We start from the raw sequence: 247,927 nt of genomic DNA, 5'->3' as shown, positions 1-247,927 counted from the left end.
TACCCACAGGTCCCACGGGACTGACCGACTGCAGCTCCGGATCACGTCCATGTGCTCAGTGATTTTCCCAAAGCATTTTAACTACAGGGCTCCGGCAAAGCAACAGCCCCGAGTGACTGCAGGCCTGGGGCCTGGCACCGAGCACTCACCACGGGATCGCAGGTAGCCGCCAAAGATCCGGTGGACCAGTGTCGTTGCCTGGGTCTCGCAATCCAACCTAGAGACAGCAGCACCGGCTCTCACACCGTCCCTGCACCACGGCCACCCCGCGGCCGCCACGGTGTCCTCAGCACAAACTCCTGGCTGGAGCTCAGGGCTGGGCGCTGCAGGGGCAACGCAGCTTCCCGGGGCAAGGGCCCAGGAACGCAAGTGCCGCCCGGGGAACATGCTGACCCCACAGCGAGAGGACAGCGGAGAAGAGCAGGGACAGCCCATCAGAGAGAGGCCCCACGTACCTGGTGCAGCCACTCAGGCAGGACTGCTGCATGGCGTCGATGGTGTAACGCAGGAATTCATGCGCGTCCTCCTGCTGACCGAAGCGCATGCGCCCAGCGATCTCTGCAGGAGAGGGAGCAATCAGCCCCGGCACGTGCTGCGAGACACAGACCCCACCTCCCGCGGTGGCCCCAGCGGTTGAGCCCCCTCAAACCAAAGCGGACGGCAGAGTCCTGTCCGCTACGGGGGAACCCCACACACAGCCCATGAGGTCACCAGGTCCCCGCAGGCTCCATGAGCTCTGCTGGCCTCTTCTCAAAGGTTCTGCTCACACACTACTCCCTGCTCTCCAGCACGGCTATGGGAGGGGTGGGGAGCACAGGGGAGTCATTCCTACCCTTGAGGTCTTGGACAAAGGCCGTTGGCTCTATCACGCTCCCACTGTTCGCAAAAGCCTGAGCCACGTGATTCTGCATGATACAGATCATGCAGAAGCTGCCTTGGTCACCTGTGGCAGAGGAGAAGATGACAGGAGGTGGGGACAAACGCAGGAGAGGTCAGAGCAGTACAGGAGATGGGGCAGGAGATGGGAGATGCGATAGTACAGGTCGGAGCGATGCCTATCACATTGCCTTTCTAAGCCACGCATCAACAGCATCTGCTGCTGCACGCAGCCTTCCGCCCTCACGCAGGCTGGGGCTGTTTGGGACGTCCAGCTCAGTCCCACGAAGCCAGCAGATCCCGCTGAGCCATCTTAGCCCTGGCTACACCCACCATGGACACAAGGGTCCCCAGACGCAAGGATGCAAAGCTCAGGGATGCAGCTATGGCCGGGAAAAGGGAGCCGTACACAGGAACAGCACCTCCGTGGGGAAGTGGCAGGAGGGAGCAGAGAAGGTTCCTCCTGACACCCCCATGGCCCTTGCCAGAGCCACGTGTGCTGAGATACTGAGCCCAGCACGGGGCGCAGGGACCTGCCAGCACAGCCGCCCGCCGAGCCAGGCCCCACTACTCACTGGTGCAGCGGTGCTCCTTGGAAAGCAGGTAGTTAGCGAGCGGCGGGGTGTACGTGAGGCACTGCACGGTGGAGTTCAGGAAACATGTGTTCCCGAGGTTACGCAGTCCCGCGCCGATCGGGTGCACCCGCTGCCACTGCATGGACAGGCGCTCCACGGGGAACAGCACCACCTGGGGCGCAGGGATCCCGTCCCCTGGGCCCACTGGGGCGTCGCTGCTCTCTGTGGGATGAGGAATGGTGGGTGAGCTGCGCAGTGCGGGCTGCGCTTGTGCCCACTGAGTCCCCGGCACTTACCCTGCTTGACCTGCTGCTCCTCCTCGGGGCCGCACTGGGGTCCGGCAGCCTTGGCTGGGGAGCTCATGCGCCCTAAGGTGCTGCAGATCTTCTGCAGCTGCTGGAAGAAGCTCCAGGGGGCGAGTTCACTCTCGGCCTTCTGCGGCAGCACCTTCTTGACAGCCCGAGCCAGCAGATCTGCCACCTTCCCTCTCCTGCTCATCTCCCGCCGGGCCCGCTTCATTATCTTCCGCAGCTTCTCCATGACCGGCATGGTGAGGCCTGGCGCTCTCGGCTGCAGGGAGAGGCGGGCAGTTGAGTGGGGGACACTGGGCCGCTCTGTTCCCACCGCAGGACCGCGTGTTGCTGGCACAACAGCACACGGCCTGGGCCGGCCCTGCCACCGCCGCGGGCACCGGCCCGACACCGGCAGGGCCCTGACCGGCATTCCCCGCCTGGGCCCCCCCCCCACCGCGCGCCAGACGCAGGTGTCCCGAGGAGCAGGGGCCGCTGTTCCCGCACCCAATGAACGGCGCCCAACCCTCGGGGCCTGCCCCGTCAGCCGCTTGCAGGGCTCGAAGCCCGCTCCTCCGCGTCCGTCCAACCAGCCGCCTGGAGCCGACGGCTCCGCCCGATCAGCCGCGTGCTGAAGCCGTGGAAGGAAGCTCACGCTCCGCCTCCTCGGCCCGCCCAGCTCCGGGCGAGAGGACTGAGCCGAGGGTGCGGCTGCGGCGCTTATATAGTGCCGGGGGCAGCGCTGCGGCAGGGGCTTTGTGACGTGCCTACCGCGGCCCCGGGCAGCGCCCGGCGGGGACACGCCCTCCCCCCCAGCCCCCCAGGAGCGGCGGCGGGGCCCGGCGGGGGCACGAGCATCGGCAGGGTCACAATGAGAGCACAGAGCCGGCGGCAGAACAAGTGGCGATATTAAACTCGGACAAACTACCAGCAGCAATGGCACGTGTGATACAGCCATACAGCGCGCGGGCGGGACGAGGGGCCCTGGAGGTGGGGGTTTTCTTTTCGTTTTAATGTTTCTCTTCAATACGTTGAACTTGCCCGGACTGCTCCAGTACGACACCTTAGACCTGACAGGGATGCTCAGCATGAAAGCACCTCCCAGGGCTGCGGTGGGTGCACGTGACGGAGCTGTCTCAGACGGGCAGCCCCATGGCACATGCCAGCACCGCTGCAACACGGGAATGGCTCAGAGAAAGCAGGACCCGAGGTGCGACGGGGGGGTTAAACAGAGGAGGAAGGGGATTCCATAGGGATGCTGCAGAGGGACTCTTTGTCAGGGACTGTAGTGACAGGACAAGGGGTAACGGGTTAAAACTTACACAGGGGAAGTTTAGATTGGATCTAAGGAGGAAATTCTTTCCTGTTAGGGTGGTGAGGCACTGGAATGGGTTGCCCAAGGAAGCTGGGAATGCTCCATCCCTGGCAGTGTTCAAGGCCAGGCTGGATGAAGCCTTGGGTGGGATGCTTTAGTGTGAGGTGTCCCTGCCCATGGCAGGGGGGTTGGAACTGGATGATCTTGAGGTCCTTTCCAACCCGAACTATTCTATGATTCCTGCGGCCGCACACCAGTGGGCTGGGTACTTGCACCTTATCTCACACAGAATCACACAGAATCACACAGAATCCCAAGGGTTGGAAGGGACCTAAAAAGATCATCTAGTCCAACCCCCCTGCAAGAGCAGGGTAACCTACAGTACATCACACAGGAACTTGTCCAGGCGGGCCTCACACAGTAACCTCCCTGCTGCCAAGCACAATCACTTCTAGGGTAGAACAACAAAGTGCAATGCACAACTGTCACAGACAGGAAAGCAGCCCATGAACCCTCGGCATTGCCCCCAGCAGCAGCCAGGTGCCTGCAGCTCATGGGGAGAACGGGCACCAGCACAGTGGCCAGCATGGACACCTCGGTTTGAGATCACGCCCAGACAGACTCCAGCCTCCTCAGCAAAGCCCTTGCTGGAGGAAAACGCACCTGCCCATCCACAGGAACCTGCCTCAGAGGCCTGCAGCAGGGGCATGAGCACAGCAGCACTGACCCCGCAGGCGGCTCACGCGCAGCAGCAGCAGCAGCAGCAGCAGCAGCGGCCCAGAGCCAGGGCAGGATGAGGCTGGCCCCAGTCAGAGCCGAGCAGGACCCAGGAGCCCACCCTGTGCGCTCGCCCCAGGCACCAGGAGCTGCTTCTCTCCCAGCGCTTCCTCCACCACCCCCGCTGCGGGAGCGGGGCCCGCTGGCCCTAACCCAGAGCTGAGCGCTACCGCATCACCAACACATCTTTATTGCCGGCCGCGGCCGCCCCGGCCCCGCGAGGCGCCAACCCCCGTGCGCGGCACGGGCAGGGCCGGTGAAAGTTAACGTTAACGGTGCCTCCAACGTGGAGAGGAGGGAAAGGGGGGGTAGGAGGGGGAAGGGCAGCCCCAGGCGCGGACCGCAGCCGGGGTCATGGGGCTGGAGCAGCAGCGACGGTCCTGAGGCACTTGGCAGGAGCCCCCCCCGAGCCGGGCTCCAGGCTTGGGGGGGAGAAAGGGCTGCTCCAGCCCTAGGCGCAGGGAAGCTGCTGAAGGAGCCCGGACGAGGCACGGTCCTCCCGGGCTCCTTCACAGCAGAAGGCAGGGACATGGGCGTGGAGCTGTGGGGAGCGGTGTCCTCTTCCCTCCACAGCAGCTCCCGGGACAGGCCTCCATGGCAGGGGCTGCTCCTGCCGCTCGCTGGCATTCGGGCTGGAAGGAAAGGAGCCGTGTGAGCACCCGCCATGCAGCTGCCCTGCGCCTGCCCCCTGCGGCTCTGCTCCGGGCCCCTGGACCTGCTCACCTCAGAGCCGGTGGCGCAGGCTCGCTGCCTTGGCCGGATGCGTCACTGCCCAGAAGCTGCGCTGGCGGTGCAGCCACTGGAAGGGGTTCTGGTGTCTCTGCTCCCTCCTCCGCTTTTTCACCTTCTTCACCTGTGCAGAGGCAGGAAGGCTCGGGGTCAGCACAAGGAGGCCCAAGGTTCTTCCCACCAGCCCAGCCAGGGATGGGGCCAGCACCCACCTTCCCTCTGTCAAACTCCTCATCCCACTCATCGAGGATGGTCTTCCTGCGAGCTGAGGCTGCAGACTGAATGGCATCCCAACTGACAGCCGAGACACCGCCATTCCAGGTCAAGACTGCAAGGCAGCGTTGTCAGCACAGAGCCCCAGGCCATGCTCCACGGCTCCCGCCAGCACAGGGCCAGGGTTGGAGCCCCTCACTCCAGGACCCCACCTGGGTGCAGCAGCCTGGCTCTAGCTCAGGCCCTGGCAGGGCTCAAGGCAGGGGAGCTGCGCTGCTGCTCGCCCACCCAGGCAAGAAGGGATTAATTACCTTGTTTGCCATAAGCTTTGTCCAAGGAATCCACAAGCAGCTGCTCCACCACTGTGGACTCCAGCTGGGTCATTGGTGCTGTGCCAGCCCCACGGCCATGTGCAGGCCTTTGGGCAGCAGGGCAGTGCCTGTGCCCAGCCCCAGCCTGGCTGTCCGCTGCCACTGTGGAAACAGGCAAGGTGAGCACGAGGCAGAGGCTCATCGTCCAAGGCAGATCCCGTGCCCCAAAAGACACTGTCAGGACCAACAATGTCATGAGGGTGCAGGGGACTTGGGCATACTGGGGCCTGTCCTGGGCAGGGAGGAGCTGGGGGTAAATTTTTACGCCAGCTGCCAAAGTCATTCGCACCGCAAGCATGACCCTGTGCCTGCAGCCTGGAGAGCTGGTGGCTTGTCTGCCCTAATGGCCCTTTGGAGCACTGGTGTGCAGTCTCTGGTGCTTACAGGTCTAGGCAGCTGCCTGGAAACGGGCGAGGTGCCTGAGGATTGGCGGATGGCAAAGGTCACACCAATCTATAAAAAGGGCAAGAAGGAGGACCCGGGTAATTATAGACCGGTCAGCCTTACCTCCATCCCTGGAAAGGTGATGGAACAACTTATTCTTGACTCCATCACTAGGCATATCAAGGATGAGGGGGTCATTAAGAACAGCCAACATGGTTTTATGAGGGGGAAGTCATGTATGACCAACCTTATAGCCTTCTATGAGGAAGTGACTAGGTGGAGGGATGATGGTAGAGCGGTAGATGTAGTTTTTCTTGATTTCAGTAAGGCATTTGATACTGTCTCCCACAGCATCCTCATAGATAAGCTAAAGAAGTGTGGGCTTGACGATCAAGTAGTGAGGTGGATCGAGAACTGGTTGAAAGGAAGAAGGCAGAGAGTTGTGGTCAATGGCGCAGAATCTAGCTGGAGGTCTGTGACTAGTGGAGTTCCTCAGGGGTCGGTGCTGGGACCGGTGCTGTTTAATATTTTCATCAATGACCTGGATGAGGGAACTGAGTGCACCCTCAGCAAGTTTGCTGATGACACAAAACTGGGAGGAGTGGCTGACACACCAGAGGACTGTGCTGCCATTCAGCGAGACCTGGACAGGCTGGAGAGTTGGGCGGGGAGAAACTTGATGAAATTTAACAAGGGCAAGTGTAGAGTCTTGCATCTGGGGAAGAACAACCCCATGTACCAGTACAGGTTGGGGGTTGACCTGCTGGAAAGCAGCGAAGGGGAAAGGGACCTGGGGGTCCTGGTGGATAGGAGGATGACCATGAGCCAGCAATGTGCTCTTGTGGCCAAGAAGGCAAATGGCATCTTAGGGTGCATTAGAAAGGGAGTGGTTAGTAGGTCAAGAGAGGTTCTCCTCCCCCTCTACTCAGCCTTGGTGAGGCCGCATCTGGAATATTGCGTCCAGTTCTGGGCCCCTCTGTTCAAGAAGGACAGGGAATTGCTGGAAGGAGTCCAGCGCAGAGCCACAAAGATGATGAAGGGAGTGGAACATCTCCCTTATGAGGAGAGGCTGAGGGAGCTGGGTCTCTTTAGCTTGGAGAAGAGGAGACTGAGGGGTGACCTCATCAATGTTTACAAATATGTAAAGGGTGGGTGTCAGGATGATGGAGCTAGGCTTTTTTCAGTGATATCCAGTGATAGGACAAGGGGCAATGGGTGTAAACTGGAGCATAGGAAGTTCCACGTTAACATCAGGAAGAACTTCTTTACTGTAAGAGTGACAGAGCACTGGAACAGGTTGCCCAGGGGGGTTGTGGAGTCTCCTACACTGGAGATATTCAAGGCCCGCCTGGACAAGTTCCTGTGTGATGTACTGTAGGTTACCCTGCTCTTGCAGGGGGGTTGGACTAGATGATCTTTTTAGGTCCCTTCCAACCCTTGGGATTCTGTGATTCTGTGGTGCTGCTCATCTTCCTCCTCTTTCCCTTTCTTTGCCCTCCTTGCAGCAAGGTGGGCTCCCAGTCTGGGTGGGCACGGGGGGATGACATGGGCCAGCTCTCCAGGGCCTGCGAGCCCGGCGCCTCCTCGTCACGACTGGGACCTGCTGCCTCCAGGCCCTCCAGGGGCTCAGAGGCCTTCACAGCAGGAGGACTCTCTTCTTCTTGTGTGGGATGGAGACCTCCTCTTGAGCCGCTGGAGCACCGAGGCTGCTGATTGCCTCGTGCCGCCTCTTCTTTGTGAAGGAGCCAGTGGTGACCGGTCTGAGCTCCTCCCAGCTGCAGAGAGAAAGGTGGTGTGAGGGGTGGTGATGGACCAGCACTGTCCGGGGGGGAGGCTGGGTGCTGAGGGGCTGGGCTGGCCATGGGGCAGTCCAGAGCAGGGGAGCCAGATGCCGAAATCACCCCCGAGCCAGCGCCGAGGCCAGAATCACCTCGAGGAGCCCCCCGAGGCCGCAGGTGGCCTGGCTGCGGCGCAGGAGCCGGGCAGCGATGGGCACCGCTCACCTGCACGTGCCCAAAGGCAGCAGAGCCGAGCTGGGGCGGCTGCTGTTCGGTGGGAAGCTGCTGCCAGCGACTTGCGCGCGATGCCACGCGTGGTGGGCACTCCTGTGCAGCTTCCTGCCCTGCAGGGACTGGCACAAATAAAGACTTGGTGAGCTGAAGACAAGAGGATTCCGTCAGCCAAGAGGGGAAAGTCAAGAAGGGAGCCCAGGGAAAGGGGGCCTGCACGGGGGGAGGGAAGCGGGGTGGTGGAAGAGGAATCAGAAGTGCTTTTAGGTAGGAGCACAAAGGAAAAAAGGAAGCAAGGAAGTTTCAAGACCAGAAGCCCCGGGGCCCGGTGCTGAGCCCCGGCTGCACCGCTGTGCCCAGAGGGCAGCTCTGAGCCCTCCTGCTCCCGCTCGCCCCAGCGAGGGCTGGCGAGGCTGCCCTGTGTCCTCAGCAAGACAGGAGCCATCTCTCCTGCGTCACTCATGTGAACAGCAGCAGCTCTGCCCCCCCTCCGCAGCCTGGGCTGGGGCTCTCTCCACCCTCTCTGGCCAGGCACGATCCCCAGCCCCGGCTCTGCACTTGCTGCCATCACAAGCCCGCTTCTGAAGACACAAGGCACCTGCTGAAGGCCCCGGCAGAAGCTCAGGCTCACCTTTCTGGCAGAGAGCGCCAGCTTCTTGGCCGGTGGTGGTGATGTGCCGCTGCTCTGCCCCACAGCGGCGCTGGCCGACCAGGGGCATTTCGCCTTCCTGCGCCTGGTGGCTGTGGGGGCGGCCGGCGCGGCACTGGGGACGTCGGTGCCACGGTCCGTCTCCCGAGAGGTGCTGGAGCTGCTGGTTCTGCTCCCGGCCTCCTGGGAAACTGTGACCAGCTTCCCCACTGCAGCATGCGCTGGGCTGGCAGCACTGCTGCTTCCCGAGTCCTCCTCCGAGTCACGGGCTCTATGCGCAGTGCTCCCGGGCTGCTGGGTGAGGCCCAGCAGCACTGGGGATGTGGCCCGGGCAGGCGGCATCCTTTCCTCCCAGGAGCTCTGCTGGGGATGATCTGCTTCAGCTGAGCGTGCTCCGCTGGTGGTGCTGGAGCCCAGGGATGACGCGGACCTGGGAGGCTCTGGGCTCTGGGCTGCGGCACGGGGCAGCGCTGTGCCCACACAGGTGGCTTTGAAGGGCGCCCCGCTTGGCAGCGATGTAGCGGGCAGCTTCTCTGGGGCGGGGCCGTTCCGCAGCTCTGGTCCCGTACTCAATGTGCTGCGGTCCACGGGCACCCCGACCTCCGGCCCTGGCCCCCTCCTCTCTGGCCACACGCTGCGTCCCTGGACAAAGAGAGAGGGAGAAGTTCAGGGCGGAGAGAATTCAAGGAGCCAGGGGCACAAAGTGATCCTGCCCTCGGGGCCACGCAGGCACCCACGACCCAGCAGGATCCCTCCTGCAAAGAGCCTGCTCCCTGCCCGGCTGCAGCAGAGCGGCCCGAGGGACAGCACCTCCCAGCTCCTGTGAGCACTGCCCAAGAGCAGCCTCCAGGACTCACCAGTGATGGCAACAGGGGCCTGTGGCTCACAGTTTTCTTGGCCTCTTTGGAGACGGTGCCCTCGGAGCCAGTCAGCCTGGGGACAGCTCTGGCAATGGGCCTGTCCAAGCTCTTCTCTGGGCCGGAGAGCCTGGAAGACAAGGGCACGGGTTAACTGCGACTGTTTGACCAAATGAACCGCTCTCGATCAGAGAGCTGCAGGCGCTCCCACCTCACGTAGAACAGCAGGTAGGCCTCCTGGTTGAGGACCACGTCGACACTGGTGCAGCGGACCATACTGTCATTCATGTGATACCATTGCCCGTTGCTCGCCTGCAGAAGGAGAAAAGAGAATGGGGTTGGGCTGTGTCCAGGGCCTCTCCTGGCCCGAAGACCAGACTGGAGCACAGCCTGTACCCCGCATCCCTCCAGTGCTCACCACCGTGCACATCTGCTGGGCATCCTCCTTCCCGCACCCTGCAGGGACCCAGCAGCTCCCACCCCAGAGTGCCCCGGGCTCACCTTCACATAGCAGTAGTAGTGCCCCGTGTGGCAGCTGTACCCAGAGTGCACCAGCACTGCATACAGCCCATACATTACAGGATCCCCCTTGTCCTCTGACATGTACGGGCGGATGTCGAGGAACTCGGGGTACGGCACAGCCTGCAGAGGAAGAGAGGATGCCTCGGGAGCCTGCACAGCAGGCGGGTTTCTTGCTAGAGCAGGAGCAGCTCAGCTGTCCTGCGTGTCCATCTCCTGAGGGAGCAGGAGCTGCCCTCCCCAGGCAGAGGTCACCGTGAGGAAGGTGCCAGCACGAGCTGCTGGCGCGAGGCTGGCCAAGAGCGGCAGGACCTCCTCCCACCCTGCTGCTCCGGCAAGAAGACAGCCCGAGCTCTGCACTGCCGAGCGCTCACCTTGGTGATTTTCTGTCCACCACAGAAGAACCTCTTCAGTGACAGCGTGAGAACATTGGAGGCTCGGTGGATGCTGAAGCGTTTTGTTGCCGAGACTCTGTTGTTGCATCTGCGCAGGAAGAGCTGTGTCATTCAAGCTGTTCCACCACCCAGATGATTGCCAGCTCTGGCCAAGTGGCAAACGCCATGGGAAATGACCCCGCAGGCACCAGGCACCTGCTCACGGCCACATCTGCTGGCCCAGGTCCCTGCCCACAGCCCCACACGCACCCTGCGCACAGGTAGGGGTTCTCCCCACCCAGCAGGTCTGGCTTCACAAACAGCTCCAGCGCCTTGCGTAGGTCTTTGGCTTGCTGCAAGGACGGAGGAGAGGTGAGCGCACGGCTGGCCCGGCCAGGCCACAGCCCCGCTCCCTGCCGCAATGCCGGCCCCAGGAGAGCAGGAGCACCGCGTCCCCAGCCCGCTGCAGTACCCAGATCTCCAGTGGCAGGTCCAGGAAAGGGTCGTACGTGTCCGAGACGCTCTTGCACGCCAAACACTCCACTGCAAAGGGAAGAGCAATGAGCACACCCTGGCACACCAACCTGCACCCGTCGCCACCCAGCACAGTGCAGGAACTGCCTCCCCCTCTCCGGGCTCGAGCTCTGGGACGGGAGCACCAGGAGGCACAGAGGAAGGCTGCCAATTCCACTGCGTGCTGGCACAGCAAGTGTTGCCAGGGGGTCCATTTCCTGGTGGCGATGAGCTGGGCATCCACGGCCGACAGCTCTTGCCGTCGCCACAACCGGGCTCCTGACCCACAGGTCCCACGGGACTGACCGACTGCAGCTCCGGATCACGTCCATGTGCTCAGTGATTTTCCCAAAGCATTTTAACTACAGGGCTCCCGGCAAAGCAACAGCCCCGAGTGACTGCAGGCCTGGGGCCTGGCACCGAGCACTCACCACGGGATCGCAGGTAGCCGCCAAAGATCCGGTGGACCAGTGTCGTTGCCTGGGTCTCGCAATCCAACCTAGAGACAGCAGCACCGGCTCTCACACCGTCCCTGCACCACGGCCACCCCGCGGCCGCCACGGTGTCCTCAGCACAAACTCCTGGCTGGAGCTCAGGGCTGGGCGCTGCAGGGGCAACGCAGCTTCCCGGGGCAAGGGCCCAGGAACGCAAGTGCCGCCCGGGGAACACGCTGACCCCACAGCGAGAGGACAGCGGAGAAGAGCAGGGACAGCCCATCAGAGAGAGGCCCCACGTACCTGGTGCAGCCACTCAGGCAGGACTGCTGCATGGCGTCGATGGTGTAACGCAGGAATTCATGCGCGTCCTCCTGCTGACCGAAGCGCATGCGCCCAGCGATCTCTGCAGGAGAGGGAGCAATCAGCCCCGGCACGTGCTGCGAGACACAGACCCCACCTCCCGCGGTGGCCCCAGCGGTTGAGCCCCCTCAAACCAAAGCGGACGGCAGAGTCCTGTCCGCTACGGGGGAACCCCACACACAGCCCATGAGGTCACCAGGTCCCCGCAGGCTCCATGAGCTCTGCTGGCCTCTTCTCAAAGGTTCTGCTCACACACTACTCCCTGCTCTCCAGCACGGCTATGGGAGGGGTGGGGAGCACAGGGGAGTCATTCCTACCCTTGAGGTCTTGGACAAAGGCCGTTGGCTCTATCACGCTCCCACTGTTCGCAAAAGCCTGAGCCACGTGATTCTGCATGATACAGATCATGCAGAAGCTGCCTTGGTCACCTGTGGCAGAGGAGAAGATGACAGGAGGTTGGGGACAAACGCAGGAGAGGTCAGAGCAGTACAGGAGATGGGGCAGGAGATGGGAGATGCGATAGTACAGGTCGGAGCGATGCCTATCACATTGCCTTTCTAAGCCACGCATCAACAGCATCTGCTGCCTGCACGCAGCCTTCCGCCCTCACGCAGGCTGGGGCTGTTTGGGACGTCCAGCTCAGTCCCCACGAAGCCAGCAGATCCCGCTGGAGCCATCTTAGCCCTGGCTACACCCACCATGGACACAAGGGTCCCCAGACGCAAGGATGCAAAGCTCAGGGATGCAGCTATGGCCGGGAAAAGGGAGCCGTACACAGGAACAGCACCTCCGTGGGGAAGTGGCAGGAGGGAGCAGAGAAGGTTCCTCCTGACACCCCCATGGCCCTTGCCAGAGCCACGTGTGCTGAGATACTGAGCCCAGCACGGGGCGCAGGGACCTGCCAGCACAGCCGCCCGCCGAGCCAGGCCCCACTACTCACTGGTGCAGCGGTGCTCCTTGGAAAGCAGGTAGTTAGCGAGCGGCGGGGTGTACGTGAGGCACTGCACGGTGGAGTTCAGGAAACATGTGTTCCCGAGGTTACGCAGTCCCGCGCCGATCGGGTGCACCCGCTGCCACTGCATGGACAGGCGCTCCACGGGGAACAGCACCACCTGGGGCGCAGGGATCCCGTCCCCTGGGCCCACTGGGGCGTCGCTGCTCTCTGTGGGATGAGGAATGGTGGGTGAGCTGCGCAGTGCGGGCTGCGCTTGTGCCCACTGAGTCCCCGGCACTTACCCTGCTTGACCTGCTGCTCCTCCTCGGGGCCGCACTGGGGTCCGGCAGCCTTGGCTGGGGAGCTCATGCGCCCTAAGGTGCTGCAGATCTTCTGCAGCTGCTGGAAGAAGCTCCAGGGGGCGAGTTCACTCTCGGCCTTCTGCGGCAGCACCTTCTTGACAGCCCGAGCCAGCAGATCGGCCACCTTCCCTCTCCTGCTCATCTCCCGCCGGGCCCGCTTCATTATCTTCCGCAGCTTCTCCATGACCGGCATGGTGAGGCCTGGCGCTCTCGGCTGCAGGGAGAGGCGGGCAGTTGAGTGGGGGACACTGGGCCGCTCTGTTCCCACCGCAGGACCGCGTGTTGCTGGCACAACAGCACACGGCCTGGGCCGGCCCTGCCACCGCCGCGGGCACCGGCCCGACACCGGCAGGGCCCTGACCGGCATTCCCCGCCTGGGCCCCCCCCCCACCGCGCGCCAGACGCAGGTGTCCCGAGGAGCAGGGGCCGCTGTTCCCGCACCCAATGAACGGCGCCCAACCCTCGGGGCCTGCCCCGTCAGCCGCTTGCAGGGCTCGAAGCCCGCTCCTCCGCGTCCGTCCAACCAGCCGCCTGGAGCCGACGGCTCCGCCCGATCAGCCGCGTGCTGAAGCCGTGGAAGGAAGCTCACGCTCCGCCTCCTCGGCCCGCCCAGCTCCGGGCGAGAGGACTGAGCCGAGGGTGCGGCTGCGGCGCTTATATAGTGCCGGGGGCAGCGCTGCGGCAGGGGCTTTGTGACGTGCCTACCGCGGCCCCGGGCAGCGCCCGGCGGGGACACGCCCTCCCCCCCAGCCCCCCAGGAGCGGCGGCGGGGCCCGGCGGGGGCACGAGCATCGGCAGGGTCACAATGAGAGCACAGAGCCGGCGGCAGAACAAGTGGCGATATTAAACTCGGACAAACTACCAGCAGCAATGGCACGTGTGATACAGCCATACAGCGCGCGGGCGGGACGAGGGGCCCTGGAGGTGGGGGTTTTCTTTTCGTTTTAATGTTTCTCTTCAATACGTTGAACTTGCCCGGACTGCTCCAGTACGACACCTTAGACCTGACAGGGATGCTCAGCATGAAAGCACCTCCCAGGGCTGCAGTGGGTGCACGTGACGGAGCTGTCTCAGACGGGCAGCCCCATGGCACATGCCAGCACCGCTGCAACACGGGAATGGCTCACAGAAAGCAGGACCCGAGGTGCGACGGGGGGGTTAAACAGAGGAGGAAGGGGATTCCATAGGGATGCTGCAGAGGGACTCTTTGTCAGGGACTGTAGTGACAGGACAAGGGGTAACGGGTTAAAACTTACACAGGGGAAGTTTAGATTGGATCTAAGGAGGAAATTCTTTCCTGTTAGGGTGGTGAGGCACTGGAATGGGTTGCCCAAGGAAGCTGGGAATGCTCCATCCCTGGCAGTGTTCAAGGCCAGGCTGGATGAAGCCTTGGGTGGGATGCTTTAGTGTGAGGTGTCCCTGCCCATGGCAGGGGGGTTGGAACTGGATGATCTTGAGGTCCTTTCCAACCCGAACTATTCTATGATTCCTGCGGCCGCACACCAGTGGGCTGGGTACTTGCACCTTATCTCACACAGAATCACACAGAATCACACAGAATCCCAAGGGTTGGAAGGGACCTAAAAAGATCATCTAGTCCAACCCCCCTGCAAGAGCAGGGTAACCTACAGTACATCACACAGGAACTTGTCCAGGCGGGCCTCACACAGTAACCTCCCTGCTGCCAAGCACAATCACTTCTAGGGTAGAACAACAAAGTGCAATGCACAACTGTCACAGACAGGAAAGCAGCCCATGAACCCTCGGCATTGCCCCCAGCAGCAGCCAGGTGCCTGCAGCTCATGGGGAGAACGGGCACCAGCACAGTGGCCAGCATGGACACCTCGGTTTGAGATCACGCCCAGACAGACTCCAGCCTCCTCAGCAAAGCCCTTGCTGGAGGAAAACGCACCTGCCCATCCACAGGAACCTGCCTCAGAGGCCTGCAGCAGGGGCATGAGCACAGCAGCACTGACCCCGCAGGCGGCTCACGCGCAGCAGCAGCAGCAGCAGCAGCAGCAGCGGCCCAGAGCCAGGGCAGGATGAGGCTGGCCCCAGTCAGAGCCGAGCAGGACCCAGGAGCCCACCCTGTGCGCTCGCCCCAGGCACCAGGAGCTGCTTCTCTCCCAGCGCTTCCTCCACCACCCCCGCTGCGGGAGCGGGGCCCGCTGGCCCTAACCCAGAGCTGAGCGCTACCGCATCACCAACACATCTTTATTGCCGGCCGCGGCCGCCCCGGCCCCGCGAGGCGCCAACCCCCGTGCGCGGCACGGGCAGGGCCGGTGAAAGTTAACGTTAACGGTGCCTCCAACGTGGAGAGGAGGGAAAGGGGGGGTAGGAGGGGGAAGGGCAGCCCCAGGCGCGGACCGCAGCCGGGGTCATGGGGCTGGAGCAGCAGCGACGGTCCTGAGGCACTTGGCAGGAGCCCCCCCCGAGCCGGGCTCCAGGCTTGGGGGGGAGAAAGGGCTGCTCCAGCCCTAGGCGCAGGGAAGCTGCTGAAGGAGCCCGGACGAGGCACGGTCCTCCCGGGCTCCTTCACAGCAGAAGGCAGGGACATGGGCGTGGAGCTGTGGGGAGCGGTGTCCTCTTCCCTCCACAGCAGCTCCCGGGACAGGCCTCCATGGCAGGGGCTGCTCCTGCCGCTCGCTGGCACTCGGGCTGGAAGGAAAGGAGCCGTGTGAGCACCCGCCATGCAGCTGCCCTGCGCCTGCCCCCTGCGGCTCTGCTCCGGGCCCCTGGACCTGCTCACCTCAGAGCCGGTGGCGCAGGCTCGCTGCCTTGGCCGGATGCGTCACTGCCCAGAAGCTGCGCTGGCGGTGCAGCCACTGGAAGGGGTTCTGGTGTCTCTGCTCCCTCCTCCGCTTTTTCACCTTCTTCACCTGTGCAGAGGCAGGAAGGCTCGGGGTCAGCACAAGGAGGCCCAAGGTTCTTCCCACCAGCCCAGCCAGGGATGGGGCCAGCACCCACCTTCCCTCTGTCAAACTCCTCATCCCACTCATCGAGGATGGTCTTCCTGCGAGCTGAGGCTGCAGACTGAATGGCATCCCAACTGACAGCCGAGACACCGCCATTCCAGGTCAAGACTGCAAGGCAGCGTTGTCAGCACAGAGCCCCAGGCCATGCTCCACGGCTCCCGCCAGCACAGGGCCAGGGTTGGAGCCCCTCACTCCAGGACCCCACCTGGGTGCAGCAGCCTGGCTCTAGCTCAGGCCCTGGCAGGGCTCAAGGCAGGGGAGCTGCGCTGCTGCTCGCCCACCCAGGCAAGAAGGGATTAATTACCTTGTTTGCCATAAGCTTTGTCCAAGGAATCCACAAGCAGCTGCTCCACCACTGTGGACTCCAGCTGGGTCATTGGTGCTGTGCCAGCCCCACGGCCATGTGCAGGCCTTTGGGCAGCAGGGCAGTGCCTGTGCCCAGCCCCAGCCTGGCTGTCCGCTGCCACTGTGGAAACAGGCAAGGTGAGCACGAGGCAGAGGCTCATCGTCCAAGGCAGATCCCGTGCCCCAAAAGACACTGTCAGGACCAACAATGTCATGAGGGTGCAGGGGACTTGGGCATACTGGGGCCTGTCCTGGGCAGGGAGGAGCTGGGGGTAAATTTTTACGCCAGCTGCCAAAGTCATTCGCACCGCAAGCATGACCCTGTGCCTGCAGCCTGGAGAGCTGGTGGCTTGTCTGCCCTAATGGCCCTTTGGAGCACTGGTGTGCAGTCTCTGGTGCTTACAGGTCTAGGCAGCTGCCTGGAAACGGGCGAGGTGCCTGAGGATTGGCGGATGGCAAAGGTCACACCAATCTATAAAAAGGGCAAGAAGGAGGACCCGGGTAATTATAGACCGGTCAGCCTTACCTCCATCCCTGGAAAGGTGATGGAACAACTTATTCTTGACTCCATCACTAGGCATATCAAGGATGAGGGGGTCATTAAGAACAGCCAACATGGTTTTATGAGGGGGAAGTCATGTATGACCAACCTTATAGCCTTCTATGAGGAAGTGACTAGGTGGAGGGATGATGGTAGAGCGGTAGATGTAGTTTTTCTTGATTTCAGTAAGGCATTTGATACTGTCTCCCACAGCATCCTCATAGATAAGCTAAAGAAGTGTGGGCTTGACGATCAAGTAGTGAGGTGGATCGAGAACTGGTTGAAAGGAAGAAGGCAGAGAGTTGTGGTCAATGGCGCAGAATCTAGCTGGAGGTCTGTGACTAGTGGAGTTCCTCAGGGGTCGGTGCTGGGACCGGTGCTGTTTAATATTTTCATCAATGACCTGGATGAGGGAACTGAGTGCACCCTCAGCAAGTTTGCTGATGACACAAAACTGGGAGGAGTGGCTGACACACCAGAGGACTGTGCTGCCATTCAGCGAGACCTGGACAGGCTGGAGAGTTGGGCGGGGAGAAACTTGATGAAATTTAACAAGGGCAAGTGTAGAGTCTTGCATCTGGGGAAGAACAACCCCATGTACCAGTACAGGTTGGGGGTTGACCTGCTGGAAAGCAGCGAAGGGGAAAGGGACCTGGGGGTCCTGGTGGATAGGAGGATGACCATGAGCCAGCAATGTGCTCTTGTGGCCAAGAAGGCAAATGGCATCTTAGGGTGCATTAGAAAGGGAGTGGTTAGTAGGTCAAGAGAGGTTCTCCTCCCCCTCTACTCAGCCTTGGTGAGGCCGCATCTGGAATATTGCGTCCAGTTCTGGGCCCCTCTGTTCAAGAAGGACAGGGAATTGCTGGAAGGAGTCCAGCGCAGAGCCACAAAGATGATGAAGGGAGTGGAACATCTCCCTTATGAGGAGAGGCTGAGGGAGCTGGGTCTCTTTAGCTTGGAGAAGAGGAGACTGAGGGGTGACCTCATCAATGTTTACAAATATGTAAAGGGTGGGTGTCAGGATGATGGAGCTAGGCTTTTTTCAGTGATATCCAGTGATAGGACAAGGGGCAATGGGTGTAAACTGGAGCATAGGAAGTTCCACGTTAACATCAGGAAGAACTTCTTTACTGTAAGAGTGACAGAGCACTGGAACAGGTTGCCCAGGGGGGTTGTGGAGTCTCCTACACTGGAGATATTCAAGGCCCGCCTGGACAAGTTCCTGTGTGATGTACTGTAGGTTACCCTGCTCTTGCAGGGGGGTTGGACTAGATGATCTTTTTAGGTCCCTTCCAACCCTTGGGATTCTGTGATTCTGTGGTGCTGCTCATCTTCCTCCTCTTTCCCTTTCTTTGCCCTCCTTGCAGCAAGGTGGGCTCCCAGTCTGGGTGGGCACGGGGGGATGACATGGGCCAGCTCTCCAGGGCCTGCGAGCCCGGCGCCTCCTCGTCACGACTGGGACCTGCTGCCTCCAGGCCCTCCAGGGGCTCAGAGGCCTTCACAGCAGGAGGACTCTCTTCTTCTTGTGTGGGATGGAGACCTCCTCTTGAGCCGCTGGAGCACCGAGGCTGCTGATTGCCTCGTGCCGCCTCTTCTTTGTGAAGGAGCCAGTGGTGACCGGTCTGAGCTCCTCCCAGCTGCAGAGAGAAAGGTGGTGTGAGGGGTGGTGATGGACCAGCACTGTCCGGGGGGGAGGCTGGGTGCTGAGGGGCTGGGCTGGCCATGGGGCAGTCCAGAGCAGGGGAGCCAGATGCCGAAATCACCCCCGAGCCAGCGCCGAGGCCAGAATCACCTCGAGGAGCCCCCCGAGGCCGCAGGTGGCCTGGCTGCGGCGCAGGAGCCGGGCAGCGATGGGCACCGCTCACCTGCACGTGCCCAAAGGCAGCAGAGCCGAGCTGGGGCGGCTGCTGTTCGGTGGGAAGCTGCTGCCAGCGACTTGCGCGCGATGCCACGCGTGGTGGGCACTCCTGTGCAGCTTCCTGCCCTGCAGGGACTGGCACAAATAAAGACTTGGTGAGCTGAAGACAAGAGGATTCCGTCAGCCAAGAGGGGAAAGTCAAGAAGGGAGCCCAGGGAAAGGGGGCCTGCACGGGGGGAGGGAAGCGGGGTGGTGGAAGAGGAATCAGAAGTGCTTTTAGGTAGGAGCACAAAGGAAAAAAGGAAGCAAGGAAGTTTCAAGACCAGAAGCCCCGGGGCCCGGTGCTGAGCCCCGGCTGCACCGCTGTGCCCAGAGGGCAGCTCTGAGCCCTCCTGCTCCCGCTCGCCCCAGCGAGGGCTGGCGAGGCTGCCCTGTGTCCTCAGCAAGACAGGAGCCATCTCTCCTGCGTCACTCATGTGAACAGCAGCAGCTCTGCCCCCCCTCCGCAGCCTGGGCTGGGGCTCTCTCCACCCTCTCTGGCCAGGCACGATCCCCAGCCCCGGCTCTGCACTTGCTGCCATCACAAGCCCGCTTCTGAAGACACAAGGCACCTGCTGAAGGCCCCGGCAGAAGCTCAGGCTCACCTTTCTGGCAGAGAGCGCCAGCTTCTTGGCCGGTGGTGGTGATGTGCCGCTGCTCTGCCCCACAGCGGCGCTGGCCGACCAGGGGCATTTCGCCTTCCTGCGCCTGGTGGCTGTGGGGGCGGCCGGCGCGGCACTGGGGACGTCGGTGCCACGGTCCGTCTCCCGAGAGGTGCTGGAGCTGCTGGTTCTGCTCCCGGCCTCCTGGGAAACTGTGACCAGCTTCCCCACTGCAGCATGCGCTGGGCTGGCAGCACTGCTGCTTCCCGAGTCCTCCTCCGAGTCACGGGCTCTATGCGCAGTGCTCCCGGGCTGCTGGGTGAGGCCCAGCAGCACTGGGGATGTGGCCCGGGCAGGCGGCATCCTTTCCTCCCAGGAGCTCTGCTGGGGATGATCTGCTTCAGCTGAGCGTGCTCCGCTGGTGCTGCTGGAGCCCAGGGATGACGCGGACCTGGGAGGCTCTGGGCTCTGGGCTGCGGCACGGGGCAGCGCTGTGCCCACACAGGTGGCTTTGAAGGGCGCCCCGCTTGGCAGCGATGTAGCGGGCAGCTTCTCTGGGGCGGGGCCGTTCCGCAGCTCTGGTCCCGTACTCAATGTGCTGCGGTCCACGGGCACCCCGACCTCCGGCCCTGGCCCCCTCCTCTCTGGCCACACGCTGCGTCCCTGGACAAAGAGAGAGGGAGAAGTTCAGGGCGGAGAGAATTCAAGGAGCCAGGGGCACAAAGTGATCCTGCCCTCGGGGCCACGCAGGCACCCACGACCCAGCAGGATCCCTCCTGCAAAGAGCCTGCTCCCTGCCCGGCTGCAGCAGAGCGGCCCGAGGGACAGCACCTCCCAGCTCCTGTGAGCACTGCCCAAGAGCAGCCTCCAGGACTCACCAGTGATGGCAACAGGGGCCTGTGGCTCACAGTTTTCTTGGCCTCTTTGGAGACGGTGCCCTCGGAGCCAGTCAGCCTGGGGACAGCTCTGGCAATGGGCCTGTCCAAGCTCTTCTCTGGGCCGGAGAGCCTGGAAGACAAGGGCACGGGTTAACTGCGACTGTTTGACCAAATGAACCGCTCTCGATCAGAGAGCTGCAGGCGCTCCCACCTCACGTAGAACAGCAGGTAGGCCTCCTGGTTGAGGACCACGTCGACACTGGTGCAGCGGACCATACTGTCATTCATGTGATACCATTGCCCGTTGCTCGCCTGCAGAAGGAGAAAAGAGAATGGGGTTGGGCTGTGTCCAGGGCCTCTCCTGGCCCGAAGACCAGACTGGAGCACAGCCTGTACCCCGCATCCCTCCAGTGTTCACCACCGTGCACATCTGCTGGGCATCCTCCTTCCCGCACCCTGCAGGGACCCAGCAGCTCCCACCCCAGAGTGCCCCGGGCTCACCTTCACATAGCAGTAGTAGTGCCCCGTGTGGCAGCTGTACCCAGAGTGCACCAGCACTGCATACAGCCCATACATTACAGGATCCCCCTTGTCCTCTGACATGTACGGGCGGATGTCGAGGAACTCGGGGTACGGCACAGCCTGCAGAGGAAGAGAGGATGCCTCGGGAGCCTGCACAGCAGGCGGGTTTCTTGCTAGAGCAGGAGCAGCTCAGCTGGCCTGCGTGTCCATCTCCTGAGGGAGCAGGAGCTGCCCTCCCCAGGCAGAGGTCACCGTGAGGAAGGTGCCAGCACGAGCTGCTGGCGCGAGGCTGGCCAAGAGCGGCAGGACCTCCTCCCACCCTGCTGCTCCGGCAAGAAGACAGCCCGAGCTCTGCACTGCCGAGCGCTCACCTTGGTGATTTTCTGTCCACCACAGAAGAACCTCTTCAGTGACAGCGTGAGAACGTTGGAGGCTCGGTGGATGCTGAAGCGTTTTGTTGCCGAGACTCTGTTGTTGCATCTGCGCAGGAAGAGCTGTGTCATTCAAGCTGTTCCACCACCCAGATGATTGCCAGCTCTGGCCAAGTGGCAAACGCCATGGGAAATGACCCCGCAGGCACCAGGCACCTGCTCACGGCCACATCTGCTGGCCCAGGTCCCTGCCCACAGCCCCACACGCACCCTGCGCACAGGTAGGGGTTCTCCCCACCCAGCAGGTCTGGCTTCACAAACAGCTCCAGCGCCTTGCGTAGGTCTTTGGCTTGCTGCAAGGACGGAGGAGAGGTGAGCGCACGGCTGGCCCGGCCAGGCCACAGCCCCGCTCCCTGCCGCAATGCCGGCCCCAGGAGAGCAGGAGCACCGCGTCCCCAGCCCGCTGCAGTACCCAGATCTCCAGTGGCAGGTCCAGGAAAGGGTCGTACGTGTCCGAGACGCTCTTGCACGCCAAACACTCCACTGCAAAGGGAAGAGCAATGAGCACACCCTGGCACACCAACCTGCACCCGTCGCCACCCAGCACAGTGCAGGAACTGCCTCCCCCTCTCCGGGCTCGAGCTCTGGGACGGGAGCACCAGGAGGCACAGAGGAAGGCTGCCAATTCCACTGCGTGCTGGCACAGCAAGTGTTGCCAGGGGGTCCATTTCCTGGTGGCGATGAGCTGGGCATCCACGGCCGACAGCTCTTGCCGTCGCCACAACCGGGCTCCTGACCCACAGGTCCCACGGGACTGACCGACTGCAGCTCCGGATCACGTCCATGTGCTCAGTGATTTTCCCAAAGCATTTTAACTACAGGGCTCCCGGCAAAGCAACAGCCCCGAGTGACTGCAGGCCTGGGGCCTGGCACCGAGCACTCACCACGGGATCGCAGGTAGCCGCCAAAGATCCGGTGGACCAGTGTCGTTGCCTGGGTCTCGCAATCCAACCTAGAGACAGCAGCACCGGCTCTCACACCGTTCCTGCACCACGGCCGCCCCGTGGCCGCCACGGTGTCCTCAGCACAAACTCCTGGCTGGAGCTCAGGGCTGGGCGCTGCAGGGGCAACGCAGCTTCCCGGGGCAAGGGCCCAGGAACGCAAGTGCCGCCCGGGGAACACGCTGACCCCACAGCGAGAGGACAGCGGAGAAGAGCAGGGACAGCCCATCAGAGAGAGGCCCCACGTACCTGGTGCAGCCACTCAGGCAGGACTGCTGCATGGCGTCGATGGTGTAACGCAGGAATTCATGCGCGTCCTCCTGCTGACCGAAGCGCATGCGCCCAGCGATCTCTGCAGGAGAGGGAGCAATCAGCCCCGGCACGTGCTGCGAGACACAGACCCCACCTCCCGCGGTGGCCCCAGCGGTTGAGCCCCCTCAAACCAAAGCGGACGGCAGAGTCCTGTCCGCTACGGGGGAACCCCACACACAGCCCATGAGGTCACCAGGTCCCCGCAGGCTCCATGAGCTCTGCTGGCCTCTTCTCAAAGGTTCTGCTCACACACTACTCCCTGCTCTCCAGCACGGCTATGGGAGGGGTGGGGAGCACAGGGGAGTCATTCCTACCCTTGAGGTCTTGGACAAAGGCCGTTGGCTCTATCACGCTCCCACTGTTCGCAAAAGCCTGAGCCACGTGATTCTGCATGATACAGATCATGCAGAAGCTGCCTTGGTCACCTGTGGCAGAGGAGAAGATGACAGGAGGTTGGGGACAAACGCAGGAGAGGTCAGAGCAGTACAGGAGATGGGGCAGGAGATGGGAGATGCGATAGTACAGGTCGGAGCGATGCCTATCACATTGCCTTTCTAAGCCACGCATCAACAGCATCTGCTGCCTGCACGCAGCCTTCCGCCCTCACGCAGGCTGGGGCTGTTTGGGACGTCCAGCTCAGTCCCCACGAAGCCAGCAGATCCCGCTGGAGCCATCTTAGCCCTGGCTACACCCACCATGGACACAAGGGTCCCCAGACGCAAGGATGCAAAGCTCAGGGATGCAGCTATGGCCGGGAAAAGGGAGCCGTACACAGGAACAGCACCTCCGTGGGGAAGTGGCAGGAGGGAGCAGAGAAGGTTCCTCCTGACACCCCCATGGCCCTTGCCAGAGCCACGTGTGCTGAGATACTGAGCCCAGCACGGGGCGCAGGGACCTGCCAGCACAGCCGCCCGCCGAGCCAGGCCCCACTACTCACTGGTGCAGCGGTGCTCCTTGGAAAGCAGGTAGTTAGCGAGCGGCGGGGTGTACGTGAGGCACTGCACGGTGGAGTTCAGGAAACATGTGTTCCCGAGGTTACGCAGTCCCGCGCCGATCGGGTGCACCCGCTGCCACTGCATGGACAGGCGCTCCATGGGGAACAGCACCACCTGGGGCGCAGGGATCCCGTCCCCTGGGCCCACTGGGGCGTCGCTGCTCTCTGTGGGATGAGGAATGGTGGGTGAGCTGCGCAGTGCGGGCTGCGCTTGTGCCCACTGAGTCCCCGGCACTTACCCTGCTTGACCTGCTGCTCCTCCTCGGGGCCGCACTGGGGTCCGGCAGCCTTGGCTGGGGAGCTCATGCGCCCTAAGGTGCTGCAGATCTTCTGCAGCTGCTGGAAGAAGCTCCAGGGGGCGAGTTCACTCTCGGCCTTCTGCGGCAGCACCTTCTTGACAGCCCGAGCCAGCAGATCGGCCACCTTCCCTCTCCTGCTCATCTCCCGCCGGGCCCGCTTCATTATCTTCCGCAGCTTCTCCATGACCGGCATGGTGAGGCCTGGCGCTCTCGGCTGCAGGGAGAGGCGGGCAGTTGAGTGGGGGACACTGGGCCGCTCTGTTCCCACCGCAGGACCGCGTGTTGCTGGCACAACAGCACACGGCCTGGGCCGGCCCTGCCACCGCCGCGGGCACCGGCCCGACACCGGCAGGGCCCTGACCGGCATTCCCCGCCTGGGCCCCCCCCCCACCGCGCGCCAGACGCAGGTGTCCCGAGGAGCAGGGGCCGCTGTTCCCGCACCCAATGAACGGCGCCCAACCCTCGGGGCCTGCCCCGTCAGCCGCTTGCAGGGCTCGAAGCCCGCTCCTCCGCGTCCGTCCAACCAGCCGCCTGGAGCCGACGGCTCCGCCCGATCAGCCGCGTGCTGAAGCCGTGGAAGGAAGCTCACGCTCCGCCTCCTCGGCCCGCCCAGCTCCGGGCGAGAGGACTGAGCCGAGGGTGCGGCTGCGGCGCTTATATAGTGCCGGGGGCAGCGCTGCGGCAGGGGCTTTGTGACGTGCCTACCGCGGCCCCGGGCAGCGCCCGGCGGGGACACGCCCTCCCCCCCAGCCCCCCAGGAGCGGCGGCGGGGCCCGGCGGGGGCACGAGCATCGGCAGGGTCACAATGAGAGCACAGAGCCGGCGGCAGAACAAGTGGCGATATTAAACTCGGACAAACTACCAGCAGCAATGGCACGTGTGATACAGCCATACAGCGCGCGGGCGGGACGAGGGGCCCTGGAGGTGGGGGTTTTCTTTTCGTTTTAATGTTTCTCTTCAATACGTTGAACTTGCCCGGACTGCTCCAGTACGACACCTTAGACCTGACAGGGATGCTCAGCATGAAAGCACCTCCCAGGGCTGCAGTGGGTGCACGTGACGGAGCTGTCTCAGACGGGCAGCCCCATGGCACATGCCAGCACCGCTGCAACACGGGAATGGCTCACAGAAAGCAGGACCCGAGGTGCGACGGGGGGGTTAAACAGAGGAGGAAGGGGATTCCATAGGGATGCTGCAGAGGGACTCTTTGTCAGGGACTGTAGTGACAGGACAAGGGGTAACGGGTTAAAACTTACACAGGGGAAGTTTAGATTGGATCTAAGGAGGAAATTCTTTCCTGTTAGGGTGGTGAGGCACTGGAATGGGTTGCCCAAGGAAGCTGGGAATGCTCCATCCCTGGCAGTGTTCAAGGCCAGGCTGGATGAAGCCTTGGGTGGGATGCTTTAGTGTGAGGTGTCCCTGCCCATGGCAGGGGGGTTGGAACTGGATGATCTTGAGGTCCTTTCCAACCCGAACTATTCTGATTCCTGCGGCCGCACACCAGTGGGCTGGGTACTTGCACCTTATCTCACACAGAATCACACAGAATCACACAGAATCCCAAGGGTTGGAAGGGACCTAAAAAGATCATCTAGTCCAACCCCCCTGCAAGAGCAGGGTAACCTACAGTACATCACACAGGAACTTGTCCAGGCGGGCCTCACACAGTAACCTCCCTGCTGCCAAGCACAATCACTTCTAGGGTAGAACAACAAAGTGCAATGCACAACTGTCACAGACAGGAAAGCAGCCCATGAACCCTCGGCATTGCCCCCAGCAGCAGCCAGGTGCCTGCAGCTCATGGGGAGAACGGGCACCAGCACAGTGGCCAGCATGGACACCTCGGTTTGAGATCACGCCCAGACAGACTCCAGCCTCCTCAGCAAAGCCCTTGCTGGAGGAAAACGCACCTGCCCATCCACAGGAACCTGCCTCAGAGGCCTGCAGCAGGGGCATGAGCACAGCAGCACTGACCCCGCAGGCGGCTCACGCGCAGCAGCAGCAGCAGCAGCAGCAGCGGCCCAGAGCCAGGGCAGGATGAGGCTGGCCCCAGTCAGAGCCGAGCAGGACCCAGGAGCCCACCCTGTGCGCTCGCCCCAGGCACCAGGAGCTGCTTCTCTCCCAGCGCTTCCTCCACCACCCCCGCTGCGGGAGCGGGGCCCGCTGGCCCTAACCCAGAGCTGAGCGCTACCGCATCACCAACACATCTTTATTGCCGGCCGCGGCCGCCCCGGCCCCGCGAGGCGCCAACCCCCGTGCGCGGCACGGGCAGGGCCGGTGAAAGTTAACGTTAACGGTGCCTCCAACGTGGAGAGGAGGGAAAGGGGGGGTAGGAGGGGGAAGGGCAGCCCCAGGCGCGGACCGCAGCCGGGGTCATGGGGCTGGAGCAGCAGCGACGGTCCTGAGGCACTTGGCAGGAGCCCCCCCCGAGCCGGGCTCCAGGCTTGGGGGGGAGAAAGGGCTGCTCCAGCCCTAGGCGCAGGGAAGCTGCTGAAGGAGCCCGGACGAGGCACGGTCCTCCCGGGCTCCTTCACAGCAGAAGGCAGGGACATGGGCGTGGAGCTGTGGGGAGCGGTGTCCTCTTCCCTCCACAGCAGCTCCCGGGACAGGCCTCCACGGCAGGGGCTGCTCCTGCCGCTCGCTGGCATTCGGGCTGGAAGGAAAGGAGCCGTGTGAGCACCCGCCATGCAGCTGCCCTGCGCCTGCCCCCTGCGGCTCTGCTCCGGGCCCCTGGACCTGCTCACCTCAGAGCCGGTGGCGCAGGCTCGCTGCCTTGGCCGGATGCGTCACTGCCCAGAAGCTGCGCTGGCGGTGCAGCCACTGGAAGGGGTTCTGGTGTCTCTGCTCCCTCCTCCGCTTTTTCACCTTCTTCACCTGTGCAGAGGCAGGAAGGCTCGGGGTCAGCACAAGGAGGCCCAAGGTTCTTCCCACCAGCCCAGCCAGGGATGGGGCCAGCACCCACCTTCCCTCTGTCAAACTCCTCATCCCACTCATCGAGGATGGTCTTCCTGCGAGCTGAGGCTGCAGACTGAATGGCATCCCAACTGACAGCCGAGACACCGCCATTCCAGGTCAAGACTGCAAGGCAGCGTTGTCAGCACAGAGCCCCAGGCCATGCTCCACGGCTCCCGCCAGCACAGGGCCAGGGTTGGAGCCCCTCACTCCAGGACCCCACCTGGGTGCAGCAGCCTGGCTCTAGCTCTGGCCCTGGCAGGGCTCAAGGCAGGGGAGCTGCGCTGCTGCTCGCCCACCCAGGCAAGAAGGGATTAATTACCTTGTTTGCCATAAGCTTTGTCCAAGGAATCCACAAGCAGCTGCTCCACCACTGTGGACTCCAGCTGGGTCATCGGTGCTGTGCCAGCCCCACGGTCATGTCCAGGCCTTTGGGCAGCAGGGCAGTGCCTGTGCCCAGCCCCAGCCTGGCTGTCCGCTGCCACTGTGGAGACAGGCAAGGTGAGCATGAGGCAGAGGCTCATCGTCCAAGGCAGATCCCGTGCCCCAAAAGACACTGTCAGGACCAACAATGTCATGAGGGTGCAGGGGACTTAGGCATACTGGGGCCTGTCCTGGGCAGGGAGGAGCTGGGGGTAAATCTTCGCCCCTCCACCTGTCTGCAGAGGAGCCGATCCTCTTCCTGGATATCTTAAGGCTGCTCTGCTGCACAAGCAGCACACTGGCATGCAGGAACCCAAGCAAGGGCAGGAGGTAGAATGTGAGCACAACCAGGAAGCTAAATGGACCACAAGGACCAGGGAGTGGAAACCAGTGCCGTCCAGGCAGACAAGCCGCCAGCTCCCCCCTGCCAGGCACCCGGGGGGAGGCACAGGGTTGTACCTGCAGCACAGACGACGTTGGTAGCTGGCTCCCCCACGGCCTTACTCCTAGCATCTCCCTTCCACGTGTTCTTGTGGTGCCTGGCCACGTCAGCCTCCGTTCGCTGCTTCTTTGCCCTCCAGGCCTTCACAGCAGCCAAGCTGCAGCTGGGGAGGGCAGCCGGGATCAGCTCTCTCCAGCCAGAGCGGAGCTGGCACGGTGTGGAGTTTCCCCACAGGTTAACGGGATGCAGGGACACCCACACCGCAGCGCTGCTTTGGGGAGAGGTGAAAGCACCCGCAGCAAGGCAGCACTTGGGCTGGCCCCATGCAGGGGTCATCCCACCCGCAGGACGACAAGGAGCACCCACCACGAGCAAGGGAGCCTGACTGCAGGCAGAGCAGAGGGGAGCAGGGCTTGCATGTGGCAGCAGGCCCGAGCACAGCAATTACCTCTCCTCCATTCTCCTCCTCCTTGTCTTTTCCCTCCTCGTGGCAGAGGTGGGCTCCCAGTCTGGGTGGGCACGGGGGGATGACATGGGCCAGCTCTCCTGGGCCTGCGAGTCCGGCGCCTCCTCATCACAGATGCGATCTGCTGCCTCTGGCCCTTCCAGGGGCTCAGAGACCTCTGCAGTAAGAACTCTCTTCTTGTGTGGGATGGAGACCTCCTCTTGAGCCGCTGGAGCACCGAGGCTGCTGCCTGCCTCGTGCCGCCTCTTCTTTGTGAAGGAGCCAGTGGTGACCGGGCTGAGCTCCTCCCTGCTGCAGAGAGAAAGGTGGTGTGAGGGGTGGTGATGGACCAGCACTGTTCGGGGGGGAGGCTGGGTGCTGAGGGGCTGGGCTGGCCATGGGGCAGTCCAGAGCAGGGGAGCCAGATGCCGAAATCACCCCCGAGCCAGCGCCGAGGCCAGAATCACCTCGAGGAGCCCCCCGAGGCCGCAGGTGGCCTGGCTGCGGCGCAGGAGCCGGGCAGCAATGGGCACCGCTCACCTGCACGTGCCCAAAGGCAGCAGAGCCGAGCTGGGGCGGCTGCTGTTCGGTGGGAAGCTGCTGCCAGCAACTTGCGCGCGATGCCACGCGTGGTGGGCACTCCTGTGCAGCTTCCTGCCCTGCAGGGACTGGCACAAATAAAGACTTGGTGAGCTGAAGACAAGAGGATTCCGTCAGCCAAGAGGGGAAAGTCAAGAAGGGAGCCCAGGGAAAGGGGGCCTGCACGGGCGGAGGGAAGCGGGGTGGTGGAAGAGGAATCAGAAGTGCTTTTAGGTAGGAGCACAAAGGAAAAAAGGAAGCAAGGAAGTTTCAAGACCAGAAGCCCCGGGGCCCGGTGCTGAGCCCCGGCTGCACCGCTGTGCCCAGAGGGCAGCTCCGAGCCCTCCTGCTCCCGCTCGCCCCAGCGAGGGCTGGCGAGGCTGCCCTGTGTCCTCAGCAAGACAGGAGCCATCTCTCCTGCGTCACTCATGTGAACAGCAGCAGCTCTGCCCCCCCTCCGCAGCCTGGGCTGGGGCTCTCTCCACCCTCTCTGGCCAGGCACGATCCCCAGCCCCGGCTCTGCACTTGCTGCCATCACAAGCCCGCTTCTGAAGACACAAGGCACCTGCTGAAGGCCCCGGCAGAAGCTCAGGCTCACCTTTCTGGCAGAGAGCGCCAGCTTCTTGGCCGGTGGTGGTGATGTGCCGCTGCTCTGCCCCACAGCGGCGCTGGCCGACCAGGGGCATTTCGCCTTCCTGCACCTGGTGGCTGTGGGGGCGGCCGGCGCGGCACTGGGGACGTCGGTGCCACGGTCCGTCTCCCGAGAGGTGCTGGAGCTGCTGGTTCTGCTCCCGGCCTCCTGGGAAACTGTGACCAGCTTCCCCACTGCAGCATGCGCTGGGCTGGCAGCACTGCTGCTTCCCGAGTCCTCCTCCGAGTCACGGGCTCTATGCGCAGTGCTCCCGGGCTGCTGGGTGAGGCCCAGCAGCACTGGGGATGTGGCCCGGGCAGGCGGCATCCTTTCCTCCCAGGAGCTCTGCTGGGGATGATCTGCTTCAGCTGAGCGTGCTCCGCTGGTGGTGCTGGAGCCCAGGGATGACGCGGACCTGGGAGGCTCTGGGCTCTGGGCTGCGGCACGGGGCAGCGCTGTGCCCACACAGGTGGCTTTGAAGGGCGCCCCGCTTGGCAGCGATGTAGCGGGCAGCTTCTCTGGGGCGGGGCCGTTCCGCAGCTCTGGTCCCGTACTCAATGTGCTGCGGTCCACGGGCACCCCGACCTCCGGCCCTGGCCCCCTCCTCTCTGGCCACACGCTGCGTCCCTGGACAAAGAGAGAGGGAGAAGTTCAGGGCGGAGAGAATTCAAGGAGCCAGGGGCACAAAGTGATCCAGCCCTCGGGGCCACGCAGGCACCCACGACCCAGCAGGATCCCTCCTGCAAAGAGCCTGCTCCCTGCCCGGCGGCAGCAGAGCGGCCCGAGGGACAGCACCTCCCAGCTCCCGTGAGCACTGCCCAAGAGCAGCCTCCAGGACTCACCAGTGATGGCAACAGGGGCCTGTGGCTCACAGTTTTCTTGGCCTCTTTGGAGACGGTGCCCTCGGAGCCAGTCAGCCTGGGGACAGCTCTGGCAATGGGCCTGTCCAAGCTCTTCTCTGGGCCGGAGAGCCTGGAAGACAAGGGCACGGGTTAACTGCGAGTGTCTGACCAAATGGACCGCTCTCGATCAGAGAGCTGCAGGCGCTCCCACCTCACGTAGAACAGCAGGTAGGCCTCCTGGTTGAGGACCACGTTGACATTGCTGCAGCAGACCATACTGTCATTCATGTGATACCATTGCCCGTTGCTCGCCTGCAGAAGGAGAAAAGAGAATGGGGTTGGGCTGTGTCCAGGGCCTCTCCTGGCCCGAAGACCAGACTGGAGCACAGCCTGTACCCCGCATCCCTCCAGTGCTCACCACCGTGCACATCTGCTGGGCATCCTCCTTCCCGCACCCTGCAGGGACCCAGCAGCTCCCACCCCAGAGTGCCCTGGGCTCACCTTCACATAGCAGTAGTAGTGCCCCGCGTGGCAGCTGTACCCAGAGTGCACCAGCACTGCATACAGCCCATACATTACAGGATCCCCCTTGTTCTCTGACATGTACGGGCGGATGTCGAGGAACTCAGGGTACGGCACAGCCTGCAGAGGAAGAGAGGATGCCTCGGGAGCCTGCACAGCAGGCGGGTTTCTTGCTAGAGCAGGAGCAGCTCAGCTGGCCTGCGTGTCCATCTCCTGAGGGAGCAGGAGCTGCCCTCCCCAGGCAGAGGTCACCGTGACGAAGGTGCCAGCACGAGCTGCTGGCGCGAGGCTGGCCAAGAGCGGCAGGACCTCCTCCCACCCTGCTGCTCCGGCAAGAAGACAGCCCGAGCTCTGCACTGCCGAGCGCTCACCTTGGTGATTTTCTGTCCACCACAGAAGAACCTCTTCAGTGACAGCGTGAGAACATTGGAGGCTCGGTGGATGCTGAAGCGTTTTGTTGCCGAGACTCTGTTGTTGCATCTGCGCAGGAAGAGCTGTGTCATTCAAGCTGTTCCACCACCCAGATGATTGCCAGCTCTGGCCAAGTGGCAAACGCCATGGGAAATGACCCCGCAGGCACCAGGCACCTGCTCACGGCCACATCTGCTGGCCCAGGTCCCTGCCCACAGCCCCACACGCACCCTGCGCACAGGTAGGGGTTCTCCTCATCCAGCAGGTCTGGCTTCACAAACAGCTCCAGCGCCTCGCGTAGGTCTTTGGCTTGCTGCAAGGACGGAGGAGAGGTGAGCGCACGGCTGGCCCGGCCAGCCCACAGCCCCGCTCCCTGCCGCAATGCCGGCCCCAGGAGAGCAGGAGCATCGCGTCCCCAGCCCGCTGCAGTACCCAGATCTCCAGTGCCAGGTCTAGGAAAGGGTCGTACGTGTCCGAGACGCTCTTGCACGACAAACACTTCACTGCAAAGGGAAGAGCAATGAGCACACCCTGGCACACCAACCTGCACCCGTCACCACCCAGCACAGTGCAGGAGCTGCCTCCCCCTCTCCGGGCTCGAGCTCTGGGACGGGAGCACCAGGAGGCACAGAGGAAGGCTGCCAATTCCACTGCGTGCTGGCACAGCAAGTGTTGCCAGGGGGTCCATTTCCTGGTGGCGATGAGCTGGGCATCCACGGCCGACAGCTCTTGCCGTCGCCACAACCGGGCTCCTGACCCACAGGTCCCACGGGACTGACCGACTGCAGCTCCGGATCACGTCCATGTGCTCAGTGATTTTCCCAAAGCATTTTAACTACAGGGCTCCCGGCAAAGCAACAGCCCCGAGTGACTGCAGGCCTGGGGCCTGGCACCGAGCACTCACCACGGGATCGCAGGTAGCCGCCAAAGATCCGGTGGACCAGTGTCGTTGCCTGGGTCTCGCAATCCAACCTAGAGACAGCAGCACCGGCTCTCACACCGTCCCTGCACCACGGCCACCCCGCGGCCGCCACGGTGTCCTCAGCACAAACTCCTGGCTGGAGCTCAGGGCTGGGCGCTGCAGGGGCAACGCAGCTTCCCGGGGCAAGGGCCCAGGAACGCAAGTGCCGCCCGGGGAACACGCTGACCCCACAGCGAGAGGACAGCGGAGAAGAGCAGGGACAGCCCATCAGAGAGAGGCCCCACGTACCTGGTGCAGCCACTCAGGCAGGACTGCTGCATGGCGTCGATGGTGTAACGCAGGAATTCATGCGCGTCCTCCTGCTGACCGAAGCGCATGTGCCCAGCGATCTCTGCAGGAGAGGGAGCAATCAGCCCCGGCACGTGCTGCGAGACACAGACCCCACCTCCCGCGGTGGCCCCAGCGGTTGAGCCCCCTCAAACCAAAGCGGACGGCAGAGTCCTGTCCGCTACGGGGGAACCCCACACACAGCCCATGAGGTCACCAGGTCCCCGCAGGCTCCATGAGCTCTGCTGGCCTCTTCTCAAAGGTTCTGCTCACACACTACTCCCTGCTCTCCGGCACGGCTATGGGGGGAGGGGAAGTACAGTGAAGTCTTTCTTACTTTTGAGGTCTCGGACGAAGGCCACCGGCTTTATCACATTGCCGCTGTTGGCAAAAGCCTGAGCCACATGGTTCTGCATGATACAGATCATGCAGAAGCTGCCGTGGTCACCTGTGGTAGAGGAGAAGACAGGAGGCTGAGAACAAACACTGTAGAGATCATGGCAGTACAGGAAAAAGGGCATCACTTGCGCCACACAACTCAGTTTTCTCTAGGAGGTCTGTGGTACAGTCCAGCTCTGAGGCATCTCAAGTACACAGGTACCAGCACCTGTCTGATGACAGGGCTGCAAGCCCTGCTGCTCTTTGCTGATAGCTCAGAGAGATGCCAATCATATCCCCTTTCTAAGCCACGCATCAACAGCATCTGCTGCCTGCACGCAGCCTTCTGCCCTCACGCAGGCTGGGGCTGTTTGGGACGTCCAGCTCAGTCCCCACGAAGCCAGCAGATCCCGCTGGAGCCATCTTAGCCCTGGCTACACCCACCATGGACACAAGGGTCCCCAGACGCAAGGATGCAAAGCTCAGGGATGCAGCTATGGCCGGGAAAAGGGAGCCGTACACAGGAACAGCACCTCCGTGGGGAAGTGGCAGGAGGGAGCAGAGAAGGTTCCTCCTGACACCCCCATGGCCCTTGCCACGTGTGCTGAGATACTGAGCCCAGCACGGGGCGCAGGGACCTGCCAGCACAGCCGCCCGCCGAGCCAGGCCCCACTACTCACTGGTGCAGCGGTGCTCCTTGGAAAGCAGGTAGTTAGCGAGCGGCGGGGTGTACGTGAGGCACTGCACGGTGGAGTTCAGGAAACATGTGTTCCCGAGGTTACGCAGTCCCGCGCCGATGCGGTACATCTTCTCCCACCCCATGGACAGGCGTTCCGAGGGGAAGAGCACTTTCTGGGGCGCAGGGATCCCGTCCCCTGGGCCCACTGGGGCGTCGCTGCTCTCTGTGGGATGAGGAATGGTGGGTGAGCTGCGCAGTGCGGGCTGCGCTTGTGCCCACTGAGTCCGCGGCACTTACCCTGCTTGACCTGCTGCTCCTCCTCGGGGCCGCACTGGGGTCCGGCAGCCTTGGCTGGGGAGTTCAGCCGCACGTACTTGTCGCGGAGCCTCTGCAGCTGCTCAGAGAAGCCCCGGCGGGCCGGTTCGAACTCGATCTTCTGCAGCAGCACCTTCTTGGCAGAGCCGGCCAGCAGCTGGGTCATGCTCCCGTTCCCGCTCATCTCCCGCCGGGCCCGCTTCATCACCTCCCGCAGCCTCTCCGTGACCGGCATGGCGAGGCCCTGTGGCTCCCCCCGCGGCGGGATGCAGGCAGCTGCGCGGGGGACAGCGCCCGGGCCCTCCCGCGCCGCGGGACCGCGCTCTGCCGGCGCCACAGGCCGCGGCCCGGGCTCACCCCGGCCGCCCCCACAGGGCGCGGGCTCGACCCCGCGCGGGTCCCCCCCTGCGGGCGCGGGCACCCGCAGCGCCCCCCGCCCCGCCGCCCGCCCCGCGCGGCGCGCGCCGGACACACGTGCCCTGCCGAGCCGGCGCCGCTCCCGCGGCAGCATGGCCGGTTCCGCGCCTGGCCCTCAGTGGGGCGGGACCGGCGGCCGCTGCACCCAATGAGCGGCGTCCAACGCTTGGCTCCGCCCCGGCAATCACCCCCGAGCCTCGAAGCCCAATCAGAGCCCCTCCGTTCCCGGGGCTCAAACGGCCGCATCCAATCCGCCTCCACGTCCCGCCCAGCGCCGTGCGAGCCGACGGGGCTGATCGTGGACTGCGCCTGCGCCAGGGATCCCGTGTTGGGGGCGGGGCTTCGCGGAGCTCGTGGCGTCGCTACCGTACCCGCCCCCCGGGCTGGCCCCGCCCCCTCAGCCCGCGGGACTGCTTCCCACGGCGGCGCCTTCCGGTTGACCCCCGCCGGGGCCGCCCTTCCCCCCGCCCTCCCATCCCCTCCCCCCGAGGAGCAGCGGCGCGGCCCGAGCGCGGCAGGGTCACAATGAGAGCACAGGGAGCACAGAGCCGGCGGCAGAACAAGTGGCGATATTAAACTCGGACAAACTACCAGCAGCAATGGCACGTGTGATACAGCCATACAGCGCGCGGGCGGGACGAGGGGCCCTGGAGGTGGGGGTTTTCGTTTCGTTTTAATGTTTCTCTTCAATACGTTGAACTTGCCCGGACTGCTCCAGTACGACACCTTAGACCTGACAGGGATGCTCAGCATGAAAGCACCTCCCAGGGCTGCGGTGGGTGCACGTGACGGAGCTGTCTCAGACGGGCAGCCCCATGGCACATGCCAGCACCGCTGCAACACGGGAATGGCTCAGAGAAAGCGGGTGCAATGGGAGGTGCACCAGAGGAGGACAGGGATTCCTGCAGCTGCTTACAACCTATGCCCTCCCGGTACAAGGCTCCATCCTCACCACTGTGGACCGGGGAGCTCAAGCAGCCCAGGTGCTGCTGAAGACTACGGCTCAGCCAACACTGCACGTGGAGATGGGAAAGACCCAGAGCTCCTGCCCCTGTGCCCTGCTGAGCCCTCCTGCCTGCAAAGCTGCTGCGGCTAAGCCCGTGCAATGGCAGCAGCTGCAGAAGGCGCCGCAGCAGCTCTGCCCCCATGCAGACGGCTGCAGTGGGAATGGCCCCAGCACGACGCTGGGGAAAGTGGTGATCCCTGTGCCCACCTCCAATTCCCCTGGGGGGAGAGGAGCGTGTGGAGAGGGGCAGCGGGTCTAGGGTGTGTGACAGGGGGGTCCCTTCAGCCATGCTCAGGTGCCCCTCCAAGCATCTGCACAGGAGCCAGCTGGCCCCACAAAAGGCCTATGGCTCCCACACACAGCCAGGGGTTCTGCCCAGAGGGCTGGACCCTTCCTGGATTCCAAAGGGAAGGATGGGCAGGGGTTGGGGAGGGGGACTGGGGGTCCCTGCTGCTGGCAGGTGGCAGGGGACACTGCAGTAGGGGGCCTGCCTGGCAAGAGCCCCTGGTGCGGAGGCACTGGTAGACCTGCTACACAGACGGGGCAGCTCCGGCCACTCCCAAGGGTTCGGTTCCTTCACAGATGCCAGGGTGCCAGGGCTGAGCATGGCCTGGTGGGATTCAGCCCCCACTGTGGGTTCCCCCCATGCCTTGCTCAGCCCTGCCACAGAGCAGGTCCCTGTCCCTGCCCCCCTGGATGCCCATGGCAACCACTGCAGCCCCGGGACCACTGTGGCTGAGCGGGTTTTCATGCTGTCTCCAGGGACTGATATCAGCATGGACCAGTCTAACATCTTGCAGGTTTTTTCTACTGGCTACTGGAATGCGCTTGTTTGGCTTTAGGGGTCCTCAATGTCAAGAAACTCTTGCTTGGGGGGTGCCATGCCGCGGTACCAGGCACACGAGCCATCGCTCCTCTTGATGCAAGCGTAGTGCTTCGCTTGCCGCCCATCCACGTTGTTCTTCTCCATTGCCCAGTCTGTCCAGAGACACTCATCCGAGGAGGAGACGAAGCAGGGGATGGAGAGACAGCGCGAGATCTGTGCGGAACAGAGACCATCACTGACCACCCGAGGGGGGACAGTAGGGTGGGACGGGACATGGGGAAGCAGCATGGCTCTGCTTCACTCGCCCCAGTTCAGGACCAGTGGTGCCATGCGGCCCCTTGCCTGCATGGCATGTTGGGGATGTGACCCTGATGGGGGAGGACTGAGGGAACCCCTGAGTGTGGGTCCCAGTTCCCAGCTGGAGAGAGCTGGAGACTTGGATGCCTTTCCAGTGTCCCCCAGCTCCCTGCACAGCATCATCCTTGAAGGATGGGGAGAGCATCTAGTGGCTGAGCCCCTGCCCACCCCGGGGCAGCCCAGCTGCTCACCTTGCATTCGCAGCCCATCTGGTACCGCTGGTTTAGGCTCTTCTTCTGGGTCGGGCTCAGTGAGTCCCAGGTGGAGACCAAGTCACAGAGCGTGATGTGCATCTTGCCATTGCCCTCTGACTTGCCTGTGGAGAGGCCAGAGACAGCTCAGAGTGTCCCTCCCCCCAGGCACCCTGGTGCTGATTCAGGGTGCTGAGGCTCGGCCTGGCAGGGGCTGGACTCTGCTGCAGTCCAGCACTGAGGGCTGATGGTGGCTGCAGAAGGAAAGGGGGGCCTTGCACACGTCATGGGTGTCTCGGGAGGCCACAGGGCCACCACTGCCATCACTTTCCCCAGGAGCCTCCCTGCGGCCACCCACCTGCAATGAGATATTCCTTTTTCCCGCCGGTGTCCAGCAGCCGGCCGCACACGGCGGTGGATGGAGCCGTGTAGATGAACTCTATGTCCTTGTCAGGGCCCTTGAACATCTGCAGAGAAGGTGCAGGAGTGAGCGGCTGCCATGGAGGCTGCCCCGTCCCCCCGGCCTCCTGCCCCAGTGTGTCCCGTTACCTTGATCTGCTTGATTTCATACTGGATTCGTTTGATCGGATTCCCGTATATGTCATTCCCTGAATCCACCTCTTTGGCAGACATGGCCTTTGCCCGGATCACTGCAATGCAGAAGCGCTGGGGTCAGCAGGGGGTGGCCACAGGGTCCCGCTCACCTGCCCCATCCCACCACGGCTCCCACTCTCGCAGCCAACGCTGCTGCCTCCCACAGAGCTGCTGCCGTGCGCTGTCCCCAGGTGGACGGGGCTCTGGCACACAGGGGATGGTGATGGGCAGCACTGCAGCAGCACCCTCACAGTGGGTGATAAGGAAAGGTCACCCCAGTATCATCCGGTCACTCTTGGCCAGTGCTGTCCCGAGCTCTGCTCAGCTGCTGCCGGACCCGTGGGTTCAGGCTGGCACTGCCTGGGCTCACGCCTGTCACACAGATGGCACCAGGACAGCTAAAACCTGCCAGCAGTGTCCTGGAGCTCCATGGTATTTGTCCCACAGTCATTAACTAAACCTGTCTCTGATGAGGGCCCCAGCCAAACGCCTGCATGGCCTGGCCGGACTGGAGCAGAAAAGGGCAGAGGGAGCTACTTGGAGGGTCACCTTTGGGTGCGGAGGGAGGTGGGAGCCGCATCCCCAGGGCACCAGCCTGGCTGTTCGCCATAGCCAGCACAGGCACCAGCACTGCCCGTCAAGTGCTGCACAGGCAGCTCATCCCGGGGTCCCCAACCCAGCACAGAGGGGTCCCTGAGCCACCAAGGTGATGCTCCGGCTGCAGCTCCATGCCAGCCCCGCACTGGGCAGGTGCAGAAACTGCATCCACCCGGGCCGGGGGCTACCAGTGCCCCTTCCTGCCCTCATCTGCCTACAGAGATAACCCGGGGACACGGAGAGCTGAGGCAGTGGGAAAACACAGCCCAGTGAAGGCAGGCAGCAAGGCCCCGGCCAAAGGCAAGAGCCCTCCTGGCTCTGTGTGGCCCCGGGCCAGTCCCAGTGCTCAGTGCCACGGGGCAAGGTCAGGTGCCCCAGAGCCAGTGAGGCCATGGCACCTTGGAGCCAGTCCCCATGGTCAGGCTGCCAGCACAGCCCAGGGATATGGGAACCTGCATGTGAGTGCTTGGCACGTGGCAGTGACCTGCGGGGCAGGCAGCGGCCAGCTCACCCTTACTCACCAGCTCGGGACACGGCAGCGGGTTTGGTGCCGCGTGTGGTGGCTTGAGCCCCTGCACGGAGCCCTGTGGCTCCCAGCCCTGCCTGGCTCTTTCCACCAGTGCGGGAACTGGGGCTCCTGGCCAGCCCCAGGCAGAACCGGGGCACCGATGGTGCAGGGGACAGCCCCAGGGCCACAGCTCCTGCTCAGCACCCTAAGGGGCCCGGCTGCAGGGCAGGGGTTTGCAGGGCTCCCTGCACTGCTGAGGGTACCACCATCCCGTGGGAGACATCTCCCCATCCTCAGGGCACCCCAGTGCCCTGCCAGCCCTGCTCCATGTGCAGGTGGGATAGCGAACGGGCAGCCACGCTTTGGCCAGGGCAGCGGCGCCAGCCAAGCTGGGGACCCATCATGTGTCCCCCACTACATGGTGGGGTGGGAGCAGCCGGGGACACGCAGGGTGCAGCACCAATGGCACAGCAAGGAGAGGGAACCTGACCGTGGTCTATAAATACCATGGGCACGGGGGCACACGGATGGGCTATTTCAGCTAAAGGTCAGGAGGGCATGGCCCCACTTGGGCACTGTAAGTGCCAACTGAGCTCACTCTGGAAAGGAGAAGGTGGCCACCAGCATGTGCAGCGGCCCAGAAGACACTTCCTAAAGCAGCCACTCTGGGTTAATGTGAGAACTCGCTCGGTGCGGGACAGGCAGACTCAGCGCCTGTGGGTACCGGTGCTGCACTGACGGCTTTCCCAGCCAAGCTCCCGTCCCTGCAGATGGGCCTCGGGCACGCTGGCAGTATCTCAGCCGAATGGCCAGCCCCGCATCCCTGCCTGCAGCAGGCAGCAGGGCACATCTCTGCCCTGGTCCCTTCCCCAGGCTGGAGCAGCTCCACTCGGCACACACTGCCTTGGTCCCTGCTGCCAGACCCGCATCCGCTCCTCTGCTTGCACCTCACTGCAGGCATGGGCCCCCCCTCACCCCTCACCCAGTGGCTGCCTCGTCCCCCGGCCCTCCACAGCTCCATGTCTGCAGCAGAACTTGGGTGCAATGGAGCCAGAAAGCTGCACACCGACTCCGGCCCCGCTGCTCCAGGCGCGGGGAACGGTTACTGGTTCAGTGGGCTCCAGCCTTTTCCATTCACGTGCTGATGAATCATTTGACAAAAATGCAGCCCAATTCTAGGCGGATTTGTTCTGAACAGTGCGGCTTTGTGGAGGGGACGGCTGCGCTGCGCTTTCCCCGCCAAGACCCCAGCAGCTCAGCCAAGCTGCTCTGTGCCAGCCAGGAGCGGAGCATGAGCAGGGAGATTCGCAGGGATCGCAGATGGGAGCCCCTGAGGAGATCCCAGCTGGGATCCCCGGGACCAGGAGGCAGGGCCAAGGGATGGAGGAAACCCCCAGTGCGCAGAAACCAGTAGTGGACCTCAGCGAATACCAACATCATTGGCCACACATCACCTGCCACTGGCCTGGACAGCCACAGGAGCTCAGACCCTCCATGCAATGGGCCACAAGGAAGGTTCCCAGCAGACCCTGCAACACTCCCCTTGGCCGGGCAATGAGCCCATGATGAGCAGGGTCAGATGAGGGCTGCGGTGCAGCTCTGGGAGCAAAGCTGGTGGCAAACAGCATCACCCAGTGCCATAAACCCATGGGGATGTCTCTTGCAAAGGCCTCTGCTGAGCTGAATGGGCAGGGAACAAAGCTCCCTTCTCCGGGGCTGCTGGCAGCCGGCTGAGCGGAGGGGATGGCTGCCAGTGCCAGCACTGCCCGCTGCCTGCCCGGCATCACCCAGCCCCGCTGGGCACCCACCAGCAGCAGAGCAGGGCACCCTGTGGGGATGAGGAGGCTGGAGCGATGCAGAGTGGCGGAGGCTGGGGCTGCCCCGGTGCATGGCAGTGCCAGGGGAGGGCGATGGCAGCGCCGTGGGGAGGGCAATGTCAGCACCAGCACCAGGCCCTGCTCAGCCCGCGCGGGAGCCACGGGCTGTGCTGCCACGGCCGCCTGCGTCATCCCGGCCTCTGACGGGAGTGGGATGGGACCCAATCAGCGACGGCCCCGGCGTCAGCCCATGGCCCCTCCATGCCGTCCGCTCGGGAAGGGCCCTGGTGCTCGGCAGGCGACACCAACACCGGCAGCTCCTGGGGGCAGCTGCGCTGCTCCAGCAGCCCCTCGGCAGGGACCGGCTCCACCACAGCCCCCACCCCCCTCTGCTGCATGGTCCCTGCCGCCACTCTCCCTGCGACCCATCCCCAGAACCAAGCACCGGGATCGGTGCAGTGCTGCCAGGGCTGCATCCATGGAGCCCCTGTTCTCCACTGCGCCACTGCCCTGTCCTGGGGCTGGCACCGCCACACAAGGCCAAAGCCACAGCCATGCCCAGAGGAGCTGAGCATCACCTCCTGCAACCCCTCATCCCCATGCTGCTCCAAAGGAGACCAGGTAGAAGCCAGCTCTTGTGCTGTGGCCCCCGGCCTGGCCACATCCTCACCTGGCAGCCGAGCATCTCCAGTACTGCAGGGAGCAGCCCCGCTGCCCATCCCATGGGCCAGGAAGCACAAGTGCAGGCAGGACAGGTCACTCGTTGCAATGCACCAGCTCCAGTGACACAACTCCCAGCCCTTTTGTGACACCCAGCCCAATGCAGAGCTGCATCCACCACCACATCCCTAACAGGGCCCAGCCTGGAACGGGCTGCTCCATCTGCAAGTCAGGAAAGGTCCCAGCACCCCAGGCTGTCCCTGGGCTCCACACGCCCTCAGGGAGGGAGCTGGCTGAGCATCCAGGGCAAGATGAGAAGCAGCAAGAAGGCCAAGGATCACAGGCTGCAGGAGATGGATCCCTGTTGCACGGGAAGAGGGTGGGGAGCTCATCCAGGATGAATCCTGCTCCCCCAAGCCCAGCCCCGTCCCTACCTGGGCTCAAACAAGGCAAGGCTGATCCAGACAAACCACAGACAGGACTCAAGCTGGGAGCCAGGAGGAGGCTGCCACAGCAGGATGAGCTCCAGGCACCCACGTAACAGACACCAACCAAGGGCAGCAGGACAACGCAATCCAGGCACCAGCCTGGGCACTGCACCCTTCCGGGGCACAGCAAGACACCCCAGGGCCACCAAGACAGACGGTGACTCAGCAGCTGAGTCATGGCTGAGCCAGCACCCCGGGACAGGCCTGAGTCACAAGTGCCCCAGAGCACTGACACTGACTGGAGCATGACGGGAAGCTGCAGCCACGCTCACAGGGATCCCCGGCGCAGAGACACCGGCTCTAAAAATCCAGTGCTCCATTTTGTCTGGAAAGCTCCCGTGCCTGACAAGCCTTGTGGCGGCAGCAAGGCCGGGCAGAGGCAGGCACGCGGGGCAGCAGCCAGATGCCGTGGGACCTGCTGTCGTGAAGGAAAGCCAGCAGTAACGGGGTCCGGAAGGAGCGAGTGCAGCCTGGGAATCTGTCAGGAGAATCCTGGCAGGATGAGCAGGGGACAGGGCAGGGCCGGCCAGAGGCTGAGGCTGCCTAAGCGTTTGGGAATGTTACCTCTCCAGCTGAGCCTGGGAACGGCCCTGCAAAGGAGGGCGTCGGGAGCTGGGGCTGGTCTGTTTGTTCAATATGTTAAAATCCAATAAGGGCATTATTCATCGAAAGAGGAATCCAGATCCCGGCGCTGCCAAGCCCTCCCTTTCAGCAGCATCCAAGCCGAACAAAGTGGAACGGGGGAGAGGAAATGCCTGGAAATAAGGCGCAGACGGGAGGTGACCGAGCCCGGCGCTGGCTCTGCCGGGCCGGTGCCGGGCCCCGGCGGCTCCCCGCGCTGCCACGTCCCACCGCGGCGCGGTCGGACTTGTTGGAGGCCGGGGCTCCGCGGGGCCGCGCAGCCCGGCCCAGCCCCGGCGGCGCCCGGGGCGCGACGGCTCCCGCGGGACGGCGCGGACTGCACGGGCACAGCCGGCGGGAGGACCGCGCCCGGCCGCGCCTCTGCTCGCGGGGCTGCGGGCAGGTGCCGGGCCCGGGGCGGCTCTGCCCGCCCCGCGCCAACTTTCCGCCCCTTCCCCCGCCGCGAAGTTGGCGCGGGCCGGGCCGGGGCTCGGTGGGCGCTGCCGGGGCTGCGGGGCCCCGCGGGGGACAAAGCGCGGGGCTCGGCGGGCGGCGCTCACCTACGTCCGCGTTGCAGAAGGCCTGTTGCGGGTGGATGGGCGAGCAGCTGCAGGCGTCGGCCGGGCGGGCCCTGCCGAGCAGCAGCACGAGCAGCCAGGCCAGCAGGCTGGGCAGCGCGGCGGGCATCGTGCGGCGGGGCTGCAGGCTCAGCGACCCGGCCGAGAAACCCGCATCCACCGCCGGGCCCGCCCGAGCCGCCGCCAGAAAGTTTGGGGCCGGCAGCCGCGGCGTTGCGGGCGCTGCTGTGGCCGCTGCTCCGCTGCCTTCTATGGAGGTGTTTTCTTCCTTCCCCGGCTGCCGCTCAGCCTCGCTTTTTAACGTGCTCCGGAGATTTGCTGCTCCTCCTCTGCATGGCGCAGGGCCAGCCCCGCTGCTCCCGCCCCTCCGCACGATGCGGCTCCGCGATCGCCTCCCCCGGCCCGGCCCGGCCCCCGCCCGCCCCCCGCCGCCCCGGGACCCGGGTCGCAGCTCTGGCGCCCGGCCTGCGCCGAGCGGAGCAGCGGATCAGGAGGAAGGCAGCTGGTCTGGGGCCGAAGCGGCGTCGTCCCCGCCTGTTCCCCCTCGCCCTTCCTCCCCTCCACGGGCCGCAGCTCCAACCCCACCTTATCTCGGAACCTGTTGCCCGTCGTGGTACAGCCCCAGCAGCAGCAGAGCCCCACAGGGCTGCTCGGTGCGATGGGGAGAGAAGCAGAAGGGCAAAAGTGAGAAAGGCTGAGACAAAGGTGGTTTAATAGATAAAGCAGAAGCCATGCACAAGCAAACTGCGGGGGGGGGGTGTGGGGTGGGGTGTGGTGGTGTTCATCAATGACTTCCCATCGCAGGCAGGTGTCCAGCTATCCCCCACCCATCCCTCCATCGTATGTCAGTGACTTGGGAAGACAAATACCATCATTCCAAGCATCACCCCCTCTTTCTTCTCTGGCTTCATATGCTGAGGATGATGTTCCATGGTCTAGGATATCCCTGGGGTCAGTTGGGGTCAGGTGTCCCAGCTGTGTCCCCTCAAATCCTTGTGCACTCCCAGCCTGCTCAGTGGTGGGGTGGCATGAGGTGGAAAAGGCCTTGATGCTGTGCATGTGCTGCTCAGTGATAATGAAAACATCCCATTATCAGCACAAACCCCCAAAATCGCCCCAAACCCCCAAAATTGCCCCATGTAAACTGCTGCAGGAAACGTCAACACAGCCGCAGTGAAAACAGCGCACTGTGACACTGTGTCACTGCACCAGGGTGCTGCCGGCATCACCAGACCTGTGCGCAGCGCTGCATGGGCGCGCTGCATCTCTGCAGCCGTGGCTTTGGCCCTGCTCTGGCTCTGGGCAAGGACACGGTGTCTGACCCCACGAAGCCGGGTGCTGCTGGCATGCATTGGCAGAGCGAGCCACCACCCTGGCCACAGAACCTGCTCCTGAGCCAGCCACTCACCGCAGAGCTGCCTGGCCACGGGTACTCACGTTTGAGGGAGGTGCCAGAGCTGCTTGCCTCTGGGATAACAACAGCAGAAACGCGGGCAGCTGAACCCAGGCCAAGCCCTGACTGAGCCTGCAGGGAACCTGTGGCAGGTGACAGCTTCAAGGCACCGCGATGTTGGATGGAACCTGGAGATGGACCCCAGGTCCCCAACATCGCTGTGGGGCACATGGTCTGCAGGTGCTCCCAGTCACCAGGAGTCCTGCCTGCCCAGCTGCAGGCCCTGGTGCTGCTCACAGGGCCTGGATCACTAGGAGAAGGGAGCACAGGCAGGCAAGGCAGAAAGTGGGAGGGTCTGGGGACACATGTGGGGGGGCCCCACTTCCTGCAGGGTGCAGAGGTCCTGGCCCGGCAGAACAAGAAGGGGTCCACAGGGTAGGAACTCCCCCAGGGAACCAGATGGGTGCTGCAGAGTTGCCAGCCCCAGGCCAGGAGGACGAGCGAGGCCAGGAGCAGCCGTGCCAAGTGAAGTGCAGGCAAAGGTGAAGTGGCCAAGGTGGCCCATGGCCAGTTGGTACCTGGTGCCCTGGGCTCGTCACACGGCCTCAGAGGCCACGTGCCCAGGCCGGGGCGGGCTCTGCCCGTGGTGCTGGGACAGGCAGTGCCCGGCAGCAGCAGAGGGAGCGCAGCCTCTCAAGCCCAGCGGCTGAGTCATAGTCGGGGCTAAACGAAAACACGTGTCCAGCCGCAGCCGCGCTGCTCACCCCGCTCTGAGGTGCTGGACACTGTAAACAGGGTGGGGGGGACACAGCCAGCCTGGGCTCTGGGGAGGGCCCGGTCCCCACCAGCTCGCCCCTGCCAAACCCAGGCAGCACCGTGGAGCCACACACCAACCCAGCGCATCGCTGGAGGCTGCTGGGAACCAGGGCCGGGGCTCGGCCAGGCCGAGTGTGTTGGGGTGGGGAGGAGGCCCCGCGCCTGCAGATGCCCATGCTCCGAGAGACACGCGCAAGCTCCTCCTGGGAGCCGCTGGCTGCCGCCGCGATTTCACAATGCTGCTGGTGAGCACGGGGCTGCGGCAAACACTTCCCAGCTGCTGTCGGCCCTGGGGAAGCCGAGCTGGTGCTGCCGGCTCTCTCTCCTGCGCCGAGCACAGCAGCCCATGGAGCAGGCTTGGCTGCAGCTGCCAGCTCCCAGCGGCTCCTGTCTAGGCCCTGGCTCTTCCCAGAGCTGACAGCTCTGGAGGCACCTCTGGAGCCTGAGCCACGTCTGAGAGAAGACACACGGCCAGGACCATGCACCTCCTTGGGAGCGGGCTGGGAGAGGAGCGGGGGTGTGCCCACAGCACACACGGCCACAGCTGTTGGCCCCATCAGTCACTTGAAGCCACTGCACTGGTGCTTCCCCCAGCCCTGGGGCAGAGCCCACGTGCCAGAACAGCAGTGCCAGGAGTGGCCCCAGTTCGTGGTGCTTGAGGCCACCAGAAGCCCCAGCGCCACTGGCAGTGTGGTAACTGCTGAGTCCCCTTGGTCCTGGGCAGAGGAACACACCACGGCCCCCTCCCACATGAGACCTTCCCCAGGAAACAGTGCCCAGGGCTGGCCATCACTTCCCCGACTAACAGGAAAAGGGAAGTGAAACAGCTTCTGGGGAAAGGCCTGATGAAATCCCCTGTGGCCATGACACTATAGATGGGCTTTGCCTGCCCTGGCTGTGACACCCTGCATGGCCCTGTCCCATCTGTCACCCTGTAACCCCAGAAAGGTCAGGATCCAGCAATCGTGCCTTCAGGAGTGCTCCTCCCCATAGGGACACTTGTCCCTGTGTCTCCAGTACCTTCCTGGTGAGGTGCTGGGGACATAGCTCAGAGGTTCCCCTGCAGCATGGCCACAGCACAGGTTGCCAGCATGGCTGGGCTGCAGGGCAGGGTCAGACCTGCTCCCCCAGGTACCAGCACAGGCCCAGTGCTCTGGCTGGACACCCCCCTCCTCCCATGGAACACCACACAGTGGGACAACGTAGCAGAGCTGGGGCTCAACCTTCTCCTTCACTGCAAACCCAGCGCTTGGGTGTCACCAGAGCCACAGAAGGTTTCTGTCACAATTAGGGGCTGGCACTAATGGCCTGACTGGGGATCCAGCACACGGGGCCATGGCCGTGTCTGCTGGGCTGAGGCTCGCGGCTCCCTGTGGTGGCAGTCCCTTGCCACCAGGTGCCACTGCGGAAACACTCGCGCCACGCCTGCTGCAGCACAGCAATGCTTTACAGGAGACGCCGAGGCCAAGTACAGAGCTGGGAGCAGAGCCTGGCCTCCCTCTGCTGAGCCCAGGGCTGCCCCCGGCTGCCAGTGGCCCCGTGCCCCTCCAGTCCAGTGCATCAGTCGTTAAATAAACTCAATGCCCTCGTATTTCACACTCCCGATCCTGGTCTCAGGCAGGAGGAAGCGCCCGTCCAGCGTGAAGGCCATGATGTAGCTGGCGATCTTGCCATTGTCCTCTTCTGATTTCAACGCCACGATGATCTGGTCGTCCGTGTCTGGGATGAACTTGAAGGAGGAGAAGCCGTGAGTGGGGACCACGTCCCCCACGCGTCCCACCGTCACGTCCCCGAAGTCCTGCGTGGAGCTCAGCAGCAGGTTGGTGCCGCGCCGCTCGTCCGCCTTCTCATTGTAGCGCTCATGGCTGGCGCGGCGTGGCAGGAAGAACCAGCGCTGCAGCGTGTCACTCCAGGACACCGACTCATGGATCAGGTAACCTGCAGCAGGGAGCAGCGGCTGATGGCGTGGGGCACCTGCCAGGCTCCGAAGGACACCGCAGCGGGGAGGTCACAGCCCCATGCAGGCAACCACCGTGAACGTTTCCACCTCCTCCTGCCCACTGCCCATGCAGGAGCGCCCCCAGTCCCTCCCAGACTGGGACAGGGGCATCCCAGCAATGGCCTCCTCTGCCCTGGGGCCCGGCTGCCAGGCACAGTGCTGCTGAGCCACCCTGCAGCTGCTTGTGCCACAGACAGGGGAGAAAAACCCTGGACAGGCTTTTCCTCTGTTCCCATCAGGACAAGGGGAGGGCTTTGGCCTCCATCATCCTTCAAACCTCACACAGGTCCCAGTGTTTATGGGGAGGGAGACCTAAGCCCCGGAGGGTGTGGGACAGGGGGTGGCAGGAGGGAGCTTTGCTCAGTACCTGGTGGTCGGATGCCTGCTGCAGCCCTCAGTGCGTTGTAGTTCGCCACCCAGTTTTCATGGCCCACGTTGCCCTTGTAGCCAACGACCTTCACCCACTCGGGGTTCTCGTTCACCACCTCCCCTGTCGTCGTGGTCCACTCCTTGCCCAGTCCCCCTACGTAGAGGTGCTCATCCTTCACTGCCAGCCACTCTGCCTTGAAGCCTGCAGTGGAGAGAACAGCACGAGCTGGGGCTCAGACAGCACATGGATATGGGACTGACATCCACTCCCCTGAACACCACATCGGACAGCTCAGTGCTGGACAGAGCCTTCCTCCATGCTGCCAGCAGGACCCCAGGCAGGAGTTGCCCCCGAGGCACAGAAAAGGTGCACCCGCCCCAGCAAGCTTCAAAGAGCCAAACTGCTCTGCACCTGCAGGATGGGACAGGATGGAAGAGCTCACCTTTCCCCACTGTGCCATCGCCATCTGGGAGGATCACCCAGGGCACCACCTTGTTGCCCTCAATCTGATAGACCACTCCTGTCCGGTCATCCACGGCGTACAGCTTCCCATTGAAGACAACCAGCTCGGAGAGCTCCATGCCCCTGCCCTTCTCAGCCAGGTGGGACTGCAGCATGCTCTCGTCTTTGTCCCACTCCACTGTCACGCTGTCCCCACTGTCTGACAGCACCAGGTAGCCCTTCTTCAGGTAACTGAACCAGGTGTGCTCCTCAGAGGCCCGGGACTGTGTGTCCAGATCCGCGATGACTCCGATGCGGTAGCGCACACCCTCGGGGTTCCTCTGGGGTGGGGACAGCGGGTAGGTGTCATTGTAGCGGTCCCCTGCCTGCAGGTTGAGCTGCCAGTTGTGAGGATTGGGCAGACCGTGCCGTGCCGGGGAGGATCGGTGCAGGCAGAAGAGCAGCAGCACAAACCCCACGCAGGCTGATGACAGCACGATGGCCTTCCAGCGTAGTCGGAAGCGGGGGTCAGCACCCTTGGTCATGGACGCGAGGACAGGCAGACCACCAATGCTGATCCGGAGGGGGCTCATAGACTCATCGCAGGGCGGGACGGGCATCAGACTGCGGGCGAGGAGAACCTGGTGAGAGGAAGGGAAGAAGCAAATCAGAGAGCTGGAGCCTGGCACTGCACTGAGCTTGGGGAGAGCAGAGCACAGCCATGAGGGAGCAGTGAGGGGCCTCAGCCCCTCTCCTGCAGCATGAGAAGGTGCTGCCACCTCACACAGGGAAGAGCCAGCACGCCAAGGGGCTGCTTTGCTGCTGGAGCCACTCTCAGCCCCTTCTCACCTCACTTCATCCCTGCTCTGCGGTTCCAGACCGGGGCAAGCCCTGGTGTGTTGGCAGATGCACATGGCCTGCTCAGCACCTCCACCTGCCCCAGCTCCACTGCAGCCCAGGCAGGGAGCCGAGGCCACACCAAGCCCCGAGACCTGTGCTGAGGTGCCCTGCTGAGCAGTGTCCCTGCACAGCCCCGGCAGGAAGGAGGGTCCTCTCTGGCAGTGCGGCCAACCCTTGCTGCCTCCAAAGCAGCCACCGGGCCTGGCCCAGCTCCCACGGCCCCTGGGAACCAGCCCCACTGGTGAGCGTGTCCCCAGGCCCCACAGGGACACCGGCAGACACGTGGCAGCTCCACCCACACAGGATGCCAATGCGTGAGCAGGAAGCGAAGCACCCGGGTGCAAGGGACAAACACCCCGACCTGCCCAGCCTTAAAGTCGCAGCAGCCCCTGCTTTCCCCCTGCCCACGGTCACAGCGTACCCTCGGGCACAACTCGTGTGCGGGTGCCTTCAGCCCACACCTCGCTGTGCCCACCCGCAGTGCCCAGGCACCAGCAGCTCCTCTCCCTGCCCTTTCTCTCTGTGCAGCGCAGGGGACGTGGCAGCTCACGGAGCTCCTGCAGATGTCAAACAGCCCCCCCGGCGCTGGAAGCCCCCCCAACATCACCTGGGCCATGCAGCCCAGGGCAAGGACCCCCAGCCCGGGGCAGGACCCCAAAGGAGGGGTCCCCAGCTGCCAGCCCAGGGCTGCCCCCAAGGACCCGTCACCGCCGTGGTGGGGCTCCGGCCCTGGCGCTGGGCACGGGCTGTGCCGCGGCGTTCTCAATGCGCCTTTCAGCAGCCCGAGGAGCGAACAGAGGTTGCATTGAGCGCGGGGGGCCGAGCCCCGGACAGGCGGGAGAGCTGCGGAGGAGAGGGGCGAACCCTGCGGGGACGGAGCACTCCCGGTCCCACCGCCCCATCCCAGCACCTGCCCTGGGCACGGACACGGGACCCCCGACCCCACGGGCATGGACACGGGCCCCCAGGCCTCCCCGACAACGGACAGCGGCACCTCCGGGCCCCACAGACATGGCCCTGGGAGCCCTGAGCCACCTCCTCGGGCGAGCTCTCGGGAAATCGGTGCACCGCCCGGCCCGAGCGGGGCCTTGCTGGCCACCGCGCCCCTCCGCCGCAGGGCACAGCCCGGGGACACCGATGCTCCCACCCGAGCGGGCCGCCCCAGCCCGGCGGGCCCCGGCGCTGCGGCCCCGGTGCAAGCCCCTCGCCCCCCGCGGTCCCAGCTCACCGCAGCCACGCCAGCGCACAACCGCCGCCGCCACCGCCGCCGCCACCGCCTACAGCTCCCGGCAGGCCCCGCGCGCCACGGCAGCCGGCAGCGGCCAAACCTCCGAGGACAGAGCGAGAACTACGGCTCCCAGCAGGCCCCGCGCGGCACCGCCCCCGCGGCCTCGGGGGTGCTGCGGGCTGCGGTGCGCCCCGTGCCCTCCTGCGGGCCCGAGCCGGGGGCTGCTGCTGCCCCCCCCCGGCTGTGTCCGTCGCGGGTGCCCGGCGGGCGGGACCCCGCCGCAGCCCGCAGTTCCTCCGGCCACGCCCCGTGTCCCCCGGTGCCGGGGTGCGGGGACGAGTCCGGGGCACCCCTGTGTGCCCGTTGTCCGCGGCCGCCCGCGAAGGGCCCGGTTCCCGGGCGGGGCTGGGCGAGCCGCGGTGCCCCCAGGAATGGGAAGCGGCAGGCGGGTGTTCGGAGTGGGGCAGGGTCCTGCCCCGCAGAGCAGCCCTCGGGACCGGCCCCGGTGAAGCCCCCATACCGCCCCTGTCCCCTGCCCTCGGACCAGCGCCGGTCGTGGCTGCGGGCCCGGTGCTGGCAGGAGGTCCGGGAGCGCACATGGTTAACGCAGCTGGCGAGGGAGGGCTGCGCGCCCCGTTCTGCTCCTCCCGTCCCATCCTGTCCCATCCTGTCCCGTCCCGCTCCTCTCCGCCGCCTCCGCTCTCCAGAAAGAGCATTTCCGCTCGGGCCGAAGGAGGAAACGGGGCCGCGGGAGCGAGGGGCAGCCGAGCCGGCGGGGCGGTGCGGGGGGATGCTCTAGGGAAGGGACGGCAGCGCCGGGAGGAGCAGCCCTGCCCCGGAGGTAGGTTGGCGGCAGGCTCGGGGGGACCCTGCAGACTGGGGCCAGCGCCCCACCTCGCTGTACCCATCTGCGGTACCGCTGGCGGCAGGCGGGACCACCCAGGAGGCGGCTCTGCCTCGCCAGGCCCATGGGTGCCCCAGGACATGTCCAGCGAGGGGGATCAGAGCCCCTCAAATCTGGTCAGTCGAGCAGGGGCCTTGCCCTGGTGCCAGGAGGTGGTGGGGACCACAGGGACCGTCCTATGAGGACACAGGCTGACCCACAGCACCATGTACCCAAAAACCCATCCCCATGAGCAGTCAAACCCGGGGCTGAACAGCCCCAGACACAGCCAAGGGGGACATGGTGGCTGCAAGGTGCACCCAAGCACTTATCACAGGTGCTGTGGGTGCTGGAAGGTCACGACCATGCCGTGGTCCTTCACTGCCACCCTTCTGCCTGCTGGGTCTGCATTGCTTCAGTGTGCAAACAGCTCTGCAACCATTCCAGCTGCTATAGCAAAAGGTGGGGATGAATCTCAGCAGCACAACCTCAGATGGGTCCGGGTTCTGCTGCTGAGGCCTGGGGAGGGTGAGGTGAGCACACAGGTCCTGCTGAGCCGCTCATCCCTCTGCCAGGCTTTGCTCTCGTTGCATCCTGGTCTTTGTCGCCGCCTGGAACTTATTTCAGGATGTTTTGATTTGCAGTCCCTGAATTTAAATCCCCCAAACTGATCCTGGAGATCATCCAACCCCAACAGGAAAAAGAGTCCCTCCTGCAGGACCGGGTATGCCCGTGCAGGCAGCTTCTGCCCCGCGTGCCTGTGGGGTGCAGAGGAGCCCCGCATGCTTCTGGTGACAGCACCATGGCCATGATGGCACTGTGCCAGTACCGTACACACACAGCACGGCTGCCTCCATTTCCAGCCCTGGGGCAGCCTGGGAAGCTGCTTTTCTTGGTGGGAATTTCCTGGTGACGGATTTCTTCTCCTTGTGGAGCAGTTCCCTGCGAAGCTGTGTTTTCCCCAGGGTTGAGCCTGCTTTGGGTCCCAGGGGAATGTGTGTTTTGATGGTCCCAGAGCTGAGGGAGAGTCACAGGCTTCTCAAAACCCCACAGACTGCATGCCATGGTCTCTGGCATGTGGCTGCCACAGCTGGAAGCCAAGTGGGGTAAAGAGAGCCAAGGCTAAGGCTGTGCGGGGTGGTATCTGCCCACAAGCCCCTGACTGGCCCTCTCTGTGCTTCTGTCCATGGATCTGCTTCTCCCCTGCCTGCCGAGCTGAGCATGGGCAGGCACCAGACCAGGGAAGACACAGTGCCAGGATGCCCATGCATGGTACCCACAGCCCTGCTGTCCTCATACCCAGCAGCAGCACACGGGCCAGGATAAGTCAGAGGCGGTGGGCACACAGGCAGCTGGGAAGCACGTGAGGGGACAGGCCCTTTGCAGATGGTGCGAGCAGTAGGAAAGCCCTTTGGAGCCTTTCCCCATCCCTCTGCCTCTTCCCAGCCCCAGCGCAGGTGACTCATAAGCCTGGCATCCATCCTGGCCTCCACACCCGCTGCTGGAGCACGCCCGGTCCCCAGACACCAGCCACACACCTGGGGACATCAGTAACCCCTGCCCTGAGGCTGCCAGCCTGGCTATTGCCCACCAGCGACCCTGACCAGCTCACAAAGTGGGTGGTCACCAAAACAACAGGATTCTGCCCCAGGATCCTTCCCATGGCCCTGGCCCATCCCCAGCACACAGGCTGTACTGTGCAGGGCCCTGTGCCCATCTGGTTGCAACCTTGCACTGCCTCAGATGCCAACCGGCTGGGCAGTGCCACATGGCATTTGGCCATGGCTGTCCTGGCGCCTTTGGGGCTGCAGGGTGAGGTGCTGGTGCCCAGGTCCGTGCTAGGAGCGGATGCAGCTGCGATAAGGCAGGGAAGGGCAGCAGAGCTGCCGGGGTTGGGCCACGGTGCCACCCGCTACTGGTAAATACAAATATTAGCTCTGGCCCCATGCAGGATGTGGGCTCGCAGGGAGGTTTCTCCCCATGTGGACCGGCTCCCAGCCCGCATCCATGTCTACAGAGAAGTGGGTCTTACCTCTTTGCAATCCTCAGAGCAAGGGCTGGCAGGTCCTGGGGCACAGGAGCCCCTTTCACAGGGTCTGCGTAGCCTGTGCTGTGGACACCCTCACACGCTGTGGGGCAGGAGGGATGCAGCACCCTTCCTGGGGGTTGGGGTCCCACACACAGCCAGGGCGGCACCCAACATTCTCCCATGCCATTTGGAGCTGCTTGTAGCTTTTATTTCGGGTGCTGACACCCCACGTTGCTGCTCTTGGGCATTCATGGGAGGTATCTGAAGCCGGGCTGGGTAGGAGCAGCAGCGCTTGGACAGTCAGACAGAGGCTGCTGCTTTGCTCCTCCCTTGGCTTCTCAGGTAATTCCCTCTTCTGTGCACACCAGGGGCTTCATGGCCTCGCGTCTCAGCCTGTTTGTGAGCCCAGAGCCCCTGCACTGCCCAGACACGGGTCTCCCAGGTGCTCACTGGAGCATCACAGAGGTACATGGCGCAGCTAATGCAGCTATTTAGGTACAGATGGTCTTTTGCAGATCTGATCTGATTTGCATCTGCAAGGGATGCAGTGAACACGCTGCAGGCTCTGCTGGGGAGGAGGCTGCTGGAGAGCAGTGATTTGGGGCTGGAAGGGCAGCTGTGCCCTGCCTGGGGCTGTGCCATGCTCCGGGTCCTGTGCTGGGGACAGCGCAGGGCACAGCCAGGGCCGGGCATTCCTGCAGCATCCCTCACTGTCCCCCTGAGCCAGCCTTGGCACTTCACAGGGCACTGCCATGGAGGGGCTCTGGGCGCCTGGTGTCCTGCTGCTTTCCTGCCTGCTGCTGCCCTTCCCCGCGGGCAGCCAGACCAGACCCAGCCGTGACCGGCATTTGGAGACGGATCCCACAGAGGCACCGTCCCAGCACCATGCTGCCAGGTGAGGGGATCCCAGGGGAGGGCGTTTGGCAGCGGGGCCCACGGCAGTGCTGGCACTGCGAAGGGCCTCAGCCCCCCATAGCTCCCCATTGCTCTTTGCTTTCTGCCCTCCACAGGGCCATGCAGGAGCAGCAGGTCAGCAGTGCCCAGGAGATGCCCCTGCAGCGCCGCTGCGTTCACTGCTGTGAGCAGCCTGACCAGCGCTTCTACCACCCCCAGTACCAGCCCCTGCCTCAGATCAACATGACCATCCTGAAAGGTGAGGGCTGGTGGGGACCCCCCACTGCTGCATCACTGCCCACAGCCAAATCTGCCACCCAGGCATTCCATGCTGCTGGGTACCACCAGCCTGGCCTGGCAACACCATTGCAGTGTGGAGCTGTGCTCCCAGTGCTGGCCTCGCACGACCTGGGGGCAAGAAGTTTGGTCTGGTGCCCAGGGAGGGGGTTGGGGGATCCCTGCTGCCCCTGTCCCTTTGTTACACAAAGGCACTAGGTTTAGGGGTGTTGCTCACCTCTGAACATGTACCCGTCCCTCCTGCTTTGGCCAGGTGAGAAGGGGGACCGCGGCGAGCGAGGCATGCAGGGCAAGTTCGGCAAGACAGGGGTGGCTGGCAGCAGGGGCCACGCAGGGCCCAAGGGACAGAAGGGCAGCATGGGTGCCCCGGGGGAGCGCTGCAAGAGCCACTATGCTGCCTTCTCGGTGGGCCGCAAGAAACCCCTGCACAGCAACGACTACTACCAGACCCTCATCTTTGACACGGAGTTCGTCAACCTCTATGACCACTTCAGCATGTTCACGGGCAAGTTTTACTGCTACGTCCCCGGGATCTACTACTTCAGCCTCAACGTGCACACCTGGAACCAGAAGGAGACATACCTGCACATCATGCGCAATGGGGTGGAGGTGGTGATCCTCTATGCCCAGGTGAGCGACCGCAGCATCATGCAGAGCCAAAGTGTCATGCTAGATCTGCAGGAGCAGGATGAGGTCTGGGTGCGGCTCTACAAGGGTGAACGTGAGAACGCGGTCTTCAGTGACGAGTACGACACCTACATCACCTTCAGCGGCCACCTCATCAAGTACAGCGGAGACCCCTGAGCGCCCGGTGGCCCCGCGCTCCTCCTGCCCTGGGGCAGGTGTCCGAGGAGCCCCTGCCATCCCTCACCCTGGGCATGCCACCGCTGTTAGCTGCTTGCCCATACATGTGCCGCTACCCCAGCGGCTGCAGTGTGTGAACGTCCCCACCGCAGCTCCTTGAGGCCCATCAAATGAACCTCGAGGAGCCAGAGCCATTTCCAGCCTCTGCTGCACTTGAGACCCAGAAAGCAGCTGCACACTGGGTGCAGGCAGGGAGCTCATCCCCTCTTGTGCCTGCTCCAGAGCTGGGTTTGCTGGGACACAGCCTGAGCTGACACCAGCAGAACGGGTTTGACTGCTGGTGCCCTGGAGCAAAGCAGTGCAGACATGGGCACCATGTTCCTCCCTTGTTTCCTTGTACTGTGCCATGCTCTGCAGGCATCTGATCCTGGAAGAAGGCAGAGGGTGCTCAGCACCCAGCAGGGAAGGCAATAAAACCACTAAGGGCCCCTCTTCCTTTTCACAGAGCTGGGTCCCAGCCACGTGGGTGTTGGGCACCCTCTGAGCGAATGCTTCCCCCATGCAGATGGCAGCAGTGCCCCTCCACAAGCCCCACCACAGCTCCTCCCACCACGGCCTCTGCTTGGTACCGGCACTGCTGGGGATGCTGGCTCCCCAGGTAGCCCTGGGTGCGGGGCCTTTGGCCTGAGCCACTTCCTCTTCAGTTACGTTATCTGCTGCCCAGGCTTTGTATTTCTGTAGTTGCAAGAGCAGAGTGGGGCCCAGGGCAACAGCCTGCCCCCCTCCCTCTGCACAGCTTTAAGCATTAAACACCCCATGATTTCCAGTTCTACTCACACTTTCTGCGTGTCCTCTTGCTTCATGTGTGGAGGCTCCAAGTGGCTCAGGGCAAGTTGCTGCTCCCACAGTGCAGGGGCATCCTGAGAGTCACAGGCTGTCCTGGTGCTGCTCTGCTGGTGGTGGAGTGGGAAGGGCAGAGCATCCCTGGAGAGCTGGGGTGGCCTGAGCCAGGCTCTGAGGTGCAGCAGCTCTCTGAGGGCTGGGAGCTGAGCACAGTAACAGACACACGAGCAGGGTAGGCTGGGGGTGATGGTTGGGTTTATGAAGAGGCCAGATGATCTGGGAAGTACCTGGTGATGAGGCAGGTCTGAGGGCAAGCTGTGGGTCAGGGTCTGGATCTGTGGGTCTGTGGTTGGGCAGGGCAGGGCAGGGCAGGGCAGGGCAGGGCAGGGCAGGGCAGGGCAGGGCAGGGCAGGGCAGGGCAGGGCAGGGCAGGGCTACAGCTGAAAACCACCATCCTCCAGTCACAGCAGGGAAAAGGAGAAATGCTCAGGGCTGAGCTTAAATAGTGCTCCATCCCCAGGGGTGGGGGGTGAGTGGGGTCCAGGTGAGGCTGGTCATTCCATCAAGGGCTGCTGGTGCCTCAGCCCCAGTGCTGCTGTCCCTATGGGGCTGGCAGAGACCCTGCTCATGGCCCAGCCCCATGGCAGGGGCAAAGCCCCACAGCATCAGTAGGCCCCAGGCAGGGCTGGTGCTGCTGGTACTGCTGGCACATGGCATGAGGGGAGGGAAAGGCTGCCTCATGGGATGGCCACCAGCACAGGTACCAGCTCTGTTCCAGCCTCTACAGTGGGACTTGCTCTAGGACAAATGTCGCATCCTGGGATACGTATCCCATCCCAGGACACAGTGCATCTGCAGACACATGATCCTGTTCCAGCACACACAGCCCATACCGGGACACATGTCCCCTGGCAGCACACACAGTCTGTTCTGGGACATGCGGCCCTGCCACAGGACATACAGCGCATCCCGGCACACGTCGCATCCCGGGGCACAAGTCCTACCCAGGGACACGTCCCCTGCCAGCACACACAGCCCATATCGGGGCACAAGTCCCATCCCGGGCCCCTCGCTCCACCCCGGGACAGGGGAGGGCGCTGGGCCCGGGGGCGGGCGGAGCTCCTTCGGCCGCGCCTCCGGCAGAGCGGGGCCGGGCCGCGGCGGGCGGCGGCGGAGTGGCAGCGGCGGCAGCGCCATGGCGGAGGCGCAGGACGGGCCCGGGCGGCGCGGAAAGAGGCCGGGGGACGGGGCGGAGGAACCGGGCGAGGAGGAGCGGGCCGGGCGGCGGCGGCGGAGGTGGGCGGTGGGATCGGGACCGGGAGCGGGCCGGGGATCGGCATCGGGACCGGGGCTGGGCTCGGGGCTGGGACCGAGCTCGGGGCCGGTCTCGGCGGGCGCTGGCCGCGGTGCTGGCCCGACCCGGCAGTGGGTGGCTCTGGCGCTGTCCGTCCCTCACCTCCTGCCCGGGCAGCTTCCAGCCGGCGGCGGAGTCCCGGGGAACCACGGTCCTGCACGATACCATCAGCACCCGCCCGCAGCCCCTGCCAGGTGAGGCAGCGCCCCTGATCTGCGCTGCGCTGCGGCCGGGGCCGGTACCGAGCTGCCCGGGCAGCGCTTCCCGCTGACCCCGTCCTCTGTCCCCCCCTGCCCCAGCGAGGCACTTTGACACCAAGACAACAGAGCCTGTCAGCTTCTTCTTGTCTGGCCTGGAGGAGCTGCTGTCCTGGCAGCCCGATGGCAACGACGACTTCAACATCTGCACTGTGCAGCTGGCCAAGCGCCAGCCCCCGCTCCACAGCAAGAGGCCCCGGACGCTGGTGTGCCACGACATGCGTGGCGGGTACCTGGAGGACAGGTACATGCTGGGTGGAGGGGACGTGGCAGCGAGGCCGACATCTCAAACCTGTTCCAGTTCTGCTTGATTTGTTTCCCGTGGGCAGGGACGGAGGGGTTTGGGGATGGAGCATCGTGACCTTGCTCAGGCCAGCCCTAGCTGGGGTCTGTGGGGTAACTCAGTGCTACAGCTCTGCGCAGCTCCTGGGCCATGAGTCAGGCTCCTGCCCAGCCCCGCAGCCATTGCCGGCGTCCTCCTCGCCATGCCCAACCTTCCTCTCGCTGCCGCTGCAGGTTCATCCAGGGTTCAGCCACACGCAACCCCTACGTCTTCTACCACTGGCGGTACATCGACATCTTCGTCTACTTCAGCCACCGCACTGTCACTATCCCACCCGTGTGCTGGACCAACGCAGCGCACCGGAATGGCGTCCTGGTGCTGGGTGAGGCAGGGCCAACTGCGGGGCTGGAAGCTGCAGGACCGGGCCTGCGGGAGCCCCGAGCATGCAGTGACTTTGCTGGGGTGCGTGGCTGACACCGGTCTCACCGTGTCCCCAGGCACGTTCATCACGGAGTGGACGGACGGGGAGAAGCTGTGTGAGTCGTTCCTGGCTGGTGGGGAAGAGGCGTCCCGTGCCGTGAGCGAGCAGCTGGCGCGCATTGCCCAGCACTACCGCTTTGATGGCTGGCTGGTCAACATGGAGAACACGCTGAGTGTGAGCTGCGGTCCCCTGCCCGTCCCCAGTGCCCTGCTGCCCTCGCTGCCCCATGCTGCCCTGCCTCTGTTCTCTCCTGCAGGCGGCAGCGGTGAAGAACCTGCCCCCCTTCCTGCGGCACTTGACCGCACAGGTTCACAGCGCCGTGCCTGGGGGGCTGGTGATCTGGTATGACAGCGTCCTGCAGAACGGCACGCTGAAGTGGCAGAATGAGCTGAACCAGGACAATAGGTGAGGCCGGGCCCTGCCCCACTACTTTGTCTGGGTGGAACTGACACTGGGTAGGGGCCCGAGCCCACCCCAAACCCAGCGCGCAGCACATGGCCTGCGCAGCCGCTGGAGGGGCGGTCTGCGGGAACTTGCCCTGACCCTCATCCACAGGGTGTTCTTTGATGCTTGTGATGGGATGTTCACCAACTACAACTGGAAGGAGGAGCACCTGGAGCGCACGCGCGCGCTGGCTGGCCCGCGCCAAACTGATGTCTATATTGGCATCGATGTCTTTGCCCGTGGTGATGTGATCAGTGGTGGCTTTGACACCAACAAGGTGGGTGTGCCGGGACCCTCTGCCTCCCCCAGCGCAGGGCTGCCTATCCCGTGCTGCTCACTGCTTGTCCCTGCAGTCGCTGCGCCTGATCCGCCAGCACGGCCTCTCCGCTGCCATCTTCGCTCCCGGCTGGGTCTACGAGCACTTGGGAGAGGAAAACTTCCTGCAAAATGAGAACAAGTGAGGGCAGCTCAGCACGGGGCGGGAGGAGAGGGGAGATGGGGCCAGAGCACTCCGGGATGCAGGGCAGTGGGATGGGGCTGCAGGAGACCACGGCTGCTGTCCAGGATGTGCTGATGAGGCCATGCTGGGGCAGTGGCCGTAGCTGGGGGTCTCTGCTCTGACCCAGGTTCTGCTCTGCTCTCCATCCAGGTTCTGGGGCTTGCTGGCTGAATACCTGCTCACACACAGTGTCTGCACGCTGCCCCTCGCCACCTCCTTTAGCCTGGGCATGGGCACCAGCAGGTTCCTGGATGGGAAGGTGGGTGTGGGGTGATCATTTGGCTCCAGCTGGGCAGGGGTGGGCTGGGCAGGGGGGTCCCTTCTCCCGGCTCCCCACCCAGCCCAGCTCGCCTCATCCTGCAGGTGGAAGAGGCTGCGCCCTGGTATGACCTGAGTGCACAGGAGATCCAGCCCCTCTACCCGGAGCACGAAGGCAGGCTGAGCACAAGCTGCTGCCTGCAGGATGCCTGGTGTGGTGGCAGCTCTCTGAGGCTGCAGGGGATCATCCCTGCCGGCGAGGAGCATGTGGCCATCCGGTGAGCTGTGGGCGAAGCCCCTCACCACCTTCTCAGTGCTGGGCTGGCATGGCATGTCGCACGTGGTGAGCGTGCTGCAGGGCTGTGCCCGCACTGCCCAGCAGACCTAACCCGATGCATCTTCTCTGTCTCTCTCCTCTCTCTCTCTCTCTGTCTCTCTCTGGGTGGATCTGGGGTCATCAGCCTTTTCTCTTTGCAGATGCCGGCACCCCCCAAGCTCTTCCTGACCTTGCTCTACAAGCTCGAGGGGCCGCACACCGAGTTTACTGTTGCGCTGGAGCTCACCACGTGGGACTCGGGGACCTGCCACGAGGGCAATGTCACCTCCCTGCCCGGTGAGGACCGTACCCCTTCCCATGCTGTCTGTAGCGAGCACCCACTGCATGGTGGGGGCCTGGGACCAGCTCAGCCCCTCACCCCCCTGGTCCCACTCCCTCTGGTAGAGCCCAGCGGCCGTCATCACCCCCGGTTCCTCCCAGCACCACCACCCGGCCTCGCCAAGCTGCTTGCCTCCTGCAACAGTGGCTCCCATGGCTGGACCAGGCGGTGAGTGCGCCGCTGGCACCCTGTGCCCATGGGCAGGCACAGGCACCCCAGTGCTCCCCTGGCACCGTGCCTGCTCTGCCGCCCTGCTCTCAGGTGCTATGAGCTGGATCTTCAGGACTGCAGCCTGCGAGACCTCTCCCTGCTCGTGTCCCGCCAGCCGCCCAGCGCGCAGGAGATGCCCTTCTCCTGCCTCCTCGGGGAGGTCCGGGTGAGTGCCTGCCCTGCTGCTCACGGAGCTCCCCGGGGCTGCCCCCCCCCGCCTCTGATGGAGCCGCGGTTGCCCCTGCAGGTGCTGGATGCGGCCAGCGTGGCGGCCGCCGCGCCGCAGGTACAGAGCCTGGTGGCCTCGCAGCTCTGGTGGCAGGAGGGCCCCACGGCGGAGCAGCTCTCGCTCAGCCTCACCCTGCGCTGGGCCTTCCCGCCCGGCCAGGCCAGCTGGTTCCGTGTCTTCAGCCAGGGCGCCCGCTGCCGCCAGGGCCAGACGGCGCCGCAGCTGCTGGGGCTGGCGCACGCCTGCCTGTACCGCGCCGTGGGGCTGGCGGTGCCGCGGCCGGCGGCCGGGCAGTCCTGCCGCCTGGAGCTGCTGGTGGAGCCGGTGCTGCACAACGAGCTGCCCGTGGACCCGCAGCTCTGGGGGCGGCTGGTGTTGGTCTACTCTGCACCAGCCACTGGCACCAGCAGAGACGGGCATTAAAAGCAAACGTGGTGCGGCACCATCTCCGTGTCTCCTCTGTGCTGGTGGGGCGGCTGCGGGCTCAGCGGGTGGAGGCTGCATCTCCTAGAACCGCAGAACGGCTTAGGCCGGAAAGGACCTCGAGATCGTGCAGTTCCAACCCCTGCCATGGGCAGGGACACCTCACACCAGACCATGTCGCCCAAGGCTCTGTCCATCCTGGCCTTGGGCACTGCCAGGGATGGAGCATGCACCAGTTCTCTGGGCAACCTGTGACAGGGCCCCACCACCCCCACAGTAAAGAACTTCTTCCTTACATCTACCCTGAACTTCCCCTGTTTCAGTTTGAACCCATCACGCCTTGTCCCATCACAACAGTCCCTGATGAAGAGCCCCTCTCTGGTATCCTTGTAGGCCAACTGGTTCGGTGGCTCCCTCTTCTCCCACCACCATGGCTGGGCTCAGCCCTCACCGCTGGGTGCTGCCCAGGGCCCCCCAGCTCCTGCCCAGGGACACCTGCCCTGAGATCCCTCTTAGCCCCACATCCCCTCACCTCGGGAGCAGCCCCGTGCAGGTGTGGAGCTGCCAGCAACAGCTCTGCTGCCATGCTCAGCGCTGCGGGCTGCACCGTCCGCCATGGACCTGCCCGCGCCGCCGCTCACAGGGCTGGCCGGCAGCACTCCCTCGACGGCTGCTGCGGAGAAGGAGAGAAAATTTATAGCAGCAATTATTTCCTCACAGTCTGGTGAGCAAGCAATTAGCAGGCAGGGCGCAGGAGCGCGCCACGCAGCGGGGTCACCCATCCCCAGCTCCCCCGAGCGCCGGCCCCGGCCCACAAACAATGCTGGCTCCTGGTCAGGAAAATTAATATGTCAGCAGTTAAGCTGCTGCTCGCGCGGTGGGGACTCGCTCTGACATGAATTATCTGAGGCCTGAAAAATGGAGGGCTCGGCACAGCCAGGGGTGAGCTCCTGCTGTGCCTGCATCCCGCTCCCCACTCCTTCGCTGTGGCAAACCCACCCCAATGGGTTCCCCCCTTTGCCTGCCCAGAGGTGTGCCAGGACAGCCAGACCCGCCGTGCCAGCCATGGCCCTGCGCCAGTCAAAACCTGAGTCGCCCTGGTTGAAGAAAGAAATCTTTATTAATAATTTCAATAATAATAATAATAATCCTTGTAATAATAATAATAATAATAATACTGTTTATTAGAATGGTCACACCTTTGAAGCATACAGGATGGGCCAGTGCCAGCCTGCGCGCCGGCGGCCGGCGCAGGGGTTGCTGTAAGGAAGAAGCCAGTACAGCGATGGAAGGAGCTTTGTACAGGGCAGGGGCGCGGGGCCGGGGCGGCCGGGGCTATGTACACCGGGAATAGAAAAGGGGGAGCTCGTTGCTGGAGCGTTGGGGTGTCTGCAGACTATAAAGTGAGGTTTGAGGAGTGGTGGTGCCGTGGGGGGCCGAGCGCGAGGCCAGCGGGATGGGGCTGCACCCCGGGGTGGGCTCTGACCCAGTGTGCCGGCTGCTGCAGACCGACCCCGGGGCTCGGGCTGGCCCCCACGGGCGATGCCAGTCTGGCCCAGGGCAATGCAACGGCCGAGACCCCGCTCCGAGGGCTGGCAGGGTCCCACTGGCCTGGGCAGGGATGGGGAGCCAGGATCACGTCCCGTGCCACGCAGCAGGCAGGAGCCGGAGCAGGATCGGGGCATTCCTATCGGAGCCCCAGGGGACGGAGAGAGGGGGAAGGGATCACAAGCGAGTTGCAAGAAGCTCCTCTTAACAAAAGTTCCCTTTAAAAGGCAGAGGCTGGTCCCCTGCTACGCCCAGCGCCTCAGCAAAGCGGCTCCGCGCGGGAGCCGAGGCCTCGCACACTTGACACGCTGATGACCGGCAGCTCAGGAAGCACGAGGCTGGATTCCCACCCCGGCACAGTCCCGGAGCCGGGGCTGGAAGGAAGACGTGGTGCCAGGCGCTGTGCCCGGGCGGCGAGGCCCCTCCGGACACCCCGGCTCGCCCTGTGCCGGCTCCCCCTCCGTGCGACGGGCTCGGGGCGAGAGGGGCCCCTCCGGTGTGTCCGTGCGTCCAACCGTGCTCGCCGCGGGCTCCGCCGGGCCTCCTCGCGCGGGGCGTGTGGACATTTGGGGCTTTCACGTGGCTGCTGCCGCTTTGCCTTTTTTTTATTATTTTTTATTTTTGTTGCTTTGCTTTTGATTTTTTTTATTTTTCATTTTTTGGGGTGTGTGGGTGGATTTTTTGCCCTTCCTGGTCCCAGAAGGAAACAGCCGCGGTTTCACTACAACAGAAACAGAGAGGCAGGTCTTTCACTGGAGCCGCGCTCGGGGCAGCCTGGCCGGGGCCATGCCGATGCCATCCCGGCCCCCCCTAGCCCCACACTGCGCCCCAGCCCGGCTCAGCCCCTGAACGTGCAGCAGCCCCTGCTGGCTCCTCTCTCTCCTATGCCCCTCGGGCTGCCATAGGCCCTGTGCCCCCCCGTGCCTGCACGAGCATCCCCTCAGCTTCGCAAGGGGAAGAGCCCTCTGCACCCCAGCAAGCGCAGAGCCTGCCCGAGGCTCAGGTCAGGGTGAAGCCACACGAGGACCCCACAACCCCCCGGGCTCTGGGTGCTACCAGGGCCGAGGGCTGGCCCTGCTCCCCATGAACCCCAGGGATGCAGGGACAGGAGCTGCCCCATGTCCCTGCAGGCAGATGATGCAGGAGACCCGGGCAGGCGACAGGGTGGAGCAGCTCGAGGTGACCCTATGGGTTGTGGGCACCGCGGCTCAGGGGAGCCTGGCTGTGCCCCAGCCCCAGCCCGGGCACCCCGTGGTTCCTCCAGAGCCTCGGCCGCGGCTCTGGCTGCCTGGTTTGGTTTGGCGCTAGTGAGCAGTCAGTGTTAGTGGTGGGAGGGGCTGTGTCTGTCTTGCTAGTAGGGAGTGAAGCGGCTGTACCCTCCTCGGTATAGACTAGCCTGCAACATCAAAGATGAAAAAAAAGCCAATCAGTATTTGAGAGAGAGGCAGAGCCCAGTTCTTCCTTTCCTTTCCTTTTCCTTTTTGTTTTTTACTTTTTTTCCAAATGACACCAAATCGCTTCTGTTCTTGGGATGCGAGGGGCAGGCAGGGCTGAGGGGGGCCAGTGCTGCCCAGGCTCCAGCACGGCTGCAGGTGCTGCCCTGGTGCTGTGCATGGGCAGAGGCTGCAGGGTGCCCCCAGCGCGGCAGCACCGTGGCCAGGCTGCTCCCACCTCCAGCGACTGCGGAGCCCTTCCCCATCCCCATCCCCATTCCGCACATCCCATGCGACAGTGGGGCCATGGCCCCTTGCCACCAGCTGCTTGGGTGCCAAGGAGTGCCGAGGGGTGCTGAGGGGTGCTCGGCAACCTGGCCCCAGCCATGGGGTTAAAAAAAAGGAAGAAAAGGAGTGGTTGGCTTTGAGATCCCACATGTGAGTGGGATTTTTCATCTTTGATGCTGGTTGTGAAGCTAGCTGAGAGCCGTGGGCTGCAGGCACCAGTGCGCATGCATGCTCCCTGGCACAGGGATAAGAAAGGGGGTCCTGGTCCCTGGGCAAGGCTTCGGGGGCAGCTGGGCCCCCCAGAAGCAATGTTTGTGGGCAGGACAGCAAGGGGCTGCCACCAGCTGGGTGTAATGGGGCACATGGGGTGAAGGGTGGGGCTGGGGGTCATCCTCTCTTGTGGCCCTGCTTGTGGACAGAGCCAGGCAGGGGCTGTGCCGCTCCCACCGCCAGCTCCGGGGTCCCCATCCTGCACCCCACATGCAGGGCTGCCCCGCACCCTCTCAGCGCCTGCCCCATGCCCCATAGGCTCCCTGGGCCACAGCTCGCGCCGGGAGGCAAAGAAAGGCCGCGAGGGCTGCTCTTACCATGGTGCCGATGCTGTATGTGGCGGCGGGGCCGATGGTGTGGTGGTACGGGTCTGCCGCTGCATACACTCTGCCGTAACTAGGAGCAAACACAGCAGCGGGCGTTAGCGACTGGGGTCGGGGTCCCGCTTCCCACTGCAGCCACCCCTGCCCGGCCACGGCTGAACCTGGGAGACCCCTGGGATCACCCTGGGAGCCCCAGGGGAGCACAGGGTCCCAGGTTGCAGGACACCCTCATCACCCCTGGCTCCATCCTCACCCCACAGGTGAGGTGCTGGAGTAGGAGCAATGCCCACGGTGCACGGTGCTTACCTGTCGCTGTATGCTGCCGCCGCTGCCGCAGGCTGGGCGTATCTGTAGGCAGCATAACCCCCCTGCAGTGGAGAGAGACTGCATCAGGGACAGGCAGCACCCCTGGGGGGGGACACCCCCAGACACTGCCCCGGAGCAGCGGTGGGACCCCGCGGGGAGCCGGTGCCACCAGGCACACAGCGGTGCCACCAGGCACACATCGGCCTCATTCTCATTCCCCAGGGCCTTTCACAAACATTAACCTTAAAAAATGAATTTCCAGAGGAGAGAACGTCACCTCCTGATGGCTTTAATGAGGTGTCACGTTCGAGAAATCCTTCAGCCGCCCGCCTGAAATACGGCCAACGGCTTCTTGAAGATGGAGGTTAAACGCCGGTGTAAGACAGTGCACCAGCACTCGCTGGGGCTGTAAATCCCTCAGTGCGGGCCCTGCGCGGGGGCTGGCGGGGGGCTCAGGACCCTGCACGGTACCACCCTGCCCGCCACGTCCTGCCCCCGTGCACCGGGGCTCCTGCCGCCTTCCCAGGGGCCGGCAGGGGCAGAGCCCTCCTCAAAGCCGCCTGATGCTCTTTGCCCCCGGCCCTGGCACAGGGGCCCCGGCTTGGCCCAGGCCCAGGCCCGGCCCAGCAGCACTTACGTAGATCTCAGCTCCGTAGAACCCGTCCTGATAAACGACCCTGCAAAGGAGGCAGAGGCGTCAGAACCTGCGCTGTGCCGCCGGCACAGAGCGATCGCGGTGATGTGGGGGAGCTGCTTCCAGCGGGGCCACCCGGGCAGAGTGAGGGCGCATCCCAGGCAGACACATGGGGACAGGCCACAGGGCTGGAGCAGTCCAGGGCACTATCACTGTTGGGAGCAGCCACAGCCTGCCGTGGCTATGCCTGGCACAGTGGCTGTGCGTGTGCCAGGAGAGCATCCCATTAAACCAACCGACACTGTGGAAGTTATGGCCTCCTTTGGGGTGCAGGAGGCTGGTGAGCACATGGGTTACCCCAAGAGGCAGCAGCCTCGGGGGTTCACAGACCCTGAGGCCAGGCTGGTGCTGGTGGAGCTGCTGCCCATTCCTGACGTGAGAGCCCAGCAGTGCCAACACTGATGGCAGCAGAGTTAGAGCAGTGGCAGCAAAGGGGCTCCGCACCCCAAGGCAGGTGCCCGCTGTCGCCTGGTACTCACGCTCCGTAGGTGGGGATGGGTGGCGGTGGTGGTGCAGCACGGAACGTGTTGTAGACGGCGCGTCCTCGTCCCCGTAAGTGTGCCCCTCGATAGGCCACGGCCGTCCCTGTGGCGGGGTACGGGAACCCCGTTACTGCAGGAGGGAGGGAGGGAACAAATGTGGGCTTCCCGCAGCAGCTCCGCACAGCGCATGTCTGGGATCCCCACAGTCACCACGGGGCATCCCGTGCCACAGCCTGACTCCATTCCCTGGGACGTGGCACCATGGGGATGCCGGGGTGAGGGGCTGGGGAATGCTCAGCAGTGGTGGGGTCAGACACGGCACAGAGCCAACGTTCAGGTGGATCTGCGGTGAGGTTGGCCCCAACCGACCATTACCTGCGTAGAACTCGGGGCCGTAGACTGCTCCCACCACAGGGTTCAGCTTCCAGCCTGTGGGCAGGGAGAGATGGTGAGGCCGGGGGCACCCTCCCCGCAGTGCTCCCCCATCCCCAGCTGGGCTTTGGGGGACCACAGCTCCCATCCCTGTGGCCTCAGGGCCCAGGGTGCTGGGAGGTTGCGCCCCTCTGGAAAGGAGCCGCAGCCCCGGCGCTCCTCGCGCTGGCCCTTACCATTGGTGTAGGGGTTGGCAACCTTCTTGTTGGTCATGACACGGGCCGTGGCGTTGTTCACCTGCAGAGAGAGCGGATGGGGGCTCAGCGCCTGTGTGCAGCGGGGCTGGCGAGGCCGCGGTCAGGGCCCGCGCTGCTGTGCTTGGCGCGATGGCACTGCTTCAGGTGCTGGGGTGAAGGATGCACGGGGAGACACGGCATGAGTCTCTGCACCGGCTGCCCGGCCTGCTGCAGCACTGCCTGACCCCCGGCCAGCCCAGGCCTCCTGCACCCAGCACAGGAAGGATGTGTTTGTGTTGCCCTGCTTCCCACCTCCTGGACGCAGCATCCCAGCTCCTGCGCAGCATCCTTCCCTCTCAGGTGCAGGGAGATGGGGACAGCACATGGAGCAGAGAGCTCATATCCTCCCTGCAGAGCTTAGGGTGGTTGCATGGTGGCCATGGAGCTGAGCTGGGGTCCACCAGACCCCTCTGTAACCGGCAAAATGCAGCCGGAGCCCTGGCCGGTGCCCCAGCTCCCCCTGCACGTGAAGGCTTGGTTCAGCCAATTGCTCTTTGCGCCAAGTGAGGACCTCCCTGCAGCGGGCACACATGCTCCTGTGCACGCTCATGGACACATGCACGCGGCGGGCAATCCTCCCCTGGGTGACACCCAGAGCCACCCCAAAGCATCCCCTGCCCCAGGCAGGGTGCAGGGGACACAAGCACACGCAGGCATGGCACTAGCACACTTATCTGAGCACCTCAATCTTCCGGCCCTCTACGATGGTGCCATTCAGCTTCTCCCGTGCCCGGTCGGCATCTGTGCTAGTTTCAAAAGTTACAAACCCAAAACCCTGTGAGCAGAGGAGAAAAGGAGAAAGAAAGAGACAGAGAGAGACAGAGAGAGGGTGTGGGGACAGAGAGAGAGAGGGTGTGAATCAGGAGAGCTGGCGCAGGAGAGGAGGCTGCCGCAGTGCAGAGGTGGAGAGCCTGGGCTGGGGTCCCTGCAGGGTCCCTGCTGAGGCCCCAGCATCACCCATGAGCTGGGAAAAGAGTCTGGGAGAGGGGCACAGAAAGCAGGGAAGATACAACAGAGACATCCACACACAGAGGGGGTAGAGCGAGCCGAGCCCTCCCCTCCCTCCGGGGTGCAGCATACACGCAGCCCCCCCAGCTGGCACAGGGCAGGGGGATGGGGCTGCCTGAGGTGGGTTCCCCCAAGGTGGGTACCCTGTGCCTGGGTCCCATGGGGCAGGAGAGGAGGGGAGAGCGGGCACAGGAGCCAGGACCCTCCCCGGGCTCACCGTGGCAGCGCCGGCCGCGGGCAGCACCCACCTTGGAGCCCCGCTCGTTGAAAATGATCTCCACGTCCAGGATCTTCCCAAATTGCTGCAAGCAGAGAGCAGAGGGTGAGCACGCAGAGCCCTCGGCCCTGCACTTCTGGCACAGCAGGGGCAGGGGTCTGCCATGGGGACCAGACCAGGAGCCCAGGCCAGCGGACCCTCGGGGCCATGCAGGGGAGAGGCCCCAGCCCCCCCAGACTTTTCCAGGACTTGAGCACCGTGCACAATCTCATCCTGCACTGCTCTGAATCCCAGTGAGGGCTGGGAAACGGACAAGGGGAGGGGGACAAGGGCTCTGTATCCCCCACCTCCATACACAGGACTTGATCCACAAGCCCAGCTGTTTACCGGGCTGCAAATCCTGCAGAGCACCAGCCAACAGCGCTTGGCACGCCTTGGGCTGGCAGGATGGGCCCTTGGGACAGGGACAATGCAGTACCGAGCAGAGAGCAGGAGACGGGGGCAGCTGAATGAGGCCGGACTCACCCCGAACATTTGCCGCAGGTCAGGGTCCCGGAATCGAAAGGGGATGTTGGAGACGTGTAACCTCTTGGGCTGCTGCTTGTCTGTGGTATCTGTGGAGTGTAGCTGCTGGCTGTCTGTCTGTGCCGCCTCATCTGTCTGCTGTGGGACACAGCTGGATGTCAGCCCCAGTCTTGCCAGCTCCATGTCCCCAAAGCAGGGATCAGAACTCCCCTGTGCTTGGCCCCCAGGGACACCCTGGACCCTGCGGTCCCCAAGCTCTGAGCACCCCATGGGTCTCCCTGCAGCCTGGTGAGCTGGGGGGCTGCCGGATGGGATCTGCCTGCAGGGAGTCAGGGAATGCCAGCCTGGGAACCAGCCACCAGCCCTGGCTGCACCTCCCCGACTCAGCCAGTGCTGTCAGCAGCATCACCCACCCTGTGAAGGGTGCAGAGACCTGGGGGGCTGAGCACTGCGGGGGGCTCAGGGAGCAACCCCTGGGGAGAGGGAGCCCTGGGAGAAGGCAGGGGGTGACCCATAACAGAGAGCATTGGGTGGCCTTACACTGGCCTCTCCTCTAGTCACCCCAGTGGCACTGGTTTCTGGGTGCTGTGACCACGGCAAATTGGGGTTCCCGGGGTGGGGGTGCCAGACCCGCACAGGGGCTGCTGCGGTCGGGTTGGGAAGGGCTCAGCTCAGCGCTTTCCCGGCTGAGCTGCATTACAACCCCGTAATTGAGGCTATCTGGTGGAAGGCAGCCAAGCAGGTAGATTACAAGTGATTAGAAATGCTGGGAGGGGCTGCGAGGCAGAGAGCCGGCAGACACGGCACCCAGCCCGGCACCCGAGGGACCACGGCGGGGCTGGCACCACTGCCTTACCGGTACCGGCTGTGTTCCGGCTATGGACTGTGTGCTGGCGTCGGTGCCAGGCTGCTCGGCGTGGCTCTGTGCTGGTGTGTAGAGGGTCATGGCGTGCTCCGGTACTGTGCTTTGCCCCGAGTAGTCCGGCGTGGGGTGCGGGTGCGGCGGCGCGTACTCTGCGGGGATCCCGTTCTGGGGGGGCGGGGGGTACTGGGCCGGGGGGTAGGGCTGAGCCATTGCGTCCGGCGGAGCCGTGGCGTCCTGGTTACCCTGCCAAGACAGCGGCACCGGCCCCTTACCGGCTGCTGTCCCTGGGGTGCCACCTGCCGGGGGGGTCCTGGTCCCGCAGCCAGACCAGGCCCCCAGCCCCACTACGTCCCAGCCTTTGGTGTCCTCCCCAAGCCTCGGGCTATCTCTGTGCCGCAGCAGCTATTGGGTCTCATTGCCACAGCTGAGCCCCCATCCTCTCCTGCTCCAGGGTCCTGCCTGCCCAGTGCACTGGGCTTGGGCAGCAGGAGGATGGAGCCTCCCTCCATGGGGCTTAACTAGGGGAGCCCATACATCACCCTCTCCTCTGGGAAGGAAACCAGGACAGTCCTTGCTTTGGAGTCCATAGGGACAAGCAAAGCCAGGCCAGGCTGGCAACATCACTCTGGAAGGCTGCAGAGCACTAGCACCCACCGGCAGCAAACCCGATGTCCTGGTGATGGTGGTAGCACCAAAGGGGAGTAGGGTTGGAGGGAAGGGACCAGGGAGGATGTCGATGACTTCTTGGCAAACACAGGCAGGGATCAATTAACTGCTAATTATTTAATTAGGCCCTTTGCTCTAACACAGCTGGCTTGGCTGCCCTGGTCAAACAGGGTGAGCTGCACTCATGCCATGGGGTGAGGGCTGCCCATTGTCTGCTGGGGTACAGCAGGGGGGGCTGCCAGCCTGTGCCTCACACCCACCATCCATCCATCCTCACAGCAGGCACCCAAGGGCTCCCCTCCCTTGCACACGTGTGTGCTGCACCCGCTGCCACACACAGACACCCTCTGCGGAACACGGCAGCAGCCCCTCGGATGCTTTACTGCCTCCATGGCAGCCTCTCACCCATGAAATACATCTGTGGCTCAGCCTGTGCAGACAAGCTCCTTAGTTGTGTGTGTGGCCGATTTATGGAGCACAAGGACACCGGGGGCAGAGGGGGGAGCACTGCCAGGCACCGCCGCAGCTGGCAGGGCCATCGCACCCGCAAGGGAGGCAGCGGAGCCCACACTGGGGCCATGCTGGGGACCACGTGTGAACCCAGCGTGAACAACCCCGCTACAGATCTGCAAGTCACTGGCAGACTCCTGCCAGCGCCGTCCGTGCTGACTCAGCTGCTCGGGGACGCGCCAGCCAGATGCTCCTGCCAGCACGGCCGGCGGTGCTGGTGCTGCCGATGCTGTAGGAACCCCATTCCCAGTGCTGCTATGAGCCAGGGCAATGCTGCTACCTGCACCGTGGTGCGAACCCACCTTGCAGGCTGCAGGGTTCCGTCCTGCACCCAGCCTAGCCCTGGCGCCTGAGCCTACTCCTGGGAGTGGGCAGACACTGAGCTCCCAGTCACACTCCTGGCGTCTGACCCTAGCCTCCTGCACGGATGGAGCCAGGAGCAGCCTGCAGCACTCCTGCATGCTCTGCTCCAGGTGGACACTCAGCCTCTCCATCACCACAGCCGGGACCAACCACCACTGCAGCAGGAATGGGCACTGATGCCCCAGCAGGAAGAGCCAGCAGGCAGGCGGATGCAGATGGGCGCTGGGCAGACTCTGTCCCCACCTACCCAGGCCTTAGTCCCCGCTGGCTCCTTGCCATCCTGCCCCGACAGCCACGCTCAATATCTCTTATTAATTGGGGCTGTCGCAGTGCTTGTCTGCCCAAGTATTATTTCATTCAGGGACCATTAGGTTCCCCTGTTCTGCTGCTTGCTGTCACTGGGGCTGCTGGTGCTGCAGAGGCGCAGAACTACGGCTCCTGGTGCCTCCCTCTACCAGTGCTGCCCGTTCATCCCCAGGGCTGCTGGGCTGGGTGGCAGGGGGGTACCATGGATGAGGAGGGGGATGGCAACAGGTTTGGCTGGGCAATATCCATTGAAATCACAGGAAAAGGGCTGCTGCTCGCTCTGTACCCTGCACTGCCTGTGTCCTCCCCTCCTGCTGAGGAGCCCAGGGACAGGGGAGCCCCATCCATCCAGCCGCTCCCCAGACCCAGCCCCGGAGTGCAGAGCTGGCAGCACCCTGAGGTCCCCTGCATGGCGTCCCCTATCCTCTGCTCACAGCTCAGCACCACACCACCAGCCCTGCACAGTGGCTGCCGCAGCAGGTAGGGGGTAGATATCATCTTTAGCTGATTAAATGTCCCTCATTAACGAGTTTCTTTAATTAATGAAGTTTTTGTGTTTGCTCCACTTGCTTTCTCCTCACTGCACTCTGCCTCCTCAGCACAATCCAGGCCATTTCCTTTCAAGTCATTTGGCGCGTGGGGCCAGTTCCTGCCGACGCCGCACTTTGGTGATTGTGCCTGTCAGCTTGGGGCTGCCGGCGCCATTCCAACGTTTGCTCCTTCTTAAGAAAACAAGGCACCTGCAGCCCGGCGTCTGAGCAATCAGCAGAGCACAGAGCACCTGCGCTAACGACAGGGCACCCGCTGGCCCCGGCACCCTGCCACGAGCCAGCACAGCTCACCCATGACGGGCATCCATCCTGCCGGCATGGGAAAAAGGAGCAGGGTGCGACCTCCCCAGGGTTATCAACCACTCATGAGCCACTGTCACCTCCTGCCACCCACCTCTGGCCATAGACAGGCAGTGTGGTGGCCCCATGGCCCCCAAGGCAAGCCACAGAGCCATGCTGTGCTCAGCCAGTGCTGCTGTTGCAGGGCTGGCACTGCATGGTGCTAGCACAGCACCGCTCAGTATGGCACATATACAGCCAGGCTGGAAGCCACTGTACTGAGCCCTGCAGCAGCGGGGAGGGGGCACAGCCCTGTCACCTCACACCTCCCCACTGCCAGCGTGAAGAGAGTCCCTGAGAGCAGCACACACCAAGGAGCCTGCAGCTATGGGTGTCCGGGCAGCAAAGGAACACGGATTCAGCCCAGCTCTGGTCCCTAATGCCTCCCACTGGGAACCAGCCATGTGCCAAGGGGTGCAGCACAGTCCTGACCCCAGCACAGCATCCAAGGAGCACACCAAGATGCTCCTCCAAGCTGCACAGCCTCAGCAGGCAGCACATCCTGCAGGATGGCTGCTTGCTGCTGCAACAGGTCTGCAGCACGGTGCTGTGGTGGGACCCACTGTGCCTGCAGCAGGACCCAGAGCTGTGACAGGGAGGCTGATGGGAGCATCCACCCTGGCGCTCGCTGCCTTGGAGAAGGGCAATGCAGCAGTGCCTGTGGCACAGATGGGCTTGGCAAAGCCCTGGCAGCGGCAGGAGGGTCCTCACATGGCCACGCGTGCCCCCCTGGCACCCAGGGACCACAGGCCATGCCCAGCACAGCTCATCCGCGTGACAGCCACAGCGTCCCCGCTTCGATCCAGCCGCTTGCTCATGCTAATGACTATCAACATGAAACAGGGGCCGTGAAGGGGAAGAAAATTACTCCCTGAAAAGGAATTGACTGATCCCCGTCATTTCTCAAGGAATCACTGACCTGTGAATATTTCATTACCCAAAATGCTGCGCCATCCATACAAAGCAGTGCCTGGCCCCGAGCAGGCTCCAGCCACAGAGCCCGAGGCTGCAGCGTGGGGTCGAGGTGCTCAGGTTGGGGACCTCCGGATTCCAGGAGGTACAAGCCCTGTGTGCCACAGGGGACAGCAGCGGCTGCTTCTCCTCTCCTCCTCTCCAGAACGGGGCCATTGCAGCCCCATGGAACTGGGGAGGGACAATGAGGGAATTGCCCCCGCGGGAAGGAGCCGTAAAGGGAGGTGAGGAGCTGCGGAGGCCGGAGGTAGCAGCCGCTGTGCTTAATGTCTTCATTAAGGAGGAGGCAGGGAGGGGTGGGAGCTTGCTAATGGCATCTGCCAGTGATGCTCAAGTGGGAAGCTCTGCAAAGAGCAGCAGGGCTGGAGAGAACAGGCAGGACCCAAGGGGCAGGATTGATGGTGCAAGAGGAGGAAGAAGGGGGGGAAGGCAGGGCAGACTGCTAGCATGGGAAAAAGACCATTTGCTGGGCTGCCACACACTGCCCCAGCACCTTCTGCCCCCTTTTCCTTGCTGCTCCTGTCCCCCAGCAGAACCCAGTGGCCAGTGCACTGCCAGGGCTGGACACTGCTTCCCTCTACCTGCAGGAGCCCAGGAGGACATGGTGGCCATGCAAAGGCCGTCAGGAGCAGGGATGAGTTGCCAGCCCAGGCAGCAGGCATAGCCCATGCCCCATTGTCACCTCCTGCGCGGGGCCAGGGGGGAGCAGGGTCCGGCCCCAGCTTCCGGCTCCACCAGCTGGAAACTTCGAAGCTGAGGCCACATGAAATATTCATGAAGTAAATGGTGCAATTTCATCTGCATTCAGCCAACTTCATGTATATTTCAGAGTATTATGAAATGATAATGTTGTGTAACCGAGGCGAGACGGGGGTGCTGGGGGGGCTCCCAGCCACCCCCACGTGCTCACGGCTGACACGGCGCAGGTACCTGTGACACAGACGGGACAGGATCAGGCCCACAGCCAGCGGGAGGACACACAGCGCTGCTCCATCCCAGCGCTGCCAGTGGTGCCAGGGCTCACCCGCAGCAGCTCCCAGCCCCGAGCACACGCTGCTGATGGCACAGCCAGGCCACCCCTGTCACAGCTCTCCTCCCCGCAGCAGCGCAGCCCTGCTGTGCACAGTGCTGGCCAGGATTCCCAGCAACGCTGGGTTCCCAAAGGCCACCAAACGGTTTGGGATGGGCGGACACACGAGGCACAAGCTCAGCTGCAAAGCACAGGGATGGCCACGGTCTGGAGAGGACCCAAATCCTCACAGCATCTGCCTGAGCTACCTGCTCCTGCTGAGCCCTGCAGGCACCAGAGTGCCCATGCACTGTGCGGCTCTGTGCATCAGGGTGACCAAAAGCCACACGAGAGACTGGCCCGTCTGCTGCTGCCAGTGGTGCCAGGAGGCAGCCACTGTCACCTCACCTCTGGCAGGAGCTGGGGGCACTGGAGAGCCCCGGGAAGGGCCACGTCCACCAGCCTCATGCTTCGACCATGGGCACGACACCAGCTCCAGCCGCATCCCTGCGTCCTGCTCCACAGCTCATGGGTCCCCAAGGAGCCCAGCCACTGCCCGACCCTGGCCCCACTCTTGCACAGCCTCTTGCACCAGGAGCCATCCATGGCCCTGTCACTCTCACACCATCACCACACTGGGCTGTGGCACAGCCGCACGTGGCGCATGCTTACACCAGGCAGTGTGAGGCACCGTGGACCCGTGTGTGCGCCCGGGCGAGCGCTCTCACGCAGCCCTCTCTAATAGGCAGTCAGGAGCATAATTTTTCCTCTAATTACATATTCAGCACTTCTGAGAAAATGAGATTTTGGTAATTCAATTGGACTGAGAAGCAGGGCTATAATAAAATGAAATTTGTAACAATCGCACAGTTAAATTAGTTAAATGGAGAGGAAGGAGCTGTGGAAAATTGACCCCTCGATCTCCTAAAGACTAATCAGACATTTGAACCCAGTTGTGCTAACAAAGCCCCCAGGGTGTTGCGGCACAGCATGAGGGGGAAACCAGAGATGCCGCGAGGGAAGAGCTGGAAAACAGCTGGGACCACGTGGAGCCGCAGAGGGGACCCCCAGCTCCAGACCCGGGGGAGATGGGATGGGTTTGGTGGAGAGAGGGCCAGGGTATGGTGCCAGTGCCATGCCCTCGGTGGCACCAGCCATCACCAGGACTTGGCTATTAGATCCTGGTGAAGGCCGGTGCCATGGTCCCACCAGCTCCTAGACATTCACCACATCCTTGACTGCACTTGTGTGTATAAAGGCTGGTGGGTCCCTCTCTGCCACTGGGGACCACGGGGATGCCGGCAGCCATGCCCTGCAGTGGGACATCCCTGGGTGGGGAGGCAGCACACTGCACCGGGCAGGCAATGCTGCGGGAGAGGGGTGTCCCGCAGCTGGAGGGGCTCTGGAGTAGGTACGAGGTGATGAGCCCCAGTATTTATCGCCGTGTTCGTCTTTTCTGTTTTTTCTCATGAAGGAAAAGCAGAAAAAGACAAGTTTCTCATTTGCAAGTTAATTAGTCTAATTACCTCTAATTAAGAGCTCCCCACACAATGCAGATCACAAATTCGCTGCCACTGTCGCCTGCTCCCACTCTCTTCTCCCCACTTCTGATTTTACACAAGAGCTGTTTGAAGGCTGCGGCGGGGAGATGCCGAATAGATGCGCGGGGGGGGGACAATGTGGGATCCCCCCCAGGCTGGGGCTGCTCCCCCCATCAGCTGCTGCCAGAGCTCCTCTAGCCCCACCGGTGCTCCCTGAGAACCCCAGCCTGTAGCCAGAGCTCAGCCCATCCTGACCCCTGCACAGGGTGAGGTGCCACCACCCTGTGCCATCAGGACAGCGCGGCAGCAGGGCACTGGGACCTGTGGGGATCATGTCAGCTTACGTGTCATTTTCTACTCAGGTAATGCCAGAGGCAAGGGATCACCGATGGGAGATGAGGCGAAAATCATGACAAAGTGCTGCAAGCCTGGAGCTCAGGCGAGGGGGAGCAGCCAGACCTGCCTTGTCTCCCTGCCATGGGCCACCAACTGCCACCACCCTGTATCCCACAGGAAGCCCCAGCCACCCGTCTGGGTGCCAGCCATAGGGACCCCCTGGCTCTGCAGACATGCTCCAGCCCCAGCACCCATGTCATGGTGGAGGCCCAGGGTGTAGCAGCCCCTGGCTCTGATGGAGGGGGCACGGATGACATCCCTGAGGGCATGAGTGGGACTTGGCTCCGCAGGTGCTGACCCAGCAGGTCCCAACCCGCCTGTCCCACACACCAAAACCCTGGCAGCACCAGCACAGGGGCAGGGGCTGCCCAAGAGCTGCTACTGGCACCGTCCTCACAAACTGCCTCTTCCGCCTGCATCTCCTTCCTGCGCTCCTCTCACTGTGCAATAGGTGATTGCTGGCAGCGATCACATCTCAGCAGTGCCTTCACACAGGGGCTGGTGCGAATCCTGCTGATGCTGTGCAAACCCCATCTCTAAGGGCCGTGCAGCACAGCCGGGGGGCCAGAGCTGCTGGGGTGAGGGCTCTGCCCGGCAATGCTGTGGCTGTCAAACGCCAGAGCCGCCGATCACTTGGGAAGGGGTGAAGCCCTGCGGAAGCCAGGAGCTCGAAGCCTGCTGGTCACACAAACTGCAGGGCGCACACCAGGGCTTGCACCGGCCCGGCGGGGCTCACCAGGCCATAGCCATTGCCGCAGGGAGCATCCTCAGTGTGCACAAGCAGGGATGTGCCTGTGTGTCCCCTGCACTGGGGGCTCATGCCCACACTCGCTCTACACCCCCATTTACCTGCAGTGCTCCCTGACCAGTCCAGCTCCTGCCTGCTCCTGCTACTTACCAGGAAGGTCAAAGCCTCAGCTTCCCATGGGCTTGGAGCCTCCTCTGCCCCACTGCCCCATCCCGGGCAGCCCAGCACCAGGAAGACTCAGCTCCTTCCACACAGATACTTGGTCCCCTCCTGTACTGAGGCACTGACCCAGCAACCTCCACCACCAGCACTTCCCCAAGCTTCCCTGTGCCCAGCCCATGTCTGCCCGGTGTGCCTGCTTGCCAATACCAGCACCACCAAAGGGACTAAAGCCCATTCTGGAGGGCTGTGGTGCCCTTGGTGCCCACGCTGCTCACCACTGAAGCCTGTTGTTACACAGACACAAGCCACAAGGCAGCATCACTACTGCTTCCCACAGAGCCACCGCGCTCACACTGGGGTGGATGCCAGGAGCACCCTGTGGCTGAGGTCCCTCTGGAATGAGGGACGTGATGCACCCACCACACATGGGAGTCCTGTCTGGGACCAGTGGCACGTCTCGCTCGTGGGGAGGGCAGCCGGGAGCCGAGGCACCACCGCATTGCTGCTGATCCCTGGAGGAGCCCAGGGTGCTCAGCCCCAGCACCCAGCATCCCACCCAGCCCTGGCTCCAGCCTCCGGAGCCAGTCTGGTCCTGGGGCGGCGCAGGGAAATCTGGTTTCTAACACACTTTCCCATTTGGGTGCTGGGCCCTCGGCTGGGGGCAGGCAGGGCTAAGGGGCTGGGAGCTGGTGCGGGCAGCCTGCACCTTTCCTCCTCATTAGCCTTTCTTCGTTAAACCATACCTCTGCACCCACTGCCTGTAATGCTTTAAAGAATGATAGATACTTAATCTAATTTAATCTACTCATTCACCCATCACTACAGTACTAAAATAGGAATATACCTATAAAAAGAGCATCGCCAGGCAGTGTAGGCCCAAATTACAGCTATTGTGGGAAAAGCAGCTTTGCAAAGCTAAAATTAATGTCAGTGTTTTCAATATATTAAAGAACAAGGAAAGCAGGGTTTTTGCAGCTTTCGAGCCCGTCCTGTGCTATGGAAGGCGGCTGCTGTGGTGCGGGAGAGCAGCCAGAGCCAGGAGCCACTGTGCTGGGGCTCACATCCACGCGATGCACAAACCAGGGAGAAACCGGGTTTGAAACGAACCCGCTGCTGCAACGCGCGACAATACAGCTCAGAATAGACGTGCTCCCTAAAAATATAATATGCTAAACTTGGCAGCAGCCCTTTTGCAAAGGAATTTTCCAAGCAGCTTTTTGCAGAAGCTGTTTCCCAGTGGGCCGGGTGCTGCTCAGCCGAGCCTTGGGTGCTGTGGGCTGGGCAGCGCGGTGCAACTGCAAGCACCAGGGATGCACCAGGGATGCTCCCGGTGAGCGGGGCCATGGGGGTAGCTCAGCCTACCTAAGCATCAGCCGGGTCCTGCACCAAGGTCTGCACACATCACTGCCTGCACCAGGGTCTGTGCCTCACTCAACGCTGATGCTGAGCCTCAGAGCATGGGTCTGTTTTGGGTCAGCACCATGCCTCGTCCTGGAGCAATTAGCTGCTAGCTTATAATTACAGCAGAGACTCTTTAAGCAGCAACTGATTCCTCTGTTAATGAAATGGAGCAACCAACGGCTTGCTCTGCACCCAGGTCCTCACTGAGCAAGAGCTAAACGTTACTGCCAAACCCCACCAAAGGATACAGCATCCCCGCTTGTCCCACTGGAGTGGGTTGCTCTGTCATGCTCATGTGCCCACCCTGCAGCTCCCTCCTGGAGCCCCGGTGCTGGAGGTTGGCAGGGCTGGGGGATCCCTGCAGGCAGCGTGGCTGCACCATGCTGGGTGCTGTGAACCACAGCTGCTGCGGGTAGTGCTGGTTGAGCCGAGCGAGCTGCAAGGTGCCCGCATCCGCCTGCATGAGCCCTTTGCACTGCCAGAGCCTGCTGGCAGCCGGATCTTCCCTGGCGCTGAGCTCATCAAAGTTCACAGATAACTTCATCTCTTGGTCATTCCTCCAAACACCGGCACTGCCGAGAATGCCGGAGACTGGGGAGCTCCGAAACACAAGTGGCCTCTTGGGGATCAAATACAGCAAATACCAACAAGCTGCCTGCAGGAAGACAATGTGTCCAAAGGGGATAAGGCCAGTTACTGCACCGGGGGCAGACCCTATCACCCCCAGCTCACGTCCCCCAGGCCAGCGCAGCCAGACACACATCCTGGCGCAGGAGAAGCCGGTGGCCACCACAGGCCGTTGGCACCATCCACATATATCCCCAGGTGTGATGCGCACACATCTGCCTCCCTGCGTACACACACACTGGGGACAGGGAACCGCAACCCACAGGGTCCAAACCGAGCCTGCCGTAGGCGCCACGTCACAACACCTCCGAGTTGAGCTGGCTGGGCAGAGGCAGAGGCAAGCTCTGTGGTGGACATGGGCTCCCTGCGCACTCCTGTAGCGCAGGCGTGCTGAAGGTGCGCGCATCCAACTCCAGAGCAAATCTGGGGCTAAAGCATCAGGGAGCAGCAGGCTCCTTGCTCAGCTGGGCAGGATAAGGAGCCCTAAGCCCCTTCCCCATGTGACAGCGTCAGTGACATCCCTCTGCCTGACACCTCGTTGTGACGTGCATCAGGAACACCCCATCCCCAAGCACTGGGCGAGGAACCTCAGCAAAGGCTGAGCCCCGGGGCTGAGGATGGAGATTTTGGCCTCCATCGCGGTCATTAGCTGGGTGAAAATCCAACTCCAAGTCTCTTGCTAAAACCCTCCTTCCTGGCTCATGAGTCCAGACCTGCTGCCAAGGAGCAGGAGGCTTCTGGGAGAGTGAGGAGGAAGAGACGCTAAACACGATGGTTGAATTAAAACAAACAGGGTGATGGGGGACCAGGAGCTGCTGGGTGCAGGGAGCTGCGCAGTGGGGAACAGCTTCTCCTTCACAGGGACCCCGAGCTCCCCCGTGCACAGCGCAGCCCCTACCGCTGCCCTCACCGCTGCTGCCCTGCTGCCTGCAGCCGCAGCCCCAGGAGCCAGCAGGGAGCTGGAGGCGCCGCAGGGTGCATGGCACATCCCAGCCCCTTGCTGGGGGGACAGAATTCACCCAGAGAGAGAAACCTCCGGTGCAGGCAGCAGAGGCTGCAGCCCCGCATCAGCTGCAGGTTCAAAGCACCGTGCACTCCCCTCAGAGGAATGGAACCCCCTCAAGGACGGGTCAGGGCTTGCGGGTGGTGCCCAGTGTCTGAAGTGCCTGGGGGCTGCAGGGACCTCAGCACTGCCTGAGAGAGCGGAGACTAAAATCCAGACCAGCCCCACCTCTCCCCAGCCTCTGCCTGCAGGAGGGTGCAATAAATCACGCACCCATCTTGGCTGGCCTCTGCAGCAGCCCCTGCATGAGCCCTGGCCCCGCACGCAGCCTGTGGCTGCTGCTGCACTTGTACAACCAGCAGCGGCTTTGCCAGCCCCATCTCCAGATGGAGCAGCCCTGGGCCTCACTGTTCCCACAGACAGCACAGCCACGCTCCAGCCACTGCATTCCACTCGGACACAGCGTACAGACATCCCGAGGGACCAAAAAGCTCCCTGCCCATCCCCGCTGTGGCTGGAGGGTTTGCACCAGTGCCGGGTCCTCGCTGCCGGGGAAGCCATACAGGCCACAGCAAGCGTGGTGAGGATGCCATGAATTTTTAAACTCCTGAAAGCACAAATGGAGCAGTTCTCCTGGCTGGAGATGGGATTTCCGATGCAGCAGAGCGGCTGGAGGAGGAAACGCTGCTTCTCCCGAGCTGTGCTTCCCCCGGGACAATGCACCCGGAATCCCAGTGCACTGGGTGCAGCGCGGGAGCCAGGGCAGCCCATGGGACAGAACACTCTGGCCAGGAGTTAAGCATCAAACCCATGGCCTGGGCACCCTCTGGCCAGGCTGCCCAGACCTGGAGCTCACCCCGACCCACCGTCCCTCTGGTGCCTCCGCAGCATCTCCCTGTCCACAGCAAGACAAACCCACACACACTTGACCCTGCAGCCTGGCTGCAGACACATGTAACATGACAGCACACACATACATGCACACGCGTGTGCATGCACAAGCTCATCGCCTCCCCTTCTCCCCAGAGGCTGCTCAAGCCACGCAGGAGCCTCATTCCTTTACCAGAGCATCCATCACCACCGGCAGCTCTGCCTGCCGCACTGCCCGTGCCTAACCCGCTCCCAGCCCCGGTCACGCTTCCAGCTGCCGTGGAGGGGAAACCAGAGGAACCCCCAAGGAGCCAGAGCCGGGGGCTGTGCGCTGCCACCGCTGCCAGGCTGGCCGGTGCCGCGGGGCTGGGGCCGGAGAGGCCCCGCGCCCGGGGAGGAAGCAGTTAAGCTCTGACCCTCCGCTGAGGAGGAACCGGCCAGAAACACGTGCGAAGCGGAAAGCAAAAAAATCCCCCGCAGAGGGCGACTTACCTGTTGGAGGTAGAGGAAGGCTGGAGGGCAGGGGAGAGAGTGAGGAAGCATGCCTGAGTTGGAGACAAGGAGGCAGCCCGAGTTAGCCATGGAGCACAGCATGTGTCGACAGGTAGCCGTGAAGCTGCTCGCGGGTCCGTCCTCTTCCGCACAGCGCTATATCCTCGTCTTCCCGGCCGGCCCCTCGGGCTCTCCCCTCCTCGCCGTCCCTCCCGACCCCTCGGCGCTAGTTAGGAGGGTTCATCTGCGGCAGGCCGCTGCGCCCGCAGCCGCGCTCCGCGGTTCACTTCGGTGCCATTAGACACTGGCACTGAGCGCACGGTCTGCAAAGGGTGTGCGTGAGCCAGAGCGGGAGCGGGAGAGAGAAAGGAAGGGGAGGAGGAAGGGAGAGAGGGCTCGGGAGCGAAATAAAAGGGGTGGGAGTTGGAGGAGGAGGGGGAGTCCCCTGTGCATTCAGACATCAAACAGAGCTCTGTATAAAATGAAGAGAATCCGTAATGACATGAGAACAGCTGATCCCGCACTTAACCCCTCCGCCGCCGCTTGCAGACGCTTCCCACAGCCCCGGCAGCCCCGGCCGCACGCCGCCGCGCTGCGGGAGCACAGGCAGGATGGGGCCGGCGGCGGAACCGCCTCCCATCGCGGCGCTGGCTCCGGGGGAAGAAGGGGCTTACCGGCAGTTTCGGTGATGCACCGCGGGCGCCCCGGGAAGCCGTGCGGAGCAGCCGGCGCTCCCAGCCCCCGCGATGGCAGCGCCGCAGCCGCGGGGCTCCCCATGCACACGCAGCCGGACACATGCACACGCACCACGCTCTCCCTGGGCCACACACACGCAGACGGGGCCGGCGGCGGGCAGGGAGCCATGCAGCAGCCCCCGCCCCGCCTCCCCGCGAGGCACAGACCCGCTCACGCCTGCAGCACGCATGGCCCGGCAGCCACCGGCCTTCCCGGCGAGAGCCGCCGCAGCCTCGGCGCTGCCAAGCGCAGGGCCTGCTCCGGGCAGCCTGCGAGCCCCGCTGGCGAGGAGAGCTGCGGCAGCTCCGGCATCCCCGCGCGCCCTGCAGCCATGAGGACCCCCTGCCCCATGCTGGCAGCGGGCAGGGGCGGCCCTGGCAGAGCTCAAGAGGCTTTTTGGCATTTCAGACTGGCCTGCGGGACTGCCAGCAGCCCTGACGCATCAACGCCGCGCACACCTCTGTCACAGCTGCCATAGCGATAGCCTACATGCCAGTGCCCGTGAGGGACAGCCAGCATGGGCATACAGTTGTGCTCGTTGGGGTCTCTGGTCCCACCTCATGCAGCACTGGCACCCCGTGGTGCTGCAGAGCTCAGTTCTGTCACAGGGGTTCCTGACCTGGCACCCCACACTGCCGGCACAGCATCACACCTGACTTCAGAGCCGGGACGGCATTGTGTCTGGCTATGTGGGAAATGAAACGTGGGCTCGGTTCAGTTTCCATCTTGGCCAAATGTGATGCACAAAGGCAGGTCTGTGCCAGCAGCTGCTGATGCTCCGTCTCCGCTGGAGCCTCCAGCACACGACCAGCCTTGATCGGAGGCTGGGATTTTCCACAGTATCCCCAGGCAGAGCGACATGCTGCAGTGTCCTGGTACACTCGCAGCGGTCCCTGCTCTGCTGCAGATGCTCCACAGCAGTGGCGCGGCCGGCAGGAGCGACCGGGCAAACCTGGTGAAACAAACAGCTCTGGGAAAAGCTGCCCCGAGAACGGTGTCTGGGTCCTGAGGGTGCCAGCCCCCGGCAGGGTCCTGCTCCTGGGGTGACCATGCTCCAAAGGGACCATGGGGTGCCACATCAGGCAGGGGATGTGGGGTCTCATCACCACCACCCCGTGGTACTGAGAGGAGCCTGGCAGCAGCATCTGCTACCAGCAGCATCTTCTGGCCACCACTCTGTGTGAGGAGCATGGGCTGCAGTGGGCTCCCATGTCCCACCACCACCGCTCACCTTCCAGCTTCCATGGGACCACCACAGATCTCAATGGAGCATCCTGTCCTGCACACCTCAGTGCTCAGAGCCAACACTGCCCACATGCCTCCAGCTCCCCTTCCCTAGGGAATCCGGCAGCCCCAGTACCATGCAATCCTGCATGCCCTGGTGCATGGGCAGGATGTGGGGCTGGAGGACAAACATTGTGGGGAGAGGAGCCCACCAGACCCCATGTTCACCTGAGCACCCCACAGCACTGCACAGTGAGAGACACCCTGGGCAAGGTGATGGGCAGCTTCCAAGGCCCTTGGGCTGGTCTGGCTCCGTTGCAGCTCCTGTGCTGCTCAGGCAGAGGTGACCAGGGAAGGGCATGGCCCAATGCCCCAGGCTGCGGTGCCCAACCAAGCAAACCATGGGAGGTGGGAGCCGGCTCTGGGATGAGGTAATGTGCCTGTCCTCCTCCGCACCAGAGCCTGGCTCTGGGCAGGGTGAGTGACTCAAAGGTGTTCCTGGCCAGTGGCAGTGCCACGAGCCAGCAGCCGTGCCATGGGAAGGTCCTGACTGGCTCCAGCCACAGGGCAAGGAGAGACGCTGCTCTCCTGCAAGGAGAGTGCATGGAGTGATGTGCTGGGCAGATCCCCCTGCACCAGCAGCAGCAGCAGGAACCAGCCGTGTTTCCCCACAATAAATGCAACAGGGAAACCGGGCACGGATCAAGGAGCTGAGGAGCATTTGAGTCTCCTCTCCCCCTCCTTCAGCCATCACCAGCATCAACCTGGCTGCAGAGATGCCCTCACAGCAGCGGGGAGCCCCCGTGGGACACCAGCACAAGAGTGCGAGCCCGAAGCTGGGAACACGTCGCCAACCGCCACCAGTGGATGTCCCTCACCTGCTGCTCCCACCTGCCTCAGCAGTGCCACCGTGGCGCAGCCAGGCCGATGGCACCGGCAGCGCACCAGGGCTGTGCCCAGCCCTGCGGAGCCGCAGCCCCAGAGGGGCCCCTCCAAACCTGAAGTCTCCTGGAATGAAAGTTTATTTATCTGTTTAATTAAGATGTGTTCGCCAGGCGCACAGACCCCGTTCCATCTGTCTCACTTACAGCCGCGTCCCAGTAAAATTAAACCTAATAAATATCAGAGGAGGGAAAGCAAAGGGCACATGTAAGATATATGATCAAAGGCAGAAGTTGCACAGGGCTGCAGTTCTAAGCACATCTTTCTCTCTGCCCTTCGGGGATGGGTTGGCGATGCGCTCCCATGCACAGGATGGGGCTGGCTTTCCTTCAAATCAGCACTTTTCCCTTTTTTTTTTTTACTTATTTCTAATGAACCCTTGAGGACTCCTTGGTTTTTGTTTTCTGGAAGAAGGAGAACAACATGGCACCAGGACAGGAGTGGCCTTGGCACTGGTCTGGAGCCCAGCAAGGTGCCAGAGCCAAGGGGCAGAGCCTGTGCTGGGAGAGCTGATGGGCATGTGCCCCTGAACCATGAGGGAGCCCACCAGGAAGAGCTCCCAGACCACGGGGATGCTCTGGTGCACGTGGCTGGGAGCCGGCCTGGCGGCAGAGCTGCTGGAAGTGCCCAAGGCTGGGAGATGTCAGAGCTGCCGGTACCCAGCTCCCCTCAGAGGAGGAGGAGGAACGCTCGCCTCTGCCGCCCGGAAACTACATCCTGCAGAAAGGAGGGCTCCCAGGTCTGCCTGGAGCCCTGGCAAGGGCTCTGCCCAGAGCCTGCCTGAGCACAGCATGTCCAAAACCATGGCAGTCATTCATTAAAAGCTCATTAGAAGTTTGTCAGAGACATAAAGCAAATAGATGAAGGCACTGGTGGATCAGAGTTGCTGTGAAGAGAGGGAAGGTCCCACACTGCTGATACAGACCAGGACAGTGAGAAGGGACTGACAGAGGCAATGGGCAACAGCCCCACATGCCAGCAGGCTCTGCCCCGCTGCAGGGAGGTCCCTGCCCACCTCCCCTCCACATCCACACCATCACCGTGCCACTGCTCCTCTGCCTGAGCGATCCCAGCCCTCTCTGGAGACAGACACCAGCCACGCAGAGGTTCGCAGTTCCTTGCTCCACCTCTAAGAGACAGACCTGGCTTAAACCAGCCACGGATGTACTGGATCCTGATGTGGCTGATAGGGAGCAGCCTTGCTGGGGCACAGGGATCCCGGGAGTGTGTGTGGGATGTTGAGGAGGATGCCCCGGCTCCCTGAGGATGCCTGGCCCAGCCGTTTCTGCACCCAGTTAAACTTGTTCTACATCTTCTCCTGCTTCTTCCTCCTCTTCCTTCTCCAGCAGCTCTCAGAGGGGTTACTGGAACCCTCACCTGCTCTCAACTCCCAGAGAAGCCAGAGATTACAGTGAAAACCTTTACTCTGCAGCATCCCAGCACCCTCACTGCTGCTGCTGCTGCCTCTGTCCTCGGATGCCACATCCCTGCCTGCCACATCACTGGGTGAGGAGGGGACCATGACCAGCACACGGCAGCTGTGGCAGTCAGGAGGGGAGCAGAAATGCAGAGAAAGCACATGAAAGTTTAATGGGATCTAGGGAAAACCGCCACCTCACTGGAAGTTTCCTTGCCTGCTGCAGGGAGGGAAGGGATGGGGACCTGGAGATATTTTGACCTCCAGACAGAGCTGCCAGTGCTGTGCAGAGTGGGACAGCGGCTGGGCCAGTGCCTGGGGATGTCCCACTGCCCTTCAGGTGCCTCGGGACCCCTGGTGCTCACCACAAAACAGCACCCAGTTACAGCATCCCGAGATGCACAAGCAGGGAAGCCGGGGTTTCCCATCCCACCAGCATCCAGCACGAGCAAACCGGTCACGGGCACCTTCCGGCAGCCGGCCGTGCTCGAGCTCACTGCGGGACGCACGGCAGCTCCCGTGGGACACGGTTTATACCTGTGGCTGGGCAGGACCGGCAGGAGCCATCACCGCAGCGATGAGAGCGCTGGCGCCTGCCGAAAGCCCTTGTGCTTGACACAATATTTACACAAGACAGCAGTCGGGCTCCCCAGATGGAATGAGCATTATCGTGCAGGCAGCAGAGCCGGGGTGCAGCAGATACCGCTGAGCACTGTGGGCTGAGTGGGCAGCGCCAGCAGGTAACACACTGCACCACACCGGGCAGGGCACCAAGCACCAGTGCTGCTGGGGCCAGAGCCGTGGCCACTGCGGGGTGGAGGTGATGCAAGGACTGAGCAACTGCAGACCTGGGAACCCGAAACACCACATTCCCAGAGCCCCTTCCCTGGGATCAGACCTGCTGCCTGATGAGGGTTTCCCAAGGAAAAGCACCCCCACTGCAGGCTGCAGCGGGGCTTCGGCAGCAGCCCGGGGGCACCAGTGCATGGGGCAGGACGGGATGGTCAAGCCCAGGGTTGTTAGTGCATCCCCGAGCATGGGCACAGGGGGCACTGCTGGTGCTGGGCACAGGGCAGCCAGGCAGGGATGACACCAGGAGCAGCATACAGGTGGGCAGAGAGGAGCACCAGTACTCTGCAAGTAGGCACTCAATCCTCATTATAAGGCTTTTTAAATGCACAGACAGGATATTAGCGTTTAACCAGGCTCTAGGACTCCAGGGCAAACTTTAAAAATCATAATATTTATAGAACCCTCCTTCCACTCACCCCACATGCTCTTTATTTCGTCTGCAATTACTGCTAATTCGAAGACATTTTGCTTTGGCATCTCCGCCTGTTGCGGTGCCGATTCCCGAGTCACCCGCTGCTGCCTGCCACCGCAGTGCTCCCACGGGGCCGTGCTCCTGCCACACAGGGAACCAAACCCCTGTTCCCATGATGGAGAGGCACCTACGATGCCAAGAAACCACCACGCAGGGAGCAAAGCCCTCTCCCAGCCTTGCTGGGATCCACCGCACCGAGACACAGCCCATGCACCGCATGAGACGGGGAGGGAGAGCCTCGAGCATCCTGCACTGCCCAAACGAGCAAACACTCTGCAGGAGCTCCCATGGGAACAGGCACCCGGCAGTGCTGCCTGCACCCCGCACCGTCTGGAGCTCAGCAAAGCCACACGGCACCTAAGGAATCACAAGTGGAAACTCCAGAGCAGTTGCCTCCAGAGCCACTGGCAGCTCATGAAGTCTCGGGGCAGAATTAAGGCCCCAGCAGAAGGCTCCTGCCCAGTGCCTGCACTGAGACCTCTCATGACAAAGCACCTTACGCCTGGAAGCTGCGCCCCTGAGAAGCAATGAATTCACATTATCCTCCTCCTCCCTGTAAGCTCCTTTCCCCACATCCCCCTTCACCTGCTCCTTGCTCCGGAATCCAGCTCTCCAAAGTGTGTATTCCCCCCAGGCTGCCGCAGCCCCCCAGCACCTCAGCCAGCTCCAGGGGAGTGGGAGCAGGAGGGAAGTGGTGAAAGGAGCTCGTGCACTGGCTTAACCCCCAGTTCATGGGCTGGGATGCCACAGGGAGCCCCCCAGGATGGTGCAGAGCCTGATTCTGAGCCCAGCTCCTGCACCTTTGGGTGCAGACCTGCAGGAAGCTGCTGTCCTACATCACCTTCCCCTCTGCTCCCTGTCCCAGCCATGCCAGGAGAGCAGCTCGCACCCACATCCAGCATCCCATTTCTGACCAAAGTGCCTGGACAGACCCCATCACATCCTCCTCTTCCCTGCTCAAAGCTGTTGGGATGGCTGGGGGGATCTCAGCATCCCCCTGGATGGCTTAACAGACCCGCTAGTATAGGGAGATCCTGAACCCTGGAGAGCCCAGCCCTCCATGCCCCCAGCTTGGTGGGGAACAACCAGACAGAACCATGTGGGCTCCAAACCACCCGGACAGGAACCCACCGGAGCGCAGCGCCCACCAACCCGGCACAGCCGAGAGGGGACGGGGCTAGGGGTGTTCCTGGGTAGCCCCAACCACCCCATGCAGGAGAGGGGGCTGCTGCCCACAGCCAGCAAGCACCACACGGAGGGGAGGCAGGATGGTGATGAGGGTGCCCTCAGGCAGTGCCCAGGCAGGGACCTCTGCCTGCCTCTGCCTCCCTGCCCAGCACCAGGCCTGCCTCCAGCATCACACCACATCCCCTACCTGCAAGCCGTGAGGAAAGCTCTTCCAGCCTGGCATCGGCCAGGAAGCAACAACAGCAAGAAACAGCCCTGACCCTGAGCAAAACCCGGCACAAAGGGAGGGGAAATGCCCACACTTCATGCTGGTACCTACCCAAAAGTACATCATCATGTTGGCAGCAGGGTGCTGAGCAGCTCCACGGGATCAGTGGGAGGGTGAAGGGCTGCTCCCCGATTCCAGCTGTGCTGGGCACCACTGCTCCTCGGTGGGCTCTGTCCCCTCGGGTGCTCACTGTCCAGCTCCAGTGCCAAGGGCCAGCATGGATGAGCACGCTGTCTTCTCGCCTCTCTTTCTGGCACAGCGCAGTCGCTCGCTGCGGGCTGCTGTGAGCTTCAGAGCCAGCTGCCAGCATCCAGCATGGTGCTGTGGGGTGGGCTGGAGAGCAGGGATCGGAGATGGACACAGGGCAGCCCTGGGGGTGCAGGGGATTTATCCACCCCCGGGAAATAAACTGGGAGAGGGATGGAGAGAAACGAAACCCTCTCTGTTCCTTCAGAGCCCAGCGCAGGGTGAGCATGCGGGGGGAGCCCAAGGCGAGCAGCCGGGGTCCGGGCCTGGGGCGAGCGGCAGCGTGTGGGCTCCGGTGCAGCAGCGTGGGCTCCGCTGGCACTCAGAGCAGCCGATGTCCTGCCTCAGCATTTCTCAAGCGCCCTGTCAATAAGGGAATCCATCCTCGCTCTCATGGTTAACCTGCGAGGTGCCAGCAGGCTCCCGGCGCCCCCGGTTCGCACAGCCACACACTCTCCATCCCTGCTCCCGGCAGGCAGGGATGCTCGGCCGGGGTCCGGCAGACCCGGCTGGGATGGGCTATCCTGGGGCATCACCCACTTTGCTGGATGCAGCCGAGCTGCGGCCAAAGCTATCCCCATGTGCAGAGCAATGGGGATGGTCCCTGCACAAGCAGCTACCCGGGATGTGACCACCGTGGTGTGCATGGGAGCAACATCCAGGAGCCCCACCAACACTGGGGCACTGGCCCCGGGCATTGTGCCCTGACATTGCACCCGGGTCCCAGCTTGGGCACGGCCCCTCTGCTCGCTGCTGCTCAGGCACTAAATCTCCGTCCCCCTGGGGCCCCACTCGGTGGAGGAGTAACGGAACCGCGAGAGCTCAACTGAGAGTAGGGAATAAATAAGAATAAGGGGAGGCACAGGAGCGAGAGGGGCGGCAGATTGGTCTCTGGGGCCCCGCTGGCTCTGACACCTCCAGCCCCATAATCATATTCAAAGCAGAGCCGCGCTGAGGCATTTCTCCTCCAGCACAGCAATAAAAGAAAGCAACACTCTCAATAATTCAGCACCAGGAGAGGGTGATAAAGCAGAGGAGCCACCACTGCAGGCAGCTGGGATGGGGGGCTTCCCACTCCCTCTTATATCTTGGCGATCAAAACCCTCTCCTCCTCCTCTGTGACCTGCAAAACCAGCCCCAGCCGTGCCCTGGAGCCCCACAGCTTGCTGGAGGCCCATGTCACTGCATGGGACGTGCTCTCAGTGTGCGCCAGATGCAGAGACCTGGGGTGGAGCAGCCCAATGCAGCAGAACAAACCCCCTCCATCACTACACAAGCCACAGCCGAGGGTCCCTGGGCAGGGAGGCAGCTCAGCTCCCCGGCACAGGTCCCTTTCCAGTGCTGTTTCACCTTCTCCCACTTCAGCATCCACAGCTCCACATCCACAGCCACTAAGGCACCTTTGCAAACAGTGCCCATCACCTGCAGCCACGTCCCAACTCTCCCATCCAAACCAGCACGGGGGCTGCTCAGCCGCAGGACACGGACCCCACCACAGGACACAGCATCTCTCCAGACACAGTCATGGCCTCCAGGCACCCGCAGCATCCCCGGGGACGGACCCGGGTGCCACCAGCCCCACTGCTGCCAACCAGCATATTTCCCCCCCGGCTCAGACCTGCAGCCCAGCTTCATCCCGATAATCCTGGCTCATGCTGCCACCCCCTGCTTCCACTGCTGCACAGGCACCTTTGGGCCAGTGTCCTCCATCAGCATCTTCATCCCCAGCCCTTTGCCTTATCTTTGCTCCTCTGCTTTACCTGCTGAGGCCATGGGGGAGCATGGGTACTCAGTAGGATGGACCTTCAGGGGGGCCTCGTACTCCCACCCTGAGATGGGACTAGAGTACTGCCATGTAGCAAAGCAACGTGAAGTTATGATGGGAGGAAGCCATCCCCATCTGCCCAGCGGGCACTGGGCTGGCTCCCTGTGTATGTGCACAAGCCATCGCCTGCCTGATCTGGGTCTCAGCCTGGGTAGCACCATGAACTCGTGTGACACAGCATGGGCTGCAGGACCCTGGGGCAAGCATCACTCACAGCAGACAACTGCCAGGTCAGGGCAGGACCTGGGGCTGGTGCCAATGCGGTAGGGGCAGAGACCCCTCCACAGGCTTCCCCAGGAGCTGCACAGAGCACGGACAGACAGAGCAGCGTCAGCGCACACGGACAGCTCACAGACACTGCAGCCCTCGCTCCACTCACATCACGCCTGCACGGGGGCTCAGCGCCTGCTGGGTGCCGGACGCTGGTGGAGGGGAGCATCAGCCACCTCCAGCACAGGCTCTGCCCCATCCCCCCTGGCCCCGCAGCAGCAGCACCCAGCCCCTCACATGCAGGTTTCAGCGTGCAGCTCTCAGTGTGGCCCCAGAGGGACGCCAGGCCCCGAGTGCAGTGGCTTGGGCTGTGCAGCCACTGCCCAAGCCCCCGAGCAGCCCTCGGCTCTGCAGCAGCACCGAACGCCTCGTACCTTTTGTTCAGCCCAGCTCCTCCTGCGGTGCTCACGCTGGGCTCTCTAAGGAGAGACAAGAAAGAGGAGGAAGGATTAAAATCAATGATCATCATCACTAACCTGCTTACAGTCAATGCTGTTTGCTCATTGACTGGCAAAACGTTCGGATACAAGTAGGAACGTGAGGATGAGCTCCTGGCGTGCTGGGAAACCTGCCCTGGGTAAGAGCCGGGGGTGGCTGAGCCCTGACATGGATCAGCAGCAGCAGGAGCCTTCTCCAGCTCTGACAGCACACCCCAGTCCTGACCCAGCTCTTATGGACCACAGGCCCCTTCCTCAGCTTCCCCGAGCGTCTGCAAGCACAAGCCCAGCCCCATGCAGAGGACATGGGGTCGGATTGGACGCAGATGTTGCCAAAGTAATGGACACAGAGAGTTCAGGGTGCCCAAACCCTCTGTACACACCAAAGATGCTGCGGTGCTCCTGCCGCTGGCAGCGCCCGTCCCTGCCTCGCTGCCGGTGTGGTCCCACCACGAGCGAGCCCTGCAGCTCCCGGCGCTGCCGCCCCGGCTCCGGGCCCTTCCTGGAGAACATCGCCAAATTTCAAAGAAAACTTCCTGAAAGCTGCACTTCAGCTAATTGGCTTTTGCAGCATTGCCAACACAAATGTTCATAAATCATGTCAGACCCTCAGAAATAACGAGAACAGCTTATACATCACGAGAGTGCTTTAAAAAGAGTAAGCCAGGGCTCTTCCTGTTTGCTAATCGCTTCTTTGGGGACCAGGAGGTGTCAAGCCCTGCAGCAGCAGCAGCGGCTCTGCCATCCAGTGTGGAGCTGCTGTGCTCCTCTAGAGCATCATCCCAGGACAGCAGCACCCTACGATGAGGCAGCTCTGGGTGTCAGTACCCTGTTCCCAGGGCTGGGTGTCCATGTCCAGATCCCTGTGAACATTTGGGTGTCCAGAGGCCCAACCACGCATGGTGGTGGCTCTGGAATAGCGGAGCCAGTTCCCAGGCACCTCTGTTAGCAAACACGGCTCTCAGCCGCACAGCAGGATAATCAATTATGGTAATTCCTGCCTCAATGAAGCAGATTCATGGAGGAGCACAGCTCATTAGGCTGGTGCTGACTTCCATTAGTGCTCTTATGATAAAAACCCTCCAGAAAGCTCTCGCCCAGCCAGACTCGGCGTTTTCCAGCCTCAGGAGTCTCCCTTCCCAGCCCCTGCACCAGGGCGGACTTGGCTGTGGGACACGAGAGCCCTACAAAAGTTGGGTGGAACCCGCCTGGCCCCCAGAACCAAGGGCACACGGTGCGGGCCGGCGGCGCTCCTGCCTCCAGCCCCTGCGCCCGAGGCTCTCCTCACCAAGAAAGCGCTCACAGGATCCCCGGCTCGGAAGCAGGAGGCGGCGCGGTGGGAGCAGAGTCCCAGCAGGTGCTGCGGTGGGTTCGGGCGTGCTGGGAGCGCCGGCGGCCGCCTTGGCCATGAATAATTGAAGGGCACTCGCTGTCCTCGGGGGGAGCGGTGATGGGCAAAGTCTCATTTCCCAAACACGCTTCCCAAGGAAGGCGCCTTCTGAGAACTTCCACAGAGCACCGCGGGGCCCCAGCAGCTGGAATGCGCCGTGGGAGCTCCCGCAGCCCGGCACCGGCACGAATCTCTGGTGGTCCCAGGCACTGCAAGGACCAGAATGCTCCAAACCGCCCTGTCCTGCACCTGCGTCAAGCAGGAGAGGAAAGACCCTGGCAGAGCACTGATGGGGGTGGGATAGGAACAGCTCCAGACAGCTGGGATCAGCATTCCTGGGGGGTCTTGCCCCTGCTCCCGCTTTTCTGGCCGAGCTCCAGTTCATTGGCTCTGACTGGAGCCCTAAGCAGCCTTGCAGGGACCCACATCCCAACCAGGCGAGCCTAACTCAGGCAGCTCACCAGCAAAACCTGACCCAGCCAAAACCACTTGGATCCAGAGCCCTGGTGCTGCACCCCAACAACCCCCGTCTCCCCCTCACAATCTTGGGGCAAACCCCATGGCGACCCGGGCTCACCAGCCTGCTCTGCTGGGAAACTTCTTCATAGTTTGCAAAGCACATTTTGATCCCCCTTCCTCCCACCAAAACCCCTAAATTAATTTTGCTTTTAATTAAATTCATTAGCAAAGATTATCTGGCTGAGGAGAAATAATATCCTGCCCCTCCCCCGGCAGCCCTCTCTATTTATATCCCTATATACATAAGCAGCAGTGAATATTTCTTTATGGGCCATTAAGGGTTTAGTGTTTAATTTGTAAGCGCGTTCTGTGGCGGGCGGGATGGCCGGGCAAAGTCAACACTTTTAATTAAACGAGAAGGGTTTTTTGTCACTAGGGCAGACCAAGCGCCCGCTCCTGCAGCTCTGGGGGTACGTGGCAGGTCCCATGTGGGGCTGGGTGCCCCCGTGCCACTCTCGAGGTGTTTCACCACTGTTGGTTGTGGTGATGCTGAGCAACTTGTGGCTCCCCCAACCCAGGGAGACCCATCTGCCTTGGCAAGGGACATCCCGTCAGCACACAGGGAGCACTGATGCCCCTGCAGCATCCCAGTCCTAACCCCGGTCACCAACACACCACTAGCCTGAGCAGTTGCTGTGAGCCTTTCAACCGAAATCCTTGCTGCAGCTTCTGCCCATTCGCAGCACTTCCACACTTCCTCCTGCCTGAAACCTGCAGCTCTCACAGCATCACCACCTCCTTCCTCGCAGTGCGCTGCACTCCCAAGGACAAAGTGCTTCAGACACACACTTCACCTAGAAACCATGGAATCCCAGACCGGTTGAGTTGAAGAGACCCTAAAGCTCATCGAGTTCCAACCCCTGCCCCGGGCAGGGACCCCTTCCACTGGAGCAGCTTGCTCCAAGCCCCTGTGTCCAACCTGGCCTTGAGCACTGCCAGGGATGGGGCAGCCACAGCTTCCCTGGGCACCCTGTGCCAGCGCCTCAGCACCCTCACAGGGAAGAGCTTCTGCCTAAGAGCTCACCTCAATCTCCCCACTGCCAACTTAAACCCACTGGCAGAGCCAGCGGCACCCGCTTGCCTGGCAGGCACCACCCAGGAGTCTGGCGTTCCCAGCTCATCCCACTGGCATCCCTCCCACAGCCCCTTGTCCCATCGCACAGCAGACACGGGGTCACGGAAGGAGCAGTGCGTCCGTGCGGAGCTGGGCATGTCCCGGTGCCCACGGCCACTCTCGGTGCTGTCCCAGCAGCAGCAGCCTCAGCTCTTGGCAGGGGGAGAGCACAGCCCTTCCTGCCTGGAACACGGAGCAGGGCAGCTCTGCGTAGGCAGGTTCCCATTAATGGAGTATTTTATCTTACAGGAGAGATTAAATCTCTGTACAGAGAAGCACAGAAGAGCTGAATCAGCACCTGGCCAGGGGACGGCAGGTTTAGCCATAAGCATTTGGCACCAGCACAGCATGTCAGAGCTTCACCCTCCCACAGCCACGTTCCACCAGACAGAGTCCAGCATCCAGCCCCGAGCACCCCCCTACACACACCTCTCCTTGCCCTGGAGGAGCCACAGGCAGCCTGGGTCATGATGGGACCAGGTCCAGTGCCATTGTACAGCCCAGCAGCCCCGTGCCAGCCCTCTGCCGTGCACCCAGTGAGCCGAGCACCCGTGGCACCAGTGGGCTGCCTCCCTCCCATCTCCATCACCTTAGCACAGCAAGGATGGGTTTGCAGGAGGTGTCCCAGTGTGGCCGCTGTGCCCACAGGAGCGTGCGAGGGACCGGGTCCGGACCTCATCCCAGGCACAGCCCTCAGCAGGTAACACAGCCCCCAGTGCCTGCACTGTGATGGGTGCCCCTTGCAAAGCCGTGTCTGAGCTCCCACAGACACCATTCCCACATCCAGCGTGGGTCTGTGCTGGCCACACGTGAGGACCAGGCGTGTGAGGGCTGGCCACCGCCGCGAGCCAGCAGCAGAGTGGTGATGGCACTGTGCCGCTCACTAAAAGCATGAGTGTCACTAAATCAATAATTCATTTACTTTAATGAGATAAGTACTTTGAAAACTAATTGCAAACCTGCTCCATTTACTCCGACCCGTTATAGCCTTTAATGTAAATGGCAGAAATGCTGCTGGAGGAAGGGTAGGGCTTTTGATGGGGATAGTGTGTCATCTTTCCCCTTCTTCTAAGAAAGAGAAATATCAGCCATAAACAAGGACAGAAACCAAAGTAACCGGCCAAATCACTGCATGGAATGCTGACGGTGGAGCAAGGGGACACACAGCCCTGCTCCCATGGCCACCACTGTCCCCTGCACATGCTACCACTGTGGAGGGGTTCACCAAGAAACACCCCAAAGGACTCTCACTGGCACCAAGGAGACAACAGAGGGGCAGAAATAAACCCAGCACATGGGAATGCTGAGCCCCAGACAGCTGCCAGGCAAAGAGAGATGCCACATCTGGGGCCCTGTCCTGCCTTGGCAGCTGCAGGACTCAGCTCTACCCTGGGCAAGACCCTGGGGCTGCGTGTCCTGGCAGCAGGGCAGCAGCAGGGATGGAGCAGCAGACGGGATGGGGCACCACCATTCCCAGTGCAGCGGACCCCCTGGCTGGACCATGGGCTGGCTGCTGCTCACACTGCAGGTGGTCACTGTAATGATACACAGCTCGTTATAAACCCACCACCACATTGCTGGCACAGCATCCTCCGACAGCACCAGGACCAGCAGCCAGTGTGGGCAGCACAGGCAGGGGCGGGCAGGGGGGGTCAGGGGTGTCCTGCCAGCTCCCCAGCACCGTTCCTGAAAAGGAGCAAGCGGCTCCCAGCAGCGATGTCGACGTGTTCCTGAAGAGCTGGATGCCAAGGGCTCTCTCATTGCTCGCTGGAGCAAACGGCAAGTCATAAACCAGAATCGTGACAGAAGAGAAAATGTTCCAGAGTCCACAAGGACCAGTCCAGGGTAAATCCATCTGCTCAGCAATTTAGCTACAAAATCCTTCCCAATCATCAGTGCGGGAGGTCCTTCACCCCCAGCGCGCGGCTCTGGGCAGAGCAGTTCCCACTCCGGCAGCTGCCGGCACCTCACGTGGGGTCCCAGTGCTTGGTGATCCCACAGTCCCCCCCGCGGGGACACTCAGGGAGGGGGTCACACCACCCCTAAAGTGCACCGGGGCCAAGCCCATGCTCCAGGGACCCTCTTTCCAGCACTGCTGCAGCCAGTGGCAAACGGGGACCCAAACCCTGTGTCTGGGCAGCAGGGACGGTGTCCAGGCAGGCGGCAGACAGGGACCCTGGGCAGAGGGACCCACAGTGGCACCGGCTGCATGGGCTCTTCCCTGAGCTGCTGACTCGCTCACAGGGGACAATGCACGATCCCTCCTGGGGTCCTGAATCCACTGCACCATTTGCGGGATGCTGGAGGGCTCCTGGGAAGCCCAAATCTCACCCGGATCTCTGGGACCAGCCCTGGCTGCTTCCTGCAGCAGCCGGCCAAGGAGCCACGGCTGAGGAGTAGTAGGGATAATCCTGGTCTGCTGCAGCAGCACAGACAGACCCAAAGATCTCCCTGCAGGCATCCCTGTGAATCCCACCCAGCTGCTCCTGCTGCACAGAAAATCAATGGCAAGCATCTCAATTAATCACACCAGGGGCAAATTGATTAGGAGCCTAAATAAGGTCAACATGGTTGTCTGCTTATAGGGTAGGACCCCTTAATCATCATTTTATCTGCACCGGCTGCGGAACCGGCAATCACACCATCACTGGGAGCACAGGGGGATTTTCACTGATCTCCTGCAGTCGCTAGGACCAGGACAGGAGCTGTGGCTCTGCTGTGTGGAGCTGAATCCCACACACAGCCACACGTATGAATCCCATACCCAGCCACACACAGCCGCGGGACCCGACATGAGCCCTGGCTGCCCACAAGCCCGGCTGTTCCCTCTGATCCAGAGCAGGACAAAAGCTCTGCTGCTCTAGGGGAGGTGCGTTCCCCACTGACCCCAAACCTAACAGCTCACGCTGCAGATTTGATTAGCCCTGTCGTTATCTTAGATTGTATACCTGAAAATAGTGTTCGTGGTCACAACAGCGAACCTCTGCAGAAACCCAGCCACAGGGCCCCTCTCAGCTGTCCTTGGCATCTGGAAATCCCTCAGGATGCTTCTTAGCTCCTCCAAGTGCCACCCATGCTCCTGTCTGCAAAACCACCCTCCTTATGGACAGCATGGGCAGGAAGACACCCAGTGCCAGCAGAACCCATCCTCCCTGAGGGTCACCGGGCCGCCGGACCTGCACCCCAAACACAGCAGATGATTCCTTCCCACCCTGGGTTTGAGACCAGAAGTACCTCAAGTCAGAGCAGCCCCCAGCATGCTCTTTGGGGGAGAGCACACTCAGCTCGTCAGGGGCCAATAGCACTGCTTGCTTTGCCAACAGACTTCCCAGCTGCAAGTGAAACCAATTCAATCTGGTGTTTTCCCAGTCAGGACTCCACTAACAGCACTGCCCTGCATCCCACTCAGTGCCTGCCAATGGCCACAGCTGATCACATCCCACCTGCCCTGCCAGGTAAAACAGGGCTTTTCCCTCTCCCCGAGCAGGGCAGGAGGAGCCCCAAGCCTCTCATGAGGGTGTCAGCACTGACCACAGGGAAAGCAGAGCCAGCACAAGGCTTGGTCCTTGCTGGATGAGACCCTGCAGAGGTCATGCCTAGCAGCATCCATCCCTGCAAGCCACCGTGCGTTGCTCACGGTCCCTCCAGCACCGGTGCCCCCCTCACCTCACCTCCCGCCACTCCCTCCTGTTGCAAATACACTTATAAATATCATAATCTGGTTTAATATTTAATATAGACAGGTTAAATAAACATTCCCAGCCCCATAAATAATCATTAACGGAGGTTTCTAATTGTGCTGTTGGGATCCTGCTTCATGAGTTATTTAGAGGGTAGATGCTATTCCCATCCTTGGCTCCCCATACACCATAAATTAACCTGTGGCTCAACCTCTCTAGTGAAAACCTGGTGGGACACGACAAAAGGAGACAGCTCTGCTCGGGGGGTGACCCCTGACCGCTGGGATCGCCATGGGACAGAGCAGGCTGGGAGACAGGAACCGGAGCTGCTGGAGGAGCCTGCGGGGACGTAGAGCAGCCCTGCAAAGGGGTGAGACCATGGGAGAAGAGCCACCCTATTGGGGTGTCCTCAGCTGCGGGCACTAGGAGCAGAGGTAGGGGACCCGTGGGCGAGGAGCAGCCGCCCAGTGCGGGGTCTCTGCTTGGTCCTCGCTGTCCCAGAGCTGCAGCAGCAGCGGCGGCACAAGGGCATGAAACGCTGCCGGATGAGCGGAGGACAGGAGAGGCTTTTATCCTCAACACAAACCTACTGCAAAATTGATTGGAAACAATAGCAAAAACCAAAAAGAAACGAAACCCCAAACCACCGAAAACCTGGAGCGCGGGAGCTGGCCGGGGGCGAGCGCTTTGAAAGCGTGGATCTGAGGATGGAGGACAAGTAAAGTGCAGGAAAACCTCCGTGTGAGAGTGTTTTCCCCTCAAGGGATGCGTTGATGCATTGCTTAAAAAAATAAAAGCTTTGGGTTTTGCTCTCTGTAGCTTAATTTCCTCTAGAAATGAAAAACTACAAAAGTAAATGGAAGGATCCCTCACCACTGAGCCTGGACGCCGTGCCGCAGCCCCTGGGCTGGTTTTGCTGGCAAACCCTCTGTGAGGCAGGATGAGGGCTCTGGGGAGCAGCTCTGTGTGCCCAGCTCCACATGGACACACCCCCACAACCCGGGAGGAGCAGGAATGCCCAAGGGGAGCCCAGGCACTGTCGTGCTCCCTACATACCCTGGGCTGCTCCTGCTCAGGGCTGATGGGTCACACTCAGAGGGCTGTCCCCTAAGGATATCTCACGTCCTCCAGCCACGTGGGCAGTGGTCCAGGGGCAGCCCCACAGTGGGCACACCAGCGGCTCTCTTTCCACCGCCCCAGTGCCTCCTGCACAGCAGAGGGGACATGCGGGACCCTGAGGTGGCAGCCTCTGGAGCAGTTTTGGTGTCTCTGGCATGTCTATTCCAGGCCCTGCTCAGCAGAGCCAGGGGATCCTCCCCAAGACACACGTGCTCAGGGTGGCCCCGGGCAGAGGCAGCCCTGGCTCTGGGATGCAGCTCTACAGAAAATGGTGTATTTTATCTTTATCTGTCAGGATTTATATAAAAAGGGGATAGTTCAGCTCTAAATGTAATGAGTTGGAAGAACAGCCCTCCAGTGGCTTCCTCCAGTGAGCACAGCATCAATTATATCGATTGCTAAAACTAACTAATAACCCTAGCCCGGTGCTGGGGAGTGTTCCCCCTGCGCAGCATCCCAAAACACCCCACTGCACCCAGGGAGCCTGGAACGGCCGGCAAGAGCCCCAGCAGGGAAAGGGGAGGATGAGCATGGGCACAGCCCCCAGTGCAGGGGGTGATGGGTCCCAGTGCTGCTGGAGGGGCAGGATGAGCAGATGGTGATGCACAAACCCTGAGCTCTGGGCTAGCAGGAGGGAAGAGCCAGGAGCGGACGGATGGGGAGAGAGGCAAAACGTTCCCTTCACATTCATACACCCCTCCTGCACCCACAGCCATGGGCCCAGGGCTGGGCTGGTCCCAGCACTGCCGGGTCCCCCCACCATGCCCGAACCACACACGATGAAGCCACAGGCTCTGGCTCCACAGGAGGTGGTGACCGATGGGAGCTAGGAACCAGCATTTGTGCCTATTGTTCCGCTCTGCACACTTGGGATTCGAAATCCTGGGAAGCCGTTACAAGACAGGATCCCTCCAGGCTCTGGAAACAGATGAAAGGGGACTTGAAAAGTCCCCATGTCCCATTTCTCTGGTCCCTATTCTTTTCCACCCTTGTGCATTTCCAAACAGGCACAGGAATGCATCTCGGCATCCCCCAGAGAAAGCTAGAGCTGAGATACCACTGGGATAGCTCAGGATCACCGGGACTGGTAGCACTGGCACAGTCCTCGCCTGCTTCCAACTTGCTGAGCTTCCAGAAAGGGAAAAAAACTAAACAGGGAGGGAAATGCTAGAGCCCCTTCCTGCAGTGAGGGAGAGCGAGTTACTTAGCCTGCTGGCAGCCAGTCTAACTTGGTAGAGAAGAAATAAAGTGTTTCAAAATTAATGACATGAACATCAGCCCTGATCACAGGGATATTAAGCTACATGGTTATTTGACTGCAAAGTTACCTTGTGCACATACCCAAGCCAGTGCGAGCACAGACCCCGCCGGCACCGGAACGCCCTTACAAACCCATCCAGGAAGGGAGAAACACACACTGTTCCTGTAAAGGTAATTTTAAACCCCTAGAGACTCTTGTCCTCATGTTGGCGGGGCCTCTGCCAGAAACTGCCATTGGAAACAAATTAGTCCATGGAGCACGATGCTCCGCAAGCGAGGTCACTGCAATGAGCGAGCGGGTCCCTGCTGCCACAGCGAGCATCACTGCAAGCATCACCGCAAGCATCACTATGAGTGTTGAAGCTCCTGCACCCCTCTGCTCCAGCAAAACCTCTCTGAAAGCCCTGCAGGTGTAAATGGGCCGGGAGACAGAATACACACATGTGATAGGAGGGAGCGCACATGTGTGGATGGGGCATTGCATGCAGCACAGCAGTGTTATTCGTAAATAACCCTTAACTAATGAGCATCTCAGCAACAGGTGATGGTGCTACCCCAGGAGGGACGATGTGAGCTCCATCCTTCCACTTTTCAGTTGTGTCTTCAGGGAGGGAAGCAGGAGCTGGCCAGGGTGAATTAGAGAGACTTTTGTCATGTTTAATACCAATTCATTTTGCAGACTGCTGACGCAGCGGGATTTCACAGCTTGGAATTTATGGTTCTTTTGAGAGACATGCGCAAAACCGGGGGAAGAAACCACCCTGCCACCAGCACAAAGCCAGAAACTCCACTGGGAAAGAGCAGGACTCTGGGGGCACTCATGAGGACCCTCCAGGAGAACAGAGCTCCGCACCTTCAGGAGCACACCAAAGGCTCCCCCAGACCCACATTCCCGTGTCTCTGCCCGCGGTGCTCCTGCCCGCGCCACCAGCAGCTCCGGAGCACAGGCACTGGCAATAACGGAGCCGTTATTACACAGCGCTATTCGGCCCCAGGGGGGTTTTATGCAAAATGACACACAATATAAATGACTGTTGTAAACAGAGAGTTTAATAAAGGGCTGTGTGTGAATTTACAGCCTCCCCAAGGATAATTAAAATTATTTATCTACTTACCTAGCTAGCCGCTGGAGCAGTCTATTAATTATTATCTATTATACAGGGCCTGCTTTGCATGCTGCCAGTGCATTGCCTCCCTCCAGCATCCCTCACGGACACACTGCAGCGCGGGGAGGGCTGCAGGCAGTGCTGCCGCGCTCTGGGGTGCTGAAGGGCTTCCCGGGCCCCTCACACCCCTATGGAGCACCTTGGCCCATCGGGATCATAGAGTCACAGACTGGTTTGGGTTGGAAGGGACCTGAAAGCTCCTCCAGTTCCAACTGCCTGGCACGGGCAGGGACGCCTTCCGCTAGAACAGGTTGCTCCAAGCCCTGTCCAACCTGGCCTGGGTGTTTCTGCACCCGGGAGACCCTGCCTGGGTTTATTAAGCAGCAGCTCCCAGCTGCAGGGCTGGAAGCAGAGGCAGAGCCCCAGGCGCAGTGAGGGATGATGGAGATGATTCTCTCCCTGCCCAGCTCACTGGGGGAAAAGCAGATGGAGATGCCACCAGCATCCCGGAGTCATGCAGCACCTTGGGCTCTCCCTACCTGCTCACAACACAGAGGGAACTGAGGTGCTTCACAGGGAGCCCAGGTCAGGAGAAGCAAACGCACCTTCCCGAATGCCTGGTGCAAGGCACAGCAGCCACTCCGCAGCCTGGTGCGGCGCTACCTGCTCCTCTCTATTTATTAGTGTGACAGAGCAATCATGAGCACAGAGGCACTGGGATCCCCCAGCTCCTCTCTGCACATAAAGATACCTCAGGGGGCTCTGGCGTGCGGACACTTAACATTGGTTTATTGGCTTAATAAACCTGGGCCACGCCGCTGGAATCTCCAAACCGGCCGCGAGCGGGAGCAGGCAGAGCTGGTCCCGGGAGCCCGCACGGGGCTGCCCTCACTTGTCGGGAGCACAAGATCCAGCTGCTCGGTGCCGCCACGGGCACCACGAGCTGTCAGCTCCCACCAGCGTGCCATTAATCACGGCTGCAATTGCTCTCCCTGCCCCATCACTGCAGTGGCACCGGTGCTGCTGCCAGCACTGGCACTGCCGGGACCCCCACGGCCCCTGGGGAGACACTGGGGCACTCCTCAGGCACCACACAGCCAGCAGCACCTTTCCCCTCAGCTGATCAAGCTCCAGCAGGTCTGGAGGTGCCGGTTGGTGGCACTGGGTAGGACCAGGACAGCTCCAGCGGTTGGAGGCAGCTCAGCACAGGAGCACATCATGAGATGTGCAGCCACGAGAGCAGCTCCATCATCAGCTCCAGCCCCTCAGCAGCAAAGGGCTCCTCTGCCACAACCCCGCAGCGGTGCCTGCTCTGCTCTGACCCCCTGCAACTGCACTTCCAGCCTCGCAATCTGATAAAGAGCCACACGGTCCAATTCCGGGTCATTACTCCAGGACAGAGACCCCTCGGCTGCCAGCAGCGAGAGTTCCAAGCCAATTAAAGCCAGCCCAGCGCTGCCGCCCGCCACGTGCGGGGCCCGGCTTTGCAATAAGCGAGATGCAAAAATGTTAATGGAAGTGCTTAAGGGCCGTGTCAGGGGATGCTGGTAAACAAGGGCACGAGGCGGGGGCAGCTTCTTGGGCTCGGCTGCGGGGCAGCACTGATAAAAGGCAGCTTTGAGCCCTGCATCAGCCTAGGGCAGGCTGCAGGGAGAAAAGCTCGAGCGTTGCTTCCTAAACCCCTTGGTGTGCACCTTGCAGCAGCCCAGGGGGGAGGAGGAGGGTGCTCCACCGCCTGCTCTGCTCTCCTGCCACTCCAGGGCCACTGGCATGGGGACAAATCTCCCTATGGAAGAGGGCTCGGTGACAGTCCCCACACAAGGGGCAAGGTTTCAGCACAGGGAACCACAGCCCAGCTCCAAGCACACACCCTGCAGCCTACCCGCACCCCGGCACTCGCAGGCACAGACACGTTTCAGATGTTAAATACCAAATAAGATCCCCGTAACCAGGCTGGAATCGACTCTGCAGGAGGAGTCGATGTGTTTAGCACCACAGCCGGGCATCGCTGGCTGCTGCTCTGTGCTGTCGGCATCGACACATCGATGCAGGGCTCCTGCGGGGAGAGGGCAGAGCAGCAGGGGTGGGGATGGCATCAACAGGCAGCGGCTGAACCAACAAGAGCCCCTGGGACCTGGGGACAGGCAGCCCAGGGGCCTGTGCTCATGGGATCAAGTTTTGAGCGCACATGCCAGGATGGCTCAGGAGCCATTCCTGCACCCCATTGCCACGGGACAGAGCTGCCGGGCTGAGGATGGCCAGGCAGGAGCTGCAGCTCTCTTGGTGCTCAGATGTGAGCACACCACTGCCCACTGGCACAGCTGACAAGGCATCACCAACAGCCCATCAAACCACACGGGAAAGGGCATGACCAGAGATACCTTTAACACGCTGCCCTGGCACCCCATTGGGCCCCCGGGCACTGCCAGGAGCCAGCGTTATTCCCAGTGGACTCAGGAAGGCCACATGCACCGTGCAGATGGGATTCCTGTTGATGTCTCAGCCCCCTGCCCTGGTGCAGGGATCAGAGCAGTGCAACCCCCCCGATCCCCTGCCTCGGGGTCACACCACGCTGCCAGCACGGCTCCGTGCCAGCACACCCCACAGCGCTGCCTCCTCCCACCGCCGCTCGCAGCCCGAGCCCTGGGATATTTATTGTTCCTGCATCCCAAGCCGGGGCCGCTCGCACTCCATTAGAGAGCTCGCGCCACGGCGCGGATCCGTTTAGCTTGCAGAAAAAGCAGCCTCACAGGAGGAACCCACCCGGCGCTGCCCGCGGGATGATGAACGATTATGGACCATCTGCACTTTCAGGAGAGGAGAGATTTATGAGCGGCACAGACAGCCAGAAGAGTGTCCATTACTATAACTCACTGGCCTCTCCAGAGATGCTGGAGCTGGGCTCCGCTGCTGCAACGGGGAAGTCCAGGTTGAGCGTTGGCAGGCAGGAAAATCAATGATGGCTTTTTAATACAGTGCTGGAAGTGGGCGGGGGTGGGGGCAGCCAGGGACCCCCAGGCACGGCACTGAGGAGCAGGGGGTCCCAACCGCCCTGGTCTTGCTCACGGGTGCTCAAGTGGCCATAGGCAAACCAGCAGGGCCCCTCATGGCCACCCATGGTGAGGACAGTGACGTTGAGCACGAGCAGGACCAGGCTTCAGGACCCAGAGACACAGCTATGATGCAACATCCTCACCTTGAGGGGTCTCAGCTACAACTTAAAGAGGGCCTGGGGCCACCCCTCTCCCCCCCAGCAGCAACATCCACAGTCACCTTCTGCCTTAACTGGGGACAGCACAAGGAAGGGGGACCTCATGGGAGCAAACCAGTAATTTCAGATAACCTCAGTTACACCTCTGCAGGGAGCCGGTGGCCCTCTCCCTGCCAGGTCCGGTCCCCCCACAGCATGTCGGCTGGGGGGCTCCTGCCATGGCTGGGGGCACAGCTGTGGCGCTTTCCCCACACCCTCTCAGCAGCCAAGGGTTGCCCAATCGAGGCATCCTGCCACGGCAGCCAGCACCAGTGTTTTACACAGCAGAAATAAAGAGACAAATCATTACTTAGGGGACTGTGAGCAAGAACCACTCGGCAAAGCCCATCACTGCCCAGCCCCTCCACTGCTGGCAGCGAGCAGCAGGGTCCCACAGAGGAGGGATGCTCAGCTCCCAGTGACCCAGGACAATGTGGTCCGGAGCACACGGGCAGGTCCTGCAGCCCTTTAGAGCATCCAGCCCCAGCTAGGAGGATGCTGACACGATACAGGAGCCTCTTCCACACCCCAGCGCCCAGCTGGGCACATGGAGCTGCAGCTCAGAAGAAAAAAGCTTTGAAAATCCTGTATCCAACATGAAAAGCAGTTTCCCAAATTGGTTTTTGCATCTGCAGAGCAGCTCCCCACCAGGAGCCATGAGCAGCCAAGGCCAAGGATGGTTCCCACTGTTCAGGCTGCTTTGAGCTGCCGTTCCAAGACACAGCAAGAAAGGATCAGCTTCTCATTCCAGAAGATCTGGTAAGCACCGAGTCAGTGCCATTGCCGGGACTGCTGAGGAGAGCTGCCTGCAGCCCTGCTCCATAGAAAACCAGGATCTGCCAGCACCCACCCTGCAAGCACAGAGGATGCCCGTGGCACAGGGAGGCATCCTGCGCACAGGACCCCAGGCACAGAGATGGGTCTGGGGAGAAAGCCCAGACCCTGCAGCCGGTTCCAGTGGGACGCACATTTCCACACACACACTCCTGGGAATGGCCGGCACCAGCCCTACAGCTCCCTCCGTGTTTTCCCTACCGGCACCCACCACTTCCACCCAGGTCTCCGCAAGCAAGACCAACACACGTCAGCCACACACCCAGCACATCCGGGCAGCAAGCGGGGTGGAAGGAGGCAGCAGACAGGATCTCCGAGAGAAGGCAGCGAGAAGCAAGATACACATTGAATAACAATGGCGGATCCCCCTGAGCTCTGGCATTCTTAATGGTGGATTTGACTGTCAGGCAGCAATTAAATGGTGTAATAAAAAGCTAAGTGCTCGTATTTCAAGGTTCCTGCCTGTGCTCGGCGGGGAGGTGCAGGGCAGGGGCTGCTCCCACTCCCCACAGGGCTCAACCTCTTCCAAGGAAGAGCAGGACTCTTCGGTAGGAGGTTACACACGGTTTACCCAGGAGCTGCCAAACATGGGCTTACAGCGCATGAACCTGTGCAAACTTCCCCCTGCCGCCTTTGAGCAAAGCGGCTCTCACACGCCCGTGGCCTCCCGAGGGACCCACGTCGCCCCCGGGAGCCGCGTCCTTGCGTTTGAATCGGGTGGAGAGCAGGAAAAGAAAACGATCCCAAAAGCTACAGCAGATGGACTCTGGGAGCTCTGCCTTGGCCCCACCGCCACTGCGCACCGCCGGCACCGGTGGCTTGGGCTGCTCCTGGACTCCGACTGTCCCCTGGTGTAGAGGGCTCCTGACCTGCCCACAGCTCAGCCCCGAGGCTCAGCGTCCGACACAACCTTGCAGGAACTGCTAAATCCAGGGCTTCTAGGGCCAGAAACACTCCAGGAAACCCTGCAAGGGAGACCCCAAAGAACCAAGGACTTGTCACAGCCAGGAAACACGCTCCAGGCGTGGACCATGGTGCCCAGGATCCCACTGCGGCGGTGGGAAACATCCCTGCAGCCCCTCGACATCCCTGCCCAGCCCCACCTGTCCCCATAGGGGTGGGTGGCCAGAAGCTGACCTGGCCCAGCCATTGGTACCAGGAGCATCCCCGGGGTGGCTTCCCCTTCCCTCCCTGCCACCCGCCACGCAGGATGAGCAGTAATGAAAACCATGTGCTTTCCTAACCTCCTTGTGCATCTCGTGTTTAGGGCCCTGGCTTTATCAGTTTTTATCCTGTGTAATATTCATCACACTGGTTTATTTATGGGCCCCCTCTTCGGGAAGGTATTTTTCAGGCCTGGTGAATAAAACATAAGCCTTTGCTGCTTGTCAGAGGGAATGCAGCTCCTCCGCTGTCAGACTGAATAACGGCCTTTAGCTTCCTCCAACCACTGCACTTTGGGAGAAATTTATTTGTATTTGGGTTCGCGTTGGTCAGTGAAATGTGAATTCTTTTCCCTTCAGAATAAATGAAGCTTCAGCTCTACAGCAAGGGGTGGGAGCAGGCCGGGAGCCCGATCCCTCAGGAACTCTGCACCAGCACTGGGTGCTCTCAGGCTCCCAGTAAACACCAGCATCAGCCCCTGTCCCGTGACAGCACCTCTGCTCTGCAGCTTGGAAACACGCTCCCTTTGCCCATAGGGATCCCCCTCTGCCCTTCCAGCCCTCAGCACTAAAGCACAAGCAGGACACAGCAGGGAAACTCCAGCCTCAGCCCCGCTCCCCGGGACAGATGCTGGGCATTAGAACAGATGATTTCCAGGATCGTGGCTGCCCTGCCCACTCCCGGCTGCAGGCAGGGATGACCGGCATCTGAGTGCAGGAATCAGACACATGCACATGGGCTGCTGCGATATCCCGTGCCTAAGCAACGCCTCCGGTTCACAATGACTGGTTACCAACAGCAGGGTCTGGTCCTTCCCGTGTCACGTGCTGGGGATGGTGAATACCACCACACACACTGTGCTGGCAGCACTTTGTACCTGCTTTGCTGATAGAGACAAATTGCACCCAAGGAGCCGTCACATCACACTGCCAGCACAAGCTGCTGTGGGTAGTTCTGCAGCAGTAAGTAAAAGGAGGCAGAATCCTCCTTTGCAGCAGAGATCATCACAAACAAACCCCGGTCACAGCAAACACCAGCAACAGGCGACAGACTCCATGACCTGCTGAGCATCCCTGATGTGGCAGGGTCTCCTGCCAAGCCCTGCCCTGCTCCACTGCTCCCGCAGGGAAAGGGCATTCAAAGCATCCCAGCAAGGCTGTGTCACTGTGCAGAGACAACCACCAATGTACCCTCAAAGCCAAGGTGCCTTTACACCCCCACCAGCTCAGTGCCATGTACCCACAGGCACCCTTCCCCTTGCAGGGATGCAGTCCTGGGCAGGCACACATGCTGGCACTGACACCCATCAGCTCCCATGTATACATGCAACTCTGCACAGCCTGTGGTGGTTGCCATCACTCCATAGGGCAAACCCTTCATTTTGCCAGTTAAGGATCTCCTGGCTGCAACCCAGAACTCCTATTAACAAATCAAACCATAAAAACCAACAGAAGCAGCCAGGAGATTTCCCTCCATCATCTGCTGATTTACAGGGTTACTGGTGTCAGCACTTTAAAAGAGGCAAAATTCTATCAAAGAGCCACTAACACCCAGCGCTGCGTGCTTTAAAACAATCACAGACACTCAGCTGAAAAGACTGCTTGGGATAGAATTCCTTGATCTTTAATTATTAATATTCCAGACAAACTAGTTGAATTCTACTGAAGATGAGGAGCAGCAATCAGGGTTAAAAGTTAGCTGAAGGAGCATCATACATCATTTGCACAAGTCCCTCTGGCGTTGCTTGTGCCAAAAGGAAGAGAGGGTGTTTGGTGCTCCAGGAAGCTCAGAAGGGAGAAGAGGGAACTGACTGCATACGATGCCCCCCAGGCACAGAAAAGTGCAGAGCATCTTCCAAAGCAAGGTGAATCTCTGCTCCCCGCCAGCCAGGAGCAGGCACCGGGACAGCCACAGCGGCTCCATCCACCACAGGAAGTGGCCGCGGCTCCGGCTTCCCAGCTGCAAGTGGCAGCAATCCCACACCATGCTCCGGCACCCGCCATGGCTCTGCTCAGCCCATACCCCCACTCATCTGTCAATACCTCTTCCTGCTGCTGATCGATGCGCCTCATCGCCTGCGGTTCAGACAAGCTCCTAACACAGACACTTCTATAGTCCATAGTATCTACAGCCACTCCACTGGCCTCCTGCACCCCACCTACGCCCTTCAACACCCCAGGACCCAGGGGCTCAACACGACACGAAGCCAAAGGCAGAGCTTGGTGGCCAAATGCAGCTCTTGCAGTGATGGCCAAAGCCCCCGACCTTCCCCCAGCAGGGTCAGCCCCAGCCCTGGCACCACCACACTCCACCTCCCTGCCCGTGTGTCCCGGTTCAGCAGCATCCCCTTCCACAGCAGCATCCCTGCCATGGACCCTCGCATGGGGCTCTGCACCACCCCATCACCCACAGGAGATTCCCACAGCCCAGCATCCACATCCAGCCACTCGTATCCCAGCTCACAGGACCCACAAACTGAGGGTTCCCGGATCACACACAACCATTCTCTCGACTCTCTCCTCTTTGCAGTTCAGTTTTACTTGTCTAGTTTTACTTATCTAGCAGAAAATGAAAAGCCAAAGCTTCATCTCGATTCAGTCAGTTTTATATCTCACAACTGCACATGCAGATTGCTCTGCTGCTTTATTTGTTCATTAAGACTTTAATAAAAATGTTATAAAAATGGCCTTTGTTGTTAATTGCAATTTCTCGTTTAATATGCAAGTTGTGCTGCTCTCCCCAGAGACTCCTCGAGCCTCTCTGTAAATAATCCAGGCGCACGGTGCCTGCTCTGATTGCGCACTACCTGAGCCCAGCCAGGGCTCCCCTCCAGACCCAGCTCAGCAAAGGGCTCCCACAACCATGCTCAGAGGCATCGCCACTCCTATGGGGGACCCCAAACACAAGCACACCCTAAGCCACCAGCGTCCTCATCCAGCATCACAGGCAGCCATGCAGCCTGGGCCAGGGAAGCAACAGAAGCACCTCTGGAAGGTGCTGCAGGCTCTGGATCAGGGCAGGAACAAGCCCTGCTGCGGCTGCAGATGCTCCACTGCACACAGAGTCACCCAGGGAGGGGCGAGGAGGTTTCCACCCTGCGTGGATGTGACCTGTTGGTCAGCACTGCATTTCCAGACACCAGCCCCCCCCGCAGGGCCAGTGCTGATGCCAGGGCTGCAGGCAGCTGGCACATCCCAGGTTGCCAAGAGGCTTTATGGATTGTGGTGCCGCTGCTCAGCAATTCCTCAGCACTCCAAAAGGGCCTATTACCACTTGCCTGCATCTCTGTGCAGTGCAAGTCATTCCGCTCCGATGCCTCCCATACTGAGCATCTGCCTCAGGCTGGAATTTTAAGGGAAGTTCTAGCGAGAATGGTTTAAACATTTCCAAGAACAAGGCTGTGGAAAAATGCTTGTTTGACACATTAAAAAGTGTTGAACAAGCCAATGCTCAGAAACCTCTACAGCTTCCTCACCCGGAGCAGGGCAGGAGGCAGCCGGCGCTGCTGTCCCATGCTGAGACTCAGCCCAACCCATGGCCATTTCTCCAGCCCCTCTGTGCGAGCGGGTCCAATCCTGCAGCAGGGACCCCATCACCCTCTGCAAGCGCTCAGTCCAGCAGCACCTCATTGCATGTGCTTCAGTAACACAAGCGCCCATCAGTAGGAAACTATGAGAATCACATGGACTAAGGGGCATGGCCATCAAACACAGGGAAATGAAGCTGTTAGAGTCTCCAACTCATTAAATGGCTGCGATAACACTTTAATGGTACATTTAATTCATACTTAATTCCAGGGGAGCTCCGACAGCAGCCCCCATGGCATCCACATGAAGAGCAGATAAATGGGCTGTACTTAGTGCTGAGACAACGAGCACCCGACAGCTCCGGCACAGTCGCACACGAGAAATGTGTGAACAGAAAATGTATCCTGTGACGTGCTCTGCTGACATATCTGCTAACACATCCTCAGGAACCAGATTCCAAGGGACAGAGAGTTCTTCAGTGCCCTGACACCAGGGATTAGCAAGTACATGCAGGGCTTACATCTGTAATTCCTACCTGCTCCATGCCTACAAAACTCAAGTCCAGGGACCAGGGACACAGGGGAGCAAGAGATGCAGCAGCAGCAGCATGGCAGCGGGGTGGGTGCTCGCTTGCGGAAGAAGACTTCAGCAACTGGCAGCCAGAAACTCCAACTTCTGGAGTGAAAACTGCTCCCACCAGCACTGCTGCAGCAGCAAAACGAACCAGGCATTAGCTTGGCAGAGCCACCGCTAACAGCTTACCATCAGCACTAAAGCCAGCTTTCTGATTGCTAATTCTGGATGACTGAACTGCACAAAGCTTGAGATTTCTTTGTGCCATCATTCCTCACTCTAAAAAAAAACCAGCTCAAGAAAACGAGCTCTCGTGGCCAATGCCAGTGTTGGAAGCTCTAGTGCACCACACTGCTCTGGGACCACATCACAATCTATCAAAGTCCGAGTCCCCAGAGCAAGAGAAATCAAAATGCCATGAATAAAGTGCAACTTTACAACTCCAGCAGCCTGACAGCACTGGGCTAAGCCTCCGCACACGCAGCGCTGTATCGATGCGCTCCCCTAATCAAGTCAGAGCCGGCCCAGCCTCGCTGCCTGCAGCACATTTGCTCAATTAGAGGAGAACAAATAAGGCACCAAGCCAAGATGGAAGTGGTGAACCCTGCGCTGAGATCACAAACCGCAGGCAGCTGCCCGCTGTGAGCCTGCTCTGCCCGCACGCTGCCGGCCCGGGGCACCCACAGCTCTCCCCTCCATCCTCTCCCCTGGTGCACCCTGGACCTGCCTCCTACAGCCAACACTGAGCATCCTACAGTGGGTCCCTGTCCTCCTGCTGCCAGTTGGAGCACAGGATGGAGGCACCCAAAGGAAAATTCCCTTTCACAAGGAGGGCGAGGATGAGAGCCAGGCAGGCGCAGGGCAGGAATGCTCGGTGCACAGCTAACTGGATGGAGCCAGGCCAGTCAATGTGGAAACCAGCAGGAAATATGGGCACGTGTAGCAAGAGCCACAGCAGGTCCGGGTGAGCCAGGCAGATGGCAATGCAGGAGGGGGCAACTGAGACAAAGACCAAGGCAAGAGGGACAGCAAAAGGCAGAGGAGAGGAGCAATGGGCAGGATGGGCCACCTCATCCTCCGAACCAGGAAACCTGACTGACACCAGCTCCACAAGGCAAGGGCTCTTCTAGGCTGCAAGTGGAACAGTGAGGCTGTAACACGAAATCTCATCGCAGACCTCCTGTGATTCCTCCTAAAGCTCCTTCTCACTGTAAGGACCTTTCTCTGCTCCTGCTCACAGGCACACAGGCTATTTTTTGCACATTTTACAGCTCTGTCACATCCCACTGAACTCCTCTATCACCACCAGCTCCAAATCCACAACTCCAGCGGTAGGATTTCCACCCAGGCAGGGATGGATTACGGCACCTCAGCTTGGCAGCAACGATAATCCCCTGCCTTACCGGTGCAAGCAGCTGTTGGTGAGCAGCTGGAGCTCATGGGGACCCCGGTGCTGCCCACCCCAGCTCCCAGCAGTGGGAGGAAAGCTCCTGCCCGGCTGGAGGGTGCCAATCCTGCAGCAAACCCAGCACCAACAAAGACCCTTCCCACACCACCACAGCACTGAATGTCAGGGCTATACACCGGGGAGACCGGGGCTGGCAGGACAAGGGGACGGAGCTGCCTCTGGCACTGATGCATGCAGCAGTTAGACCTCAGCTCAAAGTCATCTCTGACTGAGCCCGTTTGCTGCACAGACCCCCCTGCCCCTGCGCTCCCGTCACGCCTGCCGGGCTCTTCCACTCCCTGCTCCTCATTCCTCCATCCCCAGCACGTCTCATCTCCGCGCTGGTCCGTAACCCCCCGCCCAGCCTGCCCCATTACTGCGAACACGCAGGGCACCAGCACAGCAGAAGGATTTAATTGCATGTCAAAATTAAATCTCTTTTGATGAAGAACAATTCAACTATGGCTCTGCCTAATCAAATTAACAAAGTCTTTTTTGATTTTCAATTATCTTCTTCGCTAGAACACTTTATCCGTGCTCCTGTGATACGGCTGACAAGCCCCGACTAACAATTGAGGGGGCTTGCTGTGCTTCAGCAACATGGGGTGAACACCAGAGCCTCCCCGGCCTGTCCCTGTCCCTCTGCCCTAGGAAACAATGGGAGCAAACACACAAGGTTAAAGAACTCTGCCAGCCCCTTGCTCACAAAGCCAGGCCCCACGGCTGCGGATGAACCAACTCCTCTCCTCAGGGAGCTTCCTGTGCTCCCCCCCAACAGACCCCACTGATCTTCAGGAGAAGCAGGCAGGACCCAGCCCTGGGACCCCAGGAAGGGGCACATCCTGCACCCACCAGTGCCAGCAGGACCAGGAGCACACCCTGGCGCTGGATTTGCTCTGAGCTCCCTGCAGCTGGAGGGACATTACGCTGTGATGGCAGGACCAAAGGTATTAAAAGATGCTAATTTAATTAAAAGAACATGGCAATGGCTAAGTGAGCAAGTGGAGGAGAACACTCACCGGTAACAAGGGCACAAGTGCAAGAGCAGAGGGATGCAGAGGCACCGGCTGAGCTTCCCCCTTGCATGAAGATGGGTTCAAGGGCCCATCTCACCTCCCCATCCAACTTGGATGCTCAGTGCATGCAAGCAAGTGCAAAAGACTTATTCTGGATTATCCTCCAACTCACAGTCTTCTCCCACCACAGCAGGCATCAGGGAGCCTCGGGCAGTTCCTCCTCCTCATCCCTAGCACTGTTTCTGCTCCCAGACATGGACTACGGCATCTCTTCCTACTGCAAGGTCTCTGGGGCACAGAATGAGTTGTTACTGGTACCTTCCATTGCATTTAAACCACAGCTGAGCAGCGATCTACCTTCTCCCCGCAGTGCTGGAGGGGATGGTGGGAGCTGCAGTCCCATGGGTATTGCCTCTGGAGAAGGGGCACCCCAACGTGGATGCAGCCCCCATGTCCTGTTCACAGAGAGATGCATGTACACAGCTCCTCCAGGACATCAACTGCTTCCAAAGAGAAGATTAGAGTCCCACTCCATGGATGAAGGGATGGGCTCCCATTCCCGGGTCTCTGCACTTCCAATCCCTTTTGTGCCTTTTCCAAAGAGGGGTTGATCACATCCTGGCAGATGCTGGGAGCAGACGCCTAATGGAGGCCATCTGCCACGTTTCGCAGGGAAAATTATTCAAACTCACTAGGACTTTAATTTAATCAGCTGGCACTGAAGTGGGCACCGGGCTTTCATGTGAGCAGGTGTGAGCACAAACCAGCAAAGGCGCCTTTCATCCCGCTCCTGAGCCCATGGAACAGGAGCGAACGGGGCTCCGCCAGCACTGTGCACCAGTGCAAAGGCACAACTTGTTCTGCTACCAAGGAGTGCTTCCACCGGGGAAGCAACTCGAGGGGCCCCAGCATCCGGGAACCATAGCGAGCAGGGAAGATCCACTGCAGATAGCATGAGACCAGATGGGGCACTGGTTACAGTGGAAGGAGGCTGCTGGCCTTGCTTGTGGCCGAGCTCCTGCCATGGAGTAAAAAGGGGAAATGGCACAAGTACAACACGGCACAGGAGGGGAGACAAGGACAGAGGTCCTGGAAATGGTTCATTGAAGCCCTCATTTGGTCCCTGCAAGCAGAACCCACCTGCCCTGCAGAGAAGGGCAAATCCTCCAGTGACCCCCAGTCAGTCTGGTGTGGAGGAAAAGTCTTCCCGACCCCAAACCCAGGGGCACCTTTACACCAAAGCCAATAATTATGTCTTCCCACACAAATAGAGGCATTAACCATGCCTCTCCCATCAATCATATTGCTTTCTCCCCACCATTACAGCATGTCCTGACTCGGTTACACCATGTTTTATCAAGTGATGGCCCCACAGAGACACAGCTCCTGCCATATCACCCCCTTCCCTCTACCAACTTCCATGGCTCTCCAGCTGCATGTTCCTATCAACACTAACCTGGTACTTGATGTACTTCAGCTACCACAGTGGCCCCACAGCATCTCACCACATTCCCTGCATCCCTCGGGATGACATCATGGGATTGCCTGTCTGCACAGCACATGCCCTAAACTGGGCTGAACTCCCAACAGGATGAAACAAGCCCAGGTTCTTCCATCCCTGAGGCTACCAGGAAGCTTCACTCACCTGCCTGCTTAGGACCCTTCCAAAAGGCCATGGTCCAGCTTAGCTGGAAAATCCCATGGAGCTCAAATGCAACCGGCAGGGAAGGGAACAGGGGTAACTTGGCAGCTGCTCACATTTAGTTTGCACCTTCTTTGCTAGTGTGGAAGGAAACAAACGACCTGTGAAGGGAATGGAGCGCAGTGATTCATTACCCCTGATGTGTGATGATGGCTTAATTATTTTTCTAACTGGGGAGAGACGCTTTCTGACAGCAGGTGCAAATTAATTCTCCACTGTTTTAAGGAGTGATCGGCCCAGGACAGGCACAAAACTGGAAAACCTAATTAAATTGGGAGCTGGGTGGAATAAATGGAGCAGGGAGTTTGTTTGCACGGTGCTGATGGGTATTAACAATTGCTGGTGAAGGCACCAGGGCACCCAGCAGGGAACTGGAGGTGTCTTAGAGGCTCCGTGAGCCCGGCCAGGCTTTGGCCATCCTGGCCAAGAGACATCCTGGAAGTCATAACAGATCCCACTGCTGCACAGAAAGGGAAAGCCAGGGCTCTCCCGAGAGAAAGGCATCCAGTGCTCCAATGTACTGCACACGGGAGGATGCATTAGCAGGCTGCCAGCCAGATGTGCAATACCAGGGATCCCGAATCCCTCTGGGATCCACATCCCTTGAGGGCCACAGAGCACCCCGTTACAGAGCCACCAGCACCCGCTCAGGTGATGAGCGCAGGCAAAGTGCCTGTGCCCTTCCTGCGCAACCAGAGCAGGTCAAACATCGGAGGAGTCGGTGCCAGGTTTGCACAGCTCCAGCCCAGGCTGCCAGAAGCAGGAGCGGAGCCCCCGCGGCTCTTCCCAGTCCTGTTCCGGCAGCGCCGGGCTCCAACGCTGCCAGTTCCTTCCGAGTGAGGAAAATCCAACATCTGAAGGGTTTTGCCACGGGGGGGAGCAGCCCAGGACCGACCGAATATCCTGAGCTCTGTGATCAGGGAGGAAGGAGTTTATGTTGAGCAGTTGCCATGGAAACACTATTTATACTTCCCTGCAGCTCCACATCCCGGCTCTCCCGGCCACCGCTCGGGCCGGGGTCTCCATCACCCCCCTTCCTCCGCTTGTGCCGCGGCCCCCAGGGGCTGGAGCTCCTCTGCAACTGCCAGCACCAACCCCGAGGCCTGGGGGTGCACAGGAGGGCTCCCCCGTTGCAGAATCATGGAGTGGTTTAGATTGGAAGGGACCTTAAAGCTTATCCTGACCCTGTCAGACAAGCCCACAGCAGAGATCACTGCTCCCCAGCCTCTGCAGCATCCAAGTCCCAGCTCAGCTGATGTAAAGCTAAAAACAGGGGAGATGAGCAGCTTCAGGAGGTTAAATGGGTGTCCAGGTCTCCCTGCTCATTCCCCCACCCAGGGATACTGCTGCTGGAGGAGCTCACGGCAACTCATTGCACCCCAGCACATGGGGACCCTCCTGCCTGCAGCCTGCCCTGCCAGTCCCCCTCCACTCCAGCAACACTGGGAGAAAGAGCCCTAATTGCTTTTTGTTTTTCTGCTTCTCCCATCATTAAATCCCTTCTTCATCCCTAATAGTTTGGGATTATATGAAGGTTAATATGTTTCAGGTTCCACACAAGTACAGCTAATTAACAAACAGTCCCCTCAATTCCCTTTAATGCCTACACATGTAATGCAATCACTGCAATTACCTGCTTCCCAAAGCCATTACAAACCACAGAAAATTAGCTGGAACAGGTGATGAAAACCTTCTTTTATTGGTTCATAAAAAGAGCCGGGCTCCAGGCAGCAGCTCCCCACCATGCAGCTGGAAGGGGCCAGCACCCTGCCCACATCCCTGCAGCCCCAAGCTTCACCTTCTCTTGGTTCCTTAAGCCCAGACTCACGGCCTCAGAGCCTCACCTTCGACCACTGAAAATGAGTTTGTAACTAAAGCAAATCCCACCCGATGCTGGCAGAACCCCAGGGGAGGCAGCAGAGCTCTGCCTCTGAGGACAGCCTCAAGTATTTGGTCACACAGGTGAGAGCAGAGCCAAAGCCAGACCTGGCTCAGGGTCCTCAAGGCTGGCACATTTGTCACCATCCCTAGGGATGCACAGCTAAATCCTGGCACGGGGAAAGCGAGGGAGCTGTTCACCATCCACCCTGGAAGGTAAAGGGGAGGAAACCTAAAAATCAAGTACCTGCCTCCCCATCATTCCAGACGAAGAGCATCCCCCAGAGTGCAGGAGGGACCATGAATGAGCCCCACAGCCCTCACTGAGCCAGGTCCAGTGCTTTCTGCCAAGAGATGTGCTGCTCCTGCAGGTTAAAGCACCTCCTATCTGCCCTCAGGAGCCACAGAGGGTGAGACCCAGCACCAAGGAATGCAGCGAGCTCCCAGCAAATTGCTCCACTGCTCCATTAGCCCTTGTAAAAACCCTGCACCTATCAGGAGAGTTTCAGTTTCCAGCTACTGGATCTCATTGTGCCTGCGCCTGCCTGATGAAAGAGCTCTCTAATAACCAGCATCTCCTCTCCTCCGTAACAGAGGATGCTCCGTTATTTACACTGCAGCAGCAATACAGGGCCCACTCCAGAGCCTGTGGCCTTGAGAAAGCACCAGCTACACACCCCAGCTGGGCATGGGGCTGCTCCCAGCACAGCCACAGCCTTCCCAAGGGATCCACATGACAGCTTGTGCCCAATCCAGGCAGGTCCCTGTGCCAGCAGGCACATGTACCAGCCATGTGGGTCATCACCCAGCTGCAGAAGGCAGCTGTAACCTGAACATCTCACACTGGGCTTTCACAGACCTTTATCTGTGCCACACAGGCACCAGAACCATGCACAGTGAGGATGCCGCAGGTGAGGGAGAGATGCCAGCTCTTGAGGTCCTGCCCATCACACCCCATCCCACCCTAACCCTCTCCACAGCCACATGTGATCTTCTGAGCATCCTCCTGGAGTGCCCAGAGCACCCTCCAGTGATGGGCCTCCCATGCCTGAGCTGCTTATACATGTAAATTGGGAACAGCCTCTCAGCACAGGAGGAAAATCACTGTAAACAAAATTGCTGTTGCTGTGGAAACCATTAAAAATAGATTCCCCACGCTCCCCCTTTTGTGCTGGGTATTATACAGCTGGGTTCCTTCATTCCACATTATTATTACTTTTTAATTATGAATAATTTCCTCCCTTCTATAGGAAGATGGAGCAAAAAACAGAACTTTCCAAACAAGGGGCCTTTAGGATATGTTTCAATATGCAAATGAAGGCAAACATGCATTCTGTACTGTTTACGCCACAGGGTAAAAAGCTTTCTGCATTAACCCTTCCCATGCCACATTGCTATTTCTTCCCCTTCCCTTAGGATGGTTGGGCTGCCCTTGGTGCTGCAGGCACTTGGTTCAAGGATGAAGGCAAAGAGCAGCAGAACAGGGTGAAGCCTCATCCCCAGTGCTGGTGCGATGCTCTCCTGGCACAGACCAGCTACAGCCGAGCTACTTGCCCGAGTCCTTGGTCACTGCATGTCAGATGCTCTTGTGGAGCATCTTGTGAAGCAGGGACCTGCTTTACCTTCACAGGAGCAGCCCTCAGTGCTCCGAAACGTTAAGACCGACACAACTTTTGCTGCCTCAGCCCCTGGTACAGAGCAACCCTCAACCATCAACTGAGCATCACAAGCAAGGAAAGGGAAAACGCTGCCCCGTGGGGATGAGTCCCCATCTCACTGAGAACTGACAGAAGTCCCACTTAACACCACTGTCCTATGGCACTCCCGCTGACAGAGGATTCGGTCTCCAAGCAAAGATTTGAAATCATTTGGGGAAGTATGTACCTCGGAAGATGGTCCCATTCCAGAACCTGACTCAGTCGCTATTTGCGGCCCAAGCCAGCAGGAGAGGATGCTCCTCCATCGGGAACATGGTCAGGCACCAGCACCGTGCTGGGTGCCAGCTGAGGGCCTGGCAGCACCTCAGCTCCTGCCCCTCCAGCGAGCGGGCACCTCCATGCTGGCACACGGAAGGTTCCTGAGCAGGCAGCCCCGGCCCATGGCCATTGCTTCCCTGGCTCCGCACACATTTCACATTGCCACAGAGGAGCAGATGGATGGTCCTGGGAACGCTCCCAACGCACGCTGAGCCAATGTCCTACCTGCTCCGAGAACGTGCTGCCCAGCCTCGCGATGCTGCCGGGCACAGAGCTGCGGGACAGGCATCTGCCTGCCCATCCATGGTGACCTGGGTCAAGATGAGGAATTGCACAAGCAGCACTGATGCACCAAGGACATCCCAACGTAATTTAATTCCCCATAAGGTAACCAGGTCCCTCAATACAGGAGCAAAAACACTGCTGACTTTGGAAACATTTGGATAGCCCATAACACAGCACTTCTAAGGAGAGCAGAGCAGCACAGTGTAGCCAGAAGCATGACAGCACAGGCACAAAAAATGGGTTCAAGTCCCACAAACTGGCCTGTCTTTGGAGCGTCTGATTTCCGTGACCGAGACCAGAAAGCTTTCTTAGGTTTGCTGCATATCCCAAACCAGAACAGGGCTGGAATTGGGCTGGAGCGGAGAAGGCAGAAGATGCCCTGCAGCAGGCAGGAACCGCAACCTCACACCCAGGTGAGGGGCAGCCTTTTGGGGAGAGGAGGAGTATTTATTGTGGAGCCTCCCCCCCATGGCAAGAAGGAGCAGATCCTGGTATGCTACGTGGAAAAAAGGCCAACACCATGCTGAGATTACAGTTTATTACAGCTCAGGGCTGGGAGAGCCATCAAACCCCGGGAGTGCAGTGGGCTGACGATGGCCATGCTCTAATCCCATGTTCACTCAAGCTACCACCTCCCTACCAGACAGATATCCGTGTTTGATCCAGCGATGTCAAGCAACGGAGAATCCCCACAGGCTTAAGCCGCTCCAGTGGTTAATTACCTTCCCCGATAAAAATATGCTCTTCATTTCTAGTCAAAATTTGTCTAGCTGGAGCTTTCAGTGCCTGGATCTTGTTATGTCTTTTCTGCGCTAAATTAGAGCGCTCTGTACCCACACAAATCTCTTGATCACAGCCCAGAACCGACCTACGTCGCAAAGCCACCTCTTAAACTTCTCTTGGATGAAAAGTTCAACCTACTTAAGCAGTATCTCCCACAGTAGAGCACATATTCCAGACTCTGAACCACTTCTGTAGCTCTTTCCTGCATTTCCCATCCCACCAGTGTTTTTCCAGCACAGACACCAACAGTGGTCTCAGCACCCTGGTGACACTGCCAGTGCTCCCATTGCACAGCTATGGAAAGCTTCTCAACCAAGACATCAGTGGGCTGCAGCCACACTGATGGGGGTAAGGGATGCTCAGCATCCTGCCCTGGTGCTGGGAGCAGGGAAGGCAGCCATGGAGAGTGGCTGCCCTCGCTCTACTCCTGCCAGCTTGTTTTCCAAGCAGGACAGTCCCGTCCCCTTTGCCCAGCCATCGAGCTGCGCCTGAGCCAAGGGGACAGATGAAGCCGGTGCCACCCCAGTGCCGCTTCCTCCAGGCTCAGCGGCTCCAAGTCACAGGTTTGTCACCACTGATCCAGGCAGGAGCAAAGCTCCAGGAGCCTGACAAACACCCCCAGAGCTTGTGGGGGGCAGCAACCAGAACAGGGGACACCCCAAGCAGGACCCCAAAAGGCACCCAGAGCCCAGGGGCACCCAGCTTTCTGCCAGCCCTCCAGGTGCCCCCTCAAAAGGCCACAGAGCAGCAGCAGCCTCTGCTCCCCACCCTGCCACGGAGCTCCACAGTGCCAGAGAGCCCCTAGACAAGCCGGGATGGACCCGCACCACAAGGCTGACTGCATGGAAGCACTGCGGGAAGCAGCACAGAGCTGCAGCTGCAGGAAATGATGCCAGGGAAATGCAAGTGACCGACGCAAAGCCTTCATTGACCTACAGTCGAGGAACAGCCCAGCAAACCGGCCGCACACCGCGACCAGCTTCTGCAAACGCACCCATCAACTAACCCAAACCCAGCGCAGCCCCTGGCCCGAAGCTGGGAGAGGAGATAACCCAGCAGATCACGGGGAATACTCACAGGCTCCTGTCAGCACATCCATCTGCTCCAGCCAGACCAGCACCAGCGAGGGAGCGAGGAAAGGTCTGCACTGGGGACACGGCGATGCTCAGAACCCCCAAAATCCAGCCACGCAGCACCCCCGGGGCACAGCTTCCCGCGCTCTCCTCAGGCAAGGTCCTGCTCCAACCACAACTGCATCCTTATTTAATTCCCAGCAATTACACTCACATTCTGCTAGACAAATAGATTTTACAAGCCCTCAGTTAAATGTGGATAATTACGGCTGCCTGCACCAGGGGACAGCCCTGCCCGGGCTCAGGAGGAAGAATCACATCCCGCTCCCACTAATGCTGTAAATTAGCAAGAAGCATCCCAATGGCAGCAGAATAATTACCAGCTCCTGCATCCCCCCTTCCTGTGGGCTGCTGCTCCCCCCACTCTGCATCTTCCTCCCTCGCAGTACGTGTGTGTTTTCAGGCATATGCTGCTGTTAATGGGGCTTCTGTCACTTCAGCTGCTGGCAGAGATTATTTTATCTCGGGAACCCTTTCCCGGTGCCAGAGCACAGGCTTTCAGCTCTAAATCATCCACAGGGGAACTCACAGGTGCGGGGGAACAGAAGATGAAAGCATCAAGTTTTTGGTAGCTCTGGTTGTGCTTTGTGCCACAAAGGACCCAACAGCGACAAGCAGGAGGGGAACAAGGGGGGGACCCAATGGGACAAGCCCCTGGGAACACACCCAAGCCCACCAGGCACAGAGGAGGCAATGGGGAGCGAGGAAGGAGGGGGCACAACCACCCCAACAAGAGCAGAGAACATAATTTGGTCCCCAGCTAGCACCAGGGGTTGATGGAGGAGCCCTGGGGCAGGGGACAGGCTCCAGCCTCACCAGGACACCCAATAGCAAACACCAACTACACTGCACAGCCTGCAGAAGGACCTTAAATGTGACCGCTGCTTAACAGCCAGCTAAACCAGAGCACGAGGCAGGAAGGAAAAGAAAAACACCATTAAGAGACTAAAACAAGAACAAAATTCCCTCCACGATCCCACTGACCTTTTCCAGCTCCTCTCCATGCTGCTGTACTTGCCGAGCAGAGTAGAGCTCCCCTACCCCTCCTTCGTGGCTCTTATAGGGCAGAGCCCTCATTGCTCCAACCACCCGCAGATGTGCCTGATGAAGGAGAAGCCTCCTGCAGGCAACGAGGGAAGTCCCATCGCAGGCAGCTGCCAGCGTTCCCTGCCAGGGCTGCCGGGGGCTCTCCCGCGGTCCCAAGCCCCTCGGAAGGGGCAGGTATCGGTGCAGCGGGCAGTGCCAGGGGCTCCCACACGTGTCCCTGGCAGGGATGTGCTGGGGACAGTCCCCACCAGCAGCATGACTACGAGTGGGCTGCACTGCATGGGGTCTCTGCTCCTCTCCCCCCACCTGCAGTCTCTGCAGCACAATAAATGTGAAAACCAGGCTGAAAGGGCCCCATTTTTCACAGCAGCTCTGTGAGCCCTCAGAGAGCTCCAAAACCAGGACTCAGGGGCAGAGTCAGAGTCTCCCCACTGCTCCCCAGCTTGTGAGCTCTCCTCAAGACTCGGGCAATTTCTAAGATGCTTCAGAGCCTGGGTTGAGCAGGGCTTAGGCTGGGAGTGCCCGGGGCACACGGTGCACTTCATCACGACAGTTCAACACAGAGGGATGGGGAGCAGAGGTGAAGGGGAGCGATGCTCCCGTGTTCAGCACTGGCTGCCAGAGCCCCACATGGGAGATCAGACGGTCACAGCGATGGGCGAGCTCGCACCCCCCCTGACACCGTGTCCGTGCTCACATCCTGCCCACAGCCTCTGCTCCGGATCCACGTGATGAACCCAGGAATATCCTGCTCTGGGCAGGAAGGCCAAGCACCGGGCTCCAAGCACTGGTGCCGGAGCATTGCCGACACCCTGAGGAGAGGGGGCACCGCTCCACGGCTGGCATGATGGTCAGCAGCATACGGAGGCTCTGCAAGGCTCCTGCCAGGAAAGCTCATGCACTTTACCACTGCTGAGAAGCTTCTGTGTTCCTGAAATACCATCTTCCCCTGGGCAACTTCATATGTGAATCTTGGGACTTGCTGGAGCATTAAACCGACATCTAGGTCACAGTAAGGAATAGCTCAACGCCTCCAGGAAAAAGGGTTTTCCTTTCATGTCCCGGTGCCTCCCCCACCAGCTCGATGCCCAGCCTAGGACTGAGCACTTAACAGGGGTGACCACTTCCAGCCTAGCGTGGAGAGGCTGTGGGGGTGGCAAAGGGATTAAAAACACTTCTGAGACCGGCTCTGGAGAAAGGCTGCTGTGGATGGAGCCCTCTCGCCCCTCCTACATGGGAATGGGGGATGAGAGGAGGAGTTTGTCTGATGAAGTGTCCGGGTGGCTGCACAGCGGGAGCAGGGCATGACAGATCTTGGGGATAAAACAGGGGAAGGGTGAGACAAGCAGAGACCAGCTGTAAGCCTGGGTGCTGATGGGGCTGGAGATGGGTTGGCTGGGCTTCAGGGTTGTGAGCAGCAGAGAGAAGAGGGTGACAACAAGAGCTGTGAGCGGTGCCGGGTCCTGCATCCCAGCTGATGTGGAGGCCTCGCTGTCAGGGAGACAAAGTGGGACCGCTCAAGTGCATCACTGATGTTTAATAACAGCAGGTAACACCCTGGGAACCCGGCGCTCGGCCCCAGTTTCTCTCCCCTGGTCACCTCATCTTGCTCCGCTCAGTGGCACTGCCCTGGGGCCGAGGATTCAGCATGGATCCTGCTCCCACGGGATCACTGATGTGGTACTGCTGCCTACGCCATTCTCCTTCACCAATGCCTGATGGATGGTTGCAGGACCAGGATCCATCACAGGATTCACATGGACCCTGCAGGACTGGAACAGAACACCTGCAGTTCACCAGAGAGGAGAAGGGGCAGACATGGGGGGCAGAGGGGCCGGGCTGGGGCACACCAAGCTGGCCCCGCTCCCCTGCTTGGCATACAGCGTGGCATACATATTGGCATACATCCTCTCCTCAGCGTGTCAGGACGATGGGCGCAGGATGCGCACCGTGATAGTTCCATCAACTCAGCTACTTCTTATGAGAAATCTCTGTTCCAAGCCTTTGCTCTCCCCAGCTGCTGTCACCTCAACAGATGCCAGACCAGGAAGAATAATCATCCCGGCAGGAGCCTTTGAACCGGAGCGAGCGGCTTCCCAGGGAGGGGGACAGGAGGTGGGAGAAAACTCATTTTTGCAGGAGCTCTGGAGCGCTCAGAGCTGCCCCAGCCTGACACGGGGAGATTCGCTCGTGTCCTCCTCTTCCTCCCTGGGGGGAAATTGCCTCGTGCAGATGTGCTGGAGAAGCAGAGTTTTGGACAGGGGACAGGAGGTGCACAGACATTATTACTGTGCTTGCAGACGCCGACCAGCCTCATCGGGGAGTGCTGGCTCACAGGCTGCCCCAGCTGAGTGGAGCATCACGGTGCTGCTATCCTGCACTTCTTCACCACGGCATTTAGAGGACTTCTCCTTCCCTTTGGGAAATGAAAAACTAAGAAGCTTCATCAATCTTACTGAGGCAGCAGAGATCCTTTCCCCAGCAGGACAAGCTAAACGTCTGGCGCTTGATAACAAACTGCAGCCATGTGCAAACCACATCCCCATCTCCTACAGAAGAGCCTGCCCTGAGCTCCTGCCTCCCTGCAGCATCTCTGTGCTCTCCCAGCACCCACAAGCTGCCGATGGGTACAGGTTGGGTCAGCCATCACCATCCCTTTCCATGCACATCTGCATCTGCCCGCGGAACACACAGCCCAGATCTGCACCTCCTGCATGGGCAGAGCCACATCTGCCCAAAGAGCAGCTATGGCAGCAGTGCAGCTCTGGGGACCGGCACAGTCAAAGAGCCAGAACAGATACAGAAGTGGTGGAAGGAAAAAGCCAGGTTTTATGACGCCTCACGTCTGACCCATCCTGCTCCGGAGCACATCTCACCCCCAGCCTGTGGCACCAGGAGCACTGAGCACTGTGCGGGGGGGGAGGCTGTGGCACGGTGGCACCACAGGCTGCACCATGGCACAGGTCACCACTCCCAGACAGGCAGGGACGGGCACGTCTGCAGGATCCAGGGACACTCCGGATTGCACCACGGGATCGGATCCCTGCAGCGGGTCCCTGGGCATCGGTGAGCACCGGCGGCAGCGGGACAGGCAGGAGAGGCCAGGCCAGGTCCCCTGAGTGCGGCAAAGCCCTGGGGGGAGCAGATGTGGGGATTCCCGAGGCTGGGAGTGCCAGACCTGCCCTCGCGCCTGCTCCTCCCGCGAGGAGCTGCTGCTTCGGGATGAGTCATCGCTGGGAGACGGGTTCTATTTAAAGGAAGTATTCGCAGAAAATTGAGTTTTAATAACAGGGCATCAAACGAGGAGAAAACACCGAACTTCCAAGCGGAGCTAAGTTTCCCTGAGTTAATTTATACGGCACATTCGCTGCTCGAAGGAATGAAAATCACAGAGCGCTCCTCTCCCTGACAAAGCAGCGACGGAGCCATCTCCTGCTCCCGTTGTGCCAGAGCATCTCCTGGCCGCAGAGAGCCGGAGTCGGGGCCGCTCACCCCGGCCACGGAGCGAAGCCCTGGGCTCAGAGCCGCGCCGCGCCGCCGCCGCGCTCCCAGGAGCCTTCGGGCTGAGTTCAGCCGGTGGGAGGGCGGGAGGAGACAGCGCGGAGCTCGCTTAAAAATAGCTCAAGCCCTCCGCTACGGAGCCATTTTATTAGAGCAGCTCAAGCCGCCGGGCTCCTGACACCTATGGAACACGCCGTCGGTCCCCCAGATGAGTTTGGAAAGCAAGCGAGGGGAAGTGGCAAAGGCAGCAAAGCAGACCCGTTCTCCAACACAAAACAGGAGCGGGGAGAAGCCCCCCGGCCCGTCCCCAGCCCACGTCTTGCACTGCAGCGAGGTCCGAACTCGCTCGCACCAGGGTGAGTCTTTGGGTTGTCCCAAAGCTGCCCAATGTCCAATAGCCCCTCTGCCGGCTCCTCTGCCCAACACGGTAGCTCCCACGGTACCCTCATCTCACCACACACCCTGCCTGGCTCTGGCCAGAGCCAGCATCCCATTGAGAGGGGTGAGAGAAGCGCCTTCAGGTTTCTCACTGCTGCAGCAGAGCCTCCCCCCTGGTCCTGCTGCCCCAGAGCCTTTCCCATGAGCATCCATGGCTCAGAGATGCTGCCAAGTCCCAAACCTGACTTGGACACACAAAGCAAGGACATGGGCAAACAAAGCAAATCCAATCCCACGTCTCTGAACTCACACCGGAGCTCCCCAGTTTGCCAGGCTGCCAGATGTGGCTGCAGGAACTGCTGGGTCCCGGGTGCAGCCCCCAGCCAGCTCCCGGCACAGCCGGAGCAGCCCCTGGCAATGGCAGCGGACGAACCTTTCCAGCCTGGTCCCAAGTCAATCCATCACCTGATGGCAGCCTCTGCTCCCTGCCAGCGCTTGGCTCCCAGGGGAAACGGCTGGGCCAGAGCCCAGCTCTGCCAGAATTTCAGCAGCAATCAGTAACGGGGGTCACCTTTCCCTGGGTGCAGGTCCAGGCGCGCTCCCTGTGTTCCCTCCGGGCACACTACAGCTGACTTGTGTTTTTAAAAGGAAAATTGGGACACGGGGGCAGGAAAGGAAAAAACATGGAAATGCCTCAGAATCAAACGTCCCAGAGAGCTCTCGAGAGGAGGAAAAGACTTTTTATGTAAGTCACCTTTTGTCATTTAATCACCACCCTCTTGCTGCCAGCAGCCCAGTGGTACAGACCGGTAATGGCCACCCAGTGGGAAATCTGGCCTAGGGAATGCTTGGTCCCACTGGAGAGCAGGTCTCTGTTCTGGATGAGCAGCATCAGAAGTTTCCATCCCCTGGCCCCATTTGCAAGAGTCGGGTCCTTTCCCTCCGGAGCAGCTACAGCAGCTGGAGGAATGCCAGGGTCTTCTCAGAGGAACATTAATGATGGCCAGGGAAGAGCTAACCATGTGCCATGGGAACACCCTGGTGCCAGGCAAAGTGCTCCATGGCCCCAGCCCCATGCAGATCCCTCCTGGCCCTACCAGACCAAGGTAAGAGCATCATCCACCACCGGTCTGCCCCGGCTGGTGGGACACAGTGAGCATCGGGGATGGAGCGGCTGGTCTAGCCCTGCATGGCTGGGGGCACAACCGAGTGCTCCCAAGAGCCTCCCAGCTTCCTCCCGCAGCCAGGGGCAGGCAGCAGCCGCCTCCTCCCGGGGAACATCACCCAAATGATGGAACTGCAACAGACAGAAGAGGGCAGCAGGATGGGGCCAGAAATAGCTGGGACATGCTACGGATGGGGAGCTCTCCCAGGAAGGACAAATCCCAAAGGAAGCAGTGGGGAATGTCACACGCTGGTGAGCCAGGAACAGCAAGAGCTGTGGGAGCTGTCCTCTGTCTGCACCGGTGATCAGCACCTCTGCCCGGCCCCGCACCCAGCACCAGAGCCCTGCTGGCTCCCCAGAGCCTCACATCACCTCAGGATGCCCCCAGACTGCACCAGCACAGCCCAATCCACCAGGAACAGTCCTGCCACTGGGCACAAGTTGAGGGAAAACCCCTCCAGTTTCTATTTCCTTCCAGTGCCTTCCCAAGCTGACCCATCCTTTGGGAAGAACAAACTCCTTCATCTACCTGGGTACCTCCCTGGTGCAGTCTTGCTCCCACCATCTTGCCCCAGCCCCTGGGCCAGTGCGATGCCCCGAGCATGAGGAAAGGGAATCACTAATTTCTCCAGACTGGCCTCGCCTGCCCTGGGGCACTCCTGAGAGGAATCAGCACCGACACAGGAGCAGTTTGCAAACCACATCTCTGAGCTCTTCAGCATTTTGACTCTTTGCCTCTCCCCTGATGGGTTCATGACTTCCAGCAGGAATCTTTCCATGCCTTTACAGCAGTTTGGAGCTTACAGTACTTGGCATCGCCTGCACCTCTCCGGCAGCCCAGCATCACCAGCCACCAACCTCCTGCCACATGAAGGGCCTGGCACAGACACAGCACAGGGAACACCCTGGCTCAGAGGAACACATCTTGAGTCTATCTAAATAACACAACAGCAAACAGCAGTACATCTGCACGGGAAAGCTGCCTCCAAGGGCAACCACATCAGGACCTGAGAGGCTGCAGCCTTCAGCTCTGAGGCCAGCAGAGCTTTATTTAACGTAGCAGGAGTAAATAAAGTCCTCAGCAAGAGGAAGAAAGCTCCCAGAGAACAGACCCAGAGCAGAACAAATAACCCGAGTGAAGAAGGGGGGAGGCAGCCGCAGCACAGGGCCCCTGTGCTGGCAGCACGGGGCAGAGGAGATGCTGTGGCAAACAGGGAAAGGTTCATTAGTTATGTAAATACAAAGATAATACAAAAACAAGCGAGGCTGCTCCACAGCACGGATGAGTAGAGATAAAAGTAACCGAGGTGCTGCTTGCAAACCGACTGAGCAATTAGCTTCGGCTTTCAGGAGGGATGTGATTAACCCGCTGCCGACTGCAGGCTGCGTTACACAGCGCAGGAACAGAAACCCGAGTGATGGGCTCCAAAGCAGGAGCAAATCCCAAAACATCCAAGGAGCTCAAATCAGAGGAACAAGGAAACCCACCAGCACCAGCCCAACCCGCAGCCCAACCACAGACGTGTCACGCTGCGATGGGCCACGGCACTGAAAAGAGCAGCACAGGGCCAAGGGGCAAGGAAACACCCATCCCCAGACCCTCCCCAACACACAGAACAGAAGCTCAGGGAGAAACAAGGTGGAAAGAGGTGACAGGCAGTAAGATGTGACATTGCCTTACCACATGCAGCTCATGCCAGGGTCAGTTGGTATCTTCCTTCAGACAAGGGGAATGCGAGCGGCTCTGCCAGCAACACCCCCCCAGCGGGAGCATTGGCTGTGGGGAGGGGGGACAGGCTGCAGCCCGGGGGGGCCAGCAGAGCCCGAGACCTCAGCGACCGAACTGCCCCGGGTTCAAAACGCTGCACATACGGACTACGCGCAAATATCTGCTCTAACCTGGAAAAACACACAGAGAAACATCGAGGTACATTACTCAGTTACAAGCTGACTATGAGTCACCAGCTCCCGCATCTGTGAAAAAGCAAGGGTGTTTCTGGGCTGCCTGCAGAGAGATTTCCAGGAGGAAGAGGCAGCAGCGATGCTCGCCTGGGGCCAGAGCCTGCAAGAGGGGCTGGGATGGAACAGAGCTGCTCCAGAGCGGGCAGGAGCACAGAGGGGCTCGTCCAAGCCCAGCCAAGGCTTCTTCTCTATGAATATGCAAGGAGCAGGCATTGGAGAGGGAGAGGATCTGCTCAAGCTAAAGGACAATGTTGGCACAAGTATAAATGGGTGGAAAAGGCTCCAAATAAAGGGAGGCAGAAGGAAACTGGGAGGTTTCTGTGCACAGGGAGGGACAGGCACCATCTGCGTGCTTGATGAGGAAAGGGGCTGTGGCTTGGACCACCTGGAGAGCAGGGACCAGGCCCAGGGGTCTGGGCCTCTTCCTAAATCTCACCTTTAAACTGCTTTTAAATGGTATGGGCATGTTTCCCCATTTCAATTACTGGAGCTAAGTGATGCCCACATCTGAGCAGCACCTTCCCTATAGAGCAGCAGAGACCAAGAAGAGATGGGGGTTCACTCATGGACACCCACCACCACCACACCAGAGCCCATTCCCACCGCATCCCCGGAACACCGCTGGCCAGGCACCCTACTCCATGCACCACCCAAATCCCTTCCCTAACTCCGTACAGAAATCCAGGCTGCTAATCAGATGGAAAGTCTCCATCCCATAATAAACAGAGTGTACTATTTATAAACCTGAAAACGTCTTTATTATTATTATTTTCCCCCAGAAAAGCCAGCAGCCCCCCCCGGCACGGCTGTTACGCACACCCTGCCGAGGACTCGCGGGTCCGCGGCGCCGGTGTCACCTCCGCAGGCAGTGCCCAGCGGAGCAGATGGCGGTGTGGGCGTTAGGTACCAGCCTCCTGGCAATCCGAACATCTGTTACCGTTAGAAAATGCTAATTGCCATCAATCAGGACAGCACCTACCCACATTTACATGCGAGCACAAAAAAATTACGTCTAAATTTCTCCGAGTACAACACTTGCTGCATGTTAAGTAACCGGAGCTGCTCAGATGCTGCAAGGCAGCCTGGCACTGGTGGCTGCGGGCGATGCACCGCATCTGAGCACCCAGCAGTGCCAAGGACCCTGCAGAGCCCATCCCTGGGGCAGAGCCCCCCGAGTGCAGGCACCCAAAGGGTGCAGTCCCCATTCCTGCTGCAGATGCTGCAGGGTGCATGTATCTGTTACTGTGCATTGCTCCCACCTCACCCGCAACACACCAGACCCACACAGAGCACTTTGCCCTCAGCTCACTCCCTCTGGTTACTGCGGAGCAGCTTTGGGCCTCACACCCCAACCTTGGGTCTTAGGTGGACCCATGAGACCCCCATATCCCCACTGCTGCTCCCCTCTTCCCACCACACTGGGAGAGGCTGCAGAGCAGCAGCTGCCTACCCCACGCAGCCTGGGCAAGGCACCAGCCAGGCCAGCAGCATCTTGCTCCATCACCATGGACCACTTGAATCCACTTGGAATTGCCTGGCCCCAGCTGGTCCTGGTGGTCCAGCTATAAGAATATGAGACTCTCTCCATCCCCAGACACACGGGAACCAAAATAGCCCCACCATGGTTTATCAGTTTCCATTATGAGAATTGTAGGGAAAGATTTGGAGGAGCCCACATGGATGTCACTGTGAGCCTGTGGGGGACACAGCCTGGCATCCCCTACACCCAGTCCCACAGCAGCCAATGGGCTCCAAGACTGAGATGTGACAGCACTTGTAGCATCTCCTCTTGGAGATGAAGGGAGGCACGGGGGCACCAGCTGCCAAAGTGAGATGCAATTCCTGTTTTGAACAGCAATTCCCATTTTGCAGCAGCAGAGGCACAAATCTGGAACAGCAGCCTGGAATGCAAAGCTGAAGCAGAAAAGCACAAACCCAAGAAACCCAGAGCATGGTGATACCCCAGCCGCAGCCCCCTCCGCAGCGGCACCAGGGGATGCGCTGGCAGCCGGTGCTCCTCACCCCACAGCACTGCCGGGCCCCCGCCACCCGCACAGCACGGAGCTGTGCATGAATGCAAATGATGCTCCGGGCTGGTGCCAAGATCTCCCTGTTCCTTCCCCGATTTAGGACACCTCTTGGTGCTGCAGCATTCCCGTAGCCGGGAGGTAGTTGCAAGGGTGTCAAAAGAGCATGCTGAGGCTCACCCCAGAGCGACTCCAGTGGCAGAGACAACCCTGGAAGTGCTGGTTTGCCCCCACATAGACTTTTCTCTTGGGCTTGCAGTCCCAGGTCTTAGCTGTGAGACAAACTTCCTATTGCAGAAACCTTTCTACCTCTCAGCCATCTCTGGCTTGTGGCTCACAGAGGCAGCACCTATGCAGTGGAGACAGACATTCAGACACCAACCCTGCTGATTTTGGGGGTCAGTGGACTGGGAGAGCAGAGGGGGGGGCTGGCCACGCAGACCCACACCATCCATCCCTGCCCTCGGGGCTCTGCAGCCCACCAGTACCCAGTGCACTCGCAAAGTTCAGCCCCATGGCCATGACCCAGCTCCATCCTGGTGGTGTCACCACGCACCCTGTACCCGGGGCTGCCCCACGCCTGGCCCAGCCGCACTGACTGCAGGTGCCGCTGCCTCGGCTCCTGCAGAGACCTCAGGCTCTTCCCAAAGAGGAGCAAGTGGAGCAAGGAGGAGCGAAATCACTGCTGAGGTGAAGGAGACAGAGGCACGGGACGGAGAAGCTGTGAGGGAGCATCAGAAGAGCCGCACCAGACACACTGCGCTCTTCCCATGGCCAAGGGGAGCGGAGGACTACAGTGCACATCCAATTTCCTCGCAGCCATTCCACATGGTTGTGGGGCTTCGGCTCCATTCCCTGGCTCCCTGACAAACTCCCACCGGCATGAGCAGGTTGCAGCACCACTGCTCGCTTCCCGCAGGTCCCACCATTAGGCAGCAGCCAAGGGAATCACTCAGATACAAGGTCACTCACAAACACCATCTGTCCGAGAACCACTCCGCGCCCTGGGGAGGGCAGGAGGGAAATTACTGCAACACACCAGAGGCCACTGTCCCTCTCCACTGCCCCGTCTCCATGCCAGCCTATGGATGGGGGGACCGCAGCATCCCCACCCTGGGGACCTCTGCTCCTAGCACTGGCAAGGCAGCCCCACTGGGGCAGCCTCCACATTACCACAGCCCCCCGAGCCTCCAGGAGCAGACGGGAAAGCCTCCCAAAGCACGGGCTGCAAGGTGAGGGGTTTGGTGCTGAGGAGCATGGGGAGGCCACGGCTATAAATACAACCACCCCCAGCAGGCAAACACACCAGGGCTGCCAAGATAAAGCACGTTCACCCCAGCCAAGAGCCAGCTGCAGGTCACCACCTGGGTGAAGGCAAGTGAAGAGGAACGCACTGGGCAAGCAGAGGCCACCATTACCTCCAACGCGATAGTGGGGATACAACCTACCTTGCACAGAAGGGACCAGCCACAGGAGCACCCTGACAGCCTCCGGGAGCCGCCTGCTCTCAGCTTGCTCCCTCCAGCACCACCCAGGGACTATTTATGGGGAGCTGAAGTCACTTGCACTCGGGCTCTGAAGTCACATTCAGCTCTTGTTCTATTTCTCCTGCTCTTCAAATTGTCACAGCACGGGTGCTATCTTTACCGAGGCAGTTGTCCCACACACACTGTGTCCCAAATGCACTTGGGTCGCTGCTTGCAGCCAAGTGCTTTCCCAGCACCGGTTTCTCGCCAGGAAGCACGGCACGGCCCCGGCACGGGGCTGCCAGCACCGGCTGGGCACCGAGCGAGGGACTGACTCACCCCCAGCCCAGCCAGCAGGTGAGTATTTCACTGGAGCTCATTTGCAAGCTTAATAACGGGGAACACGTCCAAAGTGCTCGAGTGGTGCTTGGGGTGCCTCTCCTGAGGGGGCAGCAGCAGTGTCCAGCCAATCCCCTTGGCAGGGAGCATCCCAGCGGCTATTCCCCACCTCCGAGATGCTCCCGGACACTGATGGCAGAGGTGGGTACCACCCCTCGGGGTCACCCACCGACTGCCCGCACCTCTGTGGCCCCAGGACCCTGCAGGCTGGTCCTGGTGGTACCGCAGCAAGCTCCATGGTGATGAGATCCTTTCCATCTGGGAGCAGCCAGCAGAGCTGCCAGCTCCCGGCTCCAGCGCTTGCTGCTACATCTGGAAACTCTTCTCACCCTTAATTGTGCTTAATGCTTTAACACGCGGAGTGACTAATAAGACACTAATTGGGCGGCGTTAGCAGCGAGAGCCGAGGGGGGAGCGGGGCTGGCAGTGCCCTCGGAGCCGAGCCGCTTTCCCGCAGCCGCCCTGCTGCCGGCGTGCTGCAAGCACCACAAATCACGGCAAACCCCGGCGCTTTCCCCTTCTCGGGAAACCCGCCTCCAGCAGCGGGGAGAGCAGAGAGCTGCGGATTTCAGCTCTGCCTCGTGGCCACCTGCGCCACGGGAGCAAGGGAAGAGACCCAAGGTCCTCCCCGCACCGGGCACCACCGGGACGGGCTCCGACTCGACGTTGCTCGTGCAGCAATGCAAGGAGGCAAGTGATGAACAGCCCAGCCGCTCCCGGTGAGCTATGGCTGTGGGGAGCTGGGGCAGAGCACAGCTGCCCCAGTGCTGCACCCGTGCCCCAGGGAACTGTGGGGTGACCCCCCCACTGCCGGGGGTCCCGATCCTGGGGCAGTCCCCTGGGGGCTCATGGGCACTGCCTGTGCCTCTGCTGCCAGCCCCGTGCCCACTGAGCTGCTCCACAGCGGGAAACAGGCACAAATCTCGTTACACACTGGCTGAGCCTCCCCGGGCATGTTTTCTATAAATCTCCTGGAATTTATGATATGATAACTAGCCTGGAAAAGCTAAATTAAATCCACAGCCAAGCAACTGACTTTCGAGTGTGACCTAATTTACTCGCTGGGAGGGGAGGCAGGGAGCGGGGATCCCGGTGCCAGCCGTTGCCAGGATGACCTCCGGGAGCAGCCGCACAGCCCCTGTCCTCCTTCTCCTCGCTGTGACTTTGGGGACGGAGCTGCGCAGCCTTTCATGTCTGAGCGGATCTCGCACTCCCACTCGCTGGAACAAAAGCGCCTCGAGGGCTCCCCTGTCAGATGTTTCTCCATTGCTCAGCTTCAAGCCTCGCTTTATGGAGCACTCTCCTCCCGGGGGGGCTCCAGCAGGTTTGGGGATGATGGGGAGAGTGGCTACAGGGGCTCCGCATTGGTGCGTTCCTCCAGGCTGCTCCCACCACCCCAGTGAGCCTCGTGCATGGCACCAGCACCAGCATTTGCAGCTCATGGCTGGCAACCCAAAGCCTTCATGAGTGGCCTCAGTGAAGGAGGTGGCTCTCAGGAAGGGAGGTTTCAGGGCAGGGAAGAAATCTGCCCGGGGAAGAGGCTCTGGTCTGAGCACGAGTGAGCCCAGCTCTGCTCGGGCTCCCAGAGCGGGTCCTGGCTGCAACGGCTGCAAATTCCCACAGGATGGGCACTCACCTCCTGTGCAGGGACACAACACACATCACCGCTGCGGTACCAACCGACCGCAAACCCCCACAGACAGCAGCACAGACCCAGCCCCATGACCAGTGCACTGCACATGGGAGAGACACCCATGGCTCCGGCTCTGCACAGGGCGCTTGTGATGGACCAGCTCTGGTGCACCACGGAGCTGTGGGCAGCCCTGCACGGACCCTTGTCCCCCAGCCCCATCCTTCTCCCCCCAGCAGAGGCTGGGCAGCACCAGGCATCCCCCTCGTGCTGCCATCCCTGTCCACTGCCGGGCCCAGATCTCTGTGCAGGCAATGCGGGCAGCGCAGGCTGGGCCCGTGGCGAGGGCGATGTGGGCAGAGCGAGCCCGCGGTGCTCCGGCAGACCCGGGGGTGGGCTCGGGCTGGCACATGGGCTCGTGCTGTTGTTCTGGAACGGAGTGCACTGGCACAGCGGCATGTGGGAAGCTTGCATAATAGTGCCAGCCCACACTACGCCTGCTCCTTCCCAGCATGATCAGCCCCTCGCTTTCATGAGCAATAACATCCACCCAAAGTTTTCTAAAAGACAAGGGAAAAAAAGCTTCAAGGTGATACACAGAGCTCAGCTGCCTTTGCTGCCTTCAAACTGATTAATGCAGCTGGGGAAATCCATCTGCACAGCCTCTTTGCAGAGGCTTCTCTAATCCCCCTCTTGGGACGACCTCTGCCCTGCCGAGGGATGAGGATGCTCAAAATCTCGCTCCCTATTTGAAGATTCCTGAGCACGCTCTTGGGACCAGGGCAGAGCAGAGCAGCTCTGCGAGGCAGGGACGTGCAGCTCCCCAGCACCAAGACCCTGCCACTTCCCCACCGGCAGCCCTATGGAGCAGAAGGAGCCCAGCCCACAGGGCAGGACTAGAACCCCTCATTCCCATCCCATGAGGAACAGAGCAGCCGTGCCTTCTCCCTGTGATGCTCCTTTCTCCAGTCGTCTCATGAAGCCTGAGCCTTGGGCACTTGTGCCTCTGTGGGTGGGTATGGGGTCTGCACCCAGTGCTAGTGCAGAGCTGAACCGGGGCTGCTGCAGCAGGCACGGCCCATGGGAAGCAGCAGATTCATTCTCCACCAAAAACCACCTCCAAGCCCCGCCCCAGCCTCAGTGGGAGCCACGTACCTGGAGGCCACGAGCAGGAACCTGGTGCTGGGGTTGCAAGCAGGAGCTCACCCTCACCTTCGCCCCTCGGAGCTGTCTGGAAGAGCCGTTGGGGTCTCACAGCAGCAGCTCCTCAGCCTGAAAGAGAGAGGGAGAGACTCCAGTCCTGTCCCTGTGTGGGCACCGCTGCTGCTAATGGAGGAGGATGCTCTGAGCACCAGGGATGGCTTCCAGGGGCTGCTTGTTGAACAGCACAACCATCTCACGCTGGAGAGAGCTTTGGAGAGTGGCCCCATTGCCCAACATGCACAAAGGCAGCCTGGCAGCAGGACCCTGCCCATCACAAAGACCCCACAGAGGGGGAATCACATCCAGCCCTGGGGAATGGCTGCAAGGGGTGCATAGAGGGTCCCCAGCAGGACCATGTCCCAGTCTCTGCACTGATGCAGGATGCTGAGGCTGGTTCTGCTTCCCCAGGAAGCCTCAGCAGTGCATATGGGATGGATATGGGGAAATGCAAAGGCTTCTTCCTAAGGGAAAAATACCCCTCGCTGTCATCACCAAAGCCTCCTCCTCAGCATCCTGCAGTCCCACATCACACTCAGCAGGTCTGAGTTGTTTTTCCCTGACCCAGGTTGAGCGGGAGATAATTTAACAGCTTGTCCCCCCAGGCAGCCCATCCATCCATCCATTCATCCATCCATCATGGCACCGACAGCAACATCCACCCCACAAACCTCGCCAGGCAGCCCCTGCCTGCCGGGAATTCCTACGCCTGCACTGCACAGCAGGAAGGGCTCAGCACGCTGGGAGCAAGATTTATCCCCTCAGCAGAATAGGGGGCAGAGGCCGGGAGATAAGTCACAGCAAAGCTGCAGGAGCGTCTCTCAAGGTCCTCCAAGGTTGGCTCATTAAAAAGCGAGGAGAAGAGGAAAGGAAAGAAAAATGCCCGCAGTGGTGTGGCTCACGGATCATCCTCCTGCCTCCCAATGAGCAGAAACCGAGAGGGAAACAGAAATGGAGCTGGGATCCCCTGGGCTAGCTCTGCAGCAATCCCCAGAGGCAGTCACCGGCATTCCCAAATCATCCATCCTAGCAGCATCCCAACAAATGCAGCAGCATGTGCCTGAACAGGGATGCCCATTCCCAGCGGAGCAGGAGCACGGCAGTCCTGGGGGCAGTCAGAAGGGGCAGGAAAGATGGAAAGCAGCTGATGGCAGCCCACAGGCTCTTGGATGCTGGCCAAGGGGGGATGAGGAAGAAGACGGGCAGAGGGATCTCAAACACGGCACAGAACTGCCCCTGCAGTCTCGCAGCCCCCCAGGAGGCCTTGGCCAGGGCTGCTGGGCTTGCTCCATCAGCACCAAACGCAGGCAGGCGCCTGTCACCACTTTGGAGACAGACCACAGAGAACCCCCAGAGAATGGCTTAACAGCACAGGAGCTCCCCAAACTTGCTGGAATTCCTCTTCTGCCTCATTAGTCCTGCTCATCTGGCTCTGCTGCTGATTAGCATGCAGAGCTTGAGCGCAGCTCAGCAGTGGGGAGCTCCAGCTCCCCAGCCCCACCACCCCAGCACTGGGGTGTCCCCTTCAACGCTGGTTTGTCCCAGCCCGATCCCACGGGCTTCCTCCCCAACACCTTATTTCCAACACAAACTCATTCAGCCGCAGCTTCCACACTCGCATTGCAGGGTTTACCCAAGACCAAAATAACCCCCCCTGTGCACAAGCAGCGAGGGCAGGACACGATCAACACAGGGAAAACCCAACGGCATCCCTCAAACAAGCTGAACACAGTCATGTTTTTTCAGCACCTTCTATTTTCAAAAGCAAACCCACGGGTGTGCAGGGGGACGATGGAGCTGACGCATTCCCCACCGCGGCGGGGGCATGTTCCCCCCGCAAGCGAGCAGTCCAGCCACAGGAGGGGAGCGGAAGCGGATTGTGGAGCCCCACAGGGCATCTCCCCAAGAACCACCAGGCTTTTACCACACAATAAAACACTGCGATTACATCTGCAAGCCAGCCCCGGGAAGGCTAAGAGGTTTTATCAAAGCCAGCAGCACCCCAGGGAGGAGATGGGAAGATGCAGCTGCCCGCAGCATCCGCAATCCCAGGGCCAGCCTGGCGGCTGCTGCTGCTATAAGAAGTGCAGAATGAGGGGTGCAGGACAAGGGGTGCAGGATCAGTGCTCATTTTCAGGCTGAGCCCCAGCCATGGCCCCTCGCTCCTGGGAGGATGCTCAGCCCCAGCCCGGCACTGTCCATTGGACCCCACCGTGGCAGTGGGGTGGTGGAGATACCCCTCTCAATGGGGCAGTGCTGGGGAGGACGGAGGGGGTTTAGGCCGAATTCCCGCAGTGGTTTTTCCCTTGGTTGCAGAGGAGGGCGAGAGTGGAATTGCCTTTCAGCAGCAAATGCACTGAAGCAGCACTCTGAGCCTGTGCAGCCAGAGATACGGCTCCTGCTCCAGCCTGGATCAGGAGCTATTTCCCACTTATCTGTGCCGAGCCTGCTATCTGTGCAGCAGAACACAGCACTTGGTAATAGGATTTTGATGCTGAACAGAAGATGTTCCCCCCCCCAAGTCTCACTTACGTCACAGCTGGAGGTATCCATGTCCATAGAGGTGACACGGAGGAAGGCTAAAGAGTTTCAACTCTTGCGCTGAGGGAGCAGCTTCTCCTCTAGCTGCAAAACAGCAGAATTAAAGCAATCTAATATTAGCTGCCTGCTTTGTGCCCCAACTCCAGCACAGTCCTGGGGGGAGCAGGGAGAAAAGCACAGCCCTGTGGCGGCAGCAGCCCCACAGCACCACTGACCCCTGCACCACAGCCCTCACAGACCCTCACGGGAGCAGGCAGAGCCCCCCTGGGCATCACCCGCTCTGCCGTTGGCTGCATCCTGCACCACGGGGACCTCCCACACGCCGCAGCAGCAGCAGGATCCAGGCTTTGGGTGGCAGATCCGCGCTCACAGCTGCCTGAGGGGAAGGGGAGGAAGGTTTGTCACCTCCCTGCCGCCCTGCTCCCCACGCAGCCCCGCCGCCGGAGCAGCGCCGGAGGGCCGGGCACCGGCCCCGCCCGGCGCGGGGGACAACGCCGCCCGCGGGATCGCTGCCGGCGGCGTCGGGGCTGCCACCGCTTGGCACAAGCCGGGCGGGTGAGGGGCACCCGCAGGCAAGCCACCGGCGGGCGGCTCCCGGCACTCCCAAATGGTGCAGGGAGAGGAAGGTCCAGGCCGAGACCCCGCTCGTGGGGCGCGCCCTCACCATGGGCGCACCACAGCCCCGAACAGGCTGCGAGCGGGCAGAGGATGAGCGAGCCAGAAGGAAAGGGCTCGTTAGGAGGCAAGCAGGGAGGCAAGCGGAGGCTCTCAGGGGGCTGGATGCATCCCTTCTCGGAGCGTTTGCATTTTCCTCGCCCAGCTCTGGAGAGCAGGGAGTTATCACAGCCTCAAGAGCCCCGCTGGACTAAAGGTGCATTACGATTAGATGAAAGAGCTGGGAAAAAAGGAAAAGACAGGCAAGGAATGGAATCTTGGACTAAAGGATGGAGAAAATGGGCCCAGAAAGTGCCATGGGAGCCGTGGGGTGGGTGTGCCCCCCTGCCTGCCAGGCAGGCACAAACGCCCCAGGCTTTACAGCTCTGCAGCCCTCTGGTTTCCAGTTTTGAACTGAGGAACAACCCCCTCTGTGCCTTCACTCGTGCCCTGATGCTCGGAGGCAGCACAGCTGCTAAGGCAGGGCTGGGGTGCTGCTCCCCTGGGAACCCCTGGGGCTGGGCATGGCGCCCACTGAGCCCAGAACTGCTCTGCAGATGCACCTCTGCCATGGGCCATGGTGACAGCCACCAGCATCGGCATCCCGCACCACCACAGCCAGTGGCACCAGCAGTGAATGCCAGGGAAGAGGGTGCCCCTGCCAGCTCCACCAAGGAGCACCCCGGCGCTGCGGGAGTGAAGCACAGCACCGTGCGTGAGGTGAAGCAGTGGTGATGGGTGAGCCACCACGGACCCCATCCCACACGATGTGCAGCGCGTGCCGGGAGCCGGGGCAGAGCCAGGACTATGCTGCAGCCTGCCTCTCTGCACAAGTGCATTAGGTATTCTGCACAGCACTTTTGCTGTAAATCACTTCCTATTCAGGCTCACTGCTGAGGGTCTCTGAAGGTCGATTTTCCATGGTTATGACAACAAAAACTAAAATTGGGTCAAACCTGAAAGGTATTATCTTCCTCCAAGCTGCTAAATGCACAATAGTAATGAGGTTGGTTAAGCAATTCACCCACAGACTGCATTATTTGCTCTGAAGATGTATTAACCAGTTAAATGAGCATGATAAGGCAGCTCTGCTTATTTCTCCCACCAGCCACACAGAAGATCTGAGGTTCTGGGTCTCCGTATCCCAGCTAATAACCGGGACCGCAGCCACGCTGACAAAGGCGGCCGGCGCCATGCCACTGTGGCCAGGCCCTGCCCGGCCTGACTGCAGGAGCACAAAGGCAACTTTAGAGGCACACAGAGGCTGAGAGCCATTTGGGGAAATCATTACAATTCCTCCCTCCCCTTTCTCTTTCTTCTTCTAAAACGCTCTCCCCCACCTGACTTCCTGATGGAAGGGGACGGAGCCGCTGCCCACCCCGGCTGAGGCAGGTTTTAGCAGCAGCCCCATTCCGGGATGGGATTTATCCCTGCAAGTGCATGTGGCTGAGCCGGCGGCTTGGCATCTGCTCCTGCTCCTGCCGATGTGTGGGACCCATCCCACAGAGCTGCGCCTCGCACCCAGAACCCAATGGATGCTGGAAGTCCCTGGGGGAGCTCTCCATACCCACCACTGTGGATGAGGGACAGAGGCTGTCCAGGGCATCCTCCTCAGAGCCTCCACTCCAACAGGACCACAGTGCCCACGTGAGACACAAAGAACATTTGTTTTTGTGGGAATTCTGCTGTTTTCCCTAAAACAAACACCCATTAATGTAAATATAACTGATGTAAACAAGCACAACCCTAAAATCCACGTGCAGCTGTATGTAATGGGGGAGAGGGAGGGAGGAAGAGAAAGAGGGAGGGATGAGAAATGCTTTAATTAATCCTAAAATGAATGAGATGGAAGAGCTCAAACTGCACGGAAAGCATCTGGTACCGTGCAGGAAGGGGCTGCCCAGGGCACATGGCCATGCCCATACCTGCACCCCATAGCAGCAGCCCACCAGTGGCTCAGTGCAGCCCGGATCTCATGGGCCATGGGATTTCACAGGGTGCACCACCAGCCACTGCATGCAGCCCTTGGGGTAGGCAGCAGGGAGGAGGGCAGAGAACAAGGAACAGGAAAGCCGTGTTGTGTCTCTCCCGGTGATGCAGCTGGTGCTTTGCCAGGAGAAAGGAGCTACATGGAGAAACGCCAGCACTTTCTAGCACAGAAGGATGAAGGCATCCTGAAGTGGGATCGATGTCAACAGGAGCTCTGGGACCAGTGCTACGACCCCCACCAGCCACCTCCCGCGTGACCGAAATACAGCTGCGAAACGGTACCTAGGGAAGGAGGGGTAGAAAGATCACAGAGCAGGTCCAAAATGCTCTGAGAGAAAAGCCTGTTCATGAGGCTGCAGGGTCAGCCAGAGAGGCAACAACGGATCCGTACAGCGCAGTGGGACAGCAGTGGTCCCTGCCTGCACACCTCCTGGGCTCTCGAGGGGACACTCAGCTACCCAGGGATGTGTTCATCACATCCATCCCACTCATCCTCTCCATAAGGATCTTAAACCCTGTCCCTTGCCATCAGCCACTCACTGGCTGTATTTTAGAGAAGCCATCCCGTGATCAGCTCCTGGAATCCCTGCAGGGCCGGGCGCCAGGGAGCGGGAATCCCTCATCCCAGCTCAAGGTGGACTCCTGATCCCTGGCTGCCCCACGGGCCAGCCCCCGCGCTCAGCCCTGCCGGCTCTGACCGCGCTCGCACTGCATCCTCCAGGCTGCAGTCCTGCTGCTCCCAGACAGCGAGCTCCTGAGGGATCATCCTTGATCCCAAACCTGGAGAGAGAGCACATAACACGGCTCCTCTTGGAGCAACACCGACCACCAGTGCTGCTCCTCCAGAGCTACAGCAGCTTTCCAGGTTCACCTACCCCCAACACAGCTCGAGTCAGCTGCACCGGTGAAACATGGGCACATCACCAGCACCGGTGCCACCCCTGCTGTGGCAGTGAAAGGCCAGCCCGGCACTGCGCTCTGCTTTGGGACGCACCAGCCCCTTGCTCCCTTACCTTGGCACGGTGTTCACACTGCCGAGGCTCCTCAGCAGCGAAGGCTCTGGGATGGGCAGGTGGGACAGGGGCATCCCCAGGACCCACCCGAGCACCGGTGCCAGCACCTCGCTCCGCACCTCACCAGCCCTGCAGGCACTGCCTTCAGAGCTGGCTGCCACAGCGCACACATCCTTCCCCCTGCCCTTTCCAACGACGCCAGTGATGGGAGTTAGAAATGCCAGGAGAAGCATTCCTCATTTTGAGAAGCTGGATCATGGGAAGACTGGCAACAGCCCAGAGCCCATCGAAACAAGCCCCAGATTTATGATCAGCGTGGATGAAGAGACAGAAGAGCTTTATTGAACCTGGTCAAGACCCCACGGGAAAGCGACAGTGAGAGATCGGAGTGACTGGCAACTCCACCTCCCCTGGGGGAAACAAAAGAGACACAAGAAAGGCAGCACCAGGGGGGGTGGCTGCCGTGGGACAGGATACAGGAATAGGACACACATGGGAGCAGGGACCAGGCAGATGCTGAGACAGCAAAGCATCACTGCTGGAGCACCCCGCACTGCGTGCGGCACTGATCCGGCCTCCCCCTCCTCCTCCTCCTCCTCCTCCAGGGCTTCTTCCTCTCCTTCCCCTCTTTGTCATTGCTCTCAGCTCACGCCTCTTCCCTGCTCTCCTTCAGCTGCTGGCAGCAATAATCCAGGGCACTAACGCCCCGGCAGATCACTCAGCACCGCTCCCCGCTGCTGCTGACCAGGGTTTTAAAGCCTCCCCCGGCCGATGCCCACCTCTGCCAGCTGCAGGAGGCTCTCCCAGCATCCCTCCTCTGCTCATTGCACCTAATGAGGCCCTGGGCACACCGCGGGGAGCAGCGAGGAACACCCAGCACCTCCGGGCTCAGCTCAAGCCTGGGCTCTCAGAGTGATCTCCTCTGAAGCCGTGGCACCAGCAAACACACCAAGGGCACAGATGCAGCAGAGCGGAGGGGCTGCAGGCTGCCGGCACACCGCGTATTCCTCAGGGACAGGGAAGGGACAACTGCGGCTCAGTGTGGTCAGATGGATGCTTCTCAAAGCATCGCAGCACAGGGCTCTGCAGAGGCATCACCCGGGGCTTCGACTGCCCACACACCAGCATCAGCCAGCTCTCAGCACTGGCACAAGCAGCAGCCAAGGGCTAAAGCTACCAGCAAGAACAGCGTGGGATGGAGAGCAAGGATCTTCTCCCAGCACCAAGGCCAAGCATCATGGGGTGGAGCTGCCACTCAGGGGAACCTGGTGAAGTTCAGGAAGGAAAACACTGAGCCCTGTCCCCAGAGCAGAGCTGCCATTGCCAGCTGGGCAGGAGCGTGCCGCTGGAGCAGAGGGACGAGCCAGCAGCATGCCCCACATCAGCCCTGCCACTGCAAGGACACATCTGGATGCCATGTCCAGCTTTGCCCCCCCAGTGCAGGCAGACTCGTGCACTGGAGTGAATCCAGCAGAAGGCCACGGTGATGATCAGAGCACAGGAAAGAGATGCAGCTGGAGGTAGCTGCTCAGCCCAGAGAAGGGGAGGCTCAGGAGTATGGGGAGGGCAGAGCCAGGGCAGGCAGCAGGGAGGGCAGTGAAGTTCCATCTGCAATATCCTATTTCCCCATCAAATCCTGCCTTTCACATCAGCAAAGAAATTTCAGAGGTAAGCAGCAGCTGCGTTCCAGGAACCACAAAGCAGAGGCAGCACTAACTGACAGCAACCAGAACCAGCTGGTGCCCTGCCAGCACCACCAACAGACCCTGCCTGGCACCACCGGACCCTGCCTGGCATCCCCACAGCTCTGTGCAGGGAGGAGAAGCACCTCAGACAGAGGGTTCAGGGGTCACCGCCAGCCTCCAGCCCAGCCACCCCTCGCTGCCAGCACACCGCTCACTGCCAGGCTGCAGGTCCCTGTGTCCCATCCTTTAATTAACATTCCACATGTAAAGTTGGGATTGTAATTACTGCAACTGATTAACAGGCCGAAGGTAGCCCGTCTCCGAGGGAGCAGATTAGCAGAGACTCTCTCGAGCTCCTGCCTCACCTCGGCATTGCCCATGCATTCTAAGCAGGGGCACGATGCCCCCACAGTGGTGATTAATGGTGATGCTGGATGAGGAGGACTCTCGGTGGCTCCAGCCCCACTGTTCTTCCCACGCTCCCAGTGGAGCAGGATGGGACCAGGCTCCAGTGGCCATTAGAGGGGAGGATGCTGGATGCCGGCAGCAACTCCCAGAGCCTCCTCTCCCTGCTGCTGGCACAACCCCTGCTCAGGCACCGTCACAGGGAAGTCGGACACGGTTCCCAGGAAGCCAAGGACCCTGTGCACGGGCAGGACAGCACCGCCTCAGACCGACAGGGCTGAGAGAAGAGCCCCCAGGAGCAGGTCCCAGGGGTCTGGCTCTAACCTGCCCAGAGCAGAATGCCCGAGGCTCAGCCAAGCCAGGAGAGCGCCCGCGGCTCTGACTTTCCCTGCAGAACCTTCCCCTTAATGGGCTATTCCAAAAGAATCAATTGGGCAGAGTCACCTCCCCTCGACCTGGCTACCTGTCAGCCCAAGATGCAAGTCACCAGCCTGCTCCCACTCTGCAGAGCCACGGAGACAGGACATCCCATGGGGCCAGGGTGTCCCACGGGAATGAGACCCCCACCTCCATCACGCTGTGGTGCCCACAGCACAAGGCAGCAGAAAGGGAGGCCAGCCCTGCCCCACAGCAGCCCCCAGGTTCCTGCACTTTCTGGATATGGAAACACATCAGAACATCCCATGTCCCAGCCTGTCCCTTCCCAGCTCTTCCCAGCCCCTCCCCGTAGCTTTGGGCCCCACACTCTGGTCCATGCTTGACCTGGGGTGTGCAAAGGGACCCACCAATGGAGCGTGGCCAAGGTGGCTCCGCTAATTAGAAGCAGATAAGGCTCTGAGCTGTAATTACCTCCCGTCCGCGGGCAGAGCGTGCGGCGGCACGGACTTTTCTCCCTTCTTTTCCCCACGACTGCAAAATAAATTATCCTGCGAAGTTAGCAGAGGCTGAGCTATGGAAACAATTAAACAAAAATTAAATCTAATTCATTTATACTCTGAGCACAAAGTGGATAATGTGGGGGTTTTCTTCTCTCTCCTCTCTTTGCCTTGGTGTTACAGAGGACTATTATGGGAAATTAATCACAGGGAAAAGCAATGAACGTGATCTATCACTCTTTAAAAGTGCACTGTAGTGATTATATAAAAATCTATTAGAGAGGCCAGGAAATAGCAGAGTGACACCATTTAAAAGGAAAAAGGAGACAGGGCTGGTGGCAACGGGATCGATTCTTAACAGACAGGTCCATGGCAGAGGGAGCGGGAGCAGGTCAGGCCCTGCGGTGGCTGCAAGCTCGTGCCCTGCCCCGGCTGCTCCTCCACAGACCCAACCCGGGATTCACACCCAGACAAGCAGCGCTTCAGCCCCTGCAGCCTGCACAAGGTCGGCCATCCCCATGCAGCTGCAGCGTTCCCAATCCACCCCATCCCTTGGTACCTTGTGGGATCCCAGCACTGGCCCCATCCAACGGGTCCCCAGCAGAGTGACCCCCATCATTACCGGTGAGTGCGGGAGCAGCCTCTTGCTGCACCAGCCCAGCACACTCTCAGCTGTTTAATGGCTGCTATAAAACCTTCACGGAGGCAGATTCCACCATCAATCCTGCCAGGCAGTGGGGCCGGCCCCCCCCGGGCCAGCCCGACGCTTTAACGACACCATCAATCCAAGCTGGGCTGGGGGATGCACAGCCAGGCAGGGACCAACCCCACAGCCAGGGTGAGGGATCTGGGCTGGCCCCAGATCTAGGACATGGCATCGGATCCCTTGCTGTATGATGGGCAATCCTGCACCCACCCACAGCCTCCCAGGGCATCACCCTGGAACCAACACTAACAACTCTGCACCAGCTCTACATTAACAGAGCAAATGCCTTTATGGGAATTTAATGGAAGTTCCTCCTCCCCACCAGGCGAATGGAAGCCCAACACTCCACTCGCCCTCCAATGCGTCTTTTCAATGATTTGGAAAAAAAGAGTGAAAAAAACCCCTTTGATCTCAGCAGCCCATTTGTTTAGGCCATGCTGGGATTTAATTGAGGAGGGACGTCCTTGAATAAATGCAGAGATGTCCTCGCTCCCCGGGAAGCCTGCTGCGAGTTGTACAACCCACTGCGAGAGCTGCCCTGCTCTTCCCCGGGTGTTCTGGGGCAGCACAGCCCCAGGCCCGTGGCCACGCATCACCCGGGCAGCCCCTGCTCCGCTCATCACCGGCACGGCAGCGGCGGGCAGGCTGCGGTGCATGGGGTGGGTGAGGGAGGCACCGAGCGCCGGGGGACACGGACCCTGCTCTGCCTCCAAACCCACCACAGGCACTGGTGCGCAGGGGCTGGAGCAGTCACCAGCGCGGTGGGACGGGAACAGGGGCGTGCTTGGCGCTGGCTGAGGGGCTGCAGGTGGATGCGGCACCCAGAGAAGCCAAGTTACAGCACAAGGGAAGGCGAGGGCAGCCTGTGCCTGGGAGCTGGCACCCGGGGTGCCAGCACCGTCCCCTGGAAAACGCCTTCCACGCTGCCAGGCTTGACAAGAGAGGAGGAGCCGCAGGAGATCCCGCGGCATCGCCAGCCGCAGCAGGCAGCTTCCTGCTCATTTCCTGCCTGCAGCTGCCTGCCCAGGCACCCCCGTCCCAGCCCTCTCCTGCCAGGTCCCTCTTGGCAAGGGGCAAACGCATCCCTATTGCCCAGCTTGGCTTCTAGCAGCCACAGAGCCTCAAGCTAAGGAAGGGGAGCGGCCCTGGGGATGTGCACGCCTCCAAAGAGCCAGAGCACGGCAGGAGGGAGTCCCTCAGCGGTGGCACTGCATCCACAGCTTTGGGTCTTATCTACTGCCCCTGCCCAGCACAGCCAGTGCCCGGCACTGATCAGCCAGCATCATCCTCAGCCCACTCTGCCCTGAGCCCCTGACGGAGAAACCCCCTGCGGCTGCCCCTGGGGGAGCTGAGCCAGAGCCAGGAGAGGGCTGGAGGGCACCAAACCCATGTCCAGGGCTGGCTGCAGCTCGCTCACCTCCACCTCAGCCCTGAGAAGGTGCAAGGACAAATCTGCAGACATGGCTTGGATGTGTCCCCCTTCCCCAGGGGCAGCTGCTCCCTTGGGAATGGGGAGCAGGACCAGGAGTGTCCTTGGTCCTGCCTGATAGAAGTGATTTTACCCTGGAAGGGAATTAATGTTGATAAAGGCAAGCACAGGGAGCTACAGGAGAGGACACCGGGAATTCCCAGCTCATTAAAGCATTGGCATCTTTAAGCCCATGGTGACAGCAGCTCCTTTTCTCCTCATCCATTAAAGTCCTTGTCCTCACGCTCCCCAGGAGACCTGCACTCAGCTCTGCAGCCATCCCACCAGCCCATCACCACTGCAGCCAAGCCCCGCCACCGGCACATACCGGTGCAGAGCCACGGTGCCAGGGATGCAGCTGTGCCGGGAGAGCGCGGGGGGCTCTCAGCCCAGGCCTGTGCTGGCTGAGCTGCGGCTAAAGGCGAGCTGATTAAAGCAATTAGGATTTTAAATAGTAACAGCAGAGAGGCTCATCAGCCTGGAGAGGCAGTCAACTGACGAGTCTGAGCATCCTATTTAGGGATCTCAGTTGGCTGAGGATCCGGAGCCAGGCCCCATTGCTCCCTTCCCATGAGAGGAGCTGCCGGGTGCAGGGGTGTCCCAGGGACCCCGCAGCATCACACGGAGCGGCCTGGCTGGGGGTGCCAGTGAGAACAGCCCCCCACACACAGCTAACTCCATCCCATGTCCTGTGGCCACCCCGAGGGCACCCAGCACTCAGCCCTGCATCAGCAGCGGTCCCAGGGAGCACCTGGCTGCCCACTCCTCCTTTCTTAAGCTACTTGTTTATTCCCTCTAACAATGAAGGGTCTGGGAAGGAACATGCGAAGAATTCAGCACTGTTCCTTGGGAGCAGCACTGCACACCAGCAACCAAAAAGCACCTTTTGCAATAGATAAAGCACAGCGCAATTTGTCTGCTTGGACTCGAGTCTGATACGCCAGAGATTTAAAGCAGCCTAGTGGGAAATCCGCCTGTTTTGGTGTATACGAATCTCCAGTCACAAAGGAATCCAGACACAAATACAGATGCAGGAACAGCACAAACAGCTGGGGAATGCTCTGCACCCTTCCCTCTGCTCTCTGATTTCCTACACTTGCATTTGTTCCTCGCTGTTGCTGCCTGACCCTGGGGACCAGGCAGGCGCAGTGCCTGGGGATGCACCCCCCAGGGACGGTGGGGAAGCCTGCAAGGAGCTTCCCATTCCTGATCCAATGGGTCCTGCAGCCTGGTACTGGGCTGCTGCTCCAGAACCCCCCTCCCTGCTCCTGTGGCTGCATCCCAGAAAGGATGGCATCACTGTAGAGCATCTCAGCACCGCCAGGGTTCCCTGGTCCTGGGGCCATGCAGCTGTACAGACACTGTGCTGAGTGTCAGAGCAAGCAGGGCAGAAAGCCATGGCCTTGCAGAGGGGCAGGCAGGGCAGCACAGACAGGGCTGGAGCCACTCACTCTCAGATGGGAGAAAAAGGGAGAAAAGGGCAGGAGCAGGGAGGGCAGGAGCTGCAGCCTGAGCACAAGCCACTTGTCAACTTTTCTGCAAGCTCCAAGATGCTGTAGGAGGGTACTGGCACAGGCATATTACATTTATTTATAGGCCTTTCTGTGGCACTCAATTAAACGCTGTGGTGGAGATATTGCAGTGTGAAGAGTATTTAGAGCCGTTTAACACCTCTTAGTCGGCAAAAGCCCATCTGATTCCTGCAGCAAGCTAGGAAAGTGCACATAGCAAGGGCAAGAGCAAGGACTGCCCTCTCCCAACCCCATCCCTGCTTGCGAAGAAATGGGATCACTGCACTTGTGGCAGCGCATCCATGAGCCTCACGCAATGCTCCACTGCTTCTAGGTCAGCAGGAGAGGGACCAGTGTCACACAGCAGGACACAGAGATGCGCAGCTCAACCCTGCCCAGTGCCAGGAGAGCTGCCTCACTGCGCTGTGCCTTGGGGTACAGACAGCTCCTGCCCCTCTTGCTCCCAGGGGCTCCCCACACCCCACCAAAGGATGGGACATGCCCACAGAAGGACACAGAAACTCCTGATGCTCAGGACTGGCTCCCTCAGAGCCCCCCCGTGTTTCTGTAACTGCCCTGCAGAACCTCACCACAGCTCATCCTGATGGCGAAGGGCTGAGCCAGTAAATCCGTGTCTCAGGAAAGCCGCTGGGGTGGCAAGGCCGAAGGGAAGGCTGACAAGCGCACGCCAAGGTGAGCTCTAACCGCACCACGGCAAATTCACCCGTGGCTCCTTGGCCCCTGATCGCCCGCTGCCCTCTCCCGCTGCCCCTGCTCGTCCCCCGGCCGAGCAGCCCCGGAGTGCAGGGCAAGGCGTGAGCGCAGCCAGGGGCACGGCAACCTCAGCCCCACTGCTGCTCGCCAGCGGCAAGCTCAGCTCTCCCCATGGAAGCGAGCACGACTGGAACACAGCACAGGGAGATAACCCGGCCCTGGGCAATGCCAGCGCAAACCCCAGAGCCGCTGCTGCTGGTACCCCCAAATTGGAGCTGGTTTCTGCAGCCTCTCCTACGCCACCCCCATGGCACCGGAACCCAGCAGCAGTTATTTTGATCCACCTGAGTGTGTACAGGAGCCCATAGAATCCCAGCCTGGTTTGGGTTGGAAGGGATTTTAAAGCTCCTCCAGCTCCAACCCCTGCCACGGGCAGGGACCCCTTCCACTGGAGCAGCTTGCTCCAAGCCCCTGTGGCCAACCTGGCCTTGAGCACTGCCAGGGATGGGGCAGCCACAGCTTCTCTGGGCACCCTGTGCCAGCGCCTCAGCACCCTCACAGGGAAGAGCTTCTGCCTAAGAGCTCATCTCAGTCTCCCCTCGGGCAGGTTCAAGCCATTCCCCTTGGCCTGTCCCTACAGGCCCTTGTCCCAAGCCCCTCTCCAGGTTCCCTGCAGCACCTTTAGGCACTGGAGCTGCTCTCAGGTCTCCCCTTCAGGAGCCTTCTCTTCTCCAGGCTGCCCCAGCCCAGCTCTCTCAGCCTGGCTCCAGAGCAGAGCTGCTCCAGCCCTCGCAGCATCCCCATGGCCTCCTCTGGCCTCTCTCCAGCAGCTCCACGTCCCTCTTGTGCTGCTGCCCCAGAGCTGGATCAGGACTGCAGGGGGGTCTCCCCAGAGCAGAACAGACCCCACCACAGCCACCCAGTGCCTGCACAGGATGTGCCCTCCCCTCTGCTCAGTACTGGACCCTCAGAGCCATGGCCAGCAGAGCCAGGGAGCAGCATCCGCCGGCCGGGGCCTCCGGCGCGGGGTGGCCGGGGCTTGCCCCGCCAGCTGCTCCCACACACCCGGGCTCCTGTCGCTTGCAAATGGATGCAATTAAGTTGATACTGCAGCTGGACCATAATTGCTGTTTCCTTAGCTTGGCAACACGACCCCGGAACCCCCCATTATACTAATCACTGTCAACCGAACACAATCGTAGAACGCATAAAAACCTGGTGTACTTCATGGTGAAATATAACACCGCAGAAGGCTGCACTGTGCCATAAATCTGCTCAGCACTTAACACTGCCTGCTAAATGGCCCCGCTTAATTATAGCTCTATAAACATGACTTTATAGCAATATCAATACAGTCAAAAATCAATCCCGCTGATGGACAAATGGACAGACTCACATCCTGCTGACCCTGGCGCTGGGCACTGCTGCTCCCTATGGCACAGGCGAGCCGGGCTCCACGCTCCCATGGCTCGGCAGTGATCCTTGCGGATGCGCTTCTCCCGGGCACCTCGATCCTACTCCCTGTACCCATCCCGGGCACACCAGGACCCAGCCACTCTCTGCTGGACGCAGTTTCCAACCTGCCTTTGCCCAGCGCTGCTGCCGAGCCACAGACAAGACATTAGCATTACAACCCACACTGATCTTTGTCAATTATGCTCCAGTATTTGAGCTCTAACCAGCTTTAAATTGAATCAGGACGAAATCATCAGTATAAAAAGAGCCCGCACCAGCCCTTCAATTCCAGCACTGGGAAAAAAAAAGTTATACATCTCATAATGGCCTTCTACCCCATAATGAACAGGAAAAATAAATTAGATTCCCAGCTAAGGGTATATTTATACAATTTCATTATGTGCCCATGAGCAAGTCTGGTTTTCACCAAGATAAAAATGAGCTCTCAGCAATGCTCGTACTAAATAAATGGAGTGAGTTAACAGCTTAACAAGGAGCGCGATAGAGGGTTGAGGAACAATGTCAAAAATGGAAAATAAAAATAAATAACAAAATTTAAACGCTAGAGTTTCCTGAACCGTGTTAGTGCTGCCGGCTTGGATCCGCACACTCACTGCACCCGGCAGCGCCCGCGGGCCGGCGTGATGGAGCTGGGGACCATGGGCGCATCCCAGGGCAGGGAGCACGCAGCATCCCACCCCGCTTGGAGCAGCACCGGGGAGATGCCTTCCAACTGCTCTGCTTCCTGGCTGCTCAGTGTGCAAGTGACCTATGTGAGCCAAACCCAAACCACCTTGCTGGCTGCCGGCGGGTCCCCCTTGCTCCCTTGCTGCCACACTGTCCCTGTGGATGCCGGGGCTAGGTGTGCTGTTGCCCGCGGGAGCAGGGAGGATCTCTGTGGCAGCCTTGGGGCTGGAAAGGGATATTTGCAGCCTGGAAGCTGCTCCCAGGCTCTGAAGCACACAAGCCAAGCACAGTTCATCTCCCAGTGCTGCCCAGTGTGGGAAGGATGCTGGTGGCACTGGCTGGGCCCTGATAAGCTGCTCCTGCACTGGCTATGGGGAAGGGGCACCAAGGAACCAAGGGCTCACCAGGAGCTCAGCTCCATGGCAGGTTTGCAGGCGGTGCTGCACAGCTTGACACAGGGATGAGGTCCCAGCCCCACTGCCCAATACATTCAAGTCCCTCTCCTCCAGCGCTGCCACAAGAGCAGCCCATGGTCTCTTCCTGTCAATATCACCAAACCCAGAGGGAAATTCCCAATTCCTTCCTCTCAGCAGAGCCTGTTTAACCAACCTCCTGTTATCCAGCTCAGCCATGAGCCAAGCCCCAGGCTCACTCCTCCTGCTCCGCTTCCAGCCTTTGTGCTTGTGTCCCCCCCATGAACCTCCCTCACTCACAGCCAGGAGGGAACCCAGCCAAGCCGCCCGCGCTTGGACGGAGCAGTGTGGAGGAGCTTGGAGGAGCTTCTCACCCTTTGCAAGGTTATCTGCTCCCGGAGAAGGCCCCTCCATCCCACCTTCTGCCACTACTGAAAAGAGCATGTCAGCTCGTCCCGGACCACACATCCATCTGGGCTCAGCATCGTGTGTCTTCTCCAGCACAGTCAGGCTGATCCTAAATCCATAACCCACACTTGAATAGCTCATCCATTTAATGGCAGATAGCTGCCAGCAGGCAAATCTGTCCTCTCAGCAGCAGCAAACCCAGAGCTAAGCAGTTGCCTTCTTTCTCCTTTTTCTTTTTTTTCCCTTTTTAAATCAATTGTGAGGCCACATGGTCCAGCGGAGTGATCTGGAGACCAGGAGCCATCTCCAAGACGGAGCTGGCTGCCTTGGCTGCCTATCACAGCTCTCCTGCCACAAGGTGACATTTCCCCCTCCATCCTCCCTACCCCAGGGAGCCGGGAGGATTAATAGTTCAACAGGGCTTTGGAAATATGTGTGCTGAGACTTGTGAGCCTGATTCATAACAAGAGTTCCCTCCCCTGCTACAGAGATTAATCGCCGGTGCAAATGCAAACACCATTTGGGCTCAAGCATCCCAAAATGCAGTGGAGCAGAGCACGGTGCTGCCCGCACCCATGGATGTGCCTTTACCTCGAGTAATACAGCAAAATAAATCTAACGTGGAAGGAATCAGTGGAAAGCAACCGAGCGCTGCGAACAGACAAGGCCAAGTGCCGGAGCCTGCCCGCAGTCCCTCTTATCTGGAGGAAATACTGGGCAGCCCTGATGGAAGCTCTGCTCCAGCCATGCAGACCAGAGACGCTCGGCCCATACAGGCTGGTTCACAGCCAATTTACTCTTAAACACCTTAATAAATGCGAAAGCCCCAGAGCCCTTCCAGAGGAGCCGTCCCCATCCCCGCAGTGGTGCAGACGCTGCTGTGGCCTCTCCCCTGCCAGACATTAAACACCCAAACCCATCCCTGTGCGCCCTGCCTGGCCCAATGCTGCCTCAGGCATGTTCCTGGCTGCGGTGCCCTGATGGAGCTGAGCTCTCACCAGTGAAACCACTGCTCCCAACACCGTTCTCCCAAGGACGGGATGGAGATCTCCTTCCCTGCAAGGCAAGGACCCTGCAACTTGCCCTTGTGGCTGCTCTGCAACCACTTCCTTGTGTCCCTACAATACAAATGCTGGCCAGATCACTTTTAACACATGATTTTAACCAACCCCAACAAGAGCAGTGTCCCAGGTTGCTGAAATCCTTTATGCCTCTCCCGAAGGACCAGCAAATCGTTTTTCACTCTTTTGACTCAAGAGAAGAGGGGTCTCAGCTCAATACTAATTAGAGTGAACTGCAGCCTTTAAGCAGTCAAAGCTCAGGTTACCACTGAGATGTAAGAACGATCTAATCAGACACCAGGCTCAGATAGCCAAAAAATGACATCCTTAAGGAGATGGTAACAGTTCAGATCTGCCCTGCGCTGAGCTGCCTGTCCTGCCTGCACTGCTCTGCCTGTACTGCCCTGCCAGGCCTGGCGAAGATGTAGGAAGGGGAGTGATGAAGCTCACACAGGCAGATGCTGGGGGGATTCACTGCAACCCCTGCACCCCTGGCAGGGCCATGGGTCCCACCACAACACTGGTTCCAGAAAGGAAAACAACTTTGCATCCCCTGCCCAAACCTTGCGCTGCCCCCAGCCCTCCTGCTGCCCCTCTGCCCGCTGGACCTGCCCCTCGCCCTCAAGCAAGGAGGATGCAAGTTCAGTGGGGCTGGATGCTACCGATTAGATTGCATCCATCTGGGTATAAATAATTTACTGCTTGATGGTCAGAGTGAATTTAATTAGTTCTTGTTCTGCTGATAGAATCAGCCCACCGCTGCTAAAGCATTTCACTCCGAATTAGCCTGAAAAGGACTAACAAAGCAGTGCTAATTTTACACACACGCCATCCCCCACAGTCTCTGCAAATACAGCTCCGTGGTGCAGCCAGCGCTGGAGCGGGACGGCGCGAGGAGCAGCCGGGGGTGAGGCCGGGGAGGAGGACAGCGGGTGGGCAGCGACAGGCACCAGCTCCGAACCATCCCTCTTCTCCTTTAGCTCTGCCCTGACTGCCGGCACCCGGGGACCTGGGCAGGAGGCAAGGGGACAGGGACCCTGCGAGGGGCAGAGCTGCTGCCCCCATGTCCCTTCCTGCCCAGGAAGGGTCTCCCCAACACACAGCACCCACCTTGCCCCCTCTACAGCACCCGGGGTCGAGCCTGGCCGCTTGCTGTGGGAGGACCACAGGCTGCCACCACCTTGGAGAAACACCAACACACACCAGCATCGTGCACCGGTCGCCTGGAAGGGAGAGGAGTGGAGCTAACCGCACCGGAGGCCACAGGAGATGGACACAGAGCCCTGCGGTTGTACCCCAACAGACAGCTCTGCCCCCCGTCCATGCTCAGCATTCCAACCGGGGGCAGGCTGCACATCACCCTCGGCCAGGGCAGAATGCGGCATCCTGATGGGTTTAGGTGCAACCCAAGGAACAGAGGTAGCAGACCCCGGGATCACATTGCTCCAGGCTGTGAGCAAAGACATCGCTCCTCAGAGCCCACTGCAGCAGGCCAGGGCTGGCAGGGAGGACACAGAGGCAGTGTCAGCCGATGCAAGGAGTCCATGGGCAGCGGGGCACGGGCAGGGCTGCGCTCCCACAGCCACATCGCTGTGTGTTTCCCTTTGCTCTGTAATTACAGCCCGGGTTCTCCTCTAAGGCCAACGTCTCATGACCGCAGTGCTTTACTGGTCCTGCCTCCCTGCTCTGACCTCCCCTGTCTCCGCCACGATTTATGTTCCACATTAGCAGTCTACCAGAGCCGCTTCCTGTGTCACCAGGGAGAGGTGGCATTGCAGCCACTGAGCATGCCGGGAAACCCCAATCCCACCAAGCACAAACCTCTCCAGACACAAACCCGGGTCATTTCTGCCCAAAAGTGAGGTCTGGGGACATGAGGCCGGTTGGAAAAGGCTGAGTGAGCACTTTTAGCAGTGGGGATGCTCCAGGCTGTAACGGAGAGAACCTGCCTGAGGTAACTATGCAGGACACAGGGTGCTGCTGCTGATTTCTACCTGCAGCAGAGGCATCTCCACCATGAAACTGCCCCCCAGCAGCTCAACAGCCACATTCCCCACCGCAATGGCCACACTAGCACAGCAATTTAACAGGCTCGTTTTCTCCACTCAGCTCCTAATGGCAGGGCTCTGGCTCTAAGCCTCTAATCCAGCAGCATCTCACTCAATAAATCACCTGTGAAAGCAAAGCACCAGCAGCTGCCAGGAGCCCACGGGCAGAGCGCACCACCAGAGCGCAGCACCTCTCCCTTCGCCCTGACCAGCGGGTGATGGGCCACCGGCACCACAGACAGGGACTGCGGCAGCACTGCACGGTGCGGGCATGGCCAGGGTCAGGAGGCATTTCCTTTTGCCGGGAGAGCCTGTATGATCCTGCCCTCTATCTACATGTAAGCTGTGCTGACATCTCCTCTTCATCACAATGCCAGAGTCTTCCTCGGAGGCCATGCATCTCAAGCAGGACAGCACCATAAATATTGCATAGGAGGTGTTTCTAATCCAGTTATGGGTTCAGCCTCTCACGCTCTTCCATCAGGGAGCCTTGAATTGAAATTGAAGTGTATTAGTATAATTTTATCAGATTTTATTAAGCCTGGGGTCTCACGTTTTTGATGTATAGTTTTAATTAAGTTTTAAGTCAAAGAATGCGGTCGCTCATATTTTATCCTGCCATGTCACATCAGAGGGAGGCAGTTCATCAGCACCTACAAAAACTTCCCATCGCCAGTGATGGACGTCCATGAACTTTGCCTGCAGAGACCATCTTCCCTCCACCCTGCACAGCCTGCACCCTCCCTCCAATACCAGTGCTCCTACAGGAGCACGAGCAGGCAGGGAGGCAGGGAAAAGCCTCTGAACAAAGACAGGAGCAGGGAAGGTGGCCCGGAGGCAGCTGGCACCGGGGGCTGCTCCTGGCCGGGCTCAGCCACAGCAGCTGCTGCTGCCAGCGGGACAATGGGCACGGGACCAAGAGCAGGTACTGGGAACGCTGGGAGAGGCACTGCCTGCCCGCACGGCGAGGGACAGAGCCAAGGGTGATGCTCTGGCTGAACCCATCACTGCTTCCCCTGCTCCAGCTTCCCCTCCTGCAGCAGATGGGTAAAGCCAGTGTGCCCATGGCACATCCCAGCAGCACAGGGACAAGGAGAGGGGAGCTGGGGGCTGAGGGAAGGGCAGCAATGGCCAGGAACAGCTCTGGGGCCGGGTGCTCACCTCTGAGCCAAACCCGCCTTGATCGACAGCTCCTCAGGGCTCCGTCGGCTGAGGGGACCCTGCCCCACAGTGTAGCTATGGACCAAAGGGTCCCATCTCAAACCATGCAGCGTTAAGTACTGTTTGCTCCTGCCACGGGCACGCTGCCTCCTTGGTGTGCACTTGCCAGCCTGCCCGGGAAACCAGAAACCGGGAATTTCCCCATGGAGCAGCACTGAGCCAGCCGCTCCCAGCAAGCACAGAGCCGGACCCACTCCTTCCAGGAGAGCCCCTTCCCGAGGGGTTCTACAGCTTGGCCCTTCCCAAGCATCCGTACATCAGCATGGGGAGAGCTCAACCATGTGCCATCCCAGCCTCCAGCACCAGGATGAGCGATCACCTCTTCCCTGAAGCAAACATAGGGCTCTGTGCTGAGCCACGCTCGGAAGCCAACAGCCAAGCCCGGATTGCTCCCTCCAACATGGGAAAAGGGAATCCTCAGGACTGCCCTGAGCTGGCAGCGGGCTCCCAGGGGGTGCAACACTCCCCGGGGTCAGTACAACCCTGGCACATGCCAGCCCCAGCACATGGGTGCTGCCCAGGCTCGCAGGAGCATCATCACCAGCCAGGAGCATTTTTCCCCTCCAGAAAGAGCCGCTTGCGGCCGCGAGGTCTGCGCGGCTTTGCCAGCGAGGGCACAGATGGTGGCACAGCTTGCGCCGCACTGCCTCACCCTCCATGGTCCCCCAGCCAAGCTCAGGTCTCCAGAGCCCTGACCCAGAGCATCTCCATGGCCCCCAGCAGCGCCCGCCTGGCAGCAGGGCTGGGGGGACGGGAGCTCTGGGGACACACACAGCTGGGGCAGAGGTCTCGGAGGATCTCTGTGAATGGAGGCAGCAACAGCCCAGAAACATTCCAGGTCCTGGAGCTTCTCCTGCAGGAGAAGGGAGGAGCCAGGCGCGGACCTGCCTCTCCAAGTTGAGGCACTTAAAAATTTATCATTGAACTCGCGGAAATGAACTCAATTAAAAACCATTTTAATGGCATTACATTAAAGAAAATAACTCTCATATTTCCCAGCCGAGGCTCCTGTCTGTACAAGCAGCAGAAACCTCCAAGCGTGGCATTGCCAGTGCTGGGGCACCAGTAACAGCCTGTGCCACAGAGAAGGACCAACAGAACGGCACAGCCACATAACACAGCAGCAGGGCCCATGGAGCCCCTGCGCAGGGAAGGGGAGAAGGACCACAGGAGCTCTCAGCCCTCAGGCAGAACCCACTCCCCTCCTCCAGCATCCCACTGCCTCCCTGGATAACCAAGTCCCACCCTGGGGAAGAGCCAAGGGGTGCTCGTGGCCACCCCAGCACCATGTGGCTACGACACCATCACCAACCACAATGAATTCTTTCCAAAGAGGAGGGAGGGAATCCCAGGATGAGCAGGAATGGTTCTGTTCATCAGCTGCAAGACTGATAGACTCGGGGGGTGGGGAGCATATTTTGCATTTCCTTCCTTATCCTTTGCAAAGAAACAGAGATTGGGGTTGGATTTGAATTTCATTCAGAAGAAAAGAATATTCTTTGGAAAGAAAGCAGTTGGATGGCTTAACTCTCTCTGTCCACATATTCCCATTAAAATGGGATTCGAGGCAAAGAAAGATGGGCCTCTCCATGCCCCAGTGGAATGGGGACCCTGACTGCAGTGGGGCTGCACTTGCCAAACAAAGGGTGCTCAGGGCAACAAGCAGCAAGCGCACCGCAGCGGTGGCAGATGGGCCACATCCCAGAGGAACTGCCCATGTCCTTAAACCCACCCCATAGCTCCAACCACAGCTGCCACGAGGCAGAACCACTGAATCATGGAATGGTTTGGGTTGAAAGGACCTTGAAGCTCAACCCGTTCCAACCCCTGCCATGGGCAGGGACCCCTTCCACTGGAGCAGCTTGCTCCAAGCCCTGTCCAGCCTGGCCTTGAGCACTGTCAGGGATGGGGCAGCCACAAGAAGGTGCTGACAGGGTTGCATCCAGGCTGGAGGATTCCTGGGGTGCAGCCTGCTCACCCCGCGGTGCCTGCATCACCTCCCTGCAGCGATGCAGCAGCACCCACGCAGCACTGCAGCTGCTGCCCCGCATCCCCTCACACATAGCAGTGCAGAGGGAGACCACAGGCGCCTATGCCGAGGCTGCAGATGAATTTAAACTGGGCAACAAGAGAGCAGGGGAGCGAGCAGGGGAGCGAGCGGGGAGCGAGCGCTGCGTGTCGTTTCACTGCGTGTATTTATATCCTTCACCGACGCAGCATCCCTTTGTAAAGCCACAGAGCGCGGAGAGTCGGGGCTGTCAGTTCAGCGGCATGTTACAAGTGTTTGATATGGAGATTTTGGCAGTGGGAATGGATGTACCTCGCTGAGAGGTTTATGTAAAATGACAGCTCCTGGAAAATGAAGCACTCAAATATATAAAGGGAAAAAAGTACAAACAAAAGGGAAGAAGAGAGGCCTTGTGCAAAGCTCAGAGCTCTCCGCCCTGCGAGCATCTCCCCACCACAGCACGCAGGCAGCAATGCAGGCAGTGTGCAGGCAGCAGTGCACCAGCTCCACTCGGCTGGTTCCCTTCGCACCCGCACTCCCCCGCCTCCAAGCGCTGCCCCATTCCCATTTCCATTCCATCACTCCCCCTCTCCCCTGTTTACGGGACTGAGCCTTTTCTTGCTGCCTGAGCGTAGGCGCACACAAGTGGAGGATGCCTGGAGAGCACTGCTGGAGCAGACCAAGAGATGCTCCACAGCTCCTGCACAGCAGGGCTGGGAAGGGGGGGATGCTGTGCACAGAGTGAGGCAGCGGCTGGTCCCGTCCCCCGTCCCCCCCCATGCTGTACCAGGAGGTGGAATCATAGAATCTTTTCACTCAAGCAGGTCCACTGGACACTAAGTTTTGGTCAAAGAGCAACTCCAACACCCATCCAGGAGCCTCTACAGAGCGCACCCCAGGAGGGACAGATACATGGGATCCCACCCCCAGAGAGGTCCAGACGCAGCTTTCCTGAAGAGCAGGGGTTTTGCTCCTCCATTGAATCCCACATCTTCCCCAGCATGCTCTGCTCACTCCTTTGGCTTTACACCCTCCTCCACAACCTCTGCCCAGCGGGATGTGTGCCCATGGCCAGGGTGGAAGCAATTCCTACTGCAGCTATAACAATCCATAAAGAAGCTGACTTTTTTCTTACCTCCCTGAAATGAAGGATGGTGATTACCCTACATTCCAGTTCACAAAGCTTAATCCAAATTGATGGCCTCCCAGAGATTGCTTCCCTTGCCTATCGCCCAATCCAGCACCTGGCTCTCCCCTACCCACATCTACTCAGGAGCAAAACATCAGAATAAGTCACATGGGTTCTGGATGGAAAAGCCATTTATCCTGGAGTGAATGGCTCCAAGTCAAGACATTAAATTAACAGTGTGTTAGGAAGGCAGCAGGGCAGGGATCTGCTCAGACCCCTTCAGGAAGAAACCCTTCTATAACCCCAGTGCTGCTCCTCAGAGTCTTTGCAGTGGATCTGGAGGATAGGAGAGGACCATGATGCCCCCAAAGCCTATCTGCACAAACCCCACCATACACCCCAAATTCAAAGTCATGACTCAGGATAAGCACAACTCCAGCAGTGCCTGGCTATAAATATCCAGGAGCAGAAGTGACAACAAGAGGCTACAGCTGAACCGAGCACCACATCTCATGGGAACACAGCACAACTCCCTGCGCTCATGTGAGACCCAGGGGAAAACTCCCTCACATCCCATCCCTCGGCAGGATCCCTCGGTACCTTGTCCACTGGGAGCAGAGGCACTCACCGGTGACCCAGCAGGCAAGGCCATGGGGGAGCCTCAGCCATGGGCACCAGGACACAGACCCCTGGGAGGTGGCAGCTCTTTCCCTGCCTCTGAAAAGCCTCCAGGCTGAGGCCACTTGGCTCCAGCTTTAAGCATCCTCCTTACCACAAGCTCCCATTGACCTGGGGCATCCCCACACGGGAGCCCCGGCATTCCCAGCAGTGTCGGGCTCCGACAACTTGACCTCGGGCCCAAGAGCGGCCGAGGACCCGCACAGCAGCCCTGCCTTTGCTGCTGGATGTCCTCATCTCTCCTCACGTCTCCCGCACCGCAGGTGTGCGCAGCACTCCACACCGGAGCAGCCGCCACGCTCCCCGCCAGGAAAGCTGACTTTGGGATTAGAAAACAGCAAACGATGACAACAGCCCACGGTGGGCAGAGGAAGGGGCTGCTGCTCCGCGGCCAGCGGGAGCTCTGGGGCCGTGCTGGCAGCTCCGCCGCTTTGCTCCTCACTCACTGCCCACAGCCGGCAGTGGGGATGCAGCGACAGCCCCAGAACAAACAGCAGCAGGAGGAGGAGGAGGAGGGAGAAAGAAAGAGAAGGCAGCCAGTCACTTCAGCTGCTCCCCATTGCAGCCCTTCAATGTGCTTGGTGCGTCCCCGGGCATGGATGGGAAGTCCCATCCATGCTCCCAAAGAGGCAGGTGGGAGGGAATTGTGCTCCATGCAGGATGAAACCAAAGCCATGCCACAAGCACCAACCTGCCCTGCGGGGCACTGCAAGCCTTGACTGATGCACCAGAAGCACCCCTGCAGACAGCACCGCCGCAAGCACGGGGGCAAGGAGTCTGCAGAGCCACACACCCCCCCCAGGGAGGGACACCCTATCTCGGCTCCAGCACCGACCCAGCACCCATCGCACCGCAAGGGGAACTGCAGTGGGCAGCAGCCCTTGGGGCTTGCACAGAACCATAGTCAGCAGGGAGCCCGAGAGCAGCTGCAGGCTCGGCACTGGCTGCCATTGCCCCCACCTCCGCGGTGGTGTGCGGCCGTGCCAGGAGGGTGATCCCAAGGGAAAATAAACCCAAACCCAAGGGGCAGTCATGGAGCCACTCAGGCCATGGAGCAAACACAGCCATGAACATGCCCGTCCAACGGGAGGATCCTGGGCAAATCCAAGAGGTTCCAGACTCTGCTCCTCTTCCTCATCCTCTCCCAAATTCTCCTCAGCACCAGACTCGCAGGCTGCTGCGTGCGTGCGCATGTGTTTCCATCCCAGGCTTTAAATGAGGTCTTTGCTGAGAATTTACAGCTCCCTCATGGCCTCAATCTTGCAAAGATTGCTTTTTTAACACTGTTGGGCTTTAATTCTAATAAGCTTCCTCTTTATTACGGAACCAGGTCACATTGCCTTGACACTGCAAGAAAAATCTTTCATCGGGAAGGAAAACGGAGCAGGGAAAAAGAGGAATCGAGGGAGGGAGGAGGCAAACAGGGGAGACAAACAAACAGAAGCTGCTCACTTCATCCGGGGGACTCTGAAGCCGGCGAAGCGGCGGCGGGGCAGCAGCGGGGCTGCCGGAGCGGTGCCTTCCCGCAGCACCCCCGAGCGCGATGAGCTATTTCTGGTGCCGCTTCACCTCCCACACACCCTCCCACCCTGCGCTGCTTCGGAACGCGAGAGGAGCAGGGGGGGAAGCTTGACAAAACTTTGACAGACGTAATGAGGACGGAGTTCAGCCCTGCCCTGGGCAGATGGCTGCTACCACCGCCCGGCACACGGCTCCTCATTACCTGCCCGGCGCCGCGGGGACGGGAAGCGGCGCAGCGGATCAGAGCGGCAGTGCCAGGCACCCGCGAGACCCGAGTGCCCCTGCCAGCAGAAATCAAAGGCCTGCGCTGGCAGGAGGCAGCAGCACGGCTTCTCCTGCCCAGCAAACAACTGCTCGCGCATCGATTTCCCCTTCTGGAGCTCCACACCTTCCTGCATCCCCGTCCCTGGGCTGGCTGCGGGCGGCTGCTGCCTCCTCAGCTCCCCAGCTTCTTGGGTTCACCTGGCTCAGGAAGGTGTTATCACCAAACATCTCCTGTTGGTGTCTTATGTCATGGCCATTGCCATGGAAACAGGTTGATCTCATACCTCACCTCGGCTCCTGCGCCTGCATCCATGGCTTCCTGGCACAAGATCAGGAGAGGGCTCATTTGGGGCTCATTAAACCCGCAGCCTCCACCAACCCCAAGGTAACAGGGTGACCCAGCACTCCAGATGCCAGTCCCGGTCCCAGTGCCTCCTGCCACCTCCCCATCCCACTGGGGCCAGGCAGGCAGGCCCAGAACCCACCTGTTCTCTCTGTCCTGAGGTTTGGAGGTCAGAGATCCTGATGGGACCATTAACACTGTTTTGCACGCGACAGTGTACACAGAGCAATGGCCATGCAATGTGCATCACTGCTCAGGCCAGGTAGCACAACTGCCTCCCTCCTGAGCTGATGGGGACCCAAACCTACCCTTCAAACCCTTCCCGCCAGGTTGCTTGCTCAGCACAGAAAAGGCTGGGCTTTACTAAGCCAAAACAGCTCAAGCACAGGAGATGGAAATGCCTTTTCCAGGCCCAGCAAGGGACGAGGCTCCTGATCTGCAGCCTCCCCCTGCGAGAGCACAGCCAGGACTGCAGCGGGGGGAGGCCAGGCCTGCTCCAAATGTAGATGTTTTAATTCTCGGCGCTGGCAGCTGCACTCGAGGCAGGAGAGGCAGGGAAGCCATGCACAGGGGTAACCATGGCAACTTCACGGAAGTTAAATAAAAACTTCTTTAAAAAAAGATAACGAGGTCCCTGAATCATGCTTTATCAGCTCTGTTGCTATAAAGATCGAGATGCAGCCAGCTCAGGATTCTCTAATTACTTCTGCAATATACTGGAGATAGCTTTATTTAAAAAAGCCTTGCCTATGCGTATAATGATTCAGGCCCTTCTCTCCGTACCGGGATTTGCATATTCCATGAAGCACCTTCCCAGGCAAAGCCGGATCTGCCTGTGAGAGCCCTCCCGTGCAGCGCCTGCGGCTCGCGGCTCTGGGGGTCCTGTGGCTGCACCCCCAGCCCTGCTCTTGCACAGGGGACGTGGGGAAAGCCCCAGCGCTGCTGCTGGTACATCCTCCTGCCGCAGCGGGATCACCCTGTGCATCCAGCCCAGCTGCAGCTCAGCTCTGGGTGGCTGCAGCAGTGATGCACTGACGTGCACATCGCCTGGGCTGCCTGCAGAGCCCCTCGGCGCAGAGCGGTGCTCCCAGCACCAGCCACCCCTTGTGCATGCTGAATACCCGTAACTGCGCCACACGCCATCCCCGAGCACCAGGGCTGCGACACCCTGGCTTCCGGGCACCTTCGCGGCCCAGAGCGCAGCCAAGAGCAGGGTTTGTTCCCGGCTCAAACCTGCTACAGCACTATGGCAGGAATTCCTTCACTGCCCAGAAACCAAACCACAAGTTGTGCGAGAGCTCCAATCCCTTTTGCCTACAAAACAGACCCCAGGAACTCCTGCCGAGCTAACAGACCTTCCCAGCCTGCAAACAGCCAACACTCCATCGTACCCACCATCGCACAGTGCTGTGCCCATCGGGCGTTACAGACCCAAATGCTGTTTGGGGAAGCTGCATTAAAACCCTCAGCTCCCTCAGTCACAGCAGTAGCAAAGGCAGCTCATGGAGGATCTGCCAGAGCCCGAAGGCTTGCCAGTGCTCCCAGTGACCTGGAGCCTCCCAAACCCATACACAGGGGACACTGGTGCCGGCACCACCCAATGTCTCCATCCTGCTATCGCACAGCCTAAGCCCCAAAGAAAAAGGTACTGAATGCTGCTGGAGCCCAGCCAGGCTCCAAACCCCAACCCAAGGACCCCGACATTGAGCCACTAACCAAGTGAACAGGTTTATTCTGATCATTGCTGGCTTGGAGCCACTGCTCCCTTCCTCATCCTCAGCCCTTGTGGGGCAGGCAGACCCTCACCCTGGGGTGCTGCAGAGAACCAGGACATGGGTGGGATGGCTGGGATGGGGAGCAGGGAGAGCAGCTCTGTCTGGACTCCAGTTTCCAGCTTACAACTCATTTTTCTTCCCTAATTCCTATTCCTTTCCATTTCCTTTCCTATGGCCAAATCCCAAAGACACCATATTTAGCAAAAGGATGCCAGATCTTGTGCTATCAAGAAGGATGTCCCACATGCAGGGTCAAATAGTTATTTGGATCCTTTGCTTTCACAGCTTATGGTAGGAGTAAGTGAATTATATGTATTATTTACTATGTTTCTAAACTCATTTAATTTAAGCTGATTCCGAATGGAAATTAGAATTCAATTAAAATGTGGGGGAAAGCCAGCATTTTGAAGCAGATTATTAAGTAAAGCTACATTAAACATGTTGGAAGCATAAATATCTAGGAACAAGTTCTATATTTAAAAGTGGATGTATTCAGCAAAGGAAGTATCATCTGCGGTCCAGAAACCGAGGAGCCCGTTATCAAGGGCAAGATTTTATCAGCAGGTCTCGGGTTCTCACAGCTGTGTCTCACCCAGGGCCTGATTAAGAGTCCAGAAATCTGGAAAACTCTCCCTTGTCCTCCAGCTCCCAGCTTCTGAATTAATTGTTTATCGATCCAACACGAGGGGAATGTTCTCTCCTGGCTGCGGAGGAGGGGAGCCTCTTGTCAAAAGTTGTTTTATCACTTCCATAAATTCCAGTCGCAATGACTTCCCCGGCTTCAACAATCCCATTTTCCAGAAGCACCAGCCCCACCCACACACCACGCACCCATTCCTTGGGATGATTTTAGACATTGCTTGATTCCCAGTTTCCAGAAACTCTGAACCCATCAGACTTCCCAAAGGAAGCATCAGGTCCTCTTCTAAATGTAAATCCCATTTTCACCTGCCTCCCACTGGGACGGAGCATCCCCAAAGCAAGACACAGGCAGCCTGGTGCGGCTTGCAGGGAATGGCACGCAGAGGAGTTTAACATTGCACAGATCCCGCAGCATGGGGCTGAGAGGGGAGGGCAGGAGATGCCAAAGAGGGATTGGGATCAAGGCCCAGGACAGGCAGGAGCCACTGGCAGGACAACCGGTACCAGGCAGCAAGTAGGGAGCACACACGCAGCGGATAATGAAACATGAAAAGGGATTCCAAGCTTGTGTGCTCATTTCTATCCATTAGAAATTCAATCTTGTCTAGTCTGGAAGACACAATGATGCCTGGAGCATCTGAGTGCGAGCTGAGCAAAGGGGAGAGCTGCCTTCAGATTGGTTTATTGAAGTTTCAAAACAGAATTTTAATCTCAGTAACTAATGAAATAAGAGAGGAGAAAATCTTGCTTCCTCATCTGGTGCCTCAGCCCATCAGTTTGCCAGAACGTGCATCCCGAAACACCTCAAAGGATTCCAGGAAAAAGCCATGGAATGGCACTGACAGCAGCCCCTGCCTACACTGCTAAAGGGTACAGAGAAAACCAGAGGCTGCTGCCTTTGGAAGGCAGCACCGGAGCACTCGGCTCTGGCCACTGCCCCGCTCACTGGTGGGACACCCGTGGGTGCTCCCAAGGGTCCTGGGTACAGTGAGGCCCCTGGGGCAGGACAGGGCTGGGAGGGCAGAGGGTGACCACGGCACCAGGCCTGTCCCTGTCAGCTCACAGGCCTGGAAACACGTCACCTTTCCACTTCATTGTATTCACCACCGCTGAGCAGCAGGCGTTCAGACCAGTTTGAAAGGGAGCAGCTCTGCAGGTCACCTTTAAACCCAGCCGAGGCACTGACCCACTCCACCACCTCAGGAAAGGCAGCTGCGTCTCCTGTATTTCTTATTCCACATGTGCAAAGAGGAGAGATGTTGCCAACCAGCACCTCTGCACTGCTCCGTGGTGATGCCCGAGGAGCTGCAGGCTCCCGGCACCACACGGCTTCAGCCACTGCACCACCTCCATCAACCCCTCTGCACCAAGCTCAGCCTCAAGCCTCACCACCGGCTCCCCTTCCCCTTCCAGGTTTGTTTGCAAAGAGCAAATCAGTCATAAGAACTAATTATTCAGTGTGCTCTCACCCCGTAAGGCAGTAAATTAAAAGAGAACTCCAATAAATTACGGAACTTCCCTCATGCCTTTTATTATCTCAATAACCTTCAGAGGGATTTATCTGCTGTCAGCTGATCCATTTGAAAAATTGTGACGACAAACTAATTTAGTAAATGCACACACTTAAAAACCTGTATTTCTACACTGAGGGAGCAAATACAGCCAGTGCTGCATGAGCTGCTTTGATGGGGATGCCTGCATCCCCCCGAGAACCCAATCCCGGGCAGCTTATGCTCCAGCCCCCCTCCCACACCAGGGAGGTCCAGGATCCCTCAGGCATTGAGGCAGATGGGCCACAAAAACTATTGCACCCCAGGTGGGAAAGAGGAACCTGCAGTGCAGGACAGGGAGGCAAATCAGCAACAGCAGCACAAGGGACGTGCTCCACCACCAGCGAGTGCAGCGCAGGCTGCCCCAGCACCCTCCGCCTGGGACATCAGCGCGGTGATTAAGGATGACATGTTCTAGTGATGGGAGGTGGTGAAATAAATGCAACTGGGAAAGAGGCCCTTTAGTTTGAAAGGGAAGGAGAGAAACTTCCCAGCTCTTGCCAGGGAACATAAGAACAAAGGGACTGTGGAAATGGGGAGCATACGGGGTACGCACAACTGACTGTGTGTGGGTAAGGAAAGCTGGAAGAGCCGGTTTTCCAAAGGCAACATCCCATGGAGCATCCTAAACCATCCTAAAGCCTCCCAGCCTGCCCAGATCCCTCCCATTCAGGAGCGGCAGGATGGGAAGGGAAAGGATGGGCACCAGGAGGCCCCCAGGAGATGCCAGCCTGGGGCTCCTGACTGTGCTGCCCCACACCCGTGGTCTCCTGAGGCACACGTCTGTCCGTGATGGCTCCTTCAGCACCTCCAGCACTGCCACATCCATCCTCACGCAGTTCCTAAGCTGCCAGGAAGGAGCAATAGCCACAACTACAAGTCTGGGGGGGTTCCCAGTCCCATCCCAGTCTCCCCGAGCTCCTCTGAGTGCCCAGGGTTGAGCTCACGGCCACAGTGCTCACCAGCCAGCTGCCCTGCAGGCTCCCACCTCCCATCTTTGGTGTTCCAAAACCATTCCTTCAGCTCCTTCCACAGAATTCGCATCCTTGTGAGAGGACCCCAAAAGCAACCACCTTAACCCTGATAGAGGTGCATTCAACACTGCGGCAGTGCATTTGCGTACCCTCATGCCGAGGCTTCCACGGTGCCGAACAAACCCATGGATCACTTCAAAGGATGGTGGGGAAAAAAACCAACCCAACCTGCTCCATGTTCTGTGAAACAAGCAGAGCCTCCCCACAGCTCTCAGAGCCAAGAACACGTTCCCAACGACTGGCCAGATCTGGGCAGCCCCAACCCACTGCAATCATCCCTCCACAAAAATTACCAACTCCAGGCACTTTCTCTATTATCCAGAAAAAAATAGCCTTAATTTCCTGCTTTGTGAGGCTTCATCACGCCTCAACCATTTTAGCCTGAAAGCAGGAAGCTCTGTGGGGAGCAAAGCACCTTCATCTCTATTTGCACAGCTCCCAGCACGGCCTCCAGCCTGCGGGTACCGATGGAACGCAGCAACACCGGGGCAGCAGGATACACCCTCGGCATGCTGAGAGACCAACCGCGAGCCCTGGACATCCCAGGAAACACCGGGAAGCATTAGCAGGGGAAACAGTGCAAGGTGTTCCCTGACGCCAAAGCACACAGCGACTGGCAGCCACCCCAGCACAGAGCCCCCCAGCACCGTGGAGGCAGCGGGTGCCAAACCCCCATGAAAGGCAACTGAAAATAGTCGGTGGTGTTAATGTCACACTCGCTGGTGAGAAGCTGAGAAATCCCGGTTTCCCAGCTCTCCCCCATCTCCGCCTGCACACACCCGGGTGCCATGAATCCTCCCCAGGCTGCTCCAGCCACAGGGATGGTTCCATGCCCCCAGCTCCTGCCAGGCTGCTGCCTGCACCCACTGCCCGTCCTGCCCGGCACCTCGGCAGTGTGGCGCTTGGGCACTGTGGCACGCACAGCAATAGGGGAGCACAGCACATGGGCATTGGATAACGGCACCTTGCAACACACAACACAAATAGAGGGTGACTCCAAAGGGCCTTTGTCATCCATCCATCCCTCCCCGTGCACCAAGCGCTTCGCAGTGAGCTCCTCCTGTGATGGAATTCCTGGAGACAGGCATGAATTCAGAAAAGGAAAAACCCAGGGAAAGCTGCCTGGCTCTGCTCGCTCCCGAGCCTGGGTGGGAGCATCCTTTCCTTTCCTTTTTCCTCCCCTCCTCCCTCACCCCATTAACCCAGACTCCATCCCACCCAACTTTGACAATTTACCTTCACCTGGAGGGTGTGATTTCAATTAACGCAACGTTCCTGTGAACAGCAGCACTTAATGAAGACATCTGCTAAGAATCGACACTGCAACTGAACGAGGAGGGGGCTGGAATCCGTTTGCGGACGAGCGAACCGCTGCCGGCTCCAGCTCGGGGTGATGCTGTAACGAGCCGGCCCCGTCACCGGACACGGTCTCAGGGTCCCGAGCCACCGCCGCACTGAAACTCCATCGCGGAGCGGAGCGGAGCGGTTCCACCGCCCGGACCAGCCCCCCCCCACCCCGCCCGCCGGGACGCTCCCGGTGGATCCCTCCCGCCCAGGGCCGCAGCGGCGGAACTTCCCCGCTCCCGTCCCCGGTAACTCACGCGCTCAGCGGTGCCCGCCGCGGCGGCGGAGGAGGCGCAGGGCAGCCGCGGGCTCCCGCCCGCCGAGCGGCATCTCCCGAGCAGCGGCGTCCGGGGCAGCCCGGCGGCAGGAGGCGGCACCGGGATGCGCGGGGCTGGGCTCGCCGCACCGGGCAGCCCCGCACGCGGCTGCGCCGCCGCCCCCGGAGCCGCCGAACGGGCGCGACCGCCCCCGCCCCGCCCCTCGGGATCCCCTCCCCCTGCCGCGGGGCCGCCGGGGCCCGGGGGGAGCCCCGAGCCGGGGGGGGGGGGGGGCCGGGACCTGACCCAACAAAGCGCCGGTTCCCTCCTTTCCCCCCCGAAAATGCGCAGCGCCCGGGGCAGGAGCTGCCCGCGGCCGCCCCGCACCGTTCGGCCGCTGGGGCCGTGCTCACGGAAGAGCAGCCCCCGGACACCCCCCGCCGTCCCCGCCCGGGGCCGCTCCGGGCCGCAGCGAGGGAGGTTTCTGTTCACCCCTGCAACCGCTGCGAAACCCGAGGCCGTGCGGGGTGCGCGCGTGCGGTGCACACCGGGTCCACAAAAGCTCTGGGCCTCCCCCAGCCCCTCACCCTGCCCGGTCAGCCCCAAAGCTTCCCTGAGCGTGCTGCTGGAGCAGGCCTCCAGCGGTCCGGGCTCTCGCCCAGGAAGGCAGCTGGGTACAGTGCGTGACCTGCACCATCGCGTTTTCCTAAGAAATAGCTGGAATACCTGCAGCTGGCTTAAGCCACCTTTTATTTCCTATGAGCTCAGCCCATGGTCCATCTCTGACACATTATCAGCATCCCACAGAGCCCATACACAGGCTCCCCACATCCCCTCCAAACACCCTTCGCATTCCCCCCAGGGGCTTTGAGAACACTCTAGAGAAAACCATCAGGGTTCTCCAGAGCCACAATGTGAATGAGGCCCATAAACTGCATCTCACACCATCCATTGTGCATGACAAACGAGGGTATTTTTAGCCTCCCAGCCCCGCTGCCCTGGCAGAGCCGCAGCAGCTCTTGTGCTCAGACCCGCAGACAAAGGCAGCGCTGGGCTGGCTCCTCACGCTGCCCCGCTGGGCTGTTTCCTCACGGTTCACTGAGCCTGGAGATGCTTTAGGCAGCAGATTTGGAGAATGAGGAACCAGGAACAGGGCAGAGCTCAGTGCTGCAAAGCTGCCTCTGCATTTCAAGGCTTTGAGAAGGGTCCCTGTTGACATCCATTCCTAGAAAGGCAAACTGGGACCTGCTCAGGAGGCACAGCCTTGCAAACTGGGAGAAGTGGGATGCTCGGGATTGCTTGGCAACCCCACAGGAAAGGCCTAAGCTGAGCAGCTCACACCTACACCAGGGCAGGGAGAGGAACCCACAGGGGTAGCCTGTCCATGGGACTCCAAGAAGGCAAGCATCTGAACCTGGCTCTGGGAGAGGAGGAGCAGCAGCAGCAGAAGGGGATAATGGCAGAGAATGTGCGAGAGCAACAGTGGAGGGAAGAGAAGCAGTTCAGAAAAAGCACAAGTCAACAAACCACTGCCTTCTGGCGAAGCTGTTACGTGACCAGAGGGAACAAGTACTAATCTGGAAAAAATACTTGTTTTTCTTTTCTTCTTAGCTTATTTCACAGCCTATTTGCCATTTAGGGCCTTCCTTTGGAGGCAGTCAGAGCTCTTAAATCACTGCTGCCTTTTTGTTTTTATCCTTTTCATAACCACCGCTGGAGTAAAGAGATGACAAGACCTGTTGTGACTCCAACTTGGTTTTTTCCTGCCCACAGATGCTCTAAACACAGAACACAGCAAAACCCTCACACCTGGAGATCCTCTCCATCCCTAAGGCCCCTGTTATTCCCTCTGTGGAGCCCCAGCAAGGACAGTGCCGAGCAGCCAGACCCAGATTTGCAGGAATCACCTCTGTAAGGTACCAGATGCTGTTGGGTATTGGGAAGCTCAAGGGCCCAGCTCAAACCTGGCCCTGCCAGGTGGTTTATCCACATCCACTGATGCTGGGGCATGGTGCCAGCTGGAGCCATCCCCAGAGAGCTACCAGGACACCAGGTACCTGCACCAGCTTTGGCCGCAATGGAGACGGTGGGATGAGAGGGCAGGACCCAGGGTTTTGGCATGGGTTGGACACCCTGACCCAAAAAACCTGAAGCAGAACATGCGATACCCAGCGAGGAGCTAAATGCACGTCTGGTCCTGAACATGCTCAGGCTGCAAAGTCCCCTCCAGCGCTGGGAGAGGAGCAGCAGAGCCACGCTAATGTGCCCCGAAATAATGCTTTTTAAAATAGAATTTACGATAGATTCCATAGCGAGGTTATGCAACATAATGAGCAAATCTAAAATGCAATTGTCGCTGTGCATTAACAGCAAAACCCCGAGCCTCTATTACACTGACAAACTTATTAAATCCGTGAGCACTGCACCGCATCAGCCAATTACCAAAACAATGCCAGGATCCGGAGAACAATCTGATCTCCATTAGGGGGAAGGAGCCAGGGCAGCAGCCACACAACCGGGCTGCCCGCAGCGCGGCCTCCTTTCAAGCATCACATGTGGTGTTATGTCTTTGTTGATGGGGGTTTTGCAGCCACTTCCCCTGTTCCAGGGGAGATACAGCAAAGAGCCTGCAGCCAGCTCAGTGTCCAGGGCCTTCCCAAAGCAGCCCTGGAGCAGAGCTGTGGCGAGCAGCGAGTGGACATGAAACAGCCGGGATTCAGCCATCACATCAGTGCTGCTCTCCGAGGAGCCAACACTGTTCCGTGCCATGGGCAGAGCTGGGTCTTAGCTCATTCCTGGCGCATGTTTTCAGGGAAGGACATTTGCTCCAGCAGCAGGAGAGGGCACACAAAGCCTGGTGGGGTCTCACCTCCCATTCCGACTCCAGGAAATCCCATCAACACCAATGCTACGTCCTTACAAGACATGAAATACGGCGAGCAGGAGCAAAAGCTGCCCATGGAAGCACCTACCCGAAGCGTGCCTTCACCTCGGTGGAGTGATTTGACACAGCACTAATTATGCAAATTAATCATCAGTAAATCAGGTCCCTGTTTGTTTGTTTATGTCGCAGGTTGCACAGCACAGGCAGGAGGAGGCACCAGAGCGGAGCTGCTCTTTGGGCTGAGGTGAACCGTTTGGTAACGTGCGGCATGACCAGAGCTCCCCACATGCTCTGTTCAGATTAAATCCTGCATTGATTTGCTGGTATCAGACCGCTCATAGCTCTCGGTGTGTCACAGCAGCTAATGAGCCATGCCAGGGACACATTTATAACCTGCTATTAGCCGCTTCCATCAGGAAGGGGTTTTCTTTCCCCCACCCTTTACTCTGAGCTTCTGGAAGTCAAAAAACCAAACCAAGCACCAAAAAAGCACCAGTAACAAACATCTCTATTGAAAGTCAAGCACTGTGCTATTTCCATCCACCCTTGGGACCCAGCTCTCAAATGGCCACAGAAAATGCCTGGACAAGTCACCCAAATCCCGCTGATATTCCCAGCTTGCCCAGAGCAGATTCCTCCCCTTCCCCAGACCATCACCCTCCGGGCAGAGCTCTCACACCTTCTGAGCAAAGCTGTACCAGCAACCCCTGTAAAACCTGCCTCCAGCAGCATCCCAGAGCCAAGCCACTGGGAACCGGACCAGGGAGGAAGGGTCCCTTCAACCTCCTTCCCATCGCTGCAGATGGAGCCAAGATCCTGCTCTAAAGTCCCAGTACAGAGCAGGGAGGCAACAGTGGGAAAAGAAATGCAGCAACAACGGAGGGGCTGCTCCCCTCAGTGCACACGCTGCAGGACAGCAGCGCTTCAGTTAGGAGAGGAGTTCCCCCTTGCTCCAAACGCAGCGCTTCGGGATCGCAGAGACAACTCTATCGGGGAACAAAAGCTAATTAAATTTACTGGGATCACTGAAGAGGAAAGTATTTAATATTCTGCACGGGATTCAATATCTGAAAGCATGGATGGCCTCATTTCATCAGGGATCTGCTTCTTCCCAACGTCCAACTTCACTCTGCAGCCAGCCCTGCTGCCGAGGGACAGGCAGGGCACTGACTGCAAGGAACCATGCTGCTGAGTCAGAGAGAAACAAACAGCAGGAGAGCAGAGCATCACTAGAGCCCGGAGCATCCCCAGGTGCTCCTGATGGAGCACCAGCTCCACAAGCCAAAGAGCAGCCTCCTGAGGGGCTCTGCTGCACCAGCAACCCCCCAGCCTCCAGAGCAGAGCCCAAGGGTGCACCAGGCTGATGCCAAAGACCCCAGAACTCCTCTGGCCCTGTTTCTTTCTCCTCTTTATGCCCTGATAACGTCTTTTTCTCTCACACACATGAAAGTGATCAGAAGTAGCAGTAATTTTCTTCTGTATTTATGCCACCAATACCTTGAGCTAATTCCTGTAACTGCCAGCATGGAAGCACTAATACCTCTGCAAAAGACAAAGCAATTATTTCTAAACATAGCTCTCTTCCCTGGCATTGTCACCATCCAAACCACCAAAACCCTGGTCTGTTGTCAGCATCTTTGTCTAACAGGGGGAATAAAGATACTTCAGCATATGCAGTGGCATCAGGCAAGGAAAGAGCACCCATAGCCTCCGGCAAAGTCAAAGTGGGAGTGACACAAGCCAGTGTCTGGAGGCATCACCCAGGGACAGCCTGGATAGGGACAGGACCCGGAGGAGGGCTGAGGCTCTCCAGTGCCTTGGGCAGGAAGGCCCTGGAGGTGCCTGTGTTCAGAGAAGGATGAGGGAAACACGGAGCAGAGGCTGGGAGCTGGTTCTCCCACAGGCCCCAGCACATCAGCTCCTGCGCAGCCACCCAGCTCCTCTGGTGCGGCAGAGACACCCCTGCTCCCCCGCAGGGGATGGGAACACGGCACCGCTTCATCCAGACACAGGCACATTAGTGGTGCTCCCAGTGTCTCCTCTGGATGGAGACACAGTGTCTGCCTCAGGACCCTCCGCAGCTCTAGGCCTTATTATGCTGTGGGTCTTCTCTCAAGAAATTAAAATGAGCCATAAAATGACAAGTGAAATAAGGGATGTAAGATCAGGGAGAATGTAAATGGTGGCATTAGCTTATGTACACCCCTTGCAGAGTGCCTGCTCCCCACCAGGTCAGTGCAGCCCCCGAGGAGGGGAAGGTCCCACACCACCGAGATGAAGTCATAGCTCCTCTGCATGGGGGTCCCTGCCCCAGCCAGGGGTGCCCACCCTATGGAGCCGTAAGGGGCTCAGGGCCCTCGGACAAGATGTGGCACCCCCCGCCCTGCAGATCCCCCCAGGTTTGCACAAAGGCCCCAGCCCCTTTCCCAGCCCAACAAAGGACACGAGGAGGGAGAAGCAGACATAGAATTACTGCGCAGATGCAGGATCCCCTCCATGGGCTGAGCTGGTACCTGGAGGCAGCAGCACACCTGGGTGACCTACATATCCACTGCTGATGGAATATTTAACAGGATCTTCTCAACGGATTGTATATGGAAAACTCCGGGCTCTTGCACGCAGAGAAAGGTGCATAACAGAGACTCCATCTCCAGAGACCGGCGCTGCTGCCTGGCCTTGGCTCTCCAAGAGGTTTAGGGGAGCAGATGGAGACCGGAACAGTTGCCAAACCACTGCACTTGGCTGGATGCTTATCAGCATCCTCAGTGCTCAGAGCTCCCAAAGCTGGGGCCTACCAAGCAAGGGGCTCACAGCCCTGGGAAGGGTACCAGGATCTTGCTTTGGCTGCTTCCCATCCCTGCAGGGAACTGTGAGGGACATCCCTGGCATCACCCACTGCCTGGAGCTGCCCAGACACCTCCATCCCCATGGGACGGCAGCAGGGGTGCTCCAGAGCCACCGGCACCACGGTCCAGGTCCTAACAGCAGGATGCAGCGATATCCCTGCAGCCCCATCCCATCTCCTGAGGTGGGAAAGCAGCCACCCAGCGAGGGGACCTGCCCTGGCACATCCCGCAGGTGAGGGAGGGAGGCCAGATTCCCACAGACTGCCCCCAGAACTACTTTTGGAACATTTCATATCCAACCTACAGTAGCAGCACCAGTAATTAACAACTAAGTTTTAATTAAACATTGATTAGCAACTAATTAGTCTAATGATTAGTCACCTGAAGGAGACAAAGCAAAATACTGGGGCTGCCAAGATAGGAGCAGGAGAAGGCAAATGATGAAAGATGAGAGGCAGCTGAAATTCCTCCCCTGCTTCCCTCTGGGCTGAACATTCCCTCACATGCTGGCGCGTTACAAATGAAGCCTTCGAAGTGAATTTTCCTAATTGTGGCAAGTCTGATGGAGCCTCAGGTGAGGGATGTGGAGGAGATGGATTTTCCTCGTCTTCCCCATCAGATCTCAGGCTGCTAATGCAGCTGAAAAGCCTTTCCCTGCTACAGGAGACTCCATCTCTGTCGCCGTAACAAGGTCAGGGGGGACTTTGTGCCTTCAGTCCACACACCACCATGAAGTTCACTCTCAGTTCCTCACAGACACAGACCTGGTTCATTACCTCCTGCCCAGTGGAGGGTCTCCTATCACTGCTCCCCCTCCTGATGCAGCTGAGCCTGAGCAGGGCTCTGTCAGACTGAGCTTATGGGGGGCCAGGATGGACCAGGGCTCTGGTTCCCAACCTCCTTTCAAGGGATCCTGGCCAGCAGGACCCAAGCAGCAACCCCTGAGGGGATCAGGAAGGGTTAAACACCATCCCCTCACCCCAGGCCTCCCTGCATCCACTCACAGAGCTGCAGGTGTATCGATTGCTTCTCGCATCTCATCAGACTCGGATCGGTACCAATCAATGGGGTTAGGTCAGGGAGAGAGGCAGCTCAGTGGACACCGATACCTTCCTCCTCCTCCTCCTCTCACTGGGAATGGCAGCCGGTGGGAAGCCCCAGCACAGCTGTATCCTAAGCATCCTGGGGCCTATTTGCAAAGGAGCTTCTCAATCCCCTCGGAGAGGTGGAAGAGAGGCAGAGACCAGCAGCAACTTTCTCCCCTGAGAGGGATGGAGCTATGCTGGGCTTGGCCATCCCACAGACTGGGAGACCAGGAACGCCAGGAGAGGACCAGCCATGCCAGGAAGAGCCCCCACTGCCCGCATGCCCTCCAGTCTGTCATGCCCACACTTGCCCAGATGATCTGAGATCACACACAAGCTTCATCCGGCTGGATGCAGGAGATCTGTCAGCAGCAGGGAGACAGCAGCTCTGGCTGCGGCTGTTTCATGCTTCTCTACAAAGCAATCTGCTGCTTGGGCTCCTCTGTTCTTCCCTCTTATGCAACTGCACAAAATAAAGAGGGGGAAAAAAAATCCGCTGGATGCTAATTTATCTGAGGAGCTCAAGCAGGTTTGCACAAGGCAGCAGTTTCAGCAGGAGAAAAACAAAAGGGAACAGCCATGTCTGAAACGCTGCTTCAGAAACCTGCCCACCCTCATTGCCAGGGACTCCTGCCCTCCCCAGCTCCCTGCAGGGATCCCTGCATCCACCCCTGCATCCTGCCTCCATCCCTCTCTGCCTGCAGCCTGGCTCTGCACTCAGGGCAGGACCAATCTCTGCTCACTCACTCGGAGAAGCAGACTGGGGGCAGTGGGATCACACATCAAACCAACCACCCTAGGCTTCAGGTGCTTCCAAGGTGGCAATCCCAAGGGATTGCAGGGGTACTCCAGCAGCTGGACCCAACTTCAGCACCAGGCTGCCCACATCAGCCCAGGCACACGATGGAGCTCACCCACCGGTGACTTGGGGCAGGGCAGGAGAGCTCAGGACAAGCAGTTGATCCATATCCCCAGCCAGTGGCTCCGCAACCCTTCCTCTCACCCTGGGAGCCTGTTGGCAGCATCCCCCTGCTCCCCTTCAGTGGGGCCCTTTGGCAGTCGTGGGTTTGGTGGTGCAAAACGCAGTTTAACAGCAGCCGAGGCTGGGGCATTGATTTCTTGTTCTGTTTTAAGTGCAGCTAATCTAATAGATAATTTATTTAAATTGATAGGGCAGAGAAATTGCATTTCTATCTTCTCTGAATAGATCGCAGTGTGTCTGGTGACCCGGGCGAGCTGGAGCACGGGGCTGGGGCCCTGATGGGCCTTGGAAGAGTGCCTCGAGCACCTTGTAATATTTTTCAATTCATTACCACCATTTGAGCAAACAACCAGTATAGATTTTTTTGTTACAACCGTTCTTAACGCGCAAGTTGTGTGCAAGCCGGTACCTGCCTTAACTGCTCACAGGAAGCCTTTCCCTCCAGAGCACCGATGCACGGAAACCAGCCCATTGGAAAGGGGCTGGGGATCGCCCAGATCACATCCAGAAGCAAATGGGGATTCACAGCCCTGGATCCATCCTGCTGGGAAGCCTGTTCCAGCCAGGGGCTGCAGTCAGAGCGTGTCTGGGGATGCACTCAGCAGCTCACATGGCAGAGCATCACCCTGCAGCCGAGCAGGAGGAGCACACTTGGGCTGCAAATGTTGCTTTTATACCTTTGGGAATCATCTTTAGTGCTCTCTGAGCTGTGTGGCTGCGCTGGAGCACATGGGCTCCCCATAACAGGCTCCAGCAAAAACCTCCAAGGGTTTTCCCAGCACCAGGGAGAAATGCTCAGGACAAGCAGGGAAGGAAGGGCTTGGGGCCATCCTGTGCCCCCTGGCAGAGCGCACAGCCAGTACCCATGGGGACAGCAGCAGCAGAGCCATAGCTTTAGTCTCAAGCCCCAGCTCTCTCTCCCTGTGATAGCTCCAATAAAGAGTAAATCACTGTTATTCTGCACCCAGCTCTTCTGATCCATCCTGATGAGGACCTTCCCTCATCTCCTCAAAGTCACCAGGCAAAGGAATGCATCCTGCAGCACAGAAACCCAGGGAGGAATCCATCCCTCTGGATCCCCCAGGAAGCCCTGTAAGGGGTATCTAGGACCCCAATAGCGGGTAATAAAAACAAGGGAGGCTGGTGACAGACATAGGAGGAGCAACAGGGGGTTAAACCCTTGATGGATGCTCCTCGGTGGCTCTGCTGGATGGGAAGCACAGCCATCCTGCCCGGGCTATGGCACCACCAGCGCTGCCACAGCCTCGGCCACTGGCTTCCAGTAAGAGCCAGCCCTAAGCCAGATTCCCAGGCGCAGCTGCTCAGTGTCTCATGCCTGCTGCAGGAAGCCCGCTGCTGCATGGGAAGCACTGTGCTGCTTTGATTACACGATAAGGAACATCAGAAATGCAACTTGTTGCCTATTTCCCAGAGTAATTAATTTCATCTGTATTGAGCAAATGACATAATTTGAGGATTTCTGGGTTACGGATTAAGTAAAGACCAGAGGAGAGCATCCTCTGTGCTCAGAGATTAATTAGCAGAGTGAGGTGAGGGAGCTCTCTCCTCGCAGGGCTGCTTTGCTGGTGCATTTTCAATCCGCGTGCCCAGTACTGCACCACTCTGCCATGGAGCAGCAGTGATCCCCCAGGCACGGTGGATCTCCCAGCCAGCGCTCATTCCCACACCAGGACACTGGGGGTGCAGTGAATGAAGCCAGACTTTGAGGCTTCCCACTCCCCTGCCCAGCATAGCCGAGCCTCCATCTTTAGCTTTCATGAATGGCATTCGTGAGAGAATATAGACCCAAATCTCAAGCTCACTTAAAAACACTCCCAGACAGACTGCAAATGCACTTAGAGGATAGACTTAAACTGACCAGATGAGGATGAGGATCACTGCAGGGACCTGCATGCATTGCACCATCCCCGGGCTGCTCTTGCCTCAAAGCCTCTCCCAGCAAAGTAGGGCTAAGATCTCTTGGCTGTGCCAGTAGTGTCTCTGGGAGCAACAGGGATAGCAGGGGAGCAGCAGAGCTCCGGGGAGCTGGATGCTCCTTCATCCCATCCCGATTCCCGTCACCCTGCATTGCAGCCACCCTTTGCTTTTTGTAACCATGCCAGTGGGGTTGGCACTGCAGCCTCCTGCTCCTGCCCCAGGGAGATGTCCTGATATGCTCCATCCCCTCCTCCCTGCCTCCCTCCTGAGGCACAGGCTCAGGATGCTCCCCACACACACCTCAGCCTCACTGAAAATCATCTGAGTGGGGTCAGACAAACAGGGCTCTGTGCATGTACTCATGAGCCAGGCATTTTATTTAATGCGCCTTGCGAAGCAGGATCAAAGATCCAGAGCAGCACCTAATTAATTATTTTCCTCATCTTCTGTACCATCCCCTGGTTGAGCACCGAGTCCCAGCATGTAAAAGCCTCCCTTTCAATGATTCTGCATAATGAGATGGATTTGGACTCCAGCAAATTTGTTCAGTTTTATGGAGTATTATATGAAAATGCTGTGAAATTAAGTTCTGTCTTTGCTATCGCGCCGTGGCCATCAGAGTGCTTTTATGTATGGCACTGAGACTAAAAGATGGGAAAGTGAGTCCTTGCTGCAGTAATGTGGCAAACGGGGAGAGGGAGGAGCCGTGCAATGGAGATGACATGGTGAAGGGTTAGACTGGGGGAGATAATGAAGGAAACAAGAAAGCAATGCAGATGAAGAGAATTGCAATCTAAGAACTTGGAACTGAAGAGGCAGCAGCCATGAGGCTCTAGTGACAGGCAGCGTGCAGAGGGCTCCCTTCACTTCTTTTTCCCCTCTACAAAGTGCTCCAGCAGCTCAGCATGAGGGAGGTAAATGCCACAGTCCCAGGGGCACAGGCAGAGCCCCTGAGAGAGGGTGGAGAGGTCAACCCGGGGGTGCTCCCAGTGTAAAAGCCTTCCCTCTGGGAATGTTGCACCCCTCAGCACCAGGGAAAGAGCCTTTCCATTTTGGAGCCAGCTCCCCTCGCTGCCTGCCAATCCCTTCCCATTCTTTCTTTCTCATCTCTTCCCACCCCCAGCCTCTCTCTGCTTCCTCCTTACATCAGCCTTGCTCCCCTGCATTTACCCCAGAGTGATCCGTGTTTTCCCTCAGCAACTTTATAACCCATTTCCTTGCCTGACAGCAATTAAGTAGATGCTTCACTTCCAATCCCATGGCCCATAAACACTGGGAAAAGAAAACGTTATAAAGAAGAAAACAATCCAGTCTGCACAGACACATGCACTAGTGTACAGAAAGACAGAGGGACAAATGTGAGGACAGGGTGAAGCTGGCGAAGATGCTCAAGTCCCTTCCTTTGTGCAGAGACTGGAGAACCCTTCATGCACCCGCCGCAGCCTCCAGCTGCGCAGGCAGAGGGGAGAGCTCTATAATGCATGAAGATGTGACCTGCATCCATCAATCCCCGCAGCCCATCAGCCCATGCCCAGGGCTGGCTCCCACTGCCGCTGCCCCACTGCTCACCTTGCAGCACTCTGGCACTCACACAAAAATGCAAAAAACAGCCCAAACCAAGAGGCAGGAGTACCCCCCCCCCCCCCCCACGATGTATGGGAATTTTTGGTGCCTGACAGCCCCCCCCCTGCATCCCAGGACCAGCCTTGAGAAATCCCAGCTTTCAGATTGCCGGGAACATCGTCATGTTCCCAGGCTGGCAGTGATGGATGCGTCAGATCATAGCACGAGCCCCAGCACCACAGAGCCCAGCCACTGGTGAGAGCTGCTCCCACGGCAAGAGACTCTTGGGGTATGAGCCACTGGGAACAGGGAAACTCAGCAGACACTTTCTGATTTCCATGACAACTGTAACGGGGTGTTTGCTGGTTTGGGAGCACCAGGGTGTGCAGGAATGTGCTCAGTAGGCACAGAGCAAGATCAGCCACCTCAAGCAGGCAGCAATGCCTCAAGTGCACTTCTCTTCTGGTCCCACACCAGCGGGCAGGAGCCCCCTCCCACAGGGCTGCCCAACCCAGGAGGCTGAAGTGACCCAGAGAAGGTAGACCTGGCAGCTTCCTGCTCTGTGGTGGCCCAAGGAGCTGCTGCCCATCATCACCCACCATGGGATGTGCCCTGTGCACCAAGGGAAGGGTCCAGGGGAACCTGGGGTACCAGAACAAAGCAACAGCCTTTCTCTGAGAGCACTACCTGTTGTCAGAGCAAGAAAGGGATGGAACCAGATCTGAGCAATGTTTCCAGAGCTACACGGCTGTAGCAGAGCCTCACTGGGTGCAGCATCCTGTGCCACTGCCCAAGGAGCATCAGAAGCAAACACTGCCTGCCTAAAACAAGCTCCTTTCCCATCCGCAGAGGAGCTTCAGCAAAAACTAAGGTGAAACCAGCAACCAGTTAGCAAGAGAGCACAAAATCCAGGCAATTACTGAAAAGCTTTGGACATGGCTGCGAATCCCAGAGCTGCCAACAGCATCCCCACACTAGGAAGGTAAAATAAAATAAAACAAAATCAAGATGTGGACAGAATCTGATTTGCCATAGGTGAAAAATGGCTTAATTATTTCTAGTGCCAGAACCACAGAAGGACATTTCCCCATTCCCAATCCACAACCTCCCACTAATTAGCAGCCCTGGCAGAAAGAAAAATGCTTTAAGCTCCAGGAAGAGCAACAGCCAGAGCCCCAGTGCCCCGCACACATCCGTACGCGCAACACATGCATGAAGCAGTGTCCAGGACAACCCCACTGCACCGGGAGGGACCCCATGGGAGCAGAACCTTGGCCCCTGGGGAGGGAAAAGCCAGCACTTCCCGGTGCCTGGTTCTTCAGGGATGGTCCCAGCTATGGACAGTGATGTCGCGCTCCTGTGCTAACAATTGCTCCTTCCCCGGCTCAGACCGCAGGGTAACAGCTTGTGGGAATAGTGGATTTGGAGAAAGAAACAGCGATCTGTCATGTCAAGATCAAGAAATCCAGAGCCTGGAGAGGAACTGAGCCTTGAGGGTACAAATGGGCTTGAGAAAAGCTCAGAGCAGTTTCCAGCCCAGGGCTCTCTGGGGACAGACTGGAGGGCAGAGATAGCGGCTCCCGCACCTCTCCTCTCCCCTTTTACACAGAGATCTTTCAAAAGAACCAATGCATAAACCCCAAAAAAGTTAGCAGGAGGCCCTGCCCCCTCCCCGGCGAACTTGGGAACGCGCTGTCACCAAGAAAAATGATGCTGGCAAGAGAGAAATCCGCTGGGGTTGCTGGCAATTTCCCAGGCTCCAGCCCCAATGAGTGTTTATCAATAATTCCAGGATCTGCCTGTCGCAGCCGCTGACGGGAGGGAGCGCAGGCAGGGAGGTGTCAGCACAGCCATGGGCGGGGGGAGACAGAGAACAGGGAAATCAATTACCGGCTCCTCAGGAGCAGGGATTTGCCGGCGTTACGGGGCAAGTGTGTTCGCTTGGCTGTAACAGGGAAACACTGAAACCAGCCACAGCGACACCAGGGCATGTCCTGAGCCTGGGCTGCCTGACACCACGGGCCACTGAGACCCTGTAGGTCCCGGGGTGGCCATAAAGCTACTGCAGGAGAGGGAAGGACAGAGCAGCAGCGGCTGCCCGTGGCACCTAATCCGTGCTGACGCCCCCGCCTTCCATGAGGTGTCTAATTGCCCCTGCGCTAGGGGCTAAGCATCCCTGAGCTGCCCAGGGGTGCTGAGCACTGCATGAAAAGAGCAGCACCTTCTCCCTCAGTTACAATTTAAGCCTGTTGTGAGGTTGTTTCATTTGATGTCATCTATTTATGAGAAAGAGTGAACATCCATTTCCCTTATACCACTCCTGAATTTAGAGAACTCTTTCCTGCACCACCTTTACAGTCTCCCTTCTAACCAAGGGAGTGCTAATTTATTAGTTTCAGACAGAAGCTGTTCCGTGCCTTTGATCAGCCTTGTCATCCTTTTCTTTACCTTTCTAGTTCAACTACCTCCTTTTCATGATTGGGCAACCAAAGCCGCACTCAGCATTTGCACTGCGACACATCGCACCCCAGCAGCGCTGCTGCTGCCTCTGCTTCAGTCCCTTTCCCAATAACTACTAACAAGCAATTTGCCTTATTTGACTGACACTGGGCACTGAGATGGCATTTTCATGGAGCTACCCACAGTGACTGTGAGGTCTCTTTTCCGAAGTAGGGAATATCACAGTAAAGGTCTGCTTCATATTTTGGAGTGAAGGATGATCTCATCTAATCATTGGATTTGGCGACATTCGTCTGCCATTTTGCCTCCCAACCACCTACACTGTGAGGTTCTCCCACCACCCTGTCCCATCAGCTTTATGTTTAAGCTGCTCCCGTTATTCCTGATAAAAGCCAGCCATCAGCATTGGTGCTGGCAGACGGGATATCAGACTAATAGCTTCCAAGCAAGCTCTCCTAGGTGTGGGACACAAATTCAGGCCCTCCTTCCTGCGTGTCTGATTTAACTACTTGATTCTTTAGAGGCGGTGAGCTCCCGAGGGCTCAGATCCTGTGAGAATGACGACACAGGTATATGGGAACAGGGTCCTTCAGTCATTTTTTTTCTTATCACTGCAGTGGTGATGGTTTTTTCATAGAATCGCAGAACCGCAGAATGGTTTGGGTTAGAAAGGAACTTAAAGTTCATCCAGCTCCAACCCCTGCCACGGGCAGGGACACCTTCCATAGACCAGGTTGCCCCAAGCCCTGTCCAACCTGGCCTTGAACACTGCCAGGGATGGGGCAGCCACAGCTTCTCTGGGCACCCTGTGCCAGCACCTCAGCCCCCTCACAGGGAAGAGCTTCTGACTAAGAGTCAGACCCAGTCTCTGTCTACCTGCCATTTGCAGTTTTTCCTCCCAAAGCAATTTGACACCTTACAGAAAACAAGCCCAAGCATCCCGTGGACATTCAGCCAGCACCGTGGCCTTCCCGGCAGGGCTGGGGCAGCCGTTTCCCTCCTCCGGGCACTGGGGGAACCAGCCCGGAGCGAACGCTCCGCCGGAGGGCGGCCGGCACCGGGGCCACCGCACAGGGTCTGGGCGCCGCCGCCGTCAGCACCACGGACAGCGTCAGGCCCGCGGGCGGGAGCGCACGCAGCATCGCACGGCCGGGAGCCGGGCCCCCCAGCCCCGGGGGCTGCAGCCACAGCCAGGCCCCCGTGCGCTCTCCCGTGGCACCCGCTGCGGGAAGAGCCCCCAGGACCCAAGCACGATTCCATGCCCGGGGGAGCTGTGAGCAGCCAAACACCTTCATGCATGGGGAGAACGCACTCACCATCCACCACTCCCACCTACTTGAGACAAACATCCTCCCTCTCTGGCTTTCTCAAGCTCCCGACGTTCCTTATCCTGTTCTCTAAGGCGTGCTGAGGGCTGCCCATCCTGCTGCCTGCAGTGAGAAGCATCTCCCAGTACCCCCATCTTACAGAGAACCCCTGTTTTCCCCCGGGACCAGCCATTTGGCTGCTGCAGGAGATTTCATTCCAAGCAGTTGGTCCAGCATCCTAACCGGGAGCAGACTGAGAGCATTCGGTCCTGCACTCCCTCTGCTAAGCTTCCCATGCCACTTCCAAAAAGAACATTTATTTTCTAATATTAATACTCTGCATCATGTCAGATCTCACATATTTATGCTCCCTCCCCTACGCTCCTTCCCTATCTGTCCCTCTTCCAGCGGGAAGTGATCCTGCAGGCCAGGCCACTGCTGCTGGGTGTTCCCAAGCCCCCGGTCCTGGTGGGGCTGTAATGGACTGGTGACACCACGATATTTATGAGTATTTCAAGAGAAAGAGAAAGGCTACTGGGTGTTCATATGTTCTTGTTGTATTATTTAAGAGAAACCATTTGAGAGCACAGGAGCAGCAGTGTCTGCTCCCAAAAGGAGGAAAAATAATGGAGGGGAATATTTGCAAAAAGCTCAGTTAAGTAAATATTTTATGCCCAATAATGTTATGGCTTTTGAATGATGCATGCAAGGGAGTTGAAAGGAGGTGAGGCACAGAGTGAGGCAACACAGCGTGTGTGGTGTGAGGTGAGTATGGAGGTGTTTGAGGGAAGGCAAAGGAGAACACGGTGCCCTGCCAGCGCCTCTCACCAGGGCTGGGTGAGCAGCAGTGAGGGAGGCACCACCAGGATGGAAAAGAGTTTAATGTAAAGTCCCTGGCAGCCCAGTGAGAGGCAGGATTTGCTGTGCAGAGGCAGGGTACAGCACAGGGCGCCCAGGAGGCTCACAGCCCTCCTGAATCGTTAAAAAGAGTGGATGCCTCTTTGCTTTGCTTGAGAGAAGGGCAGACCTGAGAGGGAGCATGGGAGCAGGGACCAAGGGGCAAAGAACTGGAAAGTAGAAGGTAGAGGGATTGCCCTGGCCAGGAGGATGGGGCAGACAGGGAAAGCAGACAGGGGGGCAGGCAAGGCTGGTGACTGAGGAGGCAAGCAGAGCCAGCATAGAGGAGGCTGCCACCAGTCTCTCTGACCAGAGGAATTCTCCTCCAGGCAGGCAGCAGCTCAGGGTGAGCATCTGGCACAAGGCAAGCACAGAAAGGAGTAAAATACCATTAAGTATAATAAGAAATGTACTTAATCAATGAACTCTGCAGCTGAGATCAATGGGAGGCAGACACAGCCATTAGCTAAGAAAGCTGAGAAAGAGCCCCAGGCTCTGATGGAGCAGTCAATGCTGGGTTTAACCAAGCAGCAGAGGAAAGATTCCAAGTAGGGAGCAGAGCCTGAGCCCATGCTCTTCCGCTGGGCTCAAATCCCCAACAGGGAGCAGGAAGAGGAGCCCAGGCCAAGGCCAAAGCCTGGTGCTGAGACTCTGGACCAGGTATTCATCATGGTGATGAGGGCAAGAGAGAGAACGGGACAGCTGCTGGCGAGGAAGAGGGATCATCATCATCCAGGAACATCACTTGGACATGGAGATCAAGAGCCAGGGGCTTTCTCCAGTGGACCAAAGGCTCCAGTGAACTTCAGGCACTGGCCATTGCTGGGGGAACCAGCCCCAGAAGGGGACATGGGAGTGCTGTGAGCAAAGCCTCACTCACCCTATTCTTTCCTCTCTGCTCTTGTCCCTCTCCTCACCTCAAGCTCCGTGCTGGATTGCTTCCCAAGGACCACCTCATGGAAGAGCTTCAAACTAGATGGTGAAGAGGTCACCCTCCCAAGGTCTTGCACCAGCCCATGTAAACAGAGCTGCTGCTCGCCCTGGGGCTGTGCTTTAGGAAGAGTTTCTGTACGCACCCATGAAGAACAGTACAGCAGCAACTCGGTGGCAGGCTCCCTTCTCCCCTGGGGTGAACTCAGAGCCCTGATCCCAGGAGGCTGCTCCTGGCCCTCCCGGAGCACAGGACACGCGCTTCATCCACATGTATCACCAGACCCTACAACTGCCACTGCAGGCTGTGCATCATCCCCCTTTCCCAGAGCCCGCAGCCCCATGGTGGACCTAACTGGGGGTGACCCAGGAATGGGATGGGGGGATCATGGTGCTGCATTGCCTGCCCCTGCTTAGCCTCCAACACTGACCACGTGTCCATCAGACGCAACCCACCTCCCTCCCTCCGGACCCAACAAGCAACCCTCGGGGATGGGGGGGCATTCCCAGGGGTTAAGGCACTGCGGAAGGGAAGCGGGCACTACCGGGGGGTGACGGGGCACCACCGGGACCCCCCGCCCGCTGCCGCGGGACCCGCCGCTCCCCTCGGGACGCCCCCGAGACCCCTCCGGCGGCTTAATGGCGCCACCTGGCGGCCGGGTCCGGCGCACGCCCGCGGATGAGGGGGGTCCGGGGGAGCCGGTTCATGGGGGTCAGACCCGAACTCCGGTACCGGCGCCCAGGCCCCGCTCCAGAGCTCCCGGCAGCAGCCAAGGCCTCTTTCCCAGCCTCCTGAAGCCTTTTCCAGGCTTCCCGAGCTGCCCGGCGGGAGCGCCCTGCTCCTCAGGGCTCCAGCCAAGCCTGGGGCTGCTCCTGGCTTTCGGTTACAAACAACAGCACCCTGTCCCTACTGCTCTGCTCCTGGCTTTGAGGCCATTACCAGTTCTTTTATCACCTGCTGGTGCTGCACACCCATCAGCTGTGCCCAGCCACCCCAGCTGTGTCCTGTCCCCAGCAGCTCCCACAGCTCCACCACACATCCCCCTCACAGTCACTCAGACCCGGCTGTAGAGCTCCTCCTGCTCTGCTCACCTGGGCACCGTTAGGATTTCAACCACGAGGTCCCAGCTCCAGGTATCCCGGTGATGCTCACAAGCTTACCCAGGCCCCAGTTCTGGGGCAGCTGCATGCTGAGGGCCAAGAGAAGCACTGCAGACATGCAGTGTGGTATAAACCGCACTGCAAAGAGCAACCCAGGGCACCTCCAGCTGCTTTATTCAATTCTCTCCTCACCCTCCTGGAGATCTTCCCCCTCCCTTCACCCTCTTTCCAACAAGCTCCATATGCAACACCTTAGCAACACCACACAACCAATCTACAGAGCAGAGCTGCTCCAAGCAGGACAGTAAGGCAAGGAAAAGAAAAACCCAAACTGCTTTTCATCATCACCTCCTCTGTGTCCAAGTGCACTATTTCCCACTGCCCAATGCCTGGGAGGGGGCTGCAGCTCAGCCCTTCCCCAGGGGGAGCAGCCACGCACCCTCCCAAAGACCCCGCAAACGCCCATCCTACCTCTCCTGAAGCAGCTCAGACCCAGGGCTCTGCCATCCTTCCCATTCCCAGTGCTTCCTCCCTCTGCACTCAAGCACAGCAACACCAAAAGCACTCTGGGGGGTGTGCAGGGCCTTTATAGCAGCCCCAGCCCCTCTCTGGAGCCAGGCTCAGCTGTGAGGCCCCGGCATCATCAGTCCCATCATTGGGAGCAGCTGTGGCCACAGCTGAGAATCCTGCAGGTTGATTTTCCCTTTGAAAGTAAAAAATAAAGAAGGAAAATGGCCTGGTCCTGCCTGACCGAGCTGCTCCCCCTGCACAGAGCCCACCAGCTGCAGGGAAGCTGCGGCTTTACCCACAGGGTGCTGGGCACGTTCCTTTTTCCAAAGGCTGGAAATGGGCTGAGCCCCTGATCCCAGCCAAACAGGGCAGTTCCAGTGGTAGGAGACTTCTCTGGGCTCCTGATTTCTATTTTCCAGCCCCTTCATCTGTCTTCTCTGAGTTATTTGGTACCCAAGCATGGGGGGGTGACAGCCTCAGCCCGAACACAGCTGTGCAGGGACCACCTCCCCCAGTTAGTGCAGATGTGACCACAGCCCCTTGGGCACATCTGCCTATGGGATGAGCATCTTAGTGCAAGATAAACTGCATCAGCCCTTTTAACCGGAGAATGACAGCCTCCCCAGGCAGGGTGGCCAAAGGTGATGTTCTTTATCTGTGCCTATTGCTCCTCAGATACCAAATATCAAAAGGGGCCTTGAGACACTCCTGTTATTCCTCCGAGATTAGAGCAGTGCTGCCTCCTCTCTAGCCTCTTCCCTCCCAACCGGGCTGATGAACACGATAACTTATCGGGACCTTCCCCTGTGCTGTTAGCAATGGCATGGACACTTATTGACCCACCTCGGAACAACACACTGAATATTTAGGACTTTCCCTGTGCTTGGTACATGATAACATCTTTATCATCTGAGCCCTTTAAACCCTCAGTGCCTGCCAGGCCCCTCTGTCCTCGCTGAAAGGACAATATTGGACCCAGGGCAGCAAACGTTGATAACAAAATAGTTCCTTGAGTGAACTGCAGCAGCGGGGCTGGCAGAGGAGGTTGCTCGGCTTGTGAGAACTCAAACCTCTCACAGTGTCCTTGCACGACCCTGGGGAACACAAGCGCAGGGGAAGAGGCACCTGAGATGTTGATGCACCCTGAGGAACTGGTCCAGATGGGAACACTCAGGGATGCTCATGTCTACAGAGAAGCAGGAAGGACGAATGATGGTGTGTGTGTGAGACTCATCTGCCCAGCTCACCCCGGGGGAGAAATGCCAAGGAATGACCCCAGACAATGCCAGGGAAACCATGGCTCTGCATGGCAAGGGAGGGGATGGTTGGGCAATTGGGAAGCGGAGCACCAAGGAATAAATCTGGAACCTGAGCAGAGGCAGATCAGAAAAGACACAAAGGTCGTGAGCTCAGACCCTGGGGAACGAGGGCAACCTCTGATACATGCGTACACAAAAGCCTTAAACTCAGCTGAGAAATGGGTTGTCAGCAGTGATTAAACCCCAGAGAAGTCATAAAGCAGCAGCTATTGATAAAATGGGATGCTGATAACGCACAGCTCGTCAGTGAATAAACAGATGAGGGTCACTCATGGTGAGCAGCAGAGCCAGGACAGCAGGAGCTGGGTGGTGGCACATGGAGCCTTCTGAGCCAGGCTCACCCTCTGGAGCATCCCTGGGGGCTGATGGTGTGGCCAGGATCAGGAAAGAGCCTCCTTCCCCAGTGTGTAGCTCCACAAAACCGCACTGAGAACCTCCAGTAAATCCAAGCTCCTTTCGGAACCTCTGAGCACCCCTCTGGAGGTGGAGGAGTGGCCTGGGAGGGGGTGAGTTGCTCTTTGAAGCTGAACTGCTGACCCAAGAGCAGGGCACCAGAACCTGAGAGAGGCTGCAGGGAGCCAGCTCTGGGTGAAGGAGGTGGCGGGGCTGGTGGGGAGGCAGGTTTCACACAGGCAGCCTCCTGCCACGGGAGCAGCTCTTCCCATCAGCACTGGAAGAGCACCCAATGCCACTGACAGAGGAGGCAGATTCAGCATCTGACCCAGAAGGAGACGGAAGGTAATGCACTTGAGTTAGACAATATCTAGAGAGTGCTGACTGAAGCCATGCACCTGATCAGCAACTGCAAGATTAGATAAGAACTGAACTTGGTCCCACCCTGCATGTATTAATGGGAGCTCTCTGGATGTCTGGGCTGTTCCAGCTCAAGGGCATGAAGATGTTCCCTTCACTGGGGTTCCTATTTGCTGCTCTCTCTGTAGCAAGATGCGTCCCTGTGCCGCAGGTACCCAGCCGCAGCAAAGTCCTCCTGGTGTCCTTTGATGGCTTTCGGTGGAACTACGACCAGGACGTGGACACCCACAACCTGGATGCTATGGCTGCAGAGGGGGTGAAGGCTCAGTACATGACTCCTGCCTTCATCACCATCACCAGCCCGTGCCACTTCACACTACTGACCGGTGAGTGCCCCCAGCGCCAAGCACACGGCAGCAGTGCAGGTTGGGGAAGGGCAGGTTCGAGGCTTGGGTATCAGTGAAGGACATGAAGTCAAGCAGCTACCCAGCATCAGCAGCGTGAGAAGCTGTAGAATGGAGACCAGGCAACAGCTACTGCAGAAAGTGGTAGAGCTGAACCTGTATTTAGCACAGGCAAACAGCATCAGATGCTGTAGGAATTACGCAGCTGCCACCTCAACCATGGTAAGAATTACAGAGGCCACCCCGACAGGGCTCACCCTAAGTTCTGCTTTAACAACATATCAAATTAACTCTTTTGCATAGATTTACTCCTAATGCATGTGATCAGCAGCTCGAGCTGGGTGCCTGTCAGTTTTTACTGGATTTATAGTGTCTACAGGTTGCTTCATTTCTCAGCGGCACCTCTGCTCATCCAGTCCTGTTCACAGTCTGGGGTCTTCTCCTGCAGCCTCCAGACAGACATTTCTCCATCTCATTTGGTCCCATCCGGAGGGACCTCGACAGGCTGGAGAGGGGCCCAGTTGGATGGGGTTTGGAGCAACCTGCTCTAGTGGAAGGTGTCTCTGCCCACAGCAGGGGGTTGGAACTGGATGAGCTTTGAGGTCCCTTCGAACCCAAACCGTTCCATGGTTCTGTGATTTCCTTCTCTTTTGTTCCAGGATAGCTGCAGATAAAGTTTACTTCTACTTCCCTATCTCCCAGAGCCGCAAACAAGATTAAAGTACAACTGAAGCAGCCTGAGGCTTCCTCTGCTTTAAGCACTAGTGCTGAGCTCTGGCACAAATTAGCCTCTCCTGCAGTGTCCTCCCTTTGTTTTTAGCAGTACACCTACACCATGCATATTATATATGTGCCAAATATCGGTAGCCTTTAATCCGTGTACATATTTGAGTACAACACATGCTACAACATTGCAAACACTCAAATCTAATTACAAAGGCATCAACACAACATAACATTCCATACAATACTGTCCTAACCCAGATTCCCCACTCAGGGTGCGACAAGGCAATAGCTGCAGAAGAGAGAGAACTGAACCTGTATTTGTCAAAGGTAAATAGCACCAGCCCAGCCCATAGCCTCCTTCAATAAGATAAAGTATTTTGGAGACAAGGGAGACGCTCTAAATGTAATCTTTCTGGACTTCAGTAATGTATTTGATCCAGTGGCACATGGGAAATCATTAGTTAAGATGGAGAAGATGAAGATTCATACAAAATCTCTAATATGGGAAGTACAGAGCTACAGGGGAGAGGAGGGCAGGTGATGCTGAGAGGAGATTGTCAGGCTGCAGGGAGGGCAACAGGGGAATTCCTGAGGAATCGATTTCAGAGCCAATCTTATTTAAGATTTTAATTAATAACCTTGGCATAAAAGAGTGGAACATGCTAATGAAATCTGCTGATGGGAAAAGGCAGGGAGGCACTGTCAATATAAGGGAGGATGGGGATACGGTGCACAAGTAACTGCAGTCTTCTGGACCAGAATAATAATAATAGCATGAAATATAATAGTACAGAGTGCAAGTCTGCCATTTCTAAAGGGAGTTTCTACTGCATGCCCACCTCATGGGCTGTGAGCAGCAGAGAGAGAAACGCCAAAGCCATTAGTGAGACACAGGATAATGGGGAGCCCCATTCATGCTGAGAGGGCAGGGGCAATCATAGGCAGCACCAGCACCTTCAGGGGTGCTTGGGATCCAGATGAGACCTGCTTGGCATCAACCCCTGATGTGAGTAGCAGGCACCCCCAAGCACCATTCCCTGCCATGGGAACCCGACCTGGTACGAGGCATAAGGGGAAGGAGGCAGAGGGAGAGCTGAGAGGGGAAGGAGAGGAAGAACCCCCCCATCCGCAGCCCTACTCACCCCATCTCTCCCCACAGGGAGATACCTGGAGAACCACGGCGTGATCCACAACATGTGGTTCAACACCAGCACGGGGCAGAAGCTGCCCTACCACAGCACGCAAGGGGTGGACAGCTGGTGGGACAACGGCAGCCTGCCCATCTGGATCACAGCACAGAGACAGGCAAGTGCAGCCCCTGCCCCGCACCCACCGCCCTGCGCGATGGAGCCTCCCCCCCCATCTCCAGTGGCCACGAGCTGACACCTCCTGCAAACAGCAGGTAATGAGACCTGCAGGAACTGGAAGCCCCAGACACACAGGAATAATCATGATCATTCTATTAAAAAGAGCAAAAAGTGATATTTTTGTTTCAGCTTTATTAAGACATTAATAAAACTGGTTATTCTACTGTTAAAGAAACCTCAGCCAACTCCCTAGGGAGGACCAGGAGCCAGGACTGCAGCAAGGCTGTCCTAGATCCCCTTAAGCTTTGAATCTGGCTTCAGGACAGGACCCGAGGCTTGGCTCAAGACATGTCCCTTTGCCTGTATTTAAATTGGCTCCACTGGTTTCAGCGTGAGCACTTACTGACTGGAGTAAAACACACCTGAATGTCCTCATGGCCAAGAGCCGGCTGGTCCATGAGAGGTACAAACAGGTCATTGTGTCCAAAGTTATAACCAGTGTTGCCAATACAGTGAGAAAGCAACAGACAGGAGTTCTGGGAAGGGCAGAACTCCCAGTTAATCACTTTTAATTGGCAATGAGCAAGAAAACCTCATTAGAGGCAGAGGTAGACATTAGGGGGCTGAATGAACTAACCACATTGGTAGGTGGTAGCAGTGATGGATGGAGATGATGCTGCAGAGTGAGCTCAGGTGAGTTTGTGCAATGTCTCCACTAACAGGGTTTGAAGACAGGCTCTATCTATTTCCCTGGAGGAAAAGCAAAGTACCAAGGGGAGGAAGTGAATATGAAGTTGGTGGAGCCCCTCCTGTTCAACTACAGCAATGAAACCAACTGGAGGCAGAACATCGACACCGTGATGGAATGGTTCACAGTGAACAACCTCGACTTCATAGCCCTCTACTTTGGTGAGCCAGACTCCACAGGGCACAAGTACGGCCCCGAATCCACACAGAGGAAAAACATGGTCAGGCAGGTGGACAGAACCATTGGTTACTTGAGGCAGCGCATCCGGGAGAGCGGCCTGGAATCAAACCTCAACCTCATCATCACATCTGATCACGGCATGGAGACTGTCATAAAGACCAATGAGATTCACATCCAGACCGTGGAGAACTTCACCTTCAAAGACATCCAGTTCGAGCTCTTAGATTATGGACCCAATGGACTGCTGGTGCCAAAAGAAGGAAAATTAGAGCATGTGTATTCAGTCCTGAAAAATGCCCACCCAAACCTCCATGTCTACAAGAAAGAGGAATTCCCGAGGAGATTCCATTATGCCAACCACTCTCGGATCACCCCGCTCTTGCTGTACAGCGATCCAGGCTATGTGATTCACGGGGTAAGACAAATGCATAGACACATCTTACTGTCTTGTGGGGATCTGCCTCCTGTCCTTCTCATAGCACCCCAGTACTCACACTCCATTGATTCATCTCCCTATAACCACATGGCAATTCCAGCTCTGTGTAAAGATCTTCTCTGTTCAGAAGACAAAAGGTCCAGAAGTCTTGGAGCAGGACTTGCATGAACACAGAATATCAGTTGCAGGGTCCTCTCCTAACCTGGCATTAAGGCCCAAAGGCAGCTTCCCCCTGCGAAGCTCCTCAATACACCAAAATTTGGATGCCCTGACATTTAGGGAGGGAACTTGCAAGATGCGGTTGCACAAGAGCTGTGTCTGGGCAGCACCCTCCGGCTTCCAGACTTCCAAAACTAAAGAAACTGGAGTGTTAAACCCAGTGGCCGGGAAACACAGCGTAGAGGAGAGCACCTCGCTTGAGGCTGGGGATTTGGGCACTCACACCTTCCCTCTCCCTTTCAGAGGTACAAGGTCCAGTTCAACAAAGGGGAACACGGTTTTGACAACGAGGCCATGAACATGAAAACCATCTTCCGCGCCGTGGGACCGGCCTTCAAGCAGGGGCTGGTGGTGGAGCCCTTTGAAAGCGTCAATGTCTACGCCCTCCTCTGCCAGCTGCTGGGCATCATCCCGGAGCCCCACGACGGCTCCTTGGAGCCCGTCAAGGCCATGCTGCGTGAGTGGGGCCGCGGCACGGACGTGCTGCGCGCATGGGGACGTGGCAGCGGCCACGCTGCAGAGCGGAGCTGCGGCACGGGCTGAGCCGGGTGCGTGGCTCCGTGGGCGCTCACGCACCCGCGCGCTCCGAGTCCGCGGCACCGGGGCGGGTCGGGGGCACCGGTCGCGCTCCACCGGGATTCCCGCGGGAACAGCGACCCCTGGCGGCCGCGCTGCCCCCACGTTGCGGGCTGCGGCGGGGGCCGAGTCCCCGCGCACGCCGGGCGCGGGTGGGACCCGGCGCTGCCGCTCTCCGGGGCCCAGGCTAACGCTGACCCCCCTCCAGGTTCCAGCGCTCCTCTGCCGCCCGCACAGGACCTGCCGCTGGGGCTGGGAATCGCGCTGGTGCTGGGATGCTGGGGAGGAAAGCGCTGACGCCCGCCACAGGTAACTGAGGTGGGGGCAATCCTGGGTGCTCCTACCCCGGCAGGCACCCGTCCCGCTCCTTTGTGGTCTGCGCCTCTGTGGAACCCCTCCCCACTCCCCGGGGCGCAGCAGACCCTTTGCAGCCCAACAGAGGGATTTTTACTGCCCAGGCTGGCCTTGACGCCATCAGTCTGCTCCGTGCCTTCGCTGTGACTGGAGACCCATCAGGACAAGTAATTCCCAATCCCATCTTCAGCACGGCGCATTCCCAATGATACCCGCAGGCTGCATGTACCTGAAATCCATACGCAGTGCTGTGCTCTCCTTTCTTGGCAGCCTCCAGCTTCTAGGCAGCTCTACCAGAGAAGATGAGGAGGGATGTGGATCATGAAGACAACCACTCCTGGTCTCAGATAGTTGCAGAGCTCCTGAGACCTCCTCAGATGGGTGATTCATGCTCCTCACAGATGACTGAATCCCAGGGCAGATGCCTCTCCCAAGCTTTGAGGTGCTCACTGGGATATGCTGATGCCCAGTCCGACCTTGACAAGGTCTGCATTACCCCAACCCCTCCATCAGCTGAAGGTATCATACAATCGCAGACTGGTTTGAGTTGGAAGGGACCTTAAAGCTCATCCAGTTCCAATCCCATGCCACGGGCAGAAACACCTTCCACTAGAGCAGCTTGCTCCAAGCCCTGTCCAACCAGTGTGGGTTGGACCAGGGACAGTTAAAACATGTTGAGCACTCAAAGCAATTAAATGTATTTGTCTGAAAGCACCAGGAGCCTCCTGAAAATGGCACTGGGCAAAGGCAGACTCCCAGCCTGGGAGCCTCAAAGGGATCCCAAAGTCAGTCAGTGCTTCCAGCCCCTGCCCCAGGAGCCCTGGGTGCCCTCAGCACCGTTCTGCCAGCCTTGCTGTCCCTTACGGCTGTGGAGAAAAATGGGAAAAACCCACCAGCCCTGGTCCTGGCTCTTCCATGCGGCATTATGGGGGCAGCTCCTCAGACCCCATCCCAGAGGCTGAAGCTCCCCAGCCCTGTGCCTCATCTCATGGGCTCGATAAACATCTGTTGCCATAGAGACTTGCTCAGCGCCTTCCCGCATCGCCTTCACCAGCCCATGAAACAGGAGACGCGCTTGGGAAAACAGGAAGAAAATGTTTGGCTTGAAACCGTGCTGGGGGTGGGGGTCAGGCCTGCAGCACACGCTGAGCCCGGCACAGAACCACGGCGAGGCTCTGAAAGGGGAGCACAGGGGCCAGCGCTGCAGATGCTGTTGCAAATACAGCAATAATAATAGTGCAGCAACTGCCCGATAGAATCCCAGACTGGTTTGGGTTGGAAGGGACCTTAAAGCTCATCCAGTTCCAGCCCCGCAGAGCTCGTCACCCAGTTTTGCCAGGCTCCATGTGCCAAAGCTCACTGGGTGCCCAAAGCTGGATGCAACTGGTACAGAGCAGGGTGCTCATAGGGCTGGTTCCATCCTAGTCCCTAGCCCCAGGCAAGTAACGGCGTTTGTAGTGACCAACCAACCTCCTAACAGGAATCCTACCTGACAGCTGGGGTTTGCCTCAGCTGTGGATGGAAATTCAGATCCGGATTCAGCAGGCAGCATTCCAGTGAGACAGGGCTCTGACAGCAAAACCTCTCTGGAGTAGGCGCTGCTTCAGTTGAAGAACGAACCTGCTGTACCCCTGCCAGAAAGATTCCCGTTGCCCACGAAATCACAGATGTACCTTGGAGCAGCTCCTGCTGCTCGGAACAGGGTGGGGAACAAAACCGGAGCTTTGAACAGAGCACTCCAAGATCTGTACTCCAAATGCACTTAGGGCTACACGGATGCGATACCGGGACAGTACCGGCAGTACCGGTGCACTGCTCGTGCATTGCCGGCTATACCGGTGCAGTACCGGCAGCCGGCGGGCGAGGGCTCCCGAGCCGAGCTCTCCCCGGGAGATCCCGGTACCGGCGCAGGGGAGGAAGCATCTCCCCGAACTCGCCTCTCGCCCGGAGCCATCGGCTTCCGCCGGGTCCCGGTGTGAGGGCCCCGATGGCTCCCACGGGAGAGCCCAGTCCCTCCTGCTGCACAGTCCAGGACCCGCCGCGGGCAGCCGCTGGCCCCGGGGTGCTCCCGGCACTCGGCACCCATTGCAGCCCCGGGGCTGCGCCGAGTGATGCCCTGGAGAGCCACATCACACCCTCACTTCCCTCTTCTGGTCCTTTCCTCCACCACGGCCCCGGGATGCAGATTCTTCACATCCCAGGCTGGAGGGGTGAGACAGATCCTTCACCATGGGGTGAGGATGTTTAACCCCACAACCCCCCGCTTTCTGGAAGACACTGTCCAGTTTAAGGAAAGCCTTTCAGGCTTTAAAGCCTCACAAAGGCCTTACAGGGCTTTCCCAGTGCCTCCTTTGCATCTCACACCTCGTGCACTTTCAGTGTCACATTTCCACATTTGCCCAACTGACAAAGCCCTGCCTGGCCTCTCCGGCAGACCCAGTGCTGGTTTGTGCAGAGATTCCCACTCCATGGAATACTGCATCTCCCCCCGCCCTCCTGCCCCCAAATAATTCATTCCCCTCCCTGGGGCTGGGGGTCACACAGCGGGGAGAGCCCTGCTGTGTCTTGCAGCCCAATTTGCTATGCATTTCCACACCATTTGCTTCCCTTTCTTTTTCCTGCACTGGAAAGACGCTTGCTGCCCAGGGGTCCCAACTGCTCCAAGATGGTAACGTAACCACAAACACACACGTATTTATTTATGGCACACACACAGCTTGCAGGAAAACTGCTGCATCCTGAAATGCCTGGTCTGGGGGTAGCACATGCCCCTACAGTTCCCACTGCCACATGATGTGCTCTCTGGTCATCCCATCCCACACGCTGCACAGCTCCATCCCACCTGCAGTGCCCAAATGACACAGATCCCTGTGCTTCAATCAGCTGCTGCCTTAGGAAAACAACCACCATTCACCTACAGCAACATGGCCATGGTGGCCCCAGCTTCATGCTCTGGAGCCGGGCCCATTGCACACACTTGACATCCCCCCGGAACCTCCCAGTGCTGTGATCCCTCACCCAGGCAGCCCCAAGCCGGTGGCACGAGAGGGAAGCCCCTGGCATGCTCCTTTTTCCTGTGAGGACCAGGCACAAAGACAGAGCTCCCATGGGGTGGCCACACTCTTGAGCCCCCCTGTGCCTCCCTGGCCACAGCCCATTGCTCTGGACACCCCAGGGAACAATTGTGTCACCCAGCGCCGGTATAAATCCCAATGGGATGGGCCCTCACTACTGCAGCCCTGCTCAACACGCCCACTCCAAACCCTGCAAATGAAAGCCCCAATCCTAACTGGAAGGTCTGATCCTCGGGTGGACACCTTCCTCCAACAGCCGATCTCCTCCCAGCATGCCAGCCCCCTGCTAGCAGCATGGCGCAGGTTACACAGCATTCCTGGGATGTCCAGCATACCTGGGAAGAGCTACAGATCTTGTTCCACTGGATTAGTTCAGGGATTTGACCTGGGGTTTTTTTAAGGACTCCAAAGATTTTCTCCGCAACTGCCACGTTAACTGGCTCCCGTCACCTTCCTCAGCTGGAGCGGGGAACGTGGCCGCCAAGTTATCTACTGTCTGTTCCCAAGTTTCCCTGGGTGGAAGCACAGAACTCAGCCCATCATCGCTCACATGTGGGGCAGCAGCAGCAATGGGCATCTCCCACTGCATCTCCCCAGGTGCTCTGCCCAGCAGCAGCAGGAGGCAGAGCTGGGCAGGAAGCACTCATGGACAACTTCATATCTTTTCATCACTAAAACATCCTGCAATGGCACTGAGGGAGCCGGGCAGTGGGACCGGCACCCCTGGCATTGGCAAGGGCAGGCAGTGGCACTCACTTGGTCACTGCTGAGCCCGAGAGTAAACGGTCTGAGCCATAATGCAACAACTCACGAGATCCCGACACTGAAACACACGCAGGGTTTGTATTCACTGCCTGTCTGTGCAAACCTCCGAAGCCACGAGTTTGGGCTTTCCAAAGCTCACATCAATTTGTTTTCTTTCTTTTCCATTTTCTGAGAAAAAAGTGAGATTTTTCGTTTCACCACACGGCTCCATTAAAGACATCAAACCTCAGGAAACCTGGGATCAGCCTGAGAAAGCAGAACAGACACAGCCTGGGCTCGGTGCGCTTTGTGTTAGAGGAAAACCCGCTCCGCCTCAGCCGTCACATCCAGCTTTCAAACTACACAAAGTAATGGGCAGCCCCCAGCTGGGGAGAGCTGGCAGGAAGCAGGAGCCCACCATGGCCCATGTGCCCACTGCGACCAGTCCCCGTGAACCCCAGGGATGTAATGGGATTTCCAGCCCATGGAGCAGCACAGTCCTTTTCCACAACAGGGCTGAACGGGGACTGTGTCCCTGCTGACATGGAGGCATGAAAGAAATATGGGCTGTTGCTGGAGAGGAACCACTCAGGCTGGCTCGAATGGTGGGGATGAAGCTGCTGAAACAGCCCCGGGCCAGGCACCAGCCCTGAGCACACACACGCTCCATCCTCAAAGAGACCCCAATGTCAGGCATAGAGAACAGAGCCCTCCTGCTCACACCTCTTCTTCCTCCTTGCTCCAGGAAGGAAGAGATGAGCTATTCTACACCTGTATCCTCATGGGAGCTCAGGAATGCCAGCACCCACCCGACATTACCCAAATCGGGCCTCATCTCGTGGTGGTGCTCATCCCAGCACCAGCATTCAGACCCTGGCCAGCCCCACGCGCTCGGTATGGCTGGTCCCAGAGCTGCCATGAACGGTGCTGTGCCCGCACGCTGCTTGTGCACGCAGAGGGAAGGTCGCCCGCGGGTTTTCACTGACATTAAGATGTGCTGCACACAAAGAGCAGGGCTGATGGAAGGTGAATTAACTCCAAAGGGAAAGCGCAGTGCAGGGTTACGTTTCCAAGTCACCTTTGGGTAACAAAATGCTTCCAACATTTCTCCTGGTCAGCAAACAGCCGCAGTAATTGCAAAAAGAAAACAATAAAGAGGCATAGTGCCCGACCTCAGACAATTACCTGGCATTGAGGGGCACCCCGGTGGCACACCAGGGACACCCACTGCCCTGCAGACCCCAAGGCAGACCCACTATGGTACCCAAACTACTGCTCCCCCTCCATCATGCCGGGGGTCCCCAGCAGTGACATCCTTGCCTCCAGCCTAGAGCTCACAACACTTGCCTAACCCCGGCATCGCTTACCGGAGACGGTGCTGCCCAGGTTCCACGTGAGGCCCCGTGCGTAGGACACCCCATCGCCATCCAGGTCCCGCTCAGCCCCGGGCCACCACAGCCACCGCGACGCTGCCGGCACACCGGCCGCTCACTCCCCGCTGGCTCCGGCACGGTTAACGGCGGGCTGCGGGCCGGCGGCTGCCAACTCCCCGAGGTGCTGACTCATCTTCTTCCATGCACCATATTTCATCGCTCCACGCCCACCGCGCACAACCGCCGGGTAGCAGCTCCTCACGCTGCCTCGCACGCCCCGGTGGCGTGCAGGGCTGCGGCGGGGTCACAGCCGCGGCACGTTCGGTAGCACGGCTCAGCTTGCCAGCAGAGCTTGAGTCACCGGCACGGCTTGGCTCGGTAACACAGCTCCGTTTGCCGGCACCGCTTGGCTCGTTAGCCCGGTTCTGCAGCGGGGAAGGATAATGGGTCAAGCCACCGCTGTCTCCAAGCCTGGGTCTGACCCGGCGAGATGGTGCTTACGGGTACCGCCACCCCCCGCCGAAACACGCTTTATTATATTGTAACCCACAGCCAGAACCGGACCCCGCACCAGATCCACAGCCGGAGCCGCATCAGAACCCGAACCAGAGCCGCGCCACAGCCGCCTGCTCCGGCTCCGCGGGGACCGGCGGGGACTGCCCCCGACCCCAGCCTGACCTCCCCCACAGCCGCTCGGTCCCCGGCTGGGACCCTCGGCTGCGGGAGCGGGACCCCCCCGGTCCCCCCCCGGCACAAAGCCCCGGTCCCCCCGCCCCATTGTCCCGCTCCGCCGCGCGCGCAGGAAGAGGAGGGGTCGCGCGCAGACAATGACTCCCCCCTTTTGCCCCCACCGCCACCATCAAGCCCCGCCCCCCGCTTCCCATTGGCCAGTGGGGAATTTGGGGAGCCCCCCCCCCAAACTACCCGCCCCCCTTCCCTCCCGCTGCCGGAGGGCGCGCACGCGGCGATGGGGGGGGGGGCGGCGGCGGTGGTGGTGGTGAGGCGGGAGCGCGCGCGCGTGGCCGCCATCGGGGGCGCGCCCGGGGGCTCCCCTTGTGTGTGTGTGTGCGTGCGGGACCGGGGCCATGGAGGAGCTGAGCAGCGTGGGAGAGCAGGTCTTCGCCGCCGAGTGCATCCTCAGCAAGCGGCTCCGCAAGGTGGGACCCGCAGCACACCCCCCCCGGCACCCCCCCCACCGCCCCTAACGCGCCTCTCGCCGTCTCTCTTCTCTCCGCAGGGCAAGCTGGAGTACCTGGTCAAGTGGCGGGGCTGGTCCTCCAAGTGAGCGGGGCTGCGCGGTGGGGGCTGCGCGGGTCGGTGCGCGGCCGCGGGTGCCGCCCGCCCGGCCGCTTTTGTTCGGGTCGCGCCGCTCCTTTTGTTTACAAATAAGCGCGGCCGCGGCCCGGCCCTCCCGCCGCCGCGTGGGGCTCCGATGGCCCCCAGGCCCTCTCCCCACACCGGGCCGAGCCGGGAACCCCCCCCGTTACCGGCGAACCCCGCGCCCCCCGCCCTGCCGCTGCCACCGGAGCTCCCCTGGGACGCGCCGGGTTCGCCCATCCCCTCGGCGGCGTGGCCGCCCCCTCCCCGACCTGCTTCCCGCGACCCCTTCTCCCGCGGCGGTACCGGTCCCCGGTGCGGGGATGCTCCGGTCCCAGCAGCACCGGGCGCACGGGGGGCCCGGCTGTCCTTGGGTGAACTTCCCGGTTCTGGGCCGCTAACGGGGCGGGGGGGGACCCCCAGTCCCTGCTCTCACCCAGCCCCGGGTCGTGTGTTACAGGCACAACAGCTGGGAGCCCGAGGAGAACATCCTGGATCCACGACTCCTCCTGGCTTTCCAAAAGAAGTGAGCGAACTCTAAATATTTCTAAGGGAACGATAAAGTCAATTAACTTCTAATTGGCTGCGCGTGCAGTGGAAGTTGTGGAAACAACAGCCCGGAGCTCGGCCCGTGCCTTTTGTGGCACGGCCCTTTTGTTCACCCCCTGAAATCACAGCCCAGGTCTACCCAGCACGGCTCGGGCTGGGCAGACCCCGCGGATCCACAGCCCCAGGGCTGGGTTTGCACTGGCTGGGCAACAGGGACACAATGATGCCACAGAGACCTTTGGCCCCCGGTCCTGATCCAGTGACCCAGACCTCAGTGGGGATTGCAGGACCTGGGGCTTGGACAGCACAAAATGCGTTCATGGAGGGCACTTGTGAGAGGGGAAGGAGGTAACAGTGGGAGAAAATGGTGTCCTCTGCCCAGAAGCACAATTGTTCTGCAGCAATTGCACAGCAGGGATCAGGCATGGAGGTAGGAAGGTAGCCAGCTGGCTGTGGTAATCACCGCGCTGCCAACTATTTTGGCTCCATGTTAATAAAAAATTGTGAAAGTTTATGATAGGATTTAATTATAATTTGTTTCTGGGTCCATTTTTCAAGAATAGAATCTGGTGGGTAGTGCAGACAGCACAGTGCTTAACCAGCTGTACGTAGTGCGGCTTAACACCATCCTTAACCAGAGATACAAAGTGGAGTAGCCCTGAAAACACTCTTGCCTCACATCGCATCCGTGGTCCAACTCTTCCCTTGGCCTGTGCCAGCCCCACAGGGTGCATGACCCAGGTGCCACGTGGGGAAGTTTAACTTCCCAAGGCCCTGGGTTTCCAAGTTCTTAGGGCTCTTTGACTGCACTTGAGCATGGTGTGCCTATAAGAGCATGGGTTCAAGTGAGTGACATGCTGGGAGCCCGTGGGATCATGTGTTGGAATGAGTCAAGGACACTACCCAGGTGCTGGACTGGGACCTGAACCTTCAGCATCCCCAGCAAGGGAGGGTTTCATGACAGAACAAAGAGAGGAATGGGGCTGGTTTGGGATGGTTTTTTCTTCCCTGCAAACATTGTCCTCAATCATTGATTCTTCAGGGAGCACGAGAAAGAAGTGCAGAATCGGAAGAGAGGCAAGCGGCCCAGGGGCAGGCCCAGGAAACACGTGGTGAGTCTCGGCGCTTGTGGGAATCCACAGCCATGATGGTGCTGGAGGGCACCAGCGCGTGTCTATCCACAGCATAGGGTGGTGGGTGCTTGGGCTCCAGAGGGTGGTGAGGACACAGTGATGCCAGTAGGGGCTTTGGAGACTGCAGTGATGGGTAGGGGGATGAGGATGCCTGCGAGGAGGACGTCCCTTCATCCCTGCAATGGTGGAGAAGGAGACAGAAGAGTTCCCTGGGTCCCACTTGTTGTTTAAGCCTGGTTGGCTTTGCCCTGTGCACTCCCCAACTCTGTTCATGACAGAGGATGAACAGATCAGCCAACATGGAGGAAGAACCCGTGCAATGTCCATAACGGCTCTTCAGGAATTTGTGTTAACTTTCCCTGCCTCCATTGCTTTGCAGGAACCAGAGATGCCTGTAAAAACTAAGTCAAGTAGCTCTTCTTCCTCCACATCCTCCTCTTCCTCCTCCTCTGATGAAGAGGATGAAAGTGACCTGGAAGCAAAGAGAGGTTCCCGCAGCAGAGAGACTCACCCGGTACCACAGAAGAAAGCTCAGATCCTGGTGGCAAAGCCCGAACTGAAGGACAGCTCCAGGAAGAAGCGTGGACGAAAACCTCTTCCCCCGGAGCAGAAAGCAGCTCGAAGGACAGTGAACCTGACAAAGGTGCTCAAAACATCCCGGAAGGAGGTGGGCAGCAGCAACAAGCTGATGGGGAAGCTGCAGCCCCAGCACGGCACACAGGGTTCGGGCATGGCCCTGCTGAAGGACCCACCAGGCACCTTGGCTGGGCTTAGCTCGGGGGGGTCGTCAGCAGAAAACCTGCCCAACATGATGAAGAGCGGCTCCACCAGCCCAAACCGAGCCATCAGCTGGCAGAGCTCCATCGTGCACTACATGAACAGGATGTCCCAAAGCCAGAACTCGGCCGAGAGCTCGCCCCTGGGCAGGCTGGCGCTCAAGGCACAGGCAGCCAGTAAAAGCGGCTTAGGGCTGGACTTAAAAATGAGGAACCAGAAAGCATCTGGAGAGCTTGGGCTGAGCACGCAGGGACCCAAGAGTGCCAAGGCTCTGAGCAGCAGTGCTGGAGGGGACCAGAAGTCAGGGTTTGCTGCAGGAAGCCAAGCACTGCACAATGGCAGTAAGATGCCTGCAAGCTCATCCGGCTCCGGCTCCCAGCCGGCCTCCAGCCAGGAGCTGAATCTCCAGGCTCTAAACCTCCAGAGTGTCAAAAATGGGCCGAACGTGGCCAGTGGGAGCAGCGTTCCCCGTCACCTCTGCACTGCCTTGTCCAAAGGCACTGGTGGTGCCACAGCTGCAAGCACAGGTGCCGGTGGTGTGAAAGGCAGCACAGCGGGTGCTGGGTTGAATGCTGCCAGCTCGGGCTCAGGGGGGGACAGCAGCAAGAGCAAGAAGCAAACACACCGGGCAGGAGACAGGGACTTGGCCAAGGGCGGTGCAGCCGGCACACAGGATGGGCACGCGGCAGCGGAGAGCCGCAAGCCAGCAGCACTGTCCGAAATGAGCACAGGCGATGAGACCAGCTCGGATTCGGATCGGGATTCAGCTTCCTTCCCAGGAGTGGGTCAGAACATGTCTGTCTCCATCCAGACCAGTCAGGACTGGAAACCCACCCGCAGCCTGATCGAGCACGTCTTTGTCACCGATGTCACCGCCAACCTGATCACGGTGACGGTCAAGGAATCCCCCACCAGCGTTGGGTTTTTCAACCTACGGCAATACTGAGCCCAGGAGCATGAGAGGAGGAAGAGCGTCCTTCAGCCTCTCCCTCCACTTTGCCCAGCTCTTCCATCAGGGTTTTTCTTTCTTCGAGTGAACGCAGAGACCTGCTGGGACTCATGTCCAGAGGAGCTTGAGAGAGACGCAGTGAAACCTGCTCAGAACTGCCAGCGGGTCGATGGATCCCTCCCGGCTTCTCCCCATCCTCGCCTGGAGCAGCATCCGGAGCACAGGCAGCTGATGCTGTTCTCCAGGAGCAGGGGCACTGGTGCTACCGGGGCTGCCAGGCTGGCAAGTTTTGAGCCAGGCTTCACTGAATGTGGGTTCCTTTGCTTTAGACCTTGAAACAGCTGCTGACAATGTCTGCAGCTCCCCGGCAGCAGGAGGCGGGCCAGGCTTCTACTTAGGAGAGCAAGAGGAGATCCTTTCTTTCCTCTGGGCTCCCCACGTGTCTGCCCATGAGCCGTGGCAAGTCGCAGGTCAATCCAAACGAGGCGGCCGCTGCTCCCAGCCCTGGGGCCAGCGGCATCCGGGGGTTTTTCAGGGTACGCTCAGCCCAGCCACCCCCCTGGGCCAGGTCACTTCCAATGATGAAGTCCACGACGTTGCTGTTGTGGTTTCCAGCTGATAGGGAAACATTGTTTACATTTTTTAGTAAGGAAAAATCCTGGTTTTGTCTTTGAGAGAGAGGAATAAACCCCGTCGAGGGAAGGCTGAACCCCGGGTGCCACCGGCGGCGGGTGTCAAAGGAGCCTCTTTCAGAGCAAGGGATGCTGTTAGCAGGTACCTCTTTACTGCCTGCGGTCCTACCTTGGGAGCCAGCGAGAGCCGCTGACTTCTTCACAGTGACTTGATTTCAGAGGAGCTGGTTGAGGAGCTCTGCACAGCTGGGGTGGAGCAGGTGGAAGGGGAAGGAAAGGAGAAGGGGCAGGGAGCAGGCAGTGGGTACCTGAGGCCGTTGTTCCCCGAGGAGATGGAGACCCTGCAGCAGTCGTTCACCTTTGTCTGCCATCCTGTGCCAGCAGCTGGGTATTCATTTTGGCTCATGATTGCGACTAATAATGGCTTTTTATGGAGGTTTTTTCCCTACTGTAGATTCCCCTTATGAGCCAAAATTAGCAGCAGTAATTCAGGCAGAGTTTAGTAGCACTCAAGGTCATTTTCGTTCTGCTATGGCTGAACTCTGTGCTCAGAGGAGATAAAATGCCTGAACAAGGTTAGGAGGTGCCTCCAAAGGGCTTCCCACCAGCGTCAGGGCTCCCCTCGTGCTCGGGGCATCTTGCTTTGCCACAGGCAGGGACATTCACAGGGTCATCACACACAGGAGTGCAGAGATGAAGGGACCAAACTGCAGGTACAGGTAATCCTGCCCCCCCCCCCCAGCAGTTGCATTTGCTGCTGGTGGAGCTGCAAATCTCAGGTGAAATGGAAATGCCAGCACTGGCTGCATGTGCTGCCTGGATCTTCAAGAGATCTTGAAGATATGGATGATTGCATGGATGGACAGGGGAAAGGTACCAAGCAGCAGCCTCAGCCTTTGCTGGATCAGTCTCCAGTGCTCCACAGACACCATCCCTTAGCTTTTGTATTCAATTCCCAGATGTCCTGTTGGTCATGGCTTTGAAGTTGTTGTGTCACGGTGCCAGGGATCCATCAGGAATGGGTGCAGTCCCTGTGCCGTGCGTTGCTCTGCAAGGCAAAGGGCCAAGGGGAGAGGAGGGAGCATTGTCCATGGAGGAGGCTCCCAAGGATGGAGTTTCCATTGAGCTCCACAATGCCAAAATGTCACAGTCTGTGCTGTTGACCTTCTAGTCTTTAACTTTGCCAAACGAGCTACTGTTGCTTTGAAGAGTCCAAGGAAGCGTTAACCTGCATCAGCAGAACCAGGTGCTCCAGCATGGTCTCTGCTGGGTGGGCTTTTGTGTTCAGGCTACGAGTGCTTTTGGAGAAGAATCAAGTAATCTGGGAGCACAGGGTGAGGCTCTTACCCACACACCAAATGTTTGCTACTTGGCCTTTGCAAATCCAAACTGAACAATGATGTGCCTTTCGGACCGTCCTTATCTCAGCCTGGTCTGCGACACCGGTCCCACAACAGGTTTGTGCCTATGCAAAGTGAGATGGTCACAGGGTCCTAGGGACAGTGGTGCCCAGAGGTGGGGCATGCCCACCAAGAGCAATAGAACATGGGGCTGATGTCCCCAGTGGTGAAGAAGCATCTGTAGATGCTCCATCAAGGGGTCAGGCACCGAGCATCCATGGAGGAGCTGTGGTAGTGGGTGCTGTGCTGGCTGCACACTGGTCCAAGGTGCTCGCCTGCATTTCCTGGTGTGGGAAATGGTGTGCTCCTGCCTCCTGGATGGGCAAAGGGCGGCTGGTCCTGGGCTTGTACCCAGGGGAACATCCCAACAGCGAGCAGCTTTCCTCCAACACCCACCCTTCCCCAGCGTGTCCCCTCCCATAGCAGCAGGACTCTGCTGTCACCACTTGCTATTGTGCCTTTTACTCACCAGCAGTTCGATTCCAAAGGTCTAAGGACGGTGAACGTGATAATCCAGACGGTTTTCCGACCTTCGCCTCCTCCCACATTCTTCCCCAGCCCCTCCTGGCCTCGCGTCTCAGGCTCCCGGCTTGCCCAGCGGCGCTGCTGTGTCTGAACGCTGGAGTTTGCCTCTCAAAGGCACATTATGTGAGTGATTTACTGTAATCTTTTGTGGCCAGGGGTTGAAAGCTGCTGCAGACCCTGTTCACCATTCCGACCGTTAGTATTCAAGGTCTACCTTATTTTTCCTGTCCTCTCTTCCCCCCCCCCCCATTTTAAGTTTGCTGCTATGGGTTGGAGCGCTCAGCCATGTGTCACACAGCCAATTAAAGGTTTATCACTTGTCATTTTCTAAGGGCTTTCCGATGTGGAAAGTCCTGCAGTATTTGTATATTGAATGGATATTTTCTCCAGGCATAATCTGGTTAAGCAGACTTGTTGTTTTCCATTGGACTGGAAGAGGTGGCCGATTCAGCCATCTTCCCTAGAAACTTAGTCTATTTTTATATATATATTTTGTACCAAAAAAACTGGAGCTTGTGGAAGGATGGAGATGGTTTAGAAGGTTCAGTTTGTGTGGAGCTCCTGGGCTAGGTGTGAAGGATCCAGAGCCGGCAAGGTGGTTTTCACGGAAGGAAATTGAGGAATGGGTGCAAACAAACAATTGTTCTTGTAACTTGTGCCAGTCACTGCTCTGATTTGTACGTTTTAATTAAAGGGAGAGCCAAATCACTCCGGTATGACACTTGTAATTGCTTTAAACTACAGCTGTTTGTTTGCTTTTCTTTCCAGAGAACAAAAGTTGGGGATGTTATTACCCCGGGAAAGGGCTCTGTGGAGCGGGATGGGTGTGGGGCTGCTGTGGTCACTGCTCCACGCCAGAGATCCCTCCCCATCGGGGCTGCCACTGCCTTGAGACTCCCGCACCCCCCGGGGAACCGTGTTCCGCGAGGCTGACGGGAGTCGGGGACACCCGCTATGCTCCCGTTCCCTGGTTCCCCCCAAGCCCAGCTCTTACCGGGCGGTGATGAACGCTCCGTCGGGCTCCGCTGCACCTGGAGCGGCGCGCAGCAAGCGGCGGGGGCCACCCGGTCACCCCCCACCTGCGGGACCGGGGCCGGCCCGGGGAGGGCGCTGCGCGGCCGCCGGCTGCTCCGGGTCTCGCCGTCGAGGCCACCGTCGGGGGAGAGGGGAGCCCTGGGGCAGGCACGGGGGGAGCCTGCTCCTCCGGGGGCTCCTCCAGCCGGTGCCCCCTCCCTCCCCGCCGGGCCCGTGTGAAAGCCCTCCCGCGGGGCCGGGAGAAAGGCGCCATTGTCCGGCCCTTCTCCCGCTCCTCCGCCACGCTCATTTTCCGCGCCCAGCCGCTGACAGCTCCCGCGGTGCCGGCTCCGCGCCTTGCGCCGGCGGAGCAGAAAAAGGAGGTTAATGAGGACGCGGCGTGAACCGCGCCCCGCGCCCGCTCCGCTCCCCTCCGCGGCGTATTTGAATACAAAGGCCGGGCCCGTCGGAAGGGCAGAGCGGCGGCCTCGGGACCCGGCCGCCTTCGCCCGCAGTGCAACAGCCCCGGGACTGCTCGCAGCACCGCAGGGCCCCATCCCTGCCCAATCTGGTCCCGGCCCGCCTGTGCCCCGGGGAAGGTGGGGGACGCCCGCCCCATCGGGCCCCTCCGCACGATGGGCCCAAGCCCCCCTCTTGCCCCAGGGCCACAAAGGGAAGACAAACACGTTTCTATTTACAAAGTATATATTTAAACTCACATAAAAAGCAGGTCTCATACGGACATTCACAGCTGGCAGAAGACACGTAGTTAAGCTTCACTTCAGAGACTGAGATTTAGCCAAATCAGGTTTTTATACAAGTCTTAGATTTAAATAGTTCACACACACACACATCCCCACGCACACACACTCAGTATATACGTTGCTATATACATACACACATATACACCCACATGTATGTTTTGCCCCATATACACGTGTGTAGCGACGCACACGTACAGGCAGGATGGAGCCGTGTCCTGGCCGGGCAGAAGCGCGGCTCTGGGCTCTTCTGCAAGGGGAGGAATCCTCCAGCCTCAGACATGGCAGTGGGAGGAGGGGCAGCTCAGTCCCATCACCATCCCTCCAACAAGACACGTGTCCCATGTGAGCTGCCCCAGCACCAGCACCAGAACGAGCACATTGGTTCTTCGTACAATCAGTTTAAAATCTCAGTTTTTACAAAATATGCCTTAAAAAAGGAACAAACCAAAAGCTTAAAAAAATAAAAAACCAACATAGAACTCAGAGACATGCTCCCTCTGCACAGCCAATTCAGCATTCTCCCACTAGACCATCCAAGAGAGATCCCACAAGAAGGCAACCAAGCAAGATGGGCCCAAAAGCAAAGGACTGCTCCTCTTCCCAGCCCTTTCCTGGCCCATCAGGCTCCCTGTGCTGTCAACCCATAGAGCTCTGCACCAAGAACCTTCCGGAGCTCAGCTGGGGCAGTGATGAGGAGGGACAAGGGCGACCTGACCCAACATCAACTTGTGCTTTCCAACCCTGAGCAATGCTCGGAGCAAGGACAGGAACACCCACTGCACCTCAACCAAAATCACAGCACAGGCCAGGGTCCTGCTCCCCATCCAGGCCGGGCCACAACTGAGCCAGGTGAGCAGGAGGGAGCGGAGCAGGGGACGCAGCCCCTGATCCCTCCATGGCCACCACTCAACCTGGCCGGGCAGCCACCCAGCGCCACAAACCCTGGCCCAGTCTGCGGAGAAAACCAGCCTGGTCCGGGAAGCCTGGAGAAAACAGAGGCAAAGGAACCAGAGCCAGGCCCGGAGTCAGCTGCGCACGCACGGGAATATTTCGCCTCTCGGCTATTGTTTAACTAGCATAAGAAAAGGGAAATATTTATTGTCTCTGAACGCGTAAAGGTGGCTCTGGGATTCGTCAGAGATGTGGGTATTATAACACACTTGAACTGGAGCCTTCCAGCAGTCTGCAGTGAACTGTGTTTGGGAATAAAAACCAAGAAACATTAAAATCATCCACTTTCTATAATGGGATAAAGCATTTAAATACGGGCAGCGACATGCTACCCTCCCCAGCCCCTCCGGCATGCCAGGAATGTAAACAGAGGGGGTTTGGGGTTTCTTTTTTGAAGTGGGTGGGGGAACAGAATCAAGCGACCAGACAAAATGAAAACAGATTCTCAGCTCAGTCCCATCTCCCACAACTGCTACGACAACTCTATTAAAGTGCATTTCAGTACCACCCCGCTCCGGAACCTCACACACAGGAACCTCCTCTGCCTTGGCAAGAGAAGGTGATTCAAGTTAATACTCTGCTAGAACAGTTTGAGCCTTTTTATGGATTTCTGCTTTTCCCCACCCCAACTTTAGCAACATCCCTTTCTTTTTTTCTCTACATCAGCCTGGAAACGCCCCCTCCCCAACAATACTGGAAATTCAAGTGCTTACTTCAGCTGTCAGGGCAACAGTTCTGGACACAGCACACACTTGATTGTACAAGCAACACCTTATATCACAATCAAGAAACCAGGGCACTCCGCCCTCGGGGGGAGCGACACGTCCCCCTGCACCATCCATAGCATCACATGAAAAAAGAAGAGTTAAAAAAAAACCAACCCAGGACATAATTCGCTATGAACATGGTTATGTACACGGGCTCCTGCGAGAGAGGCGTGAACTCCGTTAGTTCTCAGTTTTATTGTCCTTTCTAAGAGCAACTGAGCAGTCACCGTTGTCTCCATTTAAATAAAACAACTCAGAGTTGAAATATATATAGATATATATATATAAGCATTTTTTTCTTAAATAACATATTTACATCTAATAGAAAATATAACTCTAGAGATAATCTTTCCAACGAAATGTAAGACGTAAAAAAACCCAAAAGAATAAAGAAGGAGTTAATGAATTTAGGACAGTTTCTAAATCCTCTCCAAGACAAAAAAAAATTAAAAAAAATAAACAAAAAGAAGGAAAAATTAAAAAAAAAAAAATCAAAACAAACAAACAAAAAAAAAAAAAAACAGCCCACCAAGCTCTACCCAAGCTTTTGTCTGGATCTGACCAAAGAAAACCCCAGCACCACCTCCAACAAATTCATCGCTTCTCCTTAAAGAATCCTTGGTCCGTGCTGCTCTCCTTGATGGTGACGGTCAAAAAGTTAGAGGTCACATCAGTTACCACCACCTTCTCCAGGTTGTTGAGCGAGGGGCTCCAGGACTCCTCCTCAGGGTCCCCCAGGATCCTGGAGACGGGGATCCTGGCGATGAGGGAGGGCCGCCCTGCCTGGCCCCCCACACCATCACGGTACAGGCTGCCCACGGCGCCCGGACTCACCGCGCCGTGCAGGAGCTTGGGCCCGCCGGGGTCCAGCCCCCCCTGCCCCTTGGGGTCCAGAAAGTCCGCGCGGTGCTTGGCCAGCCGCGGGGGGTAGCTCTCGGCAGCGCCCAGCTTGGTGCCCACCTCGGCTCGGTTGGAGCCAGGCAAGGTGCCAGGGAGGTCGGGGTCCTGCCGCCGGGCCAGCTGGATGACGCTGTGTCCCGAACTGAACTTGGCTCCTGCTGCTGCCTCCTCCATCTTCCTGGCCTTCAGGTAGTCCCCCACCTTGTCCCCAGGATCCCCCAGTTTCCTCTTGGAAGCATCCAGAGTCTCTGCCAGGTCCTTGTAAAGCTCCTTCCTGGGCTTCGGGCCTCTCTTTTTGGGGATCTCCCCGGGTTTCTCCTCCACACGGATCACCCGGTCCCGGATGCTGTCTCCTTTAGGGGTGCTGGTGCTGGAGCCGCCCTGCGGAGCCAAGGCTATGTTTCTCAATCCTTCCCTAGCGCGGGACGTGGAGCCCAGCTCCTGAGGGGACCTGCCGGGATACGGCACCCGGATCCCTCTGGAAGAGTCACTGCGGAATTCATAGGTTTTGGCTTTTGCTTTTGCCTGGGCCTGCAAAGGAGATAAATCAACGGGTGACTTTATTATCCTGCCATCCGGCTGTGTAATTACAACTTACAAGACAAGAGGCTGCCTTTGGTGAGGAGGACCCTCCGTGGGGGCTGAGGGGATCCCACTCCCCATCGCGGAACACAGCTGGCACACGCGGGGTTCCGACCTCCTTACCTTCAGCAGGAAGGTTTTGGGCTTGGGGCCTCGCTTTTTAGGCCCATATAGCTCCATTTCTCGCTCCCTAGAGGTGTTAAAAAAAACAAAGCTTCAATTCAGCATAGCTACAAGACAGCAACATATTTACAAGCTCAAGGGCTGCAGCGAGCAAAAGGCCTTGTACCTCTCCTCGAAGGCTGCGAGCAGACGGGCATCCAAGATGTTCTCCTCGGGCTCCCAAGTGCTGTACCTGCGCAGGCAGCGCAGGGAGAGGGGCATAAATAAATCAAATTGAAAATACGGGGTATAAAGAAGGGGCCGCCCCCCCCCGCTCCCGGAGCCCTCGGACCCGGACTTACTTCTGCGACCAGCCCTTCCATTTGACCAGATACTCCATACGCCCCTGCGGATGCAAAGAGAGAGGCGAGAGGAATGAAACGAACCCGCACGGAGGCAAAACGGAGACGGGCGCCCGCAACAAAGCTCCCGCCCGCGGTTCCACGCGTGGGGCGGGAGGGAGGCGACGAGAGGAGCGGGGCGGGAGGCGGAGGGGAGGGGGGGCCGCGACGAAGAGATGCGAGGCTGATTAAAACCAGGAAGGCGCGGAGGGCGGCAGCGGGGCCGCCCGGGCATGCGGCGAGGAGAAAGAGCCGCCCCCAGCGGGCGCCCAGCCGCAACCGGGCCGCGGCGGCGGGGCCGGGGGCCGGGGACCCGCGGTGCGCGGCGCGGGGATGCCCCGCGGCGGCGGGGGAGGCACCTACTTTGCGGATGCGGCGCTTGAGCAGGGCCTCGGCCGCGAAGACGCGCTCCCCGACGGCCGAGAGCTCCATGTTTACGCGGCCGCTCGCAGCACACAGGCAGCCGCCAGCGCAGCCCAGACCATAATACTCCGCCCGCTGACGTCAGCGCCGCGGCCGCCCGCCCCCCCCCGGTCCCCCCCGCACTTGTTGCTGGCGGAGCCGGGTGGAATATTCCGCCCGCGCCGCATTGGCTCGCGCCGCGGCCCCGCCCCCCGACGTGCGCCGCGTCCCGATGAGCGCGGGGCGGGGCCGGCGGTGGGGGCGCGCGGGGAGGGCGGGGCGGGAAGGAGGACACGCCCCCTTCCCCAGCGCGGGCGGGACACGCCCCCCCCCCCCCCCCCGGCCTCGCCGCTCCCGGGGATCGGGGCGGGCAGCCCCGGTGCGGGGAAGAGGACCGGGGATGGGGGGGAGTGGAGCACAAAGACGCAGCCCGCCCCCGGGAGGGAGCGGAGGCGCTGCCGCTGCCCCCCGCAGACCCGGTGCTGCGCGGGCCGTGGATGGGGTAGAGCGGACCGGGACACGCACACCCCGTGGGCCGCCCCTCTGCGCTCTGCGGCCAGGCGCGGCGGGCGGCGGGCGGACAAAGGGGACGGTGTCAGGGGTGGGAGCGTTCCCGCACAACCCACCCTGCCCGGAAGCGGCGGCGAGTGTCCGTCCACGGCGACAGCCGGCAGCACCGGCAGAGCTGGGACCAGACGACCCCGGTTTCTCCGCCCCTGTTCCGCTCCCCTGGAGGCCGAGGGTGCACCGAGGCCAGCGGAGAAAACAGCCCCACATGGGATCCGGTGTCACCCCCCTCGCCGTGTTACCCCTCAGCAAAATGAGACGGGGGAGAGGGTGCCAAAGCCGGGCAGGCAGCTGGTACCGGGGCCTGCCTAACCCCCCTTCGCCTCCTCCCCTCGCCGTACTGCGTCCCGCTCGGGAGCCGTCGCTGTCGCCCACCGCGAGTCCGTCCCAGAGGAGACCACGGGAATCCGAGGCACGCGTGTCAGAGCCGCAGGGAACGGGTCCAGCCTCCGGGGGAGCAGAAGCCCCAAGCGACCTTTTCCCCGCCCGAAGCCGGGCAGGATCCGGAACTGGGGGATGCTCCGGAGAGCCCCGATCCTCCGACGGACACAGTTCCCGCTCCTGGGGCTGCCCTGTGCGTGGGACCCGCAGTACCAAGGCCCGGTGCAGAGCGGGCTTCAGCCGCCGTGTCCACGCAGGATGAGGCCAGGTGAAGTCTCTCCTAAGCCGGTCACACGCCCTCCCCGCGGCTCTCCTCCGTTAAGCACCTCGAAGCCGCCGTGCTCACGCGTGGGAGATCCCACTGTGAGCGTGGCCCCTAGGATCCGGTTGCTCCTGTTTCCCCGTAACGAGACCGTGGCTCCCTGCCCCGGGGCTCTGCTTTGGAGGCGTTTTACCGCGGGAGGGGACGCCGGGTCACTTGTGGCTGCGGGACCACGTCCCCTGTGAGCCTGCCCAGTGCAGGGGCTGCGGAGCACTTGCCTTCCGCCGGCCTGAGACCCCACCGGGGGAAAGCACCGGCACCGGGGTACACCGGGACAGGCAGCTGGGACCGGCAGGCACCGGCGTTGTCCGCCTCCCGAGGATCGTTGTGTCCTGGAGCTCCTGCCCGGTCCAGCCACACCAGCGGCCGTGGACCTCCAATGGAGTCACGGAAACCGCGGTTCCCTTGCATTGGGGGGGACCCAGGTGGGAGCCTCCACGGGGTACTCGCGGGGCTCAGAGCCTTCCCTCCCGCCGCCGCTGGCGGAGCTGAAGCCGCACTCACCGGAGGAGGAGGGACATCCCCCCGCGTTTCGCCCGGGGCGGCGCTGGGGCGGGGGGGGACGCTCCCTGGCGAGCGACGTCCCGGGGAGATTTTCGTTAATATCGAATTAATCGTTATTAATTAAGGTCGGTCACGGAGGGTCTCGTGAATAGGCGGAGACGCGGCGGCCGAATCCCGATACCGGGATGATGCCACGCAGAAAAGCGATACGGTGGCAACGGGAGGGACGCCCGGGCGGGGGGGTGCGGATGGTCTTCCTGTGCCGAACGGCCCCCGTGCCGCAGCCTCGTCCGCTGCTCGGGGCTCCCGAGGCGGCAGCTCCCATCCCCGTGGCCGTGGGGTGCCGCAGCCCGTGGAAACGGGTGTTTGCCCTCCACCTTCGCTGCCGTGTCCCGGTGCCGGTGAGAAGCACAGTCCCGGAGCCGACGCTCCCCACACTGAAGCCGTGACGAGCTCCCGACTGAGCAGCCGCCCGTCATCCACGCGTGGGGAGGCAGAGCGGAGCGGCTCCGTTTCTCGGCACAGCCAGTGCGTGCACCAGCCGCTGGAACAGCTCCGTCCCCAGCCGTGACCGGCGCGGGATGCATGCGTGGTCCGTGCTTTGCCCCCGGTTTCTGGGGGGGGGGGTGTCGCAAACGAGAACGGAGCGGGGGAAGCAGCGAGGAGAGGCCGCCGGTGCGTAGGGGTCCGGAGGGAGCCCACGGGCCGTGGGCCAGCCAGGGCCGGGGCTGCGGCCACGCATGGGAGTCTTGGCCCGGAAGGAGAAGTGGGACGGAGCACCCCTGGCGCAGCGGGACGAGACAGCGGCGGAGGGACCGTTCCGGCTCCCCAGGGCAGTTTCCCCCGCTGCCGGCGGGGACTCGGGGATCCCCTTCGCCGGGGGCCGGAGGCACTGCCGGGACCTCCGCCCGCCCTCCTGGGTCACCGGACGCAGGAGCGGAGCCCGGACACCGGCCGCGCTCCCGGGGTCAACGGCTGAAGCTGCCAGGGAGCCCCAAGGGGTCTCAGCCGGGGGGGGCCTGTAGCCTCTGCGCCCCTCCCACGCCGCCGGCCCCAACCCCGACCCGGGAGACCCGGGGCTCGGCTGGGACTCGGAGACGACTCCGGCCCGGCGAGGGCGTGTGCCGCCGCGGAGAACACCGAGCTCCGTCCATCTGTCCCCAAGTCCGCTCCTCGGTCACCGGGTCTCCGCTACCCCGGCCAGGACTCGGGCGATGAGCCTCTCGGCTGTCAGCGAGTGCCCGCGGGGCACAGCGTCCGGCTCCCCCCTCATTTCTTGCTTAGCGGGGGCTGCCACGGCTGCGGGATTTGCAACGAAACCAGGGGGCTGCAGCCCCCCCCAGGGACCGCGCGTGGGGCAGGGGGGCGACCACGCGTGTCCGAGCGCGGCGGCCAGGCGGGGGGGAGCGGGATCCGACCCAAATATCGTCGCGGTTGATCCCTGCGGCTTCTGTCCGCTTTGGTGACCGTGCTTTGGAAGTTGCTCCGCCCCACGGACACCCGCGCCCGGGACTGCCAGCAACCAGCCCAGCTCTCTGGACGGCCCGGTTCCCTGCGCGGCAGAGGATGCCGGTGTCGGTCGCAGACACGTTCACGCTACGGTCGCGCTCCTCCGTGTCCTTTTCTCCTGGCCAGCTGAGGATGGCTCCAGCGCTGCGGCCGCAGGTGAAAGCGGGGACCGAGAGAGTCAGACTCAGGCCCCCGCCTGTCCGGTCCCGAACCGACCCAGCAGCCCGGCAGGAATTCGCGTCCCGGGATAGGCACCCTGCAGCCCGGCCGGGCCGCGGGTACCGCCAGACAGGGCAAAACAAGCCCCGGAACCTCATTCCACGAGAGCTCCCTGCGTGTGTGGACACCCACCCGCACCCTGGGGGAGGCAGGTCCCCGGTTCCCGGTCCTCCCCGCTGCCCGGTTCCGCTCCGGGCTTCTCCCGGTCCGGTCCCGTCCCTGAGCCAGCTGGGAAAACGATTCTCTCCACCTGTGGCTGAACGGAGTAGGGACGAGCCCCGGGCCAAATCCACGCTGCCCCGGGCCGGTGCCGGGCTGTCCCGGTGGGGCGGGAGAGGACTCGGGGACCCCGCGCCCCACCGGCCCCCGCCCTCACCGGGTCTGGGTCACCCCGGCAGCCCGCCCGTTGCCTTTTCGTTTCCGAGCCACTTGGGGCGAAGCGGGGAGGCAGCGACCGACCCCGGGCTGCGGAACCTGCCCCCGGCGCTGGAGCAGGGGAGGAGAAGCGGCCATACACGGGGCTGCGGTCACGCGTGCGCTCGCTGCTGGTGGGACCGGGCCGCCCGCATTTTTCCCTGTTCGCCTTCGCATCCCCCGGTGCTACCGATTCTGCTGCCGGCGGGGTCCTGGGGGTGCCCGGTCCGCAGAGATGAGGTTTCCGGGAGTGCCCGTGCAGCGCTGCCCCGCGGGGCCGCTCCTTCCCGCTCCCGCACCCAGAAATTCCCGTGCGAGGAAGTTTCCGTATCCACTTGTTTGACATAGAATAGTTAGGGTTGGAAAGGACCTTAAGAGCATCGAGTTCCAACCCGCCTGCCATGGGCAGAGACACCTCACGCTAAAATTGACATCGAATTGAGGGTGCTGCTCTCCCTCCCCCGGGGCCCGGGATGGAGCCGCAGAGACGGTGGGAAGGGCTCCGCAGAGCCTCCGATTTGGGGGATACCCACTCCAGGCTGTGCTAGCTGGAGCGCGTCGAGCACCGCGAGGCTGTGGACGCCGGGCAGAGCCGCTGCTCTCCGCCCTATCGGCCGTTATTCACCCGTGAGCGTGGCCTTTGCCAGACGGTGCAGGAACCACACCGGTGAGCAGCCCCGGGACAGAGCAGGGCATCCCCCCTCACTGGCAGCCGGTGCTGGAGGACAGCAGCGACCCCGCCAAGCGGGGCGGCGGAACCTCGTCTGGCCCCCTCGGTTCAGTCCAGCCCGGCTCGGCCCGGGGGCTGGCGCCGAGAGCGGTGGGCAAGACCCGGGCTCGTCCCCAGGGTGTCGCACGGACACGCGACACTTCCATCCGCCCCGATTAATTCCAGGTGCTTTCCATAGGTGGCACCGTCCTCCTGGAAATGGCGGCCGCGGCGCAGCCGGTGGCGATCCCGGCACCCCGAGGGGCACCGCAGCTCCCGCCGACCCCGAACCCGCAGCTCCGCCGGCTGCGGCGGGGCCGAGCGCCGCCTGCTCCAGCGAGGCAGAGAGCGGAGCCCCGCGCCGGGGAACTCGGCTGGGACATCCACGGGGAGCCGCGAGGGCAGCGCGCCCGCTCGCCGCGGTCCCGCCGTGCTGACACGCACCGGGAGCACCGGGGCCGCCCCCCGCAGCTCTGCGGGTCGCACCGATACCGAAACCGCCGCTCTCGGGAGCGCGGGAGGGCCGCTGCCGGCGCCGAGTCCAGGGCACAAAAGCCCTTTTGTTACCGGGGTCTGTGGATTTGCTCGTTATTTGTAGGAACACGATTCCGAGCGGTTTGCAGCGGGGCCGGGGCGAGGGAACGCGAACGGTTCTGGATATCCCCCCCTCCTTTCATTCTCCCGTTCAACCGGGGCGGCTCCGTCCCGCCAGCTCTGCTGGGCCACCAAGGGCGGGCAAAGGACGAATCCGCTCCTCCAGGGTTGCGGCTTCAACGGCCACGGAGCTGCCATGAGTGGGCAGCGACCACCCGACAGCCCCGGCGGGGCGGGACGGACCGTGGTGTCCAGGGGTCCTGCCCGGGGAGATCCCGGTTGGGATGGGACTGATAACGGGGGGACGACGGGAACGGCCCGACCCGACCGCGCGCGGCCCCGCGACTCCGCTTGTAACAAAAGCAATTAGAGGTGAAGCGCGGCCCATTTGCATTGCACCGAACGACCGGCGGCGGCCTCCCCCGGGGCGGGCCTGCGGAGGGACCGGCCCGGGGCGGGGGAAGCTCCGGTTCCGGCCCCGGTCCCCGCCAGCCCCGTCCCGTCCCGCCCCGTCCGCCCGGCCCCGCCCACTCCTCACAAGGTAGATGCTGTATTTAGGTTCATGCCCTTATATGGCGATGAGCGCGGCGCCCCGCGGACGGCACGCACCATATAAGGAAGCGGTGGCAGAGCCCGGGATGAGCTGGTGAGCGCTCATTGGCCCGTTGGTATCGCAGCAACCGGCTCTCACGAGTGGAACGGCCCCGCGCGCCCCCACGGGGCCGGGACTCCCCCCCGCGAGCTGACCCCCCCCGGCCCCCACGGGTGACACCGGCGGGACCCGCCGTGTGCACCGCCACCACGGGGCCCCCGGCCCCACCGCCCCGCCTGCCCCGGGGCTCCCGGACCGCCGCCTTCCGTGGACACCGACGGCTGCCGCGACTTCCCGGTGCCCCCGTAGTGCGGCAGGGCCGCCTGTCCCAGCCCTGTTTCCGTCACGCGGGTCACGGAGGTGAACGTGTCCGCCCCACCGGGCACACAAACCGTGGGGTTTCACTGTGCCGGGCGGCACCCGGCGGCGGGGAGCCCCGGCTCCTCCTGTAGGCACCGGCGTCCTTCGCACCGTGCGCTGTGGGGCCTGCGGTGTCCACGCACGACGCACGCCGGTGCCACGTTCACCCCCGGTAGAGGCAAAGCGCCTTCCCGTGTCCACAGTGCGGCCCGGCAGGGACAGTCCGTGGGGAGGAGATCGCACTCACGCGTGTCCGCTCCGTCCCCGCGGACCGGCACCGGGGAGCCGCCGCAGTGGCGGGTGGGGAGCAGGGACACGGCGCGGGGGCCGTGGGGTTCAGTTTTCGTTGCGGCTTCGCCGGTGCCGTGACCGAGCCGCGCCCCCGCCCGCGGTCCCGCCCCGGGTTCATTCCTTTTATTTCATTTTTAATTTATTTTTATGATGATTTTTCCTTTGAAGCGGGCGCGGCCGCGGGTACCGCGCGGTGCCCGTCCCGCCCCTCCGCACCGGGCGGGGGCTGCTGTCCCAGGGCCGCATAGGACCTGGCTTGGTCGGAGCGGGCTGCCCCGTGCCCTCCCCGCTGCGCCGCAGGTGAGGACCCACCGGGGAGGCTCCACCCGGTGCCGGGTCCTTCCGCCCCGCGCCTCCTCCGCCTGCCCCCTGCGCTGCTCGCAACGAGGTTCCCCGCTGGGGGCCGCGGCCGGTGTCGGGAGGTTGCGTCGTTTTCTTGCCGTCCCCGTTCCCCCCCCTTCATGGCAGGATTCAGCGGGCTCCGCCGAGCAGCCATTTTCTGCAGCTGCGTCTCCACCGGAGCTCTGCCGGGCGGCGGGGCCGGGCGGCGGTACGGCCCGGGGGGGCCACCCCTGCCCCGCTGCCCGCCGCCGGTTCCGGACGCCCGGACCTCGGCCGGTGCAGGGGTCCGGTGGGGCTGCGCTGCAGGGCTCTCCGTGACAATCCCACCCTTTCCCCGCCATTTTGTTACCGTGCTGGCGTTTTCCCAAAGCAGAGACAGAGCGGGAGCCTTGGGAACGGGCCCCCGTTGTGCTGGGGCTACCGGCCCGCCCGGAGCAGGGCCCCGCTGCCCGCCGTTCTCGGCGGCGCGACAGGTCCCGGGATGCCCGGTAGCCGCCGGCGGCTCCTTCCCACCGGCATCGCCCCTCTGCCCTTAGCGCCCCGCGCACGCAGCTGCCGTGGTCGTGGCTGTCTGAGTCCACGCAAGACCCGGTCACTCGGGGCTGGCACCGGGCGCCGGGCAGCTTGCACCGGGTGAGGGAGCCTGGAGCGAAGTCTGCAGCCTCCCGTCCCGAAGGGCCGCGAACGCGGTGGTCGCCTCCTTTCTCCCCCGCCAAGGGCAGCGCAGGTGCCCCGACGTCCGGGGCGGTCCGTCGGGGACAGCACTGCCACCGCGTCGGGGTGGGGTGGGTCGGGAGGCGACCGAGACGGGCCGCGGGACTGAACCGGCCGCTCGGGGACGGGCGGGCAGGACTGTGTGCGCCCCGACGGGGCTGGCCGGTGCCTTTACCCTCGGGAGCAGAGCTCGGCGGGGCCGGTCCGTGGCCCGGTTGGGCTCGTGGAGCGGAGCGGAGGCGGAGGGCGGAGGAGGGAGTGGGGAGGAAAGGAGGGGGCTCCTGCAGTGCTGCAATGCAGCGCCGCGCAGAGAGCCGAGCCCGCCGGCCCGGCCGTGCTGCAATGCAGGTGTGAGACCCCGCCCGCCGCGCGGGGCTAAACCGGGCCGGGCATCCCGTGCCCCGCCGGGCCGCCCCCCGCCCCATCCGAGCCGCGTTCCACTGCTCCTCCGCTTTCTCGCCCCCGTTTCGTTTTCCTCCCGCTCCTGCCGGGACCACGGGACGTTTCCTTCCTCGGCAGGGCGCAGCCGCCCGGTCTCCCCTGGACCTCCCGCTCCCCCGGTGTTTGCTATGGGGGGGCAACCGGGGCCTCATCCTGACCCGGCTCTGCGGCCGGCGGGCCACAGCAGCCGCCCCCCGCGGTCGTCCTCACTCCCCGGCTTCCCGCTGCAACTCCCCTCGACCCCGGGACAGCTGTGAAGTCCCCGGTGCTGCGGGTCTCCTGTCCCGGTCCTGTTCTGCTCCAGCTTCTCCCGGGGCAAAGTCGTCCGTTTCCGTTCCCCCCGTCCTGTTCGAGCTCTCCTCTCCCCACGGTCTTGCTGCAAACAGCACTGCGTGTCCCACGTGAGACCATACGCGGGGGGACACTTGGACACTGGGACACGCACCGTGGGGACACCCAGCACAGAAGACGCGTACGGGAGCCCCTAGAAAGGATGGGGCATACGGGAGCCCCCCCCCCCAGCAGCACCACGGGTGTCCGTGTGCAGTCACTGCTGCCCGTGAAACCTTCGAGGCTATCGGGGAAGCGGAATGAATCTTCTAGAAGCCGCAGTGGATGAAGATAGTAACCCAGCGGGGCAAAGCGGGGCTCAGGGTACATAAAATACTGCGGGGTGTATTAAGAATGGCGGGGGGTGTTATGTGTCTATAATCATCCACCGCCGTGAGTGCCTCTCTCACCTTCCTGGACCCCGCCGCAGCAGCCCGGGGCTGAGCAGCCGGTCTCGGGGCCATGCACCAGCCCCATTCCTGCCCTTCCACCTGGGTTTGAATTTTGATCATCAGTATGAACGTTATGTTCCTGACGCGGTGACAATGGCCCCGCGCTCCGCTCCCGCAGCCCGCCTCTTCTATCCCACTTCAAACCTCAATCCCCCAGTTTCTTCCCCGGGCAGAGGTTTACGGGCGGATCAAAACGGCCTCAACCTTCCCATGGAGGCTCCGGGAAGCCCCCCCCTCCCCTTTTCCAGCTCTTCGCCGGTATTTCAGTGTCTTGTTCAAGCTACCGGAGGCTGCTGCAGGAGAAGGCTCAGCAGTGCCACACACCGAGCAGTACCGGCAGCCTGCTCTGCCGTGAGCCTCCCCGGCACACACCGGGAATCCCGAGCACCTGCTCCTCCCTGTGTGAGGGCTCCGCCGAGGGCGCTGCTGGAACCGGTGCCCGGTGGGGTCGAGGGACCCGCTCTAAGGCACGGCTTGTCCCGGAGGTCCGGGTCCGAGCCCCCCCGGGCAGGCAGGTCCCCGAAGGCGGGGGGATGCCGGTGCAGAGCGATCCCCGTCGGTGCTACCGGGAGAGACAACACCGGGCCGGGAACCCCCGGCAGGTTCCGTGCCCCCCTCCAGGCGAGCAGCGGTGGAGTTTTGGGAGCCCCTATGGACTGCTCAGCCCAGCAATCCCCCACCAGCAACAGCCCTCGGTTACCGCACCCCTCCCCTTACAGCATCCACGGTTATTGCCCCCCACCCCGCCGTGCTCCAGCACGTCCCGCGACACCGGCCAAGCCACGGTCACACTCCCCATATCCCCGGGAAGCTGCTCGCGGTGCTGAGCCCCCGCTCCACGTGTCCAGTTGTCGTCCCCCTCCGCCAGATCCTCGGTTACGGGGAACGGAGGAGCACAAGGCAAAGGCAAACCCGATTTTCCATGGAAAGGAGAAAGGATTCAGGCTGTTCGAGCCACGGCCAGGGCTGATGTGTCACAGGCTCGGGCGGGAGCGGGAAGGAATTCCTGCGATAATGCTCCTCTCTCTCAGCCGTTGCTGCTGAACCGCAAACTGCTGCTCGCAGCACAAACGGTGGGAACGTGTCGCGTTAGATTAGGTGGCTTCGGGTGGGTCCCTGCGCTGCACCGGAGTTAGTGCTGAGTCCTGCGGGTCAGAGCATCCTCAGGAAGCATCACCACACCCGGGACAAGCGGGTCTGTCCCAGGGCACGGAGCGGGAGGCGGGGGAGGGGGGGTGCCGCGGGGTCGGAGCCTCCCCTCTTCGCGTTAAAACCGGCTCAGGGTCGGGTTGAGTCCTTAAACTCAAGATAAGGCTCCTCCAGCCCCAGCTATGAGGGTCCGGTCCCTCCGGTGTGTGACCACCACCACATCTCTGCGGTTTAAGCAGTGCTGGTAGCTCGGGGCAGCAGCGGGATTGGAGCCCGGCTGCTCCGTATGGGAATGGAGGAACGCGCAGGGAAGGGGCTTCATCCTTCATTTCTCAGACTGTATGGAATCACTAACGCATGTGAAAACTAATGTGTATTTTCTGCTCCGAGATGCTTCAGTGGCTCCGTGATACTGAATAAACCTTTCCTCCTGCCGGGACCAAATAGACCATCCTCTCCCCAGCTTATGCCTGGCATCTAGAAGAATATGATGCTCCTTTTATGTATATATACACGCACACACACAAATAGAAATTACTCCTTTCCTCAGGTCCCCGTGAGTCTGGGCTCTGAACAGCCCCAGCATCAGGGACTTGGGGAATGCATTCCCTTCCATGGCCCCCACCACGGGATGGGAGGTTTCCCTCCACCTGCTCTGCATGTCCCCAGCCTCATAGTCCATTCTTGACATCCCCAAAGCTCTGGGAACAGGTCCTGCCCTGGGGCTGGCATGGTGGAGCCCACACTGTGGACACATGAGTATCACCCCATCCCATCGGGGCTGGTGCTCACCCCCACACACCAGAGGACAGTGCTGGGACTGAATTTCCAGCCTGGCTGCTGTTGGTGGAATGTGGGCTGTGATTTTCTGTCCTTACCTTCAACCAAGGGGGAACGGCTGGAGCCAACGTCATCCTGTCATTCCCACACTCATGCTGACCAATGGCCATATGGCCACTGCACTGGGTAAGGGGAGAGGGCAAAGCCAGGGCCCAGCTCTGGACAAACCCTGGTCTCCCAACCCAAGGTCCCAGGTTGTTTCACACCTATTACCAAACACCATGGTCCTTGCATTGTACATCACAGGCTTATCCCACTGCAAAAGAAAATGGAGCACCCAGTGGCTCCCCAGGAGAGTGGCAAATGCAGCTTTACGTTGGCACAAGAATCTATTGCTCAGCACAGTCTTTATGTCCAACATTAAATACACTCTGTTAGAGCTGGGGTCTGCCACCCCGGGTGGTGCCAGTGACATCCCTGCAAAAGGGTCCTGGTGTTTGAGGGGATCCCGGAGGGTTTGTCTGTTGGTAATCTAAGTTTCCTTCTCTCCCCACCCTTACAAACCCCAGGGGCCTGCTCTTGGCGGGGACAGCACACGGCCGGCATGCCGAAGCCATGACTCCTGGGATTCAGGGTGCTTCCTGCCAGGCTGCGCTGTGCTGCACAGGATGTTTTATACGCCTGCTCCTTCAGTAAAAATAAATCTTCATGTTTGCAGTTTGCTTTAAACTACATCAAGGTGTCAGCGGAACTGATGGCTCCCTCTGAGAAACGACCTCAGCCGGTGCCGGTGAATTGCTCCAGGGTGAGCCAGGATCTCCCCATGTGATGGTCTCACTCGAGAAGAGCACACCATGGCCACCCCTGATGGTCCTGCCCACACCACCATCCTCACAGAGACCCTCAATTCTCTCCCATTTGCACCTGAAGGTTCATCCCTCCAGCGTCCGCAAGACTTCGTGCACCCGCACAGACCCAGGGATGGCTTCAACAAGCAGCTGTACCACCAGAATCCTCTTTTGTTCCGATCCCTCCTCCAGGCTGCTGCAGCCACCACAGCCCCTCTCCCACATCATCCATACCCATCACTCCCACAGCAACTGGGGGGTCCCTCCCCAGGATCTGAGCCCCACCTCCTCCATCCAGCATTCTGCTCACACAACCATTCCTCCTCGCTGCTCTGACACTGCCCAAGGCCAGCATGGAGCCGGGTTCAGGCCACACTTCACTGGTGGAGCTGCCTCATGAGCACGTGAGCTCCTTCACTGTCCCTTTAGCAGGAATCTCCCCGACTCTGGGCGCAGGCAGAGCTTTCCAGCGCACAGGGAACCCTCTGGAGCTGCTCAACAAGGCTCTGTGAGCGCCTGGAGATGGTCTGGGCTGTGCCCGGCCCTGCACAGCCGTTTTCCTCTTGTGAGCAAACATAAACAGAGCAGTGTCCTTGTGGTCGTCTCCTCCCGACACAGATCTCACATGAATCTGGGCTGAGTCCAAATGATCTTTATCTGTGGAGGAGATGGAGGATTTCCTATCGCCAGGCATTTTCCACTGCTCCAACCAGAGGCAGCCCAGTGGGAAAGGGGAGGCGATGGGATGGGGCAGAAGCAGGGGAGCCCCTCATCATCCCCTTGCATACCCATCCCGGTTCACTGGTGGGGGCTGCACCGTGGTCTCACCCTCCCAAAAGACACCAGCCCCACCAATGATCACCGTAAGAGGATGGACCTGGAAAAATGAACGGTGGGTAGCCCCTATGCCAAATATAACCACGAATGCTTTACCTTTTTGCTGGCTTCTCCAACAGGATGCGATGCTGAGGCCACCTTGTTCAGCAAAGTCCCATACTCAGCTCCTGCCTGACACTACATAGTAAAGTGAGAAAACAGGAAAAATAAAGGAAAACCCCCCAAAAGACATGGAAAGATTGCCTGGAAGAGCTGCCCCCAGCCACCCATGGGCAAATGCAGCGAGTGCCCCAACAACCTGGGAAACCCGTTGCTTCCTATCCACCACCTGCCCTTCACCAGGGAAGAGCTCCTCTCCCATTCCCGGTCTGGACCTGGAAGTCTCACAGGTCCCATGAGGCTGTTTATTCTGATTAAAAGACATCAGCTCACTGTTGTGTGTTTATTTAATATCCTTCTTAACAGCATCCTCACCCCAGAGATGCAGCCCCTCTAACAAGCCCCTGGACACATGCTGACAGTGGGAACGTATTTCTATCCCCTCCCCTGGAGCAAGAACCACACCAGTGGCTGCTGAAACCACACAGGGCCATGGCAATCACTGGTGATGGAGCTCAGTGGCTGGCTTCCACTCTGGTATGGGTGCAGACACTGGTACCCCCACAGCTGGGGAGGGGAGAACCTGAAAGCAGCTTTATACAGCACAGACCTGCAGTCCCTCTTGTCAGCATGGCCATGGATGCATCAGGCCCTTTCAGAAAAGCTAAATTCTTTTTTTTTTTTTTTCTTGAACACAAATTCTCCTTTGAAATCAGCAAATGTTTGCCTGGAATCAGTCCAAACCAAGCGGAGGTTAACGCATTCCTGGGAAATACATTAAACGAAGCATGCACCAGTCTTCCTAATGGAGCACGGTGACTCCGTCTCATCCTGGATCACTTTGATAACCATTGGAAGACGTAGTGGACTTCACATTAATTTGCTTGGTAACAGGCATTTAGGTTTGATGCACTTCATACGGAAAGAGAGTGGTATAAATAAGTAATTCGTATCCTACACACTTAATCTTTCCCAGCCAACTGGCACAAAGCAAGGGGAGGGTCTACTAACCCAGTAACTACTTATCACATCTTTCACTGCACAGGAAGCTGCTGGAGTTGTGATAAACATGATCAAACTATTAAACTGAGAAGTATCTGGCTCTGTGGTTTCCGGGAAATGGTGCCTCAAACAAGCCACAGCTCCTGCCAGCAGAGACAATGTTCGAGGAGCTCCTGGAGCAGCGGAGGATGCTGGGAAGGGACACTCGGGAAGCACACATCGGAGGGACGCTGCTCCCTTCAAAACTGCCGCACAACACAACCCGGTTCCAAACGTTAATGACTCTGCTGTGACCCCGCAGACAGCTGTGGACGGCGCCCGGGAGTCACACACACCTACAGACCGCGGGAGGAGGCTGTGAATCCAGCTCACAGCAGCGATGCTCAAGGCTCTGCCCAGGCACCTGCAAGTCCTCTGCTCAGAGACACATCCTGCTGCTCGTGAGAAACCCCGATGGATTCATCCACCTTTGTCTGCCCGAGGAAAAAGTTCCCCCTTGGCAGTGGCCGTGCCCGGCTCCTGCGCTGTCTGTGGAGCAGCACTTCCCCTTTCACAAATCACATTTCGCATTCTGAGCATGCGTCTCTCTTCCATGCCATTTCTGTTTTTCAGATAGCCAGTAGCTTAATTAATCAAGGGAAATGCATCATTTCTGATCCTCTGCTCTGCCAGCCAAGCCTGGCACAGCGGGAGAATGCTTCTCCCAAACCACTGGGCACCATCAGGTTCTTGCCCCAGCACCCAGCCTCCAGCACCCTCATCCACTGCCACTGCCTCTGCCCAGCGCTCACACAGTCGCTGTGACACGCAGAGTTGATTAAAACCCTCTTAAGATTCAGCACAGCCAGCAGGCGAAATGTCGACTCGAATCAGAGTTCACCTATTCCCACTTGCTCTCTGTGCACATACAATCAGGTTTTGGGGTCTCCATGCAGGCAGGGGAAAATCACAGGCACAAAACGTACTGCACAAGTTCCATTTGACTTCGGAGCATCAACTGAACCATGAACTGAGCCGAGCTGTCAGTGCTGACCTTGCCAACACACACAGGTTTAACCAAATACCTGGAGCCATCTTTCCAGTCACCAAGCAACAGACCTGAGCTATACCAGACCAAAACCAGTATCTGCCACAACCACAGGGTTTTAGATACTGCAACTCACCCACATCTTCAGCTCTGGTGTAACAGCAGGGTCCACCTTACCCAAAACAACTAATTCTGGCTGTTACAAGCTCGAGGCTCTTGTTCATAGACATCAACAAGCCATCAATTACAGTATTTCAATTAAGATCTTTGCCAAAGAGAAATCCACTTCAAGCAAAAGCCCAGCATGAGGAGAGCTGGCAGCAGAGGCAGTTGGGCAGACACAAGTTTGGGAGCACTCGACTCCACTTGGGAATGCGAACTGGGGATCCGCAGGGCAGTGGGGACTGTGCCCTGCATCTCACCCACATGCAGATGGGCTCCATGGGCATGCTGCTAGGTTGCCACCTTCACATGCGCCATGTTGTAAAGAATTAATTAGCCCTGTGCTGGATTCCCAGTGGACTCCAGCAATTATTAATCCAGTTCTGAGACATCCACAGGCTTTTTCTGGTGGAATTTGGACCATCTTCCTTTCCCAGAGAAGTTCAACTTCTCATCTAACCATACACGCTGGGGACAACAGTGTCAGGCTGACAGTGAGCAACCACTCATCCATTGGGGATCCACCTTCCCTGCAGCATTCCAGATTTCCCATCACAGACCTTGTGCAGCCCATTGTGCTTTTGCCAGCCCAGCTCCTGGCCTTGCTGCCAGGAGAACATGGGATACCTCCATGTGCTACGATGCATGTCCTTGCCTGCGCTCCTGCGGAGAACTCCGAGCTATATTGAACACGAGGAACCTCGGAGCTGGTTGTAACCTGCAGGTACCTGCTCCAGGGCTCCCCAGCCACCGCCTGCCCGCACAGGGACACCTTCCGTATGCGGTAACAAACGCACTCCGAATCCCAGTGGGTTTTGTAAAGGTTTATAGTCCTTTGCAGTGATTGCATGATACATTTCTTCCCCCGTGACACAGCCCTCGGACCAGGAAGCGCTGCTGGCAGCCTGCGTTCCACCTCCCAGCCACCAGGCTTTGCAATCCGATCTACACTAGCTGCAGAACATCAAATGCACTTTCAACATCTCCATTTAATATTTACATTCAAGCAATTAATAATTGGAAGCTTATAGTTTAGACATTTCTAATAGCAGCAATTTCTATAATAGCTCGTTTAGCTTTAGATAACCATTTTTTTTTTTTTTGCACATAGAAACACCACATGTGTACAGTATCAAAAAATATATACCAGGGATGGTCCTGCGGGCGGGAAGGAGGGGACAAGACTAACAAATGCTGAATGGTTAAAAAGGAAAACAGAAAATATTCATTTGATATAGTTTATAAGGTGATCTAGGGACTCCATAAATCTAGGCTTTATATTTCATTATATAAATACCTACAAATAAATATATTAGCGTGGCCCAAGAGCGACCAGCTTTCAGCTCAAACAATACATTTCAAGAACACCACGTACAAACGGGAGCAAGAATCACTCGACAAGTTAGCACTGTTAAAATATAATACTATAACTCTGAGTAACTGGTGGGCCCCATCCTCGTGGGCCCCGACGGCGGGGCCGGAGCAGCGGTGAGGATACCCCGCCTAGCGGGGACGGCCGCGGTGCCAGACCCTGTCCCGGCATCCCCTCAGCAGGGACCGCAGGCTTGGCCGCCGTGGCGCAGGCAGGGGACACACAGGCTCCGGGGAAGGGGCACCAGTACCTTAGGGGGAGGCTGTGGGGCCAGTGGCCCCCGGGGCGTGCAGGCAGCTCCCACAGGGAGCAGCCACCGTCCCACCTCACACCGTCACATACTCCTTGAAGGTCACGGTCAGGCAGTTTGCGGTCACATCTGTGATAATTATATTCCCAAAGAAGGGCTTGAATCCCTGCAGGGACTCGGCCTCCTCCTCCTCCTCCTCCTCTGTGGTCTCCCGGGGCTGCGAAGGCTCCGTGGCCGGTTTCTCGGCTGGTGCCGGTGGCACCTCCGGCTTCACCTGTGCCAGGGCCAGCTCGCTCTCCGCCCGCGGTTTCACACAGCGCAAGTCTATGGGCTCATCCAGGTCCGAATCCAGCAGGATGACCTCCGGCTGGGCGGGCAGCTCCGGCCGCTCGGGGGCCGGGGGGCTGAGGCAGGTTGGGGCACTGATGCTCCGCGACGTCAGGCGCTTCTTGCCTGGCTCCCGCTCCGCATGCGGCTCCGACAGGCAGCGCTTCCGCGAGCCGGGGCTGGAGAGGTTCAGTCCCATAGAGGAAGGGCTGTGCTCGCAGACAGGATTCAGGGACCAGGGCACGAGGTCTGGCTTGGTGGTGAGCTGCAGGGGCTGCTCTGCCGGAGGAAGGGGCAGCTCCTTGGCCACGGGAGCCTTTTGGGGACTCTCCTCGAGCTCCGCAGCAGGCTGCTGGCCCTCATCCTCTGCTTTGCTCAGGGCGTTGCTGCCCACCACCCTCTCCTCCCCTGGCTTTCTCCAAGCCTCCAGCTTCTCCTCCCCACCCTTCTTAGGAGTCCTCTCCTCCGCAGGCCGCTTCCGGGGAGGCTCCCCGGACTTGATCTTCACTGCCTGCATGCCGTTCTCCATGTACTTGCTCATGACGATCACGATGCGCCCATTCTTGTTTTTGTTCTTGACGATCTTCATCTTGCCTCCCAGGCCATTGCTGGTCACCCTGTCCCGGGGGGCAGGCCCAGTACCACTGGACAGGTTCTTCTCAGCTCCGTTCTTGCTCTCTGCAGCAAGGCTCTTGACTGGGCCCAGCAGGTTTTTGGCTGGGCCATGAGCCCACTTGTCTGGGTGAGAGACCAGGGGGCTCTTGCTACTGTCCAAGCAGGTCTGGCTCTGCGGCTCCTTGCTGCTGGGCTGGTAATGGGGCTCGTACATCTTGGGGTCCGGCTGGTAGTGGTGGTGCTTCTTGCTGTTCAACTGGTAGTAATACTTCCCTTTGCTGTGGGACTGGTGCTTCATGCTGCTCTCCTTGCCGTTGGGCTGGTACTGGTGGTGCTTCTTGCTGTTGAGTTCATACTGGTGCTGCTGGCTCTTGCCGGAGGAGCCAAGATCCAGCTTTGGCCTGTTGTCCACGGCAGGGTCCTGCAGCCCAGTGAGGATGTTCGAGCGGCGGGCGAAGGAGGGAAGCTGCAACAACACAAAGCAAGGGGCTGTGGTCAGCCGGGCCCGGAGAACGCGGTGCCAGTGCTGTGGCAGGTGCCGAAGGCTCCGGTGAACCCCCCCATCCAGCAGCTCTGGTTACGGGACGCTGCCATCACAGGGCACAGGCGGCCCCAACCCACTCCAACTTAGAGGCTGTGCATTGCTCCAGATTAATGAAGCAATGAAAAGAAGAAAAGCACCCTTCAATCAGCTGTCTGGGAACAGGGGCTGAGCGGGACGCCGCTGCCGAGTAGCCTGCTAATGCCACCCGGCTGCGGCGGGGCTGGGACTGCCTGATGAGCTCAGCACTGGGGCCTGGGGATCCCCGGGGCACCCGCCCGGCTCCTGAGCATGATGAAACCCACTGCAACCGGCTCCCAGGGGACGGGACGGGGCCGTGCTGTGCGGCTGGGCTTCCCCATGCATTTACCTGCACGACCAGCGGCTTTGGCTTCGGCCCCCGCTTGCGGTATCCCATCAGCTGCTCCTGCCGCTCCCTGCGGAACACGGAGTCACGGTGAGGTCCGACCGGCGGCACTCGGACCCCCGGGTACACCCCACCCTGCACCCCAACGACCCCGCACGGGTGCAGCCGCGCTGCGGGACGGAAGCGGAGCCCGCGGGCAAGGCGGTCCCGCAGGAGGCGGCGGCACGGGAACACGGGTGAACCGGGCAGGGAGCCGGCGCCTGAGGAAGGCGATGTCCCGCCTCCCGCCGCTGCGGCGAGGGGCTGAAGTTTACAGCGGGCGCCAGAATAGGACAGGAAATAAACGCACGGAAAGCGAAAAACCCCAGCAGCAGCAGCAGCAGCGGCAGCAGCACAAGCCCGGCCCAGCCCGGCCCAGCCCGGCCAAGCGCAGCGGCGGCGGCGCCGCCTCCTCCCCGCGCCCGCACCGAGTCCCCGGGCGGCGGGAGAGCGAAGCGCGGCGCGGGGGGAGCGCGGCGCGGGGGGACCTTGAACTGGAGGCGGCACCCGCGTCCCCGGGCGCCCGCCCCGCCGGGGCCGCGCCCCCGGGCCCGAGCCCGGGCCCGTCCCGTGCGGTGCCCGTGACGCACCCGCCGCCCCCCGCCCGCCGCTCACCTGTTCTGGAAGGCGATGAGCAGCCGCGGGTCCAGGATGTTCTCCTCGGGCTCCCACGTGTTGTATCTTGCGAGAGGGGAGGAGAACGGGCGTCAGCCGCGGGGCCCCGCCGGGAGGGGCCGGGGTCCCGGGCACGGGGGTGCCCGGCCGCCCGCCCGCAGCACCGGGCCCGCCTGGGAGCGGGTGATGGGCGCGGGTCCCGGTGGGTGGGGGGGATGGGCGCGGGGGGGGGCGGCACGGGGACGGAGCTGTTTATTTAGCGCAGTTATTATTCCGGAGGAATTCGAGGCATGTCATGATGAAATTTTCCAAATCCCCTTTCCCGAACCCAGCAAAGCGGCCACGGCGCGGAGGAGGGACCGGGCCGAGCCCCCCCGCGCCCCCCGCTCGCCCTGTCACGCAGCTCCCGAAGCCCCCGCAGCGGCCGCGCTCGCTCCGCCGCCGGTGCCTCCGCCTCGGCGGGCTCCCGGGGCCGCCCGCCCGCCCGGGCTGCGGGTTATTTTTGCGGTTATTCCCCCTTCCCCCCCGCTCGCCCCCCCCCCCCCCGCTCGGTTCTGCAATATGGAGCCCGGCTCCCGAGGAGGGAAAGGGGGAAGGAGCCATTTTCTGGTGCACATCAGCCGCCGCCTGCCCGCCTCGCTCGGCTCCCGCCGCCGCCACCACCGGGCCCCGCGGCCGCGTCTCGCTGCCCGTCCGCCCGCCGCCCGGGCCGGGGCCCTGCCCGGGGAACGGAGCGCGGCGCAGCCCCGCCGCCGGGCCGCCCCTGCCCCGGCCCCGGCCCCGCTGCCCGCTCAGTACTCACTTGGGCGACCATCCCCTCCATTTCACCAGGTACTCGACTCTACCCTGCGGAGCGCGGGAGGCAAAGACACGGCGTCAGCTGGACCCACCGCCCGCCCGGTCGCCCCCCGCCACCCTCCGCCCCTCACCTTTCGGATCCGCTTCTTCTCGATGCTCTCCACCGCAAAGACGTGCTCCCCCACCGCCGGCAGCTCCATGCTGCACCCGGGAGGGGCCGCGCCGGGCCGGGCCGGGCGTCCGCGGCCGCCGCTGCAGCCGAGCTGCGCTCCGGCTCCCGGCAGCTCCCGCCGCCGACCCGACAGACACTGAGCCGCGGCACCGCAACCCGTGCAAATCCCGGAGCGAGACGTCAGGGAGGCGGCGCCTCCCGGGCCAGGCTGCCCGTCAACGGCGGGGCCGGGGGATTGGCGCAGACCTGCCGGGGAGCGAGGCGGGGAGGGGGCGGGCGGCGGGGGGGTGCGGGCAGCCCGGCCCCCGCCCCACGCGTGACTCAGCACGGCCCCCGCGGGGGGCGATGGAGCCCCGGGGCAGGTGCGAAACCCGCAACACCGGGGAGGGGGGAGCGGGCGGGGGCCTCCCCACGGGGTCCGGCGACGAGGTACGCGCCCTCGGGAGGGCTCCACGCCACGTCGCGGGCTGCCGTGGGCCCGGGGAACGGGGCTGCCCGCTCCTTGCACGGCCCGAGCCCGCTGCCTGCGCCCGGGGCCCGGCCCGCAGCGGGCCCTAGCCCGGCCCGAGGGATCCTTCGCCCCGCTGCCGACCGGGCGCTGCTCGGAGGGTCCCCGTGGTCGCGGGAGCACGGCCCGAGCCACGCAGCGGCGGGGATCCCCCGCTGCAGGAAGGCCGGAGCGCCCTGGGGAAGCGGGCCCGGGGCAGGTGGCCGCGGGTTTCCTTCGCCCGGTGCCGGAAGCCGCAAACGGCGGCGGCGCGCGGGGACCGGGGAGCACGGGGCGGGAGGCTCCGCGCTCTCGTTCTCGTTCGAGCGGATGACAGGGAGCGGGCTGTGGCCCACGCGTGTCCGCGCCGAGCTGCGGCTTCACAGCGGAGACGCCTCAGCCGTTCCCTGCTCTGCACCGGGAAACGTGGCGGTGCCAAAAGGAAGCGACCTTCCTACCCCTGGGCAGGTGGAGCAGGGCCGGCCGCGCACCTCCCGGTGCGGAGCCCCCGCCGAGGGCACGGTCCGCTCCGCGCCTTCCCCGCTGCCGCTGCGGGAGCTGTCCCTGCTGCCGACCCCCGCGGGGCAGGACGAGAACGACGTGGGGCAGGTCCCGGGGGTCTCTGGCCGGGATCTGTCCTCGCAGGTGCCAGAGGAACGGAGCCGCCGCGCCCGGTGCGCCCTGAGGCCGCTCCGGGGCCGGGGTCCTGTTGCCGCCGTCCCCTCTCCGCCGGGACTCTGCCGGATCACGGACGGGGCGGCCGCTCCCCGCAACGTTCACGGTGGTGCGGGAGCGGCGGAGCTGAGCCCGAGCGGCACCGGGGCCGGAGCGGCTCCTCTGCCGGGGGTCGGGCCGTAGCGCCCGTCCCCTCGAGAATGCACCGCGTTCCCTCGGGGCCGTCCCCTCCTGGACCCGGGGGCACCGCTGAATGTCACCGCATCGGGGACCATAACAAAGACGCAGCCGTCGCGATCGCGGAGCCGAGCCAATAAAAAGCAAACTGATATTACAATTTTGATTTCCCTGGAGGGCCGAGGGGGCTTAATGTAAGAATTATTATCCATTGTGAACCGCAGCCCAAAGCAGCGCACGTGGCCACGCTTAAAGTCTTATTTTATCTATTTTTTAACTTAGCCGTTTTCCTAAGAACCACACATCCGTTGAAATTTATGCCAACGGAGTTTGTTAACCCTCCCCTTTGACATTTCAAGCTTCTCCTGTTGCCAGAGGAGACAAGCCGAGCACAAGCCACTAATGCTGGCAATAAAACTGGATGCCCAGGGACGAGCAGGATTTGGTGCAATTCCTCCCCAGCTCCGGGCCCAGGCGGCAGGGAATGCTGGGCTCTTCCCAGGCCCCCGGCAGGAAGAGGAGATAAGGAGGGCAGGGGCTCGCTGCCTGCATATATATATAAAATACATATATATTTTTAACCGTGTGAGCAGACATCCTTGGCATCGCGGCAGAACCTGCCTCGGGAGCAGGCTGAGAGGTCACTGATGAAATATAATATTAAATAAATTAAAAAAGGCGAAAGCAACACCGAAACCCAACATTAAAAGCATTTAATGCTTCGTGGCTCCCGCAGCTCAGCGCCAGCTCCTGTCCTGTAGGCTTCTGCAGGATGTTCATCTGCTTTCTGTTACCAGGCTGATTGCACATGATTCACAGTAATGATTGTAATGGTGGTGATTTTCTCTCTCTTACCTTGCTCAGATAACAGCAGCTCATGAACTGATACACCATCCCCTTTGTCGAGTCGAAAGAGGACACCTTATTTGAACCACGTAACATACCCTAAATGGGGAAAGGAGGCAACGCTTCCAACTGCTGCCTCTTCTTGACTGGCTGGGGCATATCACAGGGATGAGAAAAGGGAGAGGAAGTTTCCAACCTAAAGAAACCAGAACCAGCTGCTGCCTACTGGAGCCAAGAGCGTGGTTGTTTCACACCGCACAGATTATGATTTGCCTGTTTGGGAGAGGCACGAGGGGCAGACACACGTTCTGTGGCTGCCACACACCGTGCAAGGTCTCAGGTTCCTCTACACCCACAGAGCATCAGCAACCACAGGGCCCTGTGCCCAGTGGAGATGCCAGGAGTGGGCACATAGGCCATAGGGGTTCCAGCAACTCCCCCCATGTGCCCTGATTCCACATGGGGCAGCCACAAGGCAGCTGTATGACAAAACCTCCAACAGCCAGAGCCAGATGTGCTTCCTGCAGGTGCTGGGGAGCCCACAGAGGCCATTTCCCCTCAGATACTCGCTGGCCACGTTCCCTCCTGCTGCCCAGAGCTGAGGTCTGTCTGGGTTCATTGTTTTCATCATCATTTATCAAGTTCCTACCCCAGAGCCAGGGCCAGGTTCTGCCCCTGAAACATGAGGCACTCGCTTCCCTTCGCCCCGTACGCAGACCTGCTTGATGCTGCTATCAGCGGCACTGATTACACATGCCATCATTTCTGATGTTGCTCATTAGTCTGTATCATTATTAGCAATTCAAACCAGCAATTCTTCCTCAGCTGTAACCCTCCAGTGCCACCAACATGACTCCAAGGCTGCAGTTTGGGTGCCCTGGTGGGGCCAAGGGATCCTCCTGGAGCCCCAGAGGGCCAGGATCATACCAGGCAAAGCACCAAAGAACAGAAAGTTAATTCATGAGTAGTTACAACATTCCCTCCAAGGCCAGCCTTGCTGGGGCCAGACACAGATTTCGTGACTCTTATATGAGGGTGTCCTTGGAGGGGGGGAAGCGCTGGTCCCATTCATTCCTCCTACCTGGTCACCCACAGCCACGGCCAATGGGGCTCCTGGGTTTGCTCTTCTGCTTTTGTCAGCCCTGGCTCACATCTGGAGTTGTGGCCAGTTTGAAAACCAGGTTATAATACAGCCTGTGCTGAGGTCAGCCCCGTGCTGGAGACAAGAAAAGGACGAGTAGGTAGGCTTGGGGAGGGGAAAAAGCAAACCTACAAAAACAAAACCCACCACTCAATCAATAGGATGCCATGAGGTAAGATGCAGACAATGAAACCCTGCTCCAGGTTGCCAAGGCAAATCTGTCAATAGAGTATTGAACAAGCAGATCTGACTTGCAATTATTGTCTCCTTCTAAACAGAAGCTGCCCCTTTGCCTCACGGTTCAAACCCACCACTGCTGCTGAGTGACTGCTGACCAGGGCTGGTTCAAATGATAGGGAAGAGACAGCTCTGCTTGGAAGCTGCGCTGGAATTCACTCCAGCACAGGCACTGAAACCCCTGGAGCATCCCAGCACCTTCACTCCAGCAGCTGAAGTGATGCGCGCCCTGCCCCCAGTGTAACGGGCTTTCTAATGCAGCAAAAACCCCCTTTGCCACAAACCATTTACTTTTCAGAGCTCTCAGGAAAACATCCAGGGCCGTGGAGCACACACGAGCATTTTCAGGCGCTGCAGCAGGAAGAAAACCAGTGCTCGGAGTGCCGGGCACTGTAACGCTCACAGGGTCTGAGCACTTGAGGCTGGGGCTGTCAGTGTGGAACAAGCTGGTGGCTTTAAACCCAAGCACAGCAGCAGGGTCTGGAGCTGCCACCACCCACCCAGCGGCAGCAGCAGTGGGAAAATCCAGAGGCAAAACCACGCTGAACTGGGTCATCACGTGGAAATCTAAAGGGCTTCACAAGTGCAGCGCTGCAGCCGCTGCCGGGGCCACGCTGGGTGCATTTTCACTCTGGAGCTGCTTCCAAGCAGGAGCGAGGAGAGGCTGCTTGCAGAATGCCCTCGGATGAGGCACGTGTCGGTACACTGTGTGCTTCCACAGCGGTTCAACAAAGCACAATGGAGCCTGCTCCCGTGCAGGGGCTGAGGCACGGAGTACACGTGGCACAGTTACCCAGCGTGGTCATTGTGTGGGCACCCTGGAATCCCCCATGGATGGGGCAGCCCTGAAGGAAGGAGGTGACTGCCCAGCCCCATGGAGCTGCAGGGAGGGCAGCGCCTAACAGCAGGTTCCAGGAGACTCCATCCCTTGGGAACTCGGATGGGAATAACCCCCCTTCCCCAGGGCCCTTCTCCACTGTATCTTCACCCCCAGCCTTAGGCATGGTGCCTCAGAGACCATCTGTCCTTAATCTTCTTAGAGTCAGGCAAGTCAGGAGAAATCCAGAGGAAAGAGGCGCTGGAATCCCTCTGTCCCAGCCGTGACCGTCCTTCCACAGCACAGGGCTCAGCACCCACCTGATGGGAGCAGATCCTGCCTGCCCCACATCGCATGGCAATGCAGACTGCCTGGGACCACAGGCAGTGAGCACTGCGAAGCATTCCCACTCAGGAAGAGAGCAGGGGACTGTGGGGCAGACGGAGATGGGAACCCTTCCCCTGCGCACTGTGGGGAGCCCGGTGAGCATCTTCTGCCCTATGAGCAACCCTGCGCAGGGCTGAGCTCCGAGCTCTCTTCCACCTCTTATCACTTAAGCCGATGCTGCTCCTTGCAGCCAAGAGCAGCGGTGAGATTTCTCTCCATCAGCAGTGGGGCTGCGCATGTCTCTCCATGAGGCTGCAGTCACCGGCGGCAGCAGCGAGGAGCTGCTCAGCACTGTGAAAGGACTGAGATGTTTTGAGCAAGCTTCTCCAGTCTGCTCCATGCACTTCCATGGGAAAACAAACGGCACCAACAGGCCGCAAGCCCCAGACAGCTCCGCTTCGGGACCGCTCCACAAAATCAGACAAGAAGCCACTGGAGTCGGGTAGAATTGTGGACACAAACCCAGGTAAAACGCACCGCACAAAGGCTCCTCTGCAGCAGAAGGCACACAGGGAACACCAGAGTCCCACGCACAGCCCAGGGGCCAGGATGGCCCTGGCATAAAAGCCCTGCGGTGAGTCTGGGTTTTCCTCTCCCCTCTCCAGGCAGATGGGAGCTGTGCACCCGTCGCAGACAGTGGCCGAAAGCAGGAGGCTCTGCTGAGGCGAGCAGAGGTCGGGAGGTGGTTTGGAAATACCATCAACAGGCTCTGGGAAGTTGTCCCCTGTGGCTTCCCGGGGCTTCCCCCGTCACTCTCCAGCAAGCTCCAGGGAGAACAAGAAATTCCCTTCTCCGTGGGAGCCAGGCTGAGAAGCTGCAGCTCATTTCACACCAGAGGTGCAAGGACAGAAGCCTCCAGGCACATACTTCCCCCATCGGAGCAAGCAGAAGCCAGGCCTCCACACTCCTTAATGAGCAAAGCCACCAACCTGCTCCCAGGGAAGTGAGTCAAAGCACAGACCTGCAGGAGGGTCCCCGTCCCTCTCTAGGAAACAGCGCAAGACTGGGATCTGGTACAAAGCCTTGACCACATGAAGGAGTCACTGGACACGGGTTTCACCCCCTGTGGTCTGATGGTGGGATGAGGGCAGATGATGCAGCTGCAGTTGCTGGACAGTTACAGGAGCTTCCAGGGAAGGCTTCTGTCTGGAGTTTCTCGGGTTGCTCTGACTCTGCACGGGCAGCCAGGGAGATGGCTTCAGTGGGAGGGCTGGGGCTCTGGAGCACAGGGGCATTAATCTGACATCTCAACAAGCAAACTGAAAGAAGATCAGAAACCTCGACCTGAAGTTTATTTTGAAAGCATTAAACACAGGGAAAACCAGTCCCCAAATCACCCCTGGCAGACAGACACCCCCTGAACCTCAGCACTAACACACCGCCGGAACTGCCATATGCGGCAAAACCTGATTCCTCCGCTCACATGGCTGCAAAGCCAGCTCGGGCTGCACACACCCACGGGGATGGCAGTGCCAGGCTCTGCTCACCCTACATCAGACTGCTCCTCTGAGCCAGGAGAAGGGGCTTCAGCTGGGCTTCGTGGGGGGCAGCACACCCAGAGGTCACCCAATGGCCTCATCCCATGCTCAGACTCCCTTAGCATCCACCCAGGCAACTGCTCCTCCTGGCAGGGACAAGCACCCATGAAGCCTTCCCCAGCTACAGAAGGAGCTGTGCTGGTCATGCCAGGGTAGTTAAGTGCAGACATTGATTGACTGATGGATTGGTTGCTTGATTGATAGGTTGATTGGCTGTGATCACAGCGATTGCTGCTGCGGAGAGTGTTCCTGCACCAGGGTGCTGCCATGAGCTGCCTGGGAAGGGCAGGGGGACTGGTGTGGTGGAGAGCTGCTCCCGGGATACAGGGCATGGGGAGGAGGGAAAGGGAAGCAGGGAAAGCTGCAGCCCTCCCGTGCCAGGACCAGTGCTGCGGGCACCACCCGCTGCTGGGACCGGCCCCTCTGGCAGAGCCATCACACCCCATGGCGCTGATCCCAAGTGATGCCACGGCCTCCGCTCCGCGGGCAGTGATGGGTAATTGCCCACAGCCAGGAGTGGTAATTGCTGGTTGGGCTGGGACCGCTCGGAGAGCTGCAGGAAGAGGAGCAGGCGGGGGCTGTGTCAGCACTTGTCCTGGCCTGCGGTCTGGGAATGGCACATGGCGAGGCTGGCACATGGCAAAGGGTGCGTGGTCACGGATACTTCATGGAATCACAGAATCCCAGCCTGGTTTGGGTTGAAGGGACCCTAAAACCCATGCAGTTCAAACCCCTGCCACGGGCAGAGACACCTTCCCCAGGGCTGTGGCGTCCTGGCCGGTGGCACGATGAGCTGCAGCTCCCGGCACTTGGTGCTGCGCCCATGCAGTGAGCGGGTTTGTGCTGCACTTTTGGGTCTCTCCTCACACAAACGGCCACAGGATCCTTGCTCTGGGCACGTGGTTCCTTTGGGAGTGAGCTGGGAGCTGCTGCGGTGGCTGCAGCAGCCACAACTGGACCGAATGCTGCTGCCCCCGTGCTTCTCCCCGCTGGCTGATCCACGGCTGTGACCAGCAGTCACCAGCAGCCACCAGCAGCGTGTGACAGTTCTGAAGGCGCTGCCGCCTGCGTGCAGGCTGCGCCGGTGCAGGCAGAGGGAGGAAGCGCGTGTGGCTCTGCGGTGAGGCCGTTTCCATCCTCCTGCACCTGAGCGAGGCAGCGGCGCAGCTCCCGCAGCCCTTCCCTGCGATGCTGCCGCTTCCTTCCTGCTGCTGCTGAGCATCACCTCGGCTGGTGCAGCCGGAGCCCATGGCCGCTGCCAGGAGGTTCCGCAGCGCCTGCCCGGGCGCCTCGCCCTGCAGCCCATTGCACCGAGGGCTGCTGCTTTCAAGGCTGCCTGCCCCGTGCCTTGCACTGTCACCAGAGAGCTCCTGCCATGAAGCTGCTTAGTGCAACCCAAGCCCAACTACATTAAACCCATTAGAAGGACATGTCTGCCTGGGGGAGGGAGCCCATCTGTGTTTGCAGGCCTGAAACCCACAGGGTTGTGGGCCTCAAGACGAAGCAGCCACCACCGTGTGTCACAGTGCTGGGGTCCCCGTTCCATGTCCCTGCCAATCTGTGGGGCTCAGGCACCCTGCGTGGGGCACTGCTGCAGACAGCTCAGCCCCGTGCCGGGATGCGGATGGGACAGTGCGTACATTCCTTACACCTCAAGGATAACCGGCAAGTCCATCGTGTGTTGTACAGGGCAGAGCAGGCGCTGGGCTCCCGGCTCACACCAGGGTGAAAGAGCCACAAAGGAGCTGGGTGAGCACTACTGGGGAGGCACACTGGTGGCTGACTGGTTAGACTGGCTCCTCCAACCTCGGCCCCTCCTTGGACTGGTGTATATACAGGACTGCCTGCATTTGGGTGTACAGAGCTGAGTATTTGCTAAAGGACTCGAGCTGGCCCTGCCCCTGCCTGGTAGAGAGGTCCCAGCCCATAATGACAGTGTCCTGGGCTCTGTGGGTGCTGCTGCCTGACCTTTGGATGCTTTTCCATGCTGGATGTTCAGGTGAAGGTGTTGGAATTCACACACGGGAGAGTGGCAAAGCAGCATCACGGTGAGAGCAGGGTGCTCCTGTGCAGAGAGCCCTGCAGCCCGAGAAACCCCACATCGAGGACCCCTCTGGGCAGGGTCACCTCTCTGCGAGGCTGAGCTGGGCCGTGGCTGGGCCGGGGGCTGTTCCTTGGTGAGCTGCGGACCCTTCTCATTTCCCTTTTCTCTGTGCCCCGAGCACCTATTCTTAGGCTGCTGCTCACTGCCTGGTTTCCCCTGGGGATGCTGCGCAGGGTCTGGGAAGTCCAGCATCCGCACGGGCAGCAGGAGCGATGCTTCACTTCCTGAGCTCACCCCTTCGCCCCGCAGCACAAGCAGCAGCTCTGCTGCCCTCCTGCAGCCACCCCACGTCCCCTGCTGCTGGGGATCCATGCGCCGAGCACCTGTGGGAGCACTGTGCCTCCTCCTGTCCTCCTTGGCAAAGCCCATCCCTGACCCGCACCGCCACTGCGCAGTGGAGCAGCTTTTCGGCTGCCCATGGACCCTCTCAGGGAGCTTGGTGCAGTGGGAGCTCCAGCAGCTCGGTGGAACAGGTCGAGAGCTCTTTTTGGAAACGTGCTTGCTGCTTCTAGTCACAACAGGGACAAGTCCGTGCTCCAGCTGCTGGATCCGGTTGGGTTTCCCTGTGATAGATTAAGGAGCTGTCCCAGTCTGGAGACCCATCCTCCAGGTCGGCAGCATGGGCTGTAGTCATCCCCTGCTTGATCCCTCGGGGGAATAAAGCCCCTGGCACTGGACTCTCTGGGGGCTGAGACAGTCTCAGGCTTCCAGCAGCTGGGAAGAGTCAGGACAATGTGAGAAATGAGCCAAACAAAGCAGCCTGGCTGCTTTGACCAGCAAAGAGCAGCAGGGCCCAATGTGAGAGCAGAGGATGCAGGTGAGCATCAGAGCAGGGCAGAGCTGTGGCTTCAGCCTGGGACCGGGGGCTCTGGTGATGCTGATGGTCTGCCCAGCAGGTGGGATTGCAGCGTGCACACAACTGCAGAGCTGATTCATGGAGCTCTGTCATTAAAACACAGCCACTGTCCTGGTCCCTGGGGATTTACGGTCCATAGCCAGGAAACACAGCACGTGCAGCCTCCTCGCGTTGGAGGGGACAGCCGGGTTCAGTCCTGGACCACCTCTTGCAGCAGCCTTGTCCCCCCTGTGGCCGACAGGGAGGTGTGAAGACACAGTGAAGATGGAGCACGAGGTGGGAATGGATGTGGAGATATCCAAGCCAGGGATGGATGTAGGGATGCCCGAGCCAGGGATGGACGTGGGGATGTCCAAGGCAGGGATGGGGCTGTGTGGGGCAGGGATGGGGGCTGTGAGGAGCAGGAGGATGGGGATGCAGCAGTGCAGGGCGTTCGGGGAGCCCCCAGGTAAGGGGGGGTGCTACCGACACGGGCACGGTGCTGCTCAGCCCTGGGCTGCTCCAGCTCCGCCGCTCCTCAGCCCATGTTTGGGCTGGGACTGCAGCAGGGCCATAAAAGGCAGCGTTGGGAGGGCGCTGGGGCTGCTCCTGCCACATCGGCCGCTGCGCTGGGGAGTCCCGGGGGCTGCCGCCGTGGGCAAACCCTCACCCCAGCACCCATGGGTGTGCGGGGTGCTGGGAGCGCGTCTGCACGGCTCTGCAGGAGCACGGCCCGAGCTGCAGCCAGGGTCCCGCTGGGCACAGCTCCAGTGTCCTTCCCGGGCTGTGGAGTCAGGGCTGCTCCCCTGGAATGCTGCTGTTCGCGAGGGGCAGTGACAGCTCATGGATCAGGGAGGGTGTTTGCAGCTGAGACTGCCTCAGGAGGGGTGGCACAGACCAAGACATGGGAATCGGAGGGACCAGGAGGGACTGGCACGGGCTGAGAGCGTGGAGATGAAATCCAGGCTGAAATCGTGCTGCGAATCCATCCCGGGGGATGCTTGAACTCGGAGGAGTCTTGAAGGGGAGAGGATGGGGCAGGAGCTGAGGCAGAGGGGAAGGAGCAGTAAGCTCGATAGCTCATTATGGGGTGGCAGATACAGCGGTGGTGTGTCTGTGTGCTTTGGCTGAACCAAAGTGATGTAGGAGCTTTTGTAACACAAGCTGAGGACCAGAGCTTAGAGGTGTTCAGTGGGCTGAGGTCCAGCAGATGTGCAGTACCTGCAGTCCATGCAGTAAATGCAGTCAAACCGGCCAGCTCCAGAGTGCAACAGTGGGGAGCAAAGTGGAGGCAGTGGAATTTCGGGGGGGTGCAGGACATTCCCGCTGGGAACTTGCTCTGGCTGACCCCAGGGACCTGAGCGCTGACCAAAGCACGCAGGGAACAGCAGAGACGGGCAGGAAACAGCCCCATCACACAGCAGGGACTGAGGAGAGCCCGAACGCGCGGCAGCGCTGCCGGGTGGGTGTGAGCCAGCCCGGAGGAATGCGAGGAAGATAAACAGTGAGGAGGAAGGGCGATTCCCAGGTATCGGGGTGGGCACCGCCGGGAGCAGGGCAAAGTGTGGGTGCCGCAGAGCTGGGGCCGTGCAAGGGGCCGTGATCCCAGCCAGCGGCGCGGGGCATCCCTCCCGTATGGCATTGCCTGGGGCCTTTGGCAAAGGCTCCCGCTTGAGCTGGCAAAGGGGCTTTGGCAGCGCAGTAACGCTCAGCCCGGCTGCAGCCATCTTAGACCTGGCATTACACAAAGCAAAGCAGATCCCCGGTGATGGCACCTCCTCGCACCCCACACGTGGCTGTCGGGGTCTGGGGGCTGCAGCCCCGGTGAGACCGGCTCCGGGGCCCGCTCAGCCCCTGGCTGCAGGGGACACGGGGCTCGTCCCTCCCTTGCCTCGGCTCGTGCTTCCGCACGGTCACACTGCTCGTTCCCTGCCTGAACGGCGAAATTAAGCCCAGCAACAATGGGCCATCGATTATCCCATTCTATCGCCCCGGGGCCGGTCCACAGCCGGCTGCTGGAGGGGCAGCACACGTGGCCTGGGCAGCAGCTCTGCTCCGCGGAGCCCTCAGCGCCGGCAGCCGCGCACCCGGTGACGCCGGGCCCGCAGCCCCGCAGCCGCCCCTGCCCCATTCCCAGCCTGCGAGGGAAACGGCCCCCGTTCTATAGGAACCGCCCCATCCCGGGGGACGCTCGGGGCCAGCCCGGGCCTGGCAAGCTCGGGGCTTGCGCCGTCCGCTTGCATGTGCCGGGGGATGTGTCCGCTTTCTGTGGGGCTGTTCTCCCCACAAGGTCCTTCTTCTTCCCTTGCTGCTCCTTGCCTGCAGCCATGGCTTCCTCTTGGGTGTTGCCCGTGATGCTCAGGAGAAGCCAAGGGATGTGGTCCCATGGGCGCCCTCATCCCAATCCCCAGTTCCATCCCATCCCATGCAGGGGGAAGCCCCAAAAGCCCCAGGTCTTGGTTGGCCATTTCTTCCTGTGTCACCGATTTCAGCCTTGTTTGTTCCAAGTCTTTTTATTACCCAAACCACTGACAAGTGACATTTCAGGACCAGGCGCTCAGCAAGTGTGGACCCTCATTGCCTGCCCCACAGTGCCCCACCCCTGCAGGGCTCCAGCTCTGCCTCCCCTTGTGACGCCTGTGAGCACCCAGGTACCACGGAGCATCCTTCCAGCAGCAATTTGCAGGAGAAGGGGGGGTTCAGGCCGTGTTTTGGCAGCAAGAAGCAGGGTGGGCACCCAGGGGTGCTCGTGGGTGGCAGCCAGGTCCCAGTCTGCTCCCTGCGTGGGGGTGCGTTTGTCACCCACTCACAGCCCAGGCAGCGGTGCTGGTGATGCTGCGGTGCCTGTACGGGGATGCTTTGCTTGCTGATCTCCCACCTGCGTCAGCAGCTGAATTCCCTGGTCTCATTCTGGCAGCTCCTTAACCCTTTCCTCCCGGCAGCGGTGCTGGAGCAGGCTCAGCACAGAGGCTTCCCTGAGCTCGCACCACGGTGGCTGTGACCCTCTCCTGCGGGCACCAGTCCTGGCCCTGTTCTCACACAGCCGCGGGAGGGGATGGAGGCACAACCTCGGCCCAGTGCAGGCAGGACACAGCATCCCCGCCCCAGCCCTGCGCATGCTGAGCTCCCAGCGTGGGCGCAGCTGGGAAACCCCCGGAGCAGGGAGGGCTTTGGGAAATGCCCGGTGCCCAGAGCCTCCTCCCCGCCGCCCCTGTCACCGCCAAGGTTGGTCAAGCACCAGCCGCAGCGAGAAGCAGCTCAGCTCCTTTGTGGCTCCTGAAGGACAAACCCAAGCCAAACAACGTGAAAAGTGCCAGCGAGAGGCTTTGGCGGCTCCTCCTCCACGCTGCTGCTTCGCCACCTGCAGCGGAGCTTGGGCCGGGACTGGGCCTGCGGCCAGCTCAGCTCAGAGGGACCGGCTCTGTCTGCGCACCGCAGAGGGTCGGGGGGCCGGAGAATCAGTTCCAGTCACCAAAAAGCACCCCCGGCAGTGCCGGCTGACACCAGGCCCCTTTCACTGCACTGCCTGCGCTGTCCCCGTGCTCACTGCGGGGGCTTGGGGCACGCCTGGTGTCACTGGGTCACTCCAGGGCCCCAGGAGTCACCGATGGCTCCATGGGTCCCACCGGGCTGCGGAGACCCAGGTCCCTTCAATTTCCCTGTCAAGAACTCGCTTGGTTAATTCTGCTGCAGGAAAGCACCTGCGGCAGGGTGCCCGTACGGACGGGAGCAGGTCCCAGTGTGAAAGCAGAGCCCAGGCCGGGGTTCACACTCGCGTGTCCCTGCGCCGGGGGCTTTAACAGGAGGATGCATTTCACTTTGGTTTTCTGCTTTCTGCCCCATGGCTGGATGGGGCCGTCCGTGTGCTGAGCAGGACAGCGAGCTGGCGAGGGGAAACAGGGAAAACCACCCCTGCGGTATTCCCTTCCCGGGAGACGGGCCGGGGCTTTGCTGTGAGCTGCAGAGCATCACTTGAAATGGCAGCAGCTTGCAGACAGCGACGGGTTTGGAAACAAACCACCATAGACAGGGGGATCCCCCCTGTTCCCCAGGGATGGGGCTGAGCTTTCCAAGAGAGGGAGAAGGGGCTGGGGACAGTCCCTGCCCTGATGCCACGGGTGAGAGCCCAGCATAGCCCCTGCTTTTCTCTCCAAGCCCTGCTCCGCCAGCAGCCAGAGAGCTCAAAGGCTTGCACAGCCAACGGCCGCCCCGCAGCCTCGCTCCAGCACTGTTGCCATCATTCCTTTATCAGTTTCAAGCTAACATCTGTTCTAATTACCCCTGGGCTGAAGCTCCAGGGTGGCATTTGCCCCCAGGGCTGGTGAGGGATGCTGCAGTGGGGCTGGTCCACGGGCGCTGCCCCTGTGAGCGACCTGGAGCTGGGTGCATTCAAGCATCTCGCTCCGGACCCAAACCAGTCTGTTGGGTTCCTCACCCAGAACCTGCTTCGTGACAACATTACCCAAATATTTTCTTATTAAAGCGCTCTGTGCTTGGCAGGTGAATGTGCTCACACAAAACTGGGCTGGGGAAGCTGCTCCCAACCACGGCACCTTCGGGTGGTTCCTGCAATAGAAAACGGTGCCCAGCTCCTGTGGGCACATCAAGGCAAACGCTGCCGACAGGTTACGGGGCAAATGCTTTCAGACCGAAAGTTCTGGCCTCCATTGGAGCAGGGACGCAGCAGCGGGGCGGAGGCCGGGAGCAGCGGTGATGGGCAGGGGCTGAGGGGCGCTTGGAAAAGAGCCTGATTTTTTGTTAGAAAGCATCAGTCTGCAGAGGAAGGAAATGAACCAGGACATCAGGCACCCGCTGTGAGGGATGTGGGCCATGGTAGAAAGCCCAGCGTGGCAGCAGGCAGGGTCTGAAGGAGGCCAGAGCTCAGCAATGGGACCTGGTGCGGTTCTGAAGCAGGAGAGCCCAGACCTTCACAGCAGAACTGGATTTCAAAGCCCCTTTTCAGCTCGAACTAAGAGAACGCGTTTCATAACCAGGAGAAGAACCGAGCTCCATTCAAAGAGCAGCGATTTGGGGGTACTCGGACGATGCTGGAGCTCTTGGCTGAGGCACAGACTGCAAGAAAATTGGTCACAAAAATACTTAAGGAGCGAGCTGGGTCTGGAGCAGCTCCGGGGGCAGGGAAAGGGGGGGACCCAGCAGCTTTTGGGGTGCCACTCAGTTTGGGGAAGGGCTGAGCATGCCCAGGATGGGCAGCACCAGCTCCCATGGGATCTCCTCGTTGCGGAGTCACCGGTAGCCCTGTGGCAAGTGCAAGCTGGTGCCGCCTGCACAGCTCCCGTTGGCCTCTCCTTCTGTTCCCCCATTGCACATTGTGGTTCTGACTGCTTAAATGAGAGAAGTAAATGGGGAGCGGAGCCCTCCCCAAAGCAGCAGCACCAGCAGGGCAGGACCAGCGCCCTGCAGCAGGATGTGACCATGAACTGCAGCCAGCCAGACTGGTCCCTTTTCATGACCCAAGCAGAGCCACGGGGATTAATGAGGCAGCCCACGGGGACAAGCCAAGCTGGGTTCTAAATTCCTTGGTGCCTGTAATAACTCAGGTGAGTCTCTTTGTTCTCGTGAGCTGTCATTGTTCACTGGCCAGGCAGCGCCCCTGGAACACAGCAGCCGAACAGCCCTGTCCAAACACACCCGGAGCGGGCAGCGAGGCCGAGGCAGCTCAGCTGCCTCCTGGCCCCAGGCACAGCCGCAGATCTTCCCCAGTGCAGCAGCACGGGCGCATCCCTGCCCCGCGCCCGGTGCCAGGCCAGGGGCTCAGTGGGGCAGGCCGTGGCAGGCACAGCCCTGGGCTGCGTGCTCACACCGCTCTCCACGCAGTCGGCTCCCCGCTGCACGGCTCTTCACTGCCAGCATCAAAGCCTTGGTTGGCTCTCTCCTGCTCGCCCCGCTCCCCTTCCCCCCGGCAGCGGGAGGCAGAAGGATGCGTCAGCTCAGAGCTGAGTCTAAAGAGGCTTATGCTGACTATTTACCTTTGCAAGGGTCTATTTTTGGCTGCTCAGCTGCAGCTAATGCAATGAACAGGGCAGCGACTGAGGAGAGAAGCCACATGAGGGTCATTGTTCCCAGGATTCACTTTACTCCTTTGTCAGGGCCAGAAGCTTTGATTCTTTTCTATTCCTTGTGTCAACTCCAAAGAGTCACAAAGGAGAAGGGGATCCTGGGGACAGGTCAAAAGGACCTCAGAAACCTGCTGTCCTGTCCAACATTTGACTTGTTGCCTTTCCTTATGGCAGAGGAATGCCACGGTTGCTGGTCCCAGTGGCACGCTGGTCCCAGTGATGTGCTCCCACACAGCCGAGCATCACTTCAAACAAAAACCCCAACTTTTTCCACGTGCTGGAAAACTGCAGTGCAGAATCTTTAACTAAACAAATCCTGAGCGATTTCCACATTGCTGAGTGTCATTTTAATAGTGGAAAAACAGTGCTCAACGTTATCTCCTTCATCTCTTCCTATTGTCTCTGAGAGGCTGGGAGCAACGGCTGCAGCAAAACCAGCTCCAGATCTCCTGGTCAGCATTTGTTGGTGTGTCCCAGCCCGCTGCAAGTGTCTGGTAAGCCCAGGTAGGGTCTGCCCACACCAGCCTCTCCTCGTGCAGCCCTCCCAGGGAGGCATCCATCAGCTTTGACACCGGCCAGTGAGCCACAGCAGTGCGGTGGCCTCTTGGTTATGTCCCTCTGGTGCGAGGAGGCAAGGTGACAGCCACTGGTACCTGGGTCCTGCTGTCCCCATGGGGAGCTGGTGCCTGCCCGCTGCCACCACACTGCTCCGTGGGAAGATGCTCCTGGTGCTTTCTGACTTGTGGTTTTTCTGACCTTAATTCAGCCGCCACCACTTAAGAGCTTGAATCT

At 60.1% G+C, this 247,927-nt stretch overlaps 15 protein-coding genes and 1 long non-coding RNA gene across 33 annotated transcripts in view; 4 read left to right on the top strand and 12 right to left on the bottom strand.

Annotated features, from left to right (window-relative positions):
- LOC136021621 (ubiquitin carboxyl-terminal hydrolase 36-like) overlaps positions 1-2,831 on the bottom strand; it is a 7,727-nt gene extending 4,896 nt beyond the window's left edge. The window contains exons 1-5 of the mRNA XM_065694046.1: positions 1,748-2,831; positions 1,452-1,673; positions 833-943; positions 456-558; positions 139-217 (exon numbers count right to left, since the gene is read on the bottom strand). Of these exons, the coding sequence (XP_065550118.1) occupies positions 139-217; positions 456-558; positions 833-943; positions 1,452-1,673; positions 1,748-2,831 (1,599 nt within the window). The remainder of the gene's footprint in view (positions 1-138; positions 218-455; positions 559-832; positions 944-1,451; positions 1,674-1,747) is intronic.
- A 1,176-nt stretch (positions 2,832-4,007) lies between these two features.
- LOC136021620 (ubiquitin carboxyl-terminal hydrolase 36-like) lies at positions 4,008-5,429 on the bottom strand. Its single transcript, XM_065694045.1, has 4 exons — positions 5,087-5,429; positions 4,775-4,890; positions 4,557-4,686; positions 4,008-4,465 (listed from the first exon to the last, which is right to left on the bottom strand). The coding sequence occupies exons 1-3, from the start codon at positions 5,427-5,429 to the stop codon at positions 4,558-4,560; spliced, it is 588 nt and encodes a 195-aa protein (XP_065550117.1). The 3' UTR covers positions 4,008-4,465; position 4,557.
- A 1,443-nt stretch (positions 5,430-6,872) lies between these two features.
- LOC136021251 (ubiquitin carboxyl-terminal hydrolase 36-like) lies at positions 6,873-12,688 on the bottom strand. Its single transcript, XM_065693257.1, has 14 exons — positions 12,485-12,688; positions 12,189-12,410; positions 11,566-11,676; positions 11,189-11,291; positions 10,883-10,950; positions 10,411-10,481; positions 10,209-10,291; positions 9,939-10,047; positions 9,547-9,687; positions 9,257-9,357; positions 9,046-9,175; positions 8,171-8,830; positions 7,534-7,661; positions 6,873-7,305 (listed from the first exon to the last, which is right to left on the bottom strand). The coding sequence occupies exons 1-14, from the start codon at positions 12,684-12,686 to the stop codon at positions 7,167-7,169; spliced, it is 2,268 nt and encodes a 755-aa protein (XP_065549329.1). The 5' UTR covers positions 12,687-12,688; the 3' UTR covers positions 6,873-7,166.
- A 2,561-nt stretch (positions 12,689-15,249) lies between these two features.
- Positions 15,250-16,166, bottom strand: LOC136021619 (ubiquitin carboxyl-terminal hydrolase 36-like). Its single transcript, XM_065694044.1, has 3 exons — positions 15,824-16,166; positions 15,512-15,627; positions 15,250-15,423 (listed from the first exon to the last, which is right to left on the bottom strand). The coding sequence occupies exons 1-3, from the start codon at positions 16,164-16,166 to the stop codon at positions 15,295-15,297; spliced, it is 588 nt and encodes a 195-aa protein (XP_065550116.1). The 3' UTR covers positions 15,250-15,294.
- A 1,253-nt stretch (positions 16,167-17,419) lies between these two features.
- On the bottom strand, positions 17,420-23,425 carry LOC136021546 (ubiquitin carboxyl-terminal hydrolase 36-like). The gene is made up of 14 exons (XM_065693868.1): positions 23,222-23,425; positions 22,926-23,147; positions 22,303-22,413; positions 21,926-22,028; positions 21,620-21,687; positions 21,148-21,218; positions 20,946-21,028; positions 20,676-20,784; positions 20,284-20,424; positions 19,994-20,094; positions 19,783-19,912; positions 18,908-19,567; positions 18,271-18,398; positions 17,420-18,042 (listed from the first exon to the last, which is right to left on the bottom strand). Exons 1-14 carry the CDS (start codon positions 23,421-23,423, stop codon positions 17,904-17,906), a joined length of 2,268 nt encoding a protein of 755 aa, XP_065549940.1. The 5' UTR covers positions 23,424-23,425; the 3' UTR covers positions 17,420-17,903.
- A 2,051-nt stretch (positions 23,426-25,476) lies between these two features.
- Positions 25,477-33,536, bottom strand: LOC136021452 (ubiquitin carboxyl-terminal hydrolase 36-like). Of its 3 annotated transcripts, XM_065693687.1 has the most exons (20): positions 33,132-33,535; positions 32,836-33,057; positions 32,115-32,225; positions 31,739-31,841; positions 31,433-31,500; positions 30,961-31,031; positions 30,759-30,841; positions 30,489-30,597; positions 30,097-30,237; positions 29,807-29,907; positions 29,596-29,725; positions 28,721-29,380; positions 28,084-28,211; positions 27,547-27,855; positions 27,116-27,261; positions 26,889-27,011; positions 26,556-26,717; positions 26,244-26,359; positions 26,026-26,155; positions 25,477-25,934 (listed from the first exon to the last, which is right to left on the bottom strand). In XM_065693687.1, exons 1-19 carry the CDS (start codon positions 33,382-33,384, stop codon positions 26,027-26,029), a joined length of 3,165 nt encoding a protein of 1,054 aa, XP_065549759.1. In that variant the 5' UTR covers positions 33,385-33,535; the 3' UTR covers positions 25,477-25,934; position 26,026. The 3 variants fall into 3 exon arrangements, with proteins under 3 accessions (XP_065549759.1, XP_065549760.1, XP_065549761.1); XM_065693688.1 differs by lacking the exon at positions 26,889-27,011 and having other exon boundaries at positions 33,132-33,534; XM_065693689.1 differs by lacking the exons at positions 25,477-25,934; positions 26,026-26,155; positions 26,244-26,359 and having other exon boundaries at positions 26,566-26,717; positions 26,837-27,011; positions 33,132-33,536.
- A 578-nt stretch (positions 33,537-34,114) lies between these two features.
- On the bottom strand, positions 34,115-42,133 carry TIMP2 (TIMP metallopeptidase inhibitor 2). The gene is made up of 5 exons (XM_065693631.1): positions 41,792-42,133; positions 36,496-36,596; positions 36,305-36,413; positions 35,947-36,071; positions 34,115-35,611 (listed from the first exon to the last, which is right to left on the bottom strand). Exons 1-5 carry the CDS (start codon positions 41,916-41,918, stop codon positions 35,411-35,413), a joined length of 663 nt encoding a protein of 220 aa, XP_065549703.1. The 5' UTR covers positions 41,919-42,133; the 3' UTR covers positions 34,115-35,410.
- A 3,088-nt stretch (positions 42,134-45,221) lies between these two features.
- On the bottom strand, positions 45,222-49,061 carry CANT1 (calcium activated nucleotidase 1). Of its 2 annotated transcripts, none has more exons than XM_065693353.1 (4): positions 48,957-49,061; positions 46,830-47,469; positions 46,385-46,588; positions 45,222-45,956 (listed from the first exon to the last, which is right to left on the bottom strand). In XM_065693353.1, the coding sequence occupies exons 2-4, from the start codon at positions 47,446-47,448 to the stop codon at positions 45,586-45,588; spliced, it is 1,194 nt and encodes a 397-aa protein (XP_065549425.1). In that variant the 5' UTR covers positions 47,449-47,469; positions 48,957-49,061; the 3' UTR covers positions 45,222-45,585. The 2 variants fall into 2 exon arrangements, with proteins under 2 accessions (XP_065549425.1, XP_065549423.1); XM_065693351.1 differs by lacking the exon at positions 48,957-49,061 and adding an exon at positions 47,678-47,769.
- Positions 49,062-49,511: 450 nt separating this feature from the next.
- C1QTNF1 (C1q and TNF related 1) lies at positions 49,512-54,701 on the top strand. 2 transcript variants are annotated; one of them, XM_065693355.1, is made up of 4 exons: positions 49,512-49,797; positions 52,592-52,763; positions 52,879-53,021; positions 53,313-54,701. In XM_065693355.1, the coding sequence occupies exons 1-4, from the start codon at positions 49,554-49,556 to the stop codon at positions 53,861-53,863; spliced, it is 1,110 nt and encodes a 369-aa protein (XP_065549427.1). In that variant the 5' UTR covers positions 49,512-49,553; the 3' UTR covers positions 53,864-54,701. The 2 variants fall into 2 exon arrangements, with proteins under 2 accessions (XP_065549427.1, XP_065549426.1); XM_065693354.1 differs by having other exon boundaries at positions 49,712-49,797; positions 52,612-52,763.
- A 1,148-nt stretch (positions 54,702-55,849) lies between these two features.
- On the top strand, positions 55,850-59,819 carry ENGASE (endo-beta-N-acetylglucosaminidase). Of its 2 annotated transcripts, XM_065693349.1 has the most exons (14): positions 55,850-56,002; positions 56,178-56,254; positions 56,360-56,561; positions 56,834-56,982; positions 57,098-57,255; positions 57,338-57,486; positions 57,637-57,802; positions 57,879-57,982; positions 58,175-58,283; positions 58,388-58,560; positions 58,744-58,895; positions 59,004-59,106; positions 59,200-59,314; positions 59,396-59,819. In XM_065693349.1, exons 1-14 carry the CDS (start codon positions 55,902-55,904, stop codon positions 59,798-59,800), a joined length of 2,163 nt encoding a protein of 720 aa, XP_065549421.1. In that variant the 5' UTR covers positions 55,850-55,901; the 3' UTR covers positions 59,801-59,819. The 2 variants fall into 2 exon arrangements, with proteins under 2 accessions (XP_065549421.1, XP_065549422.1); XM_065693350.1 differs by lacking the exons at positions 57,879-57,982; positions 58,175-58,283.
- Positions 59,820-60,901: 1,082 nt separating this feature from the next.
- Positions 60,902-168,276, bottom strand: RBFOX3 (RNA binding fox-1 homolog 3). Of its 10 annotated transcripts, none has more exons than XM_065693561.1 (13): positions 81,058-81,176; positions 80,384-80,436; positions 68,419-68,670; positions 67,563-67,700; positions 67,069-67,122; positions 66,495-66,587; positions 65,753-65,813; positions 65,520-65,573; positions 65,142-65,274; positions 64,606-64,645; positions 63,969-64,030; positions 63,657-63,735; positions 60,902-62,069 (listed from the first exon to the last, which is right to left on the bottom strand). In XM_065693561.1, exons 1-13 carry the CDS (start codon positions 81,158-81,160, stop codon positions 62,067-62,069), a joined length of 1,125 nt encoding a protein of 374 aa, XP_065549633.1. In that variant the 5' UTR covers positions 81,161-81,176; the 3' UTR covers positions 60,902-62,066. The 10 variants fall into 10 exon arrangements, with proteins under 10 accessions (XP_065549633.1, XP_065549636.1, XP_065549641.1 ...); XM_065693564.1 differs by lacking the exons at positions 60,902-62,069; positions 80,384-80,436; positions 81,058-81,176 and adding exons at positions 62,076-62,744; positions 134,746-134,862; positions 168,190-168,276; XM_065693569.1 differs by lacking the exons at positions 60,902-62,069; positions 80,384-80,436; positions 81,058-81,176 and adding exons at positions 62,076-62,744; positions 90,197-90,241; positions 134,746-134,837.
- A 7,167-nt stretch (positions 168,277-175,443) lies between these two features.
- On the bottom strand, positions 175,444-186,717 carry LOC136021395 (uncharacterized). Its single transcript, XR_010615759.1, has 3 exons — positions 186,654-186,717; positions 186,174-186,271; positions 175,444-175,467 (listed from the first exon to the last, which is right to left on the bottom strand). It is a non-coding gene; the product is annotated as an uncharacterized LOC136021395 (long non-coding RNA).
- Positions 186,718-188,909: 2,192 nt separating this feature from the next.
- On the top strand, positions 188,910-195,693 carry ENPP7 (ectonucleotide pyrophosphatase/phosphodiesterase 7). The gene is made up of 6 exons (XM_065694043.1): positions 188,910-189,150; positions 191,054-191,199; positions 191,924-192,544; positions 193,028-193,241; positions 193,569-193,627; positions 195,481-195,693. Exons 1-6 carry the CDS (start codon positions 188,910-188,912, stop codon positions 195,691-195,693), a joined length of 1,494 nt encoding a protein of 497 aa, XP_065550115.1.
- Positions 195,694-199,395: 3,702 nt separating this feature from the next.
- Positions 199,396-205,190, top strand: CBX2 (chromobox 2). Its single transcript, XM_065693499.1, is given in 9 exon segments — positions 199,396-199,621; positions 199,624-199,748; positions 199,751-199,872; positions 199,874-199,976; positions 199,979-200,062; positions 200,143-200,186; positions 200,683-200,748; positions 201,814-201,883; positions 202,284-205,190. Coding segments are annotated over 9 exon segments (2,184 nt in total). The 3' UTR covers positions 203,628-205,190.
- Positions 205,191-207,888: 2,698 nt separating this feature from the next.
- On the bottom strand, positions 207,889-212,157 carry CBX8 (chromobox 8). 4 transcript variants are annotated; one of them, XM_065693495.1, is made up of 5 exons: positions 212,032-212,157; positions 211,630-211,673; positions 211,455-211,520; positions 211,289-211,379; positions 207,889-211,114 (listed from the first exon to the last, which is right to left on the bottom strand). In XM_065693495.1, exons 1-5 carry the CDS (start codon positions 212,098-212,100, stop codon positions 210,278-210,280), a joined length of 1,107 nt encoding a protein of 368 aa, XP_065549567.1. In that variant the 5' UTR covers positions 212,101-212,157; the 3' UTR covers positions 207,889-210,277. The 4 variants fall into 4 exon arrangements, with proteins under 4 accessions (XP_065549567.1, XP_065549568.1, XP_065549564.1 ...); XM_065693496.1 differs by having other exon boundaries at positions 211,289-211,355; XM_065693492.1 differs by lacking the exon at positions 212,032-212,157 and having other exon boundaries at positions 211,455-212,002.
- Positions 212,158-227,524: 15,367 nt separating this feature from the next.
- CBX4 (chromobox 4) lies at positions 227,525-232,004 on the bottom strand. The gene is made up of 5 exons (XM_065693491.1): positions 231,771-232,004; positions 231,644-231,687; positions 230,842-230,907; positions 230,191-230,257; positions 227,525-229,745 (listed from the first exon to the last, which is right to left on the bottom strand). Exons 1-5 carry the CDS (start codon positions 231,837-231,839, stop codon positions 228,414-228,416), a joined length of 1,578 nt encoding a protein of 525 aa, XP_065549563.1. The 5' UTR covers positions 231,840-232,004; the 3' UTR covers positions 227,525-228,413.
- Between the last annotated feature and the right edge of the window lie 15,923 nt (positions 232,005-247,927).

The sequence above is a fragment of the Lathamus discolor genome, chromosome 13, assembly GCF_037157495.1.
Source record: "Lathamus discolor isolate bLatDis1 chromosome 13, bLatDis1.hap1, whole genome shotgun sequence".
NCBI classification, from domain to species: Eukaryota; Metazoa; Chordata; class Aves; order Psittaciformes; family Psittacidae; genus Lathamus; species Lathamus discolor.
The sequence above is the reverse complement of the archived record's forward strand: the minus strand, read 5'-3'. Positions and strand labels throughout refer to the sequence as shown.

What these genes read in the sequence shown, in the direction of transcription:
- LOC136021620 (XM_065694045.1), bottom strand. Translation starts at nt 5,429, where the DNA reads ATGACTTTGGCAGCTGGCGTAAAAATTTACCCCCAGCTCCTCCCTGCC. An exon ending in CAAAGCTTATGGCAAACAAG is followed by an intron (nt 4,891 to 5,086) that starts GTAATTAATCCC and finishes GCTGCCTTGCAG; the next exon opens with TCTTGACCTGGAATGGCGGT. An exon ending in AGGAGTTTGACAGAGGGAAG is followed by an intron (nt 4,687 to 4,774) that starts GTGGGTGCTGGC and finishes GCCTCTGCACAG; the next exon opens with GTGAAGAAGGTGAAAAAGCG.
- LOC136021251 (XM_065693257.1), bottom strand. Translation starts at nt 12,686, where the DNA reads ATGAGCAGGAGAGGGAAGGTGGCCGATCTGCTGGCTCGGGCTGTCAAG. An exon ending in GGAGCAGCAGGTCAAGCAGG is followed by an intron (nt 12,411 to 12,484) that starts GTAAGTGCCGGG and finishes CTCATCCCACAG; the next exon opens with AGAGCAGCGACGCCCCAGTG. An exon ending in TGCCTGAGTGGCTGCACCAG is followed by an intron (nt 10,951 to 11,188) that starts GTACGTGGGGCC and finishes TGCTGTCTCTAG; the next exon opens with GTTGGATTGCGAGACCCAGG.
- LOC136021619 (XM_065694044.1), bottom strand. Translation starts at nt 16,166, where the DNA reads ATGACTTTGGCAGCTGGCGTAAAAATTTACCCCCAGCTCCTCCCTGCC. An exon ending in CAAAGCTTATGGCAAACAAG is followed by an intron (nt 15,628 to 15,823) that starts GTAATTAATCCC and finishes GCTGCCTTGCAG; the next exon opens with TCTTGACCTGGAATGGCGGT. An exon ending in AGGAGTTTGACAGAGGGAAG is followed by an intron (nt 15,424 to 15,511) that starts GTGGGTGCTGGC and finishes GCCTCTGCACAG; the next exon opens with GTGAAGAAGGTGAAAAAGCG.
- LOC136021546 (XM_065693868.1), bottom strand. Translation starts at nt 23,423, where the DNA reads ATGAGCAGGAGAGGGAAGGTGGCCGATCTGCTGGCTCGGGCTGTCAAG. An exon ending in CGGCTACCTGCGATCCCGTG is followed by an intron (nt 21,219 to 21,619) that starts GTGAGTGCTCGG and finishes TTCCCTTTGCAG; the next exon opens with TGGAGTGTTTGGCGTGCAAG. An exon ending in ACCTGCCACTGGAGATCTGG is followed by an intron (nt 21,029 to 21,147) that starts GTACTGCAGCGG and finishes CCGTCCTTGCAG; the next exon opens with CAAGCCAAAGACCTACGCAA.
- LOC136021452 (XM_065693687.1), bottom strand. Translation starts at nt 33,384, where the DNA reads ATGCCGGTCACGGAGAGGCTGCGGGAGGTGATGAAGCGGGCCCGGCGG. An exon ending in CAAGGAGCACCGCTGCACCA is followed by an intron (nt 32,226 to 32,835) that starts GTGAGTAGTGGG and finishes CCTCTACCACAG; the next exon opens with GTGACCACGGCAGCTTCTGC. An exon ending in CGGCTACCTGCGATCCCGTG is followed by an intron (nt 31,032 to 31,432) that starts GTGAGTGCTCGG and finishes TTCCCTTTGCAG; the next exon opens with TGAAGTGTTTGTCGTGCAAG.
- TIMP2 (XM_065693631.1), bottom strand. Translation starts at nt 41,918, where the DNA reads ATGCCCGCCGCGCTGCCCAGCCTGCTGGCCTGGCTGCTCGTGCTGCTG. An exon ending in AAAGGAATATCTCATTGCAG is followed by an intron (nt 36,072 to 36,304) that starts GTGGGTGGCCGC and finishes GCCTCTCCACAG; the next exon opens with GCAAGTCAGAGGGCAATGGC. An exon ending in AGATGGGCTGCGAATGCAAG is followed by an intron (nt 35,612 to 35,946) that starts GTGAGCAGCTGG and finishes TGTTCCGCACAG; the next exon opens with ATCTCGCGCTGTCTCTCCAT.
- CANT1 (XM_065693353.1), bottom strand. Translation starts at nt 47,448, where the DNA reads ATGCCCGTCCCGCCCTGCGATGAGTCTATGAGCCCCCTCCGGATCAGC. An exon ending in CGATGGCACAGTGGGGAAAG is followed by an intron (nt 46,589 to 46,829) that starts GTGAGCTCTTCC and finishes TCTCCACTGCAG; the next exon opens with GCTTCAAGGCAGAGTGGCTG. An exon ending in AGCAGGCATCCGACCACCAG is followed by an intron (nt 45,957 to 46,384) that starts GTACTGAGCAAA and finishes TCCCTGCTGCAG; the next exon opens with GTTACCTGATCCATGAGTCG.
- C1QTNF1 (XM_065693355.1), top strand. Translation starts at nt 49,554, where the DNA reads ATGGTTAACGCAGCTGGCGAGGGAGGGCTGCGCGCCCCGTTCTGCTCC. An exon ending in GGAGCAGCCCTGCCCCGGAG is followed by an intron (nt 49,798 to 52,591) that starts GTAGGTTGGCGG and finishes TGTCCCCCTGAG; the next exon opens with CCAGCCTTGGCACTTCACAG. An exon ending in TCCCAGCACCATGCTGCCAG is followed by an intron (nt 52,764 to 52,878) that starts GTGAGGGGATCC and finishes TGCCCTCCACAG; the next exon opens with GGCCATGCAGGAGCAGCAGG.
- ENGASE (XM_065693349.1), top strand. Translation starts at nt 55,902, where the DNA reads ATGGCGGAGGCGCAGGACGGGCCCGGGCGGCGCGGAAAGAGGCCGGGG. An exon ending in ACATGGAGAACACGCTGAGT is followed by an intron (nt 57,256 to 57,337) that starts GTGAGCTGCGGT and finishes TCTCTCCTGCAG; the next exon opens with GCGGCAGCGGTGAAGAACCT. An exon ending in GAGGAGCATGTGGCCATCCG is followed by an intron (nt 58,561 to 58,743) that starts GTGAGCTGTGGG and finishes TGGGGTCATCAG; the next exon opens with CCTTTTCTCTTTGCAGATGC.
- RBFOX3 (XM_065693559.1), bottom strand. Translation starts at nt 81,160, where the DNA reads ATGGGGAGCCCCGCGGCTGCGGCGCTGCCATCGCGGGGGCTGGGAGCG. An exon ending in CCTTCCTCTACCTCCAACAG is followed by an intron (nt 68,671 to 80,383) that starts GTAAGTCGCCCT and finishes CTGTCTTGGCAG; the next exon opens with GGTAACCAGGACGCCACGGC. An exon ending in ACCTGCGGCAAATGTTCGGG is followed by an intron (nt 67,123 to 67,562) that starts GTGAGTCCGGCC and finishes CTCTGCTTGCAG; the next exon opens with CAATTTGGGAAGATCCTGGA.
- ENPP7 (XM_065694043.1), top strand. Translation starts at nt 188,910, where the DNA reads ATGTTCCCTTCACTGGGGTTCCTATTTGCTGCTCTCTCTGTAGCAAGA. An exon ending in GGATCACAGCACAGAGACAG is followed by an intron (nt 191,200 to 191,923) that starts GCAAGTGCAGCC and finishes CTCCACTAACAG; the next exon opens with GGTTTGAAGACAGGCTCTAT. An exon ending in CAGGCTATGTGATTCACGGG is followed by an intron (nt 192,545 to 193,027) that starts GTAAGACAAATG and finishes TCTCCCTTTCAG; the next exon opens with AGGTACAAGGTCCAGTTCAA.
- CBX8 (XM_065693492.1), bottom strand. Translation starts at nt 211,903, where the DNA reads ATGCCCGGGCGGCCCCGCTGCCGCCCTCCGCGCCTTCCTGGTTTTAAT. An exon ending in CTCGCAGCCTTCGAGGAGAG is followed by an intron (nt 211,380 to 211,454) that starts GTACAAGGCCTT and finishes GCTGAATTGAAG; the next exon opens with CTTTGTTTTTTTTAACACCT. An exon ending in CCAAAACCTTCCTGCTGAAG is followed by an intron (nt 211,115 to 211,288) that starts GTAAGGAGGTCG and finishes TCTCCTTTGCAG; the next exon opens with GCCCAGGCAAAAGCAAAAGC.
- CBX4 (XM_065693491.1), bottom strand. Translation starts at nt 231,839, where the DNA reads ATGGAGCTGCCGGCGGTGGGGGAGCACGTCTTTGCGGTGGAGAGCATC. An exon ending in AGAAGAAGCGGATCCGAAAG is followed by an intron (nt 231,688 to 231,770) that starts GTGAGGGGCGGA and finishes CGCGCTCCGCAG; the next exon opens with GGTAGAGTCGAGTACCTGGT. An exon ending in CAAAGCCGCTGGTCGTGCAG is followed by an intron (nt 229,746 to 230,190) that starts GTAAATGCATGG and finishes GTGTTGTTGCAG; the next exon opens with CTTCCCTCCTTCGCCCGCCG.